General features: G+C 47.0%; 79 protein-coding genes across 79 annotated transcripts; 44 read left to right on the top strand and 35 right to left on the bottom strand.

The window, feature by feature from the left end:
- Nucleotides 1-12,793: 12,793 nt before the first annotated feature.
- N7477_002084 (uncharacterized protein) lies at nt 12,794-14,459 on the top strand (the record flags this gene model as incomplete). Its single annotated transcript, XM_056963747.1, has 5 exons — nt 12,794-12,994; nt 13,064-13,202; nt 13,248-13,359; nt 13,411-14,151; nt 14,414-14,459. The coding sequence occupies 5 exons, from the start codon at nt 12,794-12,796 to the stop codon at nt 14,457-14,459; spliced, it is 1,239 nt and encodes a 412-aa protein (XP_056826666.1).
- Nucleotides 14,460-28,930: 14,471 nt separating this feature from the next.
- Nucleotides 28,931-30,455, bottom strand: N7477_002083 (ankyrin repeat domain-containing protein; the record flags this gene model as incomplete). Its single annotated transcript, XM_056963746.1, has 4 exons — nt 28,931-29,116; nt 29,516-29,952; nt 30,007-30,098; nt 30,436-30,455. 4 exons carry the CDS (start codon nt 30,453-30,455, stop codon nt 28,931-28,933), a joined length of 735 nt encoding a protein of 244 aa, XP_056826665.1.
- Nucleotides 30,456-31,010: 555 nt separating this feature from the next.
- On the top strand, nt 31,011-31,490 carry N7477_002082 (uncharacterized protein; the record flags this gene model as incomplete). Its single annotated transcript, XM_056963745.1, has 1 exon — nt 31,011-31,490. One exon carries the CDS (start codon nt 31,011-31,013, stop codon nt 31,488-31,490), a length of 480 nt encoding a protein of 159 aa, XP_056826664.1.
- A 12,556-nt stretch (nt 31,491-44,046) lies between these two features.
- Nucleotides 44,047-45,464, top strand: N7477_002081 (GMC family oxidoreductase; the record flags this gene model as incomplete). Its single annotated transcript, XM_056963744.1, has 2 exons — nt 44,047-44,442; nt 44,493-45,464. 2 exons carry the CDS (start codon nt 44,047-44,049, stop codon nt 45,462-45,464), a joined length of 1,368 nt encoding a protein of 455 aa, XP_056826663.1.
- Nucleotides 45,465-46,598: 1,134 nt separating this feature from the next.
- Nucleotides 46,599-48,458, bottom strand: N7477_002080 (arylsulfotransferase family protein; the record flags this gene model as incomplete). The annotated part of the gene is made up of 1 exon (XM_056963743.1): nt 46,599-48,458. One exon carries the CDS (start codon nt 48,456-48,458, stop codon nt 46,599-46,601), a length of 1,860 nt encoding a protein of 619 aa, XP_056826662.1.
- Nucleotides 48,459-52,489: 4,031 nt separating this feature from the next.
- N7477_002079 (uncharacterized protein) lies at nt 52,490-54,208 on the top strand (the record flags this gene model as incomplete). Its single annotated transcript, XM_056963742.1, has 5 exons — nt 52,490-52,591; nt 52,648-52,718; nt 52,776-52,860; nt 52,952-53,399; nt 53,448-54,208. The coding sequence occupies 5 exons, from the start codon at nt 52,490-52,492 to the stop codon at nt 54,206-54,208; spliced, it is 1,467 nt and encodes a 488-aa protein (XP_056826661.1).
- Nucleotides 54,209-54,456: 248 nt separating this feature from the next.
- N7477_002078 (uncharacterized protein) lies at nt 54,457-56,683 on the bottom strand (the record flags this gene model as incomplete). The annotated part of the gene is made up of 4 exons (XM_056963741.1): nt 54,457-54,933; nt 54,996-55,194; nt 55,261-56,052; nt 56,106-56,683. 4 exons carry the CDS (start codon nt 56,681-56,683, stop codon nt 54,457-54,459), a joined length of 2,046 nt encoding a protein of 681 aa, XP_056826660.1.
- A 360-nt stretch (nt 56,684-57,043) lies between these two features.
- Nucleotides 57,044-58,834, bottom strand: N7477_002077 (MFS transporter; the record flags this gene model as incomplete). The annotated part of the gene is made up of 3 exons (XM_056963740.1): nt 57,044-57,632; nt 57,687-57,942; nt 57,994-58,834. The coding sequence occupies 3 exons, from the start codon at nt 58,832-58,834 to the stop codon at nt 57,044-57,046; spliced, it is 1,686 nt and encodes a 561-aa protein (XP_056826659.1).
- A 2,050-nt stretch (nt 58,835-60,884) lies between these two features.
- N7477_002076 (Oxoglutarate/iron-dependent dioxygenase) lies at nt 60,885-61,361 on the top strand (the record flags this gene model as incomplete). The annotated part of the gene is made up of 2 exons (XM_056963739.1): nt 60,885-61,098; nt 61,132-61,361. 2 exons carry the CDS (start codon nt 60,885-60,887, stop codon nt 61,359-61,361), a joined length of 444 nt encoding a protein of 147 aa, XP_056826658.1.
- Nucleotides 61,362-61,538: 177 nt separating this feature from the next.
- N7477_002075 (putative C6 transcription factor) lies at nt 61,539-63,908 on the bottom strand (the record flags this gene model as incomplete). Its single annotated transcript, XM_056963738.1, has 4 exons — nt 61,539-62,060; nt 62,113-63,026; nt 63,080-63,635; nt 63,687-63,908. The coding sequence occupies 4 exons, from the start codon at nt 63,906-63,908 to the stop codon at nt 61,539-61,541; spliced, it is 2,214 nt and encodes a 737-aa protein (XP_056826657.1).
- Nucleotides 63,909-65,404: 1,496 nt separating this feature from the next.
- On the bottom strand, nt 65,405-66,703 carry N7477_002074 (aromatic ring-hydroxylating oxygenase subunit alpha; the record flags this gene model as incomplete). The annotated part of the gene is made up of 1 exon (XM_056963737.1): nt 65,405-66,703. One exon carries the CDS (start codon nt 66,701-66,703, stop codon nt 65,405-65,407), a length of 1,299 nt encoding a protein of 432 aa, XP_056826656.1.
- A 2,893-nt stretch (nt 66,704-69,596) lies between these two features.
- Nucleotides 69,597-69,985, top strand: N7477_002073 (transcription factor; the record flags this gene model as incomplete). Its single annotated transcript, XM_056963736.1, has 2 exons — nt 69,597-69,651; nt 69,681-69,985. The coding sequence occupies 2 exons, from the start codon at nt 69,597-69,599 to the stop codon at nt 69,983-69,985; spliced, it is 360 nt and encodes a 119-aa protein (XP_056826655.1).
- A 309-nt stretch (nt 69,986-70,294) lies between these two features.
- Nucleotides 70,295-71,463, top strand: N7477_002072 (Transcription factor; the record flags this gene model as incomplete). Its single annotated transcript, XM_056963735.1, has 3 exons — nt 70,295-70,652; nt 70,812-70,867; nt 70,981-71,463. 3 exons carry the CDS (start codon nt 70,295-70,297, stop codon nt 71,461-71,463), a joined length of 897 nt encoding a protein of 298 aa, XP_056826654.1.
- A 254-nt stretch (nt 71,464-71,717) lies between these two features.
- On the bottom strand, nt 71,718-73,086 carry N7477_002071 (NAD(P)/FAD-dependent oxidoreductase; the record flags this gene model as incomplete). The annotated part of the gene is made up of 3 exons (XM_056963734.1): nt 71,718-71,945; nt 72,016-72,708; nt 72,748-73,086. 3 exons carry the CDS (start codon nt 73,084-73,086, stop codon nt 71,718-71,720), a joined length of 1,260 nt encoding a protein of 419 aa, XP_056826653.1.
- A 300-nt stretch (nt 73,087-73,386) lies between these two features.
- On the bottom strand, nt 73,387-75,299 carry N7477_002070 (uracil-xanthine permease family protein; the record flags this gene model as incomplete). The annotated part of the gene is made up of 5 exons (XM_056963733.1): nt 73,387-73,818; nt 73,874-74,071; nt 74,141-74,333; nt 74,393-75,072; nt 75,126-75,299. The coding sequence occupies 5 exons, from the start codon at nt 75,297-75,299 to the stop codon at nt 73,387-73,389; spliced, it is 1,677 nt and encodes a 558-aa protein (XP_056826652.1).
- Nucleotides 75,300-76,047: 748 nt separating this feature from the next.
- N7477_002069 (uncharacterized protein) lies at nt 76,048-77,307 on the top strand (the record flags this gene model as incomplete). The annotated part of the gene is made up of 4 exons (XM_056963732.1): nt 76,048-76,191; nt 76,251-76,419; nt 76,651-76,734; nt 76,778-77,307. The coding sequence occupies 4 exons, from the start codon at nt 76,048-76,050 to the stop codon at nt 77,305-77,307; spliced, it is 927 nt and encodes a 308-aa protein (XP_056826651.1).
- A 417-nt stretch (nt 77,308-77,724) lies between these two features.
- Nucleotides 77,725-78,709, top strand: N7477_002068 (uncharacterized protein; the record flags this gene model as incomplete). The annotated part of the gene is made up of 5 exons (XM_056963731.1): nt 77,725-77,768; nt 77,859-78,070; nt 78,138-78,189; nt 78,249-78,501; nt 78,554-78,709. 5 exons carry the CDS (start codon nt 77,725-77,727, stop codon nt 78,707-78,709), a joined length of 717 nt encoding a protein of 238 aa, XP_056826650.1.
- On the top strand, nt 78,709-79,653 carry N7477_002067 (uncharacterized protein; the record flags this gene model as incomplete). Its single annotated transcript, XM_056963730.1, has 3 exons — nt 78,709-78,892; nt 78,975-79,123; nt 79,147-79,653. The coding sequence occupies 3 exons, from the start codon at nt 78,709-78,711 to the stop codon at nt 79,651-79,653; spliced, it is 840 nt and encodes a 279-aa protein (XP_056826649.1).
- A 4-nt stretch (nt 79,654-79,657) lies between these two features.
- Nucleotides 79,658-80,011, bottom strand: N7477_002066 (uncharacterized protein; the record flags this gene model as incomplete). Its single annotated transcript, XM_056963729.1, has 2 exons — nt 79,658-79,813; nt 79,913-80,011. The coding sequence occupies 2 exons, from the start codon at nt 80,009-80,011 to the stop codon at nt 79,658-79,660; spliced, it is 255 nt and encodes an 84-aa protein (XP_056826648.1).
- Nucleotides 80,012-80,016: 5 nt separating this feature from the next.
- On the bottom strand, nt 80,017-81,304 carry N7477_002065 (uncharacterized protein; the record flags this gene model as incomplete). Its single annotated transcript, XM_056963728.1, has 3 exons — nt 80,017-80,391; nt 80,468-80,851; nt 80,969-81,304. 3 exons carry the CDS (start codon nt 81,302-81,304, stop codon nt 80,017-80,019), a joined length of 1,095 nt encoding a protein of 364 aa, XP_056826647.1.
- A 424-nt stretch (nt 81,305-81,728) lies between these two features.
- N7477_002064 (uncharacterized protein) lies at nt 81,729-82,193 on the top strand (the record flags this gene model as incomplete). The annotated part of the gene is made up of 4 exons (XM_056963727.1): nt 81,729-81,806; nt 81,859-81,932; nt 81,983-82,027; nt 82,085-82,193. 4 exons carry the CDS (start codon nt 81,729-81,731, stop codon nt 82,191-82,193), a joined length of 306 nt encoding a protein of 101 aa, XP_056826646.1.
- A 208-nt stretch (nt 82,194-82,401) lies between these two features.
- Nucleotides 82,402-83,705, bottom strand: N7477_002063 (uncharacterized protein; the record flags this gene model as incomplete). The annotated part of the gene is made up of 3 exons (XM_056963726.1): nt 82,402-82,605; nt 82,659-83,109; nt 83,542-83,705. 3 exons carry the CDS (start codon nt 83,703-83,705, stop codon nt 82,402-82,404), a joined length of 819 nt encoding a protein of 272 aa, XP_056826645.1.
- A 263-nt stretch (nt 83,706-83,968) lies between these two features.
- N7477_002062 (uncharacterized protein) lies at nt 83,969-86,149 on the top strand (the record flags this gene model as incomplete). The annotated part of the gene is made up of 5 exons (XM_056963725.1): nt 83,969-84,120; nt 84,177-84,290; nt 84,341-85,271; nt 85,392-85,488; nt 85,566-86,149. The coding sequence occupies 5 exons, from the start codon at nt 83,969-83,971 to the stop codon at nt 86,147-86,149; spliced, it is 1,878 nt and encodes a 625-aa protein (XP_056826644.1).
- Nucleotides 86,150-87,473: 1,324 nt separating this feature from the next.
- On the top strand, nt 87,474-88,766 carry N7477_002061 (putative phosphatidylglycerol specific phospholipase; the record flags this gene model as incomplete). The annotated part of the gene is made up of 1 exon (XM_056963724.1): nt 87,474-88,766. The coding sequence occupies one exon, from the start codon at nt 87,474-87,476 to the stop codon at nt 88,764-88,766; it is 1,293 nt and encodes a 430-aa protein (XP_056826643.1).
- Nucleotides 88,767-88,921: 155 nt separating this feature from the next.
- N7477_002060 (MFS transporter) lies at nt 88,922-90,754 on the bottom strand (the record flags this gene model as incomplete). The annotated part of the gene is made up of 1 exon (XM_056963723.1): nt 88,922-90,754. One exon carries the CDS (start codon nt 90,752-90,754, stop codon nt 88,922-88,924), a length of 1,833 nt encoding a protein of 610 aa, XP_056826642.1.
- Nucleotides 90,755-92,341: 1,587 nt separating this feature from the next.
- On the top strand, nt 92,342-93,895 carry N7477_002059 (uncharacterized protein; the record flags this gene model as incomplete). The annotated part of the gene is made up of 6 exons (XM_056963722.1): nt 92,342-92,576; nt 92,627-92,730; nt 92,784-92,851; nt 92,899-93,043; nt 93,103-93,522; nt 93,599-93,895. The coding sequence occupies 6 exons, from the start codon at nt 92,342-92,344 to the stop codon at nt 93,893-93,895; spliced, it is 1,269 nt and encodes a 422-aa protein (XP_056826641.1).
- Nucleotides 93,896-94,149: 254 nt separating this feature from the next.
- Nucleotides 94,150-95,920, bottom strand: N7477_002058 (putative amino acid permease (Can1); the record flags this gene model as incomplete). The annotated part of the gene is made up of 3 exons (XM_056963721.1): nt 94,150-95,600; nt 95,650-95,667; nt 95,731-95,920. 3 exons carry the CDS (start codon nt 95,918-95,920, stop codon nt 94,150-94,152), a joined length of 1,659 nt encoding a protein of 552 aa, XP_056826640.1.
- Nucleotides 95,921-96,523: 603 nt separating this feature from the next.
- N7477_002057 (acyl-CoA dehydrogenase family protein) lies at nt 96,524-97,984 on the bottom strand (the record flags this gene model as incomplete). The annotated part of the gene is made up of 3 exons (XM_056963720.1): nt 96,524-96,712; nt 96,760-97,748; nt 97,798-97,984. 3 exons carry the CDS (start codon nt 97,982-97,984, stop codon nt 96,524-96,526), a joined length of 1,365 nt encoding a protein of 454 aa, XP_056826639.1.
- An 861-nt stretch (nt 97,985-98,845) lies between these two features.
- On the top strand, nt 98,846-101,177 carry N7477_002056 (transcription factor domain-containing protein; the record flags this gene model as incomplete). The annotated part of the gene is made up of 6 exons (XM_056963719.1): nt 98,846-98,961; nt 99,220-99,534; nt 99,758-100,030; nt 100,084-100,349; nt 100,402-100,908; nt 100,963-101,177. 6 exons carry the CDS (start codon nt 98,846-98,848, stop codon nt 101,175-101,177), a joined length of 1,692 nt encoding a protein of 563 aa, XP_056826638.1.
- Nucleotides 101,178-103,406: 2,229 nt separating this feature from the next.
- Nucleotides 103,407-104,393, top strand: fmpR (Zn(II)2Cys6 domain-containing transcription factor fsqA; the record flags this gene model as incomplete). The annotated part of the gene is made up of 1 exon (XM_056963718.1): nt 103,407-104,393. One exon carries the CDS (start codon nt 103,407-103,409, stop codon nt 104,391-104,393), a length of 987 nt encoding a protein of 328 aa, XP_056826637.1.
- A 419-nt stretch (nt 104,394-104,812) lies between these two features.
- On the top strand, nt 104,813-105,520 carry N7477_002054 (uncharacterized protein; the record flags this gene model as incomplete). Its single annotated transcript, XM_056963717.1, has 2 exons — nt 104,813-104,866; nt 104,912-105,520. The coding sequence occupies 2 exons, from the start codon at nt 104,813-104,815 to the stop codon at nt 105,518-105,520; spliced, it is 663 nt and encodes a 220-aa protein (XP_056826636.1).
- A 398-nt stretch (nt 105,521-105,918) lies between these two features.
- Nucleotides 105,919-107,066, bottom strand: N7477_002053 (zinc-binding alcohol dehydrogenase family protein; the record flags this gene model as incomplete). The annotated part of the gene is made up of 2 exons (XM_056963716.1): nt 105,919-106,453; nt 106,510-107,066. 2 exons carry the CDS (start codon nt 107,064-107,066, stop codon nt 105,919-105,921), a joined length of 1,092 nt encoding a protein of 363 aa, XP_056826635.1.
- A 1,414-nt stretch (nt 107,067-108,480) lies between these two features.
- Nucleotides 108,481-110,675, top strand: N7477_002052 (fungal specific transcription factor domain-containing protein; the record flags this gene model as incomplete). Its single annotated transcript, XM_056963715.1, has 5 exons — nt 108,481-108,701; nt 108,764-108,902; nt 108,958-109,406; nt 109,464-110,019; nt 110,085-110,675. 5 exons carry the CDS (start codon nt 108,481-108,483, stop codon nt 110,673-110,675), a joined length of 1,956 nt encoding a protein of 651 aa, XP_056826634.1.
- A 385-nt stretch (nt 110,676-111,060) lies between these two features.
- N7477_002051 (TauD/TfdA family dioxygenase) lies at nt 111,061-112,396 on the bottom strand (the record flags this gene model as incomplete). Its single annotated transcript, XM_056963714.1, has 3 exons — nt 111,061-111,721; nt 111,780-112,045; nt 112,100-112,396. 3 exons carry the CDS (start codon nt 112,394-112,396, stop codon nt 111,061-111,063), a joined length of 1,224 nt encoding a protein of 407 aa, XP_056826633.1.
- A 900-nt stretch (nt 112,397-113,296) lies between these two features.
- N7477_002050 (Formate/nitrite transporter) lies at nt 113,297-113,642 on the bottom strand (the record flags this gene model as incomplete). Its single annotated transcript, XM_056963713.1, has 2 exons — nt 113,297-113,362; nt 113,523-113,642. 2 exons carry the CDS (start codon nt 113,640-113,642, stop codon nt 113,297-113,299), a joined length of 186 nt encoding a protein of 61 aa, XP_056826632.1.
- An 11,477-nt stretch (nt 113,643-125,119) lies between these two features.
- N7477_002049 (putative sarcosine oxidase) lies at nt 125,120-126,265 on the bottom strand (the record flags this gene model as incomplete). Its single annotated transcript, XM_056963712.1, has 1 exon — nt 125,120-126,265. One exon carries the CDS (start codon nt 126,263-126,265, stop codon nt 125,120-125,122), a length of 1,146 nt encoding a protein of 381 aa, XP_056826631.1.
- Nucleotides 126,266-127,186: 921 nt separating this feature from the next.
- Nucleotides 127,187-128,397, bottom strand: N7477_002048 (cystathionine beta-lyase; the record flags this gene model as incomplete). The annotated part of the gene is made up of 2 exons (XM_056963711.1): nt 127,187-128,122; nt 128,158-128,397. 2 exons carry the CDS (start codon nt 128,395-128,397, stop codon nt 127,187-127,189), a joined length of 1,176 nt encoding a protein of 391 aa, XP_056826630.1.
- A 1,252-nt stretch (nt 128,398-129,649) lies between these two features.
- On the top strand, nt 129,650-130,873 carry N7477_002047 (iron-sulfur cluster-binding protein, rieske family domain protein; the record flags this gene model as incomplete). The annotated part of the gene is made up of 2 exons (XM_056963710.1): nt 129,650-130,470; nt 130,537-130,873. The coding sequence occupies 2 exons, from the start codon at nt 129,650-129,652 to the stop codon at nt 130,871-130,873; spliced, it is 1,158 nt and encodes a 385-aa protein (XP_056826629.1).
- A 1,053-nt stretch (nt 130,874-131,926) lies between these two features.
- N7477_002046 (fungal specific transcription factor domain-containing protein) lies at nt 131,927-133,784 on the top strand (the record flags this gene model as incomplete). The annotated part of the gene is made up of 3 exons (XM_056963709.1): nt 131,927-132,236; nt 132,296-133,197; nt 133,263-133,784. 3 exons carry the CDS (start codon nt 131,927-131,929, stop codon nt 133,782-133,784), a joined length of 1,734 nt encoding a protein of 577 aa, XP_056826628.1.
- Nucleotides 133,785-137,293: 3,509 nt separating this feature from the next.
- Nucleotides 137,294-138,807, bottom strand: N7477_002045 (mannitol dehydrogenase family protein; the record flags this gene model as incomplete). The annotated part of the gene is made up of 2 exons (XM_056963708.1): nt 137,294-137,655; nt 137,685-138,807. The coding sequence occupies 2 exons, from the start codon at nt 138,805-138,807 to the stop codon at nt 137,294-137,296; spliced, it is 1,485 nt and encodes a 494-aa protein (XP_056826627.1).
- Nucleotides 138,808-139,360: 553 nt separating this feature from the next.
- Nucleotides 139,361-141,127, bottom strand: N7477_002044 (sugar porter family MFS transporter; the record flags this gene model as incomplete). Its single annotated transcript, XM_056963707.1, has 1 exon — nt 139,361-141,127. One exon carries the CDS (start codon nt 141,125-141,127, stop codon nt 139,361-139,363), a length of 1,767 nt encoding a protein of 588 aa, XP_056826626.1.
- A 2,544-nt stretch (nt 141,128-143,671) lies between these two features.
- N7477_002043 (prolyl hydroxylase family protein) lies at nt 143,672-145,146 on the top strand (the record flags this gene model as incomplete). The annotated part of the gene is made up of 2 exons (XM_056963706.1): nt 143,672-143,942; nt 143,990-145,146. The coding sequence occupies 2 exons, from the start codon at nt 143,672-143,674 to the stop codon at nt 145,144-145,146; spliced, it is 1,428 nt and encodes a 475-aa protein (XP_056826625.1).
- A 734-nt stretch (nt 145,147-145,880) lies between these two features.
- N7477_002042 (putative MFS transporter) lies at nt 145,881-147,495 on the top strand (the record flags this gene model as incomplete). Its single annotated transcript, XM_056963705.1, has 2 exons — nt 145,881-146,479; nt 146,550-147,495. The coding sequence occupies 2 exons, from the start codon at nt 145,881-145,883 to the stop codon at nt 147,493-147,495; spliced, it is 1,545 nt and encodes a 514-aa protein (XP_056826624.1).
- A 1,399-nt stretch (nt 147,496-148,894) lies between these two features.
- N7477_002041 (uncharacterized protein) lies at nt 148,895-161,190 on the top strand (the record flags this gene model as incomplete). Its single annotated transcript, XM_056963704.1, has 12 exons — nt 148,895-149,548; nt 149,608-149,863; nt 149,913-150,009; nt 150,098-152,992; nt 153,047-153,267; nt 153,321-153,583; nt 153,630-155,542; nt 155,605-156,296; nt 156,348-158,210; nt 158,259-160,266; nt 160,334-160,929; nt 161,000-161,190. The coding sequence occupies 12 exons, from the start codon at nt 148,895-148,897 to the stop codon at nt 161,188-161,190; spliced, it is 11,649 nt and encodes a 3,882-aa protein (XP_056826623.1).
- Nucleotides 161,191-161,437: 247 nt separating this feature from the next.
- Nucleotides 161,438-162,496, bottom strand: N7477_002040 (NAD(P)-dependent alcohol dehydrogenase; the record flags this gene model as incomplete). Its single annotated transcript, XM_056963703.1, has 1 exon — nt 161,438-162,496. The coding sequence occupies one exon, from the start codon at nt 162,494-162,496 to the stop codon at nt 161,438-161,440; it is 1,059 nt and encodes a 352-aa protein (XP_056826622.1).
- A 330-nt stretch (nt 162,497-162,826) lies between these two features.
- N7477_002039 (beta-glucosidase) lies at nt 162,827-165,463 on the bottom strand (the record flags this gene model as incomplete). The annotated part of the gene is made up of 3 exons (XM_056963702.1): nt 162,827-164,672; nt 164,728-165,334; nt 165,394-165,463. 3 exons carry the CDS (start codon nt 165,461-165,463, stop codon nt 162,827-162,829), a joined length of 2,523 nt encoding a protein of 840 aa, XP_056826621.1.
- A 968-nt stretch (nt 165,464-166,431) lies between these two features.
- On the bottom strand, nt 166,432-167,587 carry N7477_002038 (DUF3431 domain-containing protein; the record flags this gene model as incomplete). Its single annotated transcript, XM_056963701.1, has 4 exons — nt 166,432-166,582; nt 166,636-167,217; nt 167,265-167,418; nt 167,467-167,587. The coding sequence occupies 4 exons, from the start codon at nt 167,585-167,587 to the stop codon at nt 166,432-166,434; spliced, it is 1,008 nt and encodes a 335-aa protein (XP_056826620.1).
- Nucleotides 167,588-168,325: 738 nt separating this feature from the next.
- Nucleotides 168,326-168,913, bottom strand: N7477_002037 (uncharacterized protein; the record flags this gene model as incomplete). The annotated part of the gene is made up of 1 exon (XM_056963700.1): nt 168,326-168,913. One exon carries the CDS (start codon nt 168,911-168,913, stop codon nt 168,326-168,328), a length of 588 nt encoding a protein of 195 aa, XP_056826619.1.
- A 2,901-nt stretch (nt 168,914-171,814) lies between these two features.
- On the top strand, nt 171,815-173,323 carry N7477_002036 (mannitol dehydrogenase family protein; the record flags this gene model as incomplete). Its single annotated transcript, XM_056963699.1, has 1 exon — nt 171,815-173,323. One exon carries the CDS (start codon nt 171,815-171,817, stop codon nt 173,321-173,323), a length of 1,509 nt encoding a protein of 502 aa, XP_056826618.1.
- A 619-nt stretch (nt 173,324-173,942) lies between these two features.
- Nucleotides 173,943-175,485, top strand: N7477_002035 (putative aromatic-L-amino-acid decarboxylase; the record flags this gene model as incomplete). The annotated part of the gene is made up of 3 exons (XM_056963698.1): nt 173,943-173,991; nt 174,050-174,980; nt 175,035-175,485. 3 exons carry the CDS (start codon nt 173,943-173,945, stop codon nt 175,483-175,485), a joined length of 1,431 nt encoding a protein of 476 aa, XP_056826617.1.
- A 444-nt stretch (nt 175,486-175,929) lies between these two features.
- Nucleotides 175,930-177,054, top strand: N7477_002034 (hydroxyacyl-thioester dehydratase HTD2; the record flags this gene model as incomplete). The annotated part of the gene is made up of 3 exons (XM_056963697.1): nt 175,930-176,513; nt 176,564-176,611; nt 176,664-177,054. 3 exons carry the CDS (start codon nt 175,930-175,932, stop codon nt 177,052-177,054), a joined length of 1,023 nt encoding a protein of 340 aa, XP_056826616.1.
- Nucleotides 177,055-178,560: 1,506 nt separating this feature from the next.
- Nucleotides 178,561-180,341, top strand: N7477_002033 (uncharacterized protein; the record flags this gene model as incomplete). The annotated part of the gene is given in 5 exon segments (XM_056963696.1): nt 178,561-178,779; nt 178,833-179,114; nt 179,134-179,340; nt 179,388-179,694; nt 179,761-180,341. 5 exon segments carry the CDS (start codon nt 178,561-178,563, stop codon nt 180,339-180,341), a joined length of 1,596 nt encoding a protein of 531 aa, XP_056826615.1.
- Nucleotides 180,342-180,788: 447 nt separating this feature from the next.
- Nucleotides 180,789-182,268, bottom strand: N7477_002032 (FAD-binding oxidoreductase; the record flags this gene model as incomplete). Its single annotated transcript, XM_056963695.1, has 4 exons — nt 180,789-181,012; nt 181,135-181,608; nt 181,672-181,795; nt 181,849-182,268. 4 exons carry the CDS (start codon nt 182,266-182,268, stop codon nt 180,789-180,791), a joined length of 1,242 nt encoding a protein of 413 aa, XP_056826614.1.
- A 1,762-nt stretch (nt 182,269-184,030) lies between these two features.
- On the top strand, nt 184,031-185,348 carry N7477_002031 (NAD dependent epimerase/dehydratase; the record flags this gene model as incomplete). Its single annotated transcript, XM_056963694.1, has 5 exons — nt 184,031-184,294; nt 184,371-184,551; nt 184,628-184,800; nt 184,823-184,958; nt 185,050-185,348. The coding sequence occupies 5 exons, from the start codon at nt 184,031-184,033 to the stop codon at nt 185,346-185,348; spliced, it is 1,053 nt and encodes a 350-aa protein (XP_056826613.1).
- Nucleotides 185,349-185,797: 449 nt separating this feature from the next.
- Nucleotides 185,798-187,537, bottom strand: N7477_002030 (putative MFS myo-inositol transporter; the record flags this gene model as incomplete). Its single annotated transcript, XM_056963693.1, has 3 exons — nt 185,798-186,935; nt 186,995-187,291; nt 187,356-187,537. 3 exons carry the CDS (start codon nt 187,535-187,537, stop codon nt 185,798-185,800), a joined length of 1,617 nt encoding a protein of 538 aa, XP_056826612.1.
- A 582-nt stretch (nt 187,538-188,119) lies between these two features.
- On the bottom strand, nt 188,120-188,599 carry N7477_002029 (uncharacterized protein; the record flags this gene model as incomplete). The annotated part of the gene is made up of 1 exon (XM_056963692.1): nt 188,120-188,599. The coding sequence occupies one exon, from the start codon at nt 188,597-188,599 to the stop codon at nt 188,120-188,122; it is 480 nt and encodes a 159-aa protein (XP_056826611.1).
- Nucleotides 188,600-189,739: 1,140 nt separating this feature from the next.
- mep20 (uncharacterized protein) lies at nt 189,740-190,838 on the top strand (the record flags this gene model as incomplete). Its single annotated transcript, XM_056963691.1, has 3 exons — nt 189,740-189,968; nt 190,022-190,441; nt 190,504-190,838. The coding sequence occupies 3 exons, from the start codon at nt 189,740-189,742 to the stop codon at nt 190,836-190,838; spliced, it is 984 nt and encodes a 327-aa protein (XP_056826610.1).
- A 615-nt stretch (nt 190,839-191,453) lies between these two features.
- Nucleotides 191,454-193,904, bottom strand: N7477_002027 (non-ribosomal peptide synthetase; the record flags this gene model as incomplete). The annotated part of the gene is made up of 2 exons (XM_056963690.1): nt 191,454-192,814; nt 192,860-193,904. 2 exons carry the CDS (start codon nt 193,902-193,904, stop codon nt 191,454-191,456), a joined length of 2,406 nt encoding a protein of 801 aa, XP_056826609.1.
- A 656-nt stretch (nt 193,905-194,560) lies between these two features.
- On the bottom strand, nt 194,561-196,248 carry N7477_002026 (putative alpha/beta hydrolase; the record flags this gene model as incomplete). The annotated part of the gene is made up of 2 exons (XM_056963689.1): nt 194,561-195,447; nt 195,483-196,248. The coding sequence occupies 2 exons, from the start codon at nt 196,246-196,248 to the stop codon at nt 194,561-194,563; spliced, it is 1,653 nt and encodes a 550-aa protein (XP_056826608.1).
- Nucleotides 196,249-196,663: 415 nt separating this feature from the next.
- N7477_002025 (lactonase family protein) lies at nt 196,664-197,888 on the bottom strand (the record flags this gene model as incomplete). The annotated part of the gene is made up of 2 exons (XM_056963688.1): nt 196,664-197,019; nt 197,078-197,888. The coding sequence occupies 2 exons, from the start codon at nt 197,886-197,888 to the stop codon at nt 196,664-196,666; spliced, it is 1,167 nt and encodes a 388-aa protein (XP_056826607.1).
- A 599-nt stretch (nt 197,889-198,487) lies between these two features.
- On the bottom strand, nt 198,488-200,077 carry N7477_002024 (uncharacterized protein; the record flags this gene model as incomplete). Its single annotated transcript, XM_056963687.1, has 1 exon — nt 198,488-200,077. One exon carries the CDS (start codon nt 200,075-200,077, stop codon nt 198,488-198,490), a length of 1,590 nt encoding a protein of 529 aa, XP_056826606.1.
- A 2,338-nt stretch (nt 200,078-202,415) lies between these two features.
- On the top strand, nt 202,416-203,511 carry N7477_002023 (isocitrate lyase/PEP mutase family protein; the record flags this gene model as incomplete). Its single annotated transcript, XM_056963686.1, has 3 exons — nt 202,416-202,625; nt 202,684-202,831; nt 202,889-203,511. The coding sequence occupies 3 exons, from the start codon at nt 202,416-202,418 to the stop codon at nt 203,509-203,511; spliced, it is 981 nt and encodes a 326-aa protein (XP_056826605.1).
- Nucleotides 203,512-204,506: 995 nt separating this feature from the next.
- N7477_002022 (inositol oxygenase) lies at nt 204,507-205,493 on the top strand (the record flags this gene model as incomplete). Its single annotated transcript, XM_056963685.1, has 1 exon — nt 204,507-205,493. The coding sequence occupies one exon, from the start codon at nt 204,507-204,509 to the stop codon at nt 205,491-205,493; it is 987 nt and encodes a 328-aa protein (XP_056826604.1).
- Nucleotides 205,494-206,127: 634 nt separating this feature from the next.
- Nucleotides 206,128-207,384, bottom strand: N7477_002021 (Extracellular protein; the record flags this gene model as incomplete). Its single annotated transcript, XM_056963684.1, has 1 exon — nt 206,128-207,384. One exon carries the CDS (start codon nt 207,382-207,384, stop codon nt 206,128-206,130), a length of 1,257 nt encoding a protein of 418 aa, XP_056826603.1.
- A 1,890-nt stretch (nt 207,385-209,274) lies between these two features.
- N7477_002020 (pseudouridine synthase PUS7) lies at nt 209,275-211,460 on the top strand (the record flags this gene model as incomplete). The annotated part of the gene is made up of 2 exons (XM_056963683.1): nt 209,275-209,471; nt 209,522-211,460. 2 exons carry the CDS (start codon nt 209,275-209,277, stop codon nt 211,458-211,460), a joined length of 2,136 nt encoding a protein of 711 aa, XP_056826602.1.
- A 1,059-nt stretch (nt 211,461-212,519) lies between these two features.
- Nucleotides 212,520-213,440, top strand: N7477_002019 (uncharacterized protein; the record flags this gene model as incomplete). The annotated part of the gene is made up of 1 exon (XM_056963682.1): nt 212,520-213,440. The coding sequence occupies one exon, from the start codon at nt 212,520-212,522 to the stop codon at nt 213,438-213,440; it is 921 nt and encodes a 306-aa protein (XP_056826601.1).
- A 359-nt stretch (nt 213,441-213,799) lies between these two features.
- Nucleotides 213,800-214,955, top strand: N7477_002018 (SDR family oxidoreductase; the record flags this gene model as incomplete). The annotated part of the gene is made up of 5 exons (XM_056963681.1): nt 213,800-213,854; nt 213,903-214,161; nt 214,218-214,381; nt 214,430-214,629; nt 214,683-214,955. The coding sequence occupies 5 exons, from the start codon at nt 213,800-213,802 to the stop codon at nt 214,953-214,955; spliced, it is 951 nt and encodes a 316-aa protein (XP_056826600.1).
- Nucleotides 214,956-216,481: 1,526 nt separating this feature from the next.
- N7477_002017 (WD repeat protein) lies at nt 216,482-219,277 on the top strand (the record flags this gene model as incomplete). Its single annotated transcript, XM_056963680.1, has 1 exon — nt 216,482-219,277. The coding sequence occupies one exon, from the start codon at nt 216,482-216,484 to the stop codon at nt 219,275-219,277; it is 2,796 nt and encodes a 931-aa protein (XP_056826599.1).
- A 1,128-nt stretch (nt 219,278-220,405) lies between these two features.
- On the top strand, nt 220,406-221,026 carry N7477_002016 (putative carbonate dehydratase; the record flags this gene model as incomplete). Its single annotated transcript, XM_056963679.1, has 2 exons — nt 220,406-220,734; nt 220,792-221,026. The coding sequence occupies 2 exons, from the start codon at nt 220,406-220,408 to the stop codon at nt 221,024-221,026; spliced, it is 564 nt and encodes a 187-aa protein (XP_056826598.1).
- Nucleotides 221,027-221,144: 118 nt separating this feature from the next.
- N7477_002015 (carbonic anhydrase) lies at nt 221,145-221,950 on the bottom strand (the record flags this gene model as incomplete). The annotated part of the gene is made up of 2 exons (XM_056963678.1): nt 221,145-221,691; nt 221,790-221,950. 2 exons carry the CDS (start codon nt 221,948-221,950, stop codon nt 221,145-221,147), a joined length of 708 nt encoding a protein of 235 aa, XP_056826597.1.
- Nucleotides 221,951-222,794: 844 nt separating this feature from the next.
- On the top strand, nt 222,795-222,983 carry N7477_002014 (uncharacterized protein; the record flags this gene model as incomplete). The annotated part of the gene is made up of 1 exon (XM_056963677.1): nt 222,795-222,983. The coding sequence occupies one exon, from the start codon at nt 222,795-222,797 to the stop codon at nt 222,981-222,983; it is 189 nt and encodes a 62-aa protein (XP_056826596.1).
- Nucleotides 222,984-225,071: 2,088 nt separating this feature from the next.
- Nucleotides 225,072-226,541, top strand: N7477_002013 (DUF3712 domain-containing protein; the record flags this gene model as incomplete). The annotated part of the gene is made up of 3 exons (XM_056963676.1): nt 225,072-225,304; nt 225,362-225,792; nt 225,898-226,541. The coding sequence occupies 3 exons, from the start codon at nt 225,072-225,074 to the stop codon at nt 226,539-226,541; spliced, it is 1,308 nt and encodes a 435-aa protein (XP_056826595.1).
- Nucleotides 226,542-227,899: 1,358 nt separating this feature from the next.
- Nucleotides 227,900-229,669, top strand: N7477_002012 (uncharacterized protein; the record flags this gene model as incomplete). Its single annotated transcript, XM_056963675.1, has 6 exons — nt 227,900-227,996; nt 228,133-228,159; nt 228,211-228,377; nt 228,422-228,750; nt 228,813-228,883; nt 228,960-229,669. 6 exons carry the CDS (start codon nt 227,900-227,902, stop codon nt 229,667-229,669), a joined length of 1,401 nt encoding a protein of 466 aa, XP_056826594.1.
- Nucleotides 229,670-231,102: 1,433 nt separating this feature from the next.
- Nucleotides 231,103-232,092, top strand: N7477_002011 (uncharacterized protein; the record flags this gene model as incomplete). The annotated part of the gene is made up of 2 exons (XM_056963674.1): nt 231,103-231,246; nt 231,283-232,092. The coding sequence occupies 2 exons, from the start codon at nt 231,103-231,105 to the stop codon at nt 232,090-232,092; spliced, it is 954 nt and encodes a 317-aa protein (XP_056826593.1).
- Nucleotides 232,093-232,346: 254 nt separating this feature from the next.
- Nucleotides 232,347-233,352, top strand: N7477_002010 (uncharacterized protein; the record flags this gene model as incomplete). The annotated part of the gene is made up of 4 exons (XM_056963673.1): nt 232,347-232,658; nt 232,729-233,030; nt 233,084-233,161; nt 233,214-233,352. 4 exons carry the CDS (start codon nt 232,347-232,349, stop codon nt 233,350-233,352), a joined length of 831 nt encoding a protein of 276 aa, XP_056826592.1.
- A 5,319-nt stretch (nt 233,353-238,671) lies between these two features.
- Nucleotides 238,672-239,394, top strand: N7477_002009 (uncharacterized protein; the record flags this gene model as incomplete). Its single annotated transcript, XM_056963672.1, has 1 exon — nt 238,672-239,394. One exon carries the CDS (start codon nt 238,672-238,674, stop codon nt 239,392-239,394), a length of 723 nt encoding a protein of 240 aa, XP_056826591.1.
- Nucleotides 239,395-240,015: 621 nt separating this feature from the next.
- N7477_002008 (uncharacterized protein) lies at nt 240,016-240,668 on the bottom strand (the record flags this gene model as incomplete). The annotated part of the gene is made up of 2 exons (XM_056963671.1): nt 240,016-240,467; nt 240,530-240,668. The coding sequence occupies 2 exons, from the start codon at nt 240,666-240,668 to the stop codon at nt 240,016-240,018; spliced, it is 591 nt and encodes a 196-aa protein (XP_056826590.1).
- Nucleotides 240,669-242,472: 1,804 nt separating this feature from the next.
- N7477_002007 (uncharacterized protein) lies at nt 242,473-242,965 on the top strand (the record flags this gene model as incomplete). The annotated part of the gene is made up of 2 exons (XM_056963670.1): nt 242,473-242,576; nt 242,638-242,965. Coding segments are annotated over 2 exons (432 nt in total), but the record flags the coding sequence as incomplete, so codon positions are not given.
- Nucleotides 242,966-243,567: 602 nt separating this feature from the next.
- N7477_002006 (uncharacterized protein) lies at nt 243,568-243,963 on the top strand (the record flags this gene model as incomplete). Its single annotated transcript, XM_056963669.1, has 2 exons — nt 243,568-243,850; nt 243,890-243,963. 2 exons carry the CDS (start codon nt 243,568-243,570, stop codon nt 243,961-243,963), a joined length of 357 nt encoding a protein of 118 aa, XP_056826588.1.
- Between the last annotated feature and the right edge of the window lie 14,603 nt (nt 243,964-258,566).

Here is a 258,566-nt window from a genome sequence, read left to right as displayed (position 1 = left end):
AAACCCTAAAACCCTAAACCCTAAAACCCTAAACCCTAGGGGGTAACGTAGCCGTTAATAACATAATCTGCGTTTATGCGGTAATTAACCGGCCTAGCTACCGTATTATCGGACGAAACGTGGTATCCCGGTTTAATATAATATAGCACTTATTAATTACGATTCGGTCTAATCGCTATATTATTCGCTGCCGGTTTAAAAATATAGTGAACTCCGTACTTAACGCCGATTCGGGTGTGACTAATACGATTAATACCTCGTCTGGGGGCCGTTAGCTCTCCTATGCCACGTATAATATCCCTAATATCGTATAACGGTCCTGCAAATCGGCCCATAATGCAATTAATGGCACCACGACCACGGTTAATCCACTGGCCACCCACGCGAGTAACATAAATAATATACTTTTGCCGCCTCCGGTGGGCATCACGGTAACGACCGGACTGGCGCTATGTTAGATGGCCTAGATGGCCGGCCCTTATACGCCTCGGAACTGCATTTAGTCGTCCCCGGTCATCCGTCGGACGGCTTCGGTTATATCAGTCTCGCGTAACTGCCACCGGCGCTAGCTACAGGCCTTATCCGCTATCGATTCCCACGGGGTTCGCTTCCGTTTGCCTAATACCCGCGCTAATAGATCCTCAGACGATAGAAACCCTAAAAACCGGTGCTAATCGGTGCTAGACAACCGGAATATCTCCCGGCGGTGCGCCGTCGTACCGGCTTGCTCGCTAACCTCGCGGCTATATATCATCCTGGCGACGTGCGATGAATATGCGGCCTATAAATCCGCAATATAGCCTATAAATTAGTCGTGGTCTATCTAGGACTCGTCGTCCGTATCGTCGGGCGTACCTATACTATCGGTCGTACGACTATTATAGACATTATTCGGGAACACACTAGATACCCATAAAAACCGTCGACTGATCCCAATAGCAATATCGCGGTACGCGGGGATATTCAATGAATACCTATATAATCTAATTGCTGTCTCGCGCTTTAATACCTCCCGGAACCGCTCGGACGACCACTCGCGGCCGATATGGGGGTCGGGGGGCCATAAATATGCGGCTTACGATATATAGGACGGATACTCGTACGACGACTGCCCCGGCGGGTATACCTATAATCGCTCCATAAATAGCAATACTAACCATAAGTATTATACGACTAACTCCCCGACCTCCCGCGGTAAATACCGGTGGATAGTTTTAGTATCATTCTGCGCATAAAACCCTTTGTGGTACCGACTGGTAAATACCACTAATCTATCCTCGATAAATATATTGCGGTGGCCGCCCTCGGTGTTCCGGTGCCAAATACTTAATAGCTCGGGGGCTCGACTAGGTTATCCGGCGGTAACGTGGATAGCGATATATAACTGCTCACGGAATCGTACGACCCATTATATATATCGCTAAATAGCGGATATCCGGAACTAACCCTCGTGCGTATTAATAAACCGCCGTTATACGGCACTATCCTACGTTAACCGCTAGGTCATCCACTGCGCGCTATCCACGGGCCACGTCGTACGCGAATCCTTTAAAAAACACTACCTAGGTTTGGCCTACGCGGGGTCGTCTATCAAACTGGCCCACGGGATAGATCAGATAGGCGTGGTCTCGGTGGTCATTAATAATTCGTCCCATAATATCCCCTATAATAATCCCACTAATCTATATACGAACCCTCGGAAATCGCCTATCGAAAAATACACCTCCTTATATAATATCTGGTCGGGGCCTATCCACGCGATATACCTGGGCGTGGTGCTATTATAATATATACGTAAACCGTACGTCCGTAAATCTAATATCCACTGTATTAGGCTATACGTGCCACGGACCATAAATATATCCACTAATACCTTTAACCACTCGCGAAACGGCCGCGAACCCTATTGTCGCTGCTAGCTAAATAATATTAATCCGGGCTCGTGGGATCGGGGGGGGGATCTTATATAACCGGTGAATACGGGTGATCGGGCTCGGGGGTGGCCGTGGGGCTCTGGCTAGTATATCCTTTATCCTAGCCCGCGAATATATATTCGGGGTCGTTTATCGGACTCTGGCTGGCCTATTCGCCGATCCCTTGTCGGTGCTACAAAAATTATACGATCTCATCCGCGTGGGGATCTAACCGTAATACCTTATATAATACTATAAACCGCGTAATCTTAATTATCTTAGACAAAATAGGGGGGTACGACTCGGGCGTCTGCTAACCGTCCTGGCTGCGCCCTAATACGGCTAATGCACATACTAACGCACACTCGTACTCCTTAGCGCTCACGCGCTAATTTAATAACTCGATGCAAAAGTCGATATATACTTATTTAATAGGCGTGAACTGGTATGGCTCGGGATCATCGTTCGTACGACCACGGGTGGCTAGGTCGGCGCCCTAGGCCGTGGACTGGGCACAACGCTATAATACCTGCCACGCGCGTTGCTGCCGCGATATAAACCGGTATTGGGGGCTGCGCTATTTATGCGGCTACTGCGTACGAGCAAAAAATATTAATACCCGCTGCTATGGCTCCACGTGTCGTACAATATTATCTATATCTATATACGCCTGTAATAGTTGGTGCGGGCTCTGGTCCTTCTTAGTCCGCGCGGCCTCGATCTGGATTAAATAGCCGTATTGCTTAGTGACACGCTAGCTCACGCGGGCGACCCGATCTATGGCGTCCTAAATAGCACGTACGATGCCCTCGGGGCCCTCGGTATCCGGATCGGGTGTGGCGATAGCCTCGGACAATAGTCGTATAGGGATCCCTCGCAAATACTGGGCCCACTGCGTCCGTCGTAACCACGGGTTAGCCTTATCTAGCTCGCCGGCTTATACGACGGTCTCGTCGCTGGCCTGGGACGCGGTAAAACACTATTCGAGCTGGTTCACTAACCCTTAGACTACGGTAGGGTGCGGCGGAGGCTCTATAGGCTCGTACGACGGGCCGGGCCGGCGCACGTAGATATAGTGGGAACCAAACTTCGTGGTAAAGAACCGCTAGCAGTATACCGCTTGGGTAGCGTCGTGAATCGCGACCTAGGTAAGGTTATAAAGCTAGGACTGCTGGTGGCCTTAATAGTAACTATATAGCGACTAATAATACTTTGTACGCTAATGCTTTCGAATACTCTCTTTACTGCGGCAAATATAGTTATAGCCTTGGACTTAGGTATATAAGATACTATCGGTATATATCGCGAGGCCTTCGATAGGCTGGTCGACCCACTTAGGAAAGTATAACTAATTAATATTCTCCTTAACCTCGTCCCACTCCCTAATAGCCGCTTGTACCTACCGGGCATCGGCGAGAGTCGTACGATAAGGCGTATAGGTTAGATAAAAGACGACCTAGGTGGGACGGACGGCGTACTGACACTAACGATAGATAATCACTGAATACTTAGGGATTCGGAGAAATAACTCCGTAGTGGTAGGGGGAGCTATTATATAATAAGGTTTCGCGGATCCTTAATATAGATATCGCTATAAGGTTTGTACGAATAAGAGCGATTCGTCTATTAATAAAAGGGGAAAAGGTAAGTGGGAATTCGCTAAGGGGTACCTAGCTAAGTAAGACCTAGGATTTTAGCTTATATAATTTTGTTTTTATGTTAACGACCTATACAAGATATTTTAATTATATATTAAGTATATAATAAAAGAATTAAAACCCCTAAGACTTCTAAATATTGAGACTATACTAATAAATATTAATATTCTGATAATAATTCTAGTAGTTTTATTTACTTATAAAGAAAGTGAAGTAAAAGAAAATTTATATGGTATTGTGACTATTTCTCTTGCTAGCCAAAAAGGCTATCTATATTCCCTAGTCACTAGTATTATATAATCCTTAGGCCTTATCCTCGTGTATCTAGTATATACCCCAAGGAAGTTGGCGTAGCGCGTTCTCACGACCGCGGTCCTTATCTAAGGTCAGATCTACCACAGAGATCTCTTCGATGTCGCTGTCCACACGCGGACGCTAATAACCCCGATAGGACGGCCGTGGAGCCGCCCGGACGACTCTCCGGTCGTCCGATAGGGTAACAGATTCCGATATAGGTAAAAGATAAGGCGGGTTACGTGGCTATAACTGTGTGGTATTGCGGGGCTCTCTATTACGTATAGAGCACCGAGATACGTGATCACGCCACTTATAGTTACTATAAGAGCCACTAAACTAACCCGAGAGACGGATATACTGCGGGAAGGGTTTGCACCGGTCTACGTAGGTATCGCAGGGCTAAACGAGTTAATTGCCACGGGACTAGATTAGCAGCGTATTAATATACGAGGGTCGCTAGGAGACGATTTGCTGCCTATTAATATTGCCTCGTATATACCAGATAGGGCGTCCGCGTTCCCGAAGGATCGCAAGCTGCGCCGGAGTTGTGCACATCCGGGTAAGCTTATCACTACCCACTAGCAGTTATAGCTGCCCCTGGTCATCGCCTGGTCGTTCCGTATACTAAATAAGAGACTGAATATCTTTAGCGTGTGTACGAGGGAGACGAGGGTGTCCGTCTTCGTCGGTATAGGGGAAGGGCCAGCTAGTAGACATCGTATATTAGCTATTAATCGCTAAGAGTGCGGAGATTAAGTCATAACTTACCTCCTCCACTCCCTAGGACCAAAGTTCGGGATACCTTCGCCAGCGCGGGGAGCCTAAGGCTCCCGATCTCCGCTATATAACAGTCAGTATTAAGGATATTGTCTAAGGATCAGAAGGATACGTACGACGAACCACGATTACCACCACTACCACTACCACCACCACGATCACCACCACCACGGCCACCGCGGCCTCGACCACGGCGAGAGACAGAAGAGGAACTAGAACAGAATTAGTTTGACTTCACATAATTATTAGGGTTCGTATAAGGAGCGTATCTTAATGTAATTGTACGTTAAGGGAAGAGAGAATAAGGGGGGGGGCCTCTATAGGGCGAGGCAATCAGGGATTTCAGGAAAAAAAAGTGCAAATAAAAATAGTAATTATCAGAGTGCAAAAGTGGTCGGGGAAGAGAGATGTGAAGGAAGGTAAGTTCGAAGATTTTATATTCAGGATTATACATTAATCCGAAGTACGTCTATTGTCCCAGTCTATTGAGCATATTGTGCGTTTATATTAAGGTGTTTGCCTGAGCTATATTGTCTAAGACCAATTGTCCAAGACTATTAAGCATATTATGCGTTTGTATTGAGGTGACTGCCTGAGCCGTATTATATAAGACTATTGAGCATATTGTGCGTTTGTATTGAGGTGACTGCCTGAGCCCCATTATCTAACACCAATTATCTAAGACTATTGACCACATTGAGGTGACTGCCTGAGCCATATTATCTAAGACTAATTGTCTAAGACTATTGAGTATATTGAGGTGACTGCCTAAGCCCTATTATCTATGACTATTGAGCACATTGTGCGTTTGTATTGAGGTGTTTACCTAAGCCATATTGTCTAAGACTATTAAGCACATTGTGCGTTTGTATTGAGGTGACTGCCTGAGCCCCATTGTCCATGACTATTGAGCACATTGTGCGTTTGTATTGAGGTGACTGCCTGAGCCCCATTGTCCAAGACCATTGACTATATTCAGGTGACTGCCTGAGCCTCATTATCCAACACTAATTGTCTAAGACTATTGACTATATTCAGGTGACTGCCTGAGCCTTATTGTCTAACACTAATTGTCTAAGACCATTGACCACATTCAGGTGACTGCCTAAGCCTTATTATCCAACACCAATTGTCCAAGACTATTGACCACATTTAGGTGACTGCCTGAGCCTCATTGTCCAACACCAATTGTCCAAGACCATTGACCACATTCAGGTGACTGCCTGAGCCTCATTATCCAACACCAATTGTCCAAGACTATTGACCACATTCAGGTGACTGCCTGAGCCTCATTGTCCAACACCAATTGTCCAAGACCATTGACCACATTCAGGTGACTGCCTGAGCCTCATTGTCCAACACCAATTGTCCAAGACCATTAACCACATTCAGGTGACTGCCTGAGCCTCATTGTCCAACACCAATTGTCCAAGACCATTGACCACATTCAGGTGACTGCCTGAGCCTCATTGTCCAACACCAATTGTCCAAGACCATTGACCACATTCAGGTGACTGCCTCAGTCCCATTGTACGAGACCATTGAGCCCATTGTCGATGACAATGAGATAACTGCCTCCGTCCCATTGTACGACAGTAATGAGGTGACTGCCTCCGTCCTATTGTACGAGTCTATTAAGCCCATTGTCGACTGCAATGAGGTGACTGCCTCCATCCTATTGTCCGAGTCTATAGAGCCTATTATCGACTGCAATAAGGTGACTTCCCCGTTCTATTATCTATTATTCTTATTAGTATACTAAGTATAACTACTAGAAGGCCTTCTTTAAGAAAGTAGTAGGGTTTTAGGGTTATAGAAAGCTTCTGTAAACTCCTAGCCTAAGGGTGACTAAGTATCGTACGAGTGGCCAAAGCGCACCCCATTAAAAAAAAGGTCCAAATTTCTAATCCCTGTAACTACCTCTTCTTTTAATCGTACGATCTTCAAATTGAAACCGGGTATAAAGCGATCGCTAGTTTAGAACTTTTGAAGTTTTGAGGATTATCCGACCGATATTTTCAACTGGGATGCACTCAAGAAGTCCAACTGGTATGCACTCACTAGCGCCATTTTCTCCCATAGTAAAGCGGAAACCCTAACTGGTATGCAATGCATCCCACCAACCCCCATGGGATAGTATAACTACTAGAAGGCCTTCTTTAAGAAAGTAGTAGGGTTTTAGGGTTATAGAAAGCTTATGTAAACCCCTAGCCTAAGGGTGACTAAGTATCGTACGAGTGGCCAAAGCGCACCCCATCAAAAAAAAGGTCCAAATTTCTAATCCCTGTAACTACCTCTTCTTTTGATCGTACGATCTTTAAATTGAAACCGGGTATAAAGCGATCGCTAGTTTAGAACTATTAAAGTTTTTAGGATTATCCGACCGATATTTTCAAATGGAATGCACTCGAGAAACCCAATTGGAATGCACTCACTAGCGCCGTTTTTCTCCCATAGTAAAGCCGAAACCCTAAATGGAATGCAATGCATTCCACCAACCCCCATGGGGTAGGCCTATTAGTAGGCCTAGCGGTATTAGGAGCGCGGGGTTTATACTTAAAAGGCGCTTAATCGAATATAGAAGTACGATACCTAGATAAAGGATTTCGAAATAAGAAGAAGCTAGTCCTCGAGGGGAGGGTCTTCGAAGATTAAGAGGATTATAATTATATCGCGGAGAAACGGGCGGTCGCATAGGAGGAATTCTCTTAATAAATTAAGAAAACCTTAGTAGAGCTAGATCTAGAGTATTTCTCTAGAGAGAAGTTTAGCGAGGTAAGGCGATAGCGAGAGATAGTAAAGGAGAGAAAGAAGGAAGTATAAGAGCTTAGTTTATCTTAAAGTAAATACTAATAAGATAATATTTAATATAATAGTCTCTAAAAGTAATAGGTAGCCTTTACTATTTGCTAACGGCTATTAAATATATTAGGTTAATAAGGTTCGACGGCCATTAGTATTCCCTTACCCCCTTTAAGGCTATTAATAGCTATTATAAACCACTAAGTAGGCTATTTACTAATACCTATTAAACCTTATATATTTTTAATAGGTGTCAGTAAATAGCCTACTTTATATAGATTATATATTATATATATTATAAATATATAGACGCTTATTAAAGATAGCGTTAGTAGTTAATAGAGTAAATATAAGAGGTAATATATATAAGTCATTAGAGAAGATATATCTTAAGAGTGGGCCTAAGAGAGTCGTGAACTTATACCCTTTACCACACACTAAATCTGTAGATAATAGGGAGTTTAAAGAAATTATTAAATAAGGTAATATATAAATAATATTATGTATTCACTAGGATACCTATAGTGCGTAGGGAAAATATAGAAGCCGAGCATAGTTTAAAATACAGAGGGTAGCCTTAGTCGCAAATGCAGAGGGTAGCCTTAGTCAAAAATATATAGGGTTAGGTTAGTCGAAAATATATAGGGTCGGGTTAGTCCAAAATACAGACCTAACCCTATATATTTCCGACTAAGCCAATCCTATATATTTCCGACTAAGTCGATACTATATATTTTTGACTAAGTCAATCCTATATAGTTTCGACTAAGTTCGACCTTATATATTTCCGACTAACTCGACTAAGTCGACCCTATCCCCTCTAAAGCCGCTTACACTTATATCTATCGCAGACTTTATAATAGCCTTAGATTGCGATACTAGTGACTTTAATTTAATTTAATTTAAATTCTATTAACCTAATCGAGCCTAACTAGCGTTATTAAGGCTATATAGGCGCTTTGTCTAAATCCGAAGCAGAACTTATTATCCATAACTCCAGACGCGCGGCTTACAGTAAATAGTATATATAAAGGAAAACCGGCCTCTGTAAGAGGCCGGCACAGAAAAGAGTATTAGAATATCTATATTCTATATATAATTAAGCCTATATAAAAGTTAAACCTAAAAGATAATACCTATAGTCTTCTACTTCTTCTGTATCCCCTTATCCCTGCCGTATGCTCCCGCCTCTTTAGTGTTAGTTCTCTATTCCCCTAATAAGAAAGAATACTAAGTGCTTCGGTTCTTAGTTAATTATAGTGTATAGTGAATTAATAATTATTTCGGTGGCCTAACTATTCTCGGTGGCCCAGTCTTATTGTTCGGTAGTATATACGTAGCGTCTTTATAACCTTCCTATAGCTATAAGGCCAATTTATTTATGGCCGTCGTCTGGTTCCGGCTCGATATATCGGAATTATCCTAAGAGACCTATTTAATATATTATCGTAACGGCGTAGCGGGCCGCGCGCGGGTAGGACATAATAGTATTATAATTTATAGTGTTATTAAGGTCGGTGCGAGCGACCTTATTAAGTATAATTCTTCGCAGATCACTATATAGCGGGTATTAGAGTAAGATATATCTCGGCGTTTAAGATCCTTACTCGCAATAATAGCGGTCTAATTCCTTTCTTTAATTTCGTATAAGAAGTGACCTAGTCTAATATATATCGACCTTATTTGGATAAGGATAGATATATATGGCTTCGATAGCCCCTTATATAGCTCCAAGACCTTCCGCGTCGGCGCCTTAATAAGGCACTTCGTCGGCCGGCCTATCTTCTCCCTCTCCTATTATTTCTTCTACCTCTCCTTAATGCGCTTACGGGTGTTACGCTTCGCCGCGGAGGCTAGGCGGACAAAGTGTTTCTCCGAACCCGCACCCACACGATACCAGCAGCTTTTAAAAATAAACCCTACCGACGCGATATACAGCGGAGATAGGGTTCGAGAAAATAAGGCTCCTAATTGCTATTTGTCAAATTCTATATTAAGGCGATAAAGATAAAATATAAGGAATAGTAATCGAAAAAAAGGGAGATAGGCGTAATAAGAAATGCATAGGGTCGGGTTAGTCCAAAATGCACCGGGTCGGGTTAGTCCAAAATATATAGGGTCGGGTTAGTCCGAAATACATAGGGTCGGGGTGGTCCAAAATACAGGTCTGACCTTATGCATTTTCGACCAAGCCGATCCTATGCATTTCGGACCATATCCCCTTTGGGAATTTCGGACCAAACGCTAACCTCTTTCGGAATTTTGGACCATCCATACCCGCTCAAGGAGAGCAACTTTAAACCCCCCCTATAAAATTCAATAAAATAGATAAAAATATTCTGATTTAATATATAATATCAGAAGCACTTTTACTTGTGGGGAAAAAGATAATATAACTTAGTTTCGCTTATATAAGCGTATCGTTTGTGCCGGTTTTTGCCTACTAGAGTATTAGAATATCTATATTCTATATATAATTAAGCCTATATAAACGTTAAACCTAAAAGATAATACCTATAGTCTTCTACTTCTTCTATATCCCCTTATCCCCGCCGTATACTCCCGCCTCTTTAGTGTTAGTTCTCTATTCCCCTAATAAGAAAGAATACTAAGTGCTTCGGTTCTTAGTTAATTATGATACGTAGTGAATTAATAATTATTTCGGTAGCCTAACTATTCTTAGTAGCCCGGTCTTATCGTTCGATAATATATATTGAAATGGGAACGGCTCGATGGCTGTCTGGCGATGCAGACTGGACAACACACACACACACTGCCTGTCTGGTGTAGAGGATGCTGGATGAGGCCGTACTGATGCCCTGTTGCGGCCGTGCGGGATAATCTTAATGCTGCATCATGGATAGAAGAAATTGGGTGAATCCTGAATGAATTGGGTAGATGACTTCTCTCCCTCCAAGTGTGTCTGGAGATGTACTATGCACTGCAGACATTAAATCATGCCTGAGGCCACACATAGGCTCATTATGTCACCAATTCTCCCACTACAATATATAGTGTCTTTATAACCTTCCTATAGCCGTAAGGCCAATTTATTTATGGCTATTATCTGGTTCTGGCTCGATATATCGAAATTATCCTAAGGGACCTATTTAATATATTATTATAACAGTATAGCGGGCCACGCGCGGGTAAGATATAATAGTATTGTAGTTTATAGTGTTACTAAGGTCGGTGCGAGCGACCTTATTAAGTATAATTCTTCGTAGATCACTATATAGCGGGTATTAGAGTAAGATATATCTTGGCGTTTGAGATCCTTACTCATAATAATAGCGGTCTGATTCCCTTCTTTAATTTTGTATAAGAAGTGACCTAGTCTAATACGTATCGACCTTATTTAGATAAGAATAGATATATATAGCTTCGATAGCCCCTCGTATAGCTCTAAGACCTTCCGCGTCGGCGCCTTAATAAGGTACTTTGTTAGCCGGCCTATCTTCTCCCTCTCCTATTATTTCTTCTATCTCTCCTTAATACGTTTACGGGTATTACGCTTCGCCGCGGAGGCTAGGCAGACAAAGTGTTTCTCCAAACCTGCACCCGCACGATATCAGCAGTTTTTGAACCCTACCGACATAATATATAGCGGAGATAGGGTTCGAGAAAATAAGGCTCCTAATTGCTATTTATTAAATTCTATATTAAGGCGATAAAGATAAAATATAAGGAACAGTAATCGAAAAAAAGGGAGATAGGCGTAATGAGAAATATATAGGGTCGGGTTAGTCCAAAATATATATAGTTAGGTTAGGTCGGGTTAGTCCAAAATGTATAGGGTCGGGTTAGTCCGAAATACATAGGGTCGGGTTGGTCTAAAATATAGGTCTGACCTTATGCATTTTCGACTAAGCCGATCCTATATATTTCGGACTATATCCCCTTTGGGAATTTCGGACCAAACGCTAACCTCTTTCGGAATTTTAGACTATCCATACCCGCTTAAGGAGAGCAACTTTAAACCCCCCCTATAAAATTCAATAAAATAGATAAAAATATTCTGATTTAATATATAATATCAGAAGCACTTTTACTTGTGGGGAAAAAGATAATATAACTTAGTTTCGCTTATATAAGCGTATCGTTTGTGCCGGTTTTTGCCTACTAGATCATCTTTCTAGGAGCACCAGGGGAATCCTGCCAGGTTTCCCAGGTGAGGGTGACATTAAATCGGACCATACTGGGAGCATTGGTCGTCACGTTCCTGCCCTGAGCCCATTGGGCAAGGCACAGCAACGCCAAAACACTCAGTTGGTAGACGGATTTCATGGTGAAGCTGACTGAAGAACTTGCAGCCTGGATTACCGGACGCAAGGAGTTACTTAAACCACCCAATACACCCGCGGACCCATAACTAGACGCGTCTCACCCTCGGCTCCCGTACCTCAACGTGGCCCAAAATTTTGGGCCACGCTGAGTATTGTATAATATATTTTAGTGCAATAAATTTCTTCTTATTTTAACACCCCCTTTAATAGATAGAGTACTACTATATTATCAAGGGTTACCGGCATGGTCTCAGATCCTGAGAGCAAGGACATGGAGATGAACAAAGCGAAACAAGGAAAATTGGTATCACTTGACGGCCAGACTGGGCACACGGTGCAAAAGGCTTCTAGTTAACGCTAAAAAATAGAACATATAGAGTGTTAAAACACTATCGTTTTACTCGGTTTTGATCTCAGCCGAGCATTATCAGGGGCGGTGTGGGACGCAGTGGCTCCCTTAGGATAAATAGTCGGGCAAAGGGATATCCATTTATTGGGCATAAGTTTATAAAATTGGCCGGAAATTGTCCACGTCAAGTTCATGGCGAGCTGATAAACGCCTTCGGAGAGTGGTTCGTCGGCTTATTTTGCCCGCGAAAGGCTGGTGGGTCGGCTAAGCGCATACCGCCATTCAGTAGTCGGCCGTTGGCGTGGGTCTATTGCTATCTGCAAACAGCTTGAAAATATGGAAGGGAAATCGTGATAGATCTTCAATGACAGCGCGTAGCTACGATCCTGGCGATCTGGTCTTTCGGTTTCGAGTCATCCTTGCTGTACTTGGTAATGTAGGCCAAGAAATAGGGCCGTCTAACAAATGAAAACTTTTTCTCGGTTCACGGGCGGGCCTGGCACACCCATGTACCCTTAGTGTCAAAGTGGATCCTCGGCAATGTCCGGCGTTCGTCACTTTGTTTTGTGTCAAGCTAAATGTTGTTGTTGTGTTTGAAGGGCCTAGATTTGCTAAGAACTTAATAAGTCGGATTTCAGCCCTCAGAGGAAATGTCAACCAAATCTTTCTCCAAAGCCTTCCATTGACGATTTTTTTTTCTCAGCCAACGAAATGGCTGACATTCCGAGATTTCCCTTTACCGTAACAGAACATGTCTTTGATGGACAACATATCCGGGAATACCCCAATGCCACTGTCAAGCAAGAGTCTCCTGTGAAGCTTGTCGTGAAAAAGTACACACCAATTGACAACCCAACTCCTCGGCCGGGTGATGTAACTATTATTGGGGCACATGGGTGTGGGTTCCCAAAAGTGAGCAGGCTCAATCCGACTGGTGATATTCATGATATGCAGAACCGATCGGCTAAATCATATTCGCAGGAAGTATACGAGCCACTGTGGGAAGAACTTCTTGCCCGAAGTCGACAAGACAGTTATCGGATTCGATCTATATGGATCGCTGATGTCGCGAACCTCGGTGCTAGCGGTGTTGAAAATGAGAAAAATCTTGGCAATGATCGTAAGCCTGCGCAGTCTCTCATTTCGTAGCGTGGCTAATAGACAGAAGCATCATGGTTTGATCATAGCCGCGACCTTCTTTACATGATTAACAAGTTTCGCGATGAAATGCCGCGGCCCATCGTGGGCGTGGGACACAGTATGGGTGCAGGTCAACTGTAAGTCCCTGGAGTGGGCAGGAAATGTATTCTCCTAATCGCGTTCACCAGTGTTCTTTTGTCGCTTCTCCACCCTCGTCTATTCACATCCCTGTCCCTTATCGAGCCAGTCCTCGCTCCAGACATACTCACGGGCCAAGGCCCCATCTTGACGATCGTCACACTTAAACGACCCGACACCTGGAAATCCCGGGCAGAAGCTATCGAAGCTGCACAAAAGATGTATAAGCGATGGGATAACCGTGTCCTCGAACGGTGGATTCTCTACGCGTACCGTGATCTTCCAACAATCAGCAGTGTCTCGCAGGCCGATCAGGTTGATCGGCCGGTTACCTTGACCAGCTCAAAGTACCAAGAGGTTTTGCAATACCTCCGGCCAAACCCTCACGGCCACCAGCCAGTGGGACAAGAAGGTCTCCACGGAGGACCCCCGCACGATCCTCTCCTCTACCCAGACATTATCGGTCCTTCTCATGCAACCTCGCCTTTCTATAGATACGACGCAATACTTGCGTGGAGACTTCTGAAGCACGTGCGACCGCCTATTTATTACCTGCTTGGAAAGAGCAGTCCTTTTTCCCGCCCCGAGGCTCGTGAAAAGGTACTGAATCGGACCGGGACAGGAATCGGTGGGAGTGGCGGCGTCAAAGCTTCGCGAGTGAAACAAGAGGTCATCAAAGGCACCCACCAACTACCGCTAGAGAAGGTTGCAGAGACAGCAGCTTCTGTCGGTCCTTGGATTGGCCAGTCAATCCAGACTTGGAAGGAGGACGAGGCGCGGATCGCCGAGGGGTGGGTCAATCAACCTTTGAGCGACAGATTGAAAGCCATAGGGGATTGGGTACCCACACTTCAAGGGCTTATTGAACCAGCGCCACAAGAAAGAGATTCAAGACTTTAATTTAGAATAGAGCAGGAAGCAGAAGGCACCGTAATTTGACAAGGATTATGGCATTATTTGTGAGATTGCTGATGAGCAATTGCCAGTTGCCTCTGATCTTTCAAAGTATTCTTTCGCGAGAGTAGGTGCTGCTATAAAGGCAACCAAATTTAGCTCGTTCGCCGAGAAGCTGAAGATCTTTGGCTTGGACTTTTATTAAATATTGGGTAATGTAGGCCGAAATGAAACAAAGCATCATAAACATAGCAACTAGAAAGTGGCTGTCAGTTATAGGTTTAGCGTCGAAATATTCTCCCACTTTGAACCAGTAAAGTTCCCTCGGGTATTTTCGGGTATGTAGCTCATCAGGTCAATTTGGTTATGCCCAGTAATTACTGGTAATTACTGGTAGTTTACACCGTAAATTGAAAATTTTGAAACTCCCACTTTTGTCATATGATCACGAAAAGCTCATCAGGTCGAAATTGGACGCACTTTTTTGACCTGATAAGTTTTTCGTAGTCACTACCAGTAGTGACTAGATAAATGGATATTTCTATAATTTATCAAAAATGTGAGTGACCTGATGACCTAATAACCTATTACTGAGTATGACTGGTAGTGAGAGGAAGGAATAGATTACTTCTAATTCAGAGACTTAATAATAACTAATATAATAATCTAAGTAGAAGCTAGTATTGGATTATAGACCAATGCTACATAGAAAGATCTACTCTTATATTCAATATATAAGACCAGATTGCATTGATCACGTGACCAGTTTTTTTCTTCTATCAAAATGATATGTTGACCACTTCTGATTCTGGTCCGCGGCCCTCCCCCAAACGATAGGCGGGACCATTTTCCTTTAGGGGTAAATGGTCCGCCTTCAGGCATGAATGGTCCGTTCCTTCGGGGGTGCCTTCGGGCATGCCTTGCCCGCGGACTTCGACCATGGTCTTCGGACCTCGGTGAACAGACTTCGACCCTCGGTCCCCTTAAGGATAGGCGGACCACTTTCCCTTAGGGGTAAAATGGTCTACCTTTGGGCATGCATAGCCTGATCCTACGGGGATGCCTTCGGGGTGGCTTAGACCGTCGATCCTTGATATCATTCTTTACGCTTCTCTTCGGTTCCCTTCTTTGCCACCTTCATTATGTTGCTGCCTAGTGTTTGTACGTCATTTGTATGTCATTCTAGACGTCATTTCTAGGCTATCCTAGCCTATAAATACGTCCTTCTTTTCTAGCAGATAGAATCAAGTCAATTCTACTTTCCTGAAGTCATTTTTCCACTTTCCAAAGTTATCTCTACCTTCTTCCTTTGATCCTCAGGACTGTGGTTCTGCCTTCGTTTAGGTTATATCTGCTTATAGTCTATCCTACGACCTTTGACCTTCTTCCTTTGTCCGGCACTGACTGACCTAGCCGGACTAAGGTTGATCCCACGGACTTAAGGGGCCACGAAGTGCTTCGTGGTAGCTTTACCCTTATATCCCGACAATATCTACTATAGACTTTATAATAGCCTTAGATTATAATATTAGTGACTTTAATTTAATTTAATTTAAATTCTATTAATCTAATTAAGCCTAACTAATATCATTAAGGCTATGTAGGCGCTTTGTCTAAATCCGAAGTAGAACTTATTATCCGTAACTCTAGACGCGCGGCTTATAGTAAATAATATATATAAAGGAAAACCGGCCTCTATAAGAGGCTGGCACAGAAACGAGTATCAGAATATCTATATCCTACGTATAATTAAGCCTATATAAAAGTTAAACCTAAAAGATAATACCTATAGTCTTCCACTTCTTTTATATCCCCTCGTCCCCGCTATATACTCCCGCCTCTTTAGTGTTAGTTCTTTATTCCCCTTATAAGGAAGAATACTAAGTGCTTCGGTTCTTAGTTAATTACAGTTGAGATTCTGGAGGTGGGAAAGTGTGTTCCATTCAGTAAGTGTACGAAGGAGTAGATATATGGTAGCCGTGCGGACTAATGCGGGTCCGTACGGCAGAAAAAGTTGGGTAACGTGACCGTTTCCCCGTAACAAGAAGGCCCTATTATTATATCCTCCCCCACTAAATGAGATTATATCCTTATGATCTCGGATACGTATAGGATCGGACCTAAGAGTCCTAGTTAGTTTCTTAATATAATATAAATAGAGATTATTAACAAAAGAAATATATTAAGGACGGGAATATTTGTTCCTAATTGCAACTAAATATTTCTAATAGGTGCCGAAATATTATCAAAATAATAATATATAGGTCTGGGTATAAATAAGGAACGAATACGCGCAGAGTTATTATATTAACTGGTCGCGTAGGGTATAAATAAACTAGTACGTTATTATAAGAGAGGGTCCGGATAAGCGCGTCGATCGCGGGCGATTAGGGCCGCGTATATTCTGTTAATAATTAAGCTTAGCTAATTAGATATATCCGGGGTAGATCGTGGCCGCTATAGCGGTATTTCTTATTATAATAGAATTAACCGGATTAGTAGGATTATAAAGATTAATAGGATTAATAAGATTACGAAGATTAATAGGATCACGAGGATTAATAGGATTAGTAAGATTATAAAGGCCTAATTAGGAAATCACTTAAATATACGCGTTTGTTATAGGTAAGGATATAGGCGCGTAACTCTTCGGCCCTCTTTCTTTTCCCTTCTTACCCTCTCTAACCTACTTATTTCTTTACTATTTTTTTCCCTTTTATGCTTGTTCGCCTATCTTTAGGTATCTTCTGGCTAGTATCTAATATTTATTTTTGCCTGCTCGTAGGTTTATTATAAAAAACCTTAAAAAAAAATATTTTTCTTTTTATTTTCGCGCGTTATAGCCACTCCGACTAGCCCTTATCGCATCTATAGCCGCCTATACCTTAGTCCTAATTCTTCTCCTAATCCTCCGGTCGCCTCTATTTATTTCTTTTCTCCTCCGGTTACCCCTACTTTATCCTTTATTGGCCTTAATACCGAAAATAACCTAATTATAACTAGTTTCGTTACTTAGTTTAACCGTACGATCTTAAATATACCTATTTAGATTAATATCGACTAATATAATAGGAAGCCCTATAATTATAAGATAATAGTGCCTCTTTATATTATCTAGGCTTACTAATCTGCTATAGTCGCCCCTATCGGCGAGTTATATAATTACTATTCTCGCGGTCTAGGCCCGTTCGTAACTTATCGTATCCTTATATATAATAGGTTCGTTATCTTTAGTGGCGGTTACACGAACTATAACTTTTCTAGTACTAGAACTAACTATTCTTTCTATACGGATAAGTTCCTACCCTTATAGATTCTGTGTATTATTTATAAGTAGAATTCGGATAGTAGCTTTCTTTGTAGAGCGGAAGCTTTCGCTCCCTTTTCTGCCCTAGTTATACTTATTACCCCTTAGAAGCCTCTTCCCTATTTAGGTCTATTTTTTAGAGATCGCAAAAGAACTAATTTAGCTAAGTCCCCTTTATCTTCGCGCCTTATAAAGATATTTAAATTATCTATATCCCCTTTATCCTTATCTGGCGCCTCGGTTAGTAGCCCTTATCTAGTTTTACCCTTTAACTCGCGTTAGTATATAACTCCTTTAACCGACGCTAGGTTTATTTCTCTTAGCTATATAAAGGACTTCGCCGGTATTTATATAGTTATATAGGAGCTTTAGGTAGTTAGGGACTATCTTAATAATAATATTAAGTACCTTAAGTTCTTTTTAGCGCGTTATTAATAGCTCCGATCCCCCCTGCCGTACCTAAAGAGAAGCTAAACCCCTTCGCTATAGACTAAGGGTAAACGCCCCTATTCGGTTTCTTTTTTTCTTTTTTCTTAGTGATAATAATAATTTAATAATAAATAATAAATTTTTATAAATAGCCGCGATATTTTTCTTACTTTTTTTATTCGAGTATATAATTAATTATCTAAGTTATATATAATTATGCCCGTTCCTATATAAATAAATTAGTTATTATATAAATAAATTATTTTGCCGCTTTTAATAGTATTATTACTATAAATAGGCTATTAAAAAGTTTACGTTCGCTTATATTAGCGTCCTAATATTATAAAACTTTTTCCTAAGAAATATCTTTCTTATTTTTTTTAGTAGACGACTTAGAGGCTTTAGATTCGTAGTTATTTACTTCTAAATTCTATTTATTCGCGTCCGATTCTTGCTACTCGGTTATAACTAATAATATTTATTAATATCGTGTCTTTGCCTTTTCTTTAGTAATTACGCGTCTTATAGCTAGCTCCTCCCCTACTAAATTAAAGTATATATCTAAATACTTAAAATCTTCTTACTCCTTTCTAATAAAAGTGGATAGATCTAAATAGTTAGGGAGTTCCTTATTATTTTTTAGGACCGCGCGGACCTCTTCGGGTCGCTTAACCTATATTTGGGCTTAACGCAGAGCTATATAGGCTACTAAGGATATCTATAATATCTTTAGATTATCTATATTCGCTTTTAGTAACCTTAATCTATTAATAAATATACGAAGTATATAGCCGTTAGGCTCCGCTAAAGTATAAGTCCTAAGTAGGTAGGACTAAAGGATATAATAGGGTCCGAACCACTTACTTTTAAATTTCTTCTTAGTCTTATTCCGAATTAATACCTAGTTATTCGGCTAGAAGCTAGTTTTTATAACGAGACTATCTTATATATACTTTATCCTAATAGCCTATATAAGAAGTAGTTTATTCGCTTTTATAAGCGTATTACTTAGATTTTAGATAGTATTAGTGCGTAAGGCTTCCGTTTTTAGGCTATTAGGCGGATCACTAGGGATTTATAAATAAATATTATATACTAAATAAAATAGACTAAATCCTATAACTATATATTTATATACTCTTATAACGAAAAGTACTTAATATAAATAAAGATCCTAAGCTCTTATAGGCTTATTTATTAGATACTTAGTAAGTATCTATCTAAGAATTCTATTTAAATTTTCTATTTTCCTATTTATATAGAGATAATAAGGAGTTATCGTCCTATATTAGGTCTCTAATATTTTTATAAAGTAATATATAGCTCTGGCTAAGATATTTAGCCTATTATCGGAGATTAGTTCCTTTAGTATATTATAGGATATAAAGATCTTTTTAAAAAGAAAGTATCCGATAGCTTCTTTAGTGGTATCCGTTATGGCTTATATAACTAGCTAACTAATAATATAATTAATTATAGTAATTATCTAACGGTTACTATTCGGTATAGTAGGTAGCTATCCGATTAGATCTATTCCCTAATATTTAAATAGCTAAAGTCTTATAGATACTATTAGCTACGAAGCTTCGCGTTCGAGGCTCTTATATAATCCTTATAAGACTTAATAATTCGGATAAGTTCGCGTAACTTCTTTAATATTATAGCGTATCCCTAGCTATTACACTCGTAGATAAATAACTCTATTTAAGCCTAGGTAACTAAGATAGCTAAACTCCTAATATAAGTATTTTATTTATTCTCTATATTAGTAGGGTTCTAAATAAGATACTTAAATCCTATCTCTATAAGTAAAGGTTAATTAGCGAGTAATTATTACTATATCCTAATTCGGATCCGAAAGCTCTTAATAGCTTAAGTTTCCTATATATTTTAGGATAGCTCTTATAATAGGTTTCTTATTTAGAAGGGTACGATTTTTAAGATACCGTTTTATAGCTACTAACTACTTCTTCTTAGGAACGCCTATAAATATATACACTATATTTAATAAAGCGTTCTATATTGGTTAGGTCTCTAATATATTAGCTAGGCTATCTCCTAGAAAATCCGGCCGCTAACTAATAGTATTAGGTACGATTGCCTCCGAACCCTTACGGTATTAGATTTTTAGATTATATTCCTAGAATTCGGCGACCTAACGAGCTAAGTGTTTACTATAGGTTATAGTTATCTATAAGTATTAAAGACTTATATAATCTATAATAATAGTTATTTTAGTGCTATTCTTAAAATAATAGTCCTATATACGTAGAGCTTCTTTAATAGCTAATAGTTCTTTTTCCTAAATAGAGTAATTTAGCTCCGTACCTTATAACTTTCTTCTATTAAAAGCTATTAGGTAAAAGCGTTTATTTATATCCGATTAAAGCAGAACTATATTAATAGCCTATTCGAATATATCTGTTTCGATCCGAAAAGGCTTATCGCGGTCCGGTTATTTTAGGATAGGCGCTTATATTAAAGCCTCTTTTAGTTATATAAAGGCACTTTCGTAACTAATTATCTATTAAATAGGTCTAAACTTATCTTTTCGGATAGATATATCTAGTTCCTTTAATAGTTTATAGAGTAATATATATATTAAGGTAAAGCCTTTAATAAAGCGTTAGTAATAGGTGGCTAGACTTAGAAATTAGCGAACTTCGTGGATATTATATAGTCGTGGCTATTCGCGTATAGCCGCGACCTTTTTTGGTATAGGGCGAAGTTACTTATTTCTAATAATATATCTAAAAAACTTAAGTTCTTAGGTCGCGAACTAATACTTTTAGGGTTAAGCGTATAGCTCCTACGCTTTTAGTAATAATAATACTTAGTTAATATAATTATAGTATTCTTCTAAGCTATAGGAAAATATTAAGATATTATTAAGATATATAACTATATATTTACCTAAAAGTGGACGGAGGGTATTATTTATAGTTAATTAGAAGGTCGCGAGTATATTATATAGACGGAATAATATTACGAGCTATTCGTATTTGCCCTAGGTAGTGTTAAACACGGTTTTCTGGATTAAATTCTCTGCTATATAGATCTACTAATATTTAGATATAAGATTAATTTTCGATACTATCTTTATAGTTCCTACTATATCTAAAAGCTCCTAGATTTATAGTAGTAAATAACTATTCTTTACCGAAAGTCTATTTAGGGCCTAGTAGTTAATATATATACGCTATAAACCGTTATATTTCTTTACGAATATTACTGGGAACCCCTAAGGACTACTTAATAGGTAAATAAGTCCTCGATTAATTAAATCTTAGACCTATTAGGTCTTTTCGTTTAATTTCTCGGATAATAAGAAATAAGTATTAATATTTATCGGATAGGTATCTTTAGTATCGATTTCGTATATAACTGGACGTTCCGGAGAGAGGGATTCGAGCAGTTCCGCGCGGAATATCTTATTATATCTCGATAGGATTTCCTATATACGTAGGTCGGAATACCTTAGTGCCCCTAATATTTCCTTTTTCTCTCTTTTAGGAAGATCCCGAATAGTAACGAATATTCCTTAAAATTACTATTTCCGTATTATATATAAGTATTATTTAGCGGAAATTAGATTTATTAGGCGCTAATAGTTCCTTCTGGACTAAGGGTATTCGCGGGTTAGATAATATATATCCGCTTATAATCCTATATAGTTATAGTTCCCTTAACCTAGTTAATAATAGGGTTAATATTTCGTAAGAAGTCTCTTCTAAGAAAAAAGTTAAAATCCGGGAAGTCTAAAATCTATATTTCTAGGATTCCTCGCTAAGATCTAATTATAACTAGAACCTTTAGTTTCGCCTATATATAGAGCTCTTCCCTATTTAGGAGCTTAACTATAATAGGGTTTATAGAGGTTAGTAGCGGTAGGCTTTCTTTTAAGTGGTTCGCAATATTTAGAGATATAAATATATATAATATATCACTATTAAGTAAAGCGGTCACAGTCAGAAATAAAGGAGTCTTTCCGAGCGAAATTAGGTAATAAAAGAGGGAATCGCCTAGGATATTTAAGGATATATCTAAATATTTTTCGCTACGATCTTTCTTAATTAGATCTAGACAGTTAAGTTCAGAGAGATTAGGCGTATAGGAAGCCCCACGAATACGAGCGGCTAAGGCTTCGTACGAAGACGCCTATATTAGTTTTTCGACTAGCTTTTTCTATCCTTATTCCTATCCTTATTCTTCTTCTTTTTTAAGGGCTAAGTAATTATATTTATAGTGTCCCTTTTTATTATAATTATAGCAGATAATAGCAGAAAGGTCTTATACTTAGGTTAGTATTACACTAAGATCTATCTTATCTAGGTCCGTACGCTTAATCTATTTAGCCACTATTATATCTCGTTTGAATTTAATAAATCTTTAAATAATATTCTATAAGGCAATAAGGCGATCTTATTCTCGATCCTTAGCCTAACGCTTCTTTAGGTTTATATTCGTACCCTTTTATAAGAATTAAATTAGGATTAGCTTAGGAATATCTATATTATAATCGTACGTAGCCTATTATAGGTCAATTATATATTTATAAAATAAAGTTTGCCTTTACCTTAAGTTCACGAACTTATCCTAGCGCTTTTTAGGTCTAAGATATTCCGAAAACTCGCGATTAATCTAATCCTTATAGGCTTACTAGATAGTAATTTTATCGCTATATATTCCTGTAACCTATTCCGTATATATACGCTAAGTTTTAGTAGTACGGTCTAATAAATGTCCGTTAGCGTAGATAACCTTAGAGCTTTTATCTAGCTCCGCACTTACGAAAGTGGTAACTTCGTAAAAATAACGCTTATAGTTACGTAGGTAATTTCGTGTAATATCGGACTTAACTGTACCCCGATAGACCTTAATAAGGCGGATATTTTTTAAGACTACCTTCCGGACGGCCTTCTAAGCGCTATCGAGTTAGGATAATATCGAATAGCTAGCTTTAGAAGTATCCGGGGTATTAATTAGTCTAGTTTGCACCTATTTAAGAATATCTATTAGTTATTAGAGCGGATCTTCCTAAATATATATATATTTAAATTCCGTGCGTTAAAGTTTGGCCTCACGGAGGCGAGTATTCTTAGCTAGAATATTCGCGGCCTATTTAATAAGTATTACCTAAATAGGTAAGCTTTCTTCCGAGGCGGTTATCTAAGCTTTGTCACAAGCCAGTACGAAAGAAGTCGTGTGCTATTCGAAAAGTTCTAAACTAGAGAAAGAAAGGGAAGAGAGAAAGAGAAAGAGAACAACTACAAACAATACCCTCCCCCCCGTGTCCTATTCGGGACTAGCTCACCACATGTGACCTCTCCTCGAACTCTCCCTGAACCATGCGTCACAAGCTTAGTAGAATATCTACGCGCTATCCGCTAATAGCGAACAGAGTATATACTCGGTATTCGGAGTTATTAGATGTACGAACTGCGAGTCTTAAAGGGCGTAATCGGATATAATTAGTTAAGATTGGTTATAAACGGTTAAGAACGTTAATATTCGAAGATATTTCTTATTAAGAATATTAATTTTCCCTAGGTTTTACTTCCTCTCTTAAGATAGGTCTTCTTTTAGAGCTAAGAAGGATATATATTTATCTTTTTCCTTGCCTCTGTAGACGTATACGGATATAATAGGTATTAAATATAAGTTTCTCTAACTAATCTCTGCTATCTATAGCCCTAGTTAGCGGGTTATTTCGGTGCTAATTTCCTCACACCGCTATTTCGTAGGCGTATATATTTATATTCTTATAGATAGTAACCAGAATAAATCAGAGAGAACTTCGGATTCCTTTCGGTATCACACGCAAGCGATCTTAATCAGTCGCTTAAGAAGGGATCGTTTGTAGGAATAGAGGCATATCTAAGGGTAATACTTCCGTTCCCGGCTAACCGTAGAAGGTTTAGCTAAGTAAGAATATACTACCAGATAAGATTCTGGAGGTAGGAAAGTGTGTTCTATTTAGTAAGTATACGAAGGAGTAGATATATGGTAGCCGTGCGGACTAATGCGGGTCCGTACGGCAGAAAAAGTTGGGTAACGTGACCGTTTCCCCGTAACAAGAAGGCCCTGTTATCACGCAGTATATAATAAATTAATAATTATTTTAATAGCCTAACTATTCTCGGTGGCCTAGTCTTATTATTCGGTAGTATATACTGTGGGAGATCCAGTGGGAGATCAAATGGGAGATCAAGTCTTTTATCCTTCGACGAATAAAAGAATATTTCCTTAATAGGAAACCTCAGGGTATGATATGATGATTGAAGAAGAATTGTATTTTTCTTGTAGGGAATTGCGGACATATTTATATCCAATCAAGAATATTCTAGGCCTATATTAGACTTGCATTGTTTTAAGTCTAGGCCTGTCTTGCTTTGAAATCAATTATAGTCTAGGCATCATTTTTAGTCTAGACCTATTGTCAAGGCATCATTAATAGTCTAGACCTATTGTCAAGGCATCATTAATAGTCTAGACCTATTGTCAAGGCATCATTAATAGTCTAGACCTATTGTCAAGGCATCATTAATAGTCTAGACCTATGTCAAGGTATCATCAATAGTCTAGACCTATATCAAGGCATCATTAATAGTCTATCCATAGAACACCTTTTAATAGACCTATTATAATTAGGTGGCTTTTCGTATTTACCTGACCAATTATAAAGATCATAGTCTTCTTGGATGACTAAAGGTAATGCTGACAGTCCTTGATAATGCTGACAAAGGTAATGCTGACAGTCCTTGAATATGCTGACATATACGTAGTGTCTTTATAACCTTCCTATAGCCGTAAGGCCAATTTATTTATAGTCATTATCTGGTTCCGGCTTAATATATCGGAATTATCCTAAGAGACCTATTTAATATATTATCGTAATAGCGTAGCGGGCCGCGCGCGGGTAGGATATAATAGTATCGTAGTTTATAGTGTTACTAAGGTCGGTGCGAGCGACCTTATTAAGTATAATTCTTCGTAGATCACTATATAGTAGGTATTAGAGTAAGATATATCTTAGCGTTTGAGATCCTTACTCGCAATAATAGCGGTCTGATTCCCTTTCTTTAATTTTATATAAGAAGTGACCTAGTCTAATATATATCGACCTTATTTAGATAAAGATAGATATATATAGCTTCGATAGCCCCTCGTATAGCTCTAAGACCTTCCGCGTTAACGCCTTGATAAGGCACTTTGTCGGCCGGCCTATCTTCTCCCTCTCCTATTATTTCTTCTATCTCTCCTTAATACGCTTATAGGTATTACGCTTCGCCGCGGAGGCTAGGCGGACAAAGTGTTTCTCCGAACCTACACCCACATAATACTAGTGAATTACCCTACCGACGTAATATATAGCGGAGATAGGGTTCGAGAAAATAAGGCTCCTAATTACTATTTATTAAATACTATATTAAGGCGATAAAGATAGAATATAAGGAATAGTAATCGAAAAAAGGGAGATAGGCGTAGTGAGAAATATATAGGGTCGGGTTAGTCCGAAATATATAGGGTCGGGTTAGTCCGAAATATACAGGGTCGGGTTGGTCCAAAATATAGGTCTGACCTTATATATTTTCGACCAACCCGATCCTATGCATTTCGGACCATATCCCCTTTGGGAATTTCGGACCAAACGCTAACCTCTTTCGGAATTTTGGACCATCCATACCCGCTCAAGGAGAGCAACTTTGAACCCCCCCTATAAAATTCAATAAAATAGTGTAGTGGGAGAATTGGTGACATAATGAGCCTATGTGTGGCCTCAGGCATGATTTAATGTCTGCAGTGCATAGTACATCTCCAGACACACTTGGAGGGAGACAAGTCATCTACCCAATTCATTCAGGATTCACCCAATTTCTTCTATCCATGATGCAGCATTAAGATTATCCCGCACGGCCGCAACAGGGCATCAGTACGGCCTCATCCAGCATCCTCTACACCAGACAGGCAGTGTGTGTGTGTGTGTGTGTTGTCCAGTCTGCATCGCCAGACAGCCATCGAGCCGTTCCCATTTCAATAGATAAAAATATTCCGATTTAATATATAACATCTGAAGCACTTTTACTTGTAGGGAAAAATATAATATAACTTAGTTTCGCTTATATAAGCGTATCTTTTGTGCCGGTTTTTGCCTACTAGATATATCCGTAATAGTTTAGGCGTCTGGCTATATAAATACTGGGCCTATCCCGTTTAGTCTAACTATAGATTAGCCTCGTTAATATCGCCGGCCTAGATTATAGCAGGCTACTGCCGCTACTAGGCAAATATCGCTTCTATCTTATTAATAGCTTACGCGACTTAGCTAGCCTAGGGCGGTGGTACTTTAGGCTTATACGCGGTAATAGGGTTATAAGTATAGATAGAATATAACCTATATTTATTATGGAAAAATCGCTAGTAAACCACTCGCTAGGTATTTTCCTCTTATTTCTCTTATTTAATAATAGTCTTAGATAGTCGTGGCTTCCCTTAATAGCTAAATATAGAAAACTAATACTCCTTATACTAATAGGTATTGGAATATAGACCAATGCTACATAGAAAGATCTATCCTTATATTCAACATATAAGATCAGCATTGCATTAATCACGTGACCAGATTTTTTCTTCTATCAAAATGATATTTTGACCACTTCTGATTTTGGTCCGCGGTCCTCTCCCAAATAATAGGCAGGACCATTTTCCTTCAGAGGTAAATGGTCCGCCTTTAGATATGAATGGTCCGTTCCTTCGGAGGTGCCTTCGGGCATATCTTGCCCGCGGACTTCGACCATGGTCTTCGAACCTCGGTGAACAGACTTCGACCCTCAGTCCCCTCAAGGATAGGCGGACCACTTTCCCTTAGGGATAAAATGGTCCACCTTTGGGTATGCATAACCAGATACTGCGGGGAAGCTTTCGGGGTGGCTGAAACCGTCGATCCTTGACATCATTCTTTTGGCTTTTCTTCGGTTCCCTTCTTTGCCACCTTTATTATGTTGCTGTCTAGTATTTGTATGTTATTCTAGACGTCATTTCTAGGCTATTTTAGCCTATAAATATGTCCTTCTTTTCTAGCAGAAAGAATCAAGTCAGTTCTACTTTCCTGAAGTCATTTTCCACTTTCCAAAAAGTTATCTCTACCTTCTTCCTTTGATCCTCAGGACTGTGGTTCTGCCTTCGTTTAGGCTATATCTGCTTATAGTCTATCCTACGACCTTTGACCTTCTTCCTTTGTCTGGCACCGACTGACCTGGCCGGACTAAGGTTGATCCCACGGACTTAAGGGGCCACGATCTGCTTCGTGGTAGCTTTCCCCTTATGCTCCAACAATAGGTCCGTAAACTATTAATACTGCGATAAATCTGACGATACCCGGATAACTTATATAATAATCTATTAGTATATATAGTTAACCCCGGAATAGGATTAGGTACGCTTATAGGAAAAACCGTGATCTTATAATCTACACTATCCTATTTATCTATATTTTTAATAATATTAATTACTTACTATATAATACCTCGACTGATACGATAGATACCTTTAGGGGTCGTTAAATAACGTACGATATCGTTAGGCTTTACGATATACTTATATTAGCGATAAATAACTACTCCCCACTAATCGTTACGAATAAAATACTCGTCGGCAATAGTTAACTCAGTCAGTTCGCTTATCTTAAACGTAGATATATATTTCGCGATACGGAATTAATACTAAACGGATATTAGAAACCTTATCGCTAGGATTAGCTCGGATATTACTAAAATTAAAACTAGACACTAATAGTAACCCCTAAATCCTATAATTAAATTTTTAATCTCTAATCCCTGCTAGTTGCTATATAATAAATCGGGTGTGGTTATTAGCTAAAAATAGGTGATATTAGTGATGGCGCGGCCGACCGTACCCTATCAAAATAATCTATTAACTTCGAACCCCTATAACTACCTTTTTATATTATTGGATGAACGTCAAATTTGGGGAAATAAAAATCGAATGGCTAAACTAAAAGTGACGAAATTCTGTACACGATCTCTCCAGCGGATATGATCTTAATGCAATCATAATATAATTACAATGCAATTAAATGGGAAACCCTAACCCATACAAACGGCTGCTAACTAAAATGCAATGCACTGCAATTCAATTACCCCCATGGGTAGGACCATTTTTGTCCTGATGTTTATTCCAAGTCCGCCGTTGGGCTGCACTACAATCTATCAGTCCAGTCTCTTGAGGCTGCCAGCTTCTGTCAGGGGTAGTTATATTGAGACTTCGCATTGATCAGTTTCATTGCGAAAGAATCACTAACTATACTAGTTATGCAACACACCCCGTTTTCCGTCTACCATTGAAGATTGATCAAAGCATCTACACGACAAGCTTCCACCATGATGCCCTTCTCGTTGTGGAATATCTGCAAACTGTGGCGCGGCGGCAACCGCGTCTGTGACACGGGTAACAGGTGGACTCGCATGTCTGATTTTCAGTTTGTTGTATCAGTATGCTTGTTGTGATGCAGAGATGGTTTCAAGCCAAAGCAGAATCAATACACATGGTCTCACAGGAATTGATTCTCGCGATGAAGCTGGCATTGTCAGAAACTTTACAATTATTAACGATCATGTAGTTAGATATAGAAGGTAAATATAATGATAGCACAAAATTGAGCCAAGTTGAATATGGCTTTGCTTGACAGCCAATAAATATATGGAATTGGATGCAAGCCCAGCGGTGCTGCCCTATCTTTATAGTTGTACTTCCAAGTTCTGCGCCAAGCTGGACAGGAATTGTATGTCATGGTGTAACACACGGCTCCAGCAGGGCCCCAGAAGGACACCGTACAGGCTTAGGAGTGTTGTCATAAAACCAGCAGTTTATGTTTCACCTGATCAGAAGACAATGCCACATGTCGCTCTTCTGACAGAAAACTACTTATCACTAATAGCCACAAGCGCCTCCATTAACATGATACCACCAAGGCACAACGCGATGAAGACAATTGGCCTGTATCCTCTTTCTACTTGGTCATTCATTACCAAAGGCTGACTCTGGATACTGGCGAGCAAGAGCCGAGCAAACTCCTCAAGCGTCTTCTGGATCAAGTCTGGCTGCTGCTGCAGGTCTGCTGGTCAGTCACAATAGAAGATCCATGCTCTTGGAAACTACAGAGGTGAATCAAGTTCAAGCTTAATCTTGCCTCCAAACAGGTCTTGCTCTATCCCAAGCAAGGTAAGGTGCTAATAATAAAGATATGCACAGAAACACAGATTCTACTTGAGCCTAAACTAACATCACAGCAGTATTGAGGCCATCTATGTATCATGCATGATGAGACATTAGGGGATTCCATTTTATTGAAGGTAAAGTAACATCCAACAACATTCCTAGTCCTGAATATATATGTCACTGTAAGTCCTTCCTGACCCTGATGACTCAAAGAATTTGCTGTCATCTCTGTGATAATTATGTTTCCAAAGATTAATGTCCAGACCGTGTTCAAGCAGAAGCTGTACCAATGCCTCATAGCCATAGTAAACAGCACCTTGTAAAATACAGCCAAACTCTCCACTATGTGGGTTTGAATCATTGTTGGTGACATTGAGATCTGATCCATTCTCCAGAAGCAGCTTGACCACCTCGCTGTGCCCATTCCCTGCAGCTTTCGACAATGGTGTCTGACCATTGGCGTCCTTAGACTCAAGGTTAATACCCTCCATCATGAGCAGTAGTTGCAGTACATTACGCACTCCTTCATGCCCATTTGTTGTGGCTTGCAATAACAGTGTCTGCCCCTTATTGTCTTTAGAGTCTGGGTTGATGCTGTCCTGAACAAGCAGCAGCTCGACCATTCCCTTCTGCCCATTTGCTGCAGCAAGCACCAGGGGTGTCTGACCATTGTTGTCCTTAGACTCTGGGTTGATGCTGTCTTGCGCGAGTAGCAGCTTGACCACTACTTCATGCCCATTTGCCGCAGCATGTTATAATGGCGTCCATCCTTTCTTACTCTTAGAGTCTGGGTTGACTCCATCCTTTGCAAGAAGTAGCTTGACAGTGGCCTCATGACCCTTCTTAGCAGCACATGATAGTTTAAAATTACTGAATACTGTTACTGAGTCCAAGGAAAGAGGCTCACAGCTACCACTTCAGCAGATTGATCTGAGAACTCTTTTGATGGTGGGATAACTGACACTGATTCTGAACTTTGCAAGGAGTCCCAGCGCTTGATGTTCAACCCCTGTTGAATGACAATGCAACCCAAGAAGCATTTGAAAGTTGGCAGATGTGATAAACAACATGCCTAGAGATGGACATTGCGTTGGGAATGACAGCTAATCTCTTGTTTAATGTTTCTTGATAGAATTAATGTTTGTATCCATGATCTCAAGCCTCATACCTACTGTCTCTGAGTAGTCCATTGGCCTCTCAAACATACATGCCTGTGGGCCCTAGCATGATCCCAATATTAAGGAGGTTCCATTCATTGTTCGACTTCAGCAATGGCACCCGCATACCACCCTACATTCTTCCCTGTGTTCTGGTGCTTTTGTTTTGTACTTTAGGCTTCAAACCATGATCTCAACCACACACTGCATTCTCGTAAGACAAGGGAACATGTATCATTGGATGTCAATAATGCCATAAGGACCTTACAAGAGAAAGTATCTTGAAAATTCTTCCCCCTTCAAAAATTTAAGCAGCTCCAAAATAGGCAGCTCACATTCCCCCTGATATAGTCAATGGTCAATTCAGTTGTCATATATGAGCCACCTAGAATTCATACTATATAAATATTCATGCAAGACTTCCTGAGATAAAATCGATTCTAGTTCTAGCAGAGTTCCTATCTCTACTATTATTACCTTTTCTGTGTCCTTCAGGAACTATACTCTTGTTTCCTCTCACAATATACTCATACACCAAGCATCTATTTCAATAACTGCAAAATCCTCGTCCAGATATCACATCACCATCTCAAAATGGCTGGAATGAACGGTCTCTCTCTCCAATATGCTTTTACCATCCACGGCAACGTTGCTGCACCCATCTCATTCGGCAATACATACCTTGGCAACAGTGAATTTCTCCCTATCACAGGCGGCTACTTTGAAGGCCCAAAACTTTCCGGGAGAGGTTGTCCCTGGAGGTGGAGACTGGAAGGTCCTGCGTCCAGATGGAGACACACATATCTACGCCAAGTACGCCTTGAAAACGAACGACAGTGTGTACATCAACATCCTCAATGAGGGAGTCGGCCGTACGGTTCCGCTCGAAGACAAGGAACAGGAAGAAGCAGAGGAGAAGGAAAATGGACAAGTATATGATGGGAATGGGCCGCCCACGATTCGAACTACGCCGGTTTTTGAGGTGGATGTCCATAGCACGCATGCTTGGTTGAATGATTGGATTTTTGTTGCTGATGTGAAGGCAATCAATTCAACTTTGGTGGATGTTATTGTCTATGAGGTTTTTGACAGTGTGAAACACTAGAAGCTCTGATTGATGACTGATCAGGTGGGTGAGTGCCTGAGGCGTCAGCGCCCACTGCCTCTCCTTGTTAGATAGACCTTCCCTTCTGGGACTTTAGGAATATCATCATCTTCCTCCTCCAGAATAATCTTCATGACCAGGTTCCTGCCGTGGCCTTCCCTACCTTCCCCTTTGAATCCTCGCTGTCATCAATGACTCCTTTCATTTATTCACTTAATGATATTGTTTCTCCTTCACTAGTATTGCTCAGTTGTAGTGCTCTGGACAAATGGTTGATGCATGAACACACTTGTTTCTCTGCACATAAAGTCAATCATTTCAATCTACTGCCTCATTTTGTATAATTTCAATTGATAGCTAAAGTGATAGAGCTAGGAATAGACATCCAAGATGTTTCATAGCCTGCGATGAAGATATATACAGCACACATCCACAGGTACACAAAGGGAGTTAATATGACAAACGAGAGGTAAAAGTGTAAAGAGAATAAAGCCCAACAGAGAGGTTTCGAAGTAGGGAAGAGTTGTTTCTGATTACGATCCTCGACGTGGAGTATAAATCGCTCGCGAATAAAAAAAGTCCCATATAGGGCATTCTTTGCACCGTATAAAATTTGGACTTGAGTCATCAAACGCTAAAAGAGGCTATTAAAGTAAAGCGGGAAGCAGTTGGCCAAAATTCCCAGACAACATGAGGTGCTTTCATACTCTTGAACACTCTTGGGAGTTCCATGATCTTTGCCCGGGTAAGTATAATGCAAGTCACAAATAATGATGGAAACAACACATGGCAAAAGCCCATATAACTTCCACGCGACTCTACGTAGAACAAGGTACATTGAAGGTTCGGCCTTTCTCGATCACAATGATCTGGAGAATCAGACCATACCTTATTAATTCAATGAGTTGCTGATCGATCAGTCTATGTAGTTAACTAACTTTGTTACTATGTATCCTGCTCGAAAGCATATAGTTAGGAGGCTCCAAGGCTGGATCTAATACTTCGCCATAACCACGTTTTGAAGTGCCTTGGCATGCTCCCCCCATGCTTGGGGCGGTACAGCATGATAATATTGTCCATATAGAACATCATGATCACATAGTCATTGACCAAGACTTTGAAGCATTCTAGAAAGCCGAAAGCTCTTGTTGCCATAGCCTTGGGGAGCAGTGAAGGGGTGTGCATTGTAATCAGGTGTTGCCTGAGAGAGGTTCGTCGAAGACAACCTGTCCAGGTCATCGCTGTCTCCAATCTGTTCCCGTACATACGACTTCTAAGCTGTCTGTCTTGGTAGATAGATAACTTCGTCGTTGCATTCATCAGTTGAGAGGGTAAATGCATGTTGTAATTGAAGAAGTCTTAATAGTGAAATATACCAACCTGCCGTCCGACGCCAACCCGTTCTGTTCACTATGGACTGTTCATGTTCGTTGGGATGCGGAGTAAGTAGATCGCGCCCGTGTCTGTACAATACGTATCTTTCCGTAAGAAACACACAGGTTTCACTGTTACGAATTAAACATTAGTACTCGGGGAACGGTGGCTGTGCTGTTAGCTTAGTGGCTGTACAGAGCAGGGTCGCCAGGCCGAGCAAATAAAAGATACATACGTGACAATTTGATACGGTTTCAATACAAAATGAATACATACCGTGGCACCTCACAAGTGTCCGTCCCTCTGTAAGTGCCTTTCTTTACCGCCTAACTAGTTAGGACGTACCGCCCACCAACTACAATTTATGAGTGGTACAACAGGTATTTGCCAGCAGAATAATTAGCGCGGTACTTCAGAGGGACGGAGACTTGCGAGGTGCCACTGTATGAGCTGGTTTTCCTCAACCGGGCGCCCTTTCTGTCCTTTGTCTTCCTGGTCTGCATCCCTCAAACCCCCTCCCCCCCAAAAAATGGAACAGCTATCGTCACGGTGAAATTGGCCAAATTTTGGCCGTATGGAACCGAAGAGGAAGCAACTTAGGTTAAATTGGCCATCTTTGACCATTTTCAGGCTCCGTTCCGTATTCCAGCCACGATTCCTTCAGCTCAATCAATCGTAGCCAGCGCACCATGATTACTATCAGCACATACTTGATATGGCTTTTCAAATAATTGATCACTATAGGACTTTTTTGCCCGCTATTTTCTCTCGCAATCTGAAAAGCTCAACCTAAGGGGCTTGTTTTGCCGGAACAACCAATATAAGAGTTTTCAGGAGCTTTTTTTAATCTCCATTAACTGTAATTTATACATATGTGTACTCGCAAAGCCACATTAACACGGGTGAAGCTACCGATACCTACGACAATGGAAGTCTCTCCTATCATAGCTCTTTCCCAAACCACACCACGGCAAAAAGACACTGTGGAGCCAACTCGCACTAGAAGACTCAGACAGAAAGCGCAGAAGAGGAGGGAGACGCTCTTGAAAAAAGCATTTGAGTACTACACAGAATGTGATGCCGACATAAACCTAGTCATCCGAATGAGGAAAACCGGCTAGATATACACTTTAACGTCTCACTCACAAGGGTGGCCTTTGTCCGTGTCAGAGAGAGGATGACTGAAGATGGAGATGTGTGTAAGAGTGATGAATTAATGCTATAGGAGAAGTAGGCTAAGTAGGCTACAAACACCCCCCCACGACCATAGCATGGTGCATGCGTGTGGGAGATATCCGTATAAAGAATAATAATCCCTCGATCCTATTAAAGCCATTCCCGGGGGTGTGTGTGTGTGCGCCGTCAAAATGTATCTGTGTAGCTTGATTAGGGCTATATAGATAGAGGTCTGTGTAGGCAAGGGCTACCGTCGGTTAATAAGGAATAGACGCGGTATATAGTTATATATAGCGAATGTATAGCGGAATATATAATATAGGCGCGTAGTGGTCGTATCCTAATATCGTCGGTTAGTATAATTTGATAATGATTAGGCTGACCTAAGGAAGAGACTAGTAGGATTATCTAGGTCAATAGTGTTTGTCTTAGGACGCTAATCCTAGTTCTTTAGGTTAAGGAAGTATTATTCTATTATATGTTTAACCTCGCGGTCGTGAAACTTATATAAGAAAAGCTTAGCCTTTACCTTTACCTTATTTAAAGTAGGTATTAAATTAGGCGTAGGCGTATCGAAGTTGAAGAAATAGCGTGATTTAGAGATAATAAAGTCGGCGTAAGTGTTCTCGATAATATTTTTAGTAAACGCCGTAGTTATATAATTAATCTTAGACCTGGCACTCACCCGCGGGTGACCCTCCGGGACCCTCCACCTGCACCTCCTCTTGGCGGGTGGAGGGTCCGATTTCTAGACCCTAAGGGTTGGGCACCTATATGTCCGACCCTCCGAGGGTCACCCTCAGGGTCACCCTTAGGGTCCACAAATAGGATAAATAGGTAGAAAACGTGACTTGCTCGTTTATATATAAGTTATACGGATTCCGGGGGTTTTTCTGTGTATTTATTAGTAATTTTTAATACCGAGTAATTCTAGTTTTCTGATAGCTATTATTATTTAGGGGTTTTGCTACGGCGTTACCTTTTCTGATAGCCGTTATTATTTAGGGGTATTCTGCTATAGTGTTACCTTTTCTAATAGCTATTATTATTTAGGGGTATTCTGCTATAGCGTTACCTTTTCTGATAGCTATCAGAAAAGGGTATTAGGGACTGGGAGCTACGGTATAAGTAGATTCTGATAGCCGTTAGAAATAGGCTTCTTTAGCTATAGTATTGGCCTTTATAAAGTCGGAGAAAAACGTTATATAATTAGATTAGTATATAGAATAAATAATAAATTATTAAGACCTAAGTATATAGCTATTAAGTAGCTTTAAGCGCTTACGCTTCTTACTAAATATACGCTATTAGGTATTAGGTAGAGGAAGGTTAGTATTATTATTATTATCCTTATTATAATCTATAATCTCTATCCCTTTAAGATTAGCTATTATTATATAAGACTATAAAAGGGACTCCCTATCCTAAGCCTATCTATTATCCTCCTTAGTATTATTAATTAGATTAAAGGATTCGTCTTAGGTTTTATTAGCCTTAGTTATCGCTACGATCTCTTAATATAAGAGATATTCTTATAGGATAAGCCGCTTCTACTTAAAAAGGTTAAATCTTATTATATATATCTAGAGTATAATATTACGAATTATCTTTAGCTTTAATAAGCCTCGTCGATAATTATAGATATCTTAGGCAGAGTTAAAGAGGCGTTCTACCCCTACTCTAGTTACTAGAATTAATATTATATCCCGCGTAAGGCTTATAAGTACAGGAAACTTATATTTATACTCTTTTTAGAATATCCGAGGGGAGCCTCGTATAGTTACTAAAATAAGGATTTAGTATAATTTAGTAAAAAAGAAAGAAGAATATACGACTTTTAAGATATCTTATAAGCTTATCGTATTACGGAGGTAATAATTATTATAAGTCTTTAAATATTAAATCCATATCTATTATTATTATTATCAATAACTAGCTATCTAATTATAGCCTATCTCGCGAAAAGACACTTATTATATAACCTAAAGAAAGACTTAAGACTCTTATAGTAAATTCTTTTTTAATCCTTTTCTAGGTTATCTGACTCTTAGTCCTTTATTAAAAAGAACTATAGCTTATTCGCGGGAGCTAAGATTATACTAATAATATAAAGGTCGCCTTTTACACTATCTATTATATTATAGTATTTTAATAGTTTCTCTTACGCCGCTTCTAGTAAGAAAAATATAAGCTACTTTTACGTAACCTTCTTTTACCGGAGTTAATAAATAGACTTTTTAAGATAATTAAAAAGCTTATTATAAAAACTAAAGACTAAGTAAATACTTAAGTCTTTCGTTATATAAACGACTATTATATATTTATTAAAGGGCTATAGGATAAATAGGAGGTAGTCAATTTATCGCCACTCTTCTGCGCTAAATATAAAATAAGGTTAGTCGTACTACGAGCAAAAGGTATCGAAAGTAGCTTAGAGTCTCTTAGCCCAGCGAAGTATAAGATATATTAAGTTCTATCGAGTTTATACGTCCTAGATAAGTATAAGTTTTAGCTTATTAGGCTAAAGATTATAGAAGGCTTCGCGACGTTATAGGCTTATATTAATATAAATAGTAAGATAGCGAACCTATAAATTCGTATATAGATAATAAGCTTAAAGATTAATTATTATATAATAATTATTAAGAGACTAACCTTATTTAGCGTGTTAGCGATCTCTCGCTTTTGCTATCGAGCGCGTAGCGCTTATACGCGGTCCTCTTTTTACTCTAGTTCCGCGGTATTATTCTTAGGAGTTACCTTTATCTTTCTGAGTAGATCTATAAGACTAATTTAAATAATATATACGATATAAGGTACTTAAATAATTATTAAATCTGTATTAAGCTAAAGAGCCTAGATCGTATTATTTACTATAGTTATAAGTGTCGTATTATTTAACGTATTATCGGTAGTAACCGCGAGGACGCGGTTAATAATTTTATACTATCGGAGAATCCGTATAATAACCTTACTAAGGTTAGTGCCTAAATATATATTAGATAGAGATTTAAAGCTAAGGAGGACTTCGCGAATATACCTAGTCCTAATCTAGGAAGTAAGCTATAATTACTATAAATACTTACTAGAACGGTAACGTCTAATAATTAAGTGCTAGAGATAGCTTTATACCTAGCGGTAGGCTTTAGAGAATAGTTATTTAGTTTTTGGTAATAAATTAATAGAGCCTCGTATATATTACCTTCCGAGAAAGAATAATTAGTATTATCGGAGCTAGTCGCGTATACGAGATAAGATTATAGAACTCTTAATACTTAAGGAAAAGGAAGGGTAAATATAATATAGTAACTAGATTTAGAAGCTTCTATTCCTAGGTATTCTAATTAAATACCTAGGTAGGCGCTCGCTAACCCTAGTAGGTTAATAATCGATTAATTTAAAGCTAAGAGATAGTCTAAGTTATATATATAGCCTATATAAGTAGCTTATAGATACTTAGTTTGCCTGTCCCCTTCTGATATTATAGCCCTTTATAATATTTATATATTAATAAGGTACTAATATATCCGGTAGCTAGATAGTTAAGAACCTTCCGGTATCTTATATATATTATATTAGGCTTTCTATCCTTTGTATAAGCTACCTACTTAAAGCTATCCTAGTAACTTACTTAATACTTTCTATCCTAATTAATCTATTTCTTCCTTCTATAGTCTATTTAGAGCCACTAGGTCACAAACTCCTTACTTATTTTATCTTCGTATAATAGGAATTAGTTCACTTAGTTAGGTTTAATTTATATAAGGCTATTAGGTACTAAAGGTGCTCTCTGTGGAGTATTAAGTGTCGTATCGAAGGTAAGCTAGCTTAATAGGAATAGGCTTATAAATAGGGTATCGTCCGGGATAAGATATTATAACTTATTTATTCTAACCCCCTCGATTACCGAGGACAGATATATATCAGAGATTTAGGATATAGTAGATATATAGGTTATAGAGAGGTAGAATAAGAGGACTTATAAAGGTTTTAGACAAAACAAAGCTATCGTATAGGGGGAATCCGTTTACCCTAGTCGCGCGAAGATATAAGTTAATATATTATTCTATAGGCCCTCACTTAGCTAAAATTCTCTTATCTAATTAGGTCGCGGAGAGGGTAACCCTTAAGACCCTTAGGGTAACCCTTTAGTTATATAGTCTTAAGTTTCGTGATTAAAAATATCTAAGTCCAATAATCTAGATCTTTAAACTTATTTCGTATAATAACTAGAATACTTACGAGGAATATAAATTTATAATTATTTAAATAAGTCTCTATTTATTTTATAACCGAAGAAAGATTTCGATTTAGGGCATTTTCGGTGTTTAAAAAAAAGATATATTTACTATCGTACAAATATAGCACTCTCACTCTACCTTTAATATATATTTCCGTAACGAAACTCTTAACTTTCTATAACCCCCCTTAAAAACTAGCCACCCACTATATAATTTAAGTCAAATTTCAGAACACTAAGGTGACGATATATAACTAAAAACCCTAAGCCCAAACCCTAAACCCTTCCGAAACAAGCCAAGATGCTATCCATCAAGAGGGTAGGATTGAACTTGCAATCCAGGCTTTTAAAAATAAGGATATTCCGACTATCACGGCTGCTGCGCGCGTCTATAGCATACCGCGATCTACGCTGCGCGACCGCATCAATGGTCATCTTTCAAAGGCTGCTACACGCGCTAATGGCCATAAAATGACCCAGCTAGATAAGGATACGCTTACCAAGTGGATTCTATCTATGGATGATCGCGGTGTATCCCCTCGGCATGCAATGGTACGCAATATGGCCAATATTCTTCTTGGGGCTACCGGTTCCACTATAGTCGGCGTGAATTGGGTTGGGAACTATATCAAACGTACACCGTCTATCTAAACACGTTTCTCGCGACGATATAACTATTAGCGTGCAGAGTAAGAGGATCCCCGGGTATTAAATGACTGGTTTCAGCTAGTTGGGGAGACTATTACGCGCTATGGTATCCCGCCTGATAATATCTATAACTTCGATGAAACAGGCTTCGCAATGGGCCTCGTTTCTACCGTAAAAGTGGTCACTAGAGCTAAATACTATGGCCGGAGATCTGTCTTACAGCCAGGCAATCGTGAATAGGTGACCGCAGTGAAGACAGTTAATGCTTTAGGCTAGGCTTTACCACCGTTAATTATATTCAAAGGCAAGCGCTATATTAAATTATAGTTCTATGATACCCCAAAGGACTAGCGCTTCGAGGTAAGCCTAAATAGGTGGACATCTGACGCAATTAGGCTTCGATAGCTTCAAAAGCTATTTATTCCTTTAACCGCAAATCGCATACGTGGTCGGTAGAGGCTATTGATTCTTGATGGTTATAGAAGCTACCTTACGCCTGAATTTGATCGTCTATGCACTGAAAACGACGTCATACCTATATGTATGCCACCGCATAGCTCACATCTATTATAGCCGCTAGATGTAGGCTGTTTCGCAGTGCTAAAACGATCATACGGTCGCTTAGTGGACCAACAGACACGTATAGGGATAAATCATATCGACAAGCTTGATTTCCTTGCAGTCTACCCACGCGCACGCGAAGACGCCTTTCAGGCTAGAAGCATTCAGAATGCATTCAAAGCGACCGGTTTAATACCGTTGAATGCGGCAGAAGTCCTTGATAAGCTCAATATTCAGCTTCGTCTGCCTACACCATCAGACCGACTATTAAGCCGATTAAGCATTTATTGCCCCGAAACACTAAGCAATATCAAACAGCTTTCAAAGCATAGGGCATCAGCAAAGCGTCTTATTAAGTATCGGTCAGATAGCCCACCGACGCCTACAAAAGAGGTGTTTAATCAGGCTTACAAGGCATGCGAACAAGTCATGAAGCGTATCCTTCTATTGGAGCAAGAAGTGACAGATCTACGTGCTGCAAACTATAAAAAGATAAAAAAAAAGGCATTGCCTAAACGGCAAATACAGCGCGATGAGGGCTTATTCGTTCATGAAGCCCATAGGCAAGGCATTGGTCTACCAGGGGGCATAGAAGGTGGTGGGGTGGTCTCTACAACACCCACCCGGAGAGCTTCAGCGACCGTTGAGTCAACCAATAGACGTCAATATGCATGCAGCGTATGCAGAAGGCCTGGCCATAGGGCTAATATGTGTCCAGATAGAGATTAAATTGAATATAAATGCATTGTGGTAGTTTAAAGGCTTCATGAATAGAAGAATAAGTGGGTGGGGTGGCGGATGGGTTGTGGTGGCGGATGGCTTGTGGATTACGTTATAGTGTATACAGAAGGCCCAGCCATAGGGCTAACGTATGTCCGTATACAATTTAAATAGAATAAAAAGGCGTTATGGTAATTTAAAAGCTTCATGAATAGAAGAATAATTAGGTGGGTGGCGGGTGGCTTGTGGTGGCGAGTGGCTTGTGGAATACGTTAATCATTCGCTGCTAGAATTCCGACTGAAGCGACAGATCTTTGATTCAGACGCGGTGTTGAAGTTCTGGCGTGAGTTTCTCCGTGTGCGCCACGAGAACCCGAAGCTTTTCGCCCAGGGAGTCTTTCGTGACACGGATCCCTCAGATGAGTCAGTATTTGTTTATGAAAAGAGGTGTAATGATGCAAAACTTATTGTTGCACTCAACTTCACCCAAAAAACACAGCCAATTGACCTAGGTAGCTATTTCAAGAGTCTATCGTACCGAACACTATTTAAGCATTGTGAGGCGGAGTCCCTTGATTCGCTACAGGCTTGGGAGGGTCGTATCTATCGTTTGGAGAATTTGATCTTGTCAGACTCAAACACTGACCGTCGAATGTGATTTGGCTAGGAGAATGTGCATTTAGGTAGGTATAGGTGTCAATCATCCTTTTTTTGGGTGGTGACAACAGGATGAGTTGCAGACTGGATCATTCCTGCTTTTATACTAAATGCTCTGCCTTCTCCACCTCAGGATACCCACACGGCTCACCTTTGATTTTTGTTGTCAGAAGCCCCGGTTGCCAGTCATTTAGGTAATCAAATCCAGTGAGATGGACAAATTCAAGTCTTAGGGCTCATGGGATTCCTACATATTCCTCATCACCCTGCAAAAATTCGAAAGAGTCCTTCCTGGCTGAGAGAGATTATGACCATCTCAGAAAGTTGAATTGATGGACGCGGAATAAGTCTGACACCGAGCGCCGTGCCTTTAAAGAAAAGGGGTCTAGACTATATTCAGGTTCAGGCTCAGATTTTGATTGCGATCGCTGATGAGAAGCCTATCGCATGGGCTGTCCAAAGACCCACATAGTGGGGCCGGGATGTGGCCTCGCCTCGGTTGATATCTCGGTCGCATGATACGTGCCAGCCATTTGAACAGTTGGATGGTTGGGCTTGCATGTTACACGGACTTGGTCTTCATTGAAAATCTTGACATGACCGTGATATTGGTGGCAGGAGTCCTAGAAGGGTGCATCCATGAAGATAGAATCCTATACTCTTGATATGGAGCTTGCGCACAGGGTAGATCTCTAGATCAAATCCTGCTTTTACAGCCAGGGTTGCGTCACTGTTTCAGATCTTCCGAAACACTCCATGTAAAGATGGAGCACAGCAACGATTGTAGAATCTGATTTGCGCGATCTGGACGTGAAGATTGACAAGGTTCAGATCATGGGCGTACAACCCAGAATGCGCGTGGCACAAGCTTTCCCTGGGTCAGCGTTAGTGTAAACTTTTTCTTGCCCAGGTACGCCAGGCACAAACGCCTGATGGAGCACGGCGAGAGAGATCCTTAGTCAGGGGGGACCCATCGAGCATAGGATTTGGATATGATTTTTTTGTGAGCTTTTTCTTTTCAAGGTGCAACCTGCAACTTGAAGTCCTCCTTCTGTGCCACCGTGACATGCGACCTCACTTGTCCGCTCAAATTGTAGGCGCAAGTCTAGCGCTCAGCGTTCCCTTGGTCAACGCGCTGGCTCCACGCACAGAGATTGCCGACTCGTATGACTTTGTCATTCTTGGGGGAGGTCAAGCTGGTCTCGTTCTAGGTGGTCGTCTGTCGGAAGATCTGAATTTTACTGTTTTAGTTTTGGAGGCTGGTGAGAACGGAGATGCTTATCGAGACCGCATTGGTATGCCCTTAGCTATTTACCTCCCCGACCAGATAGCTGACCACGTGCCGTGGCAGATTCACCCGCGGATTCGTACTTTGATTCCCTGTGGACGACACCATTGAATTGGGCGTATTACACTGTCCCCCAAGCCAACGCAAATGGCCGTGAAATAGAGTGGCCTCGCGGCAAGACCCTTGGAGGTCAGTATTTGCACTCTTTCGGCGAATGATCAATATTGATATGACAGGAATGAAGGAAGCTCCGCCATTAATGGACTGTATATGACACGTCCTGGTGTAGACGAGATCAATGCGTGGAAAGACATGCTCGGTGATATGAATGGCGCCGACAAATGGGGCTGGGAGTCCTTCTACGCCGCTATGAAGAAGAGCGAGACATTCGACGCGCCAAGCGGCGAGATCGCTTCACAGGCTGACATTTCATGGGACATGTCAACCCATGGTAGCAGTGGCCCGATCCATGCCTCATACCCGGGCTTGTACATAGGGGATCAAAAGTCTGTTTACATATCTGAATTTATACCCACCCCCCTTTTCCAATTAAACTTCACCACCCCATATCTCCACAGCTATGAGGTCTTTCGGCATCGAAATTAGTGGTAATCGGCCGCGTGGAGCTGAGCTTTCGGAAACCACTCGTGCTGCTATTGTTTATGCCCTTGAACTGGGTGGAAAACCCACCCAAATTGTAAAAGATCTACATATGTCGCGTCAAACTATCTACAACACCAAAAACCACTTCCAAAAGCATACACACGTCAAAACAAACCCCCGATTAGGCCGCCCACTGAAGCTTACCCCCTCTGAGCGTCGATATGTGTTCCGTCTAGTACGCCGCAGCCCTACAATAAGCTATAAAGCCCTTTTGATTGATACCGACTTTAAAGTATCAAAATCAATATTAAAACGCGTCCTAAAGCGCTGCAATATCCGCAAATAGGTTAGCAAGAAGCGTATCTTTCTTAAGAAGCATAATGCAAAAATTCGACGCGCCTTTTGCCGAAAATGGGGTAGTGTGCTATATTTTGATGATGTGATCTTTTCCGATGAATGTTCTGTCTAACGCAAGTCAAATTCTATCCACCAATACGTATTCTTATTTAAGAATGAACGATACAGGAAGGATCTGATGAATATTGTGAATCATAGCAAAGATATCCGGTAAATAGTTTAGGGATCTATCTGGCTTGGTGGTCGCTTAAAGTTAATAATTGTGGAACGCGATACTTTTTCGAAAATAAACGGCTATACCACGAATTCATATCTTGATACCCTCGAGGAAGCGCTCCTACCTATGTACGAGCCTAGCACAATATTCTAGCAAGATAATACGCGTATCCACGTAGCAGAAATTGCAAAAGAATGGTTCGAAGAGTATAGGATATGGGTAATAGAATGGCCGCCGTATTCGCCTGATTTAAATCCTATTGAGAATGTCTGGAACTTGCTAAAATTAAAGCTATTCAAGCTTTATCCACAGCTTGCCCAGCGTGGGCGTTCTAAGATGGATTGGAATGAATTCCGCAAAGCCCTAGTCATCGCATGGGATAGCATTGATCAGGCTAAAATTGATAATTTTATCAGATCTATGCCTCGCCGCATTGCCGCGGTACGAAAGGCAAAGGGCTAGTATACGAAATACTAGATAGTTATCATATGCATCCAGTTTGAATTGAATATCTTTTAAAATGGTGGAGAAATTAAAGAAAATAACATGGGAAGATAGAGGCGAAATTGGTGTGTACACAGAATTTTGACCCCCCTATGTATGTTCAAATTGCTCCATTTATTCCTTACCAGACTAACCCTATGATAGCACATTCGCCCAAGTTGGACAGTGGACGCCTGCCCTGGAAGCCCTTGGCGTGGCGGCCTCGACGCAGATGTATGGAGGTGAGAATTGGGGTGCTGAGGTCTCAACCTCTTGCATCAACCCGGCCAACTGGACTCGTTCCTACAGCCGAACAGGGTATCTCGACCCGCTTACAGACAATGGCAACTATGACGTGCTTGCCAATGCTCATGTCACTCGAATTATCTTTGATAGTTCTTCCGCCTCGGACAACCTCACCGCTAACTCTGTGGAGTACACCATTGATGGTGGATCTACCTTCCGAACTGTCAACGTAACGAAGGAAGTGATCCTCACCGCTGGCTCTGTTAACAGCCCGGCAATCCTCATGTACAGTGGCGTGGGTCCCAAGGACGTTCTCTCCGAAGCCGGTGTTGACCTTATCTCCGAGCTCCCTGGTGTTGGCCAACACTTGCAGGATCATATTGTAAGCAGCTGCAGTATCCTTGCCTAAGATATCTGACTGACTTGAGACAGAGTGCCACTGTCACATGGACCACTGATGTGGACACCGCAGGTTCGATCTACTACGACAACCTCACGGAGAAGTCAAACCCTCTCTTATACTCATACATTGATTCTGCCATCGCCTACATCAACGCTTCCTACCTAGGCATTGAGGATATGGACGTAACAATCCTGAACTCGATCAATCTGCATGCGCCCAACACCACCTACGATGCCGGTGTCATCGCTGGCTATAAGGCGATCTGCAATACCACTGTCTCTGATATCATGAAGAGCCCCACAGGTTTAATCGAGCTGTTGTTCATGAACAGTGACGCCAGTGGCATTGTTGGTATCACTGCCGCGCTGCAGCATCCCTATAGCCACGGCCGTATCTACATCAACTCCTCCAACCCCGTCGACAGCCCCGTCATCGACCCGAATTACCTGAACAATACTGCCGATTACGAGATACTCCTCGCAAGATTGAAAGTGGCACGCAGTCTAGGCGAAACTTCCCCATTGAGCAACAATCTCACGGGCGAGACGGCTCCAGGTTCATCCGTCACGACTGACGAAGAATGGCTAAACTGGATCCGTAAGGAGGCCGGCACAGAATTCCACCCCTCTTCTTCTTGTGCTATGCTTCCTCGTGACCAGGGTGGTGTCGTTGATGCCAATCTTCGCGTCTATGGCCTAGCCAATGTTCGAGTCGCAGACGCCAGTGTCCCTCCCATTGCTTTGTCAACCCACCTAATGGCCTCGACATACGGTTTAGCCGAGCAGGCCAGTAACATCATCCAGGAGTTCCATACCCCCAGATCCTCGGCTACAAAGTCTTCCATCATTGCCGCCTCCGCTAGCGGCAGCAGCAGCAGTAGTATGGCTCCCAAGAAGAGCAACGATAGTCCCGCTAGCTATCAAGGCGCCTCCTTTCAGACGTGGGAAACTGCCTTGGTCTTCACCACTTACGTTGCGGTCGTTTTGAATCTAAGTTTTTAGGGTTCAAGACATTTACTACGTGGTAATATGAAGCCGACCACGGTCTCACCCGGCATATACGAAATCATGACTCTTCGCGTATCACATTTGGACTAGTGATCTTGGATGTAAATTTAGAGTCACGGGGGCCTGTCCTGCCGCATGAGCTAGATGTAAATTGTATCGATCAATAATATAAATAGTCTAAAGTGAATATGATGTCAGTATTCGCAGCAAATCCTAAATGTAGATCAACATCCGTCAGCTGTATCGCAAGGTATCTCGTGAAATTTTCCATATCCGTGGCGTGAAGCTCATGATACCGCGAAAAAAATCGGTGAGCGTTCCCGGCTACAGTACTTTCTAAAGGCCTCGAAATCTTGCGGTGCGATGTGGCTTGGGGTGACGTGATTGATAGACATCGACGACAGATTCGGTAGTTGTAGTGACCGGCTGCACCACCTCGGCCATGAAGCCCGAGCTCGTAACCACCATTTTCCTCGTGGATGTTCTTAAATTTCCATTGTGGCGACCTTGTCTGCTGTCATATTAGTCTCCGTGATGTGGTTGTACAGGGTGTGACACACTCTCCCGCTCTGTGTGCGACCCCAATTGTAGGATATTATAAGACCTTGTCAACACCGGCGATGACAAATTGTGTCGCTTTGCTTGAAGCCCATCTATACGGTACATATCTCAGGGAACGCGTTGTACTTAGAGTGCTGATCATACAGGCAATACCAATTGAAATGGGAGGCAGGAAAACGAGGTACTGAGGCCTGTAGCAAGCATGCCTCTACTCTTGTTGGTCTCTACGGTCATGACTGTACTCAGCATTCTAGGCCGGTGACGTGCGCTCTTCCACACTTATCCGTTGTCTTTTTTATTTTTATTTTTTTGCCGATCTGACAAGTCAGCAGATCGGGTAAGGGAAGTGTGGCACAGCATTTGGTATGTGCATCATGATTTGCTGCATCGGAAGTAGTTTCAGATCCAGCATTCATGCCTATGGAATAGTGCGAAGAATTCCCTGACGCAAGTATCACTTGGGCATGGTCCTTATCGTAATGGGCCGATGTATGTACATTATTGGAATATCAGCTGTGCAAAGTCTATATAAATCACAAATGGGTATCTCCGACGCCGGCGTCTAAACTATATTGGCAAATGACCATTCTCAGCCTCATTGTCATCATCTTCCTTGTGTCCAACGAGCTGGTAAGAACCACCTGTGCCGGATCGACGTCGTCTCCAAGATCGGGAGACGGCACAAAAGATCCCGAAAAGAAGACAACTCAGTGCAAAGACTGCGATGAGTAGTACTCCCCAGGACCGAATAGAGACGTAGCTGGATCTCGACGAAAGAGGATCGAGGGAAAGAGTTTCGGTGGTTCCAAGGACTTCGCCCGCAATGTTGATGGCGGAAACTCGGAAGTAGGAGGTTACTGAGGGCGGGAGGTGAATTCGAGTCTCAAAGCCGGTGCGCTCCACCTGGTCTACGGGAGTGAAAGTGATGTTATCGAGGCTTTCACTGTCCCAGACTTCAAGGCGCCATGTGTCGATCTCGGTGGCACCGTTCCAGCTGACGAAGACGCTATCACCGGCGATGGCAGCATCTGGTAAAGTGGTGGGTTTTCCGACCCAATCACCCTTGAAGGAACGATAGGATACAATTCGGCCGAAAGTGAAATAGGCCGATGCACCGAAGTGGACATCGCAGACGATCTTACCCTCGGGTGTGTATTCGGTGAAGGCGGCGCTGTGACCCCAGCCGACAAACACGTTGCCTGTGTCCAGGACTTGGACGTTGCCCTGAGATATGGCCATCAAGCCCTGTGGGTGGACATATGTCGCCCTCACTGTCGCGTGTCGTGCAGGGATGTCGAGATCGATGAAAAGCCCGACGGAATCTCGAGAAGAGTCCTCTTCTCCGTTGGCGTTGTTGTTGAGTAGAGTGATGCTACTCGCGCTTCGCCAGCGAGCATCGTGCTGCCAGCTGAAGTTGGTGGCAGCTTCGTCTGACTTGTGGAAATCGTTGTGCTTTCCACCCAATGTCCAAAGAATTTGACCAGTATTTCCGTCCACGCAAGTTACGGTGTGCGTGTGTCGTCCAGAGACCAGATAGCGACCCTGATCATCTTTGTCAATACTGTTTATGTGGAAGTAATCATATCCGAGGGTTCTTTCGTGGCCTCGATCGTTGATAGGGAAATAGCTGCTCTCCGGCGCGTAAAATTTGGAAGCTCGCCACTCGAAGAGCAGCTCGCCGGTCGCGATATCGATCTCCTGGAAAACGCCGTCGTAAAGCCAGCCGAGCTCGGGGCCACCCACCGCTGTCAAATCGGCGGGAATGGGATCGTAAATGGTGACGAGGGCAGTATCGTTCGAGGTGATGACAAAATCGTGCAGGTCGCCTTCCAATCCAACGGGTGACACAATGTACCTGATTGTGTAGCTCGAGTCCAACTGTCGAGGAAGCAACGTAAGTGCTCTGCAGGAAGGGACCATAGGAGATCGTAAAAGCTTGTATCTTACCATGAACCACGATCCTCGACCGTGACCGTCCTCCTCATCCCCTTGCCAATACGTCACATAGTCCTGGCCCTGGAACCGTTGAACCTTGAAGTCTTGCGTCACTCCCCAGTTATATTTCGCCCAGACTAGTTCTCCTTGAGCGTCCAGAATCATTGGACCCGCATGGGCGACCGAGTCGCCCCGGGGTGCAATAAAGGTGTATCGAGGGTCGCATTGCGCATCGGCGGGGGTGACTTCGAGAATCCGGGACTCCTCGTCGAAGGAGACGAAGCTTTGAGACGGGCCGAAGCCATAGAAACCAAGATCGTATTTGCTCAAATCGGCGCGAAAACGGAAACGAGCCAATTGAGGCACGGCGAAGAGACAGAATAGAATGGCGGCTCCTATGGCGGCGGAGATACCCGGAAGGAGGCGGCGGAGGCCATGACGATTCCCAAGTTGCCCGATTAGGCGCAAAGCGGAGGGAGTCCGCATGGACATTGGCGCATTCCGAGACGTTCACAGAGTGACAGGGAGGAGCGGGAGTGCGGAGGGCAAAATGGTTATATATGGGGCCTTGAGTGTCTCTCCTTGCCTCCCCGCAGGGACTCTTGGCAAGCGTGGACGAAAAGCGCAGAGCGACGCGTGTGCTCACTCGGCTTCTATCCAGAGATTGTATCTGCCAAGGCCGGTCAGTGGATGCGATTCCCTTTTAATGGCGTGGTGAGCCACGCTTGAGCCACTGGGCAGCGTCATATCTCAGTGGGCCAGGTTTTCGAAGCGGTCGAACACTCCACATCGCCCGAACAATTATTGTCCATAGGTCATTTCCCAACGGGCCCCGTGGAGCGGGTGCCGGAACCGAAGCGCCACTAAGCCACGCGGCCTCAGATCAAGACAGCCCAGACAAATGTGGCTCTGGTATCGTGCGTGGTGTTACTCCCTCGCCAATCAAGGCCACCGTTCCTTGCTGGAGTCTTGATGGCTCATCGCTCGTCTTTGCCGATATCCGACATATAGGTAGGACAGACGTCAAGCCACGTTGACTTTTCTGGGATGCTGGTGAAGGATCTCACGAAGTTGGGTCAGAAGGTTCATCACATCAAGCTCGATCGTCACTGTCCACCAGTCAAAGATCCTGGCGGAGCCTTGTGCTTCCTTCCCAGAGTCGCCCAAAGCGGTGGGCGGTACGAGCGGAGCAAGTACGGATTGCATCATCTTTTTACGGAGTACGAGGTGGACAAAGTGCGAAATGCGCGCTACCGGCAATTTCGGCATAATTCGAGGTCTATCAACAGATTGTCACGACGATTACACCGTCCAACTGTCAAGTTCTCAAATGATATATTGCGTTATCTGATTCTATCTATAGAGATTTCCCTCGGGGTCCAGTCGGGCTTGACATGCACGCAGGAAACGGTCGGCGTGGGAAGCCCGTGCAGGATGAGTCCGAACCCAGTAGCTGGGCTTTCCTCGACCGCGTGGAAAAATAGCTGGTTCAAGGAGTTTGATCAGATGCGACGAAACTGCGGGACAATCCAAGTTCAGGAAAGATACGCTCTTTACCGCAGGTTGATCACCTGACCAGCCATGGACAAAGGTCGTGATCATGTTCCAAGGCTCGGTCCAAGGTCGAGAGGTTCGCCACCAGTCCTTGCCACCTGATGCCATCCTCTACCTGGGCCATCCTAGGGTGCACCGATGAGGGCCCTGCATGCAAGACTCGAGTCCAGTTTCTTCATGTCAGAGTCTCAGGAAGATTGGAGTCCTAAAGTCGAAAAGAGAGCTCAAGACAGAACTGAGATACTCATTCGGCACAGGATCCGATAGACCCACGCGGGCCAAAAAAATATGTAGTTCACTGGGTCTTTGGAGAAACAGGCTGGTATGAGAAAGAGACCATGATTGACCCCAATCGGGCAACACATATAGGCGCCTGTCACACCGGCCCCGTCAAACCATCGGCAACATCCCCCTTCCCTTCGTCGTCGTAACTTGAGCTCCATTATCTAGTTCCTTAGTGAGAAATCCCTATCAAATGTCCTCTCCCACATTTACACATGATCGTGTTGCTCACCGAGCCAAGAATCCAGCGTTGAGGTGGACACAAGGGGTTGCAGACCATATTGAAAGGCCTCAAGCGGCAGAACAGATTTTACTAGAGGCATATGATTGAGATCTCAGCTAAAGTGGAGAATACAGCAGAACAGCACGATGGAGATGAAGATGAGCTACGACACGAAGTCTGAGAATCCGGGGCTCTTGACGCGTGCCTACTGTGGGCGAGGCATGAAAGGCTCGTACCAATCTGCTAGGCATGTAGCTATGTGGGCAGAAATATCTGTAAGGTGCATCTATATCTTCAATGCCCGGTATTATGATATCTCACTCCCAGTTCTATTTCTCAATCGCCTGGGCTTGGCCAGCATATCCAGCATCGACTCGTGCGTTCATCTCGACGCTGAACGGTCATTTTGGGGACCATAGCTGACCGGTTGTATCTGAGTTAGAAGAGCAGACATGTGTATCAATACCCGTTCAAAGGTTGTTTCGCCTGGGCTCGGAAAGAAGGCAGCTCGATGAAGTCACAGCCAGCGAGTAACACACCCACACCACACCTTAGCCTCAAGTATACATCGTCCCCATAGATTACATCATAGAAGGACAACATCATATCATCCATTGTATCCTTCTACGATACCAGACAAAGAATTTTTGGACCTGTTTGTGTCTCTGGCATCGTGAAGGGATGCCGGCTGTACTGAGATGCCTCAAGATTTTATACAATCGGGATAGTCTCTACGGCCACGGAAATGTATCTCTTGACCACTACCAAGTTAAACTCGCATATTCACAGCGGCGAAACACATCATTTCATGTTTCATTCAAGGCACATAGCGTTTGAGGCATTCGGCTGTCCGTGTATAATAGTCTGGCGTGGCGGCATGAAAATCGGCGCGTTCATTCAAGTCTACAAGAAAGGTCGTACGAACGGCGACTTTATGATGCTTCGCAAATGAGGCACTATGGTCAATTTGAACAAGTCTGGAGACCGCGATGTTCCCAGAACGAAGGCCACAATTACGCAACGCTTCATTCAAAGACTGCGTCAAGGTCAGGAGAGATCCTAACCAGTTCATCTTGTTCTGCCGGGAAGAGGTTTTAAAGGCTACAGGCCAGGCAGGGTTGAGGGCGAGATACTTCGCGGTCATTCATGAGAAGGTTCGTCTAATCCCTAGGGATCGCAAATGCGTCTCGACATTTACCGATGAGTAAATTGGAATTTATCCTGAGGGGGTTCAGATAACTAGGTGTGGCGCAGGCTCGGCCCGGCAATGAAGGTTTTGTCGGTTTTGCCGTGTCTGAGCAACAAGGGTTGGACGAAATCGTATCACGCCAAGAGACTCGGTTGGAAAGTGTTCTGACCTCGAGGTGTTGTTGGGGATTGGGCGTGGAATGAAGATATGAAGATTCAAAGCTTGGTCTTTGGTAGAAATGTTGAGGTGGAGGGCCCGACATATGAGTTGAATTTGAATGAAACAATCGAAAGACTTGTCGTGACTAGGATGGCAGCGTGGACTTATCACGTTCCTGAACGACCACCGTACATAGGCACGGGATGCGGTTGCTTCGCGTTCGTTTCCCCTTAAAAAGCCACAGCGCCACCACCACATTTGCTTGATCAACGACTGATTTCCATCTCTAACCCGCGGACGCGATGAATCACCTGAATCGCTTCAAGGTTAGCTGAAGTTCCACCCGTACTCCATGCTCCGTACTTATGCTTGGTCCAGACCCAGTCGCGGCCCGCGTTCAACGAACCATGCGAGCCCATGGTTCCACCACTGAGACTGGCGCGCGAGGCGCCTTCCTTGCCCTGTTTCAATATACTGTACCTACGGGCCTACGGGGAACGGACCCGACCGCGCCATCCGCTCAGCCCTTGAAGATTCCTTTCCTCCGAGCGCCGTAGTTACGGCACAGGGGCGTCAAGTTTGGTGAGTGAAGAAGCGCCAAGAACGCCACCTGTACCGAGAAACCCATTGTACTAGCACATGGAACGCTCAGGGCGCAGGCCTTTACCGCACTAACGGGGATCCGTGAAGAGGGAATGGGAGCCATCAGCATGCCACGGTTTCGAGGCGCAAAGTGGGCACATCCCCCGCTAGGATCTCGATCTCTTCAATGCAAAACCATGTTCGAGGACCGGAGCACCACACTGCTTCCGGAAGGTCTTCCTAAGGCCTAGGGAGCCAATTTATTCGAAGGAAGTGTCGGAGCCCGAGAGTGTGTCTTAGCGCACGCTAGGACAAGTCTAAGACATGCTCGAGACCAAGAGCTGCAAAGATCGACCGAGTTTGGTCGGCGCATGGTTAACTTCATCCGACTCCACCGATTTCTTCGAAACAATCCCGTGATTGGCCCCCAGGGCCAACATTTGTGCAAGAAAACCCCCCTTTAACCTTCCCCGATCGTCGAAGTTTTTCCCTCTTTCCTTGCACCTCCTCTCCTCTGCGACTGAGACACTCATTATGTCAGGGGATAAAAATTTAGTCGCCCACGAGGTTGGCCTAGATGCAGGCGCGCAGGATGACCGCGATATGGAGCGCATGGGCAAAGTCCAGGAGTTCAAGGTGAGTGCAACTCCACATGCGGGGAATGAAGGCGCAGCGCGTTGACTAGCTCCCAGAGGAACTTCAAATTCTACTCCATCTTCGGTCTGACTACCACGTTAATGGCCTCGTGGGAATCGATCCTGCTGTGAGCTTCCTCGATTCCTCGATTCCTCCCGTCCGATCTCGACTGACTCCCGCATAGCACCGCTGCCTATGGCCTGACCGACGGTGGCCGCGCCGGCATGGTTTATGTGTATATCGCTTCCTTCGTGGGATTCTTCGCCTCGGTAGTGTCAATGGCGGAGATTTCCTCTATTTCCGCCCACCAGTGGTGGTCAATATCACTGGGTCAGCGAGTTTGCTGCTCCCCGTTTCCAGCGCTTCTTCAGTTATCTAACGGGATGGCTGTCTGTATTGGGCTGGCAAGCGGCGTACGCCAGTATTTGCTTCCTCTGTGGTACCCTGATTCAGGGTCTGCTTGTTTTCAATTACTCCGGTGACACGGGCTATGTCTATGGCTATGAACGCTGGCACGGTACTCTGTTGACGATCGCTATTGCGGCTGTCGGAACCCTAGTGAACACCTATGGTGCCAAGTTCCTGCCTCCTCTGGAAGGAGTGATTCTGTTCCTTCACATTGGCGGATTCATTGCTGTCATGGCCATCCTCTGGGGAATGACCTCCGTGTCCGGGCAGGCGTCAGGGTATACCGTGTGGCAAGAATTCACCAACTCGGGCGGTTGGTCGAGTATGGGTCTGGCCTGTTTAGTGGGCCAATTGACTCCTATCTTCTCCTGGACTGGCCCCGATGCTGCTACTCACATGGGTCAGTGAATCAATGCCTCCGACGTATCACTGCTAATATTCTGTGTAGCCGAGGAAGTGCAAAATGCTGCTTTGGTCGTGCCCTGGTGCATGGTTTCCACTGCGTTGATCAACGGTGGCCTTGGTTTCATCATGCTGATCACCTTCCTATACAACATGGGCAGCCTCGAGGCTGCTCTGAGCGCTCCCAGTGGCTTCCCCTTTCTCACTGCAGTTCAAAATGCCACCGGTTCAATGGGTGCCACCAACGGCGTGGCTGCCATAATTCTCATCATGGAAGTCTGCAGTGCCATTGGTATTCTCGCCACGGCCTCTCGACAGACATTCGCTTTCGCTCGCGACAATGCGCTTCCCTTCTCTCGCGCCTTGGCCCATGTCAACAAGCGTACCCAGATCCCCACCGTCTCCGTGCTGGTCTCGACGATCATTACCGTTCTGCTTAGCTTGATCAATATTGGTTCCACCGCCGCTTTCAACGCCGTCGCCTCAGTAATGATTGCTGCTCTTTTCACTACCTATATCCTTTCTATTCTCGCATTCATTCGCGCCCGCTTCCAACCGGGTGGTGTTCCCCGATCCCGCTTCTCCCTCGGCAAATTCGGTCTCGCCATCAACGTTTTCTCGGTCGCATATCTGTGCTTCGCCATTATTTTCACCTTCTTCCCGACTACCAACAACCCAACACTCGTGAACATGAACTGGTCGATTCTGGTCTTTGGTGTTGTGGTCATCTTCGCCATTGTCCAATACTTGATACACGGTCGCCGTATCTACCAAGCGCCTGTCACCCAGGTTCGCAAGGAACAGTAAAAAATTCACTGTGATATGGTGGTAAATTCATGACTGCACGATCCTGTCTGAACTTGGATAGCCGAGTGTAGCATGCGACGTTTGATATGGGCAGGTCCCTCATTGCCGCGTACATAAGATTTTTAATTAGCTCCTTGGATATATACCGTGGCTTCTTGGCCAAGACAACTGGATACATAATACTCTTAACTGAGCTACATCATCATCATCATCATCATCATCATCATCATCATCGTCAAAATCCCATTTCAATTGAGGTAGTTAGTTGCCAGACTCAGGATATCCTCCAGCCCCTCCGCATAATCAACTCCCAGCGGTGCGATGAAATCCACATTTGGCATCATCCCTGATACATCACTTGTCTTTTCTGTCCAATTTTCATGCCCGGTCGCTTTCCGTGAAGGTCGACCTGGAAGCATAGGTCGGGCTGAACTTGCCCGATCACGTTGATAGAATGTTCGAATGACACCGGCAATGTCCATTCCGTCGTGCGTTGCGTCCACCCCAAGCGACTGTGATTCGCGAATTTCTGCGATTTGCCGCCTCTCTCTGGATTTATTCTGCTCAGCGTCCAACATTGCTCTGAGGAGAAAGACACCCCGTCGACCGATCATCTCGGACTCGCAGTGCGTAAGGATCTCGATCCCATCCTCCACGAGCTGCCGATGCTCGGCGGACTGTCGGTCTGGGCCAGGCTGATGGCGTATTTCTAGACACAGGATGATCTTCTGGTTGTCAGTTCTCCCCAAACATCCAACTGGCACTGAGATACAGACTCATGACTTACGCTTGCAGTAACGCTGAACGCCTGATGAATCCACAACATCGGCCCGCCATCTCGAGTAGCCTCTTTCTGCTCCTTAATGATTGTCCTGGAGGCTGCCGCACAGGTTTTGCGAGTAAATTCGAACGTTGGGTTCACAAAACTCAAGCTCAAGAACTCCCGGTGGATCATTATTACTTTGTGCGCCGAGCTGATGGCCAAGCTGCGTCATGCCCACCGGACGTAGCATGGCCATGCTGGATCCAACGGTACATTCTGCAAGTAGTACGGAAGATGCCGTGTCGCTAGGATGCGCAGTCGTCGATCGTACTTTAGAACTTCTTCATACTTAGTGTACAACGTGTTGCACAAGGTGACATCATCCTGAAGATCTGGCATCAAAGCCGCAATGTCGTAGAATAGGCGCGAGTAGCTAGTCACAGTTGGATGATCCTCTGGAAGACTTTGAATATCATTGTCGCAATTTTGCGGCTTCTTGGTACTGAATGCTAGCCGATGAATCAAGTAGCTCTCGGTGAAGGGAATTGAGAACCAATCTTGAATGCACAGCTGACACCAAATACGCCGGCCAATCTCACGACTTACCACATCGGTAGCCCGAGAATCGCTTCCTTCGCCAAGTTGATGAAGTCCAAGTCCCTGAGCTATCCGTACACCAGAGGCTAGGAGCACCGAGAATCCATTCGATTGGCCAAGCATGTGTGCGGTTATGGTCAGAGTCGCTATCGCTTGGACAGAGTAAATAGAATGGCACGCCATGTAGTCGGCTTCATGCAAGCAAGCAATCGACGCTTTAAGCCGGCGCTTGGAGAGAGAATTTCTTTCTCGTCCTCGGAATCCCCATGATTGCGCTATTGACGACGGTGCACTAGCCATGGATCCCGTGAGGACGGCGAATAGAAGGGAAACCCATTGTAAATTGACAAGGGAACCATCAATACGGCCGTCTCCCTTCTCATAAAATTCACCAAGCTCTTGCATGAATGTCTTTGCGTGAAAAGCTCCATGGTACCACAGCAAACATGTGCAGTGGTAATCCACCAATTGGTAGACCTTTTGGCTTTACAGGCAGTAGAGCCTGGCAGAGTGATCCTGCAGATATCCGCTGCGCACGAATCATCCCATTCATCCTCTGTCGGGACATCACCGGGTGAATGCTCAATATTGTTTCTCTTTGCGATCTCATCATGATAAGTAGGATCTTTGCGGCGACCCCAGACCAAGAAGTCAAGAATTGTCGCTGCATCCTCTACTTCGTTCGGCGTATTCAATGTCTCAGTGTGTATTGTTTGTACCGTGGGTGTTGATGTTTGCAAAGACCTTGGAGAAGCGTTGATTGAAACTGACTCGGCCGGCGTGAACGAATTGCTATTGAACTGTACTTCGGGCATCGGCATGCTCGGAGGTGATGCGGTCTTGGTCGCCTCTTTCAGCGCCGACTCAAGTCGGTCGACCCGAGACTGAAGCCTATGAATCATCTGCAAAGAATCTGCGCTCGACCGAATAAAAAAATGCTGCTCATGTCCCACGGACGGAGCGACACTGGGGGTCGGGGAAGCCCGCTCGCGCGGCCGAGTGCACGGGGTGCCTTTTCTGGCGCAATTGCGACATGGCAGGTTCTTGTCGCACTTGACTTTACGACGGGTACATTCGACACATGCCAGACGCTTTCGGTGAATGCCGCTGCTCATTTCGAGATGATGAAGAGGTTCAGGTGGAGGCATCCCATCCCATCTTACTTATCTGCGAAGGCCGCGATTACAAACTCGACCTTATCTTTGGCAACTTCTCCTTTGGCGCTTTCAAAAATCCGTGATTTAGGCCAGGATCTGATCATCCTAGGGATTACCTCTATCATTGGATAGCTAAACAGACAGTTTCGTCCTTGACTGTGTTCCCCATGAGTCTCGACTCTTTTTTATCGAGTAGCTCGGCCGAGGCCCCGAGCAAAGTCGGCTAATTGGAGGGAGTGTCGAAATGATGAGACATAGAACGGCTTCTATCTTGTCACAGATTTATAAATTAAAAAAATTCTCTTCCATTCTGTCTGTCTAAGACTTTTTATCCTTGCTTTGCGACACATCGCTTTGACCCTCGTGGGCCTTTGCGTGATGAGACTCGGTTTGTCGTAGCTCTCCGTTGGTTTTCTGTGGTACCCCGGGTTCTATGCCAACCGGCGGCATATTGATTGGCGTTGGCTTCTGATCCAAAGGTGCCAACCCTCGGTCCTTGACAAACAAGGAACCTAAAAAGCATACACCAATCAGCGGGACTTGTACGATGAAAACCAGGTGGCTGGCAGCCATATATGCATCCAGTACAGGTGCGGGAATAGAGGCGTTGAGATTGTGCAAAGAATATGGCGAGTCTGCGAGACTTGAGTACTGGGTCGGGAGAGTCGACCGAAGTTGCGCCTGCAAAACAGCCGCCGATATGGCGAGACCGCATGCGCCGCCAGCGCTGCGATTGAAATTGCGATTTGAAATGATGACTGCGCGTCGGGCTTTTGTTGAGTGCGCTTGCAAAGCCACTAGCATCGGCTGGAATACACAGCCTACACCGACCCCGGCTATAAGGAGGACAATGACGAGGACACCGGGATCGGTATCTATCCCGAATATTAGCATGAGCCCTGCGCCGCTGCATATTCATTGTTAGTGTTCATCTGGATCAAAAGGTATAAATATCACATACAGCGTCCACATCGCAAAACCGAATCGGATGACTTGCCCGTAGTTTTTAAATCGTGTGATGCAGATGCCGGAGAGTGCCGACATGATGGCCTGAATCCCGGCAAGTGAAGAGAAAATCGCAGCAGAAACAATTGCAGAGTACTGATGAGCATTTTGGAGGTAAAGAGGAATGTAGTAAACCGTTGATTGGTACACAGCCCCGAGAAGGAAACTCTGAGCCAGCAGAATGACTATTGCGGGACTGCCATAGACAGCAACTGTAGTCTTGTCAGCTTGAAGACCGTCGAAGATCTGGATCTAAAATTCACCTGGCATCATGGGGATTTTAGCAAACTTCCATTCAACAACAACAAATAAAACCAACGATGAAGTGCCGATGGCAAGCATGCTGATCACCAGCGGTGAGCTCCAGGCGAAATATGCGCCGCCTCCAGAGATGGGAATCAGCAGAAAGATCGTTCCGACCGAGGACGTCAAAACGCCCAGGTAATCAACTTTCTTCATACCATCTTTGAAGGTCGTAGTCGGATTCTTCGACGGCAGGAACCTAAATGCGACCAGGGCATTCAATAATCCGAGCGGTGTCAGAAGCCAAAACAGCCCTCTCCAGGTCGACCGCGAGACAAAACCCGCTGCTAGGAAGGGTCCAGTGACACTGCCCAGACCGATCATACTTCCGATAATCCCCTGGTATTTCCCTCTTTGTTCCAGGGTAACAACATCGGAAGTGATGATCATGGCAAGATTGGTGATGCCCCCGCTGCCGATTCCCGCGACTCCACGGAAGACATAGAACATGGTCGCGTTCCTACTCAAGCCACATACTAAGTCTGCGATCGCGAGTAGCAGGATAGCCGAGATGAAGATAGTCTTGCGACCAAATATATCTGACAGCCTCCCATAGAGCATTTGAAAGGTCGTGTTGGCCAGAAGGGATGCGGTTCCAGCCCATGAGATCGTGTTGCGGGCATCCAGGTCGGCGGCGATGGTAGGCAGAGCAGTAGAAATACCATTTTGATCGATGAAGGAGATGAGCTGCGCGAGAGAGACAATCCCCAGGCAGAGAATGAGCTGCTTTCGCGGCAGCAGATTGGACTGATCTTGAAGAGATTTTTCACCTTGGGTGAGAGAGTCGCGACTACGAGACATCTTAATGATTTGCGCGACCGAACGTAATGTCACGTTAATTGAAACCACTGTGATGCCACGGGCTCACTGAAGCGAGGTAGTTGGATTGTACTTTCACCTTCCGAGATCGGGAGCAGGTATGGAATTCCTAGCGCGTTGCGACTCTGCCGCCGTGAGTAGCGCCACAGTGCGCTACTGTTGTCAGACAAAGTAGTGATTAAATGACTTTGCAGAAAGAACGAAGTCTCACACTTTGAACTCTGCCGACCAACAATCTTTTATGTTACTAACTGACGTACTAGAGCGCTAATCACCTCGCCCACGCCTCGCTTCGCTTCAGACGCGAGGCGGATCAAGTGTTTATCCACATCCGCATTCGCAGCATCGCTGTGCTCTTTCGTTTCTTTGCCATAAAATTAAGAACTCGCGGAGTAGTGTTGCCAAACAAATGCCTGATCCCAGCGTTCTCGAAAAAAGTCATGACAGGTCAAAGTTTGGCCTTGCATCGTTCAGTTTCCATGGCACGTGGATAGCATATATGGTGTCAGACTAGCAATCAAGTCTCGAAAAGAACGCCAGAATTTCGAAGTTCGGTAGATTTAGACAGGCCCTTTTCAACGCTAGCACCCGGAATTAGACCAAAAACTACGTGGGGTAATCATCTTGAAGAATGAAATCAATCGAAGACATCAAACGCAATCATTGAATTTCAACTTACACCTAGGAGCCTTTGAGCATCCAGTGCTATCACATAAGATACAAAGCACTTGCCGAAATAATTCGGAATGCAAGATGGGACGTTGATATGTATATCAACTCTATTGGGATTTATGTCCTCATTGATTCTCGCACGTGTTTTCGCTAGATGCACCGCGACGCGACACGGAATCTACGTGCTATAATATTCTATTGGAATAGTTCGAGACTTGTCAAACTTCAAAATATATGTAAATTCAACGATTTTATTGGCGTTCTTTGCAGGTTCCTTCAATTCACCTTGGAAAACTCCCTGCGCCAAATCCGGTCAACTATCAAATAAGCAATCCTCCGATGCAGACGAGGGTATGTGATGGATCAACAAACCAAGGCGCCCAGATGGGCACAATTCCATATAAAAGGGTGACGGAATGATTCTTTGAACATTTGAAGGTCATGCCCAGGTGGTGTCAAGCGTTGTAAACACGATAATGCCCTCTGATGTCGTGTTTTTCGCAAATTTTTGATCCATGAGAACATTGCTCCAGAAGTTTGTGAGTATCCATCAGAGAATTGTTACCTCTTAAATAACTCTATCTTTCGATTTGTGCCTTAGCTGATGGCTTGATACCCTAATCAATTTGACAGGTCGCCCGCGCACCTCGGCCGAACCTTTGGAGGGGGTCGGCCGAGCAGGCAGATAAGTAAGGCGGGGCCTCACGAGTGAATGGTCCTTAAGATTTGGTCGGATTAAAACCTCTATTTAAATATTTAGGAGCTCTTTCTCAGGAATATCATTCACTCAACAACCTCGTTGAATCTGGTTTCTATACACCTACCAGGTCAGCCTACAACCGGCGATATCCAACATCATGTCTCAAACCTGATACGTCAACCCTAAGATCCTTCAAATATCCTTGCTCGACTTCGAAAACCGCATCGACACAATCACGGCCGAGCTCATCAATGCCGCGGAGAATGTCGGCTTCTTTACACTCATTGACCACGGTCTTTCGAACGAAGACATCGAGGCCATGTTCCAGACATCCAAAAGCTTTTTCGACCTACCTAAACACGAAGCGACCGTCCCGTGGAAATCAAACAACGTGGGGTGGGAAGAGAACTCACAAATTCGACCATCTACAGGAAAGCCTGACAGTAAAGAATCCTACCAGCTGCAGTTTGGCGAAAACATGAAGGGTCTGTGGGTTGGAGGGGATCACCTCGCCTGGTTTCAGGCTACTTCCCTAGAGTCCATGCACCGTGTACAGAAGACCTCAGGGTTTCAATGCGGTGCTTTGCGCGCGGCTTGGGCTTCCCCGATGACTTTTTCATCAAATGTCATGATGTTCCACGACCGGACTCGCAAACCACAATGCGGCTACTTCATTACTTCGCGCTGCCGGAGGAGGCCGATGGCAAAGTGTATCATCGCGCTGGGGCACATGCCGATTGGGATTTCCTGACCCTACTCTTTCAGAAAGAGGGGCAGAGTGGGCTCGAGATCTGCCCTGGTCGCGAGGTGGTCACCGAGTTTGGGATTGGTGACGAGTGGACCAAGGTGGAAGCGAAGACAGGGGAGATCGTTTGTAATATTGGGGACTTACTCATTTCGTGATCAGACGATCGCTTCAAGTCCACTTTCCATCGCGTGAAGGCGCCGTGTGAGAATGGGGATTATTTTGGGGGTCGGTATAGTATCGCCTACTTCAACCAGCCCTGCAAGGATTCCTTGATCCAGGGCCCGTTGAAGAAATACCCAATGGTTACTGGGGCTCAATTCACCGAGAGTGCGATGAAAAGGAACTTTGCTGCGTTGCAGGAGAAGTTGAAGACGGTTGCTGCGGCATGATGGGGAGTTTGTTCGCGTGAGGGCCATCTGGGCACTACCTGTTAGGGCTTCATTTCGATGTCGCGGCGGGCGAAGATCTCGAAGCGCCTCCGAATATAAGCGGATTTTGTTCTTCTGTCTCTGGGTCCTGGAAATGTCTCGTCAAGCAGGAAAGTAGATGAATGAATCTGAATACTCTTATAAATTCCCAAAATCCCACCAGGTAGAAAAGCCATCGGCATTGCCCGTGGCCGATTCCGACTCGGCGTAACCAATGCTGTCCATATCAACAAATTGCGTCGGATCAGTCCATAACCAAGGAGTGTTGGCCATGAGGCTGTCTGCAGGTGCCACAAGCTTTTCCCCCAATGCCGGATTGGAATTTGCTGGCGATACAGACAAAGAAGACAGGCGTGGTAGTTTTGGCGGCATATGGGCAGCTGAACCTCCATCAGCTGTGTTGACATTGATCTCTGGCGACATTGCCACAATGACTTCGAGCGTTGAATTTGAATGATCCGTATCTTGTACAGATACTGCAGGAGTAAGCAAAGGGTGTAATAAGCTAGAGGCCGACGTGTCTTGAGAATCTGTTGTACAGTTGATTTGAAGGATATCCCACATTAGGGGGATACTGAGATAAATCTTAGACGGTTCCCAGTCAAAATCCACTTTCTGGGACCCGGATGCAATTTGCGTCATCTTATCAAGGGTTTTATTCTAGGACCGTCAGCTTCGGCTATCATCCAGTAAAGACAAGAAAATGACGTACCAACGATTCACAGGCAGGAGAAAAAGAGACGAAACTTTTCAAGAATCGCCTGCACTTTGCGAAATCTGTTTTCGACTTGAATTTCAATCGTGGATCAGCGGCACAGCAGTAGTAGAGGTGGACTGTTGCTGCGATAGCCGCTGCATGTCCAAAGAATGGATCGATGAGCCGCATATTCCTCTCAGTTACCATGTCGATCATACGAACGATCCAGGTAGCATGCAGAAGAACGAGCTCGGAAGATCGCCTCCAAAAGGTATTTGGGATTGTTAGATTGTGGTTGTATTGAGACGCCACGATATACAGGAAGGGGTGGTTCATCACGGTCAATATAGAGTGATACGTGAACTGTAACTTGAGCCAGGGAGCCCAGTATTCTCGGTTCATTCTCAGCTCATCCGCTCGACGCTCGTAAAACTTAACCGAGTCGTATCGATGGCACATGGAGAGTTTATTCTCAATTTCCGTCAAATCAGACAGAACCATTGCATAAGTCGAATCGTGTCGCCATGGTTCCTTGAGCCTGCTCTGAGCGCAGTCGAAGACGTACGATCTGACATGGCTCCAGACCCATCCAAAGTGTAGCGCCAAGCTCCAGATGCCAATGTCGCTTGGAAGTGAGCAGCCAATCTCATCAATTGGGAGCGGTGGAGGCTTTGGCTCGGGGTTCTTCTGAAGATTTGATTCCTCGCCGCTGACTGTATAGAATGAACGCAAGACATCTGCTGGAACGTTGAGAAAACCGTGTATTTGACCGTAACATTGTTCAAGTGACTGGAGACTCCAGAAAAGTCTCTTCTTCCGCTCAATCGAGGGGCAATCTACGCCGTATGTCGAATTCAGGTCTAACATTGCAGAGCGACAAAGTTGGAGAGCAAGACCCAGGTGAAATCTTCCCAAGGGCAAATTCCCATCTATTTTTGGTGAGTGGTCAGCATTCGTCGCTATGCACGAATCAATGTCATACCTAGGAAAGAGGAGTATGCAAGTAGACACAGACTTTCGATGGTCTCAAGCTCAACCGTGCCATTTGCAATGCGAAGCATGACTAGTGTCCGAGCAGTATCACCGTAGTGTAACATCTCATCGCGTTCTGGTGAGAAGCGCGACGTGAGTGTGAGAATACTGCAGATTAGTTCTTCGGAAACATAGCTGGGATCCTTGACCTCTTCTCGATCCAGACACCATATTGGTTGTCTATGACAGTATTGGAAGTAGAGATCAATTGCCTGCGATATTCGAGAGGCTGCGTTGACTTTCGGGTCGTCAAAGCTCATCCGAAGCAGGAAAGAATCACTGGAGTTATTAGCCATCTCACCAGATGACGGGCATGATGCCGTGGAATAAGAGGTATCAGGGATGTCATTATTAGGAGGTTGGTTTTGCGGCTCTGGTGGCGGAAGATTTCTGAATAAGGAGTCAGACAATGCAAGGAAAGATGTGTGGGTACGATGGTTTGGAACCCACCCGTTACCACTCAATATGAGGTTTACTTTCTCCTCCAGGTATGCCAATCGATCAGCCTAGCCAAAATATTAACAGCTACTCTCAGAAGTCCAGGACGAGTCTCTGACCGATGGACCACTACGAGATCCCCTCGGCACGGAAGTGTATAAACATGACTGGTTCAGTCTGACACAACTTGAACAGGCTGGCTTCTCAGCTGGGCATCGTGTTTTCTTTCTCCTAGGTAATGTGAGATGGCAGAAAAATCTAACAGACGACAGGGAATCCCACCTGCAATTGAGGCAGGCTTCATGCGAGCGCAATCTTCCTCGATTGCTATCGCGCGGCATGGTATGACGTGTTGAAGGCCAGGGGCGGGAGAGGTCGCTCAGAGTAACGCTAGTCAGAATCGCAAAACAATCAGGTATCGTCCAGGCGCGATGTGACTGATCAGGCAAGTAGAGAGCATAACAAGCGTGACCAGAGAGGGAGAAAGAAAGCGATAGAAGAACATCAACCGGATTTTGAGAGGATGAGGGGGGCGTGATAAAGAGCGGGGAAAGGGAATGGGACAAACAAGTGGGCAGCGTCACCCACGGAGACGAAGAAGCCTAGAGAGTCTAAGGAAAGACTAGGTGTATTCTAGATCGTGCAGGGGCCTTAGTGTGCATCATTACCATCCGTCAGAAACAAGCACAGGGCCTGTGTGTCCACACTAGTCGATGTAACTTAAACCCTTCTCAAAAAGGCAAAATTACCCAGCATCAGCCATACCTCGAACACCCTCGAAGACCATCTAAAACATCCCGGTCGCCGATCCATGATAGTGATCAGCCTATCGCCTTATAATTCTAGAGTACAAACCGTCCGATCGAATAGGCGCAGGGGCCGTTTAAACTTTGATATGACCATTCGACTGACGCGCACTCGCCAAGTCTAGTTTAGGCAAAGTGTTTCCAGGCCTGATCTTGGGGGTGGGACAAGTATAGTCCGGATGTGGCCTGAAAATAGATACACATGCCCGGGCTAGTAAAGGCGAGTGGCTTGGACACTCATTCCCTACTGCTCCATGTACCGTGGCAAACTGACGCACAAAGAATGAAGAGGTCACATGGACATGAGCCACCTGCAAGAAAGCTACTAAAGAGGTCCATGAGACTGGTTATCGACGCTTATCGCCGTAATAGTCGGCGGAAATCGATGGAACCACAGACTAAGACCACCGCGTACTTTGACGAAACGCGATGACTGGTGCCACGTCAAGATAAAAAAGTCAGTGAAGTCACTTAATGGAGCAGGTGATAGCGTGTGCACCGTCTTCATGACAAGCGCAAGGCCATTTAAGATGGCCGCGTAGATCTCCATGTGGCCCTCTGCTGTAGGCGCACACCCAGTGCCAGGCCCACACCGACTTGTAATTTTATTGGGATGAGAATTTTGAGATCGACTCCAAGTGGGCGCGCTTTCGTCACGATCCCAGATAGTCAATGCCGATGACAAGAAATGATAAGTCATTTCCGGTAAGTCAAGCAAAGGATTTGAATGACGATGCGTTGGGTCAAGTGGCGATTTTTAAATTGCCCATCCGCAGTTACGTCTTATCTTTCATTATCTTTCAACTCCAAAGTTGACATTTTGATTTTTTACTCAAATAGGAAGCCAATATTAATCCAATATTGGCCCTGTGTAGAGCCACTTTAGAGCCATTCTGCAGTCTATTCGCACTCCGATTGGAGAAAGATGGGCCCGTCAGGAAGGTACTGGCATTATTCGTCACTTGCTGGGAACAGAATCTAATTATAGAAACAGATGCTTGAACGCTTTCATGGAAGTATCGATGTCGAGATTAGCAAACCATGGTCTCGTTAGCAGACGATCCGTTGTCGGCGACCGCTCCACAGGCTGTTCCTCCACAGCATCCACTGGACCCCGAAGAGCAGTCATTGCCCTTGTTCACTTTACTCTGAGCTTCAAGCTTAGTGCAGAAATCAATGTCTGCCTGGGTCGTCAGGGCACCCTCAGGAACAGGCTGACGAGACGGCCAGACTTCCTTTCCAGCAGCTTCCTCGCGCGCTCGATAATCAGTCAGAAGACCACGGACCACGGACTGGAAAAAGAAAGAGCCCTTCTCCATGCTTGAGGGGAGCGCGCTATGAGGTCTTAGAGTCTTCTGGGTCTCAACGCAGAGATCTTTGTCTTCTGACAGAATGCGCTTGTAGATTCGATTGAGTAGCTCGAACTCCGCATCGCTAGAGTTTTTGTTCCGGTAGACCTCGTAGCGTGTGACACAATGGGTCGGTGAAGTGGGCACAAATCGCTGCAAGAAGAAACAATGCGGTGAGACGGTCATTGTGGCATTGGGGAAGTAGTAGGTGCTGGCAATTTTGAGGTCTCTTACAACCTGCTCTGGTGTTGCCTTCGTAAAATCGGCGGAACCCTCAATACCGAGATCGGCCAGAGTTGGAACATCAGAGTTGGTCTGTTGGGAAGTCTCGTTGTAGTTCTCAGCCAGAACCTTCCAGTTGAAGTCACCCTCAGTTTCCCAAGTATGGCTGAACTCATAGTCTTGAGAGTTAAGATCTTGGAATTGGGACTGCAGGTCAATACCCTTGAAGTCTTCTTCCCAGGAGATCTCTGGCTTGACGGCACTATCTAAGTTCACCCAGATGAAGCCGTTCGCGTCGATGTGAGAGTGGATGGGGAGCAGGCCGTTATTGTTCTTGTCAAAGTCTTCCAGATCTTGGTATCCAGGTGCCTTGGCTAGCTTGCCATTTAAGCCGTAGGACCAACCGTGATATTTGCAGGAGAAGATTCTTGAGGTACCCTTTTCCTCGGTCACAACGGGAAAGGCTCGGTGGCGACAGACATTGTGGAATGCGTTGATCTTGCCTTCACGGTCGCGGACTAGAATGAAGCCGTACCCGGCAATATCATATCGGAGGTAGTCGCCAATATTGGGAAGACGCAGCTTGTGTGCGGTCAAGAGCCATTTGCGAGAGAAAATAGCACGGCGTTCTAGCTCAAACATCTCCTGGGAGGTATAAAAGGAGGCCGGAAGAGCCTGCAACGGGGAGTCATCATTTCTAGAAGCTTGAAGTCCAAAGGCTTCGCCGAAGCCCAAGTAGCTTTTTAGCATCGCCGGCATATTGGCTGGTGTGATGTGGGAATGTCAATGTGGTATCGTTTTTGACGAACTGATGAACGTTAAGTGAGCGGACTACATCATATATAGCATTCTGATGGAGGAGCATAGTAAAAACCCGGGGTTCAACAGACAAAGGCCGATCACAAGATCGGCAGACTGTCCTATTTCGGGCGCTAGTGGCTCCCACTCAATGAAAGCAAGCTAAGAGTGGGGAAACACCCGTGCATATCACGCTCGGCTTGGATGCCGCCACTCCGTCCTTATCGGGATTCAATACCGTGTCATCTTTGCTATTATCTCATAGCAGAGATCAAGGTGCTTCCCCTGAAAATAGGTAATCCAGAGGGCGCTCACTCGATCAATGTGAATCAAATTAGTCTGTTCTCCAATTCAATCAAGAGCGCCGCGTTAGCCTCTTATTTGAACCTTACCTCACCCTGATCTTTATGTCAGCTGATGTATTTCACACGGACTACCGATGACTAGCAAAATATATTGTAAGAGTTTGGTAGCCACAGTGGCCATATGGAGCGAAAAATTGAAATAGTTGGCCACTGTCAATTGAGGTGTCTTCGGTTGCTACTAATGTTTCTTGTTCCAAATGCCATTGCATTGCTTCGCTGCCTCCATCTAATAAGCGGAAGCAATTTCTCGTCGCACACGGAGACATTAATCAAAATCCACACGCAGCTCAGATAGTCGTTGGTGCAGCTTCTCTTGAAGCCGCATAGCCGGTGATCATAGAAGCAACATGAAGCTTGCCCAGTGCGTCCTCTTCTGATCATTGAAACCACATTCATGGACGACCTGCACCTTCAAATACTGCAGCATCTTGTGAATTAGATTTTGATGGAACCTCAATGGCGGTTACTGTTTGGGGACCAAGGCTCTGACATGAACCTAGATGACAAACTGAAATGCGATGCGAAAAAGTCGCTCGCTGTAATTTATCCTGCTCCTAGTCACGGCCAGATTTTTGGCGATCAGTTTCCCATCCAGATAATTTAGATGCATCACCATATCATATTCTCAATACATACTTATATTTCAAGACCCGTACTCCAGCCAGAGCGGTCTGCTTTGAGCTGTACTTATTCTTTCTAGGCCAAATTGACATCCGGGCCTGCAGCGCTTAAAATGCCTGCCCTGCCAAGTTATGGTTTTTAGGTCAACTGCGGGCGATTGACTGGCCTAAAAATAATGGGACATGTGCGTGGGAACTGATTCAATTAATTGCTGCCATGCCATTGGAAGACCGGGATCATTCATAACATTTTACTGCTTCCTTCCCATTTGGTATTCCTGAGGAGAGTAAATACTGACTGTTTCAGGAAATCGTGGATTTACAAGACCTTCTGGGAATGATGTGAATACTGATAACAGATTACATTGCCCTATGAGGTATTGTCTTATGGGATCTTTCCAACGTTGCCATTCCCGTCAACATACATTTCGTCAAGTCTAGATGCCATTGAGCGGGAGGGTTATTTGAGCGACACAACTGCCAAGTGGGATGACGACGTGTAATGGCACGTCTTGAATAAATTGTGGCTACATTTAGACCAATCGACATTTCTCATCAAATCAGATACTGAATAATTTCAAGGCGTTCAATCAATTCCCGCTGTGTCTTGCCCATAGATGAAAATTGGACATATAAGGATGGTCTGGATTCCACAAGATGACACTTCTTAGTGAAAGCTCGATACCCTGACCTCCAATAGCCAGTTATTTATACTTGTAAAGAAGATGAATACAAACGGCCTTTTCAAGAAATATAACTTTTTTGATTCTCCATGAAGGACAACCCAGTATCGGCTTCCGCTACCGGTCGCCGGCGGAGACGGGCATTGGCTTCCGAATGTCAGGTAGCTCAGAAGGCAAACGAAGGGACAAATTCCCGCATCGGGTATCAAAGTCCACTGCACAGACCGAATGCTCATACCCACGAGTCATGAAGATCCCTGTTATCATCATCCCCGACTAGAGCTTTCTAAAAAAACTATGCCAACCTTGACGAAGACTATATTATCCCTAATCCTAATGCTTCCATAATGTATCCATACTATACTTCTTCAATGCGGGCCCAGGGAGTATTTCCCTGTCTCTCGGCCGGACAAGGCTTTAATTTGGTACCCCGCACAGTGCAGTGGAGTCTGGACCCACGATGACGGGCGAAATCTGCATGAACCTCATTTCGCAACGGCACACGGAGTTTCTCCGTTACCCTGCTGATTCAGCCCCGCTCGAGCGTCATTCGATCTTCAACTCTTGTGTCGCAGTCCATGCGGTGAGATGAGCTCCTCTAATGAAAACACGATTCACAAGGTATCCTTGAAGCGCACCCGACAAGCGTGCGCTCCCTGTCGGTATGTGCGCTATTAACATGCCGTGGGAAAAGTGGTCGAGCGCTCAAAAGAGTTTGCTGACCACAAGCTCCACATCGTCGCAAGAAGGCACGTTGCCCTGGCGAGAAACCGGCGTGCTCGTTATGTCAACGACTAGGACAGAGCTGCCACTACGGGTCTGAAGCTTTAGCAAAGCAAGCGCGAAATAATCGCACCGCCTTGGCTCATCAAAATTTCAATAACGTGTCACTTCATGAGGTGCGTCATGTGAAATGGACCGAGTAGCGCAGAGTCATCTTCTGATATTACTGACCTTCAGGCAAGGAACTCTGAAACCCTCAACTCACGGCGGCTGCAGCAAATTGAACAACAACTTGATGAGATTTCGGGCCTTCTCCGGTTAGCTACAGATTTTCATACAGAGGCGTATATCAACCATTGACAAGAATGCGTTCTTCAGAGATCGCCTTCCCCGGACCAACCCTTTGACGGAAAATCGCGCAGATACTTGCCTCAATGTGCCGATCAGCTCCAGCGAGACCACGATGCTATCCCAACCACAGCTGATCTTTTATTCAACACCCGGAACGAATCTTCTTAGTATGTCGAGCTGTTTCAGTGTGTTTCAGATTTAAGATCCCGACTTACGCCCATAAGCTTCCCATTGCCGTCCTCCTTAGTCCAAGCCGAAGTCGAAACCTACTTGACCTATTTCCATGACCGACCATATTGCGTATTCGACGAGAGTTGGTTGTTGCAAAATGCATCTTCTCTACCTTCGAATATCGCATACCCTCTAGTAGCTCTCACCCGTCGCCTTTCACCCGATTCACCTGGATTAGCAGGTCGTGAACTGACGATGGGTAAGATATGCGCTGAGCGGGCTTGGAACATTCTATCCTCTGAGTACCAGGATGGCAAAGCAGGGCTGTGATTTCTTCAGGGAACCTTTCTCAATGCTCAATTAGATTTTGCTGATGGAAACGCACATCGAGCATGTGCGTCCGTTGCCATTGGCTTGCGAGTCATCCAATCTTTGGGATACAACCTGGACAGAAATGTCTCAGAAATTAACAATCCTGATATTGAATCAAGGCGGCGAATTACATGGGCTTTCTTCATGCTCGATCGGACGTACAACGCGTCGTGGAGGTACTCATTCTGTCTTTCTGACAACCACTTCACCCTCATGTTTCCGTCGTCAGGAATGGGGAGTCCAACAATTCAAGGATCATTACACAAAATGTCGACGAAGCACGGACAAAAGGTTGATCAAGGAATCATGGCCTGTCTAGTTCAACTATACGCTTTATGGGGCCAGGCCACAGAATGGTTATTTGAGCCTTCCATCACAAGCACTCTACCGCCATGGCAGGCTGGATCTACCCTCTCGATGCTGGAGTCCAAGTGGATGCAGTTCGAAATCCAGTTTGCGGATACCCATCGCTACATTAATGTCGACTTCAAGCGACGTGCTCGAGAAGAGCGACAGTCTCACCGCTACCTGTCGAGTTGGCTCTGCGTCCAATTCCTCTTCCATTCCATACAGTGCCTTCTGCACCGGCCTTTTGTTACGATGATCAAGCTCCGTCACCTGAAAGGTAATCTTTCCGCAACCTTTTTGCAAAAGTCATTCGAGACGTCTTTGATACATTCTCGGTGGATTGCACGGTTCATTAAATAAATGGCTGAGGTGGATATGCGACTCTACGATCCTTTCTTTGGTTATCTGGCTGCAGTCGCTGCTACGATTCAACTAGAGCACACCGGAAACCAAAACCCAAGAATCGCATTACTTGTGAACGAGGAATATCGGGTACTTGTCGGTTTTATGACTGGGCTCTCTTCTCGATGGAAGAGTATGAGAATATTAGTAAACAACAGTGGTCCGGATCAGCGACACAAAAGTCACTAACTTCTCATGTCTAGGTAGATAAGGTATATGAGTTAGCTGCTCGGCATCAAAACTATGGCTCGTTGTTCTACAACCAAGACGGATTTTCCGGGGCATTGTCTACCATGCCAACCCCATCAAACCTACCGAGAATGTCAAGCTCTGATGAAGCTCTGATGTGGGATATTCTGGATCTCACCTCCTCATCGAGCTTCAACAAACCAGCAAATACTGGACGCTTGACTACACATAATGCAAAAACGATGACAAATGGGCCCGATGCCCCGGAGCAGGGCTCAGACGACGAGGATCCCACAACAGGCCAAGAGCAAGTCTCAGTGACTCCAGGCTTTCTTGCCCAGGACCAAGAACTTATGGGACAGGCATCAGCATCCCGCCCACTGAAGGAGCCTTCATCAGATTGGCTATCCTCAAAACAAGGTGGGCATAACGCTGTGGCAGCTGTTCCTGATATACCTGATTGGATGATCTTTGGAGACTTCACAGAGCATCTTTGAGGCTTCTGAGATACCATATTTTAATTTTCTCCGATTGAAATTGTGAAATGAGATTTGAAATTGGAGCCGCATAGGATTCTCAGTTGTCCAAGGGAGAGACCCCTAAGATGTTTACCCTTGTAATTGTATTGGCATGATTGAAGATCTTTAAACGCAAATGATATTGTAACGCAAAGAGTTCGCAATAGTATTATTTTCAGGATATCGCGTTATGTACATAGTCTGGCAGACCATCACAATCCGTAGAAGCTTCCTTAGATCTTAGCCTCGCGAGCAGAAGCCGTCAACGCAGCATCAAAGCTCCCCTTCTCGTCACCAGTCATTTCACGACGTTCGGGTCCGCCACGGCTCCCATCTCCAGTGAATATATCACTTTGGAAGCGGTCTCTGAACTGAGTGGGGAATTTCCATTTGCTAAGCAACTTGTCGGAGAGGCTACGCTCAAGGCATCCGACGGCATACTTGCCCAACACCGGCAGGAACTTGAACGCGCTATAGTTATGTTGTAAACGAGAAGAACCGAAGAGGGCAATTCTAGATTTACTTACTGACCACTGCCTCCAGTGGCAATAAAAACATTCTCTCACCAGTGGGGGTGTCGTTGTACCAGCAAATGCCAACCCGCTCGAAACTTCGATCGGCAAAACGGGGCAAGATACTCTTCAGTCCGGATGCAAGTCTGATCATGCCATCTTGCGGAATGAAGTTGGCACGCGATACTGGCGGCTTGCTGGGTGGAGAAGAAATGCTCGAATCATTGGAATTGGTGTAGCCGAAGCTGTGACAGGCAACTTTGAGGTATCCAGTGCCTTCGTGAGGAGGAAAATAGAAGAAACCAGTAGAAAAATTGAAATAAATGGGAATATCTCTTAGTTCGGCGACTTCATCGGGTGTTAATTTCATGTACCCGACGATTTGACCAGCTGCAAGCATCGCGTTCCATGCGGGTATCAAGCTGGCTGTCCAGGCCCCAGTAGCGACGATGAATAGATCACCATCGATATTGAAGACGCCTGAAGTGTTGACGGAGGTGATCGTTCCATCCTGAGCCTTCTCAAACTCAACAACCTGGCCGTTAAAGCCAGTGATGTAGGACACCCCGGCGCGCACACATCGAGATGCAAGACGGGCAATAGCCTTGCCAGCATCAGCCCAGCCAGCAGCAGTGTTGTAGAAACCGTCAAATCCTGGGGACGCAAGCTCTCCAGTTAATTGAGGAAATCTCTGCTTCGCCTCTGCAACTGTCTTCACGGCGGTCCATTCTTAGCCGATTTCAGTTAGGACGCGTTTAGTCTTTTCGCTGTATTCCTGCGCGCGAGACTGCACTGGCTCCTCCGGAGTCTCTTCCTGACATACCCAGAAGCAGGGAGCAGAGTAGAATGCATCGGAGTAATCGTTTGTTTTCCATAGGTCGTATGCCTCCTTCGCGATAGCGGCGTATATGGTATCACCATAGTCGAACCGAATGATACGAGAAATATCGTTACTGGAGCCATCGGAAACAGGAGGCATAGAGCGGTCAAGAACAGTGACTGCATTATAGCCCTCTTCTTTCAGTCGCAATGCAGTCGAAAGGCCGAAAACACCGGCTCCGACGATGATAATGCGCTCATTCTTGTCCATTCTGAGAAGCAGGTGAGTAATGGAGAATATTTTCGATACATCTTCTCCTAGCGGAGAGAAATGCTTCACCCACCTTGAACGGTCCGTTTTCCGGGTCGACCAGCGCTGGAAGGCGGGCCCTGCAGTGGAGGGACGGTCCGGGAGACGGGCCGTCTCGTATCGCTACCACCACGTAATCTCCAGTCCCCATGAACAGTATGATAGGCATACTCTAGTTTCCATGTACCCAGAATTTGTTCGATCTGGCCAGCATTTGAATCAAGTTGGTAAAATAAATATATTGGCGCATAGGCGAGATGACTAGGTGGGGAGTGCCGGGCGCCCCCCACGCCCTTCCATTTCCTTGTTCCCGTCGTATGGTAGAACCAGATTCATGATGACTCTGACAACGGCGGCGATGATGAAAGGGGTCTCAACCATCAAATTAACACCTTCCTCAAAGCCTTGCAGCCGCACATTTGAACCACTATAATTCAAAATCTTGGAAAACCACTGGGTCGACACAATGTCAATAAACCCAATGCCCAAGGCAGTGGTCAGAATGAAGCGATTGCGTCGGGTGAATTCAACCAGGCTGAGAACTCTGATACCTGCGACCACGATTGTGCCGTATAGGAACACTTGCATTCCTCCAAGCACAGAGGGAGGCATGGAGCCAAAGACTGCCCCGAACTTGCCAAATATTCCTGTGAGAATCAAGACTCCCGAAGCGCACCATCCTGCTCGACGACTCTGTATTTGACTCTACTTAAATTTGCCCCATCTTTGTCGTTGTGGAGAAACTCACAGCACATCCAGTCAAAGAGATCACACCGCTGTTTCCGGCTTGGCCAACCATTGGTAATCCAGTGCCCAGGGCACTAATTATACTGCCGAGGCCATCACACAGGATGCCTCCCTGAATCCGGCTGTTGAACTCAATACCATCAAATTCCACTCCTGAAGTTTCGGCTGTGGCCAAGATATCGGGCATACAGCTGACCGCCTCGCAGATAAACATGATTAGCAGCGGTAATACCAATGCTCCGTCCACCGACAACTAGAAGGCGTGCACCCAGAGAAAGATTGCGACCGGGGCGGCATTGATGTTATCGCGCGACCAGTATCCAGTGGCTCCCGATATTATACATCCAACTGCAAGTCCGAAAACGACTGATGCAGATCGCAAGAGCGGTGAGCCAAACAGTTCGACGATGATGATGGTAAAGAACACGCTGAATCCGAGACCAATGAGCTTCGGGTCTCCCCTAATCGCCAGGGTCAGTTTTGGTCATGACCAAAGGCAGGGCTGGAATGTCGCGCTTACCAGGGCAGTAGCTTTGGTGCTGCAGTGTCGGGACATAGTGCATAGTATCCCGTGCCACCATTGCAGTTAGAACTACCACCCCAATTCTCCATACCATTGGAGATCAGATACACCCCGACAAGTAGCAGATGTGTTCCTGTCACGACCTTTGGGAAGATTCTATTGAGCGTCTTCGGAGGAACAAAGGACATCAAGATCTGGATCCAAACAGTGCAAAGCATTGTACCAAATATGGCACCCCACGCATCAGGACGCGGAAGCTTAGAACCATCAGAAGCGGTAGGACATGTTCCATTTGAATAGCGCATGTCGGTATAACTGAACGCAATCGCAAGAATGTCAAATGTTGGTCCGACCACCGAGAGAAGTCCAGTGCCGATATAGAAAGGTGTCTTTGTTAAATGCACCCGCGTCACCTGCAGAGCTGTTGCAATTCCAGTGGTGATGAATGCAGCCGAGACAAGGTATTGGCTTTCTTCCGCCGACAGGTAAAATGCTCCGCTGGCAATCGCCAGTGGTGGCGACACTACTGACCCGATCATCGTTAAAGCATGCTGAAGGCCCAAGATGATCGTGAGGAGGATGGGAACTTCATCGTTCAATCCATAGAAGGGCGCCTCGTAATCCTTGTACTTTTTGTTCAAGGGCCATATGTTGGGCGTCACAAGATAGAGGTAATCCTGTGAATATTCATATCAGCTTCTGATATGACGAGTGATGGAGTTTTCCACACGTAGTCCCCAATCCATCCTTCTTTTGTCGTAAAGTATCGACAAAGGTACTGCCAGCGTGTTTCGGCCAAAGGCGAAACTTCCATAATTTGTGAACCCCGATCACCTGAATCGAAAGATGTGGTGACCAGCAAACGAGCATCGTCTTTCTCCGGGGACCCCTGTTGATCATCCATGGTCATTGGGAATGTCTAATACTGGATGGTCTCGAGTATCTGTAAATTTGCCGGCGTATGGCACAAAAAGGCTTGGAAATCGGTTGCCAATACCATTTGATATATAGCCATTTTCGAAACCTTGACCATTGAGGCGATGACCATGATAACAGTATCCTTGCATCGTATCGATAGTCCAAGTGGCTTGTGTATCGGTATCAAATGGGGGAGATAAGACTTAAGATTGCTTAGCGTCGGCCGAGGTTCTGGGGTCTCCGCATTGTCGCCCCAAGCTTCGTTTCGGGGAACCAGCATCTGATTAAATGTTAAATGCGATCGCTGAGGACATCAACCGCAAATTCTTCCGACGAGCTCGATAGCTATATTCTTGTGCCAGTCCTTCTTCTTCACCTTTCACTTTTCGTACTGTCTGCAGTCATCATGGCGACCGCCCTATCTGTCCCCGAAAGCAAATTTTTCTACGGAGCAACGATAAATACAGTCAATCAAAGGCGGGAGATCATTCGGAATTGATATATTCGCGTTGAAGGTGACCGAATCACCGCTGTTGCAAAGTCTCCATACCCACAAGCTTTGCCCGCTAGCACCAGGGAGATTGACTGCCACGGCAAAATCATCATTCCAGGGTTGATAAACACTCACGCCCATCTTGTTCGGTCATTGCTTCGGGGGTTGGCTGAGGACTTGCCGCTACATAATTGGCTCTGCGATGCAATTTGGCCCCTTGAGGCCATGTTTCAAGGCAACGATGGGTTTCCATGCGGCGCGTCTGACCATGGCCGAGATGCTGAAGACGGGCACAACCTGTTTCCTTGACCCCATGTTGACCTACCGCGCCGGCTATGATCAGATCTATATGGCTGTCGGTGAAATGGGCATTAGGGGCTGTCTTGTATGTGTCGAAATACGTCCGGTGTGAGCGCCTTGCTAACACTTCATTTCGCGCTATAGGGAAAACTGGTCAAGTTCACCGAAACGAATCGCCAACTCTCAATCACCAACCCGCGAGACCGCGATCTGCTTGCAATGTCTATACCCGCGCTTCTCAATGCGCACCAAAAACACCATAATGGCCACCAGGGCAAGATTCACGTTTGGGCTGCGGCAGGGACACCTCGAGGTACATCAATATGACATTATCTTGAGCTGGGCGAAACATGTTGCAGCAATGGAATATCCGCCACAATGCACTGTGCGGAGGCTCCTCGCGATCGCGTCATCTATCGCGACACATATGGTTGCAGTGCGATGGAGTTCATCCGTGAAGCAAAGCTCTGCCCCCAGCCCAGAAGTGCGCCCAAACATGGCAAACCATCCCATCAACTTGTTCTGGCACACATGGTGAACCTAGACAGCGACATTGACATTCCGTTGCTAGCGGGCACTCAGACTTCGGTGGCGCACAACCCGACTTCTAATTTGAAGCTTGCTTCAGGTATTGCTCCGGGTCCCATCTATGTTGTCTAATTCATCGCCAGTCAACGTTTCTCTGGGAACAGACGGTGCGCCCTGCGCTAATCATTATGACATGTTTCAAGAAATGCATTTGGCGGGAATTCTTCACAAGGGCGTCAACCACGACGCGAGTCTCATTCCGGCAGAGGTGGCATTGGAAATGGCCACCATCAATGGAGCGATAGCGCTGGGATTGGAAGATGATATCGGAATTCTTGAAGTGGGAAAGAAGGGTGACTTTGTTGTGATAGATCCCTATGGGCGGGGTGGACTTGGGGCCGCTCCTTGGAGCGACGACAGTTTTGATCACGCAGTAAGTCCGGTCACTACAATTGTCCACGGATGTACCGGTCGCGATGTAGACATGACAGTGGTAAATGGAGATATACTGGTAGAAAATGGCAAGTTGGCGATTGGAGGACGAGAAAAAGAGATGGAGATTGTTCGCATGGCGCAAGTATCTGTCAAGGCTCTGTTGGAGCGGTGTAACGCAGGCCGTAATGATGATGCCAAAGTGGGAGCAAATCTGGTGCAGTCGTGGCCATTGATTTGAGTGATCTACTTCCCTCACAAGACAAATTTAACTTGATCATGCCCAGCAAAGAGGGAACTACCATGGATCTTTCCGAGGGTTGAACTCAACGGTTGCCCAGATATACAGCGCTCGAATGAGAACGTAAAGTCCCACGAAATGTGATTACTGTGCCACTGCCCCGTTTGAATGATTCAGAGGGCTTCAGTTAAAATGAAGCGAGGGAAGAACGGCCGGACATATCGTAATGTGGAAGTATGCTCAGACACGATTGGGCGTCAGCGTCCGATGTAAAAGGAAAGGCGTTTCATCGTCTCCGACCACGTGATGGTGCGTACGCCTTCCTATTCTAGCTAACCATCTTCTCCACCTTCGCTAGCGTCAACGGCGTAGAGCCATGACGGACGTCTCAGATCAGAAGACTCGGCGGCTCAAACGATGCCGAACGGGCTGTATGCGCTGCCGGGTTCGTCAGCGGAAGTGTAAGTGATCTTTGTCTGACGATGTTGGCGAGAGCTCACCCAAGGCGCAGGCGACGAAGGCAAACCGCGGTGTCGCAATTGTGTTGACAGGAACTTTCAGTGTCAGTACGGACCGCAGCTCACTTTCTTGATGAAGAATACACAGACGGTGCAACCATCAGAGGTCAAGACGGCGGCTGCTGGCTATAAGACTATACGGGTACCTGCTTCTACACTTCAATGCTGGACTCTACTGATCAAGCCAAAGTTTGTCAATGAAGATCCTGAAGGGAAGAGTGACGGCTCTGGCGAAAGCAGACATGGTACATCTCCACGGCACAAAGCGCCCTCGGAGCTGCATCATGAATCTACAGGCTCAACCACACACAGGCCAAGGCAAGCCAACGTCGAGTTGCCACTTTGGTCCTCCGATGAACCTTCTGTGATCTCTATTCCCACAACCTGATACAACGCCATTCACTGACAATGATGAATCAACAGTAGCCGGGTTATTGGCTCTGGGAACAAGCACCGCCAACAGGCCGGGCCCGGACTTGGGCTTTTCGATTTTGGTGTCTCACCAATGTCCACACAGGTGCCAAAAGGCCAGGCGATGACTGGCTCGGAGTTTTCGGACTCCACGACGGCCATCTCTTCATCCGGGCGATCTCAATCATCACATAAGAGCCATGAAGTTTCACCCAGCGAGACACTCGAACTTCTTCGTCACTTTCGCTACGAAATCGCCCCGTGGGTGAGTTAACTTACGATGGACCGAAGAAGAGACAATTGCTGACAAATACCAGTTGGACATTTGTGACCTTGGTCAGCTCTTTGGAATTCAGGGGCTGCAGGTGGCAATGGCATCGCAGTCAATCTGGATATCTGTCCTGGCCTTGTCCGAAGCGTCGATGAAGCTGCAACGTTCTGACCCATCGATTATGGGTAATGACAAGGGATGATGTGCCCGTCTACTCCACATGTTCAGATGGACGTTACGCAACTCATCTTTCTGCGTGCATTGCATGAAGCAAAACATTGTATCACGGACATGTACAGTGCATGGTCGCCGAGAAGAGGGTATGACAAGGAGCTGATGGACATATTCGCTCAACTTGCACTTGGACGAGACTTGGGTTCTGCAAGTTATTGGCTGCTTGTCAGACCTCGGTAAGTCCGCAGAAATCCCATTGCACCTATCTTTGACTGACAATGCCTTGATTTCAGATCTCGCAGCCGCTTTAGCTACGGATACCAACATTCAAGTACCGCTTCCTACCATCTTCCCTTACTGTGCTGGTGTAGATACCGAGGCTGATCCATTCGCGAATGTTTTCCGCTTCGCCCATCACCCTCTTTGGCTTTGCGCACGAGCAGTGGAATTTTGTGCATCATGTAGATCCATCCCCGCAATGCCCTCCACTGCAAGCCTGGATGCAACTCGTGGAGGAGTTGGAGCGATGGCACCAAGATCGGCCCCTGGGATTTCAACCCATCATGGAGCTTGAAATTGAGGATCAGACAGCGGAGTCGCGGCAGAGCTTTCCTCTGGTGCTTTTATGCGAATGGAGGAGGGTTGTTCGCAAACCAACTTTATCACACGGCCATGCTGCTTCTGCTTCAAAATAGGCCACGCACAGCGCGGATCAATCGGTTCAGCTCGGCGATCATGTCACCATTGTGGCACGCGCAGCGCATCTGCAGCATTGCCCTTAATAATGAGCGACGTGAATCCTGGGATGCATGCCTCTTGGCTTCCTTTCTGTCGGTGTCCCGTCGCATGACGCACGAGTCACAGCAGGAAGAGATTCTTTGTGGCTTCAGACGTATCCAGAAGGTCACTGGGTGGGAATCTGGGAGGTTATTGGAAGACCTTCGGGCAGAATGGCGACTTCTCGAGATGTAGACGGTCAAGCCGGCTCGAAAAATACTTGGACAGCTTCAGGTACTGGCTCAGCCAGCTGTGGGTGACTTGTAGTCTTTTCAATCCCATTTGCGAGGCGTTTGGTATCCTCAAACAATTTCCAGATCTCGAATGCGCCAACAGACGCCCCATCCCGTCTCCCCTTCGATGCTTCGAACAATGTTGATAATTATCGCATGCTCAGAAACGTGACTGAATAGGCGGCCCGCTATCCGCAGAGGTTGAATGGCATTGTTTAGACATCCGTGGTGTGGGTTTGCCAGGAAATGCCGCAGATTCGCCGCGCGTGCCACAAAGCCGAGATCGTTGGCTCAGGTTTCAGCTTAATGGGCTTTGGCATGATGTTCAAAAGCAAGATGCAAGCAGTGTGAGAAAATGGTTTGAGGAGATGGCCGCCCAGTGCAGAAATAGGAACTGCGGGAATGGCTTCGTATGAGTGGTGTGCACCGGCAACAATTCCATTCGGCGATTATGAAACCACTGTTGCAAGTCATCCCAGATCCGAAACCAACGATGATGAAAGGTCTCTCCGGTACATTCATTCGGCGTGGCCAATGCCACGAACTGGGTGCGATCGGAGACCAACTCGCACGTTTTCGCACAAAGATAACCGGCATAGTTAGCCTGCATATCAGGAGATTGAGCAGCTTTAAAGCGTTGGGCAGCGTCGTCTTCGTGACAGTCGGGCGCAAGCCACTTGCTCGGCCGAAGAAGGGTGCTCTGAGTGCCATCAGATATCAGAGCCCCACATACATCTATACTCATGAGCAATACTTTCATCAAATCGCAGACCAACTACTTGCTTATCCATGCGCACATAGCACCAGAAGATTGCTTGTAGCAACCCTCTGCTAAATCCATTGATCCCAAAAGCATCGAAGAGCGCAGTGCGTCCCTCCAAATGACGACGCCAGTCTTGGGCACGGGCAGACATCATTTCTAGACAACGTAGCAGCACACAAACCGCGACAACCTTTGGGTCCGGGCTTTGCAACAGCGGGCTCAGCAAACGAATAGCCTCCTGGTACAATTCGATGCTATCGAAGGAATCTTGTTTCCCTTCTTTTCGTTCCATCTGGCGAGCGGATATTGCAAGAATCGCATAGAGCAGTGCCGGGAAAGTACGAGCGAGGGCAGGAATCTGGACGCGAAAGGTACATTGCGAGTCGAACATGTCAAGCTGGATGGAGAGGTTATCAGCGCACTATCTTTGCCTGCACGACCGCAATCTGTTTTTTTTTCTTCTTTTTTTTTCCTTGATTCCCACATCGCGCCATATGTCAATTAAATTATTTACCCATGGAGCCACTTGGCCAACATAATTTTTCAAGTATTCCACTCGCTGGGTTTTGGAAAGTGCCGGTCGGAGCGGTACGCGCTCTGCCTCGGGCGGGTGCTCTCTCGTGTATTCCTGTGCAGCCGGGCTCACCGCCCGTGTTGGTGCTGCAGACTGTGCGATCGTGAAGAGTATGCATCGCAGCTCTTCCTGGGACGCCAGGAATCCCGGGTCATGCGAAAACCCATCGTGGTTCCAGCTGGCAGTTCCCAGCGGCGACGCGAAAGCCGGCCCATCTGTCGAATCGGAGAGAGTGAAAGTGGGCGTATGTCGTTGACCAGGCCAGTCGCTATCCATGGATATTGCAGCTTTGAGCGAGAGCCGTAGGTTCTCTTCCAGGTGAAAATTGAATTGAATTGAATTGTGAAGTTAGGAGGAAAGTGTGGGGAAGAGGCAGATCGGCCGGTTTCTCAATACGGCAGTATACCACCTTCCACTTTGTCTTTGTCCTTGTCCTACAAGATATCGACTTCAACCAACTCGTATACTTCCCCATTATACAGATCATACTTCATCCACATCAAAAAGATGCTACGGAGGTACGAGGAATATGGTGGCATGCCGATCATTCCGATCCCTCTGCAGGAACCAGTCACTCCTGCCACGGCCCCCCTGCAATCCAGTCGCCCTCCTATGCAAGGGAGCCCCTTCGAGGTCTCTTGATAAATACCAAGATCCCAATTTTGCCATTTTCATTGACACTAGGACTGTCATCTGCATCATGTACGGCCTCAAGCAACTCGCGCTGCTGAGCTTCATGCTCCTTTCCGTTTCTGCTAAGGACCCAAACAAGACAATGGTTGGTTCGAAGCCGCCTGGACCCATATTTATTGTGCTAACAGGTTGGTTAGGTCGGATTGGAGACTTCAGAACGCAGCTATGGTGTTGATGTACCGATTGAGGATTGCCACGATCTCGATGAGGAGTAAGTCGCTATACTTCACACGTTCAAGCTCCTTTTCTAATTGATCCCAGGGAGGTCTTCACAATCTCAGTCAAGAAGCATTGCCGTGTTTTCACGTGAGTAAATATCTTTTTCAACCGATTTCCGAAGATCCTGACGGTCAACCTTCCTAGTGGCCCACTGTGCACTGGCCGAAACACGGTGCTGAGCCCCGGCGACCACTCAAATGATGATCCCGTTCCCATCACATCGATCTACTGCCACGCGAAGCGTCCATACTAGAGAATAGTTCTACGATACCATTTGCCTTTCTACCGGGTGAGGAATCTTCCTTCTGGCCCGGTCGGCTCCTACGCAAAATTACAAATTGACCCTCTAGCATTTCAATTTCGACTCGAACTGGTCAAAGTAAACTCTGGGCCCTCACAAACCTGCGTAAAAGCAACCTTAGGCATTTTGTACGTGTAATTATTGATCATTTAGCTCAATTCTATAATGAAGCCTCTTGGTCGTCTACCACCATGACCTTGATGCTACCGTTCCGAGTATCGGCACAGAGATGCAGAGCCTCTTCAGCCTTTTCAAGCGGGAAAACATGCGGTACCAGCTTCGTCAGGTCTAGAATCCCACCGCTCAGGCACTGGATCGCTGGTGGCCACGTGTCACAGTAGCGGTTGTTGAAGCGTAGGTCAATCTATACCTATCAGTACTTGATTTGATCAAAGTGAGGTCAGAGGAGCCACCTACCTCAGCAAGAGAGAGGTGCATGAAGGGCAAGTTGTTCATCATCGCTTTCCCTACTCCAATTACCATCACGGTGCTGCCTCGTCTCGCAGTGTATGCCGCGGTACACATACTACTCTCCACGCCGGTGCACTCCAACACCGTGTCCGGGGCCACGTATTCAGAGTCTCCAAAAACCGTCCGGATGGCCTGGGCATTTCCCTGAGCATCCTTGGTTCTATCAACCTGGTAGGTGATGCAAGAAGGAACAAAGTCCTTGGCAAAGGCCAACCGGCTAGGCTCCAAGTCCGTGATCACGATGGGATGCGCACCCGATGCACGAGCAGCAGCCAGCGCGATCAGACCAATCGGCCCGGCACCACAGACTACGACTCCGCGTCCCAGGCTGAGTCCCGTGGACCTCATGCCGTGCATGACTACTGAGAGTGGCTCGAGCAGAGCACCTTTGGCGAAGCTGACATTGTCAGGTATCTAATGTAGCCACTTTGCCGGATGCACTTTAAATCTCTGGATTGTGCCGTGGTATGGATAGACGCCAGCGAATTGGACATCTTCGCAAAGGTTATATCGTCTCTCGTCACACAAGAAACAGTTATCATAGGCAGTTATCATAGGGCACTCCCGGCTCCACGGCCACTCGGTCGCCTAGCCCGATGGTATCAGCACCCTGCAAAGACTTGTTGAATGAGAAGAATGGAAAAGAGAATACGTACCAGCCTTTAGATTATTCACACCCTCACCACATTCTAGCACGATACCCGAAGCCTCATGGCCGATAATGCAGTCGCCCTCGAACATCAGAGACCCAATGCGGCCTGTCTTCCGGAAATGAATATCCTATCCACAGATGCCCGTGGCTTTGATGTGAACGAGCACCTCTCCTCACCCAGGCGCATAGACTGGTGCATTTACTGACTTCAACTGGTGGTCGGCAGTCACTTGTAATGATGGATTGGGGGTTGAAGTCTTGATTATCCTCTTGTCGAGTGGTCTGGCAGGCGCGGCAATGAGTTGCTCGCCTGGTTGGTCCACAAGTAGTGATGGCGCCATTTGTGAGGCGTATCTTTTCGTATTAGGTGCGAGTGCAAAGTATGGAGGGGAGTAAGTCTTTAAGTAAGTGAACGCTGTCGACAAAGTCGCCCTGTTGATCCACGCGATGTGGTTGAAATTGCCTATCTCGTACGAGTGGTTCCGATTACCTGATTCGGTACTTGCCTGAATGGGTTGTGTTTGTCGACGCCCACGTCAAACTATTTGAAGCTCACAATCCCATCGCTGTGTCCCCCGGTCCATTTATTCTCTGGATTGCAATCATGACTATGACCAACGGTGCTCATGTTCACAAGTCCGTGCCGTCGGCTCTGCCTTTGGTGCAGAAGCTGTCTGAGGACCATGACCTTGTTTTGAAGACATTCCGTCTTTTGATCGCAGGTCTCTGCCAGCAATTTGGTGGTGGTCATTCTGGGTATGTTGATGATGAATAGCGTGCGACTTTTAATCTAGAGACTGACTGTGACCTAGTGGTGCTGTTGGCATGGCCGCAATTGGTGTCTTTCTTTGGAAGTATGTGATGCGTTATGCGCCGCACACTCCCGACTTCTTCAATCGCCATCGATTCGTCCTTTCCAACGGCGAGTCCAGGAACTGCAGTATCTAAACTGACAAGCTGATTTTCTACCACCTAGGCACACTTGTCTCTTGCAATACACTTTCCTACACTTGACCGGATACAAAGCTATGACTCTCGAGCAGCTCGAGTCCTACCACTTGGATCGTGTAGATGCGCTATGCCCTGGACATCCAGAGATCGAACACGAGGGTATCGAAGTTACGACAGGTCCCTTAGGCCAGGGCATTGCAAACGCTGTGGGTCTCGCCAAGGCCACCAAGAACTTGGCCGCCACCTACATCCGCCCCGGTTACGATGTTCTTGACAACCACACTTGGTGTATGATTGGAGATGCCTGCTTGCGAGAGGGCGTGGGCCTTGAGGCTATCTCCCTTGCCGGTCATTTCCGCCTGAACAATCTCACTGTCATGTATGACAACAACCAGATTACTTGCGACGGATCCGTCGATCTTACAAACACGGAGGATGTGAACGCCAAGATGCGTGCCTCTGGCTGGAATGTGACTGATGTTAAAGATGGTTGCTTCGACATAGCGGGAATTGTAAGCGCCTTGGAGCAGGCGCGTGCTTCCAAGGACAAGCCTACTTTCATCAGTGTTCATACTGTCATTGGCCTCGACAGCAGCGTCGCTGGCACTGCCGTCGCTCATGGTGCGGCATATGGAACCAGAAGTGTTGCCGATATCAAGACTCTCTATGGCTTCAATCCAGAAGAGCACTTTGTCATTGGTGATACTGTTCGCCAATTTTTCAAGGAACTACCAGCTCGCGGCCAGCGATATGTTCAGGAATGGGATCAGCTGGTGAGGGACTACAAAACCGAATCTCCTGAACTTGGGGCGGAGTTCCAATCTCGTGTGCGAGGCGAGCTGCCAGCAGACTGGCAGAAGTACATCCCGTCCAAGTTCCCGGAAGAGCCCATAGCCTCGCGTGCTTCCTCTGGTCTCGTCTTTAACCTTATTGCAAAGCGAACCAAGACCTTCATGGTCGGTACCGCCGATCTGTCTCCGTCAGTCAACATGATATGACCCGGCAAGGTGGATTTCCAGCACGTTAGTCTCGACCCTTCCTTCTCAACTTCACCTTTTCACTCACCTTATTCATAGCCCGCCTTGCGCACTGATTGCAACATGCACGGAAATTACTCTGGCCGTTATATTCACTGGGGTGTCCGTGAGCACGCAATGGCTGCCATCTCGAACGGTCTCGCGGCCTACTCCCCCAATACCATCATTCCTGTCACATCCTCCTTCTTCATTTTTACCTTTACGCCGCTCCAGCCGTTCGTGTGGGTGCCCTGCAGCAGCTCCAGATCGTTCATGTCGCTACACATGATTCCATTGGAATGGGTGAGGACGGTCCTACCCATCAGCCCATTGAACTGGCTGCATTGTATCGTGCCATGCCAAACCTGCTCTATATTCGCCCCGGTGATAGCGAAGAGACTGCCGGGGCTTGGATCGCTGCCATCAATGCCAAGAAGACCCCAAGTATCATCTCGACTTCGCGCCAAGTTCTTCCCCAGCTTACGAGCACTCGCCGTGATGGTGTCGCACTTGGTGCTTACGTTCTTTCGGAGAGTGAGTCAGCTGTGTTTACCCTGATCGGTGTTGGAGCTGAGCTTTCCTTTGCTGTGGAAGTTGCCGAGAAGCTGGAGGCCGAGAAAGATGTTTCTGCTCGCGTTGTCAGTTTCCCCTGCCAGCGCCCATTCGAGCAACAGTCGCTGCAGTACAAGCGTGATACTCTCCGACGTCATCAGGGTATTCCTGCTGTTTTTTTTGAGCCATATACGCCAAACGGTTGGGAGCGTTACGCAGATGCGAGCATTTCTGTGACGCGGTTTGGCCACAGCCTACCTGGATAAGCGGCATACAAGTTTTTCGGCTTCGATATGGGTACCTTAACGTCCAAGGTTGCGGGTTACTTAGCGCAGATAAAAGAAGACGAGCTCCTTCGCGGAGAGTTTGTTGCATTGTGAAGCATTTTATTAGCTCGCATTTGTCAGAGTGTGTCGATTCCAGATCCTGGCATGAGTCTCTTTTCAGAACTAAACTAACGGATTTGATGTAATAGATCCCTTCTTGAATTTCCTATGGATGAAGTTGCCACACCCAATTGTTCGCGAACACTAAATTTTAGTTTCCGTGCTATCACTAACTGTACCTTGGGTGGGAATTGATGCCTCGGGCAAAAGGTCTGATGGCACACCTTGAATAACTACCTGCCTCAAAATTCTTCAGCCGAGAAACAATTTGCGGCCAGCACTCCATGATTCACAAATCAGCAGCAGAATACATTTCTTTCGTCACCATTAGATGTCGTGGCACCTATTGCGGGGGCCCATCCGCAAAGGGGGCCCCTTGCTCAATGCGGCGATTGGAAGCGCCCAGGCGCCGATTCCGCTCCCAACATAAGCAAGCTGTGCGGGGCCATAACTTCGCGATGCCGGGAGCACACACATTGGCGGTTCGAGCTCTCCGTCAAATAGGATGTTGAGTCGACACTGAACCTACCCATTACTGGTCCTAGGTATAGAACGAACTTGTCCGGAAATTCTTGACGGTGATCAGCTCCCGTATTGATGAGAATAAGCCACATATCGTAGATCGACAATTTCTCTTGGGCATATAGCAACTGCGGTCTATCGAGGTTCACTGAACTCCTGGTCCCAATGAGACTGAAGAACAAAAGGTCGCAAGTGCAGCAACCAAAAGCACACAAAGCAAGATAATATATAGAGTATGTTTATTCACGGATGAGGACCATCGTTCCCCACTCCATACCCGTGACTCGAGTAATCTGGCCCGCGTTCCTTTCATTGCGGTCAGGCTCAAGAGACTAGGAAGCGGAGTCACTGCTTTCTCAGCTCCCGAGCGGTTTGAATCATCGTATACCAGGGAACACTTTCCAACGCAATCTGCTGGAAACATGTCTTGAAATCCGGCTGACTTGACCCAGTGAAAGTACCAGGACAGGGCCAATGGGAAGGCTCTAACGAAGCATGCGAGCCCCAAGATGGAGAAAGTGGAGAAAGTGGAGGGGAAAAGACACGGTACGCTCTATACACACCGTGATGTGATACGTTTCTGAATCCTTGCAACTGCAATGTCACTTGGCAAGATTTGAAGACTCAAGCGATAAAGGAAAACCTTGCGTCCTTCATCGAACACTTTGCCTCCAAAGTCGCTATGCTTCTCTCCTTGGCACTGCTTCCTGTTGTTCTCAGCGCCGCAGTGCGCCCGCGAGGATCAGGGCTGAGAAACATCAAAAATGTCGTGGTCTTGGTACAAGAGAATTTATCTTTCGATCACTTCGCCGGTGGTCTCATTTACGATGATAAGATTGACGGATTGGTGGGCCGTGAATACTGTAACCCGGCCAATGTGTTACACTCACGTTCCTCTCAAGTCTGCGCCCGCAACGAAGCGGCAAATATCGCGACAGATGATCCAAATCATAGCATTTCGGGGATCAACATGCAGATCTTTGGCACGTACCATCCGCTTGCACGGGCTCCATCTTCTATGGATGGATTCATCACCGAGCAGCGAGCTTCTTACGAAAAAGACAACTTGAGCCGTGCAGCGGAGGTGATCGACTACTTCGCTCCTGAACACATCCCTGTCTTCCAGGCACTGGCAGAGAACTTTGTGCTCTTTGATCGATGGTTCGCAGCTGTTCCAGGTCCTACTAATCCCAACAGAGCGTATCTGACCTCGGGCACTTCGCACGGCCACGGCATGAACGACAACACTTTCCTCGTCTCGGGCCTTCCGCAAAAATCCATCTTTGAACAGTTATCGGAGAAGGGAATCAGTTGGAAAAATTATGAGAATTCTACAAGGTCAGATCCGCCATTTTTGCCTGACGCTCTCTTCTACGAATGGACTGCAAAGTCCAACGTTGGCAAGAGCAATGTGTTACCGATCGAGCGCTTCTACCAGGATGCGAGGGCTGGTAAACTTCCCCAATTCACCTGGATCAACCCAGAGTGCTGCAACTATATGTCGATGCACCCACCCTCTCCAATCAATATGGGCGAAAACTTCGTGAAGAGCGTGTACGAAGCTGTGCGCAACTCTCCCCAATGGAACGAAACTCTGTTTATCCTGACGTGGGACGAGCACGGCGGGTTTGCTGACCATGTGCCTCCGCCCACTGACATCCCTGCTGGTGATAGTTTGACTTATACGGAGCGAACTCCCGATGGGCGAGACTACACATTCCACTTTGATCGCTTGGGGGTCCGTGTTCCCACGATCCTTGCTTCTCCGTGGGTTGAAAAGGGGCTGGTTCAAAGTAAGCCCCCTGAGGGAGATAACGAATTCACGCATACCTCAATTCTGAAATTTCTCTGTGAACTGTGGGACTTGGAGAGTCTGTCTCCCCGCGTGGATTGGTCGCCATCATTTGGTGATCTAATTACCTCCGAGTACCGCCAAGACACCCCTCAGCAGTTGCCGGATGCTGCTGACTTTTGAAGAACTCATCCATGATACCCTATTTTTGATGACAAAATTGAGACAAAATATTAATTAAGGTGCAAACACTCTATGGTCGGGTATAAATAAACAAACCCAAATGCTCCAAGAACCAGCATCATCGACATTCCAGGTCACTTCAACAATCTAGGCAATTAGGACTTGCCAGCACCGAAGATCCTCCACCCACTGCCCTTGGTGGACTTGGATTTCGATTTCTGGGTAATTGCCGAGTTCCGCGTATTCACGCGATCAATATCGTAGGGATTTGCTTCGTACGTTGTCTCAACACGCTCCGACAAGGTGTCCCAGTCAATCGACTCACGTTGCTGAGACTGTTCAATGCGCATCGGTACAGGCTCATTGTCTGCCATAGCCTCTTGGAGCTTCTCCTCAACCCGGTCACTGTTATGGGCCTTTTTGGCCAGTGCTCGCATAAAGTCATCCGCCTCAGCGGCATACTTGCACTTTCGACGAATGCTGGCTCCATATCGGTAGAAGATGAAAGGGAATGGAACACATGCGAGTGAGAGGAAGGCTGGCACGCAAGATGCCCAGTGAATGCCAAGATTCTCATACATGTAGGTCGTGAATAGTGGAAATCCAGCTCCGAAGCACGAACGTATGATCGAGTTGGCGGCGAGGACCGATGCGGCGTAGATAGTGTATGCGTCGATGAGATAGTTCATAATTCCCAGGAAGACGAAGACCATTCCAAATCCGAAGGGGGCTGTGGCGAGAACGCACACGATCCATGGGATTGATGGGGAGTTGGTCCAGGCAAACCAGAACAGGCCGATTGGAATCGCGATACCACCCCACATAGTAGGTGGGAGCCGAGCTTCAGGTGGAGCAAAACCGTTGTGTTGGTGATGAATGCGTACATAGCGCTTGTTGTCGTACATGTTCAGACCGACTGCGATCATCATACCGATCATCACGGCAAGGAAGGGCAAGCTGCCAACGCCTTCACTCCACCCACGGATTTCTTGAAAAACAATGGGGAATGCGTCGAAGAGCATGTAGAGTGTTCCGTAAACGATCGCCATGTAAAGCGATAGCAAGAGAACAATGGGCTCGGAAAAGAGCAGAATCCAAGGTCTGCCGAGGGCAGTCGTAAATGCATCACAAACGGAAACTTTGCCGCGGTCGATATCCAACTTGCTTCGATAGACCTTGCCATTTATTGAAGATAAGCGCTCTGCTCTTTTGCGAAGCAAGACAGGCGCATACGTCTCGGGGATGCAAAGCGTTTCCGCCATCCAAATGACCCCGGTGAAGACGGCCAGGAACCCCTGGACCCATCGCCAACCTGCGTTCTCACCGAGGAAACCACCGATCACCGGTCCCAAGGTCGGTCCTAGGAAAGGAGCACCTGCGAAGAGACTGGTTGCCAGACCGCGCTGGTCTGCGGGGAAGATATCGGCAATCACACCACCTGCATTAGTGAGGGGTGATGAGCCGAAGGATCCCGCGAAAAACCGCAGGATGATCAAGGTCCAAATATTTTGGGAACCTGCTGCGCCCGCGCAAAAGGCCGATAGTGACAGGAAAGTGATGATGAAGACGATCTGCCGTCCGATAAGCTCGCTCAGAGGTGCGAATAGTAACGGTCCGACGGCGAATCCCAGCACGAAGAGTGAAACACCTAGGGTGGCCACCTCTTCACTCACATCCAGGTCCGAGAGGACTTCGGAAATGCCACCAGCGTAGGCGGACGAGGACAGGGAGACAGCGAAGGTGGCGAGGGCGACCAGCACCGTGTACGACCATTTCAGGCCACTGCTGAATTGCATGGGATTGCGGGGATCATTCGGAATCCATTCCACGATATACGGATCATTTTCAGTACCTGATCCAGCATAGGGATACTCGGTGATCTCAGGAGTAACCACGCCCTGATCAGTCAAGATACGCCAATACGGGATCCGCTGCGGGCGCGTTTCTTCAACTCCGTCGCTGACCATGACTTTCAGGGTGCGTCCCATGGTATGTCACGGAACTAGGAATGGAAAACATGACATTGTTTCGCGGAGGACGATCCTATAAGTATGGCACGATGCTTTGAGGTACAATTTGTTCCAGCTGCGTTCGCCTGGGATGTCATGAAGCATCGTGATTGCTCGAAACCAGCACGTAGGATCCACCAAGTGGAGTTCCCTGCCGTGTTTTAGCTGGCAAAAAATCCATCCTCGGCTCTCTTCTCGGCAAGCCGACCGATGGGATCTGCGGTGGACGCTGCCCAAGCCGCGGCTGCACAAATCCTCGTACGGTACCTGGTTATGACAGCCCAATACCGGCTCTCAAACTCGACTTCTGATGCCTTCCTAGGTAAACATCTTTTGCTCCACGTTGATTTCCTACGTCTTGGAGTTGTGCTGCTTTGGTCAATTTTCACCAGTACCATGGCATTGCTTCGATTCAACCACTTCTTAATCCCTGCACAAGGCCCCCGAGAGAGTGTTTCGCAGAGGGGAAGGGTGGTGAGGAAATGGTTGTACCACACGGAAGCCCAAGAATTCAAGAATTCAAGGAAAAGAGTGGCAGCTTACCCGATAGGGCTGGCCAATGCCGCAGAGGTGGAGAGTACTCCTTAGGCAATCACCTGCAAGGCGATGACCAAAGCCTGGGACACTCTTAAATGAACAAGACAAGATTCAATAGAGGCAAGCTAACTCAGCTCCGGGGAATGTACCGCAACTGGTCAGACGCTCTGGTGGAGATGGTTCATCTGTTGCTTCTTCCCAGCCGATAATCAACAGGGGAAATCCCTTGCACAAAAGGTGCTGCGAGATAACCTGTTCCTCTTCAAGCATTTCTCACACTCCATTTAGGTACATCTTCAACAGAAAGTTAGCTTGTTCGCGTAGCTTTTTGCTCCACTCCGTAAAATCGCCAAGGAAGGGAAGACCATTATGCCCGTATAACACCCCTTGTGCTGTATCTGCTCCCAATGAGAGAGCAAGAAGCGCGTGTTATCAAGAACCTACTGTCAAGAATGACCAATCCCGATGTTTCACGGCTGTGATCGACATTCCTCTTCTAAATTGGATATCCCTAACAATGTACAGGATATTCACTCTATTTGGTCATCTCGAAGGGGCGAGTGACAGCCTGACTTGATCATATAGGGCTGCAGCCATTCTCCCACTTCTGTCGTCCGTAGCGATAAAGTTTGATTGTTCAGAAAGATTATTCTCCTCGGCGCTCAGAGTTTGCAGTACACCACTGTGTAGAGCGCAAACAGCGGTATGCTTCAAGCTGTAGAGTCCGAGGCCTGAGCGCGTGAGCTGGTGAGAGTGCTCAACGGCGCAGATCTGGGGATCTGTCGTCACATTACTGGGTGCGAAGAGCCCCCACCCCCCGAATGCCAAGTATGTGGTGTTCGAAGAGCTTGAAGGCGTCCTGATTGGGGGAGGTATCTGATTCTAGGAGATTTGTTTCGTCATTTCCTCCGAGGTCCTGCAAGCTTAATTGACTCCTTATATAGCTTGCTCTCTCATGGGTTTCAGTTTTCTCGCCCCAGTGAAACAGTGGACTCGCCTCAGAAGAAAGAAATTTATCAACAGCTCGAAATGCCTTCGCCGACCTATGACCAGTCTGAACATCCACCTTCGTGTCAGACTAAATTCAAGACATATCCGCCAAGTATCGCTACCAGCAGTATTGATACTGGATCCTCATCGCCATCCTACAAAGAGGGCGATATTGAGTATGTCAGCAGAGAAGATGGTCTACCTCCGATAGATGGTGGTAAGCAAGCATGGTTATTTTTAATAGCCTCCGCGATGCTCGAAGCGTTAGTATGGGGTGAGTCGAACGCTTGAAGAAGTTGCTAATGATGACAACAAAACTGACAGAGACAGGGTATGCGTTTTCGTTCGGAATATTCCAAGATTATTATAGCGCCCATGATCCATTCCGAGGATCGGCTAACATTGCTGTTATCGGAACATGTGCAATGGTAGGCATAGCCTTTCGATATGCAGTTTCAAACTAAATTGACGGGACTCATAGGGAATTGCTTATTTGATTGCCCCATTAGCTATCGTGGTCATGATTATGGTGCCCGCGTTGCTCGTTGGGTATCGACCGCAGGCGTCGTGATCATGTGTTTGTCCCTGGCCATCAGTTCGTTCTCGACTAACGTGACGCACCTGATTTTGTCGCAAGGGATCGGGTTTGGCGTGGGTGGATGTCTCTCCTATACGCCCTCGATTCTATTCATGTCGGAGTGGTTCTGCAAGCGAAAGGGCCTGGCGTTTGGAATCGTGTGGGTAAGTGATAGACATCCTATTTGCCAGAATGAACAGCCCCGTTAAATTGCTTCAAAAAGGCGGGTTCAGGATTGTCTGGAGTGATTTTCCCATTGGTTATCCAGTGGCTTCTCAACCACTACGGAATTAAATCCACCCTCAGAATCTCAGCGGTGGCTCTTTTCATCCTTGCTGCCCCATTCCTCTACTCCCACAAGCCTCGTTTACCTATCCGCGAAAGTGTGTGCCACCGTCGACTCAGCTTCACCTTCCTATACAGCAAGGTATACATTATCTACCAGCTAGGCAACACCATTGAGGCTTTGGGATTTTTCCTTCCTACCATCTATCTCCCGACTTACGCCCGCAGCCTCGGTGCCAGCGAATTCATGTCCTCGCTCACAGTGACGCTCTTTAATTTGACTTCGGTCTTCAGTTGTGTGGTCGTGGGATTTCTGTCAGACCGATACCATATCACCACTTGTATCCTGGTTTTGACTGTCGGTACAGCCTTGTCAGTCTTCTTCATCTGGGGCTTTTCAACAACGATTCCGACGCTTTACACTTTTTGTATAGCATACGGTTTACTCGCTGGTGGATACTCGTCAACGTGGTCAGGCGTTTCCAACGAGATCCAGCGAAAAAAATCCAGAGGCAGATGCAACAGTGATCTTTCCATTCATGGAAACCGGTCGTGGAATAGGCAACCTGGTCAGCGGCCCGCTTAGTGAGGTACTGCTCAAGGCAGATCACTGGAAAGGCCGTGCGTGGGGAGCTTACGGAAGTGGCTTTGGCACACTTGTGGTCTGCACGGGCGCAACTGCGCTCGTCGGGGGAATCTCCGTGGTGGCTCGCCAAATGAAGTGGCTATGAAAGGGGGGGCAAGCCAATGCGGTTCGGAGAGGAAAATGAGATTACTGGAAAGATCTCTGGAAACTTGGGTGTACATCACCACCTCGCACGGCAAGAGAACATATGTTGAATGTTTGGGACTTGTGTTACAATAATAGATTTTCGAAATGATTCGTTGAATAATATGGACAAAAGTTCGCTGCAGAAAATGCCCAGTAGAAAATTGCACCCGCTGAGACGGAACATTATGCATGAAAATTGACACCAAGAAGACTTTACTTGGTGACAAAGCCCCATACCTTCCAATACCACTTCTTGGGAGGGCCGGTTTCCTTCTCGTAGTGAAGTCGGCCTGTATCAAGATCTGCCTCCGCGGGGCGAACGAACCTTGATCGCGTGATCAGCTTGTGCCCAATATAGAGCACTGCGAAGACGATAGGACAAATATAGGCGAAGAAAAAGTCTGTCACGTTAAACTTGGGAATGAAAGACGTGAATCCCTGAGTAAGGGCGATAAGGATGTTGAAGAACAGGCCGTACCAAGCCATATACGGCTGTAGAATGGCCTTGTAAGGGAGCGTATCGCGGGAGATATTACGTGCAGCCAGTGCCCGCATGAATGCGATATGAGAGGCATTGATGCAGGACCAAGTCACAAATCCGGCGACACTCGACAAGTTCACCAGCCAGTTGAAAACCTGTCCTGCATTTTCCGACACATTCATGAAACCCAAGAGACCAAATAGTGCAGTAAACATAACGCTCACGTATGGCACGCCACCTTCAGTGGTTCGGGCAAAGATCTTCGGGGCGAATCCCTCGTGAGCCAATCCGGTCAAGATACGGCTGCCACTATATACGTTAGAGTTGGCGGCAGACAATACCACGGTCAGAAGCACCGCATTGATCAGACTGGGTAGAACCTTCACGCCGGCGAGATCTGCTGCGATGACCAAGGGCGAGGACGAAGCATTGGTGTCGCCAGTAGTCAGTCTGCTATTGGTGTAGGGAACGACCAGCCCAATAAAGAAGATTGTCAAGACAAAGAATAACAAAATTCTCACGAAGGTTTTGCGAATTGCCGAAGGAACAGTCTTTTGGGGGTTCTCGGTCTCGCCCGCTGCCACGCCCACAAGCTCGGTTCCTTGGTATGAGAAACCAGCCTGGATCAGAACTGCCCAGAACCCAACAAACTTACCCACAGACTCCGGCTGGTGAATAATGTACGTGTTGAAGGCGCCAGGTTCATGCCAGTACCGGAATCCAAGGTAGCCCTGCTCGCCGACGCCGACATCGACACAAATAGCGAAGATCATAAAGCCGATGACGGTCGCCACTTTGATGGTCGAGAACCAGAACTCTAATTCACCGTAAAAGTTGACCGGCAAGAAGTTCAAAGCCGTGATAAATATCCAGAAAACCCCGATGAAGATGGCGATATTCAAACTCGGGTCCCAGTATTGAATAATCGTTCCCGTGGCGGTCAACTCGACAGCAAATGTTGAAGCCCAATTGAACCAATAGATCCATCCCATTGAGAAACCGAGACTGGGGTCAATCAAACGAGCGGCGTAAGAGGTGAAAGCTCCGGGAATGGGAATGTAGGTTGCGACTTCACCGAGAGATGTCATGACCGAATAGACAATGGAACCGACAAACATATAGGCGATCAAGGCGCCCGCCGGGCCGGAATTTGCGATAGCCGTTCCACTGGAGATGAAAAGACCTAAGCTGGTTAGCTTTGACGAAGGCTTTTTGAGCTGATAGTCGTTCACCTGTGCCAATAGTTCCACCTATGATTACTCATTAGTACATTGAGTCGCGCATGTCATAATCAGTATAGAAATAGAGCATACCAATTGCGATCATCTGCAAATGCCGACTCTTGAGCTTACGCTTCAGCTCTCCCGGAGGAGATGCCGGATTATCATTCTCCTCCGCGTCGCTGGGCTTGATATCTTGAGCAGCATGCTTGCTTGACATAGGTGAAGCCTTCCCATCCTTCAGCGGTTCGCTAGTGACCTTGGCAACCTTTTTAGAAGCCATTTTGTGTCACCTTGGACTTTGAGCCAGCAAAGAACAAAACCAGATGGAGCGCTTGGATCCTGAAATCAGATGAATTTTTTTTTTTTTGTACATGGCAGCCAGATTTCCGTTTTCGCTTGCTTCGGTGGGTTCCTAAAGCAAATGTCGACCCACTTTGTTGCAGCCCAGAGACAAATTTCTTATGTAATGTGAACCAGAAAGGAAAGACAACACGACCTTTACCCACGAAGTCAAGCGCAAATTTTCTTACGAGTCCACGGTACGACCGACGTTGAAGCTTCCATTTCCACGCCATCCAAGTTTGATCATCATATCTCCCCCTGGAGTTCCAGTTCAATGGAAAAGAAGCAAGATGAATCGACAAGATAAGGTCACGTGCCCTTTACGCAGATCCAGGGCGCGGAAGTCTTTTCTCTGTGATAAGTTCATGAATTCATCACACTTGTAATCCGGCTCTTACAGACCAATGTCCATCATCGTACTTTCAAGCCAAATACGTGACGCAGCTCCAGAATCTCTCTGTAGATTAGGGTTCTCGAATAGCGCGGACATCTCAATCGCTGCAAGAGTTACTGTCCATGCTGTTGACGCGCAGGGGCAAGACTATATTTTGGCTTTGGCCTTTTCCATAGCTTCCAACTCCTTCTTCTTCGGCCCTACAAATCCGAAAATATATGCAGCAATTTTGCGCATTTGTATCTCTTCTGCACCTTCTGTGATACGATAGCGTCTGAAATGGCGATATATGTGTTCGAAGGGATAATGGCGAGAGTATCCATCGCCGCCGTGGATCTGTCGAGTCAGTGTTCGTTGAGGCAGGCTCGCATCCCGGGACTCACCTGGATCGCTCGATCTGCAGCCTGGCAACAAAGTCGGTTCGCCCAGAAATTGCACATGGCGACTTGGTCGCTGAGCTCACGCTCAATAGCAACCCACGGTGGGTGCTGCACCCGGGACGATTTGCATGTGGCGACGACACGGTCCATTTCCCAGCTCGTCTTCAAAATGAGAAGACGGAGCATCTTTACCTGAGTCATCAATTCGACCACCGGGAACTGAATGGCCTGGTTGTCGGCCAACATTTTGCCTTCTCCCCATATTTTGCGTGAGCGCGCACGCTCAATGCTTCGTTCCAGACAGAACTTGGCGGCGCCGCAGGAGCTGGCCGCCTGGCGTATACGGTTCTCATGCACAAAGGTGTGGGCAATGGCTAGCCCTTGATTGAGAGATCCGAGGATATTTGATTCAGGCACCCAAACACGGTCGAGCTCCACTGTTGCGTGGTCGGTGGGCATATTAAGCGTCCATTCGTAGCTAGCAATCCGGATACCCGGAGTGTCACGAGGGATGAGAAAGGCTGTGATCCCTTTGGCAGACCCCGGGACGCCGGATGTCCTTGCGAATATAAGGAAGTGAGTGCAATGATGAGCGCCCGTTTGCCACTTCTTCGCCCCCGTAATCTCATATCCACCGCGTTCTTGATGGGCAAATGTAGACATGAACGTCGCATCACTGCCATGATCTGGCTCTGTTAAACCGAAGGTTAATCCAAACTCCTCACGAAGACGCGCGGGAATGAAGGCCTGGCGCTGCTCCTCGCTGCCGAAATGATGAATCATGAGGATATCGGGGAAATTTCCGACAATACTATGTTCGTTCTGTAGATCATTTGCGAGTCCGAGGCCACCGCCGTAAATGGGATGTGAAGCCAGGTGGAACCGGATCGCAGACATCCACAGGTTTGTTTCTGGGTGTTCCTCGCCACCATATTGTTTGGGGAGAGCGAATCGGTAGAAGCCTGCTCCATCGGCCAGGTGCCGAGCCTGGTCTATGGAATTGTCAGATCTGCTTTCATCTTTCGCGAGCATGGTGCTCACTCAACAAATCCTCCCATTCTGCACGGGGGTTCCCATTTCGCTCCCAGTCGGTTCGAGTATACTCGCGTCGGTGGTCGAAGAAACGATTGTTATCATTGGAATGCTGCAGAGGGAGAATTGTAGACTTGATAAAGAAGTCAATGGAATGCAGATGGGACTGTAAATCTTGCGGTAGATCAAAATTCATTTTTGCAACGGTGAGACAAACCTATATTGTCACACATTATACACAGGTGCTTGGCCCGATGTCATTCAGTATATGCCTGGACATTGCCGCATAGGTATAGCCTTCCCCGCATTTGGACCTCGGCATCTACTTATCTCGTTTGGCACCTAACGATTTCAAAGAAACGCGAAGGAATTCTGACCAAACAATGTGCTGCAAAAAAGAAAGGGTCATGTTAAGTGTATACCAGTTTGATGAGAGTATGTAGTGCTTTTAGTAGGAAGTGGAGTCCACATGAATTGTTCTCCAGTTTGGTGCCTCTGCTGACCGATGTATATCCCTGATGCCCACTTATCCAGACATATAGCCTCAAACGCTTTCAAATTTTCTGATTACTTCAAACGTCGAGCTTCAGAACTTTAAAAGCCCCGAAAATATCGGCTGCATGTTTGATCAGACACCAGTTGGGATCTGTAAGAACCACTGAGCCATTGGGTGGACAGTCAATGGAGAATCCCTTAGCCGGACGACTTGATTGCGCAAAATTTGAGTAAGGTTTTTGGCCTAAGGCACGATAGCCTGCTTACTTCTGCTGCCTGAGGCCAAAACGTGAGTCAGCAACCGCCGAGTTTCGTTGTAGTGTGCAACCAATCACCGGCGGTGCTCGACCCTCTCCGACTCTTTTCCTCCTTTTCAGGAGATGCCGATTTCTCCGATTTCCGGCAGAATCTCAACTTCAGAGCACTCGCTGATGTTCCGGGGTTTATATCGGATGAACGGACCCTGATGGACTTGGAGTATCGGCAACTGTTGGCACCGAATGGGCCACCCTTGATTCCGCCGAGCGACTTTCGGTCCCCCAGACTACCCCAGCTGGAATATATGCAGAGGAGCCCCGAATCTGGCGAGATGGAGAAGACTCCGCCCGTCACGGGCAAGCGCCGAGGTGGTAGCCGAAAGGCCTGCAACGAGTGTAAGCAGCAGAAGGTGAGCCACATGTATCGCCCCGACTGGCTTTCAAATCGCCTTCCAAATCGCCTGGGTAACCCTTGTCCTGTCCCGCAACGGCCACGCTAATGCGATTTCGTCGGACAGCTTCGATGTGACATTGTCCAAACTCCAGCCGCGGCGTGCTCGCGCTGTCGCAGGTTGGGGATCGACTGTAAAGTTGAACAGTCTTTTAAGCGAATCTCTAAGAGAAGGTGCTATTCCCCCGCAATCCCGAGGCATTGATATTCTATTAACTCTGTGTACAGACGCAATGCGGAGATGGAGAAAGAGATCCAAGATCTCCGCCGACGCTTAGCATTTGATCATGAGCAAGAAGAAGCAGCCGAGTCTCATGTCGGTGATGATCATTCACAATGCTCGGAGGTGGCTTTCAAGAGGCGCGACTCGGCTCCGACTGAGCGTTCACGGCCGGTATCAGTGCCCCTTGAGCAGCACGCATCCATTGCAACTCCAATTACCATGCAAAGAGATGGATCCATTCTATCTCAGGAGGAGAATACTCCATGGAGATTAGAAGACATCGCTCTTTCGCGAGCTCGTGTCGCTAGGCTGTTTGAACAGTAAGCACTGGTTGTCCTCCTCACCCGTAACTCGCTCCAGACTGACTCGTCGCAAAGATACTTCAATTATTATCACCCATTCCTCCCCCTCTTGAATCTTCCAAAACCTCCCGAGGTTTATCTTCACCGATGTCCTTTGTTGGCCTGGACGATTATCTGTGTGGCCAGCCGAAGGTCCCCCCCAGGAGCCATGGCTGTTGAGTGCCCTCTCTGGACCGTTTAGTCGACTTCTTTGGTCCACGATCACCAGCGTTCCGCAGGACTACCGAGTTGTCAAGGCGCTCTGTGTATTGTGCACATGGCCCCTTCCAACAACGAGTCAACGGACAGACGCGACTTTCATGCTCAGCGGTCTCATGATGCAAATCGCCATGCAGCTAGGACTTCACCGCCCAGTCCAAGCGGAGGAGTTCACTACCTTTCAGATGGAAGTCCAGGGAGAGGCGCTCAAGGATCGTTTGCACACTTGGGTAATTTGCAATATTGTCGCGCAAAAGTGAGTCATTCACCCTATACCTTATCTTCGGCTGATATTGACTTCTTGCTCAGCGTTGCCACTGGATATGGCCAGCCCCCTAGCACAATATATGACTGGGCTCTTGAGCCTCCTTCCTTGAAAGATGCCGATTACCGACTTCCCGAGGATCTGACCATTAGGCTGCGCATCGAGAAGTTCTGTGACCGTGTCACCAAGGCCCTGTATAGCAGCAAGCCCGAGCCGGGAGAATTCATTAGCGCGGAAAAGCATGTGATTGTACAGATCCTCGAGACGGAGCTACGAGAAATGGAAGTTGAGTTTGGTCGCAGCATCTCTGGTAAGACCTGCTCAAATAAGTTTCCCGAAAATTTGAACTGACATTCTGCAAGCGATTAACATGATCCATCTTCGCGCTGCAGAGCTGCACTTCCGATACTTTGTGTTCCTGGGCTCCAATGCACGGAGCGATGATCTTACAAAGCTCTTTATTGCAACAACCTCATTCTTAGGGCGAGTGCTGGATCTTGAAACGTCCCCTGGGGAACTGATCGGTCATTCCACCAATTACATTCTTCAGATGATCGTCTCTGCAGCATTTGCTCTCATGAAGTTATTGAAAAGTAGCTTCAGCAGACACATTGACTTCAACCACGGCAAGCTCCTGTTCAATGGTGCTATCTCAGCCATTCGCAGGATCAGTGTCATGGATCACGATCGTCCAATCCGTCTGGCTGATATTCTTGCCCAAATGTGGAATGCGACAGGCCCGGAGCCCGCTGGAGAGGATGGTCTCCAACTCAAGGTTCGTTGCCGTATGAGCATGAGTCACGTCTACGACACCGTCTGGCGTTGGCGACAACGTTTCAGACCGGTCAAAAGCATCCAAGAAATGCAAGGTGAGCTTCGATACACTCTGTTCTTTTTGCTTTTTAGTACTCACACTTTTCCAGCCGCAGTCGCTGCGGCGAATCAACATATTTCGACAACAGGACCCTTGGGCCGACAGCAGGAGAACTCCCTGGAGGATCCGTCATTGATGATGCCCAGTCAGTTCGACGAGAGCGGCGCATTCTTTAGTGAAGCTGGTTTCTCTGAAGTTTTCGACTCCCTGAATTGGGTTTTCGAAGGAATTCCCGACTCTTTCGTCGCTCCTCCAGTCCTTTGACTTCGAGCTCGAGACATGCGGATCACAGCCGCAAATCACCGTATATTTACGTGTTCATGTATAGAAAGCCGTTTTGAGCGATTTCAGCGAAGATACCATGCGAATAAAAGTGATTTCTCTGTTCATTCTGGTTCCAACACCGCTCTACCTGTTTCATATGAGACTGAAACTGAACCAATGCCACTCAATTTTCAAATTTTCATATTTTCAACTAAGCCGTGCATCTCCATGAATGGAATGAAAGCAGTTTGTGAGCCTCGCTGTGTCATTGACTTGCCACGAAGTCCGGATATGTCCCTGGCCATATGAAGTCGTTAGGAAGCAGTCGCCGCTCATTGAATGGAATCAAGGACCTAGGACGCGCGCCACTTTGGACTGAAGTGGGAACTTGAAGCCATTAAACGCTGTGCTACTTCGAATGAGTCAGGATCTTTTTCTTCTTCAATGGAAGAACCATTGAAAAACTATACACGCCTATGCAGGCTGACCAGGTTCTATGCAGAGGTGTAGGAAATGAGTCTGTGCCTCTCGTTTCCCCAGAGGATGGTTTGGAAGTTAGCCAAAGATCCTGAAGAGGCTATTCTCCAAGTAATATCAATGGAACGTCCTTGTGCATGATGGCAGTCATGGACCAAGAGCTGCAGGTGCCATGGAACAGCGTCGTTGCTAGTGGTCTTGAACAGAAGTATCGGTGTAAAACCGCGCGCGGCAACGACAAGCCAACCCACCAACGCTAGTGTCTCTATGCCACTCACTAGCCAGTTCTGATTTCAATTCTCCGGTCGCTGGGCAATCCTCCGGTCGCTGGACGCACGACCCAGTATCCGCTTCCAGCCCAAGGAGTCGGGCTCCCCACGACTCGTCGATCGTTCTGGGCCATGCGCCCGTTTCAGGGATCTTGTGTATAGAAATTGACCAGCTTAATGAGAATAGAGCTTCCCAAGGACCCTGTCCGTTCAAAATTTCGCGGCGTTTTCATTTCTGGATGGATAGATAAGAATAATGACCCTAAGAGGTGATTGAGCACAGAAAGTGACGTGACGAACAGAACCATTTGATTGCTGTCCTTTTTGTGGAACAGAGTGATAGAATTCAGCTCGTAGCGGCTGGCAAGGTCATTTGATTGCACTAATTCAATTACGGCATTTATGGATGCCTCCTCGAAAACGCATCAATGTTGACATGATGGCTCTTCTTCACTATAAGCTTGATATGACTTTGGAAATACATTACATGGCTCATGAAGGTGTGCTATAAGAGGAAAGTTCAGTGGGCACTTCAAGCTCCACACGAATTTGATGACCCGATGCCATGGACATCTATTTCCAATACGACCGTGTTCATTCCAGGCTGGCACTTAGTCTAGTCTACGGGTGGCTCGCATTTGAATATGTCAATCCACAGGCGTGGTATTCCTGGGTGTAGAACCAAGCCTCTTGAAAGCCAAATTTCGAGATACATATTGCCCCTCGATTGATGATGAGTGTGATCCAGAGCGATCTATAGCGTCAACTATCTCCAACACAATTTCGGTTAAAGATGCACTCGGCTTTGAACTACAGGCAGTCTCGAAGATCAGCATGTGATCGGTGCCGCGGATTCAAGCTCCGCTGTGAACGTGACCAAGTCAATGGCAGGTCGTGCGAAAGGTGTCTCAAAGCTCAAGTCGTGTGTACGACAAGTGTTGGACAGCCTACTCCAAATTATCTACCATCCAAAAGCGACTCAGGCACGATATCCCGAGACTGTGATCGTGTCTCTACCAAAGAAGGAATGCCGACGCCTGTTCTCCATAGATCGACAGCCTCAAAAGTCAGGAAACCACTTGCATCTTCAGGGTCACCTCGAAGACAGGACACTTCCTATTCCAATTGTTGGGAGTTTCCGGAGATATTTCCATCTTTATCTGCAACAAACCTCCCTTCTATGGGGAACATCGGGCTGCCAATGCCGTTGCTTTCTTCTTCAGCATTTCCGGTGGAGCCGTGTAGAGACTTTTACACTGCCTCGGGGTGGGGTCGGACCAGTTTGTGAGTCCTAATTGACCGCAAACAGACAGGATAAGGAAGCCGTTGTTAATTCATTTTTTCACAGCCCTCGTTAGAGGACGTAATATTCGATCCGGAATATCATATTCCGGATCAACGTGCCTTCCCTCAAGCTGCTTCGATGGATAGATCCCTAAATATTCAAAATGAACTGAACGCTGCGACCGGTTTCCCTTCAACCATGGGAACATTCAACATCGATGACCAGCCCTCAACTTTCATTATGGATGGGACGTGGAATCCTTCGTGGGAAAATATAGCAATACCTACTTTGGACAACGAGCCGCCGATTGCCACCAAAAAAGAATGGTCGCCTATCAGCCCATTTAGTGTGCGCAAAAGACTTCTCAAATTGGATCTCGAATTGATCGACGATCTGGAGCATCTAGAGTCGGGCCCTTTCATCATGGGGCCGTCGTCTATCCTCAGGGGAGATGTCAGCCCAACAGTTGGGAAATTAGATCTGCCCATATTTCGCATGCTCAGCCACTCAACACAATTCGTGGACATTCTCGAAACTAGCGCGGGTGCTGCAGAAGACATTTTCAGTTCGTCCAGTTATTTCAATTCATCTCGAGAGGCATTCGGGATCAACCGCGATACAAAATCCCCATCTACAGATCTCATGGGTGGAAGTGTGGAGGATGGCGAAAGAACAACATCATCTTACGGCTCTGCATATTTGACCAGCATGGAGCCATCTCCAGAGCAAGCAAAATTCCTAGAGTCTCAAGGATGGGATATATCGACAGGACTCAGCATGCTCGCAACTTATTGCCACCTGATCCGGGTGTATCGAGCTGTGTTTACACAACTTTATCAACTATTCTTGATTATACCCCCTGCTGATGCTGCTGCGTATTTACTACTACCGAACCTACAATTTGGTCAATTTCACATGGAAGGTAACCTAACTGTTCAAGTTCGGGTGTTGATTGAGCTTGGCTCCAGCATGCTAGTGAAGATTGAACGGGTCCTCGGAATGTCCCAAGGCACTACACAAGAGCGAGGTGGCGAAATAAGCACCATGACATACATATTGGATGACAGTCCACTGGTATGTATCCGGGACCACATCACGGCGCAGGAGAAATTGACGCATGCAATTCCATTGAAGGAAACAATGAATTGCCTTAGACAACTTCTGAAAGACCCAGGCAACATGTGACGATGGCCCATTCTACTGTATACCACCAATCAAGGAGATCACTGTTTTCCTAATTGAATGATTTTATCGGACCGGAAATGTATACTCAAGCAACTTCAAGCCTATTAGTACCTGTTCCCAAGCAGCTTTTGCAGTGGCGTTGCGATTGAAAACTATCAAGAATGATAATTTCAAATCTGTGAGTGACTGAAACAAATCGCTGATTCTGATGTGCACGATAGGGATATGCACCTGAACCCCTGCATGACCGGAGGCCGAAACCGAGTCCGAAATTGTACAAAATTATTGCGAGCGTCTAGTATTCCCGGAGAGACAGCACATTGTATTTAAGGAACCTTCTTCCCTGATACGGCAGTGTGACATCGAAGTTTCTCTACACCTCAAAATCACATCTGTCGAGAAAATCAACGCACGAAGTCATGGCAGCTCCCATTTCTAAAGGTGCAACTAATTTGGTAGGCATCTGGAATCTGGTATGTAGAGTCTACCCACGAAATAGGGAATATTATTTTGATTAGAGTAACAGAACAGGAAATTGTCGGATGATCCTGATAAGATCTTTCAACTGGTATGACGATAAGATCAGCAATACTCTACTGCTTAACGCTAAGGTCATTGAAAAGCAGAGAGCGCCGTGGCTCGTTAGAAAGGCACTCAAGTTTGCAAATCTGTCGTTGGATATCAAACAGACAAGCTTTTTGTCAGATGGAACAAGTGCTGAATTCACTGTCGACGATTCTGGCCTCGACAGTCCGGCGGACGCAGTCACGACTCTTCGCATAAAGCAGACTGTCAGCCCTGGCTCATTCGACAGCATGGGAACTTACTACCTGGACGGAAAGCCCAAAGAATATTCGCTTCCTATTTTTGGTGATGTCAACATGAGACTACAATACATCAATGTAGCAGACATCAACAACGAGCCTCTACGCCAGAGACTGGAGAGAGCAAACCCGACCAAGATTGTTATTGAAGAATCCGCTCACAACCCAGGCAAAGGCTGGAAGGCTCAAGTTGTTTGGGCATTTGAGCTGATCAACGAGAAGCGATACCTCACTCGAAATGTTTCCACCTGGAATGACAAGGAGAAGGTGGAGGCTAGGATGGTTTACGACTATCATGCTTAGCAATCGTGAGTGTTATCATTCTACTTCCTCATTCCAATTGCTCGACACGCAGCTTAACTACCACCTAAGTCAGAATGTAACATGACCTCTAGCATATCCTCGATCTTCTGTGTTCGTAGCCTAAAATAACCTATTCTTCCCAAAGCCTTCCATCACCACTCTGACACATATCTTAATATTGAGTCATGCTGGCTGACAAGCCAAAACAACGTAGCTATCCCGTGTTTGAGGATAGCTCGCGGGTGTTTCGAGAATCAGAAGCGAAACCATCTCCACCAAAGCGTAAGTCGTTATAAAACCCTTTTCATTTGGTTGAAACAAACTACTCTTCCAGATACATAAGACGGATTGATTGGGTTGAGACTTCCATACAATGGTTCCACAGAGGGGGATTAAGATCATGCACTTCCCTCTAATGAGACAATCAACTTTTTACCCGACACATCTCCTCTCTTGAGCATCTCGAGGCCCTTCAAGATCCCATCGAACCGCCCCGGAAGTACTGACTGAGGACATGGTCTAAGTTTGCCTGTATCGATCAACGTTTGGAGCGTGCGATACCAAGGCCGTGCCCACTCTCCAATTTCTGGTCTGGGAGGAATTCCGTAAGGCACCGGAAGATCCACACCTTTACCAGCGATAGCACCTCCCATTACCAACTCATGCTTCACTGTCTTTCGAGAAATCAGCTCCGCTGTGTACTGTTCCAGTGCACAATATCTTCCACCGGTCCTGCCAATGGCATCTTGGCATAAGCGCACTGTTTTTGATTCTGCAAAGGGATCGAGGACATGGCGGAGTGCATTTTTGGTGGCTGATCGAATATCCTGTGCGCAGGTAGGAGATTTGTAGTCAAAGACAAGATCGGCACCGTAAGATTTGACTAATTCGAAATTACGGGGAGAACAGGTTGTGATCACTCGGTGACCACAGCTGAGTGACATACATTTAGCCTTGAGTTTCGGGCATCATCAGGCGAAATCACTTACAGCTTCACCATTTGAATGGCAAGTAGGCCAATGGTACTGCTTCCTCCGTAGACCAAAACATCTTCGGCTTTGATTGAAGGCTCATCCAAGTTCCCCGGAAGTTGCAGGGACCAAAACAGGGCAATTCCGAGAGTGGCAATACCCGTACATGATAGAGCTGGCGCTAGGGTGAGTGGGGTACCCTCTGGACTATGGAAAGTAAAATCCGGCTCAGCTCTGATGTATTCACAGTAGGCTCCGGACTGGGGATCTGATTGATTTGAGCCTTGCACCGCTCCGAAAACTCGATCCCCAAGGCGGAATCGTCCCTGAGCGATGGCTTCGCTTCCCAGTGCCACGACGATTCCCGCAAAGTCACACCCATCCCAGAGGCCCTGCGTTGGAAATCGAAGAGGCATCTTGAAATCACAGGGATTCAGAGCCACCGATGTGGTGCGTACGAGCATTTGATGAGGGCTCAGCTCCGGAATAGGGGAGTTCGGGGTGATCCGAAGTATACCAGCTTCATCCTGAAGGATGACAGTCTGAGTTGAAGGGATGTCGTGGTGGCGATCCATTGAAACCTTTTTGACTTATTCTTGACGATGTACGATGAACGGTAACCCTCGCTTGCAAGAAACGGCAAGACTAGTGAACAGGATGTGATGGTTAGTGTGGACAGGTCAAATACCCTTCAAACGATTAAGTATGGGGCACAAGGAAGATGAAAACAAGTGGATGAGTACAGCTTGAAGGCTTTCTTCGACTCTGATTCCAATTTGACCCCAACGATAATTCAATGATACACACGGAAGGATGCATGAGAACCGACTCTTCCGATGCTACAGGACCGAGGATGAGACAAAATTTCGTCTCAATTCCAATATTGAATGCGACCAGACTGATTTCGAAGGCTGCAGGCTAGGAATTCGTGCGAAAACATGTCTCTGGACCAAGGCTTCCAAATTCGAGATTTGCTTGAATAACCCGAGTAAGTAGTCAAGCGGGTCTACTCAACTTAGCCGCATATTTGTGGGTCGAATACAGGTCACACGGATGATCTTCTCCATGAGTAGACTCAAATAGCTATGAGCCTAAGAAGCAAAAGAGAAGTAAAAGGCTTGCCCACAGTCGAGCTCGTTGATGAAGACGACTTCAGCACACAGGTCCATGGCCATGGCGATCGCCCCGCATTCTCCGCTTTTCTGATTCCGTCATTGAACACCAGGATGTCACCATTAGAGCCGACGACCCGTGTAGATTCCGAGGACCCGAATCCCCTCACTCTTCGGATTGCTTCGTGCTCAACTATCTCGGAAGTATCACGATGTTAAGCCGACATGACTTCAAGCACTCCGAAAGCATCTCGGTCGCGTTTCGGTGAGTGGGCCTCTGCATACTTAGGTGTTGGTAATCATTGACACTCGACAGGTTGTCGCACATGTCGTGCTCGGAAAGTGAGAGCATAAGCAATCCATTGACTCCTTGTTCTAACAGAATGCCTGTAGGTCAAGTGTGATGAACAGCCCGGAGAATGCGGAAACTGTGCCCGCCTCCGCTTAGTATGTTCGGGCTATTCCACCTCCCCTCAAATCCAACAGATTGCAAAATCCAGGACCGAGAGCTCGAAAAGAAAAAGAACATATCGTTCTTGCACGGCATGTCGAGCATCTAAGACAAAGTGCTCAGGGGAGCGACCGATGTGCCAACGATGTCAAGCCAAGGGCATGAGCTGTGTTTACTCCGAATCCTCTCAACCGAACTGGATCCATCGTGTCAACGTGACGACAGGAAATAGCCAAGATTCCATTCCCAATACTGCTTTCACTACCATAGCCCCCAGCATTCATCTCGATCCAGCGTCGACGCAGTCTACGGCGCAGTGCCATGCGTCGCCATCTCCGTGTTTCTCACCCCGGCAGTCACTTACAGAAGAGACAAATGACCCCCACATTTCGGCCCTAGAATGGTACGTCAAGAATGATAATTTCAATGGACAAGCTCATCAAGAACCTTTCCAGGCTGAATGTACGATACCTCCCAACCCCGTGGAAGATCGGTCTTCTGGTTGAGGAGTATTTTAACAACATTCATCCATTGCGATGCTTTGCCTTCATTCATAGACCCTCGTTCTTGCAGAGACTGGATATAGAGACCTCGAAAATGACTCGCAACAATGCTCTGCTACACATAATTTGTGCGCTAGGTGGCCAGTAAGCGCAAACCTTTATTGAAATCAGCGAGGCCACCAAGACGCTAATGGGATCACTTGTAGATTCTACGCATTAGCGTACAGTGAGAATGTCTCTCAGCTTTCAGCAAAATTCGTGCTATCTGCCGGGAGTGAGTGGGCCAAGGCCGCTCAGCGGCTGGTTCTCGAGACCTTGGACACGGTCACGAATGAAAATTTAATGGTGAATTCCACGATCCGCACGTATCCCATCGCTAGAACTGCTAACGTCCGAGCAGGCATCTGTTCTGCTTCACGACTATGCAGTCCGAATGGGCAACTTTGCCAATGCGTTTATGCTTAGTGGGCTCATCACACGCATGGCTCAGGCATTGCAAATTAACCTTGAGTACAACACGGATGTCCTTTGTCAAAACAATGACTATGGCCCTTCTACTACGGCAAAAGAGTCAAGACGACGTCTGATGTGGAGTTGCTATGTGATGGACTCTCTCGTGGGGAGTGGAGTGGATCAACTCACACTCGTCCACGAAAAGGATATGAAGATCCAGCTTCCCTGCAATGAAAGAAACTTCATACAGCAGATACCATGTTTCACGGAAACACTAGAGCCTGCAAATTGGCTGAAGTTTATCCCTAGCGAGCTTGACACAGCGACCCTTCTACCAAACATGGGAATAATGGCCCACTTCATCAGACATATCTCTATTCGAAAGCGAGTTCTAAGGTATGTTATTCACCCCTTTAGTGGCTTGAATGAATTAAAAGTTAACGTTGAACTCAGGTATATTAAGCATCTTGGTGATGCGATGGTTCCGTGGGATCCCAGCTCGGAATTTGCTGTCCTGGACAGAGATTGTCGAGCATGGTATGAGTCGCTACCAGCCAGTTTACAGTTCACACCCAGTGCAATTTATATAAGAAAAGACTCATCACAGCTTGGTGCGCTCTGTGTATTACACTGTGCACACTACCAAACCACATGCGATTTGTACCGACTGGGGGCTCCTGCACTCTATAAACTTCGGGCTGCCTTCGATTTCCCTCCAGAACATCAAGTGTTTCTTCGCCATCTACAGCAGGTTTTGTTTGATGCTGCGAGAACTTTGGCGACGATTATTGGAGAAACAGCTCGTCATGGAACCCGAATGTTAGCCGATTCATGGCTTCCAACAATTACATACGATAGTTGTCGGATCATGGTATATCATCTCACGCAGATCCTGGACCCCCGCTTGGAAGATACAAAGAGTGTCATGATGGAGACGCTTCCTCTTTTGCAAAGCAACATCAATGCCCTGGGTGCCATGGCAAACCTTAACGGAATTGCGAAATCTTTGGTAAGTCATTTGAATCTCAAGATCCCTTCCACCCTTGGTAGCTAACTGTTTTCTTGTCTGGGCAGTGTTCTGCGGCAAAGACCATGCTCGATCGTTCTGGCATTGGGTCCGAAGTCATCGCACCGAACAGTGTTCCCGACGACCCATACCAGTCTATTGAAGGTGGAGAAGATCTCAGGTCAGCAGCTTACAATGATCAAAAGAAGGAAAGTACTTACCTGGACACGAATGGCAGTGAAAGTTTACCAGGCACCCCGATTCAAAGCGCACCTGACTACGTTCTCAATCCCCTGTCGATCTTTCGAATGGCGCGCAAGTCTATTCCAGAGCGGCATGCCCCAGAAAAGGCCACCACATCATCCGCCCCAAATAGCGCAAGACCTAGCTCCACCGCAGATGACAATCCGTCACCTATTGATCCTATTGATCATTTGAAGGCAGCCTCTACAGCTCCAAATGAGCATACTTCAAGCCACGCAAGCCTGGAAGAACTCCAAACTTTGTTCATGTCTGATCTGGGATGGGCTTGGCAACCGGCAGATACGGCCGTCGGATCTGGAATTGAAACGGCCGGATTGTTGCCATGGGCAGGAGGATACTCTACAACACAGGCTGAACCGTGGCTACCCGTTTTCCCGTTTCCGCAGCAAAGTTGAGTCAATTGCATCTATATCGAAAGAAGGGTGCGAGGATTTCAATTTAATCGTTGATTGCCTGATGAAGTATGAACGTACTTGAATTTCAATCGCCTTGAAGTTTTAGCCCCCGAGGAGGGCTTCCCTCAATTGAATGTCCATATGTGCAGGTCACCCTGCACAAAAAAAGAGGATTTACGTGAAGTTTTAGACCCATAATTCCGATCAAGTCTTCTACCCTGGCCCCTCAATGAGTAACAAGCTCAAATCTTGGCCCTCAACTTGCCTACCTTACCGTCGCAGCTGAAAAGAAAGGATCTCATTCATTGCACACTAACGATTCAAGTTATTTATGAAAAGTATCTGAATTTACAGAAGTGCGCGATCTCAATCAATTGGACAATTTTTACTCCGCGTCCAAAGGGCAATGAGGCGGTTGATCATTGACCTGAATACCTCCTCGCTTCTTTTCTAGGGTATCGTGATAAGGAAGCTTCCAGCCGCCTTCTGATTCAGGCGCGGAGAGCCAAAGACGCATCAAGTGTCGGCGACGGGCAGGGGCGCCATTCTCATCGACAGCACCTGCAGGGTGATCGGTGTATGCAGTTCGTGCGTGGAAGACGTGTGAGTTGCTGACAAACTGGATGTCGCCTGGCGCCAAGATCATGTGCAGTGAAAGCTCAGCGCAAGTCTTCTCGAACACCTCCATCGCGTGCTTCTGCTTCTCGGACAGAGGGGGAATCTGAGCATTGGGACCCGAGTTAAATCGTGCCAGGGAAGTCACATTCATAGGGTCAAATCTCGCGTAGACCCTGGGATTCTCGGCACGCTCATTCTCGAGGTAAAAGATACTGCCCCGAATCCACTGTTCCTCGCCCTCGGAGGTCTCACCCTTGCGATCAAAATACCAGTTAGGCTCCACAAGTGTCTGGACAACATCCGGGTGTCTTTCTTGTAGCATGTTGAACACATGGTGCGTTGATGCAATGTCTGATTCGCCTCCCGACATTGATTTGGCAATGCAGAGAAGTCCCACGATATCAGACCCATCAGTGTGGAAATACTGACTAGACAGATTGTTAGATCCCTACGTCCAGTTCTCTATGTAGAAGACCCATAACATACCGGGCATTGGTGCGATAAATACGGACTCGGTCAGTCTTGGTCGGGTCTTCTCCCAGGTCCTTGACGTGTCCAAGAACGTGTCCACGGCCATTTTGGCTCACAAAGTATCCAAGATAGGTACCAAGGCCCATATATGTAGTGGCACACTTTTGAACACTCCACTGCTGGACAGGAATACCCTTGAAAAGGTAGAATCCTTTGCCGTCAATCAAGTCTTTCCGCAGCTCCTCCATACGGCGGGAGAGGGTTGGGAGCGGGAAGTTAGTCTGCGCAAGAGGTCAGTGGACGTGACATGAATATTTCAGACGGAAGAGCTCTACCTTGGAGATACCAGTCAACGGTAATTCTTTTTCGATGAACTTGTCTGCGGCGGCGCTTATCTCTTGGATTTCATCATCGCTAAATTGGTGAGTCCACAGCTCGGGATTCTCGCGGTAGTCTTCGGCCTTCCACACCGTCGGGCCTGTATGTACTTTGGGGAAGTCTGCATATGGACGGACCCAAGAATACACTGGGGGATGCTGTCCAGAAGTCTTCAAGCCGTCTGGGAATTTATCAGTGTCAGCCCCGCTCAGAGCCAGACCCTGCGAAGTAGCAGTCTCCGCGGTTGTTGGCATACTGATTAATAATGCAGGTCGGAAAAAAATGTATTAAATGGCCTTGGTGATTTTCAACAATTGGGTCTCTTGGATATAACAAGCCGTTCTGATGCGATTATGGTCTTATTATATGCTTCGTTGCATCGCATTCATCACCGTGCTCGCGTGTCCCCGCCTCGGCCGGTCGCATCGAGCAAGCCCAGTCTTTGGGGCGGTCCGCAATTTACCGGGAAAGTAAATCTTTGTTGTACAGCTTTCCTCGGTTGAGTGGTAGTATTCAGGCTCGGTTCGTCGGCAAATAATCGAGAACTCCGATACTGCGAGAATCACGCAAGATGGTGTGCTAATAGGTACATGACCTAGTCTTAGTTCACGAAGACGGCGATGGCTAGTCCTGGAAAAACAACGAGGATCAAGAGTCTAAATTGATGAATGAATGAGAGGCAAAATCTTGGATTGGGATAATTGCGATCAAATAGACTCCAGTTGCTTACTATAGAACCAATCGTCGGCAGCCACATGCAGAACCTCCGCATCTATTCCGTAGAGAAGCACTTCTGGATGACAGTGAAGCGCCGATGGGGCAAGAAGTCGCAAGCTGGGAAGGCACTAGATCTAGTTGGCTCGGAGAGTAGATGCAAATAAACCCATGATGGAATATTGAGTACAAAAACCGCTCGAAATCTCATTTTGCTTCGGAAAGGACCATGAGACCCGGGTTTTATGATAATAAAAGTATCGGAACTACCAACCGTTGACTGTAACTAGAACATTGGCGAATGAAATCAGTTGTGAAGCTCAGGGCTTGGTCGGCATTTGGGTTGTACAAGAAATAATTTATAACTAATGTTGCATGAATGAAATATAGAACGCCGAGAGATCAACGTTGAGGCACATCTAACTGTCTCGTGTATGGCTTCAATAGCTCGGGCCAACGGCCATGACTTGGCGAGAGCTTTCCGCAGATGCCTCGATGTCATTCTTCTCTGCAAAAGCACTTGTTTGTCCCACTGGATCGTCAGTTCTTCTGTTGATGCCTGGAATTGCGAGGTCATCGAAGTTGAGAAGATACATGTACCAATAGTATGTTCCTGTTACTCAATGAGACTTGCAATACAGACACGGGAAGAAGTTGTGGACTCACCACAAAAGATAGCTCCGCCAAGAATGTTCCAATCAGCGTAGGGATGATGCCCTTCCAGATGTAAAGACCAACGGTAATGCCCGGTGTTCCAACCCAGATACCCAAGGGAATAAACGTCATGTTAGCCACAACGTGATCGAACCCAACGGATAGAGAGAGAGAGAATTGCATTATCCCCAAATATAGCTCTCGTCTGCGAGGCTCTTCCCGGGTCACTAACGGCCGTGAGGCCGGGAATTAAGTAGATTATAACGTCGATGAGGCTATTCCTATCTTTGTTTCTATCTTTGATTCCACTTATGCTTCTATCTGTGTTTATATGTCCGCTTGTGTCCTTTCTAATACCACACTATGTCCGCTCTGCCCCTTGCCAAACTATGTCCCTCTGTGTCCCCTAGGCGTGGCCCGCTACTTATCTCCCGTCCTTATAGCTCGTATTAGTATTTTGATATCTGTGAATTTAATAAATATCTATTTGTGGAAAAGGTAACTAATCGGTGTGGGTTACTCTAATATACTTAGTCCCTTATACGGTGCTAGCTATATAGTCGATTTGTCTGTTACTATCAGACATCACTCGCTATCCTTATAGGGTAATAATATAGGCCACAGATGTTAGAGTCGGCCGGTATTTAGTAGGAGCTTCGTAGTCTTTTATATATACTCTGCGACTGTTAGTGCCTACTTAACGCTCCGCGGGGCTAACTAAGGGTATCCCTAGGTCTATACCTATAACTCAGAATAGCTAAGATAGTTAATTTGGATATATCGCACTATCTCTGAGGCCTCGCTATATTATAGGTATCGCGTAGTGTTAGCTTAATTTATATTATAAAGGAAGGAGTCTAGGCTAATATTCCCTATATAGGCCTAAATAAGTATATTATGCTTCGCGGGGGTAAGGTCTTGTTGGGATATAAGGGGAAAGCTACCACGAAGCAGATCGTGGCCCCTTAAGTCCGTGGGATCAACCTTAGTCCGGCTGGGTCAGTCAGTGCCAGACAAAGGTAGAAGGTCAAAGGTCGTAGGATAGACTATAAGCAGATATAGCCTAAACGAAGGCAGAACCACAGTCCTGAGGATCAAAGGAAGAAGGTAGAGATAACTTTGGAAAGTGGAAAATGACTTCAGGAAAGTGGAAATGACTTGATTCTATCTGCTAGAAAAGAAGGACGTATTTATAGGCTAGGATAGCGTAGAAATGACGTCTAGAATAACATACAAATGACGTACAAACACTAGGCAGCAACATAATGAAGGTGGCAAAGAAGGGAACCGAAGAGAAGCGAAAAGAATGATGTCAAGGATCGACGGTCTAAGCCACCCCGAAAGCACCCCCGCAGGATCAGGCTATGCATGCCTAAAGGTGGACCATTTTACCCCTAAGGGAAAGTGGTCCGCCTATCCTTAAGGGGACCGAGGGTCGAAGTCTGTTCACCGGGGTCCGAAGACCATGGTCGAAGTCCGCGGGCAAGGCATGCCCGAAAGCACCCCCGAAGGAACGGACCATTCATGCCTGAAGGCGGACCATTTACCCCTAAAGGAAAATGGTCCCGCCTATCGTTCGGGGGAGGGCCGCGGACCAGAATCAGAAGTGGTCAAAACATCATTTTGATAGAAGAAAAATCTGGTCACGTGATCAATGCAATCTGATCTTATATGTTGAATATAAGGATAGATCTTTCTATGTAGCATTGGTCTATATTCCAATAGATAGAGCTAGCTATATAGTGCGAGATATCTTATACTTAGCTTACGGAGTGGGTTTTTACGTAGGAGAAGGGACTTACGGTATAACACTTAGTATTTATCTCCAAATAATATATTAGTGAGAGTTTTATCTATAAGGGGGGCTTATTAAGGGGTAGGTCCGTAATAGTCTAAGGATTTACGCGGTCTAGGTACCTATACCTAGGACTTTAGGGGGCATATATAAGTAAAAGTTAATAACTAAGGGGCGGCGGGTAATCTAAAGTAATAATAACAGAGATTTTAGCTTATACTAGCTATAGTAGGGCCTTCTACTATATAATATAAAAGTTAGGTAATACCTTACACTAGCTTAAGTCCTCGGTATACGATAAGATATATCTCTGATTATATTAGTGGATTCTCTAGATTACTAGCCGTGCGCCCTTATTGTGATACGCGTTATACGCGGTCTAAGGGGCCTTAGGGGGTATCAGTCCTATCTAGGTGGCGCCTACGACAGGAATAGTGATCCTCGGCCCTAGTTAGGCGAGGGCGGGTAGGTTAAGATTGTAAAGGAGGTTGTTTGAGGGCAACATCCTTCCGCTTGGCCAAAAGACCATTTATGTCGACCCTTAAGGTCGACATCCTCAGATCCATATATATACCCACACCTGCATATTAAGGAATAACCACATTATTCCTTAACAAAGATAGCCCGTGATCCTTAGCTCTAGTTAGCTAGTTACCGTGATCCGGACATAATCTTAAATATCGAGAAATTTAGGGGGGGGATATTAAGGTCTAGCGTAAACCCCCGGGTGTCAGTGTGGTCGGTCCGAGTCGATGTATATATTAGCACGGGTGGTGCGGCGGCACCCATCTTTTGAGGCAAAGTATTAAGGCCGTAGATAAAGGGTGCCGCGGTGGCAGAGGAGGATGAAGAGGAAAGTATTGAGGCCGTAGATGAAGGGTGCCGCGGCGGCGAACCCAACGGATACGAAGGCGAAGATTGGCAACCAGATACCTATGACCTTGGACGCAAGACTACGTCCCTGTGCACCAAAGAAGCAGGCGAGGCACACTAGCCAATTGCATCCAATCCCACGCAGGAGAATCATGTGGAACTCCGGCATAACATGCTTTTTGCTGGCGAACGAAATGACGGCCGACTTGAAAGGGTCCGCACCAAAAACGTTGCTGTCTTGTCACTCGCAATAAGGTTCGGGTTCCACTCTCTGCGTCACAGATTGCGTTGATGTACTCACATCCAAAGATCAGAATCGCTACAAAGAGCGATCCTGCCAGGTTCCCCCCAAAATGTGACTGCCCAGTGAAACAACATCTTCCACCAGGGAAGTTGTCTCTGGAGAGCCGCGACCGTAGTGTACTTTTCAATGGATCAGAGCGTCAACAAAGCATCTATAAAACAATTCATTCCAACCAGACCAGGTTTGACCTACCATAAAAGTACCGGTGCAAGGTCCGCACCCGTCAAAATTATCATGCACAATCCGTATGGGAAGACTAAAGCACTGATAGTCCTAATCAAGCCCAATGCATTTCCTTAGTACCAAGGGGATGCATCCGTCCTAAGAGAAGTTCCGCAGGCAAAAGCAAGCAAGCAGCCGGCGGACACGGAACTCAAGAACACCTTGTCCAGTCTCATATTACCTTTTTTGACGCCAGCATTGGAGACCGCCAAGAGGACCTCCTCCGGCGACAAGGCGTCAAATGCCATTTCTCAGCAGTTTTTACCGTCAACGAACAGACAAGGAATGATACCAAGGGAATCTTGTGAGCTTCTGACAGTTGAGAGCACACAGGACAGGTTTTCTTCGAAATGAAGATTCAGAGGGCCTGAAATGAGACCATATACAAGAGGGTCCGGCAAGGATGCCCCAACAAAGTTCAATCACCATTCTATAATTACCCCGTGCAACGAGTCAATGGGGTTTCGTGTCAGTAGGTCGTGAGGGGCCCCACATGTGTCCTGATGAGCGGGGATTTGCAGAATAAGCAGAGCCTAGGGAGGCTCATTAGTCCATAGTAAGCCCAGGTACATGGGCAAGGATGCATAGTCGCCGATCACTACCATGAATGATCAACTCGACCTCTCAAATTTCAGTCAGTTATCGCGACAAGCCTTGGCATAGACAGGGATCTGGGCAAACATTTCCCATCTCTGGAATTCTTACTCGGCATCTCTGTGGGCTCATTGCTGCAAACTTACAACAATCAATTGCTAGTCGGTGGTAGCTTCTGATTTCCATCAACTATTACTGACTTACTGAGGCATCTTCCTCCACTAGCCCGGCACGGGCCGTTTCCCCAGCCAACTGATGAAGCATTATGTTGCCTTTCCCGGCATCTTTTGAACATTTGGAGGAGAAAGGAGGTGGAGGAAGTACCGGCTGCCCAGCATCTACGAGAATACGGAAGACAAAGCTTGGCAAGCTTACCGAAGCTTACGTGGAGCAACCAATAAAGGGCCGTACCGTCCGGTCTCTAGCACGTTGCCATTTATAGAAGCTGATGTCTTTAGCCTTCTGTAGTTACACAATTCTCAAACTCAGTGAACGGAAGAGCGATTCTCTGGATACAAGACATGGAATAGCGAAGCCGTCATAAGTCGAGGCCCCACAGTTGAACCTGTTCCGGGATTATCAATGCGGCAGCGAATGCAACGAGCTAGGCAACATGAATCTCTCTGTCGAATTCGGTGGCTGGTTCAAGGAGAGCAGCCGCATTCGTTGGAACAGGTCAAATATTCTGGGTCTCGGAAAATATCAGATCATGGAAGGCAGCAATGTGCTTTTGCACCTATATCAGTCTCATGCTCAAGTCATGTGCAAGTGATTGCCCAGATCCTCCAGCATCATGCTACCTGGAAAATACCGGAACAAACAGATCGTATATCGATCATATGCGACCTGTTGACTCGAATGGCAAGCATCATTTGGCACAGGAGGAGCATTCAGAGTGCTTTAGATGTGACCCAAGCAGCGTGGGCTACAGTCCGCTACTGAACAAGGCAGAGGGCGTTTGGAAACAAATTACTTTTGTTACCGACCAAGACGAAGAAGAATTCGTGTATCATTAACAGAAGCAACTAAACTGGAGAAGAAGAAGAAGAGAGAAAGAGGGAAACGAGCATCTACGAAACAAACCCACTTCTATCCCGAATTGGGTTAGACCTATGGCTCCTTCTAGATTACGTTCCCCCTTAGGCCTCTCTTAGGCCACAAGACATTCATACGTTATATAGTCCCCCTTTTTAAAGAGGCTCGCCCCGAGGCTCTGGTATTCCATTATCTGGATAATTATTCACAAAGTAATCATTTAAAGTAGCGTTTAACTACACTAATAACCGTATAGGCGGTCCGGGTAGGGCTAGGTAACGCTTATAGAAAGCTAATAACTTATCCGGAGCATTTTTAAAATCCCTTGCGAGATATTAGTCGTTGTCCTTAATGCTAATCTACTTAGCCTTATATTAAAGCTTCCGATAGCGTAGTCGGACGTCTACGATTTTATCGACTTCCTATTTCTATTAGTCGTTAACTTCTATTAGTAAAGCTAGGTCTGCGATCTAACCTATAAGCGGATCGGAACTCGCCGTACGGCGGAGCTTATCTAGAGAAAAGACTAGATTAACCTTAATAGAAGACAGTAAGTCGAGCCGATAGCTATAATCTTTCTTCGAGAGGATTTTATAGGGGCCACTAGACTAATTAGAGAGTTTTCTACTTAGCTAGTTAAGTTTCTAATTCCTAGTGATAATAAAGATAAGATTACTAACGTTAAAATCTACTTCCCGGCGATATTTGTTAGCCTAGGCGCGCTAACGCTCCTAGGCTTATTTAATCTCCTTTTGGGTGTCTTTCTAGACCTCTTAGAGGTGCTAAATATAGTCCTAAGTATCCTGCGTTAACTAAGGCGACGTAGACGGTTCCGCGATTATGTCCTAGTTAAAGGATATCCGGGGCTTATATCCTCGCTCGATAAAGAAGGGAGACCTCTTAGTAGAATCCTATTATAGAGCCGTAATAGTAAAATCTGTTACCGGAAGCTAGTTAGACTAGTCGTCCTAGCGTTAATTTACTAATACACAAAGTCGCTATACTATATATTGGTTCGTAATCTCGCTCTAGCTATCTGTCTAGGGGTAGTATATTATCGATAGCTTACGCTTAATCCTTAGGACTTAGCAGACCTCTATTTAGAATACTAAGACAAATTAGCCTCCTTAGTCTAATATAATTAAGTCTAGTAGGCCAAAGTACCGTATAATACTAGAGATAAATAACTAGGCTATCTCTGAAGCTCTAATCGTCTTATAATATAGAAGGGAGACTGGCCGCTTACTTAACCGGTTAACTACCACGAATACTGCGTCGAAACCCCGCTTATCTTTAGGGAACGATCGGAAATCTATTATAATATATTACTATAGACGGTTTGGCGGGGAAAAGGTTATAATAGACCTAGGGGCCGGTCTCTCTATATCTTTATACGCTTATAGACTAAATAGTTATCTATATAATATTTAACGTTAGTAGACTATCTAGGCTAAAAATACCGTATAGATAGGAGAGCCTTTATCTTATTCTGTCCGGGATACGCTATTAAGGGCTACCGATAGATCTTATTAAGTAACCGGGGCCGTAAGTCCTTATTATCTAGCACTATTAGGCGACCTATATTTAATAGTAGCCTATCTTATAATTTCTAAGGTCTATCCGGATTAGTTCTTACTAATTCTTGGTATTCCTCGAGACTCTTATATTATTAGTTCGTAAGGGTCACTTAGGTAACGATATTAGAGCTATCGGTAGCCGTTAAAATATATTCGGAGATACTAATTAGGGTAGGGGTAGGGTCGTCGCGGTCCTCGGGGTATATACTATACTTAAGATATGACCGAGAGAGAAGAATTTATTCTTATCCGTTTCCTAAATTAGGATCTTTTTAGGAGAGGGTATCTATAATAATATTCCGCTTCCCTATAAAGTAACGGATTAAGAAGTGGAATTAGGATAGGAACTTAGCCTAGCGAGCCTAACGCGAATTTAGTTTCTTAGTAGTCATAAAATACTATAGGGCTTAATAATCGGAGAAGATACTAAACCGATCTTCTCGCTAGAGGCCTTTAAGCTCCGCCCTTTACTCCTCTAATATAAGGATAATTATAAGTATTTTATAATTATATATATTATACCGCTACTAGGCTTAATTAAGCTTCTTCGAATAGAAGCTCACTAGATACTAATATCTATTAAGTTATAATTAGGATATCACTCTACTAACGTACCTATTAGATATATTAGTCTTAATCTTAGTCGGAGCGGTTAGGTTATAATATACTAAGATTAGGGCCGAAGTGAGCTTCTCCTTAAGTCCTTAGAAGGCACTTTCGTAGGCCTTACTCTATTCGAAGGGTATATTATCTTCTATTAGGCGGTTTAATAGTTTCGCGATTTAGCTATAGTTCTTAACGAACCTCCGATAAAAACCGCAGAAGCTAAGGAATAATCGTATACCGCGAACTATTATAGGTTACTACTAATCTTAAATAATAGCAGTCTTAGTAAGATCTATATAGACCTCTTCGGTACTAATAATAAACCCTAGGAAATAGGTACTCTGCTAATAGAACTTATACTTACCTAAGCTCGCCTATAGGCCGGCCTTACGGAGTTATTATAGGACCTTCTTTATATACTAGATATATTCCTTAATTATCTCGCTATAAATTAGGATATTATTAATAAATATAATAGCGATATCGTCTAGGTAATCGCCTAGCGTCTTATTAATAAACCTCTGAAACGTAATAGGCCTATTTATAACGCTAAAGGGTGTTACCTTATACTTAAAGGATCTATAGCGCGTTCGAAAGGTAGTAAGATCCTCTAAGTTAGGATATATCCGGATTTAATAAAACCCTTAATAAATATTAAGTCTCGTAAGTATCTTAGCCTTCCTAAGCCGTTAGAGAATCTTATTAATAAGTGATAGAGGGTAATAGTCTTTCTTCGTAAGCGCGTTAAGCTTCCGATAATCCACACAGAGTCACAGACCACTATTAGCTTTCCTAACTATTAAAATAGGAGATATATAAGGGGCCTTACTAGGTATAATAAAGCCCTAAGTAAGGTTCTAGGTAATATAGGCTTTTATCGCCTAGAGTTCTTTCTCGGACTACTTATAAAGAGGGTAGTATCCGGGCATTATTCCCTTATCGAGAAGGATCCGATAATCGGTCGTATCTCGGTATAGCGATAAGGTATTTAAATCCTATTTCGAGAAAATATCGGTATACTTATAGTACTCCTTCGGGATCACACTCTGTGTCTCTTAGTCTTTAGCCTATTATTAGGTATCTCGCTTCTCTTCTAGGATATAGTTAATCTTATAGAGAGAAGTAAGGAAGACCTTATTATCTTCCTTCCTAATATATTAGTAAAACCTAGTGCCTCCGATAAGTATAACTATATCTAAGAGACTAATATAGCGTTCTTAAGGTTTTTATAGTTACTATAGAGGCTCTGGGTCACGGACTTAGTTACCCCTAAACGGAAGAAGCTTTCTGGCTATCCGCGGTTAGGGGAAGTCATAAAATAGCCTATTTCGTCGGTTAGCGTCCTCTTAGTATTAAGAATCTGGCTTTAGTCTTCTTAGAATAGCCCGAGGAGAATAGTAGGTATCTTCGTGATTATATTATCCTCGAGACTAGGCTCCTTAGGCTAGATAAGTCGTCCTTTTTGGTAGTCTAGGAGAACGCCAAACTCCTTAAATCATATCCGCCTAAGAATTAGGTTATATCGTCCGAGGTCAGTAATTAATATAGATAGGCGGAGGAGTCTCTGGCTATTAAGAATTAGGGTTAATTCGAGAGTATAAGTGATTAGTTTTCCCGGGTATCTATTATAGCCCTTAGTCGGGATCGGGTAAGGTAAGGGCAGAGTATATAGGCTAAATACCTTTCGCGACCTACACCGCGAGGGATAAATCGATATAGATATAACTACCTACTCTAGTATCACTAAGTGCTAAAATTAAAAGAGAATATCTATTATAGGCTATCTAAGCGATAAAACTAAGACTTTCGCCTAATCTAAATAATCTAGTTAAATCTAGAGAATAAAGTAATGTTGGAGCATAAGGGGAAAGCTACCACGAAGCAGATCGTGGCCCCTTAAGTCCGTGGGATCAACCTTAGTCCGGCCAGGTCAGTCGGTGCCAGACAAAGGAAGAAGGTCAAAGGTCGTAGGATAGACTATAAGCAGATATAGCCTAAACGAAGGCAGAACCACAGTCCTGAGGATCAAAGGAAGAAAGTAGAACTGACTTTGGAAAGTGGAAAATGACTTGATTCTTTCTGCTAGAAAAGAAGGACATATTTATAGGCTAAAGTAGCCTAGAAATGACGTCTAGAATAACATACAAATACTAGATAGCAACATAATAAAGGTGGCAAAGAAGGGAACCGAAGAAAAGCCAAAAGAATGATGTCAAGAATCGACGGTTTCAGCCACCCCGAAAGCTTCCCCGCAGTATCAGGTTATGCATGCCCAAAGGTGGACCATTTTATCCCTAAGGGAAAGTGGTCCGCCTATCCTTGAGGGGACTGAGGGTCGAAGTCTGTTCACCGAGGTTCGAAGACCATGGTCGAAGTCCGCAGGCAAGATATGCCCGAAGGCACCTCCGAAGGAACGGACCATTCATGCCTGAAGGCGGACCATTTACCTCTGAAGGAAAATGGTCCTGCCTATCATTCGGGAGAGGGCCGCGGACCAGAATCAGAAGTGGTCAAAATATCATTTTGATAGAAGAAAAAATCTGGTCACGTGATTAATACAATGCTGATCTTATATGTTGAATATAAGGATAGATCTTTCTTTGTAGCATTGGTCTATATTCCAATAAGTAATAACTTCTTACTACCTAAAAAGGAGACTTCTTCTAGGTTTAAATTTTTCCTAACTAATTATCCTAAGGGGGGTTAGGCGGCTATTTAAGTATCTAAAGTTTAGCAGTAACGATTATAAAGATAGTATTCTTCTTCGGGCACTCGCGAGTTATATACCCTTACTCGCGATAGTTAAAGTAGCGACCTTCCTTTATTAAAGCGTTACGTTTATCGACCGACAGTGGCTTATATAAAGTGGCGCCTATACTCTTACGCTTCACGAATAGTAACTATAAGACGCGGGAATAGGTTATATTAGCTAAGGCTTCTATAGTAGCTTTAAAGAGGGTAGTTAGTTTACGGGACTCCTTAGCCTTAAATTAAAGGGTAATATTATAAGCGGCGCTCTAATAGATATAGATAAACTTATTAAAATTAACGGAAGTCTTATCTATAAGTAATATTATCTAGGTCTATAATAAGTTCGGTAGCTTATCGTAAAGGTCTCGCTTTTAGCGATCCTTTATTTAGTTTACTTCTTCGGTAAGATAAATAAATTTAGCGAGGAAATCGTAGAAGTTATCCCTTAGCTTTATTATTAGATATTAGTATTCCTAATAAGCCTTAGTAGTATAGTTTAGATTCTGGAAGACACCCTTTAGGTACTCTATAATATTTAGGGCGTCCTAATAGGGGTTTAAGGTATCTTCTTTTAGATAAGGGTAGATATAAAGGAGTGCCTTCCCTTTATAATAGCTTATAATATAGATTATACGATATTTAGTAGTAAGATAATAATTAGCGTTCGTAGCTAGCTTATATTTAATTATCATAGCCTAGGCGTTAAATCGAACTATCTTACTATTATCTAATATAGGAGTATTAGGTATTTTAGCTAATAGATAGCCTTAGGCTTTAGGGACTTAGAGGTCTCGATAGTTTAGAGTATTTTAAGGGCTCGGCGCTAAGGATTAAAGGAGCTAAAAAGTAAGATTATTCTATTTACTAACTATAAGATCTCGGTAGGCAATAACCTTATCTCGCTCTTAGGTTAGATTAACGATAGTAGCCTTAAGTTACCTATTATTAGTCCGCAAAAGTTATATTAGATATATATCTCTAAAGGTCTGTAGGTCTTATTAAGTCTAATAGGTCTCGCGCTAGATTAGTTATTCCTATAGGCTATTTATATTCTCTTAGACTTTCTTTCAGAACTAATTCTTAGAGTAAAACTCCTAGCGGACGAGGTCCTTAGCCTCTAGGTTATTAATCTTAAAGCTAATCGTATTATAATATCTTAATAGGTTCCGAGATAAGGTTAAGAACTTAGGTAGCTCCTATTCCTTAGCGAGCTCCTCTTAGATATTCTCCTTATTATCCCCCTCCTCAGAGAGAAGGTTCTTAGTCGGTACGGTACGTCTCTCGCGTCAGTTACGCGACTTAGACTTCGTATAGGTGTCAGTTCCTTTAACCATAACGTTGTTCCGTCGTAGCGTTCGGTAAAGGTTCGGTTCGGGGTTCGTTCGCTCGGTTCTGATTCGTTAAAGGGTATCACCAGTGAGGCAAGATAGCGATAGCGAAGTATCTGATATCTAGACTGCACCCAGAGGCGACGAGAAAGAGAAAAGACGAGTTTAGTTATATATTACCGACCAAGACGAAGAAGAATTCGTGTATCATTAACAGAAGCAACTAAACTGGAGAAGAAGAAGAAGAGAGAAAGAGGGAAACGAGCATCTACGAAACAAACCCACTTCTATCCCGAATCGGGTTAGACCCACGGCTCCTTCCAGATCACGTTCCCCCTCAGGCCTCTCTCAGGCCACAAGACATTCATGCGTCACAACTTTTACGTCAATGATCATCGTTGTATATGAAGTCCAACACTCTCGTGGTCAGTGTACATGTAAGTCAACTCTGGTGTCATTAAGAAGAAAGTCTTAGAAATTTCGCTGTCATGCCAGGAATGTATGTAACAACAAAACACATTTATCTAAAGCTTGCTGTTGAGGGTAGCAGCCTTCGGAATTCCCCATTTTGAGATATCCTCATTGGTATGGCCATCCACGGCGAGCTCGGCCAGCGCCCGACCAAAGGCCGGAGCAAACTTGAAAGCATGTGCAGCACCCAGACCAACGATGATATCAGGATGGTTGTCCAAGGGGCTGATGATAAAGTGTCGGTCGGGAGTGATCGTATACTGGCAAGTGATGGTGCGCAGGGGCTGACGCTCCTCGTCAGGAATAAAGCTCTTCATGAAGCCTGTCAGCTGCTCAAGCAGCTGGGGCGAATGCACGAATGTTCGTTGCTCAGGTGTCATAAAGTTATTCGAGAAATCACGGCCGGCCTTGATGGTCGGCTCGCCGTAGCAGGGGAAGCCATAATAGCAATTGGCGCCTTGCCAGATCCACACAGGAAAACGGTCAGTGTGAAAGGCAGCCGCGTCGGTGGGTTTGTAGTATGTAACTTGCTCTTGCATAACAGACACGGGAATATGGACAGATAAAGGAGCGAGTAGCTTGTCGATCCAAGCGTCAGTGGCAAGAATGACCTTGGCTGCCTTGAATCGACCCTTGGGTGTTTCGATTATCACTCCACCTGATGATTGGGGTGTAACACGGTCGACGGGCGTATTATCTTTCAAGACAGCACCATGGGAGCGGGCCATAGCCTGCAATGTGCTGACTGTTTTGGCAGCATGGGCGATGCCCGAGTCGGCCGTGAACACGGTCGAGACATTGTCGGGAATCTCAAACTGAGGCCATCGCCGTTTCACTTCTTGGGAATCCAGTAGCTCATATGGGACATTTTGATCATCTAAGCTCCTAGTGAAGTCGCTAGCTGGAACTGGCGAATCTGGCGCGAAGAACACCACACCGCCGGTGACTGTCAGCATCTTGTAGCCTGAATCCCGTTCCAGTTGGGCCCAGTCCTTGTAGGCCGATTTTGCAAGAGCGACATATTCGGGGGCAAAATTGGAGGTTCGAACGATGCGAGAAGTATCGTGGGAAGCTCCGCGTACATGTCCGAGCTCGAACTGCTCGAATGCAATCACGGTGGCGCCCTTCTTGGCGGCGTAGTATGCCGCTCCGCTTCCGAGGACACCAAGTCCCACAACTGCGACGTCGAACTGATCCATGTTCTGGTGCTATAATTGACAGTGAGATAATCTGATCGATATGAGTTACGATCTTCCAAATATTGCACCGACTTTATGAGCTTGCACACCCCCTCCTTCGACCATTGGGCCCATAGGCGTCGGTCCGTCCACGTGATTTTCATCACACAGTGATAGAGCGCCTTGCCACGTATTGCTAGAGCTTCAGATATGAAATTGGCATTCAGCTCGGTGACAGGAGAGCTCCAGTGGATCCATCTTTATCGTATAGATGCATGCAAAGTCGGCGCGGATCCGGCATTCAACCCCACAATGCACTAGATACGCTCAGATGACCGGTGATTTCCCCGTCCGCCGAAGCCGGTCACTTGATCAGCCCTCCCCACTATCCATTGATTCCTAGGCTTCGGCAAGCGCGTTAATAGCTTATCACATGGATGCAGATTAGTCGTGGATCGACCTTTTCGCAGGCATGTTTGCATCATGGCGTTGATTTAGTCTCTCTCGAAGTTCTGCGACCTCTGAGAGTAGTGTGTTGATAATGATAGTCATATAACTTTGTCTTGCTTATGGTAGGCTAATACAGTATCTTGATTTACAATATCTCAAGTCATCAACTTTGAATTTCTGTGTTCGGCGCTGGAAACAGCCTAAAAGTGATGCTCGAATTATACTCTCATGGTATCAGGCCCTCTATATCAAGCGAAATTCAATTCACACCAGCATCTGAAGCAATACATAGTATTGAGATTTCAGAGCTCAGATTGAATACATGCGCAGAGCTTACTACCTACTTGGGCGGATATAAGGAAGTTCTACCTTGTACACTAAATGCAGGACTCTCAATTGGGATCCCGCAGGATCGACTCCAACCCTTGAAGGATGTCGGCTTTCAAATCATCAAACTCCTCAATCCCACAACTTACTCGCAAGAGCCTCTTGTCACAGCCTGCCTCGCTCATAGTACGCCATTCCATCAGGCTCTCCACGCCCCCCCAGGCTAGTCGCATGTTGGAAGACAAACATCCTGGTGGGCAGACGACGAGCATGATCCGGATTCTTGGCCCACATGGAAAAGACCGGGCCAAAGCCTCCAGGCATTTGCTTGCGCAGCCATCCGTCCTTCAAATCATCCTCCTGCAGCGAGGCATGCTTGACATGACTCAGAACCTTGCCAACTGGGGATTTGGGGTCTTGCAGCTGCTCATGTAGCCACTTAGCCAGTCTCTCTGCTGTTTGTGCCTGCCGAGCCACTCGAAGCTGCATAGTGCGAACGGATCGGATCCCAAGCCAGCCCTCAAAGCTTCCCATGACACTTCCAATGTATTGACGATCTTTATGAAGCGTCTTCAGCCATCCTTCCTCGACATGATCTGGACGAATGACCAGAATACCGCAAAGCATGTCTGAGTGGCCCCCAACGTATTTTGTTCCACTGTGCATCACAATATCTGCTCCAAAGTCGAGAGGGTTTTGTAGCGGGGGCGGTGCGAAAGTTGCGTCGACAGTCAAGTAGGCACCCTTTTCAGTCGCCTTTGCTCGATAATAGGCAAGGTTGCGAGCTTCGCCCGTGGGATTAAGGGGCGTTTCAACGTGGATCATATCACCAGGTCCAGCTTGATCGACATCTGTCAGGTCCAGCTTTTGAACCCCTGTCAATCGATGTATGATGTCCAGAACTCCATGGCACCCGTGGTATCCATCACCGATGAATACTTTCTTCGGGTTGAGGAGAACAACCATGGCGTGGAAGGAGGATAGTCCGGTCGAGTAAGTGATCACTTCTCCACCCATGATATTTTTCAGCAGGACTTCCAAGCGATTGGTGTTTGGTGCCGTGTAGCGAGAATATACGTGGGAGTCATAAGGGGCATTCGGCTGTTGCATCTCATTAGTGTGGGTGCTTCGGAAACCAACTCAATCTTCAGGGAACTTGCATCTTTGTTTTCCTCCGGCACAAGATTATCTGGGTCGCGTGCATAGCGAAAGTTGACCGCCGTATGCATGCCAGGGGCAATCGCACGATGGGAACTGACAAAGTCATCGGCATGAATTGCTCTTGTGGACACATGCATTTGGGGCAGAGCCTGGTTCAAGGCTTCTGCTGTCAAAATGAACTTGGATGCATCATCGGACGCTTTGATTGACCCCATAGTTGTTTACTCCAAAGTGCCTCAATGTGAGAAGAATAGACCGGCGAATAGATACTTTTCGTTGTTAGCAAGGCTCTTTCAAGGTCTTAAAAGACTTTGAATTTTGTTTAAAATAAGGAAAAGTTTAGTATAGGTTTGCCTCACATATCCCCAGTCTGTCGGCCAGTCGGACGTAGTCCGTACACTCCGATAGTGCACTCCGACACTTTCGCTTGGCGTGCACATGATCGGATCGTACCGTGCTGGTGCGACAGGCCGAAGACCAACTTCACTATCGCACCAGCCTATAATCGACCCTGTATATTTGTGACTACCCGCGAAGATCTTGAGTTGGCAGCTGTGGACCAAGCATGTGTCCCAGGAATATTTGGAAAAATGAGCTGGTAGTGTAGAATCAGAAGGACAGCCAATGCTTACATACATCATTTTCCCCAACAAATAACCCCAGATGTCGCTGGACCGTGGTATCATGAAACGTAGGTCGCGTCCACCCAGATAGACGCCTGGACAAAGCCATACGCAAATTTGCAACCCAGGTATCTCCATATTTCGTGGGAAACCACGCAAGCAAGTATGGAATCCAGAACTTCTGAGAAGAGATATTTCCGGCTCTCAATTCTAAGGATCATTTTGTACAATTTTGACTTGGGAACAAATAAAATTGCTTCGGTGAGAACATCTTTTCTGAAATTTTCCCTAATCGCCCTCCGAATCAGGAATGCTCTTAGGAGCGGCCGATACATCGGGAGGTAGTGCCGCCATGATGACTCCCTTTAGGCCCGAAAATTGTACTTCTTTGATAACCTAAATGCTTCTATATTGAGACCATGTATATAGTTTGATAACACTAATTTGGCCACCCAAATGTGACTTTAAGAGAGGGCTTGCGTCCACGTGATCGGCCTGGACGGCGTCGGGCCGGACCAGCGTTTGCACGCTGCACAGCTATGAAACAATTTCGTCAGACGCACTCACTAGGACGGCAGCTAGCGGAAAGATTCGCGGTCACGATGACACGGTGGGATGACCGCCGGTATGACCCCGAGTCAATAGAATCTACGGAATGCAGGCCATCGGTCTCATTTCCAGTATGTTGTCGCGTGATCGGCGCTCTTTGATTTACTTCGTTCCACGGGTTTAAATGGAGCGAAAAGGACCCGGACATCGAATGCGCATATATCGTGTCACTAGAAAGTACCACAGGTATCCTCATCTTCTATCTTAAGCTGTCTACAGATCAAGACTCTTCACCATGGCTGCTGCAGTCGCGTCTTTGTTTGGCTACAAGCCCACCCCAAACGCAAAACTCCCAGATGAACCGCCTAAAGCTCTTCCAGCGTCTTGGTATCGTGCCCCAGAAATGTACGAGCTAGAGCGACGAGCTATCTTTTCTAAGAAGTGGATCCTAATCACCCACAAGTTGCGCTTCGCAAAACCCGGCGACTTCCTTCGGTTTGAAGAAGCAGGATTCTCTTTTGTGCTGTGTCTTGACCGACAAGGAAACTTGAACGGCTTCCACAATATCTGCCGTCATCGCGCCTTCCCGCTCATCTCGGAGGATCAGGGCAATGCGAAAATCCTGTCTTGCAAATATCACGGATGGTCATATGGTCTCAATGGAAAATTGGCCAAGGCCCCAAAGTTCGATGACGTCCCGGGGTTCAAAAAGGAGAACCAAAGCCTGTATCCCGTTCATGTGCATACTGATGCCTTGGGCTTCATCTGGGTCAATCTGGACTCGTCACCGAATCCCGTCCCCTGGGAAGAAGACTTTAAGGGTGTCGACACACAAGAGCGGTTCAAACGATTTGATTTCAGCCAGTACAAATTCGACCATACCTGGAATATGAATGGCAACTATAATTGGAAGACACTCGCCGATAACTATAACGAATGCTATCACTGCACCGTTGCGCATCCTGACGTGGCGAATTTGGCCGATCTGTCATATTACTACACAATTTCCACTCCAGGACACATCCAACACTACTCTCGACCGAAGGAAGACAAAAAGGATGATGATATCCAGAATGCGAGTACATACTATTTTCCAAACGCTTGCATGACGGTCTCGTGAGTTTATTCAAGTCTAGTGCTCCCCCTTAAAATATTATCTATTAACATACGTTGGCCTTTCAGACCCCATTTCTTCTACATGATGCGATGCGTCCCAACTTCCGCAGGCACCTGCTCCATGGAATACGAGGTCTATCGGCATAACGAGGCCTCGGACTACGACTTCGAGTACATTGATTCATTCTTCAAGAGAGTTCTCGATGAGGACAAATATCTCTGCAATGCTGCTCAGAAAAACCTGAATGCCGGTGTCTTTGTAAATGGTCAACTTCACCCCCGTCTGGAGAGCGCTCCACTTTTTCTTCCAGAATACTGTCCGAAATCTGCTAAGGAGTCATCGCGACGAGGAAAGGAAAGATGGCAGGGAGATTTGGCCAGCCCGGCAACATTCGGCCGGTGACGCTACGGCTGAGGACATTGCTTTTTGCTCAGGATTGGCATGCTCTGGGGAGGGCTCCGGCGAACTGGAATGGTAATGCCGATGTTTCATACTATAATTCTTATCTTCGATACCTTTAGCTAGATACTTTTTGTTTTTCGAATTAATTCATATCAATTTCTAGCCTCAATACCAACATTTGCCCCTCCTAATTTAGATCCGAAACACTCTCGTGGTCTAGCCTGTGAAGTATATAGCTCGACATGACCACGCTGTCAGATTGTGAGACTCTTCACAGTAGTAATCATTTCTCAACTCCACGACTCTTGGAGTTATGTCATCACTTTCCGCTTGTGGGTATACTTTCCCTGCGTGGGTCATGTCGTGGATGCGAGTGGATCATCTCCGCGTGTTATCGGGCGAGGTACAATTCACGGCTCGTAACCCGATAACCCCGCGCACCTTGGAATACTTGCCAAACCAGCGAACCATCTCTCTGTCTAGATCTTTTGCTTTCCCGGCACTCGGTATGAATAATCGTGTCAGTAAGAGATCGCATCAGGCCTGTGAAAACTGTCGGTGAGTGAGAGCCGCGATCGCCATGTTGCCGGGGACTGCTTCCTGATTGCCAGCAGCCGAAAGAAGACGCGATGCCCCGGAGAGCGACCAGCATGTTCCACGTGCACTCGTCTGCAACAAAAGTGCCAGTATAGTAGAAGCTACGAGGGCTTGGAAAGATCCCTCGAGGGCGATCGGGTCTTGGTACGTTTTATGTTGGAAGATAGGGACGGAAAGCGCTAATTGATATCAGGAAGACAGATTGCAGCAACTGGAGGAAAAAATGGAATTAATACTTGAAGCTCCAGCGTGAGAAACACCGTCCCTTTTAACCATGGCTACATTTCTGACTACATTAGGTCCTTGCGTCAAGTTGGCACCCCCAAATCACGATCTCGTGGGTTTCAAAGCCGTGAGAATACATTGGATTCGAGTGACTTTCAAGAGACCCCCCTTGCGCGGAAAATACCCAGTGATGAGGCAGCTCTTCAAGCCGATCATAGGCTGCCCGTTTCAATGCCAGCAAAAAACATTGTGACCGAGGGTATTGCACTCTATTTTCAGTACTGCCACAAGCAACCGCTGTGGCTATTTGACCCGGAGGACTTGGCTGTTCCAGAAGATTGCCGCAAAGAGGTAGTGTTCGGCATACTCAGTCTCTCGCTTTGTTACTCAGACAATCCCGCTCTTGAGGGGAGAACGGACCAGATGTGCCGGCAATATGCCGAGGCTGCTCGCAGCTATGCCATGCTTCGTATAGCTCAAGGCAAGGTAAACCTCTCTACTTTGCAAAGTTTCTGCTTGATTGCAATGGCTGAATACATCGGTAAGAGCTATTTTTGCTAGCTGACTTGTACCCTCGGGAGCTGCTAACCATATCTCCAGCCAATGACACTCATCTTGCAAGGCTTCATATTGGCCTTGCTACAAATCTTGCAAAGTGTGCAGGGATAGATATCGAATTGCACGAGGGCAGATCTACCCCAGAGCTGGAAGAAAGGCGAAGAGTCTTCTGGAGCATTCATCTTCTGAACCAGCAGTACGCCCCTCACAGTATGCAATTAAATATGCTGCGAGACATTCAGAAGCCGAGATATCTGGCTGCCACGGCTGATTCTTCACGGGAGATGGGACTGAAGCCACCTCAAACCCCGCAAGAGAATGGCGCTCTCACATCGAGAGGTGGGATTTGGGTTTATATGGTGCAATTGTCGACTTTATGGAGTGAAGTGCAGCACTACGTCTCACACTGTGCCAGTGGAGACATGACGCCGCCATGGTCAATCGACTCTGGCTATTCTATCATTGGGGCTCACCTGATGGATCTTGAAACTAGTTTCCCTACAGCCCATCGATATGATTCAGCCAGATTCCAAGAGCAGTCTCGCGCAGAACTGAATCGCGATCGCGGATACTGGAGCCCCTGGCTATATCTCCAGTTCACCCATCATGCCGTGCACAGTGTCCTCAATCACCCTTTTCTCTACTCTTGGCGACCCCAGCAATCTGCCCGGCTCGCGGTGCCCAACACGTTTTGGAAAACGTCATCGGAGTTGGCTCTTATCCATACGAGTTGGACGGTTCGATTGATAGAAATGGTCGCTGATAAAGAGTATCAACTGTCTGACCCATTTCTTGGTCACGCGGTAGCGATTGCAGCGACTATTCACCTTTATTACTGCCGTGCTGCCGATCCAGCTCTCAGAGAATCTGCTCAAAAGAAACTTGACACATGTACAAGGTTCTTGAGTGACTTGGCGAGGAAATGGCCCCGACTTCAGTCACTAGTAAGTTTGCCCCAACCACGGCATTTTTTCATCTTCCTAACACATATAAGTATCAAAAAATACAGAGGCTCATCGAGTCTGCATTTGCTGTCAGCCCATATTCAACTCATAGCCGACTGCCCCGAAGAACACTTTCCATCGATACAGCCTTGATGTGGGACATTCTTTGTCACAAGTCTCCTAAAACCCCATTCGATCCTCCAGGGGAGGGCCTCTTTGAAGCATCATTCTTGCAACCTCATGATAACATCCACTCAGATCAGTTGACGGTTGAGACCGAGATATTTCACGGTTCTGTCGCGGCGGTGGACATGTCTGACGGAGGCCAAGCGCTGCCGCCATATTCCAGCACATTGCGCTATCTTGCTTTGTCAGAGAGCGAAAACCAAGGGCCTTGGCCTCGAAACTCTACTTTGTCAATCAACAGTGGCTCGGATGGAGTACCGCTACAACGGGAGCCATTGGCGTGGGCGGCATCGGGATTCCCTGGTGATGTGTCTTTCATGGACGTCACGCACGACCCATTTTTCCAATTCCAAGATCACGAAAACCCATATCGAGGAATATGGGAGATCGGAAATCTGTGAACAACTTTTCAAAATTCTGGGCCATTGAAATTATTCGGCGAGCCTTGAATTGGCAATTCTTTCCACTGTAGATTTACTCTGAGCAGGCGTTAAATGGAGTTTGAATACTTGAGTGTAGAACGTGGACCGTTACAATTGGTTTCAAACCAGGAGCTTTAGAGCAACTAAACCTTGATGAAACGGCAATTATTTCAACCGCTTTCTCCCGTTTCATTCTGTATGGAGATTTGTGTGTTCTGCAACGTGTGTCTTGTGCAGCGGATTTCAATTACTGTGATTTGGCATGATCAATAGCTTTCTTACAATACCAGAGTCTGTGCATGCCACGACGACCGTGAGAATGGCCAAGGATATCCCCGCAAGGATAAATAGATCACGCGGGCAGATTCCTTCTTTGTCGCTACGGACGCGGGGGCGAAGCCGACGGAGACATTCAGTAATGCTCAACGATCTTCTCTTACAGTACATTAAGAAGACGGATATCCACATTGTCTTTCACGCTTTGCTGCTAGGCCCGTACTGAAACTTTTGTGATCGCTCGTAAAGGGAATTTGTGAGCAATAATAACTCACGACTATGCTAAACAAGTCCTGTCACATTCCCAGTTTCGAGATTTTCGCTCCATGTCAATGGCTCAATGGCCGTACAATCGAGATAATGGAAGTGCATATTGGAAATCCAATATCTGCCTCGCGGGTTTCAACGTCAGGCCACAGTTCAGTCAAGCTTTTTCCGCGCTACCCTTGGGTCTAAGTATATTTTCAACCCAGTCCGGGATGGTTAGGCTGAGTTTCTTTATCGACACTTTAGGCAAATCTGCATCTAACTCCACTAATGGGCATTTCCACGCATCTACTACTCGTTGGTCCGGTCGATAGATGATTGAAGAAACCATTCAGTCTCCCAGTCTGAGCCGTGAGGTTTGAACACAAATCGTAACATAGGAGAATGGGCGAGACGATATCGCATTGACCTCAAACGAGGCATATTACGAGCTGCATGGGCCAGGGAAATGACTAACCTGTGAAAATGTGCAGGATCGAGATTCGGTCGGTCTACACTGCCTTCCTCGTAGGTTATGAGAAAGGCAGTCGTTATCTGAGATTGAAACATTCAATCCAACCATCATTTCTTTCCAAGGGCTCTCTTCCTGGTTAGAGAAATTGAATACCCTTATGCTATGCGGCATTGTCATGAGACCATCAGCGACAGCTACCGAAATATTATCAAGTGGGCTCTTCAAGCTAATGTAGCCCCGTTCCACAGAGGCATCCCTCTTACCTTGGCGCCTTGCTTGAATGTATTCAAGATGATCCGGACGAATGTACTCATCTAGATCGAACACCATCTCAGTAATCGTCGTGCAGTGTTGGACAATTGGCATGACGGATCCAGCCCAAATCTGATGAGAGGAGACCTCGCCATTAAAGGAAAGACGATCAATACATGAGACATCGGGAAGAAGGGAGGCACCATTCCCTAAGAACTTTGCCCGGTACACAGGAACAGCCTTCGTTCTCCCTTCAGTAAAGTCGTAACGATAGTCGATGGCGATGCTAAAATTATACGTATGAGGCTCTTTTCCTGCTTCGCGACCTAAAAGCCTAAACTCCACTGAAAGACCTTGCTAGAAAAGTCAATGATTGCCGACTGAAAGGCCACGTCATCATTATGGCGTACATCGTTCTCGATGCTGCAAGCCTCTTTTTTTTTGCGGGTTTGCCAATCTGGAAGGTTGATTGGGACAACAATATGGTATCTGAGGTGACGAATCAGAGCTCGTCGTACCAGTCGATTCCCGGACGTCACTTCCTGAAAATGACTTAGTGACATTCCCCTTTCATAGCTTTCTTTGCTGACGCCATCGGCGCTGAAGACATGCATCGGCTCAGACTAAAGGAGGGCTCAAAGCCGGCCTGCCATTGACGGCATACTGTAGTACACGGGATCAGAGAGGCGCCCGTTTCTTGCAGATAAGCCGCGATCAAATGTAGTATCTCTTGCGGAAGATCCGTCACCATCTCGGGATGAGGAAGGCAGGTTACCTCTCCTGTGGTCAATCCTGGAAGATTGATGGGTAAGCTAACGGACCTGGAATCGGGAGTTTGCTCAGGTTCATAACTGGGTGGGGCCGCCCCATCCAGCACTAAGACCTGGAATAACGATTAGCCTAGCTGCATCCATGTAGGAGGCCTTTCGCCAACGATGGGCGGGACTCGCAATTTGAGTCTTATTTGCAATTGATTGTACTTGACATGCCCTTTGCCTGAGTCGAGAGAAGATACAGAGAACGAGACACCCAATACGCATATTTGCCAGCCGTGCTAGGTTTACGCCACGAGAGAAGCTAGAATATGCGGGCATAAATCAAGGACGTTTCATGGTGGAGAGACTGTTCAAGTAAGAAGGACAAATCTAAGTTTTGGTAAGTAAAGTGATTACTATTGAAGACGCGTCGGCGTCGGCTGGTCTTCAAGCAGATCCGCTCATGTGACCGGGGAATCGGGAGATGCCGACGGCCCGTAAAAGCTACCCCGGATTCCCCCATACTTGACTTGCGATCAATACTGGTTCACAATGACCCCACCGTTCTCAAGGCATAGCGGGGCTTCCATGCCCCTTTCATTGAGCATGGAACCGATGGCATAACCATGCGGTTGCATTGTATCCAGGAAGCAGTGCTTGATGGTGAACGAGCCAGATCAATAGTTTGGAAGATAGACGTATTTACAAACGCAATTCTATTGACATCTGGAAAATTTCTCATCCACCGCTGTTGGTTATTATCACTCAGTAGCCGCTCTTCATCCATGTTTTCTATTGTCCCTGCTAGCATTTGTTCTTTTTTTCTCCCCTGCTGCGCCGACCTTCTGTGCTCTGGACCGGGTCTCTGAACACTACCAAGGAGTTCCTTCTCTTTCGTATTTTGGGGCGATGGGACTCTTGTGCCTACCAATGTCCGAGAACCAAATTCCATGATAAAATGCAAGCAGAAATTAACGGTGGTTGTCTCTCTGTATCGTTTGGGGTCCTGGCGCTGACACCAGCACTCCGCGGGGGTTTCTACTATGGTCCAGGGGCTCTGTTACGTGAACCCACATTATCCGATTTTTGGTTAGCCGACCATTAGTGTCGAGTCTTGATTCCTGAGAAGTGCTTCTGGCGATCCTCTGACCCAGGGGACAGACGTTTTTATTTAAACGTGTGTTCCATTCTCGGCCGGTCAGGCAATGATGTTAAAACTGTCTAACCAATTCAACGGAGATCCACAGGTGGACGGTATCTCACTTGTGACGGCTCTGGCTTAATTACCCGATGCAACGATAGTCCCATTCAACCTTTGATCTATCACAATTCGATTGTTAAATATTGATTTGTCCAGCCTTGTTTTTCCATCTATATTTCGCTTCCGTAAAGTCACACCCTCGTGACGTATGCTCAAAAAAACAAAAAGGAGCTGCTACTAGACACCAGCATTCTACTATACTAGCCATTTGACCCTTTGACTATTAGTCAATGTACTTTGGAAGAGACTTGATCACACCATCGCGCGAAATTTCCTCCAATGCGGTGGTGATAGTGTCGAGGAAGCGTTTGTCGCTACGCAGGTCATCACCGAATAGGCTCTTGATGCTGAGCAATTCCATAGGGTTTGTACCGCCAGCACGAGCCTTGGTCTGAATCTCCTCAAGCATGGGGTCCTGGACTTCAAACTTGTTACCGTTGTCGTCAACGCCGTTGATATAGTGGAACCAAGCGGCCGCGGTGAAACAGAGGCGACGGAACGGACCAGTGGCCCAAATGGCTTCAGCAATAGTGGGCATAATGAATTGAGGAATTTTTCCAGTTCCACCGCCGCAAATACGGGCAGCTGGTCCATAATCGGGGGGTTGGAGAAACGTTCCACGAGTGTCTCGCAGTATTTATCGGTATCGTGTCCAGAGATTTCGGGGAGAGTAGGCTTGACTTCCTCCTGCATCATCTGCCAGACAAACTTCCTGAATAATGGATTCTCCATCACTTCATGGACGTACTTATAGCCTGCAAGTTGGCCACCATAGGCAATGATGGCGTGGCTACCGTTGAGCAGACGTAGCTTATGCTTCTCAAATTCCTCGACGTTTTGGAGATTCTTAACAATCTGTACTCCGACCTTTTCGAAAGGTGGACGACCATCACAGAAATGGTCCTCGATTACCCATTGCATGAATGGCTCTGTGACAATCGGCCAGGAGTCCTCAATGCCAAAATCCTTCGCGAGGCCTACTTTATCGGCCGCGGATGTTTGAGGGGTAATACGATCGACCATAGCGTTAGGGAAGTGGCCATTTGTGTTGATCCACTCTGCAAGCTTAGGGTCCCGTAAACGGGCAAAGGAGACAAGCATACGGCGTGTGATAGCGCCATTTCCTTGCATGTTGTCGCAGGAGACGACCGTGAAGGGTTTGAGTCCCTGTTGGTGGCGCCGTGCCATGCCGTGATAGAGGAAGCCGAAGGTAGTCTTAGGTTCGTTGGCAGGGTTGAGGTCATGCTGAATATCAGGGTCCTCACTCTGTAGCTCGTGGGTGTTCTCGTTGTAGTAGTAACCGCTTTCGGTGATGGTAAGCGACACGATATGGGTGTCGGGGTGTGCCATCTTAGCAATCACAGCCTCGCGGTTGTCAGGGGCAAATAGGTATGAATTGATACTGCCCATGACCTTGGCAACGCTACCTTGAGCGGAACGCTCGACGATGGTGTAGAGATGGTCCTGCGAACCCAAAGCGTCTCGCATTGCAGCGTCGAAGGGCTGCAAGCCAACACCACAGATTGCATAGTCGGTCACTCCATGCTTCTGCATAAGCTCGTTGACATAGACAGCTAGGTGAGCTCTGTGGAAGCCACCCACGCCAACGTGAACGATACCCTCCTTGACGGCGTTACCACGCGAAAAGCTAGGGATCTCAATCGGTGCGGCACCTGCGGCGGTGGCTGCCGCAGTAAGTTTGGGCAGATTCTGGGTGTTGAGCTTCAAGGGTCCCATTGTGCAAGATGAATGGATTGAAGAGGAGATGAGGGGAAAGAGAGTGCGCAGGTAGAAATAAAATACTCAACGGAAGCAGCTCTACTACGTAGGTTACCGCCACCTGTGGGCGGCAAAGGCCCCGCCGCTTTGGGCAAAAACGGGGACCCGCCCACTTGGTGTCGTGGGATGTAGTGGGGGAGCCCTCGGCATCCTAACGAATTAAATAGGTGCTCCGGGGTGTTCCCGGCCCGACCGAAAAAGGAGATCCCGTGGAGCTTTGTTCCCGCATTATCACTGCCGTTGTGTCCTTGTGGCACAAAAGGCATCCAACATCACGTGTCTCGACTGAGCTCAAGCTTTCAAAGCTCGTTTTTTCTTTTGTCTGGTAAAAAAATCATTCATCATTATCGATGTAAATCATACTTGATAGCATGCATATCTCTGATCCTTGAAGCGGACTATAGTCCAAGGGGCTTCTTGCATTATCTTATTTCACATTCATTGAGCAACAGTGTGAGGAATTGTCTTCACACGCTCCGAAGTTACCTCCACGTTGCGAATGACAGTCTTCTCACATTTCGACCTGCTCGCTGGTAACCGCAACCTTCAGATCCTCAACATTTTCTACACCAGCGAGGCCAAGGCTCTCATTGATGCGTTGCATACGTTGGCGATCAGCTTCGGCAATACTTGCCTCAGATCCACCGAAGAACACATCCAGCTCCTCAAGAGTCTTATCCTTGGTTTCAGGGGCGAACCACCAGATGAAAAGACCTCCGAGACCACTGAAGATAGCGAAGAAAATGTATGTGCCATACTTCATTGAGTTCAGCATATCCTTGGTCGTCAAGCCGATAATGAAATTGAAGAGCCAATTAGTTGAAGCGACAATTGCGACGCCTTTAGAACGTTGACTGTTCGGGAAGATTTCTTGAGTCAAGACCCACGCCACCGGACCTAGAATTGGAAGGTTAGCCAAGAAATACGAGAGATTAAAAAGAGGACCGTGCATACCCCAAGAGTAGGCAAAGTTAACAGCAAAGAGCCAGATGAAAACGATAGCAACCCAACCCTGGCCTTTGTCGAGTCCCTGATTCAGGTCCCACTTCGGCTTGTATATACCTTCCACCGTAGCGACAACGATATGGCAAAGGAACATGCCAATCGCGCCTACGATCAAGAAGGTCTTCCTGCCAAACTTGTCAAGGAAGAGAACCGCTGGTAGGGTGAAGATGATTTGTAGGATGCCAGTCACACCTGTCGCTAGAAGGGTTTGCTTTGTGGAGCTAAAGCCGAAACTAGCGAAGATTTGCGGCGCATAGTAAAGGACCGCATTGATACCGGTGAACTGTTGGCAAATCATAGTACCGCATCCGAGGAATAGACGCTTGAGCATATTAGGGGCAAACAATGCTTTCCAAGGAGCTAAAGTACCGCCAGCACCAATAGCCTCGCTTTCGGTCTCTTCGTCGAACATAACAGCTGCCTTAATCTCGAGGAACTCAGCGCGAACCAGTGGATTAGTAGCAGGGAGACGGCGAAGCTTAGAGAGGGAAGCGAGAGCATCTTCATCGCGATGCTTCATCATCAACCAACGAGGCGAGAATGGGAACCAAAACATGCCGAAGAACAGAATCCAAGCAGGTATGATCTGCAGTGCTAGAGGCAGGCGCCAGGCAATAGTCTTCTGTCCAAGGCAGGTGTGGCCATGAGTCAGGGCAGCGTTATACGTGCCGTCGGTGAGATAAGGATTGGAGATTCCTTCGGGATTACAGGTGGTCCCGCCAACATATTGCATACCATAATCGAGCCAGAAGGAAATAGCCGTCCCGATCGTAATAGACAACTGCTGTAAGGAGACCAGAGATCCTCGCAACTCCGGAGGGGCAATCTCAGCCTGGTAAAGTGGGATGACCATGCTGAACATACCAATCCCCACACCACCGATAACGCGACCGGCGAAGAAGTAGGCAGGGGTCTGAGCACCGGCCTGTAAGCCAGTGCCTAGGGTGAAGATGAGAACAGCACTCATCATAGCATACTTTCGAGAGATGCGGTCGGCAAGAATACCATTGATCAGAGCACCTGCCCAGGCCCCCAGCTCAAGGGCAGACACCAGCCAGCCCTGGATGGTGGATCCTGTAAATGTCGGAAAGTGATTTTGGAAGTTCTCCATGACAAGAATAGGACCCATCACTCCTTGGTCGTAACCGTACATGATACATCCCAGAGAGGCAAAACAGCAGGTCAAGAAAACGAAAGGGTTCTTGAGAAGACCCACGATACCATGGGCCTTCTCCGCGTTGGCACGGCCAACGACAGACTGGCTGGCCACCATCTTGGATTCGCAGGAGGTGGAAAGCACTGGAGTAGAAAGTAGTGGGAAAGAGGATTTGGACCAGCACACGGAAGCTGTGCACAGTGGCAGACCCGCACCATTATATACTGTAGCTGTCTCGGCAAAGGTCTCCGCATGTTTTCTCTTTCTGGGGTCACTTCGGCGCTTCCTAGGGTTAGCCGGTCTGGGGATCCTGACCCAGGCCTCTTAGAGGCCCCCTCATGCCCATAGCACCAAATTGACAATCAATAGAGCCCTATTGGATAGCACAGGCTGCATGATTCTATTTGCTAAATGGAGCAGAAGCTAAAGGCTGGGGATGCAGTTGGCTAGAACCGGGGTAGATACTATGTCGGAAATCCCGTGTGCTCTTGTAAGCGAAACAAACCCAGCCTTTGTGGGGCAGCGAGCGCCATCCAGCCTTTGTGGCGGAAGAAAAGCACTGTGCCATGAAACCTCGGCGTTCGATGGGCGCATGGGCTCATCTTCCTGATATCCTGGCGAACAGGCCCCCTCATCTGGTGATGCTCATCGATTGGATGGATCATGGGGATTTCCTCCTCGGTCAGCTTTCGAAAATCCTACCCCAGGGCTCATGCTCCGTAATTGCTTAGTGCTTACACCCAGCTGCGCTGAAATGGTTACTCTCAGAGCCTACTTGATGTTACCTTTTGTCCGATATTTGGCCGATGCAAACCCAGGCCCAACGTTCATGCCAAGTTCCTTTCTATCGCCGAATTGTGCCGCCACTTGAAGTGAAAGTCAGTCATCCCGTACAATCGCAGTGTGAGCGATAAGGAATTCAGGTAGAGATTTGGGATGCATCTTCAACTTGGCGCTCGAGAACGGTCACACCGACAAGAAGAGCAAGTTCAATTTGCGATAGCGTGGGTTGACAGTGGGGCCGGAAAGGGGCTGACATTAACGGGGAAAACTTCATTTGAGTTCTCCTCGATCCAGCTGCTCCGAGATCTGGGGTAGTAAGCGAGGCCACGCTTACGGTGCGAATCAACCTTGGGCCTCAGCGCACTCATCAGCGGAGCAGCTCGAGTGGAGGGGTGCATCTATTCACTCGGTCTCCATAATTGATTTCCACGGCCATCGGGGAACGAATACGCAGTTGGCATAAGAGGTAATGGGAGGGATCGACATCCCCGTGGGGATAGAAACCCGGGGATAGTTCGTTTTCGTAAACGAAGTGCCACTTGGGCGCTCGGTGAGCCGAGTCAAACGGTCGGCAAGGCCAGCGAAGAGCCCAGAGACTGGATTTCCTCGGCTTCACTCGTGGAGAACACTAAGGTGACCACTCTACTATCCTGCCGTTGTAGTCGAATGGCCGCACGGTCGCCGTGATCTTGATATTTCTTCTTTTTTTCATTTATTTCATTGGATTACAGTCTGTCTCTTTCCTTGTTCTCCTTGTCCCGTGTTCACTTGTCCGCTCATTCTACGATCTTACACGTGAAGGCGCATTCAGTCGAGGAAAGCGTGATAATCTGTTGACCCCAAGGATAGGCAGGATTGCGCCATACGTCGCCCAGAGTCTTGGCCTCCGGCATCTAGTACGGATGTTGTGACGGGTTTAGATGCCCGGCAGCCATTTTGTTGGCCTCTTCTCCGAGATCCTTAATTTCAAGGCATCGTGTGCACTGGCGTGTGAAGGAAGACAGGAAGTCCGAGCACGAATTCGGAGATTTGCATTCCACTGGCGTTCCTTCGGATAATACGGCAACTCTATCTCCGACGCTCCGACGCTAGATCGCGGGACACAAGACCTAGCGTACACGAGGATCTGAGCTTGGTCTCGCTAAGCTTTGTTGGGCGTTCGGTCAGGAGCGTATGCGGGGAAGTCCTCCGCAGACTGAACCCGGTCAGAAAACAAGGGCTTCAAGAAATTGGGAACGACTTACCTTCCTCTTAGTTATTGTCTGGATGTTCTTATCTGCAGGGGAAGGGATTTGGCTCACTGCAGGTTATGTGAACGCTATACACGCTTGTTCCTCTTGACGGAAGCTCCCCCTTGAAACAGATGATCACTTGGTTAGAAGCGTCCAATGAGACGACCCTTGGTTTCTCGTACTTGTACTTAGGTTCAGCTAGCAGGTCGATTCTCCTGTCTCGGTCATAGATGAGAAGGGAAAATGAAGAGCCTTCGTGGTGTGGCTATATTCAAGCGAATTGCGCTGGAGTGCTTGTGTATATATATATCCCAGAGCTTTTGCCAAAGCCAAGCGCTTGCTTGGTATGCCAAGTTGATATCGATCTGACGACTGAAAATCGCAGAGTTCAGTCGCTCTCCGATGGAAAATTCATTAGCCAGCGTAACAACGAGACTCGAATACAGATTGGGTGCATTTTAGCAAAACTGGCGGCATTGAACTCTTTTCGGAGCGTGGCAAATGTGGCCAATGTGGCAAATTTGACATAATTAGTGTACAAAAAATCATAAAGTGGAGCATGAGCACGGTATAGTTAGGTCATAACTTTTCTCCGCGCCCGGAACCTTGTAACTCTTCACACACTCCCCTTCAAGACTCAGTCATCATGACCAAGTCCAAAGCTGCGAAGCGCAAGCGTAATGCGCAGATCGACCTTCCACAAAAACAGCCCAAGGCCGGTGTACTTACGCCTCCTCCTGATGGCGAGCCCAAGCACCTCCGGACGCTCGTTGCGGACGAGGAACTTGACATTACCATCGAGACACTGACAGCGCTCGCACAATACCCCGGCCTGACCAAGTCCAAAGCATGCAAGGACCTCCGAGTTGCAGTCTATGACTTTCGTCAGGCCTGCACGACAGGGTTGAATACTGCTGGTACGCGGATCATCCCAATTGATTGATCGTAGCTAAACGTTCGACAGAGGGCGCCAATTTGACAGCTCGAATCACCGGTGCTCTGGCAGACGAGAAGTATACTGACGCCAAAGTCCTGCTCGCTGAAATGAGAATCCGGGGTGAGCAACCGAAGATCGGAGCCTTGTGTCGATGGGTGCGAGACTTGGACGTTGTCAGCGGCCTTTCGACGCAGCCCGCGTTTGATCGCAAAGAAAAGAACACTCAACTCCTTTCGGTCCTCGATGCCATCCTTCGCGTCAGCACTCCGATCGACACCAGTCCGACCGCCGTCACCTCCACATCAACGTCTTCCATCGCCTTCCAGTCTATCTGGGATCTCCGCCCCTCGACGGCACCGCTGGAGGTCTACGCGTCAGTCCTCGACAGGTCAATTTTAGAAGAGGCACCGAAAGATCCCTCGGCCATCCGTATTCTAGAAAAGACCCCTGCCTCTCTACGCAAACCTCCGAACCACCATGACGCGATTCTGTACACCACCGCCCCAAATGCCGTTCCGTTATCCCCTGTCAGCCCGTCCATCACATACCACCCACATCCTGCCGTCCCAGGCCTTGGCCTCGCTATGAATGTCCTCTCCCCGACCGAGTGCAGGGCAATCATTGCCGCCGGCGAATCCGTCAATTTCCTACCCGATGCTCCCCTTCGCGAAGATGGAGATATTAGCATCCTCGCCCACAACTTCTACTGGGTCATTGATACCGCCTTCCATGATATTCTTTGGGCACGCATCTCCCCTTACGTTCCGCCTTCGATCAACGGGCGGATGGTTCGAGGCATCAACCGGCGTTTCCGCGTCTACCGATACGTCCCTGGTGCCGAGTACCGGTGCCACATCGACGGAGCCTGGCCGCCTTCTGGCATCCTCCCTGATGGTACTTATGTATACGACTCCTCCCCAAAAGAAAAGAAGCAGAGTTCCATGTATACCTTCTTACTCTATTTGAATGATGAATTCGAGGGCGGAGAGACGACATTCTTCATGCCGGCCGCTCGAGAGGGCATACTCAATGCATACCCGGTGCGACCGGTGATGGGAGCTGTTGCGATCTTTCCGCACGGAGAGGCGAACGGGGCTTTGCTCCATGAAGGGACTGGAGTTCGAGCAGGCGCAAAATATATCATCCGGACGGACGTAGAGTACGACGTCGATCCTAGTAATTAACGTTTAAAATGATTAATGACACGAGTATTATGGACTTTGTCCCGGACATGGACAAGGGCAGTTGGAAAAGCCCGGAGTTTTATTCATATATTCACGCATCATACCTCACGCTGGGTCTTGGAGCGTAGCAGGCCTACCCAAGAAGACCTCCCTCTTCATTACTGAGATCTGTCGCAAGGGTTCCTGAGACAAAGAATAGTGAATAGTGAATAGTGTACTTGGCTCCCCGCTAGATTGCCCTGGTCGACCGTCCGGACCGCGCCGAGGCTCACAGTAGTCTCAATCGAGGCCAACATGCCTGTGTGGCTAAGTAGCAAAATTTTCGGTAACCTGACGACCTCCTACACAGACAATATCGAATGCTGTCCATCCTTTGCCCCCTTCCAGCATTCCCCAACCCCACGCTTAGCTTCGGAATGTGTCCCCCCACTCATCAGTGCCCGAGTTCTGGCAGGGATGGTGCGAGCTGAGCCGGTCGCCCCGTGTCTTGGGTTGGCCTGGTTTCCACCTTCGTCATAGATTAGCATCCGGATCGCTCGAACAGAAAGCTCATATACCCAAATTATTGGACACGATCACGGACAATAGTGGAGTCGTGGGGGAGTTGGGAACGCGGGAAAGCATCCCCCCAATTGATCGAGCCATGATCAGAGGCCGGGCGTGGGGGTTCGCGGGGGTTCCGAGTCAAAGATAAAAGTCAGTTCGCCTCCCATTTCATGACCCAGATCAACAACATGTCCAAACCGAGTATCGTTCATGATGAGATGGGGATAGGGAACGAAGATGCTGGACCTCGAGTGCCGCTCACTGAGGAGGAGAGTAAGCGCATCTGTCGCAAGACAGACCGCACCATTCTTTTGGTGCTCGTCTGGGTCTATTTCCTGCAGATCCTGGATAAGACGGTGTTGGGATATGGTGCCACATTTGGTTTGCAGAAAGACATAGGATTGACAGGGAATCAATATTCCCTGGTGGGATCGATTGGCCCTATTGCTCAGCTTGCCTGGCAGCCCTTCTCCTCCGTCCTCATCGTCAAGGTGCCGCCCAAAATCCTCATGCCGATCTTGTGCCTAGGATGGGGAATTGCGCAAGCTTGCATGGCAGCGTGCCACAACTTCAACTCCCTCATGGCCGCACGCTTTTTTCTTGGTCTGTTCGAGGCTGGATGCCTGCCGCTCTTCGGTGTCATCACCAGCCAGTGGTACCGACGTGCTGAGCAGCCATTGCGCATCGCAGCGTGGTACAGCACCAACGGACTAGCCACCATCGTGGCGGCTGCCCTATCGTACGGTCTGGCCCACATCAAGTCTGACGTGCTATTCCCGTGGCAAATGTAAGTCTGCCCCCCTTCATCACCCAACTCTCATCGGGGACCCCCATCCTTGTCTGACTTGGCCGTGTAGTATATTCCTATTTGTGGGTCTTTTGACCATAATTTCGGCCCCGATCGTATACTGGCGCCTGGACAACGACGTAACGACTGCACGCTTCCTGACCGAGATCGAGAAGGCACAGGCCGTGGAGCGTTTACGCGCCAACCAAACCGGCACCGGTAACACTGAATTCAAATTCAATCATGTTCTCGAAGCAGCACTGGAGCCCAAGACTTATTTGTGGATCGGCATGGCCATGCTCCTCAATATCGGCGCCAGCGTGACCAACACCTTCGGCCCTCTCATACTCGGCGGTCTGGGCTACGACAAGTACAGAACGACGCTGCTGACCATGCCATTTGGTGCGCTACAATTTTTCATTATTCTCCTGGCCAGCTTTTTGGCTCGAACGGCACGGGTCAAAGGCGCCATTTTGGCCGCATTCATGCTTCCCGTGGTTGCAGGTCTTGCAATTCTCTATGCAGTCGCTCGGACCAAATCCGAGCAAAGTGCTCTTCTTGCGGGTTATTACTTGCTGTCATTCCTTTTCGGTGGTAACCCATTGGTCGTTACATGGATTATTGGTAACACGGCGGGGAGCACCAAAAAATCCGTCGCCATGAGTTTGTACAACGCGGCAAGCTCCGCTGGCAACATTGTGGGACCCCTGTTGTTTACTTCCAAGGATGCGCCCGGCTATCACCCTGGTCTACGTGCTTGCTTGGCTATTTTCAGCGCCATGACCGCTGTCGTATTTGTTCAATGGGCCAATCTGTGGTTCCTCAATCAACAACAGGCTCGTCGTCGAGTTCGCAACGGGAAAAGCGCCCGTATCATCGATCATTCGATGCAGAGCCACTTCCACGGTATAGAAGAATCCGTGGATGAGGCTGGACAAGACGTGGCTCATGCAGGGTCCAATACGGCCGAGGATCTCACGGACCGGGAGAACGATGAGTTCGTGTATATCTACTGAGGTGTGCCAACAATATGCCATTTTACACTTCAAATGACATCCATTAGCTCTACGATACCAATGTTTGATATAAGATACCCCGTAAGCTGTCTCACCTGATAAAGGGCGTAGATATGCAGCAGACTTGCTGGCTCGATCAAGGACTTATTTGGGAAAGCAGTGACAAAAAGAGCCCGAGTTCAACATTCACTGGACAGCCGACTTTAGATTATCGACTGCAAGGGTGTCCTAGGAATGTCCTCGTGGACCCACAGCCGCCTTGTCAGGTACTACGACTTGTCCCCTGCTCAGACTAGAGAACCAGCTCGCTGGGCACGACGCTCTGCATAGAACATTGCGATCTGAGCTGTTTCAGATACCATGAAAAGGCGATGCGGAGATGAGACTCAAGCTGATTGAAAATTTATTTGAAACGTGCAACCATTGTCTTGATCCATGCGCGCATCGCATTGCGTATGCGCCATGCTTATCGCCACACGTTTCTATGGTTATTGAGATCGCAATTCTCGAGAGCATGTGAACGAAGATTTGAACCAATACACATGCCCCAGCTCAATTTATCGTAAGGCGCTGGATTGAGATGGTCGCAGGTGGTGAAACATCGTGATTGACACCTGAGGGATGAGTCCTTCCGCGTTCTTTGTCGCGAACGTCTCGATTTATTGACTTCTTTTCGGCCCCAAAACTACACACTTGTTTAATCAGATACTCCAAATGAATCAAGCGCATAATGCTAAGATCTTCACCAGAAACATTTTTGCAGCAATGAGCTTCGCAGCAGCCAAGATGGAGCCGCCATCCTACAGATGAGGACGCGTTCCAATATCGCCCAGCATGACGCTTGAGTCATATCAAATCAAGCCACTAATTGCCTAGGACTGAATACATCTAACAACTACGATATCACAGGAAGGGGTTCTTCGGAGTCGGAGTCGGAATCGGCTGGCGTTGGGACATCAACCGGTCCAGTACGCAAATCCGCCGGTCCGGGCGGCCAAGCAGCCTCATGGTCATGGAATATAGATGCATCCAATGCAACGTCGAGCAAAATGGCCTGTGACTCCATGCAGGTACTTGCTGTGAAACTTGCTTTGTAGCTCAATAGTCATACCGTGATTCGTTTATTTTTGCCTCTGCAAGCGCGTGTATCGGAGTCGGATGTGGCTGACTGCAAAGACTGCTTGGTCTTGATCTGATCATTCAAATTAATGTCCGAGCTTTTGACAGCGTGAGCCTCGGTATATGGATACGTACTGCCCTTCACCGAACCTTCGACGAAGGATACACACATTGTCTGTTCGCCAATTCCCGGTCGACACTTGCTAGACCTTCATTGCAAACTGTCCGTCACACACCAGTAGCACGGGGCCGTTGACAGATCGTGGAACACTCAAGCACAATGACCGACGATCAGCGACTTGGCGCCGAGCTCATCGCCATCGTGGGCAGCGCATGCCGATTTCCAGGAGATGCAACTTCACCCGCCAAGCTCTGGGACCTGCTCAGGGAACCTCGAGATGTATTGACGGAGATACCCGAAAGTCGATTCAATCACAAAGCATTCTACCATCCAGATGGCTCACACCATGGAACCAGCAACGTCCGTCATTCCTATTTGTTGTCCGATGATCACCGTTTATTCGACGCGCAATTCTTCGGAACCAAACCGATCGAAGCAAATTCAATCGATCCCCAGCAAAGACTTCTGTTGGAGACGGTCTATGAGGGATTGGAATCTGCCGGCATCCCCATGGAGCGACTTCAAGGATCCGACACGGGCGTGTTTGTTGGACTAATGACAAATGACTATGCGGATCTCTTAGGCAGAGATATTCAGAACTTCCCAACATACTTTGCGTCTGGCACGGCAAGAAGTATCCTGTCAAACCGTGTTTCCTATTTCTTCGACTGGCATGGGCCGTCTATGACGATTGATACAGCTTGCTCCTCCAGTCTGATTGCGATGCATCAAGCTGTGCTAAGTCTGCGAAATGGTGAAAGCAAGGTGGCCGTGGCAGCAGGCACTAATTTGCTACTGGGACCCGAGCAGTACGTGGCCGAAGCAAGTTGAAAATGCTTTCCCCTACCGGTCGCTCACGGATGTGGGACAAGGACGCAGATGGGTACGCTCGTGGTGAAGGTATTGCTGCTGTCATCCTGAAACCTCTGAGCGCAGCACTTGCCGATGGGGATCAAATCGAATGTCTCATTCGTGAGACTGGGATCAACCAGGACGGGCGCACCAAGGGCATCACCATGCCGAGTCCAAGTGCTCAAGCAGATCTCATTCGGGCAACTTATAGTAGAGCAGGACTGGATTTGGCCAATCCGAGAGATCGTCCGCAATATTTTGAGGCCCATGGCACCGGTACGTTAACCATAACCTGCCAGAAAATGCGGTTGTCTTACCAAATCAGGAACTCCTGCCGGCGACCCAGTCGAGGCTCAAGCTATCAGCAATGCTTTCTTCGGACCAGCAGCCAATTATCGACGGGCCAGTCAAGAAACGCCCTTGTACGTTGGTTCGATCAAGACTGTCATTGGGCATACTGAAGGCACGGCTGGATTGGCTGCTGTGCTCAAAGCATCTTTGGCCTTGCAGCATGCCATCATTCCCCCCCAATCTTCTTCTGAAAGAACTTAATCCATCGGTGCGACCATTTTACAATGATCTCTTGATTGCAGAATCCGCAGAGAAATGGCCAGCCCTGCCAAGCCAGACACCACGTCGAGCTAGTGTCAACAGCTTTGGATTCGGAGGAGCCAACGCCCATGCGATCTTGGAAGCCTATGAAGATTTGCTCACCATTCATCTTTATGAAGATGAGAAAATTATGCTAATCCCTTTCAACTTTTCTGCCTCCACCGAAAAGTCGCTCCTCACGACTCTCGGGGCATATTCAGCATACCTCAAAGCCCAAGGCAATGTCAATCTCTACGACCTATCATGGACTTTGAACAGTCGCCGCTCTACATTGCCTTTCCGAGTATCAATATTCGCCTCTAGTCTCGCCGAGCTGACGACAAGACTGGACAAAGCGGCTAGTTCACCTTCGGAGCTCACGCCAGGAACGCAAACGAGGAGTATCAGAAAGCCCAAGCTACTTGGCATCTTCACTGGCCAGGGTGCTCAATGGGCCCGAATGGGAGCTGAGCTGCTGGAAAACTCTCCGTTAGCCGCTAAGTGTATCGCCCGTCTTGATTTGTCCCTTCAAGCACTCCCGGAAGATGATCGTCCCTCATGGTCCCTGAAGGATGAAATCCTCAAGAATTTAGACTCTTCTCGTATTGGCGAAGCTCTCTTCTCGCAAACACTTTGTACTGCAGTACAGATCATGCTCGTCGACCTTTTGCGTGTGGCAGGCATTTCCTTCACGGCTGTCGTTGGTCATTCATCCGGGGAGATTGCAGCGGCCTATGCTGCTGGTTATTTTTCTGCTGAGGATGCTATCAGGATAGCGTATTACCGAGGGTGGTCACTGCAGAATGCACCAGACCGTGCTGGGGTCAAGGGCGCAATGATGGCAGTCGGAACATCTCTTGAGGACGCCAAAGAACTTTGCAATATGCCGACACTGGAGGGTCGAATATGCGTTGCTGCCAGCAATTCTCCTGCAAGTGTTACGCTTTCTGGTGATGCTGACGCTATTGAGGAAGCCAAGACGATCTTTGAGGACGAGAAGAAGTTTAGGCGCTTGCTGAAAGTGGATAAAGCGTACCACTCCCACCATATGATTCCCTGTGCCTCTCCGTACATCGAAGCCATACAAAAATGTGGTATCATGATCCAGAGCCGGTCTGCGAGCAAGGCTCAATGGTTCTCCAGTGTTTACAGCAAGAACATCGATGACGTTCATGACAGCCTGACTGACACTTATTGGAGCAACAACATGATCAATCCTGTGATGTTTTCCCAGGCTGTGAGCTTTGCTGTTGCTGCCGCCGGGCCCTTCGACTTTGCTTTGGAAGTGGGACCTCACCCAGCGCTGAAAGGGCCTGCTTTGCAAACAATCCAGGAAATATCCGGCACTATGCCTCCTTACTCCGGAATGCTGAGTCGAGGTAAAAGCGACATCGAGACGTTTGCGTCTGCACTTGGCGCTTTGTGGATTTCACTCGGCGAGGATGCCGTTAACTTTGAAGCCTTTGAGAGCCAAGCGTCGCTGCATACTCGCAAGCCGAGACTTTTGAAAGGGCTTCCCGCTTACTCGTGGGACCATGATCGCATCTATTGGCATGAGTCTCGGATCTCAAGTACCTTCAGAGCTGGAAATAGCAATTTTCACCCTCTCTTGGGTGTTAAATGTCCCGATGGAACAGACAAAGAGCTGCGTTGGAGAAATTATTTAAACCCACGTGAAATTCCATGGCTTATGGGTCATCAAGTGCAAGGTCAAATGGTTTTCCCTGCTGCAGGATACGTTTCCGCAGCGACAGAAATGGTAGTAGACCGATACGGGCTGGATTCGATTAACCTGATTGATTTCCAAGATGTGATAATTGGTCAAGCTTTGGTCTTGGAAGAAGACACAGGAGTTGAAATTATCTTTGCTCTCACGATCACTCAGAATAACAGCAACACTTTGATGGGGTCATTCAATTGCTACTCCGATGCCAACAAAGGATCATCTTCATTGTCTCTCCATGCGTCCGCCCAGGTTCATATTCTTCTCGGTGTACCAGCACACGATGCACTGCCACCACCCACCAGAGACCTTCATTCATTTTTGGAACTCGACGCTGAGCGATTCTATAACTCCGTGACAGAGCTCGGATTTGGCTACACCGGGCCTTTTCAGGCACTTTCTGGGCTCAGCAGAAAAATGGACGAAGCTGCTGGTATGATTGCCGTACCAACCAATGACAGTGCTGAGGCTGCTTTGATCATCCATCCGGCTTCTTTGGATGCTGCCATCCAGTCCGTCATGCTGGCTTATTCTTTCCCTGGTGACGGACGCTTACGCAGTCTGTTCCTGCCTACTAAAATTAATCGCATCCGAATCAACCCATCCAGCTGCGTCGCATTCGCTCGACCAGATACAAACGTTCGGTTCTACTCCGCAGTTGCGAGCACCAAATTTGCAAGGCTGTCTGGTGATGTGAACATGTACTCTGCAGATGGACGCTACACAATGGTCCAGCTTCAAGGGCTCAATACAACTCCGCTAACTCCTCTGTCATCTGCGACCGATGTAACAATGTTCACCGAACTTACATGGGCCTATGAGGAGCCTACTGGAAGAAACATGTACTCTGACGATTGGTTCAAAGAGGACCTTTCGCAATCTCTGGATCTTGAGCGTGTTGCACATTTCTATCTGAGGAAACTACATTGTTCCTTCCAGCAGACGGATCATTCGACAATTGCATGGCACCACCAACACCTTCTTACGTACGCAAATCACTGCGTTTCACTTGTCGCCTCTGGAAATCACCCATTCGCACGACCTGAATGGGCTCATGATACCAAAGAAACGATTTCGGAGATTCTGAAAAGGTATATTGAGGGTCATTTGCTTCAATGAACTTTGTCGAGACTAATTTAATTTAGACAGCAAGATAGCATTGATGTCAAGTCCATGGCAGCTGTTGGCGACATTCTGCCTTCTGTTGTCCGAGGGCACAAAACCCTCCTTGATATTTTGATGAAGGACAACCTACTCTCGGACTTTTATTCCAACGCACTTGGAGCGCGGTCCTATTTGGATGAGTTGGCTCGGATCACCGGCCAAATCAGTAATCGCTATCCGCATATGAATCTTCTGGAAATAGGTGAGATGGGTGCAATTAGATCTTGCCCGTGAGATACTGACATCTTCTTGAAGGTGCGGGAGCTGGCGAGTCCACCGAAGCCGTGCTTCGTGAGATGGATACGGCATTTGCTTCTTACACATACACGGATTTAACGGACTCTATGTTCGACGTTGCTCGAGAGAAACTTGACGAGTACCAAGCGCGAATGGCTTTCAAAGTTCTCGACATTGAGGGAGACGTGGCTGAGCAAGGATTCCTTGAGGAGTCTTACGATGTTGTCATTGCCTCCTTGAGTCTGTATGCAACCAGCAATCTTGAAGCTACGCTTTGCAATGTTCGTCGATTGCTCAAACCGGGGGGGATATCTTATTCTACTGGAGTTGACTGACCCAAATGTGATGCGATTTGGCTTGGTTCTTGGTGGACTCAGCGGCTGGTGGCAAGGGCATCAAGAAGGGCGCGTCTTGTCACCCTGCATTTCAGTTGATGGGTGGAGCGAGCTCATGACTAAGAGCGGATTCTCCGGTGTCGATGCCTGTGTATCTCGTCACCCAGACTTACCCATACCTTTCTCAATAATGGTGACTCAAGCCGTGAACAGTCGCATCAATTTTTTGCGCAATCCTTTCCTACAAAATGAGCATGTTCTCTGGGTTGAACGACTCACCATCATCGGCGGAAAAACTGACCAGACCACTGCGATCATCACAGACATTATCAATGCAGTTGGTCCAAACTACAACACCATTTCTGTTTCTCCATCCCTCGACGACATTAACCCTGACGAGCTCCCAGTAATGGGGACTGTTCTCAGCTTGGCTGAGCTGGATGAGCATGCTTTTGTTTCCATGACGCCGGTAAAATTGAGGTCCCTCCAAGAATTATTCACAAAATGCAAGAATATACTCTGGGTGGGATATGGGGCCCAAGGAGATAATCCATTTGCGCAAATGGTCACGGGTGTGCAAAGAACCCTCGTCATGGAGATGAACCACCTGCGAATTCAGTCCCTTAACTTAGATACTCTTGATGATGCCCGGAGTGACTTGATTGCAACCAGGCTGCTTCAACTTCAGGCTGTCGACATTTGGAGCCAAGAGGGTCAAATGAACGACCTATTGTGGTACACGGAGCCAGAGATGGCCCTGAGAGATGGCAAGACACTCATCCCAAGATTCCGGCCGAACTTAGAGCAAAATGATCGGTATAACTCCTCGAAGCGGCTCATCCTCAAGTCAGTCGATCGAAAACAGTCTGTCGTCAACATCCAGAAGTCTGAGAGCGGCTACGAAGTTCTGGAGACAAGTCCTCCCAGCTCCTTCTCGTTTATGGACCAGTATGATATTGAAGTCACGAGTTCTCTACTTCGACCTGTCGAGATTACTGAAACTGTAAGGCTCTTCCTGGTGACTGGGAAGGACATTCGGGACGGTAGCCAAGTCATCGCACTATCTGAGACATTAAACTCCCGCATCCGAGTACCTCGTTCGTGGATGATCATAGTTGGAAAGTCCGCAGAAGAGGCAATTTGCTCGATGCTCAGCCTCTATGTTCATCTTTTGGCCCAGTCCATAGTGAAGAGGATTCCCCCAGGGAAGACGTTGGCCGTTCTGGATGCGGACTTTGCAATGGCGGCTGTTTTGACACAATACGCAAACCAGAGAGGTGTCAACTTAGTTCTGTTTACAACAAACGAGGGCGGACTCTCGTGGCCATGGGTCCATATACATCGCCATTCAACTCGTCGGGATTTGATCAACAAAGTCACAGACAGTATCGCTCTCTTGTTCAACGCCGGGGACGAAGAACTTGTCACTGTTGTCCTAAAAGAGGTCCTACCTAAGGCATGTCTCTTTGAAAATGAGAATACCATCACCGGAGAGACAGCCCGATTCTCGTCCATATCAGCGATGGAACAAGTGGTCTCGCAATTAGAAACAACTTGGTCCAGAGCTTACAGCGACCAGAAACCAATTAACATGCAAAGATATGGGAAGTTTAACTTGAAAGATCTCATTGAAGGCCAGCAGGAATCACTTCCGCAATGTTTGGTTTCTTGGGACAGCCCCCGTCTCCCTGTCCAGATTCTCCCGGCTACTAAGGTGGCTACTTTCGCCAAGGACAAGACATATTGGCTGGTTGGACTGACCGGGGGGCTTGGTCTCTCTTTATGCAAGTGGATGGCTCGTCAAGGCGCCCGATATATTGCTCTATCCAGCCGCAATCCAAAGATAGACGATGATTGGGTTCGAGGAATGGCGCGAAACGGCTGTACTGTGCGGATTTTCCAGAAGTGAGTCTTTTTCGCACCTATTTCGACCCTCATGTGATACTGCAAAGCCCTAACTATCTCAGTGATATCACGGACCGTGATTCTGTTTACAATACTCATCGCCAAATACTGCAAGCTATGCCTCCAATAGGTGGTGTTGCACAGGGAGCAATGGTTCTTCAAGATACGATGTTCCTTGATCTAGACGTCGATCGCTTCGACAAGCCGCTCAAGCCGAAGCTTGATGGCAGTCTCTTGTTAAATGAACTTTTCTCTGAGAATTCCTTGGATTTCATGATCTTCTTCTCTTCAATGGCTGCCATAACTGGGAACCCCGGACAGGTCGCCTACAACGCCGCGAACATGTTCATGGCGGGCCTGGCCGCTCAACGCCGCAAGCGGGGCCTGGTAGGGCAAGCGATCAATATTGGCGCCATTGTTGGTAATGGATATGTCACGCGAGAGTTGAATATGGGTCAGCAATCTTATCTTTATCGAGTCGGCCACTCGTGGATGGCTGAGCAAGATTTCCTGGAGGTATTTGCGGAAGGTGTCCTCTCCTGTCAAGAAGGAGCTGGCGGCCTTGGCCCATGCAGTGGCCTTCGAATCGACGATGACGATTCTAAGAATTGGGTGACTAACCCCATGTTTCAGCATCTTGTGCTCAAATCCAACACCCTAATTGCGGGAGATAAGAAGAACAAGGCAGGAATCATGGTGAGGACTCGTCTTCTTGAGTCGAGCTCACACAGCGAAGTGATGGAAATTTTACAAGGTGAGAGCCTGCTTTAATCTTGCTTTGGTAGTTTCCTACTAATGATCACAGAAACGTTCCTACAGAAGCTTCAATCTGCTCTGCAAGCTGATGCTGAAAAGCTCAATCTTGATTCGAGTCCTGACGAACTGGGAGTTGACTCGTTGATTGCTGTTGACCTCCGATCGTGGTTTATCAAGGAACTCGGCGTGGATATCCCTGTGTTGAAGATCTTCAATGCGGCATCTATCCGCGATCTGCTTGATTTGGTAGCAAGTCTTCTCCCGGAGTCCTCAATTCCGAATGTGGCTCAACAGCGCGAAGCTGAAGCCAATGTGCCAATGGAATCCATGATAGAGCAGCGGAAAGCCGAAAGCTTGAGTTCATTTGCACAACTTCCTGGAACTGTGGCAAGTTTCAGGAGTCCGGATGAGCTTAAGACCTTCCACCTCGAGTACCTGCAATCTCCTGACGAGGAAAATGGTAGTGGTAGCTCTCATACATCCTTGAAAGGAGATGAATCCGGCTCCGATCAGAGCGACGATAATTCCTCGGCTTCGTCACTCATCAATGGGGAGAGCACGAGTCCGAAGCGTCGAATCGAAAGAGTCACTCCAATGTCGTTCGGACAATTACGATTTTGGTTTTTGAGGCTGTTAGTGCCGAATCAGACTGCCTTCAACGTGACCCCTACTTTTGAGCTCACGGGAAGACTCCGAGTCGATGATTTTGCAAGAGCAGTCAAGGCCGTCGGTCAACGCCATGAAGCCTTGCGGACATGTTTCTTTACGGACGACAATAATCAACATATGCAAGGTATATGGTCAGATTCGTCTGTAAGATTCGAACACAGCTTTGTTGCCAACGCAAAGGACTTTGAAAATGCCTCGCAGCGGATGAAGAACCACATCTTTGATGTCGCTGACGGGGAAATACTTCGTGTCCACGTTCTCTCCTCGACACCGGATCATCACTGGGTCATCTTCGGCTTTCACCATATCAATATGGACGGAATGAGCTTCGAAGTACTATGGTCTGAAATTGGGACCGCGTACAAAGGACTACCTTTGACGCGAGAGACCATGCAATACGCAGACTTTGCAGACAGACAGCGACGAGAGTTCGAAGCGGGGGATTGGTCAGAGGACCTGGCCTTTTGGAGAGACAGTTTTGTTGAAACTCCATCTACAACCCCATTGCTCCCATTCTCCTTGAAGCTAGCACGGCCCGCTGTTTCAAGCTTTTCCTCTCATTGGAAACATTTCCGGCTCGAGCGAGGTCTGTCGGACGACGTTGAGAAATGCTGTCTAATGTTTAAAGTGTCTCTTTTCCATTTCTACCTGGCAACCTGGCAAATTTTTTTGCTACGTTTGTTTGATGTTGATGACATTTGCGTTGGTCTTGCCGATGGAGGACGCACGAATGGTGATATATTGCAAAGTGTCGGCCTTTTCTTGAATATGCTTCCACTTCAATTCCACCGTCAATCCTCTCAGTCCTTTAGCGAAGCTCTGAGAGATACCAAAAAGATCACGCAACATGCAATGGCACACTCCCGCGTACCTTTCGACGTGCTTCTTGCGGAGCTCAATGTCCCCCGATCGGCATCCTACAATCCGCTCTTCCAGATCTTCTTCAATTATCGGAAGGTTGAAGAGTCTCGGGACTTTTGCGGCTGCAAGGCAAAAGGGTCGCTGTTTGCAAGCGGCGAGACTTCGTATGACATTCATCTGGACATTGTCGATTTTGGAAACGAAGGAACAGAGCTATACGTTCTCGTCCAAGACGACCTTTATGCTCCGGAACATGCAGAGATCTTTCTCCACAGCTACTGCAATCTGCTTCGATCATTTGCAAAAAATCCCGCAACTAGAGTTTCCTGGCCTTCTTTGTTCCCAGACGATGATATTGAGGCAGCATTAGTCGCAGGACGAGGTGAGCATGGATTATCTGATCTCGATTACTGGTGCTAACATCTTTCAGGCCCTGAGTTGCGAGAGCAATGGCCAAGCACAATTGTGCATCGAGTGGATGAGATCTCCCAAGCCTACGGCGATCGTACCGCCTTGAAAGAAGAGAATGGTGGTGAGGTTACTTACTCGCAACTCGAAGACCGTGTTGGATCGATCTCAAATGAGCTGCTCAGCAAGGGGTTCAGTGCTGGGGCCCGGGTGGGAGTGTTCCAGTCTCCCGGAGCAGACTGGATATGCTCTCTTCTGGCTATCATGCGTATTGGAGCGACCTACATTGGCTTAGACAAGAAGGTTGGCATGGAACGACTTGCAATGATTGCTGCTGAATCAGGGCTTGGAGCCGTTATCGTGGACTCTTCCACTGTGTCGGATTTCCACCTTCTTGGCAGCAAAGCAGAAATGTTAGATGTCCGCATTATCTCACAAAGTGCGAAGATCGCGATACCAAACATGGCGCTCCCAAACCAAACAGCCATCGTTATGTATACGAGTGGCTCGACAGGCAAGCCAAAAGGGATCTTGCTCTCACACTCCGGCTATTTGCACCACGTCCAAGCATTCAGTCACACGATGCGGCTTCAAGAAGGCAAAGAAACAGTTCTTCACCAATCATCGTACGCGTGGGATATGTCCCTTTACCAGATATTTGTTTGTCTCTGCAATGGCGGAACCCTGGTCATTGCCAATATTTCTACTAGGGGCGATCCCGTCGCCATTGCCGGTCTCATTGCATCGCACAACGTGACTACTACTTTTGCCACGCCAACGGAGTATCTGGCATGGATTCGGCACGGTCGTTCTGCGCTGCAGCATTCAAAGCTGATCATGAGCATATCTGGCGGAGAATTCGTATCTGATGCTCTGATCAAGGAGTTTAACTCGCTTCAGAAATCCGACTTGAAGCTCATCAACGTCTATGGTCCTGCAGAGATCTCTCTGGCATGCTCTATTGGCGAAGTACCATACACCACAGTGCGCCAAAACCACTCTGACAACGCCTCATGGCTATACACTTTGCCAAATTACTCGGTTTACATCGTGGATCAAGACTTGAAACCTGTTCCAATTGGAGTGACCGGTGAGGTTGTTGTCGGTGGCGCAGGCGTTGCACAGGGTTACCTTGAGGATGACAAGACCGTTAAACGCTTCATTTTCGATCCACATGCGAGCCCCTTCTTCCAAGCACAAAAATGGACCAAGGTCTTTCGTACAGGCGACTGGGGGCGGCTCACGCAAGATGGCAGCCTGGTCTTGCTGGGGCGCATCGACGGTGACAATCAGATTAAGCTTGGAGGCATTCGTATCAACATGGAAGAAATTGAGACTGCCATTCTTCGCGCTTCGGGTCATAAAATTTCCCAATCCGTGGTATCACCTCGTTCCACTATCCAGCACGGCGAAGTTCAGACCTACCTCGTCGCGTTCGTGGTGTTGGCCGAGACGGAAAAGCCTGAACATACGAACGAAATCCTCGCCCAACTCGCAAAGGATTTGGCATTACCCCAGTACATGCGACCGGCAGCCATAGTACCTGTTTCTTCCCTTCCACAGAACGCGTCCGGAAAGCTAGATCGACTTGCTATTAGCAAACTTCCCATTCCCACATTGGAATCTCGACAAAGCAGAGATCAGAGATACGCGCCGCTTGAGGATACTTTGCGCCAGCTTTGGCAAGAAGTGATTCCACGAGACGTTGTCTCGCGCCACCTCGTGGGCTCCGCATCGGACTTCTTCCATGTTGGTGGCAGTTCGCTCTCGTTAGTGACTCTGCAGGCTCTTTTGAGGGATCGCTTGGGAGTCTCGATTCCCTTGCATCAACTCTTTGAATCGAGCACTCTCCAGGGCATGGCTCACCGAGTTCAGAATGTTGCTGCGGCTGATCGCTGCGTTCAAGTTGATTGGGAAGAAGAGATTGAGTCCTTGATCGCCTCTTCTTCAAGCCACTTGGACATCGACACTCAGATCGCCCCTCGTGCGGGCAAAATCGGTGGTATTGACTGGAGCAACTGGCTTCATCGGTACGGAAATTGTTCGGCAGCTTATCGATGACGATCGCGTCCAGGTGATTCATTGCATCGCCGTCAGGAAGTCCCAATTGTCTCCGATTTTCAATGGCCCAAAGGTCCGTGTATACCGGGGCGATTTGGGGGCTTCTCAACTTGGTCTTTCGGATTCCGATGCAGCATCCATCTTCCGCCAAGCGGACGTGATCATCCACAATGGAGCCGATGTGTCCTTCATGAAGACGTATCAGTCTCTCAAGTTGACCAACGTGGCCTCGATCATGGAGCTTGTGAAGCTCTCCTTGGCCCGGCATATTCCTTTCCACTTCATCTCATCGGCAAGTGTCACGCGCCTCTCTGGCCAGGATAGTTTCGGAGAAAATTCTCTGGCCTCGTATTATCCACCTTCCATTCCTGATGATGGGTACGTTGCAGTGAAATGGGTGGGCGAGGCATATGTCGAGCGTTGCAATCAACAATTCAAACTCCCGGTTTGGATCCACCGCCCGTCTAGCGTGATGGGAAGTGACGCACCCGAACTTGACCTGATGAGCAACATGATGAAATACTGTCAGCAAACCCAGAAAATTCCAGACTCGGGATCATGGTCTGGGGTTTTCGATTTCATTGCTGTACAGTCTGTTGCTTCTCAAATCATAGATGCTGTTCATCTGTCAGGTGAGATCACGGCAGACTCGAGTCGCGTCCACTATAGACACGAATCTGGTGAAATTCTGGTTAAAAAAAGAGGAGATTCAAGCCATGATGGAATCGGGTACGGGGCATCGGGTCGAAGTGGTTCCACTGAACGAATGGATTGATCATGCTGAAGGTGCGGGAATGAGCCACTTGCTGGCCGTTTACTTGCGCAAGGTCGCACATGGACAGATCCATTTGCCGAATTTGTTGAAAGGACGGAATGATACCATTCATGACTGAATCATGATAGCAGCAGGGAGGGCAGGTTACAGATAGCGGGAGAACATTGGTGATATATAAGATCGATTCAATGCGTCCAGGAGTAACCTTTGAAGTAGACCACAACGTAAGGTGATAATGAATAAAGCGTCGAATGCAGCCATTTGCGAGCGCCATTTGAAGCGTCTGCGTTGGTCGATTTTGGAAGATCTCGTTGCAAAGAATTTGGGCGACGCTGTCGTTAAATGGCAAGGTAATTAAATTGCAACTATTGAAACAAAAAGTCATTGACAACCGCGGCCGTGCCTTGACTGTTGGCCACATGAACCAGAACCTTGCCCCTAGCACGCCCCGAGCGAAGTCTTTCAAATGCCTTAATAGCATCCTCGAATTCATACTTGCTGTCAAACTGCAACTTGAGAACACCTTTTTGAACTAGCTCTCCAAGCTTGACCGTATGGTTTTGGGTATTTTTGAAGAAGAAGACAACATATTTCCTCTTTCCACCACCGAGGAAAGAAGGCCACGCCACTCTGCCCACGAAGGTGGTCAAAGCCGATGCCCCAACCTGCACAAATACACCACCAGGCCTTAGGAAATGATGGCACTGGAAGTATAGATTCGACGGCAAGCCAATATGATCGAGGATGTGATCATATATGATCCCCTTCTTCTTCAAAGCCCCGACAACATCACCAACGGCCGTGTAGTCAATGACCTCATCGGCTCCAAGCCTATAACATAATTCAACATTCTTTGTCGAACAAGTCACGGCAACGAAACATCCCATATGCTTAGCAAGTTGAATGGCAAAAATCCCACATCCTCCTGAGCCACCATTAATAAACACCTTATCACCCTCCTTCACGTAGCCATCTAAAGCCTGATAGGCCGACTGCCCGGCAATTCCTAGACTCGCCGCATCATCAACACTGACGCCCTCTGGAACAGGCGCAATGAGTTTTGCCGAGATAGAGAGATACTCAGCGAGCGCGCCAAACTTCATTGGCCTACTATGGCACCCATAGACAAGCTGGCCGGGCTTGAAACCCGCGCCGGGGCCGCTAGTCACCACACGCCCGGAGAAGTCCATTCCTGGAGACGCTGGCATACCGATGACAAGGTGGCGGGCATGTGGGCCCATTTCAGGGACTTTAAAGTCGGCTGGGTTGAGCGCGGTTGAAAGGACTTGCACGAGCACCTCGTCGCCGCATGGAGCGGGCGGAACACGCGCGGAGGAGTCCAGGTACAGGTTCTTCTCCAGGCCCGAACTCGTGCCGCTGTAAAGCCAGGCTTTCATTGATGAAGGGGGTGTTGGGAGATCCATTGTGGTGATAGATCAGAAGTTGCTGTTGTCACAGGCTTGTCTTCTTGTTTTCTTTTTCATGGAGCTTGATGTAATTGATTGCGGCAGTGATTTAGCGCCATCCGAACACCGACCTCACCGCCTAGAATTCTGTGTAATTGTGCCGATTCCAAGAGGAATCTACAGCACAGTTGAATGTTTCTCGTCCGTTGGACTTCGGAGGCAGTTGAAGAAAATCTTAAAGTGAACTTTGGCGATTCGAAATAGTCTCATTCATCCTATAGAATAGTATACCTCAGACCTCATAGACAGACCTTTATACCTATGCTTGCATAAAATCGTGACAGGTATCTATAGACCAAGCCAGAAACGGGTCTTGCCAACCTCGAACTCGCCCCGTAGCTCTTCCTTGCCAGTACCAGTCACCAAGATCTGGTACTGGCCTTTCTCCGAGATCCACTGCTCACGCTGCTCATCCCACCAGCTCGTCGCTAGCTTCTTCTCCACGACGAGCTGCACCGTCTTAGATTCCCCAGGCTGAAGGAAGACCTTCTGGAAAGCCTTGAGCTCGCGCACGGGACGGTTTACATCCGTGGACGGCGGGATGACCCAGAGCTGAACAATTTCGGCACCCGCAAGCGATCCGGTGTTGGTGACAGTCACTTCGGCACTGATGGGCTCGCCGGCTTCTGAGTACTGTGGTTGTTCGGGAACAGTGCTGATGCTAAGGTTAGAGCGACTGAAAGTGGTATAGGAGAGACCGTGGCCAAAGTGGAAGGCTGGTGTCACATCGCTCTTCTCGAAGAAGCGATAGCCGACATAGATGTCTTCACCATAGAGAACACGGCCTCGTTCAGAGCGAAAGTTGATGTACGAAGGATTATCCTGGAGACGACGTGGGAACGTGATCGGTAGTTTGGCGGAGGGATTGACATCGCCGTAAAGCACATCAGCAATACCATTGCCGCACTCATTGCCACCGAACCAGCCCTGCACGATGGCACGGGCGTCTTGTGCCCATGGCATCGTAACTGGAGTGCCGGATTGGATCACCACGACAGCATTCGGGTTGACGGCCAGGACGCGACTGATTAGCTCGTCGCTGCCGGGAGGGAGATCCATATGATCGCGGTCGTAGCCTTCGGTCTCCCATTCACTAGTGAGACCTGCGAAAATCACGACCTGCTCGGCCTGAGAGGCCTTTTCAACGGCGGTCATGATCAACTCCTCCTCGTCGACTCGCCGACAGCCACCAAAGCGGAATCCGCCGCCTCCAAAGGCGACAATGCCGTGAGTATCAAGGTCTGAAGTAGGCGCGCTGCCGAATTCGAACAAAACTCGATAAGTCTGTCCCGCCTTGAGCTCTTTTACACCACGCTCTTCGACGGTCGCAGTACCGAAGAAGGCAGAACCCTGTCTCTGGTTTTTGGTGTTGTCAACTACCAACTCGTCATCGACCAGCAGTCGACCGGTACCGACGACGGTAACGCCAAAGTCATACAAGCCATCCTCCTCAGGGGTGAAGAATCCTTCCATGTCGACGTAGAAGGTCAAAGATTTGAGTTTGGGGTTGACATAGTCCATGAGGAACCCGATGGATCCAACCAGATGCAGCTCGTCCACGATTTCACGATCCTGACTGGCACTGGGCGGCTCATTGTAGGCCTTGAAAGTGAAGCCAGTCTTGCCATCCGCAGTCTTCATGAGCGGTCCGAGGAGCGGTAGTTCCTTGTGAGAATAGACCCCCTGCGTGAACTGGACATCTCCTGTGCTCTTCGCCGACACCCCTTCCAATGGAGTGACGGTATAATACGGCGCGAGGGAAGCTGAGCCACCGCCACAGTAAGATGCCATCCGGGCATTAGGCCCTATGACCAGGACGGATCCATTCTGCTTGAGCGGGAGCACGTCGTTCTCGTTCTTCAAGAGAACAACTGACTCGGCAGCTGCACGACGCATGAGCGCTTGGTCCTGGGGTCGGTTCAGGGCTTTCTCGGGAGCACCCTCGGGGATACCAAGCGGCTCGACCCAATTGATCAGGTTGAGAACGTTGCGCACACGCTCATCAAGCTTGAACGGGGCGACCTTGTTCGAAGACACGGCATGAGCAAGAGCCTCCCCGCGCCAACGAGTCTTGCCAGGCATCTCGATGTCGAGACCGGCGTTGATGGCGTCAGAGGTACTGTAAGTACCGAACCTGTGGAAATGTCAGCTTTGATCCAGTCTTAAACCACCAGAGCTCAGAAACCCACCAATCACTCATGACCAGACCATCCCATCCCCATTCCTTGCGCAGAATATCATTGATGATAACCTTGTTCTCGCTGACGTGGGTACCGTTGACTTTATTGTACGCGGTCATGATGCATGCCGAGCGACAGATGCGCAAGGCGAGCTGGAACGGCAGCAGATATATTTCACGCAAGGCACGCTCGGTGATGATACTGTTGACGGCCATTCGCTCGTGTTCCTGGTCATTGCAGACGAAGTGCTTCAACGTGGCCGCGACACCTTTGTCCTGCATTCCTTTGCAAAAATGCCCGGCCAGTGTACCCGATAGCACACCATCTTCGGAAAAGGATTCGAACCCTCGTCCACCTAGCGGTGACCGCTGAATGTTGATTGTCGGACCCAGCACGATGTGTGTTCCCTTGGCAATAGCCTCCTCGCCCATGAGCTCACCTACCTGGGATAATAGCTCGGCATCCCAGGTTGCACCTAGCGCGGTGGCGCAGGGAAAGCAGGCAGCGGGGATGCCATTGAAGAACCGGGTGCCGCGAACGCCGTTGGGTCCATCGGACATGCGCAGAGAAGGGATGTTGAGGCGGGGAATGGGAGCCGTGTGCCAAAAGTCGCGTCCTAGTAGGATCAGTATCGGGGTATCGTCGCATCCATCAGATCAGATGATAGGAACATACCGGCTGTCAAAGCCACCTTCTCACCCAGTGTGAGCTCCTCAATTGTCTTTTCCACGTCGATCGGAGCCATGCTGTGAAGCGCCAAAAAGCTATGACGCAATCAGGGAGATGAGGGCACACAAGGAGAGGAATCCAGCGCAATGTTTTGGCGCTGCCGACCCTTGAGTCGACTGTGACCGTGGAAGAGAGTCGAGGACGACATCTTTTATGCACTTGGCTCAGCCTGAAGCTCTCGCCAGTCGCGTGCAGCAGGGTGCATCTCGATGGAGTCTCACGGCCTACTCAAAAGAGGAACGGAGGTGATGCCGGCGTGCTAGCGATAGCGGCATTCGTCTCTTTTGTTCCATTCTGCCCAATCCCCCCCTGCTCCCCCGAATGTCACAATCGTTCTTGGAGAATTGTGCTATAGATATCTGGCATTATGCATCTAGAGATCAGTCAGGGCATTCTAAGGGGATTATGAATGATCTTGTCCATGTTCATGTTCCTATTTATTGCTCTCATAGCATCTTGACCTTTCTCATGGAATCGGGCGGTGAGACCGATTGAAAGCTGTAGCTCGGGCCTCGAACAATCAAGATTCCAATGTCGCATTGGCAACAGCCCGAGGTTTAGCCGTCCTCAACACGAGACGGCAGGTCGGGCCGCTCAGCCACTGAGCCACTCATCTTGTACTATGCACTGCCCTTTGTGGAACGGGTTGAAAGGAGGGGTTCCGCGCTCGAGAGTCCAAGCTAGAAATATCCGACGCTTTGCACCGGGGTGAGATGCACAACGCGTCACGGCGCGGAGGGGGCCAGATCTATCTCACCAGATCTCGTAGGTATCGACAGGTATATCCGATATTGGATACATCACTCCCGGGTCCCGTCGAGTAGGAAACAGTCATAATGATCATGAGCTTTCCACGGTTCCCGGAATGGATCCGAGTCCATGTGTGTGTATGAAATTCAGTGTCCAGGCAAGGCAAGCGTGACTTAGGTCATGTCGTGCAGATGGCATGAGTACCCGGAAAGAATGTATATCTATCGTTTTACTTTATATATTCAATATACACATGATGATGATTCCATCTGGAAGTTTGCGCAGCTCAACGGTCGCTATTCGTGATTGCTTGTAACACCTCCCCGAGGGCAAAGGTCCACACCATCCATACGTATCGCAGCGACACTGCTCATATCGAGGACAACTGTGTGCCATTGTGAGTGAAGGTTACAGATCATGCCACGGCTTTAGACTCACTATATTGCATCCATACCGAAGATGATATGCCACAACTTCTCCAGGACCCAGCCCACACCGAAATCGTCGGTCAAGTCCGTCGTCGCCGCCCAGTCCAAGATCCGTTGATACTCCTGCTTGGGTCGCGCTCGAATCCGGTCACGACTGACGGCGAATTGTGCGCAGCACACGTTTCCGATTTCTCTGGGCACTTTATCCACCGAGACATTGAAGATTTGCTGATACGCATCGGAGAAATATGCGCGGATGTCGTGATTGTCGATATCAGCTTGGGTCGGACTGAGGGGGTATATACCTGTCGGGCAACCTGGATTATGTTGACATCGCAGGTTAATGTATCCATGCGCGTCCACCGACTCAAAGCGGATGTTTCTCAGGGTGTTGTGGGTGAGTGGACCAAAGAGATCGTTGTGCCATTGTTCGGGGTATGCGTGCACGAAGACAGAGTAATCGGGGAGATGATCGTAATAATCGACTACGTAAGAGAGATAGGCCGGTGACTCTCGACCACGTAAAGTTGAAGGGACGAGGAGACCAGCCTCGGGAGTCTTTTCCGTAGTGTAAATGAATGGCGTATTGCCGCTAACTCCGGTTAACTGGGAAGCTGCAGAAGCTGGAAGCGCCCCCACCTTTCATAGCAATAATCGAGAAGCCAGGTCAAATCATCGCTGCGAAGAGACGCGAGGACGAGGCCGACGCTGGAATTCAGAGCATGTGATGTGTATGCCTCCGTCAGGCTGGCGAGCTGTTGTGCAACTTTATGAGCAGATCCGTCACGGAACACTGGACGGTCAGCCACGGGCCCGCCAAGAGATTAGGTGGAGGTGGCACCTTCTATTACAATGGAACCATCTCCAAGTAGGAAAAACGACAGCTGCAGCAGCACTAAGGTGACTGCGGCAATTGCGGCTCTTTTCGAAGTAAGCCAAAACAGTAGGCGGGGTTTCCGCATTTTGCGTGATCCCTTGAGATGGATGCCAGAAGGAAAGAGAAAGAGAGAAAGAAGGAAAAAATGAAATAAATAAAATGAAATAAAAATAAAAAGTAAAAAGACGACAGAGCTCGGCGTTCACGGAAAACAAGAAATGAATGGTCAAGTTTCCAACCGTGGGCCAAGATGCAGCCTCGTTAGGCGGCCTAGATAAAGTTGCCCGACTATCCAAGACTAGGCACCGTCGAAAGAAAATTGGCACTCCATCTTACAATCCACATGGGTGGATCCCCAGACCAGGTGTACGAAAGAACGAGTGAACATTTACAAAAGCCCAGACGGAGGGAACGGGAACCGCATGGAAATGGGTCCGGGAACGGGATCGTCGGATCTGCCCTATGAAAGTTGGGACCAAAGAGCGGCAGTTTTGCGGCCCTGTAAATCTGTCATTTGGGACATTTGAATCGCTTCGAAAATGATGAGAATACAGATCCACCCGGCACTAGCCGAAAGCCGAACAGACAAAAGCCGAAAAGGTAATTGCACCTAATTCATGACGGCCAGTGCATACTTTGTCCATCGACTGACGATTCCATTAAGAACCTGTTGGTTTGTTGCAATCCTACCTTAAATGGAATTTTCCGTTGAATTTCATGTATTTTACGCGTTTTGGTTTGGTCCATGTAATATTACCATACTTACCAGATCCAAAAAGACAAAATACGCGAAAAGCTACTAGTATAAGAATAGAACATGCGATCATTTGTGATGAAACATCGAAGGGCGTTCAAGAGTGCGGTCAAGGTCCAGGATATCGAGGATCTTCTTCCGGGGAATGACCTGGGCATGTCTCGGATTTGCGAAGAATGAGCTACGCACGGCTGCGGCCTTGACCTCCAGGGCACGATACTCTTCTTCAATTTCAGGAGAGGGCCATACTTCCAGAGCTTGGAGCGCCACGGGAGAGAGTCGCTTGGAGAGATCAAGTCGCCCGCTTGTGGGTCTCTGGTGTAGCGAGGACATGCCGACTTGCTGTAAAAAGAGGTTCTCGTTTGCTTCGAGCACGTCCGCGGAGAGATTTTTTGGGCTCAGGTCTTCCAAGATGAGAATGAGGTCGTGCATAGGGGTGGGAGATCTTGTCGCGCGAACCTGGGGGTCTGCGGGAACGAACTCGATGCGGCCATCGATGTGGACTGCCATCTCACGCATGAGGATGTAGTTGCCCAGCAGTACCAGATCGAACAAGGACAGTCCGGCGTGGCGCCGTACATTTCGCGGGTCAGTATCTCTGATACCGGTTGAGAAGATGCGGTCGATCGTAGACTGCACATCCCGAATCTCCTGCATTGTGACGATGGTAATAAGGCCATTCTCGCTTTGAACCCCGTCTAATAAGAGGCAAGCAAAGGATGTAGCACTTGAATGGACATGCCTGAAGATTTGTATTAAAACGATGGATGAGAGAATAATTTCTTGCCTGAGGCGCGAGTCGTTCTCCATTTCAAGATGGAAAGTCTCCTCGGTATGATACCAGTAGAAATTTGTTGAAATGTCGAACGGAAAGTGGTGTCACACTGTAGACAGCTGATTGTATCAAGTTTCCGTGTTGGAAGGTGATTTTTCTTCATGGCAGTTTGCGAATTGCAGAGACTTATACTGTCCTCAAAACAACTTTGGAAGAAATGTTCGAGGCCAAACTTCGAGAGCAAAGGACGATTGTCTAAACACCTTCATTGTAGCATCCCTCTTTGTTACCAAATCTTCTTTATCGGTATGCATTGATCCCTCGAGATGTTTCAGTGCTTTATATCAGATTATGGTGATTGTCTCGGTACTCGACGCTTTGTCACAAAAATAGACACCGCCCACCCAAACAGACAATGTGCTTTTCTCTGTGTTTTGCGATGAAACATCAAACTACTAGAAGTATCAGAAGGCCGACAGAAAGAAAAAAGTTCAACTCAACCTCAAAGACGTCATAGGTCATCGGCTGGCCCATCTATCTCCACGCGATCCTGGGCGAATCACGGAATGATTGCATTTCCGGGATGAGCCCTGAGCGAGGCCATCGAGATAGGACTACCTAGGCCACTCTCCGTCCGGTCTTCGGGGTACATCTTCATCTCGTCGTCATCGCAGGTCGCACTCTGTCACAGCTTGTGACAAAGGTTGTCCCGTATCCACTCGTTACCGCCTGGACTCGAAGTTCTCGTTGAAGAGCTATGGGGAGATAGACCAGAACCGAATTTGGCCTGTCCGACGGTCACCAGCACTTTAGTCCAAGTAAGAATCGCTATCAATGTTGATGGTACGGGAATTTGCCTTCGATTGCCCTCGAAACCATTCTGCAAACATGGTACCAATCGCGCGATGGGTGAGAGTCGCATGCGAGCGTGGGAAGCTTGGCAGAATGTCGATCAGTATCATCCCGAGCAAGAGCCACGTTGTGCAAACTGTCAGTAGTTGCGACGAATGGAAACGCAATGGCCATTAACATGGGGCAATGCGGAGGTATTTATCAATGAGTACTCGCTCACAGAAAAAATCGAGACCATGGATGTCATTGCGGGACTGAGCCATTTCGGGTGGCAATCAAGCCGGCCCCACATATCACCTTGGACCCCTTTGTCGGCATGAATATCCCCCGGCACGAAGGAGAATGTGTTATTCCGAGTGTTTGTTGCATTTGCACATCTATTGGGCACCCAGGGAACCCGACATCTATTCCATATAAATATGTGTTCTCATGGACTAGATAAGATCAGAGTTTTCAATAGCATCGACAGTTTGACCGCCTTCCTCTTTCCAACACCCCTGAGCCCAAATTGCTATGCATGTGGACAATGTGAACATTGGAGGGTTTCCAACCCAGGTGCGAAAATGAGATATTAAGCTAACAGAAAGCTAAGGATTTCCCGCCTTCTCCGTGTGGCTTGGGTGAAATCCAGACGGTGCCCTGGATGCTGAAACCAAAGAGTAAGATTACCCAATCAAATTTGACTAGACAATGGCGCTTCAAGTGGCACGAACCCAGTAGTTCGAATATCGGGTCTCACAGTTCTATCAATTCTCAGATCTCTTCATCTGAACTTCCATGAAGCTTGACCTCGTTCAATGGCAAGTGGGAAATGAGAACTCAGTCTACTCAAACTCGAACAATCGTTCAAAGGAGCTAGTTATCGTGATTCGTCGTAAACCGGCCGAAATGATCCTTCGCAAATTTGCCAAAGGACTGTTGAACTTGCACGTCGTGTCGGGGAAAGCAATTGGACCCTGGTTGGGTTGCAGCGTTCCAATGACTTGGGTAAGGATATCTTGAGCCAACATGACGATGCATTATACTCGTCGGAACTTCTATCAGTATCTCAGGTGCTACAACTGGGCGACATGTTGGAGATGCAAAACCTAACATACTCCCACAACGACTATTATAAGTCTTCTGGTGTTCAATAGCATAGTTTGCGCCATATAGCGGTAGCAAGGCAACTGAAAACGGTCTTGACCGATTGCTATCCAGCCTGTCTAAAAATAGACAGGGATACTGTGCGGCTCTTGGTGTACCTGCGGCAGGTGGTACCTCCCAATTCGAATGGCGACTCTTCCAGCTTGTAGGTCTCGCTTCCTCTATGGAAAAGACCCGAGATCCCCAAGATATCCGCACAGCCTAATGCATAGAACTAGCCTGTCAACTCCTTACCCTTCGAAGGAGTGCGGTTGCCCCTGAGCTACGTGCTCGAGGCGGTCAACGTTCTAGACCGTATCAAAGGTCAGATGATGCGAAACCCCCTTTCGGCGCATCGCTTTATCGTTCAATTGAACGAGCTACGGTCCAATGGGAAGGTGTGGCTAAAGTCAAGGGGGAAAGAAAGGGACAAGACAAGAAAAAAAAAAGACACGAATGGGATCGGGGACGGGACGAAGATGGGGTGAAAATTCAGCGTTCAACCCAAATAAAATTGACGGCCGATTCGGAGACTTCCTACCCCTCCAAAACTGTGAACAGATCGAAAGCATGCGAAACCCCAGGGAAAATCCACGATGGAAAGCAAAACCCGTGAATAGATCGCCACTTTGATCCACTATTCCCATCTCGACCCACTCAGCCCGCATGATGTAATGTTGTGTGTCTGTCAGAAAACCGGCGGTGACCTTCCTTTGCTCCTTCATTCCTAAATCCCACCTTCTCATTCTTCCTTCACTCCTTCCTTTCACTTCTTCTCTTCTCTTTACCTATCATTTCAATTCACAATGGCACCCCTCAAACTGAATAACGCGAACTTGCCACAGATCGCCACCGCTGGCGAGGCCGCGGTCAAGGTCCCCACCTACAAGCGCGGTGCCGCCGTCAAGGAGGGAATCGTCCACATTGGTGTGGGTGGCTTCCACCGCGCCCATTTGGCCGTTTATGTCGACCAGTTGATGCAAAAGCACGGCATCACCGACTGGGCCATCTGCGGCGTCGGTCTGCAACCTTTCGATGCCGGCATGCGCGATGTCCTGTCTTCTCAGGATCACCTGTATACCGTCATTGAGCGGTCTGCCAAGGGAAGCTTCGCCAACGTTGTAGGTAGTATCAATTCCTATCTCTTCGCCCCTGACGACCGTGAGGCCGTCATCGCCAAGATGGCTCACCCCGACACCCACATTGTCTCCCTCACTATCACCGAGAGCGGTTACTATTACAACGAGAACACCCACGAGTTGCAGAGCGAGCATCCGGATATCCAATTTGATCTCGACCCGGCCAACGAAAAGGCCCCCCGCACCACGTTTGGCTTCCTTTATGCTGCTATGGTTCGCCGCCGAAAGCAGGGCCTGAAGCCCTTCACCGTTATGTCTTGCGATAACATGCAGAAGAACGGTGCTATCACCCGTCATATGCTCGAGTCATTCGCCCGTCTGCGTGATCCCGAAGTCGCCAAGTGGATTGCCGAGAAAGCCCACTTCCCTAACGCTATGGTCGACCGCATCACCCCTCAGACCTCCGCCGCGGACAAAGCTTCGCTTGCTGAGAACTTTGGTATCGAAGATGCGTGGCCCGTCGTGACCGAGCCCTTCATGCAGTGGGTGATCGAGGATCACTTTTCTGACGGCCGCCCGCCTTTCGATCAGGTCGGTGTTCAGCTCGTGACAAATGTGCACGACGTCGAGCAGTTCGAGAAGCACAAGCTACGCCTTCTCAATGGCAGTCACTCCGCTATCGGTTATCCTGGTCAGCTGGCCGGCTTCAAATATGTTCATGAGGTCATGGAGCACCCCTTGTTGCGCAAGCTAGTATGGCAAATGATGCAGGAAGAAGTCAAGCCCCTCCTGCCTCACATTCCAGGCGTTGATATCGACCAATATTGCAATACCCTCGTTGAGCGCTTCTCTAACCCGACAATCATGGACCAATTGCCTCGTGTCTGCCTGAACGCGTCTGGCAAGATCCCTCAGTTCATCATGCCTTCGATTGCCGAGGCGATCTGGATTGTCGGTCCCTTCCGCCGTCTGTGCTTCGTCGCGGCTGCCTGGTTCCATTACCTCAAGGGTGTCGACGACAGCGGCAAGCCCTTCGAGGTGGAAGATCCGATGCGTGAGGAGCTACAGGCGAAGGCCCGCGCTGGGGGCACCAACCCAGCCGAGCTGCTTAGCATCAAGAATCTCTTCGGTGACGACTTGCGCAATGACAAGCGATTCATCGAGCAGGTTACCACGGCCATGGAGGAGATTGCTCAGGATGGCATCCTGAAGACACTTCCCAAGTACGTGGACTAATCGCCCCTGGGAGCATTCTTCTTGTTTTTTGAAAATGATTTACCTGCGTCTACGAGCGATGTTATCACTTTCTATTCTTATCCATGCGTCATGAGAATGTGATATACGCAAAAAGCACATAGATATAGAAGAGATAGTACAATGTCTCAACCACTTCAGTCCGTTCACTCTGTAGGGAAAAGGCGATAGCCACCCCTGAACACCAGCGCCGAATGCATGCAAGCCGAAAAACCCCCCTCCTCCCCAGTCATCCAATTCTTCGGAATGTACAGGCGACGTCGATCGGGTTCGAAGCCCATGTGTACACACGAGGGTTATCCCACAAATAGCGAAATTGGTGCTAGGCCAATTGGATTCGTATCACCAGTGACATGGTGAAATCGAAATTGACACTCGGGAATACGGAATTGATTCCGACGCCCTTTGACATCCCACCACGACCGTGAACTTGCTTCCTTGTACTTTGACTTAACCCCAATTGCTTCTTGACTCCTCACAATAATTGGGTTCCCTCCTCATTTTCCCCTGGCCCTCAATTTTCTGTTGGGATATCCTTGGTTCTCTGTTCGTTTGGAGCGTGCAACTGTCCCAACTCCCCCGCCCCCGCGAAAAAAGAATCATGGATCGCGAACAATTCCGCAATGCCGCGCATTCGGCCATCGATGACAGTGCGCTTCTACATTCCTTCCAGAATCTGACTCAATCGCTGATTCCACCCGTTTACAGTCGTAAATTACTTCGATACTGTCCCGGAGCGCAGAGTTCTCCCCGCCGTTGACCCTGGATACCTCCGTCCTCTGATTCCCGAGAACCCTCCCGCCGAGGGAGAAGCCTGGGCGCAGATCCAGGAAGATGTTGATTCCAAAATCAAGCCGGGTCTAACACACTGGCAGTCACCCAACTTCATGGCGTACTACCCCGCCTCTGTGACTTACCCGAGCCTTCTGGGTGAGATGTACTCAGCGGCCTTTACGGCCCCAGCTTTCAACTGGTTGTGTTCGCCGGCTTGCACCGAATTGGAGACCATCGTCATGGACTGGGTCGCTCGCGCATTGGCTCTGCCCGAGTGCTTCCTGAGCACATCGGAGAACCGCGGCGGCGGCGTGATTCAGAACAGTGCCAGTGACGCCATCGCTACGATGATGGTGGCCGCGCGGGAGAGGCGAGTGCGGGAGTTGGTTCTGGCAGAAGGGCTACAGGAGGGTACAGCGGAATATGAAGAGCGGAAGATGGACCTCCAGCCGCGCCTGGTGGCTATCGCGAGTGACCAGACACACAGTAGTGCAGCTAAGGGCGCCTTGATTGCGGGCACTCGGTTCCGCAGCGTGACGACAGGGTTGGACAACAATATGGAGATGACTGCCTCCCGCCTGCGCGAGGTGTTGGAGAAGTGCGACCGGGATAGACTGACGCCGTACCATTTGACCATGACCTTTGGCACCACCAATACCTGCAGTGTTGACCGTTTTGCCGAGATCAAGGCAGTGCTGCAGGAGAAGCCTGCATGGCAACGGATCTGGGTGCATGTCGATGCCGCGTACGCCGGCGCGTCTCTGGTGGCTGATGAGTTCCAGTACATCACAAAGGACTTTGCGGAGGGAGTCGACAGCTTCAACATGAATATGCACAAGTGGTTGCTGGTTAACTTCGATGCCAGGTGAGTCGCAGCCATTCGACGTGTCTTTTACTGTTTCAAGCTGACCTCTTCCAGTGTCCTTTTCGTGCGTAATCGTCTCGATTTGACCAACGCTCTTGACATCACCCCGACATACCTCCGCAACCCCTACTCGGACCTGGGCACGGTGATCGATTACCGCAACTGGTCCATCTCACTAGGACGCCGCTTCCGAGCTCTGAAGATTTGGTTCGTCATGCGTAGTTATGGTCTCAACGGCATGAAAGCCCACATCCGCAAGACCGTCGAGCTTGGTAACATCTTTGCCGACCTCGTTCGGGGTCGGTCGGATCTGTTCGAGATCGTCACGAAGCCAGGTTTCTGCCTCACAGTCTTTCGCATTAAGAACCCGCAGGCATCTCGCTCGTCCGATGGCGTGATCGAGAAGGATGAGGTGGCTGATGGGATCACCAAAAAGGTTTACGAGTTGATCAACTCGCGGGCGAGATCTTCATCACCTCGACAGTCATCGACGGGGTGTACGTGATTCGTGTGGTGAGTGCGAATCCGATGGCGGAGGAGAAGTACGTGCGTAATGCGTTCGACATTATCGTTCGCACGACGGACGAGGTTCTGGAAATGAAATAGATGTACATTACATATGTTGGGTAATTGATTATTACAACATATCCATGTCTCACTTCTAATCGATGATTTCAAATTCAAATAAATCTTCGATCATTTGATATTTAAATACCAAAAAAAATCAGTGTTCGCTTTGTGTATCATTTGGACTATTGCCTGTTCCATTAAACTGTGTGTAATTGCAAGTTGAACGCAAAAATGATATGACATAAATCATAAAGCCGACTTGCGGCAATTCGGCCCTTTCCCCACGTCTTAAGAATTGGAGATAGCGTCAGTCCCTCTGGGAGTCTGGCCTTCGATTTCAGGGATTTAACAGATTTAAAACAGTTTTGAATTTTGAAGCATGTGTACATTGGCGCAGCTACGCCCTCATCTCCCTGCGCGTGCATTGAACACGGCTCGCCGTTTCACTACCTCGCATCACATTAACACGCCCGCTGCGACGGTAGCCGACGCTTTCCTGTCGCGCTTCCAATCGCTGGGACCTCAAACCCGCACCCAGACTCTCGATGCCAACCAGTTGCAGCTTCTCGGCCTTACCCTGAATCGACCTTCCCTCTTCCCCGGGTCACCATCACTGTCGAACACGTCAACTCCGCCGCTCCATACGCCAGTGCCGCCTGGGTACCACCTCGCGTATTTCACGCCGGCATTTTTGGAATCAGAGCTCGGCGCCGACGGTACGGATGCCTCATACAACCCCGAGGCGCCGTTCACGCGCCGTATGTGGGCGGGTGGTGAGGTACTCTGGCCACGCGGTGCCGATGAGAAGCCCAACCCGTTGCGCATCGGACAACAAGTGAGCGAGACCACACGGGTCCTCAGTGCCGAGCCCAAAGTGGTCAAGAAGACTGGCGAGGAAATGATCGTGGTGGGTGTGGAGAAGGAATTTGCTAACGAGCAGGGGGTCTCGATCGTTGATCGCAGGTCTGTCATTACCTTCCATTGGCCTTTGCAGACTGACTGACTGGATACAGGAACTGGGTTTTCCGGAAAGCTCTCCCAGTGCCAACTGCCTCGGCCCTGTCGAGCGCATCACTCTCCCCTTCTTCAACCTCCCACCTGACTCTTCCGAAGCCTTCATCGACCACTACGGAAGGAAACACCCACACTCGCACGCTGGTGCAAACCCCCCGTCACGCTCTTCCGATTTTCGGCCCTCACCTTCAACCCTCACAAAATCCACTACTCTCTTCCCTGGGCGCGTGATGTGGAGGGACATCGGGACATTGTGGTTCATGGCCCTCTGAACCTGATCTCTGTCCTCGACCTGTGGAGGGACATTCGAAGCCGGACGAGTGCAGACCCGACGACGATCATCCCGCAGCGCATCTCTTACCGTGCGACGAGCCCGCTGTATGCAGGAGAGGAGTATCAGATTGTGCTACAGGAGGATGGAGATGTCGCCAAGGTCGAGATCGTCGCACCGGGCGAAGTGGTGGCCATGAAAGCAGAGATCCAAGCGTAAGCGCACTCAATCTACCATGCATGTGGATTGTTTACGTCGCAAGATCTTGATATCGTTCTCCCATCTGGAAATCATGCACCTGAGCATAAGAGGATGATTCTGGATCATTGTTGCTGCATGGGATCGTACCAAGCTTTTCCCGTGTAGTACAAGTAGATGGAGTTTGATCTTTCACTGACGAATTACTGTCCTCAATCTACGCGCTATATTTCACCCCCTTACGGTCTAGAATTCACTATCTACAGGTCCAGATCTGAGCCCCAGATCTCGACATCTAGCGAAGGGGGAAATGTAGCATGTCGATGAATGCATTCCCCCTTTGTGCAAAGCCAGGATTCCTCCCTCGAGGGAGACTCTTCCGACAGACCCCGTTGGGTCTTCTTGTCATGCAGGTGGGACGGCTCCCGGACAAGACAGTGGACGCGGACTAAGCGAAGATGGATCGCGATAAGGTAGAGATGGAAAAGAACCCGAATTAGGCCATTCTCCCGCATGAAAACGGCAACAAAACCCAGAGACATCCAGTGTGGGACTGTCGCTGTCTTCAAGAATTGGCCCGGTTTGACTGCGAGTGCGAGGAAACCGGCTAAATTTTTGCTTGAGCCAAGCTGGAAACAAGCCGAATGCCCAATCCAGTCACGCTAAATCCAAGCCAAGTCTCAGCCAAGAGTAAGCTAAATGTAAGCTCAATGTGAGCTCCAGGTAAGCGTCAATCCAGAGGCGGAATGTAACCTTCCCCGTTTTCCATCTCCACATCTCGTCCCTCCCCGGAATTCCCAGCGGCGTTCACACTAGTCTCCGAAGGGGGATCGGGCTTGCATCTCGGATTCCACCAATAAACCGACGCAGCACAAGATCGAGGCGACTCTGTTTTGAGTCCCAAACCTGGGCTAATTATGATCGATGCACCTGACCCAGCTGCGTGACACGGTCAGATCGGGGCCCAAGTTCTCTGGTCCTGTTCTGTGAGAGCCTCAAGACCCTATGTCCCATATGGCCGCGAGTCTTGACTGTTTCTCTTAGGGATCCACGTCAATCTCAATGTCTGGGAGCTACCAGCCAAAGCTTGTCCGGGGCCCCCGCATTTTCCCCCCCAATTCGAATTTAACCAGCCCGCACAGTCCGTTGCTACCCAGCGGACGAGACACCCCTGCAAAGTTGAACCGACGCCACCAACTTCGGTCAGCGAATTTTCCCTCCCAGCCCTCGGTAGTGGCTAGCCTTGTCTGGTCAGATCCGAGCCTCCAGTCCAATAGGGTCCGAGGTGAACAACGCCATGTTCAACCCGTTGCAATCGCCGCGTTCGCTTTCGGCGTTGAAACGGGAAAAATCCCGGCGGAGGTCATCCCCCTTCCCATCAGATCGCCACTGCACGCGGTGCTATGGGACAACAAAGGTGGACGGGGAGATGCAGATGCGGCAAAGGATATAAGACCCCCACCCCCCTTGGCACTCGGCCTCCTTGCCTTTCACTTTTCCTCTCACTGATCATCGAGAATTCCGAAAATGTCGGATATCAAGGACGAAAAGGATGGGTCATACCCGGCCGATAAGGACCCTCAGGTCGAAAAGGCCGACGTGCTGCATTCCGAGGTTTTGGTGAACGCGGATCTCATGAACGATGCTTTCGACGGTGAGAATCGAGAGCACCAGATGGGGGTGTGGCAGGCTGCGAAGCAACACCCATGGGCTTGTTTCTGGGCATTCACCATGTGCTTTACCATCGTGAGTTTCATCTCTTGAGTTATTTCCTTTGCAGACAAGCTCATGCCAAACAGGTCATGGAATCGTTCGATATGTTCCTGAACGGTAACTTTGTTGCATTGACCAAGTTTCAACAAGTGTACGGTGTCAAGACCGGTCCTGATACATATTCAATCCCAACTAAATGGCAGAGTGCCCTCTTCCAATCCGGGCAATGTGGTGCTTTCGTCGGTGTGTTCTTGGCCGGTCCCGTCACCAACCGTCTTGGTTACCGCTGGACTACCATCTTGGCACTTGTTCTCATGAACGCCACCATTTTCATTTCCTTCTTTGCCAACTCTCTCGCTCTCCTGACGGTCGGTCAGGCATTGGAAGGTGTTCCGTGGGGTTTCTTCATTGCAAACTCCCCCCGCTTATGCCAGTGAAATTGTGCCTCTCTCCCTCCGAGGTGCCTGCACGGCTACTCTGCAGATGAGTTGGTCAATCGGTTCGATCATTGTCGCCGCTGCCACCCTCGGCTACAACAAGCAAAACTCCGAATGGGCTTGGCGCGCTCCTCTGGCCTTGCAGTGGCTCTTCCCCGTATGTATCTCGTTTCCGGATTTATGATCCAGAGCTGACTGTGTTAGACACCTCTGTTGATTCTCATCTTCCTCGCTCCTGAATCTCCGTGGTGGTTGATTCGTCGAGGCCGCAAAGAGGAGGCCCTTCGCTCCATCAGGCGCCTCGGTGAGAAAAATGAAGACCATGCCCACCAATCACTTGCTATGATGGAGCGAACGGTCGAGATTGAGGCCCAGATGGGCGGCGCTCCGAACCTCCTCGACCTTCTCAAGGGAACCGATCTGCGGCGCACGACCATCACCTGCCTAATGTACGCGTCGCAGAACTTTGCTGGAAATCTGATTGCCAACCAGGCCACTTTCTTCTTTGAGCGTGAGTAGCTTGCCCCTCCCCCCCCCCACATAACGTGTGCGGAACGTATGACTGACCCCCACATAGAAGCCGGTATCTCTCCCGACAAGGCCTTCCAGCTCAATCTGATCAACTCCTGTCTTCAATTTGTGGCCAACGCCGGCTCATGGGGTCTATCTGCGTGGTTCGGTCGTCGAACCATCTATCTCTGGGGCACAGCCACCAACATCACCCTGCTCATCATTCTCGGCATCTGCGCCTCTGTCCACCAGTCCACTGCGACCAACTACGCCCAGGCCGTCCTGGGAATTCTTATCTCGTTCGTCTTTGCCGGCACATGCGGACCCATCTCCTACACCATCATTTCCGAGACATCCTCTGTCCGTCTTCGTGCTCTGAGCACAGCTGTTGGTCGTGCCGCCTACTACGTCGCGGAGATCCCCATGATATATCTGGCCTCCAAGATGTTGAACACCACGGGATGGAACCTTGCAGGAAAGTGTGGTTACGTCTGGGCAGGTACCGCCTGCGTCTGCTGGGTGTTGGCCTACTTCTATCTTCCCGAGCTCAAGCACCGCTCATACCGTGAGAGTGACATTTTGTTCAACCGCAAGATCTCGGCCCGGAAGTTCAAGACGACTGTCATTGACGTGAGGGACAACGAGTAAGGGTCGTGTGATGATATCCAGGAGGAACGGAAATGTTTTATGAGTTTGCGCATTATGCATATATCCCAAAGATAACCTCGATGACCTTTGAATAATACAACGGATTCAGTTCCTTTCAGCAACCTACCAAAAGCCTTTGTAGAAGTAACCGATGATTGTTGATACTGTGACATCATTGACATAGAACATCTTCGCGCACCTTGCAAGCAGGTGACAATGTGAAAGATTTGAGCTCAATATTTAGTCAAAGCAACAAAGTATTTAGACATTCATACACTGCCCAGGTGGGAAGATGTAGAAAGACAGAGTTCAAAGAGCCATGGACACGGGTTTTCAATAATATGTGAAGGAGAATCCATCGCCGGCGAGGTGAGCATGGAACAGTTTATATTGGACCAGATAAGTGTGTGACGATGACGGTCCATTTCATAAATTTCAATCACAACTTCACCACTCATGAGCATTGTCTAAGCCTTGAGTGCCGGATACGTCTCCTTGATCCAAGTATCCACAGATTCTCCCCGTTGGATCCCACCGACGTCGGATCTCCATCAAGCGCTTCGCATTCTCGTCGGCCCAGAACTTCGTCTTGCGCACTTGGAAATCAGAATCCCCAAGGTAGGCGCCGACCGAATGCCGTTCGACTTTTTCCATGATGCTCCTGACCCAGCCTTGGCAACGTCGATCGTCGGTTTCCTGTTCCCACACGGTATACAGAGCAAAGTAATGATCCGATTGCATGCTCAGTGCCATATCGGGGAGCTTTCGACGGCTACAGGGGTTCATAGCATACCACAATGCGAATGATTTGCGATGGGGAGTGTGGTAAATGCCTCTTCCAAAACCGCCGGGACATCCGCGTCATCGGCCATGTAGGCGTTATCGGCACAGTAACGGTGGTTCTCGGGGTTTGCAGCTGCCTGGTTATTGTACTGCTCGTCAAGACTATCTTCTTTGGAGAACCGTTCGTCGACTGTGCCCGCGGGCCGGCTTTGCTGAGCCGGACGAAGTACCTTGTCGGCGGCTTCCGCTGAGTCCTTCATGGTGACAAACAGCACGAAGAACCGCATTTCGTTGCTACCTTCCGGGAAATGCGAGATGGCCGCAATTTCCGTGTCCTTGTCGAACGTGGGAGAGAGCTCAATGATCCACCGGAATACCTCACGATAACAATGAATAGGATAAATGTAGCCCGAAGATCGAAAGCCACCATTCTTGGGGTATGGGTTCAAGCGAAGATGGAACTTGGTCACCACGCCAGGGAATCCTTAACGACAGTCAGTCCTTGAAGGAGAAACATGGAAACATCGGGTGTGAAGCCAAAGCATACCGGGTCCGGCGCCTCGTGCGGCCCAATACAACTCCGAGTTTTGTTCGGCGTTGCAGTGCAGCAGATTACCCTCGGCCGTGACGACGTCCACGGCTTCAACTCTTTCGCAGGCCCAGCCCCAATTCTGCAAACATGTTAGTCAGATCCATTGAGCGAGAAAAAAAAAGAGAAACTCACACGACAGTTCCATCCCATACCTCCCTGCAAGAGGAAACCTCCCAGGCCAACGTCGGGACAATGTCCACCGGGAAACATGAGTTGATGATCTCGGATCAGAACCGAGTTCAGCTCCCGGCCCGTCATACTGGGAGTAGCTCTGGCAATCCGATTCTCTGCATCGACTTCGACCTGCTTGAAGTTGCCGAGATCGATCAGAATGGAATTATCACGCACACTCCACGCTGCCCACGAGTGGCCACCCGATCGAACGGCCACACGACAATTGCGCTCCACTGCGAGCTTCACGGCGGCAACAATATCCTCCTCGCAGGTTGCCTTGACCACGGCCAGGGGGAATCGGCGCGGGCGACGATGGTTGAATACACGCCCGATGCGCGCATCTTCGTAAGTGTCCGAGTCCTGCCAAATGATCTGCATTATTCCGTGGTTGATGATAATGATACAGTGGAAGTGACACTTGATTTGTAGCTGTTGTCGTGTACGATCTCCACTTCTCAACCCCGTGGGGACACTTCACAGTCAATAGTGGTGATGTGGTCCACATCCCGATTTCGATTCCGATTCTCCACCTATCTCTTACGGCTGGTGCACTATCTCTCGTGATGATCATGATTGATCGATGGTCCATTGATTCCTTAGGAACAGGTATCCTCGGGGGAAATGAGTTGTAAAAAGCTGTCTAAGTGTCGTATGAAACAATTCATTCCCCGGTGGATAGGCACTGATCCCAAATCTAGAGATAGAATAGCAGCTCGAAGGGCTGATCAGAAATGCCATAGCCCTGTGTATTTATGGGTTGATCAACAATCTCCATGTAGGCCGGATTTAGATTGAAGCACTAATTCGCGATCGCTCATGATTATGCCACCGCCCACCGTCTGTCCTGGCTTCGCGTTGTCTCCATCAATCAGCCTTCTCTCCATGGGCCACCACCTTGATAATGCTTGCTTGGTGGCAATGATTCTCAATGTCAAGAGTGGAAGAATATGAGGTCTGATTTCGGTCCACTGCACTATGTGAATGGTCGTTGATGGGTGATGGCACGCCGGCGCCTCACGAAAACCCGCCGCTTGGGAGGTGAGGAGAACAGAGGTACCCTAACATCGTACTCCGTCCTCGCCCAACCCCTCCAAATGTCGATTAGTGGATGAGGACCAACCTTTGCATAATGTATAGGATAGTGAGGTACTTCCTCATTACCCTTGCGTTGAGTGCTCAGTGCCCATTCCTCACCGTATTACGCCCATTGAATAGAACTGAGCATGGTCTCGACCGACCCGACTTGCTCACAGACTATTACACATCTTGGCCTACTCACTCAACCTGACTGGTGGGAAGGGGAATGAGCGGCCTGAGGAAGCTCTCGCTGAATAGGCACCACACGCCAGCCCTATCCACGTGGAATCTTTCTATTTGGGCCCTATTAAGGCTCTCCCAGCGGCGAATGCAAATTCTGGTTCTGGATTCTCATCAAGGGCCTATGGTGCGCCTTAATCCCCGCTACGTCGGAGACACGTGTGCTTGACAGATTTGGACAGCTTTTTTCTTCCGTTGCAAAAGGCTTAAAAGGTCCGTTCAGCGTAAACCGCTATCCCACTAAGTGGGCCACGAAAGGTATTCTTTGTAATTCTGTTACTATCCTGGGAAGCCACTCGGGCTCCTGAGAGGCTAATCGAACCGCTGAAGCTAATGAGTCTGTGATCACGAGTGTTTTGGGCTACGGTGTCATAGTCTCATTACCTTACATGACTATCGTTCTTAATGGACCGTCTGGCGTCTGTTCCACTCCTTGCAGAGTCCCCGGAAATGCCCCTCGCATCTCAACTTAATGCCAGGCATGTTGCGCCGATCATTTCCGGATCGAGACGGTGAAAGGCCTCAGTGATTTGAAATCAAATCGGCAGGATAACGATAACTCTCCGATAGAACCAGGAAAGATGATTGGAAATCAGCCCCATTCACGGATTCACAGTGTATATCCGGGCCTTATAAGAAATGGAGAAAAAAAAAAAGGAGGAGACAAAAGGGAACCTCGAATCATATAGATTTCGAACATTTTGGGGTTGAGTCTGAAATTCGGCAGGATCGACGTCATGGCGTACCATGGCATCCATCCGCGGTCGGGTATAAAGTAGTGAGGAACACATCTTCTCTCCTCATTCTTACCACCCTTTTCAAAATGACGAACTTGACTGCTCTACCTGCGGGATCATTGGTCCTTGTCACCGGAGCGAATGGATATATCGGCTCTCATGTAGTCAACACCCTACTTCAACTTGGGTACCGAGTCCGAGGAACTATTCGTTCCCCCAAACCGTGGCTTGACAACTTGTTCGAGACTAAATATGGCCCGGGCGTTTTCGAGTCCTACGTACTGCCTAGCTTCGATGACAGTGCGCTGCTGGATCAATGTTTGGACGGCACATCTGGGATAGTGCACGTGGTACGTTGTGACTTCCAACGGTCGCCCTCTTGTCCATCCCAAGGGTTCATTCCAGCTAAAGCGATATTACAACTAGGCTTCGGACGTCTCGTTCAATGATGACCCGAATTCCGTTATTCCTTGGGTTGTGCGAGCTGTCGAAAATGTCCTGGAGGCTGCATCCAGACACTCCTCTATCAAGAGATTTGTCTTGACCTCCTCGTCTTCAGCTGTGCTTATTCCTGTTCCAAACAAGGAAGGAGTTCAAGTCGATGAAGGTAAGTTCATGCGCGCTTTCCTCATGATCGCAATGTCAACGCAAAGTGTCGAAAACTAACGAACGTCTGTTCTTAGGTACCTGGAATGAAGCTGCCGTGAAGGCTGCATTTGATCCAAGTGTAAAGTCTAGCAATAAACCCTACGTCGTGTACGCAGCTTCCAAGACACTTGGTGAACAGGCGGCTTGGAAGTGGATCGAACAACACAACCCTCGGTTTGTTTTCAATGCGATCCTACCCAACTTTAACGTATGTCTTGAAATATACCCAGGCCCAGTTACAAGCGCTGACATCAGAGTGCATTCAGACGGGTGAAATTCTTCACGAGAACATTGGCGGATCGACCATGGGACTGATCCGCAAAGTTCTGAAGGGCGACAATGGACTGTTCGCATTCCTGACACCTCGTAAGTCAATTTGGTCTAATCCAACCCCACCTATCCTGAGGTAGTCACCACGTCAATTCGAGCGACCATGCTAAACTCAAGGACTGTTCAGAATACTATGTGGACGTTGTCGACACCGCCCGCCTTCATGCTATTGCGTTGCTTGCGCCCAGCGTTAAGTCGCAGCGTATATTTGCGTTTGCAGCTCCGTTCAACGTGACTGATGTCATTTCGATTCTTCGAGGACTTCGGCCTGACCATAAGTTCGATGATCCACCGGCGAACGAAGGCCAAGACCTGACTGAAGTGGTACCGGCGCCCAAAGCCGAAAAGCTTCTGCAGGAATACTTTGGTCAGAAGGAATGGACTCCTCTCAAAGAAAGTATTGCCGCGGGAATTCGTGATCTCTAGGATATGCTTAACTACAGCTTTGGTCAAAATTGAAAAGCTGACCACACTCGTGCTTCCCTGGGAAATACTCTCATTTGACTCGAATTAAAAACAGTGCTCGATTGTGGATGAGAAAAATTCCAGAAATAATCGTGCATTGACCCTGAGACCACAGAAAGTGACTTTTAGTAGCATCCCATTATATAGAAGATTGATCTTAGGCAATTTTGACACCCAGCCACACAGACGCTACTGTGCTTGCGCCTGTGAGACTACCGGCCACTCTCACTATCCACTGAAATATAAACTTCTACAAGGATGACCTTTAGACATTCTCCCATAGCACTTCTGCCGATACAAATGATGAACGACTTTCATTCAAGGCGATGTTCAGTCCTTCGAAATGAGAATACTAGGACTGGAAGTGTTATGTCAGCTACCATTCTTTTTGACTTTCTGGTTATCTATTGCTACCCAGGGAAGCTATGTTGTCGCCGGAGACTCTGTTCCACACCCCATCCATCTGCCAACAAGCCCTTGACTTCCTCAAGACCAAGTCCACTCAACTCCGGATAGATTGCACGTATAGCCACCCATCCAAAGGCGCAGACCACGGCATAGACCAAAAAAGTCCAAGTGGGGGTTAACCACACCATCATAGGTAAGAAAGTGAGTCCGACAATGAAATTTGACCCCCAATTCGTCGCTGTGGCGAGACCTGATCCGAAAGAACGAACATTCAAAGGAAACAACTCTGCTTGCTGCCACGGCACGTTGCCGAGCCCGAAGGCGTAAGATGCGGTGTAGACAGTCAAGCAGAACAGAATCAGTAGAGCGTATAGCGAAGTCTGGCTGTCTTTATCATCGCCATGAGGTCTGGGGTGAGTGTCAAATGGAATATCTAATGAAGAGAACGCGATGGCACAAAGGCCCAACGCAAGAATCATGACGGGTATTGAGTAAAGCAGAATTCGCCGTCTTCCAACTCTATCGATTAGCCAAAATGCGAGGAGGGTGAATATGAAATTCGTCACCGCAACTGTCAGGGATGTCAACGTCGGAGAGGAAAACGACAGGGATTTGAATATGATCCCTGAGAAGTACATTAGGCTGTTGAAGCCACATAGCTGCTGCAGTCCTTGGAGCATCATGGCTATTATCAGGGCCCTCCTATTCCCACCATCGTGGAAGAGATCATGTGCTCGCTGGGAGGCGTCATGCAGCCACTGTGGTTTCGTACCAGACACCTTAATCTGGTCGGTCTCCAACGCCTCCTCGATGATTTCACCTCTGATATTGCGCATGACCTGAGCCACGACGCGGTCACGGTCGGGGCAGACTTGGTAAATCTGACCCAGGACGTTCATGGCTCGGGGTTCGAAGCCTGCCTGCACCAGCCACCGGGGTGTTTCTGGCAATATGACCATCAAGGCAAATTGTAGAACTGCCGGGGCCGCCCCGAGTCCTACAATCCAACGCCATCCGCCGGAGGTTTCGGAAAACAGCCAACCGACGATATATGCTACAACTTGACCTCCAGTGATCAGCAGGCACATGATTGTGACGAGTCTTCCCCTTGCATGCGACGGTGCGATCTCCGAGATGTACCTAGGAGATTGATGAGCGCCATGTTTGATGAGTGTTCGTGGACAGCAGAAGAGACCTACAATGGGGTCACGGCACTAGCGCTCCCAACCGCCAAGCCAACAATACTGCGCCCTAATATCATGCCCCACACATGACTCGTAGAGGCTTGAATTAATGCGCCCAGGGCAAAAAGGGCATCTGCAACGAGGATCACACGCCGCCGGCCGCACTTGTCAGCCAAAACCCCAGTGAAGGGGCTGGCCACCAGCGCGAACAAGCTCGTACAGGACGTGATAAGGCTTTCATCGAGAGTGTTCAGTGGACGACTGGAAAGATCTGAGCCAATTGTTACAAGAGTGGAGGATATGACACCAGTGCTGTTAGAGTCGATTCGTCAGCTTCGAATCGCTGCAGTAATAATCAGAGCAGACAATCACGTACTCGTAACCAAAAAGAAGCCCGCTAATACCTGCAGACAATGTCAAGGTCCATATGAACCATCCACCGGAATACTTCAGCTCGCTCGCTAGAGCTTGATCATCGTGGCCCTGCACCGGAGACGTGTCGGTCGAGGCAAGTAAAGGGGCGTGGGGACCAGAATGATCTGGCTCCTCTCTTGTCATATCTCGGAGCTCGTATTGAGTATGAAGATTTGCACTCCCATGGTATGACATGCAGAAGATCCACGACGGTCTCAGGTTGCAGGTTGAAGGTTGGCCCCGGCCTGCTGACTCATCATGAGGTGAATTTAGACTGTGGGACTCAGGCCGGAAACCGGGAGGCAATCCGGGGATCGGCCATACCGGACCACGATAACGGCCCGCCAGCCCCCCACTCGGCGTAAACACATTTCCCTCTTTTTGATGCCAGGGTCACGCTAGGCCGAGGGTCGGGACTAGCCGACGCCCTCCATCTCAAAAAGGGAAATGAGGAAGAATGCCACGGCATTGGCATACTCCGGACCCATTTACGCCCAGAGCAAGCCTTCCGACTTCTTGGCGTTTCACACCATTGATACTGATTTTCGTGGCTAGGAACTCCGAAAGCTCGGTTGTGGGGATATATGGAAGCTGCTGCTACTCAAGTGGACAATACAGGTGAAGCCTTTGCGGCTATATCAGGCTCGACTTGAAGGTACAATCCGGCAGTCGGTTTCCAAGCAAAATGACCAATTTCCCCCCCTCCCGAAGTAAAAAATAACCCGATCATTCAAGTTTCACAAAAGCAATATTGGAGTGAAATTCCCCGCGATTTGCACTTCCCAAATCCGTCAGTTGGGATGCAGTCACATCTGACCGCGGCTGTTCCCATACAGCATGCCAAGTACCGGCTGCACTCACGGAGTACTCATGCCCCTTGTGGAAATGGACTCCAGGTAGATTAACCGTAAAATGCATAGTTTGACCGCCAGAGATCTCCACTAAGTCTTCCAACGAGGGCGGGAGCTTCCGTGATATCCTGATGATGTCAAGTGGTATGGGCTCCCCGCTTCCAGTATCACAGACATCAAAGACACCTAGGACACCGGCACGAGCATCAATGGGCGAGCCCCATTTAAGCACGGTGATCGGTGACTCGGCAGGGTTGTAGATTGAAACCGTGATAGGTACGACAGGAGGCGAAAGCGTCTCAGTCGCCAATGACTGGGAAGCTAGGTTGATTTGAAGACTGGAAAGAGACTGCATCCCGACGCGAGAGGGTGAACAGTTCAAAGAGGGGAAATGATGAAGAACTCAAGCGGGAAGCAAAGCCTGACGGTCACCACACTGCAACAGCCTACAGAGTAGGTTACGTGGATTGAAGAAACGGGGGAGAGACACCTTCATGATGAAAGGTCAATGACCGCGGTTTCCGTGTTCTACTAATCATTACCTCAGCTCAAGCTGTTCAACAAGCCTTGACTCCGCGTTGTCCCCGGTGCAACCCTCCCCTCTCTGGCTTGGCATAGATCCAGGTTAAGTGCAATCTCCGAACCGTCAAGTGACCCAATCACCAAAGTGGACGCCAAGTGCAAGACTTGAAGAGGCTTAGACAGGCTTGGGTTGTATCTTGGCGCCGGAGTCCGACGATGCTGCAGGGTTCACGGCCTTGGCATTTTCTTTGCAGACATCTAATTCAATTATCACGGAAGTAGAAACGTGCAGTCGAAACTTGCCCGCTCTCTTTTAGACAATCAGGTCTATGTAAGTCGATTTCCCAATTTGTTGCTCAGACTATATTCGCTGTACTTGGCTATAACCGGTTGCAGGCAATCAATACTTTCAAATGGCTAGACCTTCATTTTGCTAAGCCAAGGCCAGCAAATGAAACAAGTCACTTTATCAAAACACAAAGAGTGATCGGCACCATTCGGTGATCATCACAGATATCAGATTACCATAGAAGACACGGGCCTCCGTCGGGCCAAGAAAGGGTAGCCATTTCCTGTCCAGGAACTTTCCGTGTGCTTCAGGCCTCCTCCGGGCTCCTCGAAGATATCTACGACCAGTGAAGAGATGGGATTCAACGATCTTCCAAGATCGATACTGATAAGGAGAAATGGATAGGTTAGAGCGAGACTGGCTTGCAGCAGCACGATACTACCTTCTCGACTCAGTTATCTGGGTTGGCGATCAGTTTGGGCCGGGAGATCTACCGGTACATCTCTAGAACGGGAAGTATACTTCGATATCAAGACGCTTGAATCATCTATAAAGCGCGGTATGTTGCCCACCGAGAAGGACGCAAGATTCCAAGGTTCAGAGTCATCATCAATCAAGTACGATCACAATCGATCTCTGAAATCTTTCGATTCCTCGATTCCAATTGAATTGCTCCAGTTCATCATGCATTTTACTGCCTTCTCTACAGTCCTACTGGCCCTCGCACAGTACGCATGCGCTGTGCCGGTGGAAAGTAACCAGGCGTCCGGTCTGGATGTCACCCTCAGGCAAGTGGACCACACTCGCATCAAAGCCGTGGTGAAGAACGCCGGGAACGAGGAGGTGACCTTTGTGCACCTCAACTTCTTCCGTGACAGCGCCCCTGTGAAGAAAGTCGCCGTTTACAAAGACGGTACGCTTTTCCCGTCCCGCTAGAACTGAGTGTAATGCTAATTTCCCATGCAGACGCTGAGGTCGCCTTTGAGGGCATCAAGCGCCGTCTCAAACTCGAGGGCCTTACGCCGGAGGCCCTTACGACCCTTGCAGTGGGAGAAACTGTGGAAGATGAATTTGATGTTGCTGCGACCAGTGATCTTTCCCATGGTGGACCTATGCTGGTGCGTTCCAACGGCTTGGTGCCTCTGGTGAACAACGGTTCCGTCTCTGGATACCTGCCGTACCACTCGAATGAGCTCAAGCTCGAAGTGGATGCCATTATGGCATCTCGAGTCACCAAGGCAATCAACCCTTTGGCTCGCCGAACCAAGGAGAGCTGCAGTAATTCTAGCGGAAGACTGCTCTCGAGAGAGCACTTAAAAATACCGCGTCTCTGGCTAATGCCGCCGCCCAAGCCGCCCTCTCCGGATCAGCCTCGAAATTCCAGGAGTATTTCAAGACGACCTCCAGCTCGACTCGTCAGGTTGTGGCTGCTCGGCTGAAAGCAGTAGCCAAAGAGGCTCAGTCGACTAGTTCGGGCTCCACTACGTACTACTGCACCGATGTATACGGATATTGCGAGACAAACGTGCTGGCCTACACCCTGCCCTCCTTGAATGCGATTGCGAACTGCGACATCTACTACTCTTATCTTCCCAGCTTGGCCAGTACCTGCCACGAGCAGGACCAAGCGACCACCACCCTCCATGAATTCACCCATGCTCCCGGAGTGTACAGCCCCGGCACAGAGGACCTCGGGTACGGTTACTCGGCCGCTTCATCTCTCAGTAGTAGCCAAGCTGTCCTGAATGCTGATTCGTATGCTCTGTATGCCAACGGTACGTGAATTAGCCCCTCTATCACTCCGTCCGCTGATGCAATACTAACCGCCGGATAGCAATCAACCTGGGATGTTGAGAAGCCAGCATCGAACGACTTCAGATGTCAGACTTGAGGATATAGGGATGTGACAGTTGGAAGATGGATGATGCGGATTGTGGATCGGGGGATCATGCGAGTTCGGATTTGTTGAGTCGATAAATGGTCGGAATTGATTCAGCCCATTTGCAACCTTGGATATAACGCTCGCGAAACATACTATCGTCCAGGAAGCGCATATAGGTAGCGAAACAAACCCTTCACAGATGAGTCGCGCTTGTTGTAGTCCTCAGAAACCCTGTGTAAAGTTTGGTTGATGGACAGATGGAAGAGTAGTCAATCATTGGTTCTTGTTTACTAGCCACGTCGTTCAACGTGATTCACGATAGTACTATGTCACAAGCTCAGTGTAACTCTGATTTGAACCAAATTCCTTGAGTAGTTCGGTTCGGTGGGATACGACACATCATTTGAAACGTGATCAACATGCGAGAAGTGAGGCAGCAAAACAACAATCAATTTATGATGAGGGTAGCAAGAACAACTTATAGATCAGAGCGAGGTCGTAGTCATAGAGCTCGGCTCAGTCCCACTCAGGCCAGACCGTGATCTCTCTGAGTTCCTCCCGATGTGCCCTGTAGTAGGCCTGCCCCAATGTGTGGAGTTTGCGACGGTCAGTCTTTTTTGACTTTGTTCGCGGGATGCGGTCAACAAGCAGGTAGAGGCTAGGTACATAGTATGGGGGCAATTCTTGTCGAATCGCATCACTGAGAGAATGAGTCAATTTAGAGACGGCATGTCGATGAGTGATCGGTCGAAATTGCATGTCTTCCACAGAGCCCGTTTCCAAGTTCATCGGGTTGTTCGCCAGATACAAATACACTGCCAGAATCGGGTCACTGACCCCATCTATTGCACCCAGGAGATCAACCACGGCTCCATCTCCAGTCGCCAGCAGACGGCGCAAGACATATTCAATCTGACCGGCTTCCACCCGGGCTCCATCCAATTTCAACATACTATCCCTTCTACCGATCACCTCAATAGTGCCGTCATGGTTGTATCGACCTAGATCGCCAGAGCGATATGCTCGGTGAGTCGGCCGTTCGGGATGCAGCTGCTTTGCCCAGGCTGGTGGCTCATCCAGATAGCTCTGGGATATGCCTGACAAGTGATCTAGATATCCTCGAGAGACATGAGGGCCTTCTATCACGAGCTCTCCGATCGCGCCTACAGGCATAAGCTGATCAAGGGCATCGGGATTAACAATCCAAATAGCTCCACTCGCAGGGTAACCCACGACAGCCCCTTGGCCTATCCGAAGATTGGGATTATAGGCGCAAAGGGAGGCCACTTCACCCATACCATATTGATTTACAAGACGCACCCGGTGGAGCCATTTAGCCATGACAGCGTCCGACACTGGCTCTCCACCAACACACATGGTCTTCAATGTCGGTACACGATCGGGGTCGATATCGATGGCAACAGATGGAGTGACAAACATGAAGTTGGCTTCTAGCTCATTTAAATCATTCATCAATGCGTCCATAGTCAGCGACGTTGTGGGAACACAGCAGCAGCCTCCGGCGATAAGAGGTGCCAGAAAGTCGTTGTTGCTAATATCGAAGGCATATGCATCGAACTGAAACAGTCGGGAATGAGGACCCATGTTCATCACTCGGATATAATCGGTCAAAGCAGATGCATAACTGCGGTGCTCTTGAATAATCCCTTTCGGATTACCAGTACTTCCAGACGTAAAGAGTACAGTGCAGGGATCCGTGGGCAAGACGCTGACGCGGGGAACTCCTACTGTCGGTGGCAATTGTTCAAGTGAAGACTCGTCGACTTCGAAACTGGTTTTCACTAGATCAGCGAACTTGGGTCCGAAGCCAACGGACGTTAACACGATCTGGATATGGGTTCGCTGCAACACCGACTCTCAGTAAGATGGAGGATCATGCGCATCAACACAGAGGTATGCACCGCCGGCAATCAAAATTGCCAGGCGAGCGACAATTGCCCATGTCGATTTGTAAAAAGTGCACGCAACAAATATCCCAGGACCAACTCCCTGTCCAATCAGCCAGTGTGCTAGTCGAGAGGCCCACTCACTCAGTTCACGATAAGTCAGATCGCCATCCCATGAACGGACCGCTGGTGCATCGGGGGTGGTATCCACGTGCCGTAGACAGAGATCGTGGAGGAGGACATCCTGCGCCGGAGCAAGTGGTCTAGTGAAATCTCTAATAAGAGAATTGTCGTGAGGAGAGCATAGGTCGATAAGGCCGACTACTTGGGTGGGCTTGTTGACAACGGACGATAGCGCCTGGTTGAAAGTGTGAAGGAGGCTTGTTGCAAGGGCCCTGCTAATACCATTCGAATCCGCATCGAGTTGAGCGCGGAATCGATTGTCTGGCATCTTTGTGACATACAGAAGAAGTCCGCTGTGTGAAGGCTCCAGTCTGGACGACTCAACGATCGTTGAACAGCAGATCTGGTCAGTGTCCATACATGAACGGGTACCCGAGCCATGATGTTCTACTGGTTGACTCTGATAGACGATTGTGCAATCGAACTTGGAACCCTTATCGTTACTTGTAGGCACACCAGTAGAAGTATTCTCCTTTGAGACGAGCTCGAGACCGCCGACCAGTTGCTGGAAGAGCTCCAGAACGGTAGCTTGGGTGTCAAGATGGAGTTGTCCGGTGGGCAATGGGATATTCCCATGTGTCTCCCCGACAAAGCTGTATCCCTGGTGGTAACTTTCTCCGATATATAGGGTGGTAGATGCGACAAAGGCACGAATTGCAACTAGCCAGGCCAAATGAAAAAGACGCTGAAGTTGGATGTCTGAAGGGTCATCTTGGACAGCCGGTGGTGCATTGAGATGTTCGACCAGGTTGGGGATCCGCCGTGGACGCTCGGAAAGGACTAGGTCCGTAACTGACCGAGGCAAGTCTAGTGGAGGTGAATCAGAAATGGCCACGGGGAATGGAGCCGGCTGGGAGTCTAAAAGAATAGGAGCCATGGAGGTTTGCCTTCAGTGACATTGACGAAACTTGCGACGTTTTCGGTGACTGGGAAGACCGAGCTGTTAAATGTCCTAGGTACTTTGTCCATCCACAGCGCCTCGGTGAGGGCGAGCGTGTCTCTGCTGAACGAGGGCAATCAATTGGGATCTGCCTGGTACGGCGCAAAGGCTCCTCAGGCGTCGCCACAGGAAGCCAACGGACATCCATTGGCACACAACGAATGATGTTTGCTGTCAAGGATGCATTTGCAAGCGGGCTGGCTGATCGAGGTGCAGCTGTCACGAACCCATGCTCATCCGGGCAAATAGGGCAATCGGTGCCGGGCAGCTTACACGAATCGTACTGTCTCGGGAACAACTCATCAGAAGAGACGACGAGGGTCTTAACCCTGAGTATGCACAGTGCATCGGGCTGTATGGATTGATGCCCCTCTGCACCAAAGAATACAAAAGACTTTGGAATTGAGTATGGCGATCTTTTCCGTTCCCTCCGGGGGCCAACGAGAGATCCTGTGATAGTGGCGTCAGTTCTTCCCCCCAACTGTGCCGGGGAAGATAACTCTAGAGAACTTCTTGACCTTGCAACCCAGGGGTCAAATCAAGGGTCATGAAACATCATTCATTTTCGCTAACTATGTACCGTCTGAAATGTTCTAAAGATCCGTAGCGTACAAGTATTCTAACCATCGATTTTGCTCAGGAACTCGGTGACAACCTCTGCAAAAAGCTTCCGGCTGCTCCACCATAGGCAGGTGGCCCGCCTTGTCGATGATCTTCAGCTCGGCACCACCACGCAAATCGGCCGCCATCTTCTGCATGGTCTGAGGCAGAACGCCGTCATTTGCACCGGCAACGAATAAGCCAGGCACAGTGGCATTAGCCATGCGGTCACGGATGTCGTAGGCACAGAGAGCCTGTACACTGTGTGCGAAGCCCTTTAGGCTGTTGGTCCGCACCGCCTCCTTGACCGTTGCTAGCACGTCGGGCTGGGTCTCGTACGACTCCGGGACGAACCAGCGTCGCGTAGTCGCCTCAGCCAGCTGCTCGCCGACAATAGGCTCATTAGTCTCTGGGTCCACGGAGCCCTCCTGCTCACAAATAGCGACACGATCAGCCCAGGCCTTGCGGTTCGATTCCGGGGCAGACGAGTTGGTGTCGCAAGCGATGAATGCTCCCACGCGCTCGGGGAACAGAAGAGAAGTGTTGAGAACGGTGACACCACCCAGACTAACACCGATCAAGCGGGCGCCCTTGGGCGGCACGCGAAGTGCCTCGAGCAGAGTGGCCAGGTCGGATGCTAGCACGTCCACACTGACGGGCTGCTCACCGCTTGCCGAGCGACGGCCGCGAGTCAAGTATCGCACAACACGGTACCGTTGATTCTCCTTGCGTGAGAGGAAAGAGTCGACAAAGCGGTCCCAAATGTGCCAGTCGACTAAGATTGAGTTGCTGAGCACCACCACGGGAGCGGTGGGGTCGGTGCTTCCCTCCAAGCGGTACGGGATCTCGACGCCATCCTTGGTGGTCACAAAGGACTCGACTGCCGGTCGTGTGGGCGAGGGAAGGTGCGCGTACGGCCGTCATTTGACGACCAGGGCCCAACGACGTCGGGTGCGGCCAGGGAAGAAAGCTCGCGGGGCGCGGGACCAAAGGTGTAGTACCATTGGTAAACCCGGCGACGCTTGGAGGCCACCACATTGGTCATGAGGCGGTCGGCCCAGGGAGTTTTCATAGCGGCCTGATGGGCCTCCCCACCTAGGCCGTTGGCGGGGGCATATTCGTGGAGGGCCAGGGTCTCGCGCGGAGCGCCGGAGTCAATGGCAGCGGTGACGAATAGACGGCTACGACGCCAGCCAGGCACGCGAGAGAGCATCTCGAAGTGTTCCTCGCGATACCAGCGTTCATACTCGGCCTGCTTCTCGGGATCGGGGTGTGTGGTAGTGGTCACGGCAACCATGACGCTTCCGCGGGTCTCGGCATCGGTATCGGCTCGATCTTCAAGCGGGCGATAGTCGGGGGAGCTTCGTTCAGCCACCAGGTCATACAGCAAGCGGCCGACATCAATCTGGGCCATGGTTTTCTTTTCGCGCTCAGTCTTGATCAGATCCGTTCGCAGGTCCAGGTAGGTCTTGCGGGTCAACTCGTCCATGTCGGTGATATCGTACAGCGCGACGTACTCGGGCTGCTCACCGTCGGTCGCGCGGAAGCGAAATCCGTTACTGATGAAGGGCAGACGCAGTCGCAGAGGGCCATGCTCGGTGTTGTACCAGTCGTGGAACTGGGTGTCCGGCAGCGAGCCCTTGGGCTGCATCGTCACGTAAAGGAGACCGGGGGTAGGCATGGTGGATTTGATCAGGAGGCGTGGAAGGAGAGTTCAGCGATTCACATCCAGAGTGAAGACGAGGTAGGACTTCAGCCCATTATACACTTGATCCATGACGAAGTGGTTCCGGCAGTGGGCAGTTGCCCCTCACCGGAAGAAAGCTGAGCGCAACCGATCTTCACTGCCGAAGCTCCCTCTTTAATTCTCCGCATTTGAACTTTGGCTACACCATAAGTGTCACTGATACTATCATCATAACTATGACTATAAACTCTGACTATCACTATTAATCCTACGATGACTTCTACTATTGCTACTACTATTATTGCTTCTACCATCAAGATCACTATTACTATATTCGGCATATTTTTGGTTCCATTCACGTCGTATCTACATGGGTCTTGGTACATCCAAATACCATCTTTGTGGTCATTTAATCATACCAGATCGCGTTCATGCCAAAGCCCTGCTCCGGAATGTCCACACGGGCTACGCGAGCCAGGGTCTCGTCGCGCCAGCGGTACATCTCGACAAAGCCCAGCTGATCGTCGCAGAGAGCTACCCATTCGTCGCTGAAGTCGCATGGGCTGACAGCGTTGGAGTGACCACCGCTGGTAGAAGTGGGGTTAATGAAGAGCTGACGCTCGATTTCACCGCTGGGTCCTAGCTTGAAAGCAGTGATGTAGCCTGTCACATCGAAATGATTGGACCGGGTGGTTGCGAAAAGGTACTCGCCGCTCTTGGTGGTGAATGTCACATCTCCACGGTACTTATTACGGGGGGGGAGTCCTACAAGCATTGCATATATTAGCTTCCGAGGACATGTATCGCGAGCACGTACACTTACCAGAGGGGAGCAACGGATAGGTGATATGGGTGAAGACCGGCTTGTGAGTGCGCTCGTCGATCACATAGACAGCTAGGCGGTTGCCCGCCTCCATCAGAGCGTACAAGTATTTGCCAGTGGGGTGCATTTCGACCCAGCGCGGGTGATCACCGGGGGCGGGAGCCTCGAGACAGTCGACCAGAGTCAATTGACCGGTCTCCGCGTCCTTCTTGTGTGTCCAAATCTTGTTGGCCTGCAGATCCGCCGAGTACAGGTAGGTCTCAGTCGGGTCGAACACCATGCCGTGAATGCCTGTGTTCTCTTGGTATTCGTAGTTCTGAACATTGGTATCGAGAGCACCGTCGGGCTTCACGGAGAAGACGTTGCCGAATCCAGCATGCTTGTAGAAGGGGTTGCCGTACACGTTGTAGGGAGGCTTGTGAGCCGCAAGTACAAAGATGGCACGGGTGTTGGTTTCGGCGCTGGCGGCCAAAGCTGGTGCGAAAAAGGAGACCGAGTCAGCGCGAAACAATTCGGGCGAATGGGCGAAGTCGGGCCAGTTCTTCCCTCTGCACTTACGATGTCCCGCAACCGGGTGAGAGGCCTGGTGAACGATGTCGGTGGGGCTGTTGACGGCGAAGCTGTTCCATTTTTTCATAGCCGCACCGTAGATCGTCTTCTTGTCGTGGGAAAAGGTCATCCATGAGATGGGCTCGGCCTCGGGAATCTGGGTGGTCTGGACCAGCTCAAGGGTGAGAGCCTCGTCGTCGAATTGGACGGTGTAGATGCGCCCGGGGGCGGTCCACGTCCCGACCATCAAATGGTGCTTCATGGCGGCGGTAGCAGTGTGGGAAAAGGGTCGAACGGCGATGGGAGTATTCAAGGCCAATGCCCGAGCAATTGCAGGTCGGATCATTCAGAGCATCCAGAAAACCACGATGCTATTCCCACGTAGCTGCGGGGGAGAGCGTAGCTTCGGCATAGAAGGGCGGCACGTGCGGGCAGAAACATTTAACCAGGCGCGCATCCTGGGGCATCTCACCCATCAATCTGAATGGCCATCTTCATTCAAGGTGGGGAGCAGACGAGTGGCAATCCCGGCGGACCAAACTTGCGCCGGCACTGAGTCAAGCGCAATCCCGAGCTTCCGGGAGTTGGCGCGCGGCCGCTGCCGAAGGCGCTCCGCCGAATTGTCGGAAACGAGACATTGAGGAATTGAGGTATTGGAGCTGGAAAATGCCAGTGACAGTGGGGCTTCCCGAACTTTTTTTGCCCGTCATTTTGACCGCCTCCATAACCGCCCTGTAAGCCCGATAGAACAGACGATTTGCATTGTTTATAGAGTCAACATTGATATTCATATCAATATCAATATCAAGTGTTCTCGTCACAGGGCTGAAAGGTAATTCAATGTGCTATGGAGGTCTCTATCTAAGTCGCTCTGGTCCAGGGCCATCTCCGCTCTCCTCTCCTCTCCCGCTTCCTGAAGATGCGGTACCAAACCTTGCCCGCTGGTGGCAGGGGTACGATGCTATGCACCAGCATAGGAAGATCCAGATCACGCGCATATCCACATATTGCTTTCATCGCATGAGTGTCATGCCACTCACTAGGACCATATTGAAAGACCCTTTTCTCGAGATGACTGCGAAGCCTCTGACACTTTGCAGCGGATACTCGCCAGGCATTCTCCCATTCCTTCCGGTCGGCAGCTATGGGATTAAGATGCCGCGTAGCCAATTTATGTCGTGTTGCAGCAAGGGTGTCGCAGATAAATTTTATGATGCCGATGGAGTTATCCATTTTCGCGAAATAGTCTCGAGGCATGCGCGTCATAATCCCGCAGAAGATATCTGGGCTATTATCTTCCCTTGACGCAGAAGCGAGTCGGAGTGCGTACGCTGGTTCTCCTTGGCTTCCCTGTGCGGTCACGTCAATGCAGGGCTCCATTGGGTCGACATAGCTGCACAGCCATTGTATAGATGTAATTCGATTTTCCCGAGCGGCGTGCATCAATGCGTTGTTGCCCTTGTGATCCTTGACTGTCGGCTCCGTTCCCGCACGACTTAAGAGCCAGATCATAAAATCCTCTCCGTGGGGATTCCCTTGCGCTGCAGCGTGCCACGAAGTCCTTCCAAGCTCGTCTTTTGCGTTGCCAATATTCAGGTCCATGATGAAGAGCTGTTCAGCTAGTTCTGGAGAGATAAATGCGCATAACTTGAGCTTGAACTCGTCCTCGTCAAAAAGATCAAGCGGGTTGTAGTGTCCAAGAAGCTGGTGTAGGATCATTTCAAACCCGCTTTGGTTACGCTTTTCGGCTAGTTGAACAAGAGGATGTCCACATAGCCGACTGAGGGTCATGTCTGTAGTTCGATCGACGTCTGCTGGGGTCATGATATTGAGAAGATATTGCAGGCAGTCGTTGTTGTCGTTGTCGATAGCAGCGTGGAGATAGTTTCTTCCAGTCTCGTCGTAATACTCGATACCGACGAGGCGGTGCTCGACGAGAAACTTGAAACAATCCACACATTTAGCTGCCGCGTTATAAGGTAGCGTATTCTCTCGTGGGATGCTGATAGAATCCGCATTTTTTCGTGAGAGTTGTATGGGGCCACGAATAAGGATATCATCTCTGATTTTTCTTAGCAGAATTTGGACCTCATCTCGTTCAAGCCATAAATAAACGATGTCACAGATCTCTCTGCATGAAGACCTGAGAATATGCAACGAATGTATGCCGCTGGAAGTGAGATGGGGGACCTCAGTACCGATGAAAAACAGCCTATCGAGGACCGGAATGAGAATGTGAGCTGGGATTTGGGCGAGAGGGAGGTGTGAGGACCATTCGTAGAGCTCGTCCGGTGTTCCAGTGGAAAAATTGAATCCGCAAAAAGCGCTTGGGGGATGAAGTGGAGGATCGACAGCAAGAAAAAGAACCCTAACGTGCAAGATTTCAAAGAAGATGTCATACAAGGACAACTCCTCGACTGATGCCCCCAGTAAGCTTTTACTCCCATCCATGATACTGCATGGAAAATATGAGTTGGTCATGAATCAAGGATGAAGCAGCTTTTTATCTGCACTCTGGGACTCGATCCAGCGGACCTTCGCCTTTCAATAAAGCAATAATCTAAGATTAAATCAAATGGTGTGAAGAAAGAAAAACCAGAGAATGGTAGGAATGGAAATCCTTGTATTCAACCACTGAACGACTACAACGAAACTTAATAAATTCAGTCATTACTGAGTCTCGTGAACGGAATATCGCATTATCCGGATGGTCATTCTGAGCAACATGCCCAGATATGAGATGAAATAATGACTGTCGTCGACTTCAGAGGGCAAGCAGAAATTTATGAGCATCACAACTCTCGGTGCTTTACTTGCTGCTTTTGGTACAAAGCCATGACCTTACAGAGAGAGAAACATAGGAACGATAAAAAAGGAACAAAGAACTACGCCGGAGTACACTTCAACGGAATCTAGAACGCATGGCTTCTCTCGTGCCCTCGAATTGTGCAGGGAATACCAAGGCTCCATCAATGAAAGTTTGACAAAGAGACCCTACCAGTGACAGGGCACAAAGCAAACCCGGCAAGACTTTTCTCGGGTGACCACCTCGAACTCTTTTTTTTGGTTTTAATAGCTGACGTGAACTTTCAGGATGAGATTCATTTGTCTTTATTTGTTAGAATTGAAGCTTCATCCAGATCGACCGATGTAGACATGATCTTGCTATCATATAACTACCTATTCCAAGGTACATGTCGCTCAGCTGAAAGGAATGATAATCTGGTTATCAGAGTGGGCATGAATGTCTGCTTACGTATGTTGCCATAGGTTTGAACGGCGTGCTTTCTACCACAGATTTTTTCCACCTCGATAAAAGGATGATATTCCGTTTTCCATGTCTCTTGAAGGCTTTAGAAGACCCTAACCATTTTTCAGACCTAATTAATTGCTGAGAAAACTGCACGACCAAATGACCATCCTCAAAAAAAGGCTCAAGTCTGTTTTTCACCAGCAACCATCGGTGACGGCAGTAGTCAAAACAATGCATCCCGAGGAATAGTCAATGGTATCGCCACTCTATTTACCCGGATACATCACCTCCCAAAAGCCAAGAAAAGGGAAAGTTCTGCGGATAGTGCCGCTGAGCAGGGCCAAGCCCGAAAACCTGCATCAACGACTGTAAGATAGAGTCAGCCAATCTCATATATCGCTTCTCGATGCACTTCATATCGGACATTGATATTGATACTCTGGACCGCAAGATACGCCGAGATCGCTGACATGATACCTGACAGTTACGCCCAGGACGCCAAGCTGTGCTCGGGAGGAAAGGACTGGATGACGAGTTTCTCGGCGGCACGACTCTTGCCCTGGGATCCACCAACGGGAAACGTGCGACTATGCGTGCCACGGAACTAGACACCATCATGCTCAATATATACCGTCTTTTCTTCGCTTAAGTAATTTGAAAGGACAACGTAATGATGTTCAAATGGCCCGTTGATACCTCACGCGCATTCCTGTAAGCTGGCCTATTCGGCACGTCCTAGGGCCAAGTCCAATAATGTATTCGGCACGAACAGCGTTCCCTAGTCCGTTGATCTCCCGAGAAGTAAATTGCGGACGGTCTTGGGGAACGGGGGTTTAATGAGTCGTCTTCGGCCAAGCCGAGCGGAGATTTCAAACAATATTTCCTTTGTCGGACCCATATATGATTCTGCATATGCAAGTGAGATTGCAAAAATACGGCCCCACAAGCAGGCCCGATCCGAGTTCGTGCCATGAAGAGATGTGTCAATGACGTTCCGTTATCTGTTCATCTCAGGACTCGGCGCGCCACGCCATACTACATCGAGAGATACTACTTGGTCCGTCTGAGAGGTTTGGTCTTTTGGCATAGTCCATGGATTCTGCAATATCTAGCAGTTCGTGTAACTGATTTGTTCACCCTTTCCGACTCTCGTGGAATGATATGAGATTATTCGTATTTCCCAGTCGGTCTCTTATGGGGTAGCGTGGTCATCCGGACATTTAAGGTCGGATCAGTACGACCTCAGCTGAAGATAACATAATATGTTGCGCCTTGGCAAAGCGCGAGATGTTGCATTTCCAAGACACCAAGGCCTCTCGCCTTTATCCGAATTCTCTGGCCTATGCCGAATGGGTGCGATTGGTCTCAGTCGCATCTTATTTCTCAGGAGGCATCGGAGCAACATATTCCGTCTCAAGCAAAGCCAGAGATATAAATTCCCTCGTTGCGCTCTCGAATCGAAGGGTATGTCACACAGCTCAGCCACAGCCACAATCAATACACTTCATACACTCCATATTCTTCACAATTTCAGTCATGACTATCACCATCACCGTTGAGAAAGATGGTTACTATGAGGTGAATGGGACGCGACATGAACCTACCGTCTCTCTATATGTCATCCCGGCTGCCTCCAAGTTGCGTCGAATGCTTAGAGACACGAAGGACTTGATTGTGTGTCCAGGTGTCTACGATGGCCTCTCCGCGCGTGTTGCCATGGAACTGGGCTTCAAAGGTCTTTATATGGTATGACAACTACTGCTGATCTGTCTCCTCCACGTGTTCAACGCTCACAAGAAAGTAGACCGGTGCCGGCACAACCGCTTCTCGGCTGGGGATGGCAGACCTGGGCTTGGCTCAACTCCACGACATGCGGGCCAATGCCGAGATGATCGCAAATCTCGATCCATTTGGTCCTCCATTGATTGCGGACATGGATCATGGCTACGGAGGTGAGAGCTGCCGTCACCTGTAGGCGGGCAAGCGGGAGCTGACTCTACCTCTCACAGGGCCTCTTATGGTATCTAAATCCGTCCAGCAGTACATACAGGCAGGCGTAGCTGGCTTCCACATCGAAGACCAGGTTCAGAACAAGCGCTGTGGGCACCTTGCCGGCAAAAAGGTGGTTAGTATGGATGAGTACCTGACGCGGATTCGGGCCGCCAAGCTCACGAAAGACCGGCTGCACTCGGACATTGTTCTCATTGCACGCACTGATGCTCTCCAACAGCATGGCTATGAAGAGTGCATTCGTCGTTTGAAAGCAGCCAGGGAGATTGGAGCTGACGTTGGTCTTTTGGAGGGGTTCACTTCGAAGGAGCAAGCCCGCCAGGCGGTTCAAGACTTAGCTCCTTGGCCTCTTCTCCTCAACATGGTGGAGAACGGGGCCAGCCCATTGATTACGACCCAGGAAGCGGAGGAGATGGGATTCCGCATCATGATCTTTTCATTTGCATCGCTGACTTCCGCTTATTTGGGCATTCGTACAGCCTTGATGCGTCTGAAGACAGAAGGTGTTCTTGGAACCCCCGAAGGGCTTGGTCCACGGAAGCTGTTCGAGGTTTGCGGTCTTCTAGAATCTATGAAGGTGGACACCGAGGCTGGAGGTGATGGCTTTGCCGACGGCGTTTGAGATTTGAACATTGTAATTTCTCAAGTGCTCGGTAGTAGAGTCCTAGGAAGTTTACACGCATTCATATGTTGGCAACCCGCCACAAATATATTTGGTCATGGTGGATCTCAAATATTTGCAAATTGAAATTAAATGACATCCCTAGATCTCCACTCGGCCATGCGTATTTAAGAACCGTTCAAAGCATTCTAGATATCAAACTTTCATTGTAAATTTGACTCTATGGAAGATTCATCCCGAGTACTTTAGCAAGCAGGTGTACATTTTATAGGAATGTATTTCCCACGATGACCTAAGCATTGTGGCTGCGGGTCAAGTATTTCTCCACCCCGCAACCCCTCGATAAATCCCAGGCGATTGATTGTGTTCGGATTTGTTAGGTGGCATGATGTCGAAGAGCTAAATATCGAATATTGTGACAGTTCACTGGTCGGCAACGGAGCACAAATGCCCCTCGGTGACGTGTTTCGGCGGCCATTCCCCAATTGGAATTTGGCAGGGATTCGACACTAGGCCAACCAATGTAAGGCCAGAAGCAGAGCGTCCGTCAGCATCGGGAAATGGAATCCACGTCTGGTCCATTTCTTTTTTCATGCTATTTTCGGTTTCTAGCGCTTCGGCGCCGGCTGACATCATCGTAGTCTCTGATTCGATGTCGGGGTCCGTTTCAGTGGAGACATTAACTGCGCTTTGAACTTCGGATTATGGTATCCGTGATGTTGTGCCCTTCGTAGGGCTCTATCCACCAGAAATTATGGGGGACCTTAGACAATGGCTGTGCAGCAGATCTGTCCATGATGGCAACTTTGCCCGCTTTGCATCACTTGATATCGGAAATCCGGACGCGATTCGCCTACCTTGGGGGGACCGGTCTTTATATAAGCATCAACACATGCTTGAATATTTTTCATCAGTATATGCTGTACAGACATTGTGATCTCATCTCCGGTTATTTCTGACTTGGCAGCCGTTGACTTCTATCGCACACATTCACAATGGCACCTGTCGCCATCGCAGAAACCTCAACCCCCGTCTATAACCACAAGCGGGACGGCCAGGCTTTGGAGGAGACTTCCGATGCCATCGATGAAGTCAACATCCTCAAGGCCAACATGAAAAAGCAACATCAGCAGCAGCAGCAGCAGCAGCAGCAGCAGGAAAAGGACCTCTATGAGGAGTCTGAGTTTGACAATAACAAGGACAAGTCTACCTTTCGCCAGTACGAGAACGCCTGCGATCGTGTCAAGAATTTCTATAAGGAGCAGCATACCAAGCAGACTGTTGCCTATAACCTCAAGGCCCGTCACGATTTCCACAACAAAACCCGTGCCGAGATGACTGTCTGGGAGGCCATGGAGAAGCTCAACACGCTCATCGACGAGTCCGATCCAGACACCAGCCTCTCCCAGATCGAGCACCTGCTGCAGTCCGCCGAGGCCATCCGCCGTGATGGCAAGCCCCGCTGGATGCAGCTAACCGGGCTGATCCACGACTTGGGCAAGCTTCTTTTCTTTTTCGACGCCGAGGGCCAGTGGGACGTGGTCGGTGACACTTTCCCTGTGGGTTGCGGCTTCGACGAGCGCATCATCTACGGCCGCGACTCATTTAAGCAGAACGAGGACTATGGCCACTCCGTCTACAACACCAAATTTGGCATATATAGCCCGGGGTGCGGCCTTGACAAGGTCATGCTCTCCTGGGGCCACGACGAATACCTCTACCACATCGCTAAGGAGCAGTCTACGCTGCCTGACGAGGCTCTTGCTATGATTCGTTACCACTCCTTCTACCCTTGGCACAACGCCGGTGCCTATTACGAGCTCATGGACGAGCATGACAAGGAGATGCTTCGTGCCGTCAAGGCCTTCAATCCCTACGACCTGTACAGCAAGAGCGACGACATTCCCAGTGCTGAGGAGTTAAAGCCTTACTATATGGAGCTTATCAATGAGTACTTTCCCACAAAGGTCATTCGTTGGTGAATGCCTTCCGTTCAAAAGACATTGAATCTAGATTTTGCGTTCCTTGCACTGATTTCTTCATGAGATTCCCATTTTGTGCTTTTTGTCATGACCAAGCGATCATAATGTTTGTCGATACGAATGAAATACCCAAAGTGACTGACCTTGGTACTTCTGCAGTATTTCATTACCATAGATCAATACGTGGATCGAATAAATAGAGCAACATATAGGACGGTTGGTTGTGAATAACGCAATAATTCTTGCGACTCACCCGGTGCTGCCAATCTCCACTAGCGAAATATGCACAGACGGTCCTCTTGAAAGGCATAATTTATTACCACGAAAACAAGTGAAAAAACCCGAGAAGTAAAGATTTCGATGAAGTGTATTGTTCCTGAAGGTAAAAAGTACAACAAGCCCACCAATTTCCGCACGCGGCTAGACATTGAACACCAATCATTAAGAATATCAATCAAACACATAAGACATCAACATCGGGACATCAATGGGTCATTGTCAACGCCGCAACGCCGGGTCCGGGGACGAAGACAAAGTAAAGGAAGGACCGACCCAGTCGGCAAGGTCAGTGAAACAATTGGACATCTTCTCGATGAGAAGGCGAAAAGAAAATTGAATGGAGAATACATCAGACCTAGCTAGCGCGGACCATCTGGCCAAGGCGGCAGGACATGCCAGCAGCGACGGAACCCATAAAGACGGGCTTGTTGTTAGAGCACATGGCCCAGGAGTAGCCGTCGGGGGAGCATATGACCTCACCATCGTGGCAAGACCCGGTGCTCACGTAGCTGGAGAAGGCATTATTCGTGGCGGCCTCGGTAGAAACGACAGCAGAGGGGGTGCCGAATGCAGACGCGACCTTGGAAATGGATTGATCACCCTTGTCGCTGCGAGTAGCGATGGTTTTGCTGTGATCGTCGTTGGTCGAGGCGCTGGTAGTCTTGGCCTGCTTAGAAGTGATGGTCTCCTTGTTGTCCGTGGCGTTCTTGGTAGCTTGGGCGTTCGAGTCCGAGGTGCTGGAGGCAGAGGTGCCCAATGTAGAGGTGCTCAATGTAGAGGTGCTCGATGTAGAGGTGCTAGAGATGGAGTCGCTAGCGCCAAGGAAAGGAGCGTCGCCAGAGCACTTGTAGCCCTTGCCAGAAGCCTCGCCAACCACGTTATTACCGGGCTTGGGGAAGTTGACGGGCTCGCCCTCAATGGTCACACATTTGCCCTCCTGGTTAACGTTGGCGACGAAGATGGCGGGAAGACTGTCGAAGCTAGCGACCTTGCTCTGAGTTTCCATCCGTGCGATATCGCGCTGCTCCTTGGGCTGGGCATTTGGGTGAGATGCGTGCTCCATCGCCGGATGGTTGACGTGAGCCTCGTGGGCGTGCTCGATTTGCTGCATGCGATTCACTTTCTTGCCCTTTGAGTTACCGCCGATAGTCACGAAAGCGCAGTTCATGTACATTTCGCGGTTTCCGACCTTGTTGAACCAGGTCCAGGCAAGGAGAGCCTCGCCGCTGGGGGCATCAGAGGGAACGGTGAAGTTGTATTTTTTGTCAATGGGGCAGTTGCCGAGCATAGACTCGATGACCTTGAAGGTTTTACCCCGGTCATAGGTCAGGGAAATCTGGCAAGAGCCGCCACCGTGAGTGGCACTGCCTTCGAGCTCCATCTCATACTGCTGGCCCTGGGCGTAAGTGGCCTGCGAGTCGAACTTGTCATTGGCATAGCCCTTGCAAGGGTAGTCACTACCAGAGGACTGCAGAGGGTTGGTGTAGGAGTAGTCTTTTTGGGCGTCGGAATTCGGGTTCAAGGGACTGCGGATGGGATAGGGCTTGGACATTTGCATGTGTGCAGAGGCCGAGGTGGCCAATAGGCCTGCGACGAAAGCGACACTCTTCATATTGAGCGTAGGAAATCTGCAATGAGTTAGAGGTGTGTCAGAGTGGCTGAATAGGAAATGCAATACACTGACAGTGTTGTAAGCAAACGGTATCAAAAGTCAACACTCTGTGGCAAGCAATTAACCTCCAGGGCAAAATCTTGGCTCAGGAACGGACGACTGGAAAATGCAGCCTCTAGTCTTGATGGCATAGATCAACTATAAATATTCATCTTGGCTGTTGGCATTCTCCAGCGTTGCCCAGGGGAATGATGAATGGTTCCCATCATTCTATAGAGTCCGAGCTGACCGACAAGCAATGAGCCTCGCAACGCGAAGAATGCCAGTCGCCCCCATCAAACTTGTGAGCCATGTTCATGCAGCTTGTTCCCGACTTTCCTATCGCCATGAAATAATTCCAGTGTATGTGTAGTTTCATCATTACCTATCCCTGATTGCACAGTTATACGTCTCGGCGTCTTGTGTAGATGTGGCTGGCATTAGATACCGTCCGTGTAGGATTAATCTCGGATTTGAATCTCAACGTACCTTAGCATGCTGACTGTGCACCCACAAGGGTTGTCTACTCCCTGCAGAACATAGAAAACACACGAGGAAGGGCGTTCATTCCACGACGATTTTATTCTCCGCTACACAGGGAATTCCGCCATGATGTCAGACTGGCCGCGACGCGTCGAAGCAAAGCATCAAAATCTTATAAGCTCGAGCCCGAGTCTCTCTTCAGCGGGAATATGTGAGGATGACAAGGGGAGCTTTTCCCCCACAATCCCTTGGCCCTTCATGCCAATGGCTACGCAATCCTACAAATTGCCTAAAACTTGCCGTCATAAGTGTTTTGATTGGAGTTGATGGTGTTTGAGGGAGCCCAACGTGTTGCTCAAGGGGCTCAGGGTTTGTCTAGCTGTGCTCATTCCTCGCGCTGGTTGATATTCCCACGTCTCCACCTTGAATCCATTCGCAAGATAGAGAGGTTCTGGAAAAGCAATGTGGGTGTGCCCTGTCCATTTCGGTTGCACTAGAAATAGCCCCAGATGTGGACTGTGAATGTTGCGTATTGTGCGTGTAGAGTAGAAAAGCAGGTGTCCTGGTCCCGGGGAATATCGCAACCCCTCGATTGCGAGCCTCCCGACACATCAGCGTCCCTTGAATCACCAATTCATCGCATCAACAACACGGTATTGCTGTCGCGGTCGCTCTGCCATTCCTCTCCCCCCTACTACGAAGGCATCATTGCTGGCGCGTCGACAAAACATTTCTTTGGCATGGCCACCCTGGAGTGATTTGGTCGATTTGTGGGTGGTTACATGACCATTTACGTCCGTGAGTGCTCCTTGGCGTACATCATGGCCTGGATTTGTAAGAGTAAGTGCGTTGAGGTGCGCCTATGAATTCTGCACGTTTACTTTCGTTCGTGAAGATGAGTTGGATGACCCCGTCGGTGAGCACGACTCAACAGTCAAAGGTCTGGTGGGTGGCCTTTGACCCTGCCCCCGCGATGGCGCATATCATGCATGGAGGATGAGCAGAGAACATGAGTAAATGCAGCGCAGGCTATCTTCGAGTTGGCAAGATCGGAGATTGACTATAAAGACGATGGCGCCAGAGAGGCAACCGACCACACTCAAGATTTAAATTCACCATAAGCGAATGTCCACGAGATGATGTGCGGCTGCTATGTAATCAGAGCCCTTCATGAGTTTCAACTGTCAGTAGCCATCTTCATAGTGAACAACTACTCTGCTACGTGAGGGAATTCAGCTGTGCAGTAATTGCATGTTTACTCCTACTGTTCGTTCCCAATCCGGAAATGAGGGCTAGCCCTCTCGCGCTATTCCCGATGCGAGAGCAAAAGTTCCGACTACGATACAACATCTCAGATTCAACTGCGCAATGGAACAACAAGAGATCGTCGAGTCTCCGCGCAAGCGACAGAAGATTGACACCGTCGGTGCGGCCGATGAGGCCAAAGTGTCGCCCCCGAGCAATGCTGCAGGCCAGGATGCTCAGGCGATGAAGGAACTTGATGTCGGAATCTTGGAGCTCGTGACAGCTGACAGCGAGGGTTTCTACGGTACTTTGAAGAAGAGGTAAGTGTCAGATTTCCAAATGAGATGATTCCCCGCTGATCCACCTCCAGATATACCGACTTCTTGGTCAATGAGATTCTGCCCTCCGGCGAAGTTCTCCACCTCCGAAACCCCCCAGTGACCGAGCCCAAGGATCAAGAAAGTCAGATCAAGGAGGAGGAGAGCCCTGTCACGACAGAACCGGTCGAAGAGGCTGCGCCCGCCGAGCTTCAGATTTCGAACGAGGACCACGCCTTGCTGGTGGAATACTTTGGAGCAGAGAATGTCTCGGCTATCGTAACGCTGCACAAGAAGGCCATGTCTTCGCCGAAGCTTAAGCCGGGTGAGCTGCCCAAGATCACAGTGGCTGTTTCCGATCGGGACTTGCGCACCAAGATCCACCAGGCAATTCGCCGCATCTTCAATTCGCAGCTCGAGTCGAGCACCGATGGCGAGGGCTTCCTGGCCGTGTCGGCGGCTCCCAATCGCTTCAAGCGCAATGCTCAGGGTCACCGCGGGGGTGGGAAAGGTGGTAATCGCGTGAATTGGGATGAGCTGGGTGGTCCTTATTTGCATTTCACGATCTACAAGGAGAACAAGGACACCATGGAGGTCCTGTCCTTCATTGCTCGGACATTGAAGATGAATCCCAAGAACTTCCAATTCGCTGGAACTAAGGACAGACGAGGTGCAACCGCTCAGCGCGCGTGTGTCCTCCGTGTCCAGGCAGAACGGCTGGCAGGTCTGAACAAGACCCTGCGCAATGCCGTACTCGGCGACTTTGAGTACCGCAAAGAGGGACTCGACCTGGGCGACCTCTACGGGAATGAGTTTGTCATTACGCTTCGCGATTGTGAGTTCCCGGGCTTGAAAAAAGACAACCCGCAGGCCGCTATCGCTCAGGCCAGCGAGCTTGTAGGGACCTCAATGAAGAACCTTCACCAGCGAGGATATTTCAATTATTACGGTCTCCAGCGCTTTGGAACGTTTTCAACCCGCACTGACACCATCGGTGTCAAGATCCTGCAGGACGATTACAAGGGAGCAGTAGAAGGCATTCTACACTACCCATCTCACGTTCTTGCGGCGGCCTTGGAAGGTGATTCTTCGACGGCCTTGATCAGCACCGATGACAAGAGCCGCGCTCAAGCTATCCATGTCTTCGAGACTACCGGCAATGTCAATGAGGCGCTGAACAAGCTTCCTCGCAAGTTTTCCGCTGAGTCTAATGTTATCCGCCACCTGGGACGTGCCAAGAACGATTACATCGGAGCATTGCAGACGATCCCGCGCAATCTGCGCCTGATGTATGTGCATGCCTACCAGTCACTTGTGTGGAACTTTGCTGCTAGCGAGCGCTGGCGTCTGTACGGCGACAAGGTCGTGGAAGGGGACCTGGTCATTGTTCATGAGCATCGCGATAAGGATGCGAACAGCGACGAGGCTGAGCCTGCCAGTACCGTTGATGCGGATGGTGAGATCATCGTCGTACCCCAGGGCGCAGACAGTGCATATGCTGCCGAAGACGCCTTCACTCGTGCTCGTGCTTTGACAGCCGAAGAGGTTGCCAGCGGGAAGTACAATATCTTCGATGTGGTGCTGCCCCAGCCTGGGTTCGATGTTATCTACCCGCCCAACCAGATGACCGACTTCTACCGCACTTTCATGGGAAGCGAGCAGGGAGGGGGTCTGGACCCGTTCAACATGCGCCGCAAGTGGAAGGACGCTAGCCTCAGTGGAGGTTACCGCAAGCTATTGAGTCGCATGGGCGCCGACTACTCTTTTGACGTGAGGCTCTACTCCGAGGATCTTGAGCAATTTGTGCAAACGGATCTTGACAAGCTGCAATCCAGCAGCGAGACTCCCAAAGAAGCTGCTAGTGCTGTGACTGGTGACAAGCTGGCAGTCATTCTCAAATTCCAGCTGGGCTCTAGCCAGTATGCCACCATGGCCCTTCGTGAGCTGACAAAGGGCAAAGTCAGGGAATGGAAGCCTGAAATGACTCGGTGAATAAGAGACTCGGATGCTACCGCGTCTACTGTACATAGATTGTGACCTAAAAGGCCTGGGTGTTGAATTGAACGAAAATTTAAATCGATTAGCATACTCGCATCTGCGAACTATAAGACACCCTGGATTCTAACACCAATTTCGCTTCAATTCTCTCTTGCTCTGCTCCGGCACAAATCAACTGTGATGCCACCATACTCTTGACTTTTCCTCCAGGAAATAGTAGTGCTCGGGCCAGCTCGGGCACAGCGGTTATATTTATCATTCGGGTCGTATCCTCGTCGCCATATCCCCATCTTTGTCCGACACGCGATCTTATGCAGCTTGACCCCGCCGAGGCCATTTGAATGGAGGGAAATATGGAATCCTGGTTCGATTCAACTCCAGCTGCGAATCTCAGGATCATGATTACACTAAACTACTTCAAGCTTAGGGTCGACGCCGATCGTCGCGGCCCCCAACCCAGGCGCGGCTCGAAGCCCCCAAATGTAATGATGGAATAGCGCGTGAAAAGACTCTTTGCGCAGAAGAGTGGTATCCAAGCTGTCCGCTGAGTGGAATTCTCAAGGGGTGAGAACAGACAAGAAGGAATTCATGCCTCGGCGCTTCACGATATGAAACCCGACATTGGGCGTTTCCATTAACGCCGAGTGCTTCGATGCGCCAGCTTCAACCCAGGGCAGTGCAGGAGGATCGGAGCTGACCCCCGCGGCTTGTTTAGCAGCGAGCGACCCTAGCGACCGTGAGAGTTACCGTCTTTTGGGGATCTCTTGCGTTTCCGCTATTATCATTTCTTCGAACTTCGTAACTTTCGATCGGGAAGACATCCAAAAAACTGCTCGCCCAGGACAGACCGAGTTGACGAATGCGTTTTGTGCTCTACCTGGTGCTTACTCCGGGCGTTTTGTTTGCCGGGCGTTTCAAAATCTTGCATAAGACGAATGACTCCCAAGACGATTCATATCTCTGAACTTCGCAATCATGTCACTTCCATGGCTTTCACTCAGGAGATGGATGATCAGAGGTTGGTATTCCAAGAAGTCAGGATTGATTTGAGACATGCTAAGTATACCTACTGCAGATGCACAAATTCGGGCATACATACCAGGCAGTGCGACAGAGACAGGACCAAAAAGCACTACCCAAAGGCAAGAGGGCCTGGGACAACCAGGAATAACCGGTCAGTCTGTCTTTGCGCCATCATTGAGTGCGACTTCGACATCGGACGTGGAAGTAGCAGGCACATACACATCGTCAGAAATAGCGAATGCAGGCATATCCACAGAAGCGGCAGCGACTTCCATAACATCGACTGTTGATCAGACTTTGACTTCAACATCAGCGTTAGCGTCAGCAACCTCGACCTCGGAGTCCGCAAATGCCGAGTCCGACGGATTGGCCAGTACGTCCAAATCGACCCAAAACAGACTGGCCATTGCATTACCTATCGCAATCATCGGTCTCCTGGCCGTCGCCGGTGTGCTGTTTTTCTACATGCGCCGAAGACGGCAGCGTAATGCACAGCCTGCGTACGGTGTCCCCGTCAGCCAGAGCAAGGGCATGCCCGCCTCCAAGCTCATGGTCGTTCCCGCCATCGTAACTACCGGGTCCACGCCTCGGTTCTCTGCACTCGGTGTACCAACCAACCTTACTCGTGATTCGAGCTCCGGCTCTTCGACAGTTCGATCGCCAGACGAGGCGAATATGGAGCTGGGTATCGCGGTCTCTATTTCTAGAGATCCACGGATGAGTGCGACGGAGCAGAATTTGTATGACATGACTCAAGCCTCTTCCAATGAGATTGTCAGGTCTCACCTGCACTCGCCATCCCGTAACCAACATGACGACGAGGCTGTGTCTGTGATTTCGGGATTGGATGAGCGTCGGGCCCATGAGGAGGATTTCGACGACATGTCTTCAGTGTCATCCTTCAATGATGATAGCACTCACGATGGTCTTCATCGATATTCGTTCAGGTGATCTATCGGCTAAGCAGCCTGAAAGATGTACATAGTCATAGTTAGTCAATACGATGAATTCGGTGAAGCTCGCCAAAGTAAATTTGCAGGGCTTCCTGGAAGCAGAACGTATTTGTCCTAACTACCTCATAGGAAGCACCACATAGAGACAAACAATCAGGATCAGCTGTGTTGTGTTTTATATTTTGTAACGAGATATTGATTGTTTTGTGATTAGTCATAGCGCATAACAGATGCACTCGAATGCATCCGAAGGGACCGAGGCACAGCCGCGGCTGTGGGGAAGCTTCACCTCCGCGCTGATCGGATAAAACCCCCAACCTACCTCGACTTCTGCCACAACCCATACCGATTTTCACAATGCCTTTAAAGAAATCTGATTATATGAGCGACATCTGGAAGGATGGCATCTTTGGTGAGTCTCTCCACCGACTGGGGAATCTCGACTAACATGGATGCTCAGCAAACAAAGTCGTCCTCTGCACTGGCGGTGCGGGCACCATCTGCAGTGCTCAGGTTCGCGCGCTGATTCATCTCGGGGCCAACGCCTGTATCATAGGCCGTAATGTAGAGAAGACGGAGAGCGCTGCGAAAGAGATGGCAACCATCCGACCGGGCGCCAAGGTGATCGGCATTGGTGCTGTGGACGTCCGAAGCTTTGAGAACCTGAAGAACGCCGCAGAGCGTTGTGTCAAGGAGCTTGGCGCCATTGATTTTGTGATGTTTGATTGCCATGACAGTATTGGAAGCTTCAGCTGGTACTAATTCTCCTTCATAGTGCTGGGGCTGCGGGCAACTTCCTCGCCTCCATTGAGCAGCTTTCCGTCAATGCCTTCAAGTCGGTGATGGACATCGATGTTCTGGGATCTTATAATACACTCAAAGCTACCCTACCATACCTGATTGAGTCCGGAAAGAAGCACAGAATCGATTCGGAGACTCGTAAGTCACCCTCCACGCCCGATGAACAACACCGCTGAGACCGGCCAGTTGCGCCTTATCCCGGAGGCACCGGTGGAAGAATCATTTTCGTTAGTGCCACTATTCACTACCGGGGCATGCCCTTCCAGACCCATGTGTCTGTTGCCAAAGCCGGCATCGACTCCCTTTCAAACGCCGTGGCCATCGAATACGGCCCAAGGGGCGTAACATCCAACATTATTGCCCCTGGCCCAATCGCACAGACTGAGGTAGGTCTAGCATGTCTACAAGATCCGTGAATATCACCATCTAACTAAGTCAGGGCCTGGAGCGCCTTCTCCCCTCTGATGCCAAGGAGGCTTACACCAAGTCACAACCCCTTGGCCGCTTCGGACACGTCCGCGACATAGCCGATGCAACCGTCTATCTATTCTCTGACGCTGGAAGCTACGTTACTGGTCAGACTCTTGTAGTTGATGGCGCGAACTGGCGTACATCGGGCGGCATGACATCCAACGGCAACGTTCCCTACCCCGACATTCTTCTGTCGGGAGAGGAGATTGCCAACGTAACCGGCAAGAAGTCCAAACTTTGAGCTAGGGCCGGCATCGATGCTCATGATTGACTGAATATAGAATACTCTTTCATAATGGTGCTAAGGAATCATGCATCACTTTAGATCTCAAGGTCCAATTTGGTCTTTTCAACTAGATAATCCCAGCATATATCCCAGGAAATATTCCCAGCGCTCAATCCACCCTGTTTCTTTGGACGCGCAGGACAGGTGGAGGGGGAAGTTCGGCAGATACTCGGAGGCGAATGCTTCATATCTGGCGTTGTTCAATTCTCGACTCGGTTTTTCGGGCTCATGACAGGCAACCTTGTGCTATCAGATGGCGCGACTGAAGCACAACCTTGTGTCAAAATGGTTCCTCGTGGGAGCCCTCGTACGTGTCCAACCTACTCAACAAGCGTCCCGATATTTTAAGGGTCGGAAGTAGGTCTCACAAGCTGATGGCATCGATCCGGCGATTTTGAGGAAGAAGTTATGGAGAAACCTCATTGTTGAAAAATGCTTTCCACAGATTCTGGCGGCGCAAGGAACACCGGTCAGAGGCGGTGACCGAATCATGTATGGGAACATATTACTCATGGCGCTACAATGCATCTAACAAGGCTTTCAAATAGGGTAAATGAGTCCAAGCAATATCGTTAGGAAACAATGGGTATGTGCAGGATCCATCAGAGAGATACAACCACACTTCTTGGCGCTGTGATATATCATAAGAGAGGTGCATGTAGGTGCGCGAAATTTCCAACTAGTAGGAGCGAGGTTATCACTTAATTTGGACGATGTCACTTTTTGGCTCTCGCCTTTGACCGAGCAATTATACGAAGGTCATTCCTCGGGATATAAGGCGGTTCGCGGGCGTTGGAAATTTGTCAACCCATTGCTGATAACCTAGCGTCTACGCAATGGGCGCCATTGAAGCTTAAAAGCTCTAGAGTCCTAATTCTAGCGCTTCTCGCACTCCGAACAATCCACGACCAGTACGAAAGTAAATCCTAGAAATGATCCAATCGGGAAGGAGTGCAATCGTGAAGAGTCCGCCGAATGATGCCGCATGAGCATAAACATTGCGTAACTCTAGACCTAGGCACATCTTTTTCAATGATCATCGTTCTAGACAGAAAATATTGATATTTGGTCGAACAAAACTGGTCACATGAATGGACTTCTTGAGGCAATCGGGCAGTTGCTTCACCGCCCAGAGCACGCGTGCGCGTTCCGCGCGACACCTTTCATCCTGAGCGTTTGCTGTAAATTTGCCCAACACACTTCACATTTGCTGAGCAAATCTATGGACCTGAATCCGTTCTTCTTCATTTAACTTTCTATTGTTACCAGACGTCCTTCACTCCCCTGGCCCAAATTGAGCTGCATCTCACACAACCCGGGGACCCTACCTTCTGTTCGACAAGCTGAAGGAATACTGGTGGGAATGTGATCATCCAAGAGCTGAGACTGCCTCTCATAAGGTGGAAGGTAGGTTTTTCGCGCATCTTTGCTTCGATTTTCTTCAAGGCTGACAAGGCGTGTCATAGATACCAGACCACATGATGGCATATTCCTATCCAGACACAGACATTTGGACTCCCGCTGCAAGTCAACATCTCGAGAATGATCATGGATACAAAGCGGTGGTGGAAGAGGCCGAGCGGCTCCTTGCGCTTTTCACTCAAACTTCTGGGCCAAAGCGAGAGTCCATCCATGACCACACGATGCTTGTACCGGGACCAACTCAAGATGGATGGCAGACGAAGCGCACCATCCATGCTGTAGAGCCGAGGAAAGCTTCAAATTCATCGCTGCAAAGTCGTCGACTCACGTCTTCTCCAAATGATCCGTCTACTTCATTTTCCCAAGCTAGAATGCCTACTCGTCATGTCAGCATAAGGAAAGACGTCACGGTCTCAGATGCCAAGAATTACCAAGTTGACCAGCGGACACAGACTCCAGTCACAGGCCAGACAGCCGTAACGTCGGCCTCAGCATCAGCAAAGAATGCCTGCGAAAGCTCCACAAGTCTGCCACGTGCGAAGTTACTGATCTCATCTTCGGCGTTGAGATCGTCCTCTAGTCCTTCGCGGTCCCCCGAACCCCGTACCGCAACAGTGCGAGCGCGTCGCTCTGCCCGGGCTCGAAAGGATCCGGTAACTTACAATATCCGCACTCTATCAGGTCTTGACAAGAAGAGTAGACTCGAACAAGACCTGTTCGGCAGTGGTAACTCCGAGGGAGAGCTAAGCGATGTGTCTGGTTACTCTCATCCAACTTCGAATCCACCTATCTCTGATTTATCTTCGATACCAATTCAGACTCCGAAGGGTCGATCACAAACCGCCAATGATTTCAGGAAACTACTACAAGGCCGCGAGATACAAGGGAGAAAAGTTCTCAGTCGCATCCAAGGAACATTAAGCTCTGAACTCAAGTTATGGAAGTCATGGAAAGGCGCCTCCAACGATATCAATACCGTGGCATGGTCACCAGATGGAACTCGCTTTGCCGCGGGCGCTACTGCTCAGCCCGATATGTATAACCGTTCCAATAATCTTGTCCTTGGTGACCTCGTACGCAGTTCCCTAGCTGAATTGCCAGACCACTGGGCCCCTCTTCCCGCCTCGGTGAATGCCTCGGATCCCAACGCCACGGATCTCCGTGGCTTCTCAAGCGTCATTGCTGTGCAATGGCTTGGTGAACGGTTGTATTCTGCCAGTTACGACCATACCGTGAAGATCTGGGACGTCACGGCTACTCCCCGAGCTTCCTGCATTCGAACTCTGAAACATGATTCTAAAGTCGTCGTGATGGCTCTATCAAACTGGATGCCGCATTTTGTCGCTACAGGTGCTCAAGGGTTTGGACTGTGGGACCTCAAAAAGGCCGACTCCAGTCCTATCAAACTGGAAATTCGACGAAGTGCAAACCTTACTCCAACAGTTTTGACCTGGGGTCAGAGCGCGGCAATGAGCCGCTTTCTCGTTGGTGGGATGGCGCAGCCGGTACAAGACAACCTCTGTATCTCACAACACGGCCACTTAGGCCTATGGAAGATAGAGGAGTCCGAGATTACGACAAGGAAACTCTCACCGGATTCACAAAACATTTTCGATATCAAATGGCATCCCACTATGTCGAGATTTGTGACTGCGAGCACTCCAGGAGTCAGTGCATCCTCGAAACTTGCACGTGGATACCGTTCAGTTGTGCGCCTATACGAGTATGAGGGGGCAGGCGATAGATTCAATGTAACAACTGAATTTGCGTGTCCCGCTTTGGACATCAACGAAGTCACGCTATGTCCAATGAGCACGGCCTATGTCACAGCCAGTTGCACGGACGGAAGCACCTACGTCTGGGATACTCGTAACCCGGGTAAGATCCTTCACAACCTCCGGCACGGGATGTCCTCTACGCCGCTTGACCATAACCTCGACCGTGAAATCTCAGATTTCGGAGTGAAGGTAGCCCTATGGGGTAGCACAATGGACCAGTTGTATACTGGCGGATCCGATTGTTTCCTGAAGCAGTGGGATATTCGACGGTCTCCTGAGGATGCACTGATTGCTAATACTGCAAATTTTGGCCATGATGTTGTTAGCGGGGCCTTCTCTGAAGACAAGTCGCAACTGTTAATTGGTGACTACGGGGGTGGCATTCACATTTTATCATGTAGCCCGTGCGCAGACCCCGATGTCACTGATTTCGAGTTCATTCATGCAACCCAGCCGGCATCATCGCCAGAGGATGGAGTAACATTGGCTAATGAGCTCCTGACGTCCGGTCAGCTTAGGATGCATCGAAGCTATGGACCCGTCCAGGGGCCTAATTACGCTGGTCCATTCTCCCGGTGGGCTCGCGGTTTGCCTCGAGACGCCCCTGAGCCGCCGGAGATAATTGCCAGAATTCCATTGCTTGAGGAGTATCAACTTCGACAATTTGATGGTCCCAAGGTGAAGCATCGAGCGGGCCTTGATGATAAGGCCAAAAAAGAAGTGCGAAATGAGATTCGCAAAGCCAAGATTCGAAACGGTCGCTATAGACGATCTGTGGCCCAGGTTAGAGTCAAGCGAGAACGCGGTCTCAGTGACGAGTACGACGACGAGGACGGCAGTGCCGAATCAAGACAGTCTCTCTCAGAGGCGCATGATAGCAAGCGACGAAGGATCGAGCAGGGGCTAGTTCCACGGATCATCACTAATACTGATTTTGTTGACTTGACTCAAGATTCAGATGAAAGTTTGGAGGCTTTTGACCTTTCTCCTCTGGAGAGGTTACTCGAAAACCTCGAAGACGACTTTTATTTCCCGGAAAACAGAACCATAGACCCCAATTTTTCCCAAGACGAATAAATCTATGTTCTCTTCGGAGCCTTTTGTTGCTAATATCATTGTTCATAGCGGTCGGTAGTAATGGAGTGGAGTTTCGCATTTTAATTTCTCTTTGTCTGAGTAGATGGTCAAATCGACTTTGATCGATCTTTGTCATTTCAGAAGAGGCATAGAATGGGCTACTCATGAAGAGCGGTGGTTATGGCCCTTTTATGAGTTACAAGTTGTGAGCCGTCTAGTAGAATTGAGTAGAGAGTAAGCGCCTCTACCGACGATGTGAATTGACTATCTTAAACATAAGAGTCAACTCATCTTCATAGAGTGACAGGTAGGTTGTGGGCTTGGATCACCAAAGGAAAGAACGATCTCGATAGCCAGGTGGAGTGCAATGTTTGAAAAACCTTGATCCGCAGGATGGCATTGCGCGATGACTCTCGATCAGGAATCTACGTTCCTATCTAACAGCACCCTCAAACGCGACCCGAATACTGCCCACTCTCATTCTAATTTTGTGTAAGAAATCTCTGTCCGAGCTTGCTCTTGCTACGGTAGCAAAAGAGGTGCGACCATTCACAAGCTCGGCGCATGAACCTTGGACTCGGAATAACCCCAACACAACATCGAGCCAAGACGTTGAAACGTGGAAACGAGCACGTATTGCGGCCCGACATTCGAGAAGACGCCCCTTTGCATATTCGGCAACGTCTTATGGTGTCAATCTCCCGCTTCGACAATTTGATCTTGGTCGGATCCAGGGTTACGCCCGAACACAGGCGAAACCATGACCATCCTTCGGCCGAGAGCGGCAAACTCTCGGAGCCGGGGATTGTTTCAGCCTCAGATCAGTTGGTTCATCGTCTCGAGCTTCCATCGTTGATTTGCTGAGATTGTCGGAGAATGTAAAGCCCCGACATTCCTGAAGAACTCGCCCGGGAATCGGAGCTCATGTCGCATGGGAATGTCCGCGGACCTCGTGCCTCGAAGACTTCTAAAGCTCCGACTTAGTCCGCCTGGTTCCTTTCTCTTTCCACTTACTTCGTCTCTTTCAATACTCATGATTTACCAGCGTACAGCGCGGCATCTGACTTCATTTCTTGCCAAGCCAAGCCAACGTACAGCGTGAGACCGAGTGCATCTTTTCTAGCCACAATGAGACAGCCCGGGTTCCCAAACATCGAGGCCACGCCTCTTCAGGCAGACTTCATCCCCAGCCTGCAACAGCCAACACAACAGATTCTCTGGATCGGGTGTTCGGATAGCTGCTTCCAAGAAACCAAGATCTTGGACCTTCTGCCCGACGAGATCATGGTACTGCGGAATATGGGCAACATGATTATCGACGGCGACCTGTCCTGCGAAACTACGGTGAAGCATGCAGTGAGCGATCTGAATGTGCGGCATATCGTGGTTTGCGGTCATTATGGGTGTGGTATCGTGAAATCGGAATCCCGAGACGGATTGCAGGGGCCTTGGTCAAGGTACGTATCCGAACGACCACTCGCTGAGCGCGGGTGGAGTTACTAATCTTTGTATAGCAAGCTCAACTCCCTTCATTCAATGCATAAGCACACAATCGACCAGCTCCCTTCCTCAGAACACGATCAAGCATTCGTCAAATTGAATGTTCTCGACCAATTGCGCGCTTTGCGCCGATTTCCCGAGGTTGCTCGCGCTGCAAAGACGGGAAATTTACAACTACACGGAATTGTGTACGACGGGGAGACTGGACAGGCCTCCCGTCTTGTCGAAGACTTTAAAGTCGAAGAGTAAAGTGCCTTCTCAAACGCGAAAACGACACCTCGGAAAAGAATTGGAGAAGAACATTGGAAACAAGCATAATGTATTTGGAGATGGAAAATGAAACCGAAATACTCATATTGAATAAATATCACTCCTTGTCTTCCGACTGGGCTGAAGGAGAAAGGCAGTAAATCTTCTTCACGTCCTCCAAGGTCTTCTCGAAGTCGACGTGAAGATCCTTCAGCAGACCGTCATGAAGATCAAAGACGAGGCCGTGAACAATGGGATATCCGTGCTGCTGGAAGCTCTGCTGAACGGCAGCAGTCTTGATGACGTTGCGGCAGGACTCGATGACGTTCAATTCAATGAGTCGGTTGTACCGCGCGCTCTCATCCGCAATCTGATCCAACTCCTTCTCATGCAAGCGATAAACATCACGGATGTTCCGCAGCCAAGGGTTCAAAAGCCCCAAGTCCGCAGGGGTCAGAGCCGCCTTGACGCCTCCACAGTTATAGTGGCCACAGACGATGATGTGCTTGACATGTAGATGTCTTACCGCGTAGTTGATCACAGACATGGCACTGAGATCGGTATTGGGGACGAGATTGGCGATGTTGCGATGCACAAAGACTTCGCCGGCCCCGAGACCCAGAATCTCGTTGGCAGGGACGCGGCTATCACTGCAACCAATGTAGCTAAAATCGGGTCAGCCAAGAATGAACGCTGCGATTGGCAGCCCAAGGTCCCTCTTCCCCCCCTCTCATCTCCCGAGATCTTGGGTGAGGCTACCCACAGATAGTTTGGTGCCTGTCCATCGGCAAGCTTGTCGAAGAACGTCGGATCCGAGCTCCTCTTGGAGGAAGCCCAGTCCCGGTTGTTCTTGAACAGGGTCTCGAGAGACTGTTTCAGGTACTTGTGCATGTCAGCGGCCTTTTTTGGTACGGCGGAGCTCATGTTGGCGAGGTTCTAGCGACAGGGCGATAGGGCGATTGGATGGTGGTCGAACATGAGGGGAAGAGAAAAAGGCGGGACAAACCCCGTAGCTTTTGTGGGGCCGCTTTTGGGTAATCAGTGGTTCCGTCCCGGGTCTCCTTGCGGACTCGCAATGGACGAGGAAATTATATCCGTCATCGATTCTGATTCACTGCTACACTGCTACCCTGCTACACTGCTACAGAGACACCCGGATCCGAGATGAGGCCCAGTGTCAACGGATTGCAAGTGGTTTGCAAAGTGGTTTGCAAGAGGTGCCAGTCCCCGTCTACTAACGCATTGTATTTAATTTTCCACCTCAATCCATGCCACATAAACTAAATGAAACTAAACTAAAATGAATAAAACCCTCAGGTTGTTTCGTTGTCTTCAGACTATGGTCGATAACAATACCACTTTACACCGTTCCGCATGCGGTCGCCCTCTTCTACGGCGAAGTCCGATAAGCCTGAGGACTGGAACACTTGGCCTCTCATTCGCCCCCCAAAGAGCCCCTTCAATTTGAGTTATTTCTACGCAGCATCAAGTGTGCCGTTCATTTCATCGAGGGTGGACAGTCCGGGTCCCACAGGCGACCATAACAGGCGCCGGTCTTACGGACCCTCAGTGGGCGAACGTAGAGGAAGATCCAAACGCCGGGGCACATTCCTTCCAAAGCCATTGACCGCGTTCCTTAACATTTAGTAACCGGAAGAGACACCACACGCCATCAAACGATGGATCTCGCGACCGGTCGCTTCATCGGCTATGCCCGATGGCGTTGCTTTCTGATCCTGCCAAGAAAAAAAAACTGGATTCTTGTTTAATGGCCCAAGTAGCCGAGGGAACAGCAGCTGAGCGCGCGAGCCATGAGAGACAGTATCAAGTCAACACCGAAGACGGACGACTTGTCGGTCTCAAGGGCGGAGAGGTAATTAATTATTGCAGTGCGCCTCAGGAAGCTCTGAAAGCCATTGATGCTTGGATTATGCGAGATGGTCCCTTGCTCACTTAACTCGACTTCAACTGATGTGAAAGGCTTTTGTGACCGTCATCCTTTGCAGCTCTTGATTTCCCAAGGACATATTTCTGTCGCCTGGCAGCGAGACATTGGCAGCTTGCTCGTGGAAATTGGCCTCTGAATCGCAGTCACACACGGGATTAAGACATTGTGATGTCGGAGCTGGCCGCATTTAAGCTCTAATCTCAGTCTCGTGTCAAAATTTCGTAGATCCCCTTTGGATGCGTCATAGTCCAGGGATAACTCTCTTGCTTCGTTAGCCTTATTCTATGATATAATCCCTGAGATCTCAGATTGAAGTCCATCTAGGTTGGCTCCGACTACCCTACGGCCTGAAGATCACGAATGCCACGAAGCATCATGAATATGAACATTATAATCCCTGTAAAATTGCCCCAACCCATCCTTTGAGATTTGAGTATAAGTTTTGAGAAAGTCATCACCTTCTCTACCTTGTTCGGTTCTGCCAAAAAGAGACGTGTGCTTAATTGTGACGAACAGTTTACTCATGAATGCCAAAGTTCTATCAAAGCCGGTTGCAAGCGTCGACCCCGTTTTCTGATTGCACACTACCCACGAAAATGCGCCTTTGCATCGTAGATAATGATGCATTGCTTTCATTCAACAGAAGCCAGGCAGGAAATTCGAGTGGAGGACTTCGGGTTTCGGTACAAAATGTTTAAATAATCATTTCATTCATATATTTAGGCAACGGTGAACTGGAATGAACAGGCTGAAGAATAATAAGGGCCACATTTTTTAAACCTATCGCCTATCGCCCATTGGAACAGGGGCAATGATAGTAGACCGAACATGGCGTTAAAGTTGACATCACGAGTGGAGAGAAGGCGTCGAACTCCACCTCACTGGAAGTGGGGAAGCACATCACTGAGGGACTACTGAATTGTGACTACAAGTACAAGTCTTTTGTAGACCAGAGCATCCCCACAAAGGCTCATTCAATAAATTCCAATGATTCAATGATTATCTATTCAGAAGCACACCTTCAGTCCATCAAAAGTCGCAGTCTCCCCTTACACAATTCGTTTCTCAATGATCCCTAAACTCCAAATTGAGAAACAAACACTTTCACTCTGAGCTTTCCTCGTCGGACGTCACATCACTGGAGGCCTTCAGCCAAGTCATGTTTCCTGCACATTTCGAGCACTATCAGAGAACACTATCAACGCCACGCAGATCTTGGGTCTTCACATACTCCATCGAGAAATGTAAGAGACTCGGAGCTCTCGATTCTCGACTCTTCAGCTGCGAATTCTTGTTGAGCCTAGGTAATTTTTGTGGCGTGAGGCACATGATTTGGTGGCTTTTTGCGAGAGGGGAACCTGCTTCTCAAGGTCGGTGCGGAGTTCGTCTTATCTGAGACATCCCTGCGCCCTCAAGATCTCCATTAGTGATGGAACGCCACCCCAGCGAAACGAAGCAAATTAAATCCAACCAAAAGGCTTTAATATGCAGGTCCGGTCCTTGTAAAATTCCTGGCAAGACCCCCTCTTGCATCCTGTAGAGGGACCGAGGTGGAGCACCACCACCCAGGGGACCAGAGGTCACTCGCCGATCAGGGCGTAATATGTGAGCTGAGTGATAAGTTTCGACCTGAACACAAGGGACAGAGATGCGAGGGAGTTCACATTTTCTCCAGTAGAAGCTACTTCATGGCAGACAGTCACTTGGTTAGGGTCAAAGCCGGCAAGTCACCCAAAGCCTAGCGAGCATAGGATCACAAGCTACGCGAAGTCTAGACAGAGATCCCAACATACCGAGGAGGTTAAGTCGATTTAAGAGCATGGACCCCCGGGGTGTTTTCCCCAAACCTGCACTTGAGTTGGGAATCAGAGAGGATCAGTGGACTGTGAGCTGTCTACTCATGCAATTTGGGTTTGGGCCCCCCCCCCCCGGCATCCCCGCATTACGCTTGTAGATCGTCACGGGCATTCCTCTTTAGGGCTCTGTCGCGCAGGTCCATTGTTGTAAATCGATGATAGCAGCTCGTCTCTCTTTATAAGGTGAATTTCCCGGGGACTTTGGTAGATCGGGTCGCATGCTGCATCTCCGTATAACACCATGTCGGCCAAAGAGGGAAAATACGTCCTGGGCTCCAACCGGGGGCCTTTACTAACTAGCAATGCTGAAAATCAAGTCTCTGCGTCTGAATTGGAAAAGATCGAGTCTGCCGGTGGTCTTTCGCTGCATAAAGTACCAACACGCAAGGAGAAGTTTCAGCGACACTGGAAGCGATTCTGGCTTTTCTATTGCATCGGCAATGTCATTTTCCTAGCCATCTTTCTACCCATTTTGTAAGTTGTTTTAAACTAGCTGTTGAGAGAACTCATCACCTCTGACACCTCGCACAGCTTTCTCGTCTGCATCCCGGCCATCGCACAAATGGTTGTCAATAAATCTGATCTATGGGTTGTCAATGCCGATGTCTTGCAGCCAAATCCGGACTCGGTCGTGTTGACTCTACAATCAAAAGTGGACTTGAAGCTCGCACTTGCTGCGCGGATCGACCCCCTTGAATTTCACTTATTTATTCGCAAGGATGGATTCGGACCCGACTATCCGTACGCGAACCTTCCCATCCCAGGGCAGACCATTAAAGGCAACTATACTCTCGGCGTCACCGATAGTTTCACTCCGATTTTGAATCAGACCAGTTGGAGGGAGTTTGTTCGGGAGATCGTGTTCCAAAAGGAAACAACATTATCACTAAAAGGCGTGACAAACGCGTATCTCGGAGTGTTGAAGTCTCATGTCACTCTGAATAAAGACGTGACTATTCCTGGTAAGTGCGCCCACGGTGTTTACATCTTCTGCTTCTAGAACACCAGGATCTACTCACCTTTTGTCTTCTATCCATTGAATGCAACACTTTTCTAACAAATCTCAGCTTTGAACCAGTTCTCAGGACTCTCGATCTCCGATGCCACTCTCCTCCTTCCAGCCAAATCCGACGGTACAAACCTCATCGGCAATATCACACTCCCGAATCCGACAGTGCTCACCCTGCAAGTGGGCACTCTCAATCTGGATATCTTAAGTGGCGACCTTACGATCGGCAACGTCAGTCTGAGCGGTGTGACATTGAAGCCCGGCGACAATTCATACCCCATGAATGGAATTCTCGACCTCAAGAAAGTGATTGGAAACCTGGGTGAGGTTTTGAAGTCACAGGCATCGCTTCTCAAGACTGGCAACTTGACTTTGCAAGCGAAGGCGACGTCCATTCATTGGAACGGCACCTATGTGCCCTATTACTCAGACGTTCTCCGTACCCTTACACTCACGATGGCTGTCGGTGTCGGTGACCTTGTCAAGAATACTTTGAAGAACTTCCTAGACGGCAAGAATCTTACAGGGTTGATCAACAGTCTAAGCACGCGGTCGCTGGATGGAAGGGATTCAAGTGGGCCGATTGAGCTAGCTACACTTATGAAGCATGACAAGAGTGTCCAGGATGCTTTCGAAGATATTAGCACAGAGAGGCGTGACGACATTATTGACTCTTTAATTGCAATGTATCCGACTCTCTGAGTTGATATCGGAGGTTTAGTGCTGGATTTAATGCCCTAATGAAATTTGCTTTTTTTGACCACCGTTCCAAGTACTTCCTTGTCCTAGACGACCCCTAGTGAGATATGGGTTAAGTGACTTGCTATACAAGTTGTCTGACTCATTCCAGCTTTGGCCGTCTCTCAGACTTACATTGCGCTCTAGCTAGCACTTGTAATAATCGAGTCACATGGACTCTTTCGACCACACAGCTAACACACCACCCATCTGTGAAGCTCCAAGTTACCAAAAATCGAGTCAAAGAGCCTAGGCGGAACCTTGGCGCCAAGGGCGGCCAAGGAACTTTACCATTGGGGTTCGACACCGCCGAGCTGGCCCTGGCGCTCCGCGCTCCCTGCGCCCTCTCTTCCCGATGAAAGCCAAGAAGTGCTCGAACATTAGCGATGTCTGCGCCACTTTCCTTGTTCTTACTTCCAGTTCTTCCCCGCTCAACCTTCCTATATGGTGGAGGCCAGGGGACTTTGGTGGCTAAATGCCTCGCCTTCACTTGCTAAAGCCAACATCATGGCGCGATCATATCAGTGATTAATTCGCTCTCATTCTCGACATGGGGGTTTTGAAAGTCCTTGTGCGAGGTTTAAGCTCATTCAGACTATATTCCTCTTGAATTTGTCGGGGACTCACGCTTTTTATTAGAAGCCTAGCGCCCTGAGGATGTATTCAGAAACTTCGGTCTTCGACCACAACTCACCGAGGTGCCAACCTCACGATGATGCGAGCTCCTGACAAAAGAGCGCCGTTGTTTCTTGATTGTGATCAAGAGCCATCTGCCGCTTAAATGGCGCAGTCTTCCGCCTCGGCGTCACGGCTCACTTACCCTGGGCAGCAAATTCCAGCCTCGGCCAGTATCAGCCAATGTTCTTGGCTTGGGTAGGCCAAGCAGTATGACCACATTGGCAGCTCATTAGCCCACACAAATCTGCCGACTGTGACCATGGCACTCTGTCCTGACGCAAGCTAAGAAAATACGTTTCTTTCTCTTCGTGCATGTGAACGTCACGCAAAGATTTCAATCCGATGCGCCTGCGGTTCGATATCGTCTTGTATGCAGTGAGATCAAGTGGAGACAGGCGCCCACCATCTGGTTTCGATGTTCAAATCGAACCCCACCCACAACCCCGGAGAGTCGCATAGGCAAAGCGTTAAATAGCGGCCCCAACTCCGGGTATTGATCTCGACCACTTTCTACCTCTCCTTTGTCTTCATCTGTGGAGATCGGCTTTCCCCGGTTCATGCCAAGCCGCACTCTATACAGACTGCGTTATCGAAGTTGAGAGACCTTATCTATACAAATTCAGAGCAGGCGGTAAACATTCGCAATGTCTGCTCCTCAATTCGCCGGTCTCTCCGGCCTGTGGCTGATGAGAGCCGTGACTACTAGCGCCACGATGGGTTTCCTGTTGTTCGGCTATGATCGTATGCTACCAAGCTTTACGTCACGAACGAGGTATACTGATCCGCAATTTCAACAGAGGGTGTCATGAGCAGTATCATCGATGCCAAACCCTTCAACGACGTGTTTACTGCAACAAGAGGTAACTCTACCATGCAGGGGTTGTCACAGCCATCTATGAGCTAGGTACGTCAGATTACTTCTTTAAACATAACAAACCTTTCTAACAAGCTGCAGGTTGTCTGGCTGGTGCGGTCTTCATTCTCATCTTCGGGGATTGGCTTGGCCGACGCAAGTCAATCATGCTCGGGGCCACTGTGATGATTCTCGGCGTTATAATACAGGTCACTTCCTTCAGTGGCCACGTTCCTTGGCTCAATTTTGCATCGGACGAGTGGTCACCGGTATTGGAAATGGAATGAACACATCTACAATTCCGACTTATCAGGCCGAGTGTTCCCGATCTTCGAACCGTGGTCTCCTCATTTGTATTGAGGGTAGCACTGTGGCTATCGGGACGTTGATTTCCTACTGGATCGACTTTGGAGCCTCTTATGGCCCTCCCGACCTCACTTGGCGTTTCCCTATCGCCTTCCAGGTTGTCTTCGGTATCTTTATCATCGCCAGTCTGGCTGTTCTTCCGGAGTCCCCGCGTTGGTTGTTTATTCGCGAGCGATATGAAGAGGGTGAAACCGTCATAGCGGCTCTAGCGGCCAAGTCTATTCACGACCCTGACGTGCAGTTGCAGAAGACCATTATTTTGGACTCCATTCGAGCGTATGTAATCTAAATCTGCCCTCCTGGTTTCCTACTCATGAGCGCCACGCTGACTTGTGCAGTTCGGGCCAAGCGACCAAGAATACTCCGTTGTCAGCTGTTTTCACCGGTGGGAAGACACAACATTTCCGTCGTATGCTTCTTGGCTGCTCGTCTCAATTCTTTCAGCAAATAGGGGGGGTGCAATGCGGTAATTTACTACTTACCAGTCCTCTTCAAGGATTCGCTGGGCCAAGATGAATTCATGTCAATGATTCTGGGTGGTGTCAACATGGTGGTGTACTCAATCTTTGCATGCATGTCCTGGTTTCTCATTGAGAGAGTTGGTCGTCGCAAGCTCTTCCTCGCTGGTACAGTTGGCCAGTGTTTGTCAATGGTTCTGACCTTTGGGTGCTTGATTCCCGAACGACCCGAGCCAGCCAAAGGTGCGGCAGTTGGTTTATTCATTTACATTGCCAGCTTCGGTGCGACCTGGCTTCCTCTGCCGTGGCTATACCCGGCGGAGATTTCTCCGATCAAGACCCGGGCAAAGGCCAACGCCATCTCTACCTGTACAAACTGGCTTTTCAACTTCCTTATCGTCATGGTAACGCCCATCATGGTCCGCAATATCCGATGGGGCACATATCTCTTTTTCGCCTGTGTCAATGCTTGCTTCTTCCCTGTCATCTGGTTCCTCTATCCCGAGACTGCCGGTCGTTCCCTGGAGGAGATTGACCTGATTTTCGCTAAGGGATATTGTGAGAACATGAGCTATGTGCGCGCAGCCAAGGAGCTTCCTTTCCTGACCGATGAGGAGATCGAACAGGCTGCTGTCCAGTATGGTTTTGTTCCTGCTGATACCGGTGTTTCCGGTATTCACGAAGACCGCGGGGAGAAGCCAAGCTCCGGCGAGACCAGCGATGTGGAGAAGAGCTAGTAGACGAGATTTTTCATCTTAACAACTTTCGATCTTACGGGCGCTTATTTGTAATGAACTGAAGTGATACATAGACTGACCTCATTCTGTAAATTCTGGTAAGTGAGTGTCAACTGTCAAGAGTGCTAGGAATACTCTCCAGCAATGCAATGATTCCCTTTCTTTACATCTATCATGCATTCAACAAGCTGTTCGCCAACTGAACCCATCTCCGGCCCCGTGGCTATATTCCCATTGTGAATTATTGACCCTTGAATCAAAACGCAAGATAGTGAACATTATGTTGAGTGTTCAGAAGAGTCGCTTTATGGGATATTTGTTGCCATCGTTACGAAGATATATTTCTGCGGGCATCCGTGAGCGGCAAGTCTGGACCATCGTAACAAAGCACACGTTTCACATTGATGGCAGAGCTGGATACGTAGATGTGAATGTTCTCTTTTTATCAGAATATTCCATCACCAAACATCCCGAGCAAAAACTAGATCGAAATGATTCCTAATGACTATGCTATGGAGGGTCACGTGTAGCTCGTGGAGATCGTTACAGAAGAAACCATTTGAATGTGTTGTCAAGATTCGCCAATTCATCATCCACTAATCCGATATGGTGTAGTGGCTAACATCGCCGTCTCTCACACGGCAGCCGGGGGGTTCGATTCCCCCTATCGGAGACTGATCATTTCTTTTGTCATTTTTTGGTGTCCACTTGAACATAGGGTTGTTGAAGGGATTAGGTTTGAATTTTCATCGTGCGCTGTGTGAGGTGTTTGATAGGGACTATAATTGGTTGTGTGATAAAGTGTGGCGCTATAGGCAAGGCTGGATTGAAAGAGTTGGACCCACAGTGGCATAACCGCCCCAATGTGAAGTGGAGGAGAAAACATAAAGTTGGGCAAAGGTCCACGGTATTAGAGTTGCATTCCAGATTATATGTAAGTCTCGGCTTCCACGATTCGCAATGTGGTCAAAGAAAGATCTCAAGGCGCCAAAAGTCACTGACTGGAATGCCTTCGTCAGTGCACCCCCGGCCTAGAGTCATCTGTATCGGAAGAGATATATAAGCCCTCGACCTATTCAAAAGTGGGCTGTGTAGGAAGGAACTTCAAGAACGTACTCATCTTCTAGCCCTTGATCAGAATAATAACTGAAATCTTCTAAATTTGCCCAGCAGGTTGATTGATTTCCCCGGACCAATGTTTGGAACGGTGCGTGCTCCCCACGTTGACGGACCGTAGCCGCAAACCGCCGCCTCCTGGTGACTTGGGTACTAGTCCAGGTTAAGGCGGAAGCACTTACTAATGACGCTCGCTTTATGCGGGCATAGATGCTCCTTCCTCCATCCCCAGATGCTCCTTCCTTCCATCATTCAGAGTCGAGAAAGGCCGTGTAACTGTCAGCGTAAATGTCTTGGTAAATTCCTCTCTTGTCCCCATGTTTGAAAACTCTTCCGCGTTACAGTTATGTCCTCTCTCTTTTCTGACCGTTGAAAGTGCTCCCCGACTCGGCACTATGTCGTACCCAGACTCCGCTATCGTTGGACCCTCATCGCTAATGGCGAATCTCCCTCATGGATATGTTATGCGGAGCTTTACAACTTTCAGATAACTAGAGAAAGACACCTCGAATATCCTGAAGGCGCTCCAAGATAACAAAGAAAATGGGAACCAGTACCTTGTTCTGCTCGGACTCTCCAAGCGTGACATCGAAAGACTTGATGATCGCGGCTTATCCGGCTTAGACTATCGCTTTCAATTAGAGGGAACTGTTGGACTCATCAAAGTGGTCCTATCGCATGCATACGACGCCACTACCGATCTCGTCACCCGGACTATCGATATATACTTAATCGCGATGGGAATCCCCTTAGTCGATAGACAATGGGCTATGTCAACAACCTACAAACCTACCGCTAGCAAGGGCAAGCAGGCTGACCAATATTTCACCCCGCCGTGCCGCAGTGCCTCCCCTGGACAACCTATCGGCTGGCCAACATTCGTGATTGAAACGGGTGTTTCGGAGTCTTTGCCGCGGCTCCGCGAAGATGCCAAATGGTGGTTTAATAACTCCGGCGGAGAAGTTCGGATAGTGTTAGTTATTGGCATTCGGCGAACCAAAGTCGAGTTTGAGCTTTGGGAATTAGCCCCGCCAAATTCACCCCGCCCTCTCACGCGAGGCTACATCGACTCCCTACGCCAGCGATATCTACCGCCTCTTGTTCAGCAGACTGCAGGTTCCCAACAGATGTACTCTCACCATAAGGTCGAGGTCACCTCAAGTGGCGTTGTAGGTGCCCCTCGAGTTGACAACGCCCCTATGGTGCTTCCATTCGAGGCTCTCTATAATCGGCCACCAGGAGTCATGGAGGGTGATTTGGTTCTTGGTGATCAAAACTTTAAAGACTTTGTGGGAACCTTTCTGTGATCCTTCTGGACACCATTCTGTGATCCTTGCTACGTATTGTTGTTACCCTACATATCCATACTCTCTTTTTTCCACTTGGTCAATCGACATCAATCGACACCACACAGACAGCGACGGCGATGGAGATCTCCAAAATTTGTCACATGACAATCTGTATGATCACATAGTTATGCGTAGATCAATTTTCCCCCAAGCTGGACACCAGAGTTTCACGGTGTCTTGCTTTTTCAAACCTCCTCTTCGCAACTATCATCATGGCACCTTCTATCCGAACTACTTGCTTCGATGCTCGATTACTCCGCGGCCTCGTAGGCACTACGGTCACTACATATGACCTTGTCTCGGATGGTGCATCCCCAGAATCTACCTCCCCTGCCCCCTCCACCGAAATCTCTCGCGCTATATCCTCCCCCGTCACACCTTCTGCTCTATCGGCTTCTCCAACGACAGTCGTGTCTGCCTCGTCAGGGATCTCCCGCACGTGGATCATTACAGAGGAAGTCTCGGAGAGAGCAGCTCCTCGGACAGATAACGATGTCAAGATGGGACGCGGATCAGCCAAGACTGTTGGCCTGTTTCTGTGCCGTCTTACAGAGGACCCAAATCAAATAGCATTCATGCGTATCTACAAAACAGATTCCTATCACTGGAACGGAGGATGCTGATCATGACACATTGGCTCGACAGGCCGTTCCTCCTGGAGTGTGTGGCGAGCTAGAGTGCTTCAAACAGCCGCGGAGTGGACGCTGTACCGCTGCTCCTCGTTTTATTGGTCACGCAGTTAGTACACAAGGAGACCACGGCCTCCTTCCTGGCGGCTACATCGGATACCTTGTGTGGGAAAAGGTCCCCGGGGAGCCTCTTACTGAGGAATTTTTCTGGGGCTTAGATGGTGCCACACGCAAAGACATCCGGTCTGAGTTTCGTGCCGCCTATGAGTAAGTCCATACAAATCCTAGCCAGATAGAGGGGATACTGATATATTCAAAAGAGAGATGATTGGTTGCGGGGTAGCACCAGGCCAGGCCAGACTCTCGAAGATCATCTTTGATCAATCCACAGGCAGTCTGTACGCAGGCATGCTATTGAATGCGTCGGAAATATAGACTAACAAATTACAGTCATATTTCGGGGTTCCGACGGGGATGGCCAAGTATCAGTAAACTTGGATGGTCGGAGGCTCGTTACATCGAGTATGGATTGGCTGAACCAAGCAAAGAGAGCGACTGGATCCTTCACCCAGAAAACTGGCAGTGGTAGACTGTTAGAATCAGTCGCCAGTGTGATATTCACAGAATATCCTGCTTTTCCCTTCGCTTCTTAGCAATAAGCGCCATCCGTCCAAGCAGCATAGCATCTTTCTCTGGACGTTAAGTAATGAAAAAGAATGATAAAAAAAGTTATCGACGTAAAGAACCTAGAATTTAAGGGATCATACACAACGTGGAAGAGATAGAACACAGATTTGATTAGTCACAACTTACAGCATACATGCAGGACTAATGATGTACTGAAAATGCCTTTGCGAGTTCCGGATACCTTAAAGGCAGTCGAAAAATAAACCGGAATACTACCGTACACTTTATGGCCTATAGTAAGTTAGATAAGTAATAAGAGCGCCTAGCTATTTAGGGCTACTCGCTATGAGCTTCCTTCAAAGCGACCTCCCACGACAGATTTCGACGCCTTCATCTACTGCATGGATCTCTAATGATTCGTTACGGGTGCCTCATCGCCGCTAGTGACTTGAACCTCGATATGAGACAGACCCCAAAATGTCTGACGGCACCAAGAATGAAGAAACGAGAAGGAAAGGTTTTGCCTCGTACGAATAATGCCCCACTTGCTTGAAATAAATCTCTCATCTCGTAAATGTCGTGCGGTCTATGCCTCTAACAGGTGGTGAGAACTAAAGTTAGTCATAACGTCGATTCGTACAAAGCTTGCGTTATTTCTGAAGAGACTTCTGTCTTGAACAAGCAAACATAATTAATTTCAAAGCAAGACAGGCCTAGACTTAAAAACAATATAAGTCTAATATAGGCCTAGAATATTGTTGATTGGATATAAATATGTCCGCAATTCTCTACAAGAAAAAATTAATTCTTCTTCTATTATCATATCATACCCTAAGATTTCCTATTAAGGAAATATTCTTTTTTATTTATCGAAGGATAAAAGACTTGATCTCCTATTGGATCTCCCACTGGATCTCCTATAGTAACTAATAAAGATTATTATTAGTATCTAGACCTGGCCCTCACCCGCGGGTGACCCTCCAGAGCCCTCCACCCGCACCTCGTCTTGGCGGGTGGAGGGTCCGACTTCTAGACCCTGAGGGTCGGGTATCTCTATGTTCGACCCTCCGAGGGTGACCCTAAGGGTCACCCTCAGGGTCCACACGTGACTAAATTTAGCAAAAAAGTCACTTTTTAGGCAGAAAACTAACATTTTAGGTGTCAATTCGCTTAGTCAGCGCACCTAAAAGAGTAAAGCGTGTCCTAAATAGGTAAAGCGTGGCTTATGCGGGTAAGTCGGACCCTCCGCGGGTGACCCTCAAGGGACCCTCGGAGGGTCAGGGTCAGGGTCAGGGTCGGTGAGGTTAGACCCTGACCCTCGGAGGTGCGGGTGGAGGTTCCTGATCTTGGACCCGCGGGGCGGGTGAGTGCCAGGTCTATTAGTATCTCTATAGCCTGCGATCTTACCGGAGCTAACCTTTATTAAGGTTAAATAATTAAAGAGTATATAAGTAATACTATTATTGCGGAATATAGTATAATATAATATAAGGGAATTCTTAAGGTCCTCGGTGTGCTAAATATTCTTTAAGGTAATAGAACTAATAATCTACCTATCCTTACTGAGTGTAATTAGGTTAATAGTGCTAAAGCCTTATATATAAAAGCGTTTTCTATTTATAGCTTTTATAAGGACTCTATATAGGGAATATTTAATAAAAGCGTAATAATTTAGTATTATATAGTATAAAGCGCCTAAATCTAATATCTAATAAAGTAGATTTAGACTAATATTTATTATAGAGATTATAGAGATATCGATAGTGTAAAGGATCTATGTGTTCAGGATAGAAAGCCTGTCGGTTAGGTAAGAAAGGATGTCTGGACTAGGTGTAGTATTGTAGAAGCAAGACTGATTCTTGCTAAGTCTAGATTAATTGGAAACCCTCTCGATTTAAGTACGAATTGGGTCCGAGACTTGCTTATTCCACTGCGGGGCAAACCTTCACCGCTAGTCCTCAGTATTCCTTTACAGATAGAATCGATCTAGATATTAGTAATATTAATAAATATATCCTTAGGGCTTATAAGAAGCTCTATAGTCGCCTTTACTGTAGTAATACCCTTATTAAAGGACTTATTAATATTAGCGAGATTAAGGAAGTATTACTTAAAGGAATATACTAACTTTTTATTATAGAATATATAAAATTATTTACTTTAGCTACCCCCCTAATTATTAGAAGTTTATAAAGCTTAATAATCTTACTATTAGCCTAAATAGTCTTTCTATTAGTAACTAAATTACTACAAGGACTATTAGGAGAACTACTAAGAAATCTATTATTATAAGGACTACTACTAAGTACCTTTCTTTATAATATTAAAAAAAAGGGTAAGATATTATTTTATACTATTATAGCGCTAGTCCTTAGTAATACTAAAGTTAGCGAAGACATTCTCTATAAGTCTATTTTCCTTTAGGTCGAATTTTTAGGTACCCTAAAGCCAAACTATAATATTAAGGTAAAAACATATAATATAAATGAATATAAAGAATTAAATAGCGACAGAAAGATATTTATTACTTAGTACTTAGTCTACTTCTATATAGGTATATTATTAATTTATTATAAACTATATACTTTAAAGGCCTAGTTTATAGATAGTAGACTTAAGCTTAGCCTATTTAGTAATAATAATTTATTATATAGAATAGCTATATAGCTTTTTAATAATCCTAAAGGCTTTAAAAGCGTCTTTAGTTTATTTAATATATTATATTAGATTATAATTAAGGTAAAAGATAAAGATATTAAGGACTATAAATATAATAGCTTCTTACTCTTAAAATTCCTTATTTAATTTATTATAATACTTATAAATAAAGTCCTTAAGCTCCTAAATAGATAGTATATTAAGAAAGATAATAGCTAATAGCTTATTATCCTTATAAGAGCTTAAAAGAGAGTATAATTATTATTAATACTTATGTAATACCCTATTATTATATTCCTTTACGATATACTTATAAAGAGTACGCTCGCTAGGGATAATATGATAAGAAATAAATTAGGGATAATCCTTATTAATAAGGATCTCTTAGTAGCGTATTCTATAAGACTCAAGAGCTCGCTTAAGTTTAAATAGCTAGTTAGAATAATTTTAGGAGCCTTTAAGCTTCCCTATACGGTCGGTAATCTTACTATAGTTATCTATAGCTATTATAGCGATAGAGAGATATAAAAGAGACCGGAGAAGGTACCTAAATAAAGGTCTTTAATAGGAAATATGTAAAGAATCTACGTGTTCAGGGTAGAAAGCCTGTCGGTCAGGTAAGGAAGGATGTCTGGACTAGAGTGTAGTATTATAAGAAGCAAGACTGATTCTTGCTAAGTCTAAGTTATCTGGGAACACCCTCGTTTTAAGTACGAATCGGGCCCGAGACTTGCTTATTACACTGCGGGGTAAACCTTCACCGCTAGTCCTTAGTATTCCTTTAAAAAATATCTCTGATCGAGATTATTAAATAATAAAAGGCCTTCGTATAACACTCGCGGTGGCGAGGTTAGCGATAGCGAGGTAAAAAGCACTAATAAGAAATATTAGACTATAGTTAAATAGACCTGGCACTCACCCGCCCCGCGGGTCCAAGATCAGGAACCTCCACCCGCACCTCCGAGGGTCAGGGTCTAACCTTACCGACCCTAACCCTAACCCTAACCCTCTAAGGGTCCCTTAAGGGTCACCCGCGGAGGGTCCGTCAGACCCTTAAATGTATAATTTCTCCGCGCCTTTCCTAATTCGGATATATAAAATTAATGATTTAGCTTATAAAAATATTATTATTTATAGCTATTTTAATATCTATTTCTATTATTCCTTAATTATATATTAATATCTACGAAATTTAAAGAAATTAGATTATAAATAGATAACTTATATATTATTATCTTAGTATTCTGAAATTTAACTTAAATTATATAGTGGGTGGCTAGTTTTTAAGAGGGCTATAGAAAGTTAAGAGTTTTATTATAGAAATATATATTAAAGGTAGAGTGAGAGTACTATGTTTATATAATAGTAAATATATATTTTTTTAATACTAAAAATACCTTAAATCGAAAGCTTTCTTTAGTCATAAAATAAATAGAGACTTATTTAAATAATTACTAATTTAGATTCCTTATAGGTATTCTAATTATTACAAAAAATAAGTTTAAAGATCTAGATTATTAGACTTAGATATCTTTAATTATAAAACTTAAGACTATATAATTAGAGAGTTACCTTAAGGGTCTTAAGGGTTACCTTAAGGATCTTAAGGATTACCCTAAGGGTCTTAAGGGTTACCCTCTCTATAACCTAATTAGATAAGAGAATTTTAGCTAAGTAAGGGCCTATAAGATAATATATTAACATATATTTTCGCGTGACCAAGGTAAATAGATTCCCTTTATATAATAGCTTTTTTTTATCTAAAACCTTTATAAGTCCTCTTATTCTACCTCTCTATAACCTATATATCTATTATATCCTAAACCTCTAATATATATCTGTTAGGATATAAGGGAAAGCTACCACGAAGCACTTCGTGGCCCCTTAAGTCCGTGGGATCAACCTTAGTCCGGCTAGGTCAGTCGGTGCCAGACAAAGGAAGAAGGTCAAAGGTCGTAGGATAGACTATAAGCAGATATAGCCTAAACGAAGGCAGAACCACAGTCCTAAGGATCAAAGGAAGAAGGTAGAGATAACTTTTGGAAAGTGGAAAAATGACTTCAGGAAAGTAGAACTGACTTGATTCTTTCTGCTAGAAAAGAAGGACATATTTATAGGCTAGGATAGCGTAGAAATGACGTCTAGAATAACATACTGCGAAGATTCTCCGGTTTAACGAGCTCGACACACCCTTGTCCTTCGCCGACCTCCGCGAAACTGGCTTCCCTTTGGATCCCTTTGACGATCAAGTGTTATTATGGTCCTCACCGTTTGAGCCAGACTATGAAGCAGGTGCCAATGTGCTTGCGGCACAAGCGAACTTTATTCCTGGTGGATGTCTACTTGTTTTGTCTGTTGCCGCAACGGTCTCAGATGGGACAGCGATGCTCACAGTAACCAAGATTTGGGCCGACCACTGCAGTACTGCTTTCGGTCAACCAAATGACTTGGCTGTAGTACGTCCCCGCTTCACTACAGATAGGGCGCTTCTGGATAGATTGCTTCATGAGAGAGGAAACGACAGTCCGACGGTCATTCCAAAGACGGTGGCTCAGAGATAGCGCAGCTTGTTGGCCTCGATCATGCCCCAAAGGCTACCCCAAGCGGTTCTAACTTGGGTCTAATGAAGCCAAGAATCTTCTACATGCCTCAGTCCGCATACACAGCTCTTCGAAAGGAATGTACCAAAGAGTTTGGTGCGGCCGAAATCTCCGGAAACGATCTCATCTGCGCCTTGATTTTCCGGAGCCTTATAAGAGCTTCAACGAGCTTAAATGTCCGGGAATCTAACGGAATCGCACCGAAAGTGGCCTCATTATCTTTGCCCTTTGACGGACGGCCGAAGCTCTTGCAGTCGATGAACACTCTTTATCTTGGGAATATGAACTTCGAGAACAGGCTTACCGTCCCTGTTGAAATCCTCATTGCCTCAACCACGAGCATCCCATGGGTTGCCAAGGCTATCAATGCGCATGCCGAGAGCTCTGCCCACCCAAGTGCGCTTCTGGCTGCCTATGACCTGGCGCGGTCTACTACGGAATATGACAATCATAATGGATTGCGCGCAGCGCGAATGTCACCAGCATCTGCCTCTGTTGGGGTGATGTCGCCAATGACACTTCCTTTCAATGATACCTGTTTTGGGAAACAGGTATTTGGAAACAATGGAAACCCGGAAGGGTTCCGACCGCTCATGGGTTCTTGCAATCGCGGCTACCGTACTTGCTTTGTCATTCCTCGCAAGAAGGCCGGTGGTATTGAGTTCGTTATGACTTTGTACGAGGAGAAGATGGACTTCTTGAGCGCGGACGACGAATTTAGTCGCTATGCTTTCTCTTTTTCGTAGTCTTTGTTCGAGGATTTGATGGCATGTCCCATACTTCTCACGAAGATATCTTATTTCTCGCTCCACAAAACGAGAACATTATTTACCTCCTGAGATGTCATATCTATCGTCTTTCCTTGGTCATCTTTTTTCTGGCCTCGAGGCTATTGGGGCTTGCGTCCGTTTTACAAAAGATTGTCAAAACAACCAATGTTTATAGTCAGTTTTCTATATACAAAACATTTTGAAGCTTCTAAAACAGCGAAGTGCTCGCCGAGCAGAAGTCACAAAGGAATAATCCAGGACCTCAGCTTCCACTCTCCTCACAAATTGGCCGTGGCTTCATAGTCGTACAGCGAGCTCAGCTCTCTTCCTTCCTCAGCTGCTTCCATCATGGATAAAACAATCGCTTGAACATCAGATCGCTTAAAGGGCACATCATGGCCTCCGTCGTGTTGATATTTCCACTTCAAAGAGGCTCTGCATAGCCCCTGAGCAACGTGAGATTGCTCTGCTATCGCCCCAGCTTCCTTTGCCCCTGTGACAACTACCGTCGGAATACTAACCCGCTCTCTACTCAAGTCCGGATGCAGCATACGCGGGACATTCTCTACCTTCAAGCCTTCAGAATCCTCGAAGAATCTAGTTGGTGTGGACTTCCCAGGCAAGACGTGCCCGACGCTTGTGTTCATTGACAAGACAACCCCCCATGTATTTGGCGAAGCCCTTCTCATTCTCGGTGTTTAGCGTGGATAGGAAGTCCTCTTTTGGAAATGCAGAGCGGAATGCTATGTGCTCATCGTCTAGCAATCGGCTAATAATACCCTCGTAACAGGCATCATCAGACGACGCAACGAATATGGGGGAGAAGAGCGTGGCAAAGTAAAATGGTGGCTTCACCTCTGGCTTTGTGCGTTGTTTGTGCAGAATGTAGGTCATGGCCAGGGAGGCTCCGAGGCTGAACCCAAGGATACCATCGAAGGGTCCATTTTCCTCAATGAATGTGTCTATGCGATCAATGGCTTCCCGTACTTGTAATGGGGTGAATCCGGTGGCATGTGAGTAGAAAGGTGGGTTTGCCCACAACGGGACCGCTGTGGAAGCAAAGCTTAGTAAGATGTGACAGCGGAGGTAAGCTTCAGAAAGGATCTCTTACCAGGTCCTCTTCCACAGGTTATCGCTCCATCAAGAAAGACAAACTGGCAACTAGGGCCCAGCTCTCGAATAAATGGACGCAGTTGTCCTTCGAGCAGGCTAGATGATGAGCCGAGGCCGTGCAAGGCTAGGATTTTCATTTTCCACGAATGGCAGAAAGAGTATCGAAGCGAGAGGTGTTCGAGGGCAAATGTAGGAGATTCCACTTATTGAGTATACAAAGCGACTCTCCTGGCAATGTATCTGCTCTAAAGAACTATCAGCGGCAATAACTCGGGGGAGGAGAGGGAAACACCCTTCGAGCATTTTCCTCCCAGTCAGTCATAAGCAAGCCACAGGCCCTAAAAAGGGGCCTCCAATCAATTGTGGTAAGTTATTTCCTCTTAGCTGACACAATTTACAAGGATGTTTCCCGATTTGGTAAATGGCTTTAATTGGTCCGAGTTACGGTCTTATGAAGTCTAGGTACAATACCATCGCATGTCGCTGCACCTCCAAAGTACGGCACAGATACACTTAAGCGTTTAGCTAATATAGCAGTTATGGGATGAGAGTGGATGGACGAAGAGCCATCACAACCTCTGCAGCGTCACGACGCCATAGCAATTGGCTACTCAATCTATATATCCCTCGTCAGCCACTAATTGCACATCAATCCGACGGAATCAAGATTCTATGGTGGTTTGGATCCATTCCGGATTGCGAGGGAATTTTGTGAAAGCCAATACTGCACTGCTCGGGACAAGAGATTATGATTGAAACGCTTCACCATCTTGATCTACCTCTGGAATCCATACTGCCCAATGTAACCACTATTCCACGAATAATGCCGCGCTTAACTGCGCCGTTGCTGTCTCGGGCTTGCCGAGATCGTCCAAGAATAACCTCCCAAAACACAGCCAATCTTGCGGTGATTGGGCAGTTTGTGAAATGGTCAGGTCGGACTTGCGCAGCTATGGACTACAGTGTTCAAGGAGCCAAGGAAGCTGTGTTCCGAGTAATAAGCTTTCGAAAAGGGCTGGTGAAATCACACAAAACCCTTGGCGCTTAAGATGAATAACAGACATTGTTAAGTATTTCTATTTCAAGGTGGATAAAAATGCCCACTCAATAGATGACAAAGTCTTGGGGTTACCTTTTCTCTCCAATATTAGTCTCAAAGTGAGGCTTGACGCACCTCCTTATTTACTGAAGTGGCTACTTACGAATGGCTGGAACCAATGTCGTCGTAAATCATGTTTGATGAAAAGGGCATGCGAATATAGCAAGATGTGAGACGTAAAGTTTCTGTGACCTTCATGAACCAGCCAAGCGTTGATCCGGCGGATGTCTGGGATGCTATCTTCGTCATTCTGATTGGGAAGCTTACGCAGCGCTGATATATGCATCTTTTGAGACCAATGCTTCCAGAAAAGGCCACATCTCTCTTCTGGAGTGATGGCTATGCTGTAGGACATGTGCCTCTTCCACTCCGACCTTACCTCGAACTTCTAGTTCTCCTATACTAGATCTTGGGAAACCCCGAATTCTTCTTGGACGTCGCAGGAAATGGTACTCCGTACAGTAAAGCCTTCTATGAGACATAAATACACGTACAGTATTATGACCTCATAATCCATTTTAAGTTTACATTTAGCTCTGAGATGTCAACTGACTTTTGAGCAAGAAGAAATAGCCTACGTCACACATGTTTTAGCTGAAGTATAACTATACCCATAGATAATTGTGGCAAAGTATATACGGAGTACTGGATATAAGACTGATAAAGTTCCCTTCCTGTATGCTAACTCCACCCTTTCGTTACTCCACCAAGGCGAAGGTGCTCTACTACACCACATCTATTCCGTTAGTATATATCCTGCTCTCCATTTCCTAGACCCCAAAACACTGCCCATGAGTACCGATTGATCTTAACTCCATGCTTTTACTATATCAAGTACCAGCCCAGTCCAAAAACTCGATATGGCCCCCACACACCAATACCTCGACATCATCATTCAAGATGACATGAAGTATGATATCCGTATTGAAAATGCTCAAATGGAAAGGTATCACCATCACAAACCGCTTTGAGTCATTGATTACGTGCAATTTCTGACATTAGCTTAGCGGCGAATTCTACAGACTGGGTAACCCAGACGATATCCTAACCACCGATGACATTGATGATATGAGCATTCGTCACAACGGTGGTAGTAGGGAAATTTGTTCAATAAGCGAACCCGGTTCTATGTTAGGACCTTCCGGCGCGGTCGACCTTGTTGACGATGTGAGGGATGTGAGAATTTGCACTCTCGCTTGGCGTGCAACTATGAAGCCCGGGGAACACAATTCATTCCTGATACGTGATCACAATCCAAAATACCGAGTGGATATCGGAGAATGGAATAAATCTGGTACTATAGGGGATGTTCCGGTTTCCATCGGCGAGAACTAACACGGATTATATGGAGGAGCGATTCTGATCGACTGCCATGCTCTTCATGGTTTTGTTGGTCGGAGGTCGTTGACAGCAGGAAGAAAAAAAAACTGTTTCGTATCGCCTTTCTTTTCTCTTTTTGCGATGTGGGTGCCCTGAAACTAGGAACGAGTGAAGGGTTACTACTGTGCCTGCGGTTTCAGGTTAAACAGACGTTTTGGGCTGCATTCTCTGGTTCAATTCGTCGGAGCGGCTTAGTAGCTCTCTATGGAGACCCACAATATCCTCATCAAGGCGTTAATCGCTTTGTTATTCTTGACTTATATCAACGAATCCTACCAACGTTACTTATCGACCCGTCCTCAAATCTTTCAACAAGATAACGCTACAACACATACTGCACAGATCGTACGCGAATTCATAGCCGATCTAGGCCGCGAAATTATGATTTGGCCACCTTGTTGACCAGATCTTAACCCTGTCGGTATATAATGTGATTAACCACCGAGCGACGCACTTTTCCCGTCCCCTCAAAACATTCTACTATTGTTGTTATTCAACGCGTCCATATTCTATCTCTACCATACAAAATGCCTCTTTCTCATGAAAATAGAATATAAATGGCTATATCAGCTATCAAAAATCAAAAGATTCAATCAAACAGGGAAGCCGCTAGCATATTCAGCGTGCCTGAACCTACCCTTCGCGCTCGCCTTCGAGGAAGAAAGCCACGCTCAGAAACACGCGCTAACGGCCATAACTTAACGGCCGTTAAAGAGGAAGTCCTTATAAAGCGTGCGCTAGACGCAGATAAACGTGGCTTTTCAATTCGACCGCAGTTTCTACGCGAAATGGCGTATATCTTACTGCGCGAGCGTACACAGGACCCTACTGCAATCATTGGTGTTAACTGGGCATATAAGTTCACTAATCGCTAACCAGCACTGCGTAAACGATATAATCGAAGGATCACATACCAGCGTGCAAAGCAGGAGGATCCGATGATCTTACAATAATGGTTTGCGACCGTACGAGAGGCTATTCAAGAACATGGTATCTATGAGGATAATATCTGGAACTTCGATGAAACTGGCTTTGCAATGGGGCTCTGCTTAACCTCTTAAGGTTATTACTGCAGTGGAGCGCAGTGAAAGACCTCGCAAGGTTATTTAGGGGATCGCGAATGGGTCATAATTATCGAATGCGTGAGCTCTAAAGGGATTTCTATACCGCCAGTAGTTATCTTAAAGGGTAAAGAGCACCAGGCCGCTTGGTATCAAGAATCAAATCTCCCTCCAGATTGGAAGCTTACTAATAGCGCTAGTTAACTAACACTAACTAACTAGAGGATCCGGAGAGACCGATAATGACGACAACTGGGCGCCACGGTATTCCGGACCAGGCAAAGGAGAGCCGTTCTGTGACGCCCGGGGCTGCGCAATGTAACCTCAGATGGAGCCGGGGGGGGGGGTGGGGCGGGGCATACGGCGTCGAGGGTTATACCGGCACTTTGCAAATGCGAAGCCGGCCGGCGCAATTAAAGACGAACAAGGCACACTGGCGGAGGAAGACCCAGATAGCTTCGTAGCGTAGTGCACAGTCACTCCCCTGGGGAAGGAGTAGGAGTCTCGACATGAAATCACATGAATGCTGATGCGGGCTGAAATCATCCCGGTGATTCTGCCCTGTGCGACGGCCATTCCAGCAGGAGGAGAGAGAACGAGCTGGGCGTCGGATCGAGCGGCATCTCCGGTAAAATGAAAGGGGCAGGGCGTCGGGCTGGAAGCCAAGGCGCAGCGGTCGGGGGGGGGGGGAGGGGAGGGGCAGATAGGAAAGAAAGGGGGTGGCGATGAGTGCAAGATAGAGGAGTTGAAGGGAGGGAAAAGAAGGTGAGAAGGAGACGAGAGGGCGAGGTCGGGTCTTTTATGTCGAGGCGACGGAGGGAGAGGTGACAAGACGATGTATTGGGGCGCTAGACCGGAGAACGGCAAAACTAACCAGATGTAGTAATTCACAGGTCCCAATATTACATATTGAAATGGGAACGGCTCGATGGCTGTCTGGCGATGCAGACTGGACAACACACACACACACACTGCCTGTCTGGTGTAGAGGATGCTGGATGAGGCCGTACTGATACCCTGTTGCGGCCGTGCGGGATAATCTTAATGCTGTATCATGGATAGAAGAAATTGGGTGAATCCTGAATGAATTGGGTAGATAACTTGTCTCTCTCTAAGTGTGTCTGGAGATGTACTATGCAATGCAGACATTAAATCATGCCTGAGGCCACACATAGGCTTATTATGTCACCAGTTCTCCCACTACATACCACCCTCCCTATAAAATTAACCGTCCCGTGGTTGAGCGCAGTTAATTTAGAATGCCCAAGCTAGTGGTAATAAGTATCCTTCCCCTCCTCGTTATAATAGGAGAGCTATCCCTTAGCGATATAAATGAGTGTAAGGTGTGAGGTATTTTAGTGCCTTAGGCGAAGGATCTTTTCGGCCAAAAGTATCTCGCAGCATCGGTAGAATAATCGTTTAAATAGCAGGATAAAAGAGTTATTATGCTACTCTTAGTCGACTAATTGGTCTTCGCTTCCGAAGGTGGCCAGTCTATATAATATCCTATATCCTATTAGAATCTCCTATTCTACGAGGGTAGAATCTTTTAAGTCTGTCGCCGTTAATTATATCCGTATTCTTGTCTGCGATATAGTATAGGATAGTGTCGTTAAGTTCCCTGATAGAGTAGGATCTATTTCCTTTAACAGACTTAATCTAATATAGTCTAAGCTATCGAAAGCGGAGCTTCTAAATAGATATTATATCTAAAGACCTTTAACTATTATATAGTAAGATATAGTTATCTTTCTTAAGGGGAGTGTTATAAGTGCGATAGTGGTTATTAAAGTATCCTATATTATTCTCCTTAAGGCGGTTTATTCGTAGGATAGCTTCCTTAATATCCTTCTCTCGTCTTTCGATCTATTATATATATATTATAATAAGACTTAGTCTGTCCTAGATAGTTTCCTATAGTAGTGTGCTCTATATAGGTATCTCTAGTTTAATTAGTAAGACTATATATACCCTAAATAGGAAATAGTATAGGCTAATTCCGGTAACAGTATTAATAGTCACTCGGTCTGCTATTAATATAATATAGAAATAAGGTCTCTATTAGTTTGTCTAGGTAGAAGTTTCTCCTATTAGATATCCGCTAGTTATCTTAGAGAGTGCGTCCTTTAATATTCTTATAGAACGCCGGGCTATTTAAGCTAGGATAATATACTAAAATAGTGACCTTCTTAATATCGCGGCCTTTAAGGAATTTTAGTGTCTTACTATAATTTTTAGGTCTATTATCTATAATAATCTCTCTTAGATACCTATAGTGACAGATAATATCTACGTAGATAAAGCTCTAGTTTATTTTAGAATCTGCGTTAGTGAGGACTTATATTTTTACTTAGCTACTAACTAACTCTCGCCCTTAAATAATAGATTTAATACTATCCTTATCTAATATATAGGTAATATTAATAAACTACTTATTAAATAGCCTTAGGTTCTTCGGGGTAATAGCGGGCTCGTATATCTATATTAGGTCTTATACTTAGTATTCGATATAGGTTCTAATAAATATAGCGGTGTCTTTAAATATTCGTGGCTAATAGTATTAGTACTTTAATAATTGTTGGAGCATAAGGGGAAAGCTACCACGAAGCAGATCGTGGCCCCTTAAGTCCGTGGGATCAACCTTAGTCCGGCCAGTCAGTCGGTGCCAGACAAAGGAAGAAGGTCAAAGGTCGTAGGATAGACTATAAGCAGATATAGCCTAAACGAAGGCAGAACCACAGTCCTGAGGATCAAAGGAAGAAGGTAGAGATAACTTTGGAAAGTAGAACTGACTTGATTCTTTCTGCTAGAAAAGAAGGACATATTTATAGGCTAAAATAGCCTAGAAATGACGTCTAGAATAACATACAAATACTAGACAGCAACATAATAAAGGTGGCAAAGAAGGGAACCGAAGAAAAGCCAAAAGAATGATGTCAAGGATCGACGGTTTCAGCCACCCCGAAAGCTTCCCCGCAGTATCTGGTTATGCATACCCAAAGGTGGACCATTTTATCCCTAAGGGAAAGTGGTCCGCCTATCCTTGAGGGGACTGAGGGTCGAAGTCTGTTCACCGAGGTTCGAAGACCATGATCGAAGTCCGCGGGCAAGATATGCCCGAAGGCACCTCCGAAGGAACGAACCATTCATGTCTAAAGGCGGACTATTTACCTCTGAAGGAAAATGGTCCTACCTATCATTCGGGAGAGGGCCGCGGACCAGAATCAGAAGTGGTCAAAATATCATTTTGATAGAAGAAAAAATCTGGTCACATGATTAATGCAATGCTGATCTTATATGTTGAATATAAGAATAGATCTTTCTATGTAGCATTGGTCTATATTCCAATAATAATATATAAGTAGCTTCTCGATCTTTATAGGATAAATCTATATATACGCTATATAGTATATTCTGTTAGTCTTCCTTATTATTAAGAATATATTATAAGATCTCTGTTCTTCCCTTCTATTAATAGAAGAGGTAGCTATCTTAATAAATAAACTTTATATAGCGTTTCTTAAAGTGGTAGAATTAACTACGAGATATTTCCGGCGGTCTTCTTAGTGTAATTAGGTACCGCGTAATATCTTATAATTCGGTTAAATAACCCTCTCTAAGAGGTAAGACTATAGCGTTAGCGGTAGGATTATTATCCTTATCCTTATCCTTATCCTTATCCTTATCTATTATAATAGCGGCACGCGCTAGAAAATAGCTCGCCCGTAAGTAGGACACTTCTATATTAATAAAGGTATTAATATTAACCTCTTACTATTATTATCTAATTTCTTCTTTAGTAGTAAAATGCCTTAAAAGCCTATTTACCGCACTATTCTTCCTCCCTAATATATACTTAATATTAAAGTTAAAGAGCCGGATCTATATTATTTACTAAGTGATTAGTATACTAAGTAAGTTAGCTATAGGGCGATTTAGTTAAAACACTAATATTTTCGTATCTATTTCTAATATAAAGTAGATACTATATAGCTAATATCGGAACTTCTTTAATACTATTAATATAGCGCGATATTCTAGTTTACCTATATTATAGGTAAGCTACGTCTCTATCTATATACCTCATTTATACCGCGCGGGTTTCCTAACACTATCTTATTCTTATATTAGGAATCTACTATAATAATAATTACTAAAGGCTTAAAGTTATAGTCAATAGATAATATAGTAGGGAATATAGAGAGCACTTCTTTAACCTAATCGAAAGCGGATTACTACTTCGCGCCTCACTAAAATAGGGTATTCTTCCTTAGGTAGGTATATAGGCTATCTATAATAATCTGAAACCCAGTCACTAAAATATAGAAGTAGATGGCTAGTCTAATAAAAAAGCGTAATTTATCTTTAGTTAATAAGGTTAGCTAGTTAATAAGCTTCGCTACCTTACTCTTTATAGCGCGGCGCCTATTAATATCGCAGACCTAGCTAATAACTTTAATACCTAATATAGCGAATTAAGATTTTTTTCGCTAAGACAGTAGTACTAGCTAGCTTAAGAAAATATAAAGTCTTATTAAGATTCTAGAGGTACTTAAGGATAAAATTATATATTTCTAATAATACGAACTTATTATTATATTAGGACCGCGGCTCTTTAACTATAATATTATCTAGAAATAACCCAGTAATAATACTAAAAATTAAATATAAGATCTATAATATTACTCTTTAGAATTATAGTACTAAATTAGCCGCGCCTTATAGGATAGTAGTCTATCGCAGAAGGCCTAATAAGGTTTAAATAGTAGTGAGGTCCCTATTTTCTTCTAAGAGAGTAATCTAATTATATCCGGAATAAAGATTAACTAAAGAGGCTAATATAAGTCCCGTAAATTCTTTAGCGAACTTATCGATATCCGGGGGTATATTTATATCTTACTTTATAATCTTATTAATTAGTATTATAGTATTAATTAAATAATACTTATCTACGCCTTTTTTTTTTTACTAGGAATTATAGATTTTTGTACGGACTATTATATAGCTCAAGGATACCCTTTTATAGTCTTTCTTAGAGTGTCTTATTAATAGTAGGCGCGAGAGTATAAGAAATCTTAAAGCTAGGATATTACTAAGATTTATAGGGTATAGTCTTAATACGCTAGGCTAATATAACTTCTTTACGAATATAACTTATATATTCCTAAGACTATATAAGTACCCCTTCCCTCTTAAATAATAGCTTATATAGTAATAGTCTCTCTCTAGAGAGAAGAGCTATACTAATAAGTAGTGTTTTTTCTCTCTTAGGCGTAAGCCTAGTATCTCTCGTAATAATTACTATATAAGGTTATAATAAGTTATCGAATTCGGAGGAAGTATTAGCGGCGCGATACTTTATATAATATTTTTTAAGGTATATCCTTTATTAGTTAGGGTTACTAACGGGGATCGACCTATCAGAATTAGATAAATTAACTAAGTATATCTTATCTACCTTCCTCTTATAAAGGGTATTAACTTACGCGCGATAGGCGATATTATTCCTCGATCGAAGAATAGTCTTATCTTAGGGAATCCTAGCTCTAATATAATAAAGTCAGAAAAGGATATATAGTACTTAACTTCGTTAAAATAGGTAATATTAGCTATAGTCTTTTAGCGGTAATAAGGATCCGTTATATATTAGATCTATAAGGTACTAAGATAAGGAGAGATCTTTTCGGCTAAAAAACTATCTACCTTATAATTTAACTCCCCTATATAATTTTTCTTCTCTTATCGCTATATTCTTATATTTTCTTACTTTCCGTATATTTTTATTATTTTTTCTTTAGTAATTATTATATTTATAGTATTCGATAGTATTATTAAGTAAATAGTCTCGGTAGACTTAGCTACTAAGATAGAGATAGGTATTAAGGCGGCTACTAAATACTTACTTAGGCTTTTAAACTAAAAGTCTTATATTCTTTAGGCTAAAGTTAGTCCTTATAGAAAGATCCCCTATTCTGTGGATAATATACTTTAAAGCTAACGCGCTTCTTTCTGTCCTAGCTTAATATTATATAGATAACCCTCTTATTATCTTTCTCAGATATTTATAGTAATATATCTTTCGCCTATATCTTACTAAGTAGGAGATCGTTCGTATAACTATCCCTAACTATAATATATGACTTAGTTACTGTCACGGGCCCATGCCCGGTATAGGTCACATAAACCACGTGACCCTAGCATGTTGACGGAACGAACGCACGGAGGGAACATCCCTTCTTCAAGCTTTTTGTACACAGTTCGTGGCCTAGTCAGATTGAATCTAAGTCTTGCTTCAGCCCTTCACAGTTACGATATCACCGATATTAATTAGTAAATTCTTAATATAAGTACTAACTACAAACTTACCGCTATTAATAGAAATAAGCTTTAGCCCTTTAGCTTTAGCTATATCTACGCCTATATAGATTAGGCCATATCTCTGCGAATAATATTAACTAACGATCTAATATTAATATATATCTTAACCACTTATCCGCTAACGGAAATTATTATAAATAGAAGGTCTTTAGAGTATTTATAGGGAGAAGATACGGGCGAGGTATCTGCTATCTAAGTATTCTAATAGCTTACTGTCAGCATATTCAAGGACTGTCAGCATTACCTTTGTCGGCATTATCAAGGACTGTCAGCATTACCTTTAGTCATCCAAGAAGACTATGATCTTTATAATTGGTCAGGTAAATACGAAAAGCCACCTAATTATAATAGGTCTATTAAAAGGTGTTCTATGGATAGACTATTGATGATACCTTGACAATAGGTCTAGACTATCAATGATGCCTTGACAATAGGTCTAGACTATTAATGATGCCTTGACAACTAAAAATGATGCCTAGACTATGATTGATTTCAAAGCAAGACAGGCCTAGACTTAAAACAATGCAAGTCTAATATAGGCCTAGAACATTGTTGATTGGATATAAATATGTCCGCAATTCTCTACAAGAAAAATATAATTCTTCTTCAATCATCATATCATACCCTAAGGTTTCCTATTAAGGAAATATTCTTTTATTCATCGAAGGATAAAAGACTTGATCTCTTATTGGATCTCCCACTGGATCTCCCACAGGTTATGAGCCCGGCCCTTTAAGGTCAGTATACCTATCTATACTAATTACTTCACCTATTTTATATATACCTTTCGGTATATATAAGTACCTATACCTATATAGGTATCCTGTTATAGGAATTTTATTATAGGTCCAAACCCTATTTAAGATTAAGGTTATCTAAACCTTAAACTTAAAAAGGTTTATATATATATATATCTATCTATATATATCTATATATATTCTATATATATATAAGATATTTATATACTAGGTATTATATAAAAGGATCTATCCGAAGTACATCTACCGATCGGTACTTACCTCCTCACCGAATATATACCTACATCAAGGTATATATAAGTACCTCTACAATTATTTAGGGTTTCAAACCCCTAATTCAAACCCTAATTCGAACTTTATTTCAAACCTTATTTCAAACTCAAAATCGAAAAACTTGAAGTTTGATATTTATTCAGCTTATTCTTATTATATATATATATATATATATATATATATTATAATAAGCTATATACCTATATCCACCCTAGGTATCAAGCCTACCCCTAGGCTTTTATTATCCTATATTATGACCAATTTCGATAAATTTGGCATAGAAAAGCTCAAAGGCTCCGAAAACTATGCCACTTGGTCTACAAGGATAGAAGCCTTATTATGCAAAGACGAAATTGAAGGCCCAATCACAACAAAAACCTTATCATCTGATACCAAGGCTATCCAATTAAAAAATACGAAGGCATGCGGTATTATCAAGCTTCTTTGCCTTGATAGCCCACTTCTATATATCAAAAATATGGATACCGCCTATGATGCATGGCAAAAGCTCAAAAATCTCTATAATCCTAAGGGATTTATATCTGAATATTTGACATTAAAAGAATTCTTTAATCTATCATTAACTGACTATGATAGGATGGAAGAATATCTAAATAATGTGAAACGTCTATCAGATGAACTAAAAATGAGGAATATTATATTACCTAAGCAAGTTATATTCGCCTGGGTTCTTACCTCACTTTCTAGTGATTATATTGGCTTTGTGTCCAATATAACACAAGCTTTAAGGAAGGATCCTGATGCCTATACTATCGATACCCTATTTACTAGCCTAATTGATGAGGCTAGGGGTATTGAGGACCTTTCCAAGCCTATTATGACTATTACTGGGCACGATATACGTCAAAACAAGCCTAGTAACATAATACACCCAAATAGGGCCAAACGCTATCCTAGGTCTGACCAAAAAGGTCAAAAGGGTCATTATAAGGCAAATAAACCTTATAATAAGCCTAAATACCAAGGAAAAGCTTATAAAAAGCTACCCTACTCTGGTAGATGGTGCACGAACTGCAAAAGAAATAGTCATAACACCGAACAATGTTGGATACTATTTCCTAATCAGGCACCACCTAATTGGGGTAAAAATAGGACTATAAGCCCTAAGCCTTATGATTTAAACCCTAATACTAGGGTTAATAGGGCAAAAAATCCTATAAATAATAGAATCACGCACAATGACCACTATGAGACTCAAAATGCATATATAACGACTACGCGTTCCCCCACGCCTTTATATAATGCAAAAAGCAATCATAGCCCTATGAATTCTCCTTATATGTCGCCTAATAATAAGGAAGATATAGAGCTATTTGATATTGCAGAAGATGAGGTACGCTTCCCTCTCTTATATAAGCAAAACTCTAATACGAACAAATCGTATATAGATGATTTAAAAGGCTTATATAGTCAAAAAGTGGATTTTATTATTGATAGCGCTGCAAGCATTAATACTATATGCAATTTAAAGCTTTATGAAACATACCACGATACAAATACTATTGTACGATGGGGTAAAGCTAAAAGCCTAAAGGCAAAATATAAAGGCGATATAATACTAAAATTTATATCGGGCTTTATATATAGACTAAAAAATGTCTATTATATACCTGATTTAGGTATAAATTTATTGAGCATAGGTTCTATGCAAAATATAGAGACTTTATTTACCCAAAATAAAGCTTTATTATATTCAAATAAAAGGGCTATAGCTGTAGCTAACCGAAGTCCTCATGGTTTATACTGTGTTAAAACTACTATATTATATCCTATAAGGAATAATAATCAATCTATATATACTTCAGATATATATAAGACAAAAAATAATCAAAAACTCACTTATAACAAGTGGCATAAGAGACTAGGGCATATAGGTGCCCTATCCCTAAATAAAATGATTAAAAGAGGTAGTTTACCAGATAAATCCATTAAAACACAAGCTACCAAAAAATGCAAAGTATGCCTAGAATCAAAAGATAATAGGCATATAAATAAGATATCTATAAACCCTCAAAAATATGATATCCTAGAAAGGATACATAGTGATATAGGAGGGCCATTAAGCCCAAAAACCTATAATGGCTATCATTATTATATTACATTTCTAGACAAAAAGTCTAGATATCTATGGATAACACTGCTTAAGCAGAAAAATGATGCATTTAAAGCTTTTGAAAGCTTTAAGGCTATAAGCAAAAATCAGACAAAAAGATCTATAAAAGAGCTTTTTACTGATAATGGCACTGAATTTATAAATAAGGACTATAATAAAGCCTTATCTAAATACGGTATTATACACCGTACTACGCCCGCTTATACAAAAGAACCAAATGGTTTAATTGAAAGGATTAATCTGTCCCTAATGAATAAGGTAAGAGCAATGATAATCCAATCAAAAGCATCAAAATACCTATGGGGTGAGGCTATATTAGCCGCGGTATATATATATAACCGCACACCGCATACAAGCCTAGATTATAAGGCACCATATGATATATACTTTAATATAAAACCAAATTTATCTCTGTTGAAGATATGGGGCTCACTAGCTTATTATCATGATAATATGATAAGTAATAAGCTATCACCTCGAAAGCAAGAGGCTATACTAGTAGGCTATAGTGATTATAATCACTATAAGCTTTATAACCCTAAATTGAATAGGGCTTTTTGGTCACGAGATGTGACTATATTAGAGGGCGAATATTGGGCTGATAAGCCTAAGACCCCTAAAAACCAAGCTAGTATGGATTCGGATCAAATCCAAATGGATTTAGACCAAATTGAATCAAATATAGAGGAAAATAAGGATAATAAGCCTAAACCTCTTCCTAAACCTCTTACAAGGGGCTATAATAAATATATAGCTTCAAAGCCAGATCACAAAGTGGAAGTACAAATACCCGCTTATATATATACCATAAAAGATACCACTATTGCAGACACTATAAGTGCTATTGAAAGGACTAATCATCCTTCTGATAATAGGGCTGATTACCCTAATTTTATACTTACTGCAAATATAGCAAATGAGCCAAAAAACTATAGGGAAGCTATACAAAGTCCTAATTCGGACGAATGGTATAAGGCATGCATAAACGAGGTACAAGAGCTAGAAAGCCAGAATACCTATGAAATAGTGGATATACCCCCCTAATATAAAGCCTATAAATGGTCGGTGGGTATTTAAAATAAAGCCTATAAATAAGGATACTATAAATAATAGTAATACCTATATAACTGATATAAATAAAACCATCCGCTATAAAGCGAGATGGGTTATACAAGGCTTTAATCAACGTCTAGGAATAGACTTCCTAGAAACGTTTTCCACTACATGCCGCACTGAAATATGGCATATATTGCTTATTATAGCACTAAATAAGGGTTGGCATATAAGACAATACGATGTGAAAAATGCATTCGTTCATGCCGATATAGATACTGATATATATACTATATTGCCTATAGGGATATATAACCCTATAAAATATAAAGATAAATGTTGCCATTTAAATAAGGCACTATATGGCCTTAAACAGTCTCCTAGACTATGGTATCAATACCTATCATCTATATTGAAAGGGGAAGGCTTTTATATATTCCCCTATGATGAAGGCATATATATGAATGATACTACAAAATGTATTATTATATGTCACGTGGATGACCTTATAGTTCTATCAAAGGATATAGACTATATAAAAAGGCTTATAAATAGCCTAAAAGGGTCTATAAAGCTAGAAGATATGGGACAAATCTCTACCTTTCTAGGAAACAATATAATTATTGATTATCCTATGAAAAGACTTTATATAAATCAAGAAGCTTATACATTAAAGCTTTTAAATAAATTTGATATATATAAGCTTAAGCCCACGTCTATACCTAGTGATCCTAGTATTAAGCTAAGGAAAAGCACTATAGATATAGATCCTAAAGATATAAGACAATATCAAAAAGAAATAGGATCTTTACTATATTTAGCCTTAAAAACAAGGCCTGATATTACTTATGCAGTAATAAATTGTGCTAGGTTTATGAGCAAACCAAATAATGACCATTTTAAGGCATTAAAACATATATGGCAATATTTACTAGCCTATCCTAGTATAGGCCTTATATATGAATGCTCAGGCTATAATCTTATGCTAAAGGGCTATTGTGACTCTGATTGGGGAAATGATTTAGATAATAATCGATCAACCTCAGCCTATATATATAGCCTATCATCAGAGCTAGGATTTAATAATCCTATAAGTTGGATATCCCAACTACAAAAAACCACCGCATTAAGTAGCTGTGAAGCTGAATATATGGCTTTGAGAGATGCCACAAAAGAAGGAATATATCTATCTAATTCCTTTCAATATATAAATATGCATATGCAACTAGGATATATAAGAAGCATACCAAAAATCCTAGTGGATAGTGCATCAGCTATAAAACTTGCTGAAAATCCTGAATTTCACAAAAAATCAAAGCATATAGGTATAACCTATCATTTTACTAGGCAGGCTATAATAGAGAAAAAGATATCTCTTATTAAAGTGCCATCTAAATATAACCTAGCTGATTTCTTAACAAAGAATGTGAATAAAACTATACACAATTCTTTAATACAGCTAGCAAATTTAGGCACTATTTATAAGCCAAAACCCTAGATATATATAGAGGAACTCTATATAAAGAGGGTCTATATGCTATAAAAACCTATATATATGCAGACATAATCTATATATTTATATCTATATATATAGATTAAGGGGAGTGTCAGCATATTCAAGGACTGTCAGCATTACCTTTGTCGGCATTATCAAGGACTGTCAGCATTACCTTTAGTCATCCAAGAAGACTATGATCTTTATAATTGGTCAGGTAAATACAAAAAGCCACCTAATTATAATAGGTCTATTAAAAGGTGTTCTATGGATAGACTATTGATGATACCTTGACAATAGGTTTAGACTATCAATGATGCCTTGACAATAGGTCTAGACTATTAATGATGCCTTGACAACTAAAAATGATGCCTAGACTATGATTGATTTCAAAGCAAGACAGGCCTAGACTTAAAACAATGCAAGTCTAATATAGGCCTAGAACATTGTTGATTGGATATAAATATGTCCGCAATTCTCTACAAGAAAAATATAATTCTTCTTCAATCATCATATCATACCCTAAGGTTTCCTATTAAGGAAATATTCTTTTTTATTCATCGAAGGATAAAAGACTTGATCTCTTATTGGATCTCCCACTGGATCTCCCACACTTACTTTCGCGGCTAGATCTTTTATATTAATAGGACTACCTATCTCCTAATAATATGTGGGAGATCCAGTGGGAGATCTAATGGGAGATCAAGTCTTTTATCCTTCGATGAATAAAAGAGGAAACCTCAGGGTATGATATGATGATTGAAGAAGAATTGTATTTTTCTTGTAGAGAATTGCGGACATGTTTATATCCAATCAACAAAATTCTAGGCCTATATTAGACTTGCATTATTTTAAGTCTAGGCCTGTCTTGCTTTGAAATCAATTATAGTCTAGGCATTATTTTTAGTCTAGACCTATTGTCAAGGCATCATTAATAGTCTATCCATAGAACACCTTTTAATAGACCTATTATAATTAGGTGGCTTTTCGTATTTACCTGACCAATTATAAAGATCATAGTCTTCTTGGATGACTAAAGGTAATGCTGACAGTCCTTGATAATGCTGACAAAGATAATGCTGACAGTCCTTAAATATGCTGACATAATACTTAGTAATATCTCTTATAATTTAGTTAATCTTACCTTTTACTTCCTTCGAGAGAGAGATATTAGCGAAATTCGACTAAGTATATACTTATAAGAGTACCTTATTAATACGCTAGTTGATAATATTTATATTAGTATCTTTATTTATTCTAGCACGTATCTTTAGAGTAGACCTAGCGAGCTCACTAATCGTAAGGGTAATCTCGGTTTCCTATATCTTTTATATTATAATATCCGAAAGCTAAGATCTTCGCTATATAATATCTAGGTTAATAGGGCCGCGGACTCTTCTCGGAACCTAGCTATATAGCGGAGTAGCTTCCTACTAAGGCTATATAGTTTAAGTCTCTTTAGGCTATCTATCTTATATTATATTATTATTATTAGTATTAGTAATATATAGTTAGAATCTACTAGTCTAGGAGTTCCTTATTCTAGTAATATCCTAGTCTCTGCGGCGCTTTATAGGATAGCCTTTAATAGCGTTAATAGTACTAAATAGGATAATTACTTCTTTATTCTCGCTTTCCTTACGCTTCTCCTATATAGGCGCGATACTAAGAAGCGTAATAATAATAGAGTAAATAGGTATATTTAGGTTTATAAGATAAGTAGGAGCAAGAAGAGTAACATAAGTGATATTACTGCTTAGCTATATAGATACTCTATATAACTCTTATTTTTTTTAGTTATTATATTACGCTTAGAAGGCTTCTTAGTTTAATTATTCTGGGATTATATATAGTCTTAGGCCTAGTTATTTAATAGTGCCTAAAACTATCTAATTTATAGTATTATAATATATAATACGATAGCCTTATATATCGCGGATAGATAGATATTAATTTAGTTAAGAGAAGTAAGTAACTCTATATATTTAGTATTTTATTAGAGGATTAGCGCCGAGGCTATTTCGAAGGGTTTTTTCTATTAGGCTCGTACCGAACATTATTCCTTATATCTTAGCTAGCCTATAGCTTAAGAGTAAGTGCCTTTATTTATAATTATATTTCTCTAAGCTTCCTATCCTATTTATCCTAACACTAGACCTAATTAGCGGTTAGTTAATAATTTTCCTAAGGCTTCGTAATAGTAATAAACGACTACTATAGGGGATAAAGTTATTAGTTACGCTTAGGGTTACTTAGAGAAGATTTAATAGTTAAAAGAATTCTCTGAATATCGGTTTGCTCTCTAATATATAACCTAATTATTATATATATCTCTAAATAAGTAATTAGTGTCCCTCTTAGTAACTGCTTACGAGAATACCTTCTAATAACCTTCTCCTTAAGC

The sequence above is a fragment of the Penicillium maclennaniae genome (assembly GCF_028827695.1).
Source record: "Penicillium maclennaniae strain IBT 15551 chromosome Unknown utg000002l:1.0-2354659.0:1.0-2356205.0, whole genome shotgun sequence".
Classification (NCBI taxonomy): domain Eukaryota; kingdom Fungi; phylum Ascomycota; class Eurotiomycetes; order Eurotiales; family Aspergillaceae; genus Penicillium; species Penicillium maclennaniae.
This window is presented reverse-complemented; position numbering and strand designations above follow the sequence as displayed.